Source organism: Eleginops maclovinus, chromosome 5 (genome assembly GCF_036324505.1).
Source record: "Eleginops maclovinus isolate JMC-PN-2008 ecotype Puerto Natales chromosome 5, JC_Emac_rtc_rv5, whole genome shotgun sequence".
Taxonomy (NCBI): domain Eukaryota; kingdom Metazoa; phylum Chordata; class Actinopteri; order Perciformes; family Eleginopidae; genus Eleginops; species Eleginops maclovinus.
This window is the reverse complement of record NC_086353.1, coordinates 21,682,361-21,970,718: the sequence shown is the minus strand read 5'-3', so window position 1 is coordinate 21,970,718 and position 288,358 is coordinate 21,682,361. Positions and strand designations below refer to the sequence as shown.

At 41.2% G+C, this 288,358-nt stretch overlaps 12 protein-coding genes and 2 non-coding genes across 25 annotated transcripts; 7 read left to right on the top strand and 7 right to left on the bottom strand.

Moving 5' to 3' along the window:
• Nucleotides 1-9,707: 9,707 nt before the first annotated feature.
• LOC134864261 (protein FAM200A-like) lies at nt 9,708-12,573 on the bottom strand. The gene is made up of 2 exons (XM_063883100.1): nt 10,271-12,573; nt 9,708-10,132 (listed from the first exon to the last, which is right to left on the bottom strand). The coding sequence occupies exon 1, from the start codon at nt 12,353-12,355 to the stop codon at nt 10,274-10,276; it is 2,082 nt and encodes a 693-aa protein (XP_063739170.1). The 5' UTR covers nt 12,356-12,573; the 3' UTR covers nt 9,708-10,132; nt 10,271-10,273.
• An 8,632-nt stretch (nt 12,574-21,205) lies between these two features.
• On the top strand, nt 21,206-32,221 carry LOC134864148 (protein Hook homolog 2-like). The gene is made up of 4 exons (XM_063882934.1): nt 21,206-21,534; nt 21,631-21,705; nt 22,376-22,503; nt 32,045-32,221. Exons 1-4 carry the CDS (start codon nt 21,469-21,471, stop codon nt 32,055-32,057), a joined length of 282 nt encoding a protein of 93 aa, XP_063739004.1. The 5' UTR covers nt 21,206-21,468; the 3' UTR covers nt 32,058-32,221.
• On the bottom strand, nt 22,782-46,359 carry best2 (bestrophin 2). The gene is made up of 10 exons (XM_063882933.1): nt 46,137-46,359; nt 45,791-45,978; nt 45,611-45,705; nt 44,230-44,463; nt 43,244-43,398; nt 43,034-43,111; nt 32,039-32,191; nt 31,859-31,939; nt 25,037-25,191; nt 22,782-24,817 (listed from the first exon to the last, which is right to left on the bottom strand). The coding sequence occupies exons 2-10, from the start codon at nt 45,940-45,942 to the stop codon at nt 24,031-24,033; spliced, it is 1,890 nt and encodes a 629-aa protein (XP_063739003.1). The 5' UTR covers nt 45,943-45,978; nt 46,137-46,359; the 3' UTR covers nt 22,782-24,030.
• A 768-nt stretch (nt 46,360-47,127) lies between these two features.
• Nucleotides 47,128-54,782, bottom strand: get3 (guided entry of tail-anchored proteins factor 3, ATPase). Its single transcript, XM_063883927.1, has 7 exons — nt 54,568-54,782; nt 53,665-53,812; nt 53,003-53,151; nt 52,729-52,879; nt 51,983-52,090; nt 49,053-49,250; nt 47,128-48,963 (listed from the first exon to the last, which is right to left on the bottom strand). The coding sequence occupies exons 1-7, from the start codon at nt 54,708-54,710 to the stop codon at nt 48,835-48,837; spliced, it is 1,026 nt and encodes a 341-aa protein (XP_063739997.1). The 5' UTR covers nt 54,711-54,782; the 3' UTR covers nt 47,128-48,834.
• Nucleotides 54,783-61,815: 7,033 nt separating this feature from the next.
• Nucleotides 61,816-63,430, bottom strand: LOC134865048 (noggin-2-like). Its single transcript, XM_063884437.1, has one exon. It carries the CDS (start codon nt 63,404-63,406, stop codon nt 62,546-62,548), a length of 861 nt encoding a protein of 286 aa, XP_063740507.1. The 5' UTR covers nt 63,407-63,430; the 3' UTR covers nt 61,816-62,545.
• Nucleotides 63,431-63,960: 530 nt separating this feature from the next.
• Nucleotides 63,961-74,048, bottom strand: LOC134865091 (target of Myb1 membrane trafficking protein-like). Of its 2 annotated transcripts, none has more exons than XM_063884498.1 (15): nt 73,822-74,048; nt 71,399-71,483; nt 71,000-71,078; nt 70,645-70,794; nt 69,447-69,581; nt 69,217-69,366; nt 68,010-68,126; nt 67,387-67,520; nt 67,143-67,185; nt 66,931-67,066; nt 66,135-66,201; nt 65,433-65,508; nt 65,237-65,296; nt 64,569-64,608; nt 63,961-64,473 (listed from the first exon to the last, which is right to left on the bottom strand). In XM_063884498.1, the coding sequence occupies exons 1-15, from the start codon at nt 73,892-73,894 to the stop codon at nt 64,331-64,333; spliced, it is 1,488 nt and encodes a 495-aa protein (XP_063740568.1). In that variant the 5' UTR covers nt 73,895-74,048; the 3' UTR covers nt 63,961-64,330. The 2 variants fall into 2 exon arrangements, with proteins under 2 accessions (XP_063740568.1, XP_063740569.1); XM_063884499.1 differs by having other exon boundaries at nt 66,931-67,063.
• Nucleotides 74,049-77,497: 3,449 nt separating this feature from the next.
• On the top strand, nt 77,498-133,180 carry grk4 (G protein-coupled receptor kinase 4). Of its 2 annotated transcripts, none has more exons than XM_063882798.1 (16): nt 77,498-77,826; nt 95,712-95,807; nt 101,217-101,329; nt 102,358-102,435; nt 103,545-103,645; nt 114,518-114,610; nt 115,136-115,199; nt 115,809-115,949; nt 120,609-120,799; nt 122,956-122,993; nt 123,235-123,324; nt 123,795-124,003; nt 126,012-126,149; nt 126,840-126,977; nt 129,832-130,009; nt 131,168-133,180. In XM_063882798.1, the coding sequence occupies exons 1-15, from the start codon at nt 77,775-77,777 to the stop codon at nt 130,006-130,008; spliced, it is 1,719 nt and encodes a 572-aa protein (XP_063738868.1). In that variant the 5' UTR covers nt 77,498-77,774; the 3' UTR covers nt 130,009; nt 131,168-133,180. The 2 variants fall into 2 exon arrangements, with proteins under 2 accessions (XP_063738868.1, XP_063738867.1); XM_063882797.1 differs by having other exon boundaries at nt 77,499-77,826; nt 129,832-129,963.
• LOC134864396 (zinc finger BED domain-containing protein 6-like) lies at nt 85,039-87,071 on the bottom strand. The gene is made up of 2 exons (XM_063883333.1): nt 86,580-87,071; nt 85,039-85,836 (listed from the first exon to the last, which is right to left on the bottom strand). Exons 1-2 carry the CDS (start codon nt 86,943-86,945, stop codon nt 85,039-85,041), a joined length of 1,164 nt encoding a protein of 387 aa, XP_063739403.1. The 5' UTR covers nt 86,946-87,071.
• Nucleotides 133,181-134,976: 1,796 nt separating the features above from the next.
• htt (huntingtin) lies at nt 134,977-174,392 on the top strand. Of its 5 annotated transcripts, none has more exons than XM_063883400.1 (66): nt 134,977-135,329; nt 136,879-136,962; nt 137,150-137,270; nt 137,553-137,612; nt 137,699-137,778; nt 138,326-138,464; nt 138,915-139,056; nt 139,442-139,620; nt 139,694-139,898; nt 140,558-140,626; nt 140,729-141,117; nt 143,008-143,134; nt 143,705-143,820; nt 143,916-144,027; nt 144,284-144,421; nt 144,819-144,977; nt 145,060-145,157; nt 145,475-145,614; nt 145,943-146,006; nt 146,168-146,268; nt 146,880-147,026; nt 147,141-147,261; nt 147,378-147,523; nt 147,621-147,799; nt 148,711-148,934; nt 149,046-149,172; nt 150,087-150,211; nt 150,442-150,552; nt 150,700-150,777; nt 151,637-151,860; nt 152,022-152,100; nt 152,536-152,697; nt 152,778-152,833; nt 152,975-153,123; nt 153,491-153,627; nt 153,722-153,838; nt 154,620-154,742; nt 154,870-155,120; nt 155,279-155,421; nt 155,527-155,755; nt 156,452-156,590; nt 156,686-156,865; nt 157,144-157,320; nt 157,526-157,602; nt 158,283-158,418; nt 158,544-158,666; nt 158,772-158,979; nt 159,249-159,394; nt 159,913-160,090; nt 160,574-160,675; nt 160,824-161,008; nt 161,083-161,209; nt 161,397-161,500; nt 162,014-162,168; nt 162,313-162,452; nt 162,549-162,631; nt 163,005-163,135; nt 163,217-163,349; nt 164,090-164,245; nt 164,321-164,511; nt 164,959-165,073; nt 165,639-165,852; nt 168,125-168,233; nt 169,254-169,416; nt 169,859-170,019; nt 171,090-174,392. In XM_063883400.1, the coding sequence occupies exons 1-66, from the start codon at nt 135,232-135,234 to the stop codon at nt 171,301-171,303; spliced, it is 9,396 nt and encodes a 3,131-aa protein (XP_063739470.1). In that variant the 5' UTR covers nt 134,977-135,231; the 3' UTR covers nt 171,304-174,392. The 5 variants fall into 5 exon arrangements, with proteins under 5 accessions (XP_063739470.1, XP_063739468.1, XP_063739469.1 ...); XM_063883398.1 differs by having other exon boundaries at nt 168,020-168,233; XM_063883399.1 differs by having other exon boundaries at nt 162,546-162,631.
• Nucleotides 148,337-148,464, top strand: LOC134865369 (small Cajal body-specific RNA 14). Its single transcript, XR_010165960.1, has one exon. It is a non-coding gene; the product is annotated as a small Cajal body-specific RNA 14 (non-coding RNA).
• LOC134865370 (small Cajal body-specific RNA 14) lies at nt 150,809-150,938 on the top strand. The gene has a single exon (XR_010165961.1). It is a non-coding gene; the product is annotated as a small Cajal body-specific RNA 14 (non-coding RNA).
• Nucleotides 174,393-175,312: 920 nt separating the features above from the next.
• On the top strand, nt 175,313-222,481 carry rgs12b (regulator of G protein signaling 12b). 4 transcript variants are annotated; one of them, XM_063884705.1, is made up of 19 exons: nt 175,323-175,465; nt 176,834-178,142; nt 178,968-179,207; nt 179,842-180,819; nt 187,200-187,319; nt 208,593-208,614; nt 213,878-214,047; nt 214,150-214,242; nt 214,577-214,720; nt 215,123-215,305; nt 215,647-215,797; nt 215,928-216,022; nt 216,226-216,438; nt 217,534-217,607; nt 218,068-218,194; nt 218,284-218,380; nt 218,482-218,549; nt 220,071-220,242; nt 220,560-222,481. In XM_063884705.1, the coding sequence occupies exons 2-19, from the start codon at nt 177,075-177,077 to the stop codon at nt 221,183-221,185; spliced, it is 4,641 nt and encodes a 1,546-aa protein (XP_063740775.1). In that variant the 5' UTR covers nt 175,323-175,465; nt 176,834-177,074; the 3' UTR covers nt 221,186-222,481. The 4 variants fall into 4 exon arrangements, with proteins under 4 accessions (XP_063740777.1, XP_063740776.1, XP_063740775.1 ...); XM_063884704.1 differs by having other exon boundaries at nt 175,324-175,465; nt 218,479-218,549; XM_063884707.1 differs by lacking the exon at nt 220,071-220,242 and having other exon boundaries at nt 175,313-175,465; nt 220,560-220,855.
• Nucleotides 222,482-224,586: 2,105 nt separating this feature from the next.
• dok7b (docking protein 7b) lies at nt 224,587-252,460 on the top strand. Of its 2 annotated transcripts, XM_063884708.1 has the most exons (13): nt 224,597-224,722; nt 228,364-228,439; nt 228,557-228,602; nt 229,368-229,465; nt 231,563-231,713; nt 234,094-234,294; nt 240,626-240,745; nt 243,362-243,469; nt 244,772-245,688; nt 248,919-248,990; nt 249,113-249,158; nt 249,848-249,982; nt 250,158-252,460. In XM_063884708.1, the coding sequence occupies exons 2-13, from the start codon at nt 228,386-228,388 to the stop codon at nt 250,394-250,396; spliced, it is 2,187 nt and encodes a 728-aa protein (XP_063740778.1). In that variant the 5' UTR covers nt 224,597-224,722; nt 228,364-228,385; the 3' UTR covers nt 250,397-252,460. The 2 variants fall into 2 exon arrangements, 1 of the variants encoding a protein (XP_063740778.1); XR_010165914.1 differs by lacking the exons at nt 228,364-228,439; nt 228,557-228,602; nt 229,368-229,465; ... (7 more) ...; nt 249,848-249,982; nt 250,158-252,460 and adding an exon at nt 226,532-226,667 and having other exon boundaries at nt 224,587-224,722.
• A 363-nt stretch (nt 252,461-252,823) lies between these two features.
• lrpap1 (low density lipoprotein receptor-related protein associated protein 1) lies at nt 252,824-263,032 on the bottom strand. Of its 2 annotated transcripts, none has more exons than XM_063884710.1 (8): nt 262,737-263,032; nt 261,865-262,009; nt 259,402-259,532; nt 257,281-257,401; nt 255,459-255,617; nt 254,337-254,419; nt 253,752-253,928; nt 252,824-253,122 (listed from the first exon to the last, which is right to left on the bottom strand). In XM_063884710.1, the coding sequence occupies exons 1-8, from the start codon at nt 262,890-262,892 to the stop codon at nt 253,054-253,056; spliced, it is 1,041 nt and encodes a 346-aa protein (XP_063740780.1). In that variant the 5' UTR covers nt 262,893-263,032; the 3' UTR covers nt 252,824-253,053. The 2 variants fall into 2 exon arrangements, with proteins under 2 accessions (XP_063740780.1, XP_063740781.1); XM_063884711.1 differs by having other exon boundaries at nt 255,459-255,614; nt 262,737-263,031.
• Nucleotides 263,033-288,358: the final 25,326 nt, after the last annotated feature.

Below are 288,358 nucleotides of genomic sequence, written 5' to 3'. Positions count from 1 at the left end.
CGGGACAAAGAGTAAGTTTGTGCGGGACAATGTGGGACATGTTACTGCATTGCTTAGAGCTAGTTTAGATTGAAATATAATGTCTATTTACCCCTAAAAATCTACCTGCACAGACAAGATGATAAGATGGCGCCGAGGATGGCTGCCGTGTCTCGAGCTCCTCAACAACTCCACTTTGCACCATGCATGTTGAGTTGTTGGAGGAGCACGCGACATAAGATTTTCATTGCCAACATATACGCTGTATCTGCTGTGCATATGACAAATAAAACCTTGAAACCTTGAAACCTTGGTAAACATTTATGATAAAAGCTGCTGGTACTGCATCTGTTTGGTAATCCTCTTGTGGTTTCAGAAAGAAAATATCCACAGATCGATATTTTCTTTATTTTTGCTCAATTTTGAAATGACAACTTTAACTATCTAACAGGTTTCATGATCTGTAAGGTCATTAGCGCTAACTGTATTAAACTGGTCTAAAATGCTCCCAGCTGGCTTGTTTTACAATGGAAACTCTGTTAAAGGAACTTTAATATAATGATGGCAGCATAAGTTATAAAATAACTTACAGTTAGTAAAGTGACGAAGAAAAATGTTTGGTTCCACCCAAACAGTCCTTACCATTTTGTTGTTGATGTCCTTTTTTGACATAAAGAAGTAAAATGAGAACCATTGTTTGTGCGATAATGGGTAAAACTTAGTATAAAGTGAAAATTGAAATGTTATGGAATGGTGTAGAAACGCCTACAAAAACGTAGCATTTTATCACTTTCGGTTCCCTCTTCTCCAAGTCAACGTTTTTCTGAATGTGTTTGTGGTCAGCAGCCTGACATAAGGTGTGTGGTTGAAACAAGCTTAAGAGATTCTCACGTTTTCTTCTTGGACATGAAATGTGGTGGTAAAAACCCCCGTGTGAATGTCAGAAGATAAAAATTGGCAGTTGTTAACAAGTGACTACAAGCGACTACAAAACGTCATCACGCAAACATTAGCCGTCTTTTAGCTTAGCAGTGGTGACGCACATCCGAGATACTGTGATGCAGTTTGTTTATAGCCTAGCTGTTGTGTATTAATAGGAAAGCATTAAAGAAATACAGGATAGAGTATACGATTTTACGGCTCTTAACTATAAACTCATTATTAGCAACAACAACTATAGCCAGGGTGCGATTTGTAGGGGGGGATGGTGAGGATTTCCCCCTCTGGTTTTCCTATCCCTACCTCTGCTAAATTATTTTTATCTCCGGTGGGGACAAGGATTTCCCCCCCTTGATAGCGATGAATGCAACTTAACTGCTAGCCTACTTAAACTCTTCAAATCTAACGATCTTCAGTGTCTTTACATCAGAGTAGGCTATTCAGCAGCCTTCTGGCAGACGGTGCATATTTCTGAACGTCATCGAACACAAAAACATTGTAACATTTTTGTGCGGGAACTTCGCAGGAAAAACAGCGCTGAACCAAACATGAAACGCGTTCAGAGCAGCATATCATCTTACTTTACAGGACCCATTTGCAGAATTGTGGATAGAAGAGGGCCGAAATGCTGCAGACAATGCCCCGATAGGAAAAACGAAAAAGCCACCACAAATTTGTCACCAGAGCCGACTGTTTACTTTGTCTAGTTTTCCAGACCTGTCCCTGAGTGTTGACAGCACGTTGTGCTATTTAGTGAATTATTTTGAGTGTTTGATTTAAGTTAATTGGAGGGTCTTTTCATGGAGAGCATTGATGCTGTTCTATGGTGCTTTCTGCCTGTTAGTGCGTACGCATGTTTTTGTGACGTTGAATAGAAATCCATGTATAGGTTATTAAAAGTTTTGCCATGTTGTGATGGGGACTAATCCACGGACCCGAAAAAAGGGCCTGTCTACTTTTTGCGTTTTTTTCTCCCTAGTTATGCAAGTTAAAAGTCCAATGTTCTTGTCTATGAATAAATTAAAAAAAACATCCCCCCCTCTGTTTTTTTGTCAAATCGCACCCTGGCTATAGCATATACAGTTCTTCTCTTAACATGTACAGTGGGGCAAAAAAGTATTTAGTCAGACACCAATTGTGCAAGTTCTCCCATTTAAAAAGATGAGAGAGGCCTGTAATTTTATTATAGGTACACTTCAACTATGAGAGACAGAATGAGAATAAAAAATCCAGAAAATCACATTGTAGGATTTTTAATGAATTAATTGGTAAATTCCTCGGTAAAATCAGTATTTGGTCACCTACAAACAAGCAAGATTTCTGGCTCTCACAGACCTGTAACTTCTTCTTTAAGAGGCTCCTCTGTCCTCCACTCGTTACCTGTATTAATGGCACCTTTTTGAACTCGTTATCAGTATAAAAGACACCTGTCCACAACCTCAAACAGTCATACTCCAAACTCCACTATGGCCAAGACCAAAGAGCTGTCAAAGGAGACCAGAGACAAAATTGTAGACCTGCACCAGGCTGGGAAAACTGAATCTGCAATAGGTAAGCAGCTTGGTGTGAAGAAATCAACTGTGGGAGCAATCATTAGAAAATGGAAGACATACAAGACCACTGCTAATCTCCCTCGATCTGGGGCTCCACGCAAGATCTCACCCCGTGGGGTCAAAATGATCAGAAGAACGGTGAGCAAAAATCCCAGAACCACACGGGGGGACCTAGTGAATGACCTGCAGAGAGCTGGGACCAAAGTTACAGAGGCTACCATCAGTAACACACTACGCCGCCAGGGACTTAATCCTGCAGTTCCAGACGTGTCCCCCTGCTTAAGCCAGTACATGTCCAGGCCCGTCTGAAGTTTGCTAGAGGGCATTTGGATGATCCAGAAGAGGATTGGGAGAATGTCATATGGTCAGATGAAACCAAAATAGAACTTTTTGGTAAAAACTCAACTCGTCGTGTTTGGAGGAGAAAGAATGCAGAGTTGCATCCAAAGAACACCATACCTACTGTGAAGCATGGGGGTGGAAACATCATGCTTTGGGGCTGTTTTTCTGCAAAGGGACCAGGACGACTGATCCGTGTAAAGGAAAGAATGAATGGGGCCATGTATCGTGAGATTTTGAGTGAAAACCTCCTTCCATCAGCAAGGGCACTGAAGATGAAGCGTGGCAGGGTCTTTCAGCATGACAATGATCCCAAACACACCGCCAGGGCAACGAAGGAGTGGCTTCGTAAGAAGCATTTCAAGGTCCTGCAGTGGCCTAGCCAGTCTCCAGATCTCAACCCCATAGAAAATCTTTGGAGGGAGTTGAAAGTCCGTGTTGCCCAGCGACAGCCCCAAAACATCACTGCTTTAGAGGAGATCTGCATGGAGGAATGGGCCAAAATACCAGCAACAGTGTGTGAAAACCTTGTGAAGACTTACAGAAAACGTTTGACCTCTGTCATTGCCAACAAAGGGTATATAACAAAGTATTGAGATGAACTTTTGTTATTGACCAAATACTTATTTTCCACAATAATTTGAAAATAAATTCTTTAAAAATCCTACAATGTGATTTCCTGGATTTTTTTTCTCATTCTGTCTCTCATAGTTGAGGTATACCTATGATTACAATTACAGGCCTCTCTCATCTTTTTAAATGGGAGAACTTGCACAATTGGTGGCTGACTAAATACTTTTTTGCCCCACTGTATGTGAGTGTAACATAGTGGCCCCTTTGGGAGGAGTATATCTATCTTTCAGAACAGAACACTAGTATAAGATTTTACGCATTGCCAATTTATGGCAATTAGTGTGTTAATATGTGGAGATTATCCTGCTGAAGTAAACATTTAAGAATCATGAATCTGTGTTTGCTAAAGAGCTTAATTTCTGCAATATACCAAAATCCAATTGGAAAATCCCATTGCTCTTTTTCAAGGGAGCCCTTGTTGGGCTAACTTCAGCGTTGGCCTACGAGACTATGTCATCAGTGACCGACTGTATTTGTTTCAAACACTATCCCTTTTATAGAAAGACATACCTTGGCATGAAACAAAGAATGAGTTCCCAAAGTATTTAGCCTGTTTTAACTTACAATTGTCTCTTTTTCATAGGATCAAGTAAATAATTCCTGCCATCTTGGCCTTTTTATTAACACACATCTTTATTCATCAGATGAGTGGGAGTGCAGCATCTCATATAAATATGATTACCACCGATTATAGAACTTCAAAAGTGCTGTGAGTGAGTGTGTGGTCCACAGTGAGAGTGACTCTCATTCATAATACACTGAAGCTCTACGAGTTACAAACCTCACATCCTGTGCCTCATGAAGCAGGAAATGCATGATTTCCTGTAGTGAACAAGTAGTAGGTGGGGGCTATTGTGTGTGTGTGTGAGTGTGTGTGTGTGTGTGTGTGTGTGTGTGTGTGTGTGTGTGTGTGTGTGTGTGTGTGTGTGTGTGTGTGTGTGTGTGTGTGTGTGTGTGTGTGTGTGTGTGTGTGTGTGTGTGTGTGTGTGTTTGTGTGTGTGTGTTCGAGAGAGTGGGTGTGTCTGTATACGGGTATCGACATTTGATTTACATTTATAGATCTATTTATAGATCCATTTTCAGGAGCTTCCTCTGATTACAGCCCTTAAATACTGTAAATTAGAACATCCTGTTTTCACTCCCTATTAGCAGTTATTAGGTGGCCATTGTTGAGTGAGGTTCATAAGTGAGTTGTAAATTGCAGATACTGTAAGTGTGAAGTATCTTCTTATCAGCGAATCAAAAGCAGTGAATGAGGTGCGACTTCTTTTTTCAAATCCTTCCAGATTTGCCGTTTGTTCGTGGTCGCTGTCTCTTAATGACGTCAATGAATTTCTAAGCAATTAGATGATCTGAGAATAGATTTGACACATTGACGATACTAAGCGACCGTGTTGCAAAACAAATTTAAACTACTGCCGTCAGAGGACCTTTGAAACATCTCCTGGGCCTTCACTCACACCGTGGCCTCTCCTTTATTCTCTTTATGTTCTCTTTCTGAATACTGAACTTCATCCAATGTGACAAGTTTTGTCAGACTGCGACATCGTCGCTTGTCAGTGAGGCCAAGTGACCCTTGTTTTTTGCAATATTTTGGCTTTTGACTAACACGGATTTAACAGCTGTGTTGAACAAACACAAGCACAGGTTAATCACACTCACACCGAAAAACAACTGCCACCTCTGATCTCCTAAAATACAATTCTGTTGTCAAGGAAACAGCAAAAAAAAGCTTATCAAAATGTGCGTGTGAGAGAGTGCATCTTGGAATAGCTTCAGTGACGCATACATTTGCTCACAAACACCATGCCAGCTAACCGCCCTCTTTCACCTCCCCATTCTGTGTTACAACATACATCCATCTGTGCTCTCATCTTTCTTCTCCACATTTCCTTCATCTCCTCTCTCCGACCTGAGCATGCATTCAGGGGCTCTTGGTACATTCCTCCTTCTTTATGGAAAATATGAAACTCCCCCGAGACCAGACCTTTCCCCGAACAAACTGATAGATTCCTGTTATTTAAAATCATTGCATTTCATTCGCTGCAAGCCTCATGAAAACTACAGCAAAACCTCCATCCAATCTCTTACTGATTTACAAAAGTTACCCAGAAAACACGGATGAAACACAGGCTGCCAAAGCGTGTTAGTTCTTGATATCAGCAACTGCGCTTCTGAGCCATGTAAGGTTTATTTTTACAGGCAGTAAAATCCCACGAGGGAGTGATGACTTCATATTGTCTCTGATTAATGGTTCAACATGAGGATGGGGGGGTGGAGGAAAAAAAACTCAGCCAAAATCCCATCTCATCCCCTCCAGGCATCTTCAACCTAAATTTATACAACAAACATGCTCTAGTGGCAAATTAAAATCTTACTTTCACATCTGCCAGTGCACATGTGACATCATTATTGATAACCTTATGATTATCCCCACAAATATTAAGATGGCAGTTTTTGGAAAATCTTATCCAACAGTTTTGGCGTGTTTTAGACAGTTTCTCCTAATATAGATTCATTTTGACATGACAACAATAGATTTTAATCCCTAATCCAACATCAAAGAATGATTAAGCTCTAGTACCCTTTAGTACGGTTTAGTATAAATATACAAATATAAGCCAATTTATCTGTCTTCACATTGCAACCTTTAAGGATCATATGTGAGTTACATTTTTGATTGTTCGTGAAAAAAAGAGTGACCTCTGACCACATGTGATAACATATCACAAGGTTGCATGTCACCAGATCTTCCAGCTTTCTGTTTTAAGATCAGAAAACTGCTTGGATCCGTATTCTTTAACAAAACTAACTCACCGTGATCAACTCACATCTACAGGAGCTCAGAGGGCTGCAAGCAATAAAGTTTGCCGCAGTTTGGCATTTTGGCAAGTGTTTGTATGTGAGAGTTTGTGATTGTGTGTGTGTGTGTGTGTGTGTGTGTGTGTGTGTGTGTGTGTGTGTGTGTGTGTGTGTGTGTGTGTGTGTGTGTGTGGGCATGACTCGCTCTGAGTCAGTGCTGTCCCCCCTGGGTGCACAGCCAGGGCAACGAGAAGGGTTTATTATGTGTGTGTGTGTGTGTGTGTGTGTGTGTGTGTGTGTGTGTGTGTGTGTGTGTGTGTGTGTGTGTGTGTGTGTGTGTGTGTGTTGGAGGGAGAGTAAAGAGTGTGTATATGACCGTGTAGGTGCATTAACATTCGTATGTGTGTGTGTGTGTGTGTGTGTGTGTGTGTATGTGTGTGTGTGTGTGTGTGTGTGTGTGTGTGTGTGTGTGTGTGTGTGTGTGTGTGTGTGTGTGTGTGTGTGTGTGTGTGTGTGTGTGTGTGTGTGTGTGTGTGTGTGCGTGTGTGTGTTTATTTGTCCCGTGGAGCTGCCCAGACCTAAACACCCTCCTCTGCTGACTGAAGTCCGTGACTGGGTCCAAGACCTTTTTTGTATTCATTGTGACTCACCCCATGTCTTACGAATATGTTTGTTTTCTTAATTGTTTTCTTGTTGTCGATTATAGTTTGTCTAATTTTCAAGAACACAGGCTGGGCAATAACCTTTCACTTATCAGTATGGAACATCACCATATTTTCTTTTTCGTCAACAAACACCAGAAAAAGACTTAAAGGCCCATAGTATTCTGCCATAGATCTCCATAGTTGTGAACCAGTGTAGTGTTGCAGTGTGTTACATGCTAGTCATTAGCATAGTTGAAATTGGAACGATTCCACGGCAGCCTTCAAAAGTAATCACTGGACCAAATGTGTACAACTCCTCTGCTGAAAGTAGTCCCTAAAACATGCACTTTTTCCTCTCTTTAGATTAATATTTGCTTAAAAATGTAAGTACCCAGCTGTTTGATGATATTGTTAGCATTTTATGAAAAATAAAAATATGTATTTGTAAAATGTTTTTACGGATGTCTACAGTAGGAACAAACTGAAAAAGTATAGAGTAGCCCTAGCCTTCTAAGTAATAATAGAGCTCTTATGTATAATTTTCACCTCGCTGTCAGGGTAACACACCTTTAGTCAAGACAAGCTAAGAAAATAAAGAACAAAAAAATGACGACAACAACAACGGCAGGAACAAGAAGCCCAGAGCCAGCTGGTCTAAATCATGTGACATTAATCAGGCCGCCTGCTGAGTGCGAACAGATTCCAGTGATAGCTGGTCCACCTGAACTTCAGCGTGTGAGTCAGCTTGCCAGCAGGAGAGTTGATGGAGAACAGATACCATGGACTCTTCCTCCGTAGAGTCAATTAGGCTGTCAGCGTGATCAGAGCGGGACCTGATGGCCGTGACTCAGGATGCTGCCTGTGAATCAAATGGAAAAGCAGCATCATTTCAGGGTCCCAGTCTGTGTTTTGGGGGGCCTCTGTCTGGAGGAGGCGGCAAGATGAAACAGAAAGAGAGAAGGAGGGTTTATTCTCAAGTGATTTTTTTTTTCCTGGCATCACTGGGGGGGTGCATCACGATGAGGTCTATTACAAACTATGATTAAATGTGTGGCTTTTGATGGGAGTGTACTTTGTGTGTGTCATTTTGCGGTTGCATGTGTGTGTGTTACAACAATTAAACAGGTATTTGGCAATTTGTGTTAAGAATAATAAAAAGGACTAATCCAGAACATGCTGTGTGACCTGCAGTTGAACTGAGAGCAACGATCACTTTCAGACAAGTCAGGGAATGAGTTGTTTAAGCAGAGACTAAACAAATAGAAAGGGGGGTCTGTGATGCAAGGAGAGCGGCACCATTAACAACATTCGTGGAGAACCAGTGGAGGTTAAAAGTCCCATGTGTAGACGTTCAAAGACGTCGTGTCTCAAACTAAAAAGGGGCCGTTTCAAACTGCTCCGCTGACTCACTGCTCCTTCTCCCAGCTTTACGGGAAGTGGAATGTGTTTTTTTCTCCTTTTCTCCTACCCCTCCTCCCCTTTTTGGATGAGAAAGGAGGGTCAGGCCATGGCTTCATGTTAGTATGTCTGTGTGAATGTTGTGGTGTGTCTGTTTGTTCATGTGTGTGTCTCAAGTCTATACTACAGGGCAGTAGCCCAGATTATCTCATTGTTAGTGTCTAGAGAGAGTTAGCAAAGCCACTTCAAAGTCAGTTAGGTTTGGCTTTCTGTACTGAACTCAAAATGACAGTGTGACCAACGTTGACTGAAAGCTGATATTGTAGCTGATCAGATAATTCATCAATGTTAGATTTTGAGTTCAAATTCAAGGAATTCTCGTTGTTATAGTTGGATATTTAAGCTTTCTTGCAGTGAATTATTATTCTCCTCTCTATTAGTTAAAATGGCCCTTTTATGCTTTTGGGTGTTTTCTCTTTCCTTTAGTGTGTTATTTAGTTTTTTGTGCATGTAAATGGTCTGCAAAGGCCTTAATCTCAAAGTCCAGAGGGATTGTCTCTCCCACACACTCCACCCTGCCTGAAATGCCTTCACTGGACAACTTGTTTACTCTGTAACATAATGACATCACTACATAATATTCTACGTAACCATATTTCTTTTGGCTAGCTACGGTGACAAGACACAGGCAGCACAGGCAGTATGAGAAAAATAAAGGACTTTTGAACATTAAATCATGTAAACATGTCACAATAGAGGCACACCATACAAATATAAACCTGAGAATCAGCATAATAGGGCCCCTTGAAATATGCCACATCCACCAGCTAGTTAGCGTAGCTTAGCATAAAGACTAAAAACAGCTGACTTGTCTCTTCCCATGAGTAAAAAACCCTACCTACCAGCACTTTGATGAACATGTGGATCCATATGTGTAAAAATGACATGTTGATGTTTTAATGAGGGGTGTTTGGGACTATTTCTTGGCCTGGAGAAGTGACTTCCGGAAGATTTAGCTGTGTCACACTATTCCTTTCAGCTTACACAAAGAGTAAAAGGAAGTACAGGTTTTAAACCACAGCACAATCATGACAGCTTGACGTTTTCCTGTTTTACACTTTTAGTCCGGAGTCAAAAACATCCACATAAGTCTACAGCAATTTCTGACATGATCCTCATTATGATTTAAACATTTTTTTCATTACCTTTTCCAAAATTACCACTGGAAAATGACAATTATGTCATGTAAATGTCATGTTTTATAAACTATATGTGGTGTTATATGCCATACCATTGCCTTCAAAGATACATAATTATAATCTAACTTTCATAATACAACTGACATTGATAAAGTGTAAAACAAACATTTCCTCAAATGAACTTTCACTCAGGTCAATGTGACAAATTGTCTACACCAGGGGTTTTCAACTGGTTTTGTCCCAGGGACCACCATTCGGACTAGAAAGCAATCCGCGGCCCACTGATGTGCCTGCGCGTGCGCGTGTGTATTTGGTGTTACATGCATAGCTCAATGCATGAAACATGAAAGAGAGGCCACGCAGATTTTATAATAATAAAAGTAGATTTATTAAATTAAATTAAATTAAAGATTATTTTAAAGAAAGAATAAAGAATAATAAAGTGTTGTGCAATTCAGTATTGGGAAAAGTAACTAAAAATGTCATGCAAAGTCAGTCTAGGTGTGTGACAAAACAACAACGGAGAACAAAAATCCAACAACACCGGAGAACCAAAATCCAACAAATGAAGACCAAGGCAGCCTCAACTGCTGGCTGGTCAGGGCTTTTATAACCCAGCCAGGACAGACCTGTCACCAATCACCTGCTGTAGAGACAGAGAGATTGAGAAAAGCAGAGAGAGATTGAGAAAAGCAGGGAGAGAGAACAGGCTTACCATTAACACAGGGCGGGGCCTAAACCCGCCAGGGTCGTAACAGTGAAAACATGGGAGAATTAGGCCTACCTGTCAGTGTGATATCTGGGCGTGGTGAAGTCCACACAGCCTGTCTATTCGTGGCGAAATGGTAGACAGAGACAGTCTCATGTCATTCTCTGGATCAAGCCTAGCCCTGTACTTATTCTTTAAGTACGCCAGTGTAGAAAAACCACTCTCACACAGGTATGTGGTTGGAAAGGGCAAAAGACACCTCATTGCTTTTGCAGCAAGCTGTGGAAATTCTGTCTGGCAACTTATCCAGAATTTAACAAGGGGCTGTGTGTCGTACATATGCCTCCTGACAGAGTCTGTGGACATCTCAATCAGCTTATCCTCTTCCACAGCCGTCAGACTTGACCCTACGGATGCATCGTCACTGAATGGGAGCAGGATCCACTTGCTGTCACGGCGCCACTCTTCCGAATCAGTGAAGTACTTTGCGAATTGACGCACAAGCTTCCTCAAATGCTCACATATAGTGTCGTTGATGTCAGTGCTGTCAGGGTATTCCTCAACTGAAGGAAACATCGCCAAGTTATTGCTCTCCACTCGTTCGATCCACTTTGACATTTTTTTCACAAATGCGTCGAGCTTCTCGTAGAGCTGCATGACGTTTGCATCTCTCCCTTGCATGGAGCTGTTCAACTTGTTCAGCTCTGCAAAAACATCTGTGAGGTACGCCAGCTTAGTTAACCAGTAACTATCGTTGAAATTGGAAGCCAGATCAGAATGCTTCTCGCACAAGAACTCGTAGATAGCTCCGCGTAGTTCAAACACACGGGCGAGCACAGCGCCGCGAGACAGCCAACGCACCTCTGAATGATAAAGGAGAGAGCTGTGTTCACTTCCCAAGTCATGGCATAGGGATGAAAACAGGCGTGTATTCAATGCGTTTCGTTTTATGAAGTTGACCGTCTTGACAACGACATCAAACACACCACTGAGCTCAACACTGAGATCTTTGGAGGCGAGAGCCTCTCTATGAATCAGGCAGTGTGTCCAAATTACCCCCGGAGCCACCCTCCTTACATGCGCAAACAGTCCAGTCTTGCTGCCACTCATGGCTCGGGCCCCATCGCTGCATAATGCAACGCACCTCTGCCACGAGATATTGTGCTCCGTGAAAAAATCGTCCAGTGCTTTAAATATTTCTACACCGGTAGTTCGCCCGGGCAGTGGTTTGCAAAAAAGAAATTCCTCGCACATAGTGCCACTGTCCTCGTATCGCACAAATGTTAACAGTTGCGCATCATTAGTAACATCTGTCGTCTCGTCGATTTGAAGGGAAAACAGAACTGTCTGAAGTTTTGCCATCAGCTGGTCTTTGACATCATTTGCCATTTCCCCAATTCGTCTTCCGATTGTGTTGTCTGACAACGGAATAGTTTTTAATTTGTTGGCACATTCTTCGCTTACCATAGCTCTGCACATATCTATGGCTGCTGGCAATATAAGCTGCTCTGCAATGGTATGGGGCTTCTTACTTTTTGCAACCCTGAGAGCGACCAGATACGATGCTTTCAGTGCGTTTTCATTTATTTTTGCACTCTTCCTCATGGTAGCCTGCTGTCCTTTGAAATCACGCAACATCTGTTGCATGTACTCAACGGGTTTGGCCTTCAAGTGGACGTGATGCGTCTCCATATGCCGCGTAAGTTTCGACGGCTTCATAGCTTCATTACAGAGAATTGTTGAACATACGAAACACAGTGGTACCTCCTCTCCTGCTCTGTCTGTCGTCACTGTGAATCCATATTTAACATATTCCTCATTGTATTTTCTTTTTCGTCTTTTTTGCGAAGTTGACGCTTCGGAAGCCTGTCCTTGCCCTATCGTGGCGGCCTGTCCCTCTGTCGTGGCAGCCTGACCCTCTGTCATGGCAGCCTGTCCCTCTGGCACTTTCCTCACTACAAAACGATCCATTGGTGCTAGATATATAGCTAGACTAGTACATATGTAACAAATGTTTGCTGTACTACAACCTATCTTAAAATACTCTCGTCGGCTATGCTTATAAATGTGTGTCAACTTTGCTCGCAAGACTGTACGTAATGAATAATAAGTGAGGTTAGCGACGCAACTCATTACCATTAGCGAATCACAGGCTACCATAGACTGGATAGGCGCAAGGCTACATTCTGTCAGCTTGAATTTCCTTTATATTATTTTAAACATATTTTTCACGATATGTAACGGTATTCTGGAAATGTGTTGAAATATCAAAGCGAATTTATATTAAAAAAAACAATGGTGAACTGATCAACATAGGCTCTTGTCACGGACCACATGCAATGCCGCCGCGGACCACCAGGGGTCCGCGGACCACCGGTTGAAAACCCCTGGTCTACACCTAGAATACAAACTAAATGAAAGCTCACATATATAGTTTGTAATGTGTTTGTAATGCCACATTTGGGCTGAATAAATACAAATGACTCAACATGACTTCACCTACTCCCTCTGCGATCACTAACATATTATTGGAAATACTGATAATAATATTTTAGATTACAGCCATTTAGTCAATGCTACAAATCATCTTACACTGTCAGTTATCATCACAATAAAAGAAACATCCATGTTACTCGGATACTAGTTTTCTAAAGCATAAATTGTTCTGTTTTTCTTGCTTGTATATTACTGTACATGTGTTTCAGTAATGCACCCAGCACCCTGTATCTCTGTTGTTTGCCAGAAGTTGAAGAATAATAAAAGCTTTTATTAAATCGGCCTCTAACCATCACCTCACAGAAGCTGTTGTTCTGTTTGCCCCGTGGCTGTTGTCAGTCAAAAAGATCACCTCCGGCCCAGACTGGCTTCCTTGGAAACTCTTGGCCTATTTCTGTTTGTCTTGACTAGGGTTTTTCCAGCCTGAGGTGGCTATTTTGGTCAGATAAATACAATGTTGTTTTGGGAGCGGGGGTTGAGGAGCGAGGCGCAGATGAGATCACCTCTCAAGGCTCCTGAGCTGCAAAACAACAGGCAGCAAGACAAGACAAGAACTGCCACGAACGGAGGCGGAAAAATAAAGGCTGTGGAAATTATTGACATCCCGTCCTAGATTCAGGCTGGCCCGAGGCGAGGATTCGAGAGAGAACCTGTCCCTCCGCCTCACAGAGAAATGCAGAGATTTGGAAGAAAATCAGTGAGGAAATATTTGTGATTAAACGACGTGTTGCTTTTTGCAGCTGCATTTAATAGACTTTAATTTAAAGCCTTCACCACATGGCTGACCTGACACATCTGTGTTTTTTAAAATAATTATATTTGTATGTGTGTGACTGAGGCCATGACAAAATGAAGCTCATGACTTTCGGTTGTTTATCTCTTTGTAAGGAGGAGAGTATAGTTTTTCATATTTGCATGGTGAGAGTTTCTCGCTGTCTGTCTGTCTGTCTGTCTGTCTGTCTGTCTGTCTGTCTGTCTGTCTGTCTGTCTGTCTGTCTGTCTGTCTGTCTGTCTGTCTGTCTGTCTGTCTGTCTGTCTGTCTGTCTGTCTGTCTGTCTGTCTGTCTGTCTGTCTGTCTGTCTATCTGTCTGTCTGTCTGTGTTCTGACAATGGGAAAGACTTGTGCCGCAGTTATCTTCTGATCAGTGGGCACAACAGAGTGTGTGTTGCCATGTACGCTCGTGTCTGTGTGAAAGAGAATTTATTGATGTGTGATGTCTGCGGTTCCAGCCAGGTGTTGTGGTGGGTGGAAGGGTATTTGGCTGCCAGGTACAACACCTGCACTAGCTCTCAGACACAACATATGAAAACAGTGTGTCCACGTGATTGAAGGTAACTAAGTACCCTTTAGAAACAAGCATGATGTTGTCTGGGCCCATTACATGTCACCTTCAGACTAAAGAATAAAAAAAAATATGTTTTTTAAAATAAAGCCTCAAAGAAAGGCTTATGAGATCAAAATATATTTGTGCAGCAAATCCTTGTTTTCTTTAGTCCCAGTACATGTATGATGTCATGAACACGCTCATTTATCATGTGAATACCATAAAGTCATTTTAAATGAGCTAAATCTCCACCATTTACAACAGTACAAAGCCAATTTTGATTAAAAATTAAGATTCTTTTGCCAGTTATACGGGGAAAAAACAGCAGAACAGGAAGTGACTCCATTTATGTGCCTTTAGCCACACAAAACATATACAGTACATTTATATTAATTTAGACTAAATTGAAAAATAAACAATCTTTGCAATATAAAGGCACTATTATGATATTATCTTCATGATTGAAAGCATGAATTGTCTCTTTTTAGCAGAATATTAGTTTTTATTCCAAGCGCAGTTGTCTCAAACTGTATAAATAACTATAAAAACAATATGAGTTTCTTTTTCCTTAGAATCCAATAAAAGCAGGTTTAAAACTAGATCCAAGATGGCTGCAATTTGGTTCCCAGAACAGCCAGTCATTATAATAGAGATCACATCTATTGTTTTAAATCCATTAGGGCTACTCCCAGCTATTAAATTAATTTGGGTTATTACTTTACTTGTTTATTCTGATTATACACAGAGAAACAACACAAGAGGACAAACATTAGGACACATGTGTTTCAAGGTGTGTGTGTGTGTGTGTGTGTGTGTGTGTGTGTGTGTGTGTGTGTGTGTGTGTAAACCCTCATGCATCTGGAGCTGCTTAAAGAGTGTGTGGGCGGAGGGAGTTATGTGGCAAAATGAGGTCATCATTGCTGTTGATTTATGTGACACACGCTATTACTTACACTCCTGTGACTTCACCGTCTCAGCTGACAGCATGAATAATACATGTGCCCAGCTAAAGATGACATTCTCCACTTTCTCCTCTCTCGCCTGCTATTTCAGAAACTTTTCTTCATCATTACTGACCCGTGTCAGCGAAGAGTGTGTGTGTGTGTGTGTGTGTGTGTGTGTGTGTGTCCCACTTTTATTTCCATGTCCGCTTCTGGGCTGATTACCTGCCATCTTCCATCCTGTTCCGCAAGTTCAGGCTTTGCATCGGTATTTTATGAAATTGCACAACAGGAATTGGGAAGGAGTGTGTAAGTGTGTGTGCCAATGCCACACCCTAGAATAAGAAAAGTGATTGACATGAGGTGATCATTTCTACCAGATTGAGTAACTGTTGTTTTAGCACAGGTGTCAAACTGCGTCATCGAAAAATCAGTGGAGTTACGAGAAAACTATTGATGTACGCACTACAACTCCATTTTGTCTTTTTTAGAGACATGCAGTGATTTGCCTGTAGCGTTGAGAAACACGCCAGGGAGTAACAGTCATGGATGGGTAGAGGATCGCGTCCCGGATGTGCTTTTGACAGCCAAGCGCAGACGTTTCACCCCTTAAGATTTGCCCGAGCCCGGCCGCAGGACGGCAGCTTCCAAAGCGAGGTCACCGTGGTCAACACTGAACGGGCAAGAGCAAAGGAGAGGGGAGGGAGGGGTGGATGAGGAGGAGGGATGGTTGGGGGTGATGGGTAAGGGGACAGAGGACAGCCGCTAATGTCAGCATCCATCAGGGAGCCCAGGGGTGACATGGGAGCAGGCAAGACGGGAGGAGGAGAGGTCCAGGAGGGGAGTCAACCCTTAACTAGTCACCCCTCCGCCCTGGAGTACACTTGTTTGCTGTCCCACACCCCCTCACCACCTCCTCCTCCCCACAACACCACCCCTCCCCTCTCCATCTGTTCTCATTGCAGATGTGTAATCTTGCAGCTGCTTCAAAGGGCCGTGCCAGTTGTTTTCCACATTTACAGCTTCTACTACTAATTACGGGCAGTTTACTTTATTCATGATTATTCACCAACACATATACACAGGAGGAAATGGAAGAAAAAACATGAGCAGAGAATGAATGCAGAGGTTTTAATTTAAAGAGAGACGTGTTACAATAAGCATTTAAAAAGAGTGTAATATGAAAATACATGCCTTTCTTATATCTCATTCAAGATTAAAACGTTTATTGTTGTAACAAATCCAAAACTATGGTGTAATTTTGTAATGTATGATGAACTTAGATTTGAGGTTCCTCAACAGTGAAAGCTCAGATGTTTAATAGTCTTATGGCCTGTGGAATGAAACTGTCTCTGAGTCTGGTGGTTTTAGTCCTGATGCTGCGGTACCGCAGCGGACAGAACAGTTTGTTGCTGGGGTGATGGGGGTCTTTGATAATCCTGTGGGCTGTCTTCCTGAGCCGCTGGGAGTAGGGGTCCTCGATGGGAGATGTGATGTGCAGTTTTCACCCCCCTCTGTCGAGTCCTACGGTTGAGGGCGGTGCAACTGCTGTATCTAGCCATCTAGCTCAATTATTCAAGAGATATCTTAACTCTAAGGGCAGCAAACAGAAATAAATGAGAAGGGCTGGGCCACTCACTAGAGGTATATTGCCTCATAAGTTAAGTTATAAGTTAAATCCAAAAATCTAATTATTATTCCGTTACAGATATCGACAACACAAAATCTCTTATTTTGATTGTCATCAAGTATTCAGTGACCTCTCCAGCCCTGTATGAAAACACCTGGAGATAAAGGGCAGCTAGGTTTCAAGGGGTAAATGGGCATCTACCAATCAGAGTGTCAATGGTTTGATCCCAGACAACTGCAGTTAACATTTCATAGCATCCTCGGGCAGGATACTTCACCCCATATTTCTGCCGTGAGCTTGTGTACTATATGGAGTCGCTTTGGATCAAAGCTAATTGACAAAACAATATAGATGATCATATAGCACTACAGGTAAGAGGGAAAACATATACAGTATATTATATGTATTTTTGGGTGAACTGTCCCTTTAATGACAACACTTTTCCTATACAAACCGAGCTTGCTCACGGTGTGTAGAAATCCCTAAAGTCAGCTCCACCTAACCCTCAGGAAAATAATAACATCCCCAGGTTGACTTAGATAATAACCTGCAGTCTGACTTTGGAGACGGTGTCTGCGCAGTTTTCTGATCCTCGAGGGAAAAACATGTTTGCTGCTAAGGGCCGCAGCCTAGACATAAACAGTGGTGTGTCCGGGTGGAGGGAAGCTGCCAGGCTGGTGTGGCAGGTGGCAGCTGGCAGTGAAACACGTCTACAGTGACACCCAGGTGTAAATACTACGAGGTCTAGCTTCACAGGAAAAAATAGAAACCAGTTGGAGATCCAGCATTTGACAAAACTGAATTCAAGGAATTATTCCACACTGAGTGAAAGGGGATTTCACATCAAAGACTCTTCACTTCCACCCCCAGCTCACCCCTGCCAAAAAATATATCTCCCCCATTAGACCATGAACCCTTTTTAATTAGATTATAAAAATGATCCTTTGGAAGCACATCTAAGAAGACTGGTGCTGTTTAATATAACTTGGTTCCAAATTATATAACTGTAAGGTAATGCCAGCAGAGTGAAGATCAAAACCTACACACAGAAAAACTCTAAAGGACATATTGTGCTGATAATGAGGGGGCAAACATGATCGTTGACATTTAAACCCTGAGCAAGAGTGTTTCGAGAGTTTTTGCAAATCCAGGATTACCATGTAGTCACAGCCAATCACATTGGGTTGTTTTCATACCATTTTCTATATGTATTACACAAATAAGTAACTTCATGGCAGTCCTGGTTTGGAGATAGTTTTTGTAAAGGAGCCCTATTATACACATTTTCAGTTTCATTTTTAGATTTTGTGCATCTACTGTGGCTCTTTTGTGATTGTTCATCCACTTACAGATGTCCCACCCCTTAGTCTATCACGTATTGTTGGAGCGCTTGCCAATACAAGCATTGGAACCTTGAAACCTTGAAACCTTGAGTGCAACAAAGGGATGTCATTATGTTACGGATAACAATGGAGGCCAAACAAACCTCTAAATATAATAGTGCCCCTTTAATCTTTTGGCAGAACCAGGCAAGCTGTTTGATTGATTCCAGCTTTTATGCTAAGCTAACCACCTGCTCTCATGCAAACATGAGAGTGTTGTTATCTAACACTGAGGGTTTTCCCTAAAATTACGAACTTCCTGTAGATAAACACGAAAAAGGACTAATCTTATCTAATGGGTGCTTTAAACACACCATAATAATCTAAGACACACACGCACGCACAAACACACGCCCTATACACACACACACACACACACACACACACACACACACACACACACACACACACACACACACACACACACACACACACACACACACACACACACACACACTCACTTAACTTGCCCTCACAAACACGTCTTTCTTTGCTGCCATCCATCTTGATAACATTTCACTGTCAGACAGACCATTAACAAACAGCTGATTCATTCTGGGTCAGACAATGCTGATAAACTGGTCTTGTTTAAACAAAGTGTGTACAGCACACAACCAAAAAGATACTATGTGTGTGTGTGACGGAGATAGAGAACCAGCTTGTTACGGACAGGACTGATACACACACAAACACACACAGACACGGAGAACCAGACAGACAGGTCCTTATGCACAGAGAGTCTTTTTCCATGTTATGGGTGTGTAAGATAGGGAGTGCCTGAAACACACTCACACACACACACACACACACACACACACACACACACACACACACACACACACACACACACACACACACACACACACACACACACACACACACACACACACACACACACACACACCAGACAAAAACAAATGTGAAAGTACAGGCTTAGAGTTAGTACAATAAACACTGAGTGGAGTCATAAGTGTGTTTGCTCACTTAAAAGAGCATGTTGGATCCTATTATTACCTTGTTGTTACAGTGTGTCTGTTTGAGTGTGTATTTCACTCAACAAACAGATCATAATAAATATTGTTGTGGCCATATTAAGGAGTGTAGGAATGTGGCTACTGGTATAACTGTGTGTGGGAGTTTTTCTTTTTTTAATGGCAAGGTGACATTTGTTTACTTACAGCAATATTTTTTCATTATATTTAATAGAGATGGGTTTTCTTATTTGTATTTTTACAATGTTCTCAGGACTATATATGTTAGTTGGTACACATTTTAGTGTAGTTTGGCCACCCAGTAATTATTTCCAATACATCTTTCTCACGTTCTAGTGATCAACATCTACATCATAAACATCTTAGAGAAACAATATATGGTTATCTTCTAGTATTTTAACCAGGAAGCTTGACATTGTGATTATGTTTCACCATATAGACTTTTTTACCTGGATCACTGAGCCTTACAAAATATCCCTATTTAAATTCCAACAATGTTCTATTTCCAAAGTTGATAATAATACTGTTCTCACTGAGTTAAATGCTGAGATTTTGGTGAAGAGTCAATAATGGTTATCTGACCAACTGCCAGATGACCAGACATTATTTGCAACAAACCCCTCAGGATAGTTTCCTAGTTATAAGAGAAAACAAAGACAAGTTGTAAAATGTATTGCCAACAACTGTCTGTTGTAATCTACCTCAGTTTAAAGTCCAACTTCAGTCATTTACTTTGACCTGATGTACTTACTGTAAACCATGTGTCTTCTTCAAGCAAAGGATCCCTTAGCTGAAAGGTGGACCCACAGTCTACTCAAATGTTGTTTCATACAAAACTGGGCCTAAAATAACATGAAATGCATTGTTGTGTATAAGAAATGCATTTTATACAATACGGACGATGTTGAAAACAGTAGAGAGTTTTACGGTACAATAAAGGTTTATTATAGACATTTCTGTTTACTCACTGTCATATTAACTTTATGAAACTGTTTCACGTCATGAACGTTTACTTCATAAAACAAGTCACAACCTGTTTGCTTGTTGAAGTGAGGTTACCATGTCCCCAGATATTTACAGTTGAAGAACAATGTCATCATAAAAGATAAGAACGATGGTCATAACTTTAAAAAATAAAACAAGGTGAAATGTTGCTTTGGTTTTGCAGTAGTTATACATATGAGCTTTTTATTTTCATATATGTTCACCACATGAGCTGATGCAGGGAAACTGATTGTGATGAGGCAGAAATCTTTAGGAGACTTGGTCTGTGGCACTGCAGCTCAGAAGCAGTAGGAGGAAGCTTTCACAACAGATGTTCAGGCCCTGCAAGCTAACAGGAATCTACAGCGCGTTGTAGGTCTCCTGTGGCCTTGTGATATGCGTGTCTTTCATAACAGAGTGAGAGTATATGAGGCACATTCCACGAAACTTGTCTGTAAAAGTTGCTTTTCTTCCCACATTTTGTTTTTGTGGTCTGTTTCTTTCACTTATTTGCCGTTTCAGGAGCACTTTTCTTTTCCACAGAATCCCGCAAACTGATAGTACACACAGCAGCGAAAGCATACAGGCGGTTTGAAAAGTAAGATGTGCAAACACACGTTCCCGTGTGGTAAATATGGTCAGATCGTTTGTTCATTGGTGAGGTGCAGCAAAGACGTCTTCAGTCTTAAATTAGACAGTTTCAGTAAACCTGCCTGCTCCTGGTTCCAGAGAAACTGACACACACAAACACAGTTCTATGAAAACCCTCCCCCACACTTGTGTTTTCACACTTAATGACAAAAACATAAACCACATTTCCCCTGAAGCCAGCACAAAGACAGGAATGGGTTGACCTTTGTTAAAAACTGACTTTGGGAGACAGGAAATAGAGACACTCGCCACCAGTAGCGAGACATGTTCTCTGTGGCTTGTTCTCTCCTGATATGCTGATACTGCTTGCCTTTGATGCTGGTCAAGTGATAATTAGGGGAACTACAATATTTCTGGGTCACTGAAACAAGTTATGATGCAGTGAAACAGACAGACAAACATGCCCCCTAACTCATGGATCGTTGTGAAAACAGTGTAGTGTGAAATGGCACAACAATAAAAAAAAAATAGTTTGGTAAACCAGGTTATGATTTATAACATCATTCTGAGATACCAAAATGAATGTGTTCAATTTCAACATATGTTATATCTATTGTCGAGTTAATTGCATATTGTTATGGTGATTACTTACTAATCCCCTGCCTGCTGAATGACTGTCTGAAAGCGAATGTGCCCGGGTCAGCAGGATGGCGTCTTTGACTGTGGCGAGGAGCCAGGGCGTTTAAGCCTGCAGCACCTCTCCATATTGTTCTGTCGGCCACACAACAAAACCAGGGCCTCCAGTGCAAAATACAGCCCAGAGCAGCACTGAGCTGCAGACAGACTGAGCAGGTCAGGGGTTCCTTTGGTGTACCAGTCGGTCAGTCACACACACATTTCTCTGCTTGAATTCGGGGTTGGTGTTTGGTGATATGTCTCAAAGAATGGCAAGCAACAAGGAGGCCGAACCTTTTGATATCACGAAAGCTGCCCAGGAGGTGAGTTTTGGTCCAGCCAGATTTCTCAGAAATACTGTTTTGGGATGTTGGGCATCATAATTTATTGTGTTAACTTTTCAAATGTGAATGCTACAGGACATTCGGAGTGAGGGTATCAAATACAGAGAGGAACAAGAGGAGAAACTGATCCTGACCGCCTGGCAAAGCATGGTGAGCACAAGCAAAGGAAGTCCTTATAACAGTATCAATTTCTATCAGGCCTATATGAAAGTTCATAACATTTGACGGAGTGTAACAATATTCTGTGTTCAATGAAATGCACATGCTAAAGTATCAGAATGAGAAAATTCGAAAAATAATCTAAACCTACCGTCCATAAGTGATTGCATGGTGGAAGAAATCCTTTTAATTGTGTCTTTTGTATGCCTTTTTATCTTGAATTTGGTATGTCCTGGTCAGATGCCTTGTACTTTAGTCCTGGTAAGTCCCCTTTTAGCTATGGGTAGGACTAGGAAAAGCCAAGAGCTTTATGTGATGTAAAAAGTCTGACATTATACCTCAATGGCTTCCCACAAGCCAGACGATTGACGCTGCCTGACTTTCCGTAATGTAGCTGTTTGCGGCTTCTGATGTTTGTAGTGTGAAACACCATTAAAATAATTGAGTCATGGCCTTGTTTTGAGCATGCACTCGAGTCACATATCGAAAAAGTTGTTTTGTTTCCTCGTAGAGCCAATATGTCTCTAAGGCAAGTGTAAGCCATATTCTCAACATGAATTTACGTTGATATAGTAGTAGTTTTAGCAGTAGCAGTAGCACTCATCATTAATGAAAGCAGGTGTCAGTCCTGACCAGCTGACAGGTGTTTGACCTTTTGCAGTCCTCAGCTCTGCGACAGCACAGTGTGTGTAAGGACTACAAAGCTCAAGGACCGGCTCAGTCTTTCCTGGCCAAACAGAGACAGTCCACCCAGGCCAGGAGGGCACTCTTCCTCCGGCTGCAGCCCAGGTAAGGGCATCCATCTGCAAGGACAAACGGAGGAGTGCAGCCCCCACATGGGCATGATGGAAAGCAAGATTGCGGAAGGAGGGTGAATCTGATTTATGAAGTCAGTGTCTGTGCTCTATTTCGTTTGCTGCTATTACCCTCTGCTGGTCAATGTTGGAACTGGAGTGATATTTGGCATTTGATGTATAATCTTAATAGTATGTGTCATCAATTGTTGTTTTTGTCTGTTTTATACATATATGTGTGTTTGAAAATAATCACCGCATTGTCTGCTCCATTCAGTGTTGTATAATTGTTTACATTTATTTTTGCAAGTAGGATACATTTTCATTTAAAAATAATGCAAAACCTTAATAATAACTTTTCATGTGGTCATTAATGTAAAAACAGTTGGGCATGGACAAAATACAACAGACATGCATTAGGAATCATTCTATTTACAGTCAAACAATCAAAGAAAATAAAGTGAACAAAGAAACTGTCACCCATTTGTCTTCGTTTCAGCAGCATTTTGGTTAATGCTAAATATTAAAACAGACTTCAGTAGTTACAGGCAATATATTGTGATACTACAATTTGATGTGCAGATTCCAGAAGCATATTTGACTTTAAACACAATTTCGACTTGAATCACATTTTTGTTATCTTCTTTTTACACATGTAGCTTTGACCTGTTTCACCAAGCTTAGAAAAAATGCTCCTTGCAGCAACTCCAAAACTCTAATTTTGTTGTATTTTCTGTATTTGACAACAGATATAAGGAGCAACTAGGTTAATTAGCCTAATATATGCTAGCTTAATGTTTAAACTAGTTTAATATAAAGCTAACTTGATTATTAAGCTAGTTGGATTATTGAGCTAGCTTAATTATTAAGCTATTTTAATACTTAGGCTAGTTTATAACATCTCTAAAGTCCTGTCTCGTAGTGAGGTTGACTATTGAATGCATTGGTTTGTAACAGTAGCTGCTTAGTTACAGTTAAAGTAATTGTAAGGGATAGCTTCCTCCTTTTTTGAGTCCAATCAGAACCCCTACCATTAGTTTAAATTCTAAGCTAGGCTAAACTACAATTAAACTTGTCTAGCCTAGTTTAGAACAAACGTGTGATATCTGTATTGAATAAACAGAAATGTAATTGTTTGTATACTTAAAGACTCAGTAACATATAATTATTCCTATGTCAAAATTTTCCTATAAAGTTCATAATAGCTTCTTCAAATACCAAACTTCAAATACCAAATGATGCCAGGAAAGTTCCCAGAAATGTAGTAATGTTCACTGTTTATCGTGTTGAGACGTGACAGACTTACTTTCATATAACAAAATCTCAGAGTGTCTCTTAATAATCTTTATTTTATTTTATTGTATATCCGTTAAACTGATAACTCTGATCCGGAAGTTTACAGATTCAGAGTAAAAGTGTAAGCTATATATGACAAATTGTATCCATAAAGATGTGCAATGGATCGAGCTATGTGGTTTCAAACAGCCAAACGTTTTTGGGAACATCACAACCCCATGTCAACCTAGGACCCAGTGAGCTCTGATCCCATGCTCACACTGCGAAAACGCTGAGGTTCGTTGTAAGAGGGCACAGTCAGGAATGACTTTTTGTTTCCACCAAGGGGAGGTTTGGGGATAGTGGGCACAGCTCTGTTCTGGTTGATGGCCGGCTGGGAGCTGCAGTGCTCCAGACTGGAGTCGGCAGCCGGGTGAAACATGAAGGCAGAGCGGTGACGAGAAGTGAAGGGAACGGCCGATGCTGATCGAGTGGACGTCTCTCTTGAGGACTTTGGGGGAGGTGGAAGCCATGATGCAGGAGCTTGAATCTCCCCAACTGTACTCTCTACTTCCTCTCTTTCCTCCCTTATGTACAGCTCTTTATCACTCTTCTCCTCAACTTCACTCATCTCCTTCTTCTCATTGACGACAGAATGCCTTCGCCTCTCGTTGTTCGCATTAAATTGAACCTCCAGCAGAGGTGTCCTCAGGCCCTTCTCGTCCCTGACACTGCACACAGTGCTCTGGGTGTCCTGCCCCAGACCGGACGGCAGCGACCCACCTTTACCTATTTTAACACTTTCATCGTCGTCATCATCGTCGCTGGTGCATTGGTCGATGCTGGGTGAGTGACGTAGCCTCTGGAGTTGTGCTGAGGTGCGACGAAGAGCCCCTCCCATAAGTCCAGTGGGGGAAGGGACGGTGTTGAGTAGGCGGTTGAAGAGGGCCATGTTGGGGTGATAACTGCCTGACTCCTCCATGTTCTCAGCGATGTCCTCCAGAGGCTGAAAGTGCATCTCCTCTTTAGGGATCCTGTCAAGAGATGTAGTGGCATTTTACCTTACAATATCCTGGAGATACCTTAACAGCTGATTTCTTTGGTGTTATGATTGTTTGTTTTTTTACCCCAGATACCTTCGGACAACCCCTTGAATTGAGGCTTCACTTTCATCAACAAAATGTTTCCAAATGTAATGTATCACAGTCACAAGTCAAACACACACACGAAAAAGGTAAAACCCAGAGACTTACGCCATGTCAAAAGTGGAACCTTGGAAGGAGGGTTTGCGAAGGACAAAGAGGGTGGCGGCAGTGTAGGGAGGTCTGGGGTTGGAGTCGTTCCAGTAACGATCTCTCTCCATCATCGGCAGATCTCCGTACATGTCGTCCACCGCCATCATGGACACCTGCAGGGAAAATGTAGACTCTCAAAAAAGTAACAGATGACAGTGTTTGGTGGCGGTGTCTTCGCCATCATTGGTGTCATTGCAGTCAGCTTATCCTGGTTAGGATTCCATTATTGATCATTGTTCAGGAGGTTTTTACGGGTAGCCAAATCTTCCTTCGAGATCTCTCCCTCTTCAAAACATGGGAACTGGTGAGTAAAACCAGTAAAGAACACTAAATAATACAGTTTCACATTAAAAATCCAAATGCCCAAGTGGACATAGGACGGAAGGGCTGTGAGCTAACTGCTAACGTCTGCTCAACATTTTTCTCTGATAACTTAACATTCAGACATCCAATGACTTTAATCCTTCAACCGTTTAAAACTCGGAAAGAGCATTGCAAAGCTAGGAATTGAAACTGGATAAAAAGTCAATCAACCCCAAAGCAAACTGTAGAACTTTCCAGCAGAGGAAACTATTGCTTTATATATATATATATATATATATATATATATATATACTTGTGAGGTTGGAGCAGTTGCTACCCAGCAAGCCATGGCCTGCTAACGCTCCCGAGAGACCAAGCTACCGGGAGAAGCCGAGTGACAGATGGAAAGGAAAAAAGTCGTTCACTAAGACTACAGCAAGTGCGGTCAAAAGAGACTCCCAGCAGTCGCCATGCACTGTGTGTGGTGGTGAAGAACACGGAGGAAAATTGTTTCGCTGTAAGACTTTCAGGAAGGCCAATCTGTCAGAGAAGAAAGCTCAGGTGAAAAAGGCAAAAGCATGTACAAAGTGCTTGGATGTTCATGGGGTCGATGGTGCCTGCACCTCAAGGTTTCTCTGTCGAAAGGAGGAGTGTAAGAAGGGCGACACTCCTGTGGACCACCACTATTTCCTCTGCCCTATGGCACCGACAAAGGAGGATGCTGTTAAGAGGGAAAACAAAGCGGAAGGAAAGAGGGGACCTCATGGTCCGACAGAGGAGCAAGAGGTTGTGTTCGCCGAGTTGGGACTGACTCCCCACCAGTCACAAGCTGTCCACAGAGCTTGTACTAACAAGGTACAAGGTCGAGAGTGTGTTCCGGTGAGAGTCTGATAGAACAGAGCGGCTTGAAGGAACATCCGGTCCTCATGATGCTCGTACCTGTCACGACAAAGAGAGGAGACGGCCTTGGCGCCTTGGTCGATCTTGCGTCTGACACCAATTACATTACGCACCAAGCTGCGGAAAGACTAGGGCTGACAGGTGAACCGATCTCACTTGTTGTGTATGGTGTCGGCACAATGAAGGTGAAAGTTAATACAAAAAGGTATCTTGTGACAATAAAAGTGTGGACCTCACGAGGAACCCTGAAGCTCCACGAAATGATCTGTTACGGGATGGAAGACATCGCTAAAATGGACAGAGTGGTGACATCGAAGCGGCTGGAGCAGTTTTTTCCTGAAGTTGAGCCGGGAGAACTGGCCCGCCCGGAGGAGATTGATCTACTGATCAGTACCCGAGAAGGCCGGTTAGCTCCTCAAAGACTGCAAAGGGTCGGCGACCTGGTGTTGTGGGACGGTCCCCTAGGCAAGACCGTGAGTGGTATGCATCCGGACCTCTTTGAAGAAGTGGAGGTGACCACATGGCACTCAAAGACGCACTTCGCACACTCCATGAGGACAGTGGCCGTCAAAGTTGAAGAACACTTTGTAGGAAGGCCGGGATGCCATTTGGAACTAGAAAGCAGCGTGGAAGTTCGAACGACAGCAACGTGCAATAAAGAGGTCATTGAGTGGCTGAGATGGGACAGTATCGGAGCGGCCTGTGACCCTGCCTGCGGAGGGTGTCGCTGTGGAAAGTGCCCACCGGGAGGAAAGGAGATGTCCCTGGCTGACGAGAAGGAGCTGGAGATAATAACGGCAGGCCTGACCTTCAGAGAGTGTGACACACACAGCAGCCAGCCACACTGGGATGCAATGTACCCCTTGAAGGAAAACCCAGCTTCTCTTCCCAATAACCGAAAGGCTGTGGAAGCAACGTTCCTGAGGTCTGAGAAGCGGCTCATGAAAGACCCCATGTGGAAAGAGGCTTACACAAGGCAAGTTCACGAGATGGTGGAGAGGGGAGCTGCTGTTAAACTCACCAAGGACGTAATGGACAGCTGGGATGGTGCCGTATGGTGGGTGAGTCACCTTACCGCACCAAACCCCCACTCAGTGACTACGCCGGTGCGCCTTGTCTGGAATAGCAGTCAGGAGTTCAGAGGGGTGAGCATGAATAGCATGTTACTCAAAGGCCCAGATGTCCTCAATCCCATCAGAGCGGTGCTCCTCAGATTCCGGGAGGGAGGACACGCAGCTATCGGAGACATCACTAAGATGTATAATTCGGTGTGGCTGGAGGAACGAGAAGTTCATGTGCATCGATTCCTGTGGAGGGACTCACCAGATGAGGAGATTGAGGACTACGCTGTGGTAAGGGTGAACATGGGAGACAAACCGGCGGGGTGTATTGCGCAGGTTGCCATGCGGGAGACTGCAAAGTTGCCCCAGTTCTCTGATATGAGGGAGGAGAGAAGAGTCATTGAGGAAGACTCCTACGTCGATGACCTCCTCACGTCCCACAATGACCCGGAATGCCTAGACAAGGTCCTAGAGGGAGTGGAGGAGATATTAAAAGCAGGAGGCTTCTACCTCAAGCCCTGGGTCCGGTCTGGTCAAAGTGGGAGGCGGGAAGGAACAGAGTCCAAGCCGGTGACTTTGATGTTGCCCAACCAGCTAGGGGAGGAAGACAATAAAGCCCTGGGGGTTGGTTACATCGTGCAAGAGGACAAACTCTTTGTGATGGTCTCCATCAACTTCTCCAGAGGGAAGAAGAAGATGAGAACTGAGATTGACCTCGCGGAAGAATAAGTGGAAGTGAAGACACCAAAACCACTGACTCGTCGGGTTCTACTGAGCCAGGTTGCCGGGCTGTTTGACCCAATCGGTCTAGCAACACCTGTGAAACAGAAAGGAGTGATCCTTGTGAGAAGAGCCTTCCAGGAGGCTGGCAGGCTTAATAAAGACACCTGGGATGAACCTCTGTCTGACGAGCTTCGAGGAAAGGCAATTGAGCTGTTCAAGGAGTACGCTCGCCTGAGTAGCATCAAGTTCCATAGAAGCCTCACGCCCTCCGGCTGGAAGGGTAAGCCCTGGGGAATCACGTTTTCTGACGGGAGCTGTGGGTCCTATGGCACTGTATTGTACTTGCGATGGGAGAAGTCAGATGGTGTGGTCACCCGGCTGGTGGAGTCAAAGGCCAAGTTAACCCCCCTCGACCAGAAAGGCGACGCGGTCAAGGCTGAGGTCTGCGGGGCTGTCTTCGCCACACGTCTAAAGGGATACGTATTGAAGCATGGGCGATTGGACGTGGAGAGGTGGTACCACTTTGTTGATAGTCAGACGGTGCTGGGAGCTATTCAGAAAGAGAGTTACGGATTCCAGACGTTCTTCGCAAACCGAATCGGAGAGATTCAGAAGGCTGGACCCGTGACTGACTGGTGGTGGATACCAGGTGAGGTCAACATCGCTGATCTAGTCATGAGGGGGTGCTCTCCTGAACTGCTGGGTGGGGACTCCTGTCTAGTCCAGTCGAGGATTGGCCCATGAAGTTCGCTTCAGAATTGGCAACCGATGCTAGAGAGATGGTGAGCAAACTCCAGAGAAAGGCCTTTTCGGCAGTCCTCACCAGAGTTCAAGCAAGGAAGTTGTTAGACCCCGACAGTCCTGGTGGTGAAGGTCCAGTAGTCACAGATGGAGTTAGCGGGGCTCCAGCGTCCTCAGAAAATGGGATGAAATTGATCTCAACCGAGACCACGGAAACAGAGACGCTGTGGGGAGCTGCGCTCATAGACCTAGTGGATCCAACAAGGTGCAGTTCTCTAGCTAAGCTCTGTGGAATAGTCGGTTATGTCCGCAGAGCTGTGAAGAAGTGGTTGGCCTATATAGGGAGAGCCTCTATGCCAGCAAAGTGGGAGGCAGTATTGACAGTAAGGGAACTCAAAGCTGCATTCCAAGATATGTGCCTGGCCGCCCAGAAGGGAGTTGCATTTCCTGTGACGACACTAAACAGACTCGTTGTCAGCAGGGATGAAGCTTCAGGACTGCTGCGATGCCATGGTAGGGTCCAGACCATTACCCAGGGGGAGATCGGTGTGCCTCTGCTCCCCCACAATGCGTGGATCAGCACCCTTCTCTCGCGGGAGGCCCATGAGGCTAACCACGAAGGTGTTGCTGGTACACTCCTCCGGGTGAGGTCTAAAGCATGGGTGGTACAGGGACCAAGGATCGCCAGAAGTGTCATTGACTCCTGTATGCACTGTCGAAAGACCAAAGCAAGAATGTGCAAACAGGTGATGAGTGAGCTTCCCCTCGAACGAACTGAACCAGCCGCACCCTTCGAGTTTGCGGCACTGGATCTCTTCGGTCCCTACGTCGTTAGAGACACTGTAAAACGAAGAATAAAGATGAAAATCTGGGGTGTGGTGTTCAGTTGTATGGCTTCGAGAGCAGTGCATGCAGACATCGTGGAAGATCTGTCGACGGAAGGATTCCTGAAGATGTACCAGCGCTTCACAGCTCTCAGGGGTCACCCAGGAAAGCTCTGGTCGGATCAAGGAACCAACTTCGTGGGCGCCAGGCCGGTGTTACGGGAGCTTTATGAGTTCCTAAGTGACATCGACAAGGATCAGGTCCAAGGGAAGGCGGCAGCTGCAGGAACTGACTGGACGTGGGTATTTCACCCGGCTGGCTCTCCTCACCGAAATGGGGCAGCTGAGGCAGCGGTCCGTGTGCTTAAGAGAGCGTTGAGTAGCGTTGGTGAAGAAGGTATCCTGACAGCTCTGGAATTCCAGACCCTCCTCTACCTGGCTGCTAACCTGTCGAATGAGAGACCAATCGGTGCCAGGGCCCAGGTACAAGACGAGACCGTGGAAGTTATCACTCCCAACTCCCTCCTGCTCGGATGCGCAGGACCCAGTGGGGACGCCGGAGGGTTCGAGTATCCAACTTACCCTGTCGTGCGTCTGAGAGCAGTCCAGATCGAGGTCAACAAGTTCTGGAAGCGGTGGAGCCAGCTGGCGGGTCCGGGTCTCTACATCCGACAGAAGTGGCACGCGCCTGCTAGAAATGTTGCGGCGGGGGACCTGGTGTGGTTGGCTGACCAGAACGCGCTGAGGGGCCAGTTCAGGCTGGGTCGAGTCGTGGAGGCGTGTCCTGATGTGAAGGGTGTAGTACGAGACGTGAGAGTGAGAACATGCCAGAGCTGTCCGGTTGTCGGCGGGCAGTCCAAGAGAAGCCGTGGTGCTGAGAACTGTCCCTCCACCATCCTCCACAGGGACGTTAGGAGGCTGGTGGTCCTGCTACCAGTGGAGGAGCAAATGACCTCCCCACCATGGTGTGTTTCGGTTGGTAAAGGACAGTAAAGGAGCCCCACCATGGTGTGTTTCGGTGAAGGATCAAGGCCCCCCCACCGCCATTCTCTTAGAGGTTGGTGGTGTGTTTCGGTAAAGGATATCAAGATGTCATCTCATCAAGGATGATGAGTGTTGGTTATGGACATTAAAACTGCCTTGATCCTATAGTTATTCATATTGTGGCATTCATGTTCAAGAGTGCAACGTTATGTGCATGGTTATGGGGTGAAATTCATATAGAAGTTTAACTGTTTGAGCTGGTTATGGTGGCCTACTTGGATTCGAGAATCAGTAGCCCAAGTAGATAGATAGAATCGGAGGATGAAACCCTCTTTATTAGTCACATACATGCACACAGCAGAGCACACACAGTGAAATTGGTCCTCTGCATTTAACCCATCCTAGTACTAGGAGCAGTGGGCAGCTATCGTGCAGGTGGGAGGTGTAGAACTTTCCAGCAGAGGAAACTATTGCTTTATATATATATATATATATATTTATAAGTGATAGGAAGAGTTATGTTTATATTTATATTGTAATCAAACTAGGTTACTGTAACTGATTGCTGTAATATCTTTCATGTTATATTAAGGTTCATTTTGTTATCATACTTGGTTTCCGACCTGTGTGTGTGTATGCACGACTCGCCACAAGGTGCCTCCCCCTTTTGTTGTTTTCATTCAATTGATGGTCAGGACTGGTACGCCTTGTCGGTGAGTGACTATAAGCTAAGCTAGGTTAAATCAGGAATTAATGTTAAAATGAACGAGTGTATAATTTCATTGGTTAATTCGGGTTTTGTTTTGTGTTTGCATTGCAGGTTTACAACCTAACTAAGTGTCACTAAGTAACCTAACTAAATGTCACTAAGTAACTACCTTTACCAACGGGCTAGTGTAGCTGAAACACTTGGGATAATCAGTGGGTGAATTTATTGTGTATGTGTGCGCAATAACACTTCGTAAAGTGACTCGAGTTGTATCCGCTGTGCTTGTCCGGATAACCCTTCCAGAGGGGAGTTTATTAAACTATAGCAGGTAGTTTAGTGAAAATCTGGACACAAACACATGGGGCCACAAGGCGATAGGGGTTGAGAAGTAGCAAAATAACATTCAAAACAGACATGATTTCGACAACACATTCGAACAAAGACATTGAGAGGGAAAATCATAACAGAATATTTAAAAGTAAGGTGTAACAATATCAAAAGAGGGATTAGGAGACAGCAGTAACATTAAACAAACCTGGAAATTTCTGTCTATCAGCCAGTTGGTCTCAAAGTCATCATCATCTTCTCCAAAAGGGTTGATCAGCTGCTCTGCAACCTACGGGACAAAACAGATAGTTTTAACTACATGAGTTCTTGATGTGGTCTTTGTCTAATGCACAGATAATAGAATATATGATGTGACCCTCTCTCTGACCTTCAGCCATCCAGCATAAAAGAAGAACTGCAGTAGGGTGAAGATGGGCACGTAGAGGTCGAGGTCATGACCCGGGTAGCCTTGATTCGGATCCAGAAACTGGCGACCAATCAGACACACAAGGAAAAAGCTGTATACTGCTAAAGTCACCACCTGTGGGAAAGACATGGTATTAGTTTTTTAATCATATCATTATTCATCAAGTGTATGTATTCAATATGTTTTTACAATAGCTTTGTAATAAAGTTAATTGTATTCAAAGTAAATTATTTAAAGGAGATCAATTTCTGTATCTTACAAGAGTTAAAGATATACTGGCCGAAAGTTTGTCTCAAAGCTCTTTGTGTGTAAAAGCCAATCCACAAACAGGTAAGCGCCACAAGTACAAACTTTAATAACAAATGCCTGAGCGAAAGTTGTAAATATTAGAAAGATAATCCACAAATGCTTTATTTGTAAATTCTTTATATCATTCACATATTTTCTTTTTATTTGTGGAATATATTTGCATATTTACAGATCATTTTTAGGATTTTTTGGGAGTTTACAAATCAGTTTTTGCCTTTTTTGGAAGGTGTTTTACATTTACCGACTACACCTTCACGCACAGATTATTTATGATACCCTTCCAATGTAGTGCTCAGGGTTTCTCACTTTCTGTCCTGCCCAACAGGTGCAGCTAGTAACCATAATTGGGCGTCCAGGTGTAGTGCAGGCTCTTTACTGGGACAGTTAAACTGAGCGCTCGTTAAAGTCATTAGTTACACCTGGTCTTATCCGTCCAGGACAAGTCAAACGCCTGCTGGGATAAAGGTCTACCAGGGGTTTTCAACCGGTGGTCCGCGGACCCCTGGTGGTCCGCGGCGGCATTGCATGTGGTCCGTGACAAGAGCCTATGTTGATCAGTTCACCATTGTTTTTTTTTAATATAAATTCGCTTTGATATTTCAACACATTTCCAGAATACCGTTACATATCGTGAAAAATATGTTTAAAATAATATAAAGGAAATTCAAGCTGACAGAATGTAGCCTTGCGCCTATCCAGTCTATGGTAGCCTGTGATTCGCTAATGGTAATGAGTTGCGTCGCTAACCTCACTTATTATTCATTACGTACAGTCTTGCGAGCAAAGTTGACACACATTTATAAGCATAGCCGACGAGAGTATTTTAAGATAGGTTGTAGTACAGCAAACATTTGTTACATATGTACTAGTCTAGCTATATATCTAGCACCAATGGATCGTTTTGTAGTGAGGAAAGTGCCAGAGGGACAGGCTGCCATGACAGAGGGTCAGGCTGCCACGACAGAGGGACAGGCCGCCACGATAGGGCAAGGACAGGCTTCCGAAGCGTCAACTTCGCAAAAAAGACGAAAAAGAAAATACAATGAGGAATATGTTAAATATGGATTCACAGTGACGACAGACAGAGCAGGAGAGGAGGTACCACTGTGTTTCGTATGTTCAACAATTCTCTGTAATGAAGCTATGAAGCCGTCGAAACTTACGCGGCATATGGAGACGCATCACGTCCACTTGAAGGCCAAACCCGTTGAGTACATGCAACAGATGTTGCGTGATTTCAAAGGACAGCAGGCTACCATGAGGAAGAGTGCAAAAATAAATGAAAACGCACTGAAAGCATCGTATCTGGTCGCTCTCAGGGTTGCAAAAAGTAAGAAGCCCCATACCATTGCAGAGCAGCTTATATTGCCAGCAGCCATAGATATGTGCAGAGCTATGGTAAGCGAAGAATGTGCCAACAAATTAAAAACTATTCCGTTGTCAGACAACACAATCGGAAGACGAATTGGGGAAATGGCAAATGATGTCAAAGACCAGCTGATGGCAAAACTTCAGACAGTTCTGTTTTCCCTTCAAATCGACGAGACGACAGATGTTACTAATGATGCGCAACTGTTAACATTTGTGCGATACGAGGACAGTGGCACTATGTGCGAGGAATTTCTTTTTTGCAAACCACTGCCCGGGCGAACTACCGGTGTAGAAATATTTAAAGCACTGGACGATTTTTTCACGGAGCACAATATCTCGTGGCAGAGGTGCGTTGCATTATGCAGCGATGGGGCCCGAGCCATGAGTGGCAGCAAGACTGGACTGTTTGCGCATGTAAGGAGGGTGGCTCCGGGGGTAATTTGGACACACTGCCTGATTCATAGAGAGGCTCTCGCCTCCAAAGATCTCAGTGTTGAGCTCAGTGGTGTGTTTGATGTCGTTGTCAAGACGGTCAACTTCATAAAACGAAACGCATTGAATACACGCCTGTTTTCATCCCTATGCCATGACTTGGGAAGTGAACACAGCTCTCTCCTTTATCATTCAGAGGTGCGTTGGCTGTCTCGCGGCGCTGTGCTCGCCCGTGTGTTTGAACTACGCGGAGCTATCTACGAGTTCTTGTGCGAGAAGCATTCTGATCTGGCTTCCAATTTCAACGATAGTTACTGGTTAACTAAGCTGGCGTACCTCACAGATGTTTTTGCAGAGCTGAACAAGTTGAACAGCTCCATGCAAGGGAGAGATGCAAACGTCATGCAGCTCTACGAGAAGCTCGACGCATTTGTGAAAAAAATGTCAAAGTGGATCGAACGAGTGGAGAGCAATAACTTGGCGATGTTTCCTTCAGTTGAGGAATACCCTGACAGCACTGACATCAACGACACTATATGTGAGCATTTGAGGAAGCTTGTGCGCAGGGGCGTGGCCACGTGGTGGCCAGGGGGGGCCACGGCCACCATTGGTCAGAGTATGGCCACCCTGCCGGCCCCCCCAACCTCACGGCACGAAAAAAAAAAAAAAAATACAACAAACCCTCATGAACAGAAATGGTATAAAGCTGAAATAAATGCATTAGTATTTTTTTTTTATCAAGTCGTTTTATATTGTCATTCGTCACTTCTGCTACAAGCCCCATATTCGCAACATGTTGGGCCACGCCCCCTCCAACGTGCCTGCATTCTGACAGCGCTTCAGTGGAGAGACTAGCACTGGAGACGAACGCGCTGGATATACCACTGTAACTAACAGGTGAGTAAGTTGGTGATACTTGAAAGGATCATTGAAATGATAAGATCATTTAGTTATCTTCACACTCAATTAAATGTGTAATGATGTCTCGACATTAAGGATTTGTGGCAGAGTGAGTTGAGTAAGGCTGCTGTTGTTATTTTTGCAAACTTGTAAAATGATCTATGGCTAGCGAGCTATCGCTAGCTAGTTAGCTTAAGTCCATTCCCAGGTGTCACTAAGTCATAGATAACGCACTGTCGCTAGTTTACACTTGAAATGGAATAAAAGCAATCTAAAGTTAATGTTGTGTAAAACTTTTCTTTAAAAAGGACACAATGAAAAGGATAAGTGCCTCAGGGGGAGACAGAAAAATCAGCGCTTTTTTTGCCAGCACCAGAGACCAGCAAGCTAGCACGACAGAGAATGTTGCAGACAGAGAAAGGGAAACAGAAGGAGCTAGTTGCGAAAGCATGACAAGTACAGAAAGGGAAGCAAGTGGCAGTGAATATTCAGCAGACAAGTTGACAGAGACAGAGCAGGAGGAGGAGACTGATACTAGGAGAAGAGAATTTAATTACAAAGTCTGCCCTCCAGGTGAGTGGTTATCAGTAGCTGAATAATGGGACATGTTCGGTCGGGTTATGGCAAACAACAATAATTTAAAGGCTGGCCATATAATAAACATGTATTTATTAAATCTGTAAAATGTTAATGATTGCATGTTTAGTCTTAAAAAACAACTAAAGAACAACATGTAATTGGAAGTGGATAGCATTTATGTTAAAAGCTGATATTAATGGGATTCTTTGGTGTTTTACAGACATTTCCAAGTCCAGGGGTGAAGCTCCAGCTCAACCTAAAGTTAATTTCCCCAAGACACTCCAGGGAGACAGAAGCAGGAGCTTCAAGGGTGAGTGGTATGAAGTTCACCCCTGGTTGGAGTACTCAATATGTGAAGACTCCACCTTTTGCTTTGCCTGCAGGCATTTCAGCTTACCTGGCCACGAGTCTACGTTTAATTCAGGTTCCGGTTTCAAAAACTGGAAGAAAGCTACCTATACAGACGGAGGGTATGCTGCACATAGTAGATCTGAGCATCACAAGAATGCCATGCTAGCATGGAAAGAATACCAAATTGCAGAAAAAAATCAGGGATCTCTAATGGGGCAATTAAATAAAGAGTACAACAAAACTGTTGAAGAGAACAGGGGGTACATCAAAACTCTTGCTGAAGTGGTTCTTCATTGTGCAACCGAGAACATTGCTCTGCGAGGGCATCGTGAATCTGAGGCCTCAAGCAGGAAAGGGAACTTTTTGGGTATGTTGAATATCATAGCAAACCATGACGACAAGATTTTGAAAAAGATGGATGGTCCCAGGAATGCTAAATATACAAGTCCTGACATACAAAATGAGATTTTGTCATGCTTAGCAGAGATGGTGCGCACATCAATAATCAAAGAAGTCAAGGAAAGTGGTGCTTTTAGCATACTTGTGGATAGGGATCGACCGATATGCTTTTTTCAGGGCCGATACCGATATCAATTATTACCAAAAAAGGAGTCCGATAACCGATATGTAAAACCGATATTAAAAAAAAAAATTAAAAAAAACAATATGTCAGTTGTCAAAAAAAAGGCGATATGCAGCAGAAATGTAATTCAAAAGTATTTAATAGTTCTTATTTTGTAACACAAAGTGTAGGGAGCTGCCTGCAGCATTTAAAAAAAAATATGCATATAATGTAAAATCATAGAAAAATAGAAAAAGTAAATCATATCACTCCCTGATGTTTAATGAACTGAAAATGACAAACTAATGAATTAATTGAATAAATAAAATCACTCCCTGTAGATTAATGAACCAAAAAATGGCAAAAAAACCCACTTTGGTTTACTCAAGTCTAGTATTCCCAATTTAGCAAGAGTAGGTTATGGTGGAGGAAGCAGAGCTTTTCTGCATTTTCTCCAGTGAGGCGGCTTCTGGTTTTTTCATATATAGCAGAGACCTCACTGAACACACGCTCACTTGGCACAGAAGAGGGTGGGGCACACAGGAACTTCCTTGCCTTTGGAGCAAGAAGCTTGAAACGGGTCTCATGTTGGCATATCATATCAACATCTCAGGTGATTGAGGTGTTTGTTTTAACTTCTTATTTGTGCAGTTAGCAAAGCACGTCATATGACAGGCCTACTGAGGTGACTTGCGCCACCAGTCATCCATTCACTCGCAGCGATGCAGATTGCAGACAAACGGACGGTCATAACTCGTAACAATAATGGGCCCAAGCCCGTATGACAGTCAAGTTTTTGACCGAAAAATGTCACGTTTATCTTGCTGTATCCACCCGTTGACCAATAAAAGTTTAAACAAATCTGATTTATCGTCAGTCAATTGCGACCAGGTAAGATAAACAGCTAGCTAGCCCTCTCCATAACACTGCCTGAAACATGTTATAAGTTAGCTCGAATAGCTAAACCTATCGTCTATCGTCTGTGACTGTCAGGCACTGATGAAAACTGAGGTTTAGATTGGTGTAGGCCTATTTATTAAAAATGCTTAGGGAAAGTGAGTAAAATGTAACAAATGATATCGCTGGTGTTTCACAGAATTTTAGCTGGGACAGAAAACTTTTACTGGATAGGTAGATTTAAAATGACGAGTGACATCAGGCGAACCACGCTCCCTCCGTTGCGGACACTGATGTAACTCATAAGAAAACGAAATTATTCCAAATTAGTTCAATACAAATATAAGGTCTATAGACTACAGCTATATGAACTACCAAATTGTGAGACATTTAAACGTAACGTTACGTTTTGTAAATGGCTAGCTAGTTTGGATTATGTTTCAGTAGTTAGACTGACATCTATTAAGGCTCTATTGGCGAACTAGTAAACTAACGTGCATCAATCGGGAATTAGCTAAATGGAGGAAATGGGCGCTTTGCTTATGGGTCCGGAATGAAAGAGAATAGCTTACAAAGTGGTGTTATTGCAACTTCAGTGTAGTGGATTGTGATTCATTGCAACTTCAGCAATGAATGTACGTTACCTTACCTTTGAAAAAATAGCTCCGTACCGTTGAAGCCCAGTCTGCTACTGCCTCGCTGAGAAGCCAAACTGTTCTGAGCATTCAGTCCTCCATCCTGATTGGCTGGATCCGTGCTCACTAACAAATCAGATGGTGTAGTGGGTGGGACAATGCTATCGACCACAGAGTGGCAAACGCAGGGAGTGAGAGACGCTTTACAGACAAAGTAGCGCGTTCCATTCTTTATCCATTTCAATATCGGCTTATCGGTGGAAAAAATGACCGATACCGATTATTATAAAAATGCTAAATATCGGCCATAATAATCGGCCCGGCCGATAATTGGTCGATCCCTACTTGTGGATGAGACTAAAGACAAAAAAAAAATGGAACAAATGTCTTTTGTTTTGAGATACTATTACAATGGTGAAATCCTTGAAAGTTTTCTGGAATTCGAGGTAGCAGAGAAGCTAGATGCGGAGAGCTTGACAATAAAAATAATTCACCTCTTGTCCAAATATGGTCTAGAATATAAGACTAACCTTGTTGGGCAGTCTTATGACGGGGCTGCAGTCATGAGTGGCAAGCACAGTGGTGTGCAGGCCCGAATTAAGGAAGTAGCGAAGCTGGCTTTCTACGTTCACTGTAATGCGCATTGCCTTAATCTGGTGCTGGTGGACACTGTGAGAGGGGTCCCAGAGGCTGATTGCTTCTTTTCCTTATTAAAACAGCTGTACGTCTACATGTCTGGATCGGCAGTGCATCCCAAATGGTTACAGGTGCAACAGGAGATGTATGCAGGTGCACCCAGAGAGTTGCAAATGTTGAGTGACACACGGTGGGCCTCCAGATATTATGCTTGCCGTAATTTGTGGGATAGGTTGCCAGCAGTTGTGAAAGTTCTTGAGGAACTGGGTGATGAGAACAGTGGCGAGAGGTCAGTAGGTGCCAGAGGCCTTTTGCCTCAGATTGATTTCCAGTTCATTGTGTTTCTTGCCATATTTAAGAAACTTCTGGGAGATGCAAAATTACTGTCAGACATGCTCCAGTCTTCCTCTCTTGATTTGGCCAAAGCAGTGGATCTTGTGGAGGCACTTATTAGTACTTTTGAATCTTACAGGAGTGAGCAGCAGGTGTTTGGTGATTTGTGGGACACTGTTTTGGAGCTTGCAAAGCAATGTGATGTCTCTGTAGACACTGCTCCAAAACGTAAGAGAACACTAAGTTCAAAGCTACAGGGATACCATGTTCTGTCTACTGTGGGCAGACAAGAAACAGGCGATGGCAAAGATTATTACAGGACAGGAATCTTTAATCTGGTATTGGACCGGATGCTCATTGAGCTCAGGAACAGATTCTCCAATCAGAATTGTGACATAATGCGTGGAATACAAGCTTTAAATCCAAGTAGCAGAAGCTTCTGTGACAAAGATAGCCTTTTTGCATTTGCCAAATTGTATGGGTGTGACCTTGTGGACCTTGAGCATGAGCTCTACCAAATTAAAAGAGTTTTAGATCGTAAGATAAAGCAAGGGATGCAGAGACCACCTACAATTGTAGAGCTGGCAGCTTTTATTGAACCATACCAGGATGTCTTTGATGTTTTCTCCAGGCTTTGTAAAATTGCATTGGCAATACCTGTCAGCACAGCTGCTTGTGAACGCAGTTTTTCCTGCTTGAAGCTTGTCAAAACACACCTGAGAACTACAATGGGAGAGGATAGGCTGAGTGATCTAGGGGTGTTGAGCATAGAACACAGGAGGGCAGCGTCTTTAAATTTAGATGAGTTTGTTGATCGATTTGCTAGAAATCATCACAACCGAAGAATACAGCTGCTGTAAACTAACAGCTAAGTAACCAGCATCTGTCTGTTATACCTGCCAATTCTGCATCATTAACAGCCCCAACATTCTTTTGTTTTTCCTAAAGTGTATTATGTGACATGGGTATTGCAATGTTAGTACATGTCTGTTCTATTTAGACTTATCTGGTCAGCTTCCCAGACAGACACTCTCAGATATGTTCTCAAGAATTACAAAAAAGACAATTGTCAAATTATTTACATGGATCTACCTACACTCACTCACTCACTCACTCACTCACTCACTCACTCACTCACTCACTCACTCACTCACTCACTCACTCACTCACTCACTCACTCACTCACTCACTCACTCACACACACACACACACACACACACACACACACACACACACACACACTGTTTGAGTGACACAGTCAAGACATCACACACACACACACACACACACACACACACACACACACACACACACACACACACACACACACACACACACAGCACACACTGTTTGTAGTGAAACAGTTCAATGTACATGTTCTCACACACACACACACACACACACACACACACACACACACACACACACACACACACACACACACACAATTCAATGTACATTTTACACATTGTTGATATTTGTTTTTCTTTATGTTTTATGGGACATGTGTGTGTGTGACGTTTATTTTTTACTCTTTATATATACATATGTTTATTATCGCAAATAAAATGAATATTGCACTTAAAAGGCTACAGTTTACTTTAATAAATGATCGCCTAAAATGACAATTCATATCGTGTCTTTCTGTCATTTGCACTAAAAGCTTCCCCTTCTCATGTTAAAGTCCTGAACCCCCTCACATAATCATGACACATCGCACTCGCACATTATCTAAGCACCCATTCCAATAACATGGGATTATCAGTAACAGTAAGACATCATTAGTGTCCATAAGAAGGTTCAATCCATTGTTTATGGCTAGATGAGCTGTTAGAAAAACTGCTGCTCTGAGTGATGCAGTGCGTGAGTTTTAAAATAGTAGTTTTTGACAATCAAGTGCCACCCCAAATAAAAGACTGGCCAGAGCTGGCCCCCCCAGAAATAATGTCCTGGCTACGCCCCTGCTTGTGCGTCAATTCGCAAAGTACTTCACTGATTCGGAAGAGTGGCGCCGTGACAGCAAGTGGATCCTGCTCCCATTCAGTGACGATGCATCAGTAGGGTCAAGTCTGACGGCTGTGGAAGAGGATAAGCTGATTGAGATGTCCACAGACTCTGTCAGGAGGCATATGTACGACACACAGCCCCTTGTTAAATTCTGGATAAGTTGCCAGACAGAATTTCCACAGCTTGCTGCAAAAGCAATGAGGTGTCTTTTGCCCTTTCCAACCACATACCTGTGTGAGAGTGGTTTTTCTACACTGGCGTACTTAAAGAATAAGTACAGGGCTAGGCTTGATCCAGAGAATGACATGAGACTGTCTCTGTCTACCATTTCGCCACGAATAGACAGGCTGTGTGGACTTCACCACGCCCAGATATCACACTGACAGGTAGGCCTAATTCTCCCATGTTTTCACTGTTACGACCCTGGCGGGTTTAGGCCCCGCCCTGTGTTAATGGTAAGCCTGTTCTCTCTCCCTGCTTTTCTCAATCTCTCTCTGCTTTTCTCAATCTCTCTGTCTCTACAGCAGGTGATTGGTGACAGGTCTGTCCTGGCTGGGTTATAAAAGCCCTGACCAGCCAGCAGTTGAGGCTGCCTTGGTCTTCATTTGTTGGATTTTGGTTCTCCGGTGTTGTTGGATTTTTGTTCTCCGTTGTTGTTTTGTCACACACCTAGACTGACTTTGCATGACATTTTTAGTTACTTTTCCCAATACTGAATTGCACAACACTTTATTATTCTTTCTTTAAAATAATCTTTAATTTAATTTAATTTAATAAATCTACTTTTATTATTATAAAATCTGCGTGGCCTCTCTTTCATGTTTCATGCATTGAGCTATGCATGTAACACCAAATACACACGCGCACGCGCAGGCACATCAGTGGGCCGCGGATTGCTTTCTAGTCCGAATGGTGGTCCCTGGGACAAAACCAGTTGAAAACCCCTGGTCTATACAGTTTATCTGTCAGACAGGATTACTATTTTTTGTCTTTATTAAGACAATGTGAGCTGGATGGGCATTGCCTTTTACTATCATTAGTATATTCAAGTAGCATCTGCTTTAAAAAAAAGTGATTTGTTAATAGAAAGTCAAAATTACAAGACAATTGAAATAAAAAAACGTTCACCAAAGGAGCACTGTCACAAAACATCCGAGGGACTTCTCACTGCAGACATGTTTACTTCTTCTGGCGCCTGAACTTCTCATTATTAAATGAAGGTAAAATGCTTGAATCATAAACTTTTGATATGCTGTGCTGTGCTTTTATGGAAGCTTTGTTAGAGTAATTGTCACTAAAGCAGTAGTGCTGAGAACCAGTGAAATGATCAATCAAGTTAAGAAATTCTAACAATAAATCTGTACTGTGGTTTGATGAGTCAAAGTTATCATGTAACCTCAAATTCAAATCAGCAGCTTCACCCATTTCAAAGTCCAGCAAGTATCTCCTTTGCCTGCAAGTCCACATTTGTTTTGATATTAACAATTTGACTTGAAAATATGGTTAAAACACAGCAACACATGTAGACTATAGGCAATTAGCTAACAAGAACATTTTAGAATAGCATTGCTATTTTAACCAGCTTCGACCAGTTTCAGCTTTTTGGTTGAATTTGCAGATTCTGTTCCTCCTGTTTTTTAAATATATATTTATATTTACAGCTCTGGAAAAAATTAAGACACCACTCCAAATTGTTCTTAAATCTTTATCTCTACATGTATGGCAACCATCCCAGTGGCTGTTGAATTCCACCACAGATGGAAATTGTCAGTAGTTTATAGAATACAATACAAAAAGAAATAATAATAATTTAACTTAAAGACATACCTATAAATAATGAAACAAGAGAAAATGATAATATTGAAGTGGTCTTTTCCTTTACCCACCCGGATAAAACAAATGGCAGTGTAAAAATCATGCAAAAAAGAATCCAGGGCAACTTACCTGAGTGTAGACTAGAGGAACGCTGATCATGTCGTAATGAAACAGCATGCTGCACTTCCCTCTGAACCCATTCAGCTCCTGTTCACACACAAACACAGAGACATGCAGAGGTCACTTTAAAGCCTTTGGTCAGCTCTTCTGTCTAAATCTTTGTCAAAACACAAGGACAGTATTTCCTCATCATCAGTGTGTGTGGGTGTAATTCTGCACCTCTAGCAGTAGTGTGAGAGTGTGATCGTCTTTGATCCGGCCCTCGCAGCGGGCCACTGCTGCCAGGTTGGTGAACCAAATGCAGGGGATCCAGAATTTGTTGTAAGGAGAGTGGAGGCTCTCAAACTTCTTCCGTTCCTCTCTTGACATGAACCCTGCACAAACAGAAGAGCAAAAACCCCAGATTGAGTTTTATTCCTAATTTGAGGAATCACTAGTCTGTACACATTTTTCTTGGAGTCTGATTTCCAAATATGTATTATTGTTGTGAATAAATGGAAACGTTTATAGCGCTTTTACATATACAAGTTAGCACTCACACACATTCATACAGAAGCAGAGGCTGCCATACAAAGTGCCAGCTGCTCAGGGAGACTGACATACACACACACACACCATGACGTGGGGTGATTATATTTTGTCCAAGGGCAAAGTAACATGTTAAATGCTGGGGATAGAACCCCCACCTTCAGTATGGAGGCCCGCAAGTTAATTCCTGAGCCACTGACGCTCCAACAACTACAATAAAATGTGTGTCAGGCTGAACATACTATAGCTCTCCAAGCTAAGATACAGTATACTTTAAGTTGCAAAACAGTTTATTTAGAAAACAGTGAGGAGTTGATTGCTTCACCAGTCTGACGAATGACAGATAAGCTTTTTTTATCAACACTGAATTTCAAGATGTGCCTGTCCTTGTGATTTCTCCTGTCCACTGGTGTAGAAAATGTACAGGAGAGGAAACAACACACTGATGTAACACACTGATGTAACACACTGATGCTACAGTGTGAGAAAAAAGAATCACACGTGTAAACTCAGTGCAAGTCACAACTGATTATAGAGAACTGTACTGGCTTAAATTGTGCATTTTTTGCTAATATATAGTTTTATTAATTTCATTCATTCATTAAAACGTGTTTGGATAGTTGTATGATATGGACCCTGGCACCCCCACCCCCACCCCGGTCCTGGGACCTACTCACCAGCCTCAACTACATGGTCCATGGTGGGGAATCGTTTGAACACGGCGGTACTGACGGAGCGGAGGATGAGCAGGGCCGACAGACTAGCATAACGCATCATGGTTCGTCTCAGCATGCGGCCCCGCTCGTCACTGCCCTGGAGGCCCCCTGACAGGACGCACATGAGCCGGTCAGGGAGCGGGATGCTGGTGTACTGGCTCCACCAGCGGTTCACCACCAGGGTCACATAGAAACCTGCACACAGCAGTGGAGAGACGCAGGGGATGATCTGGATTATTCTAGAAATACTTTGTTAAGATGACTGTTCTTGAGGTTCCCTAGTGGCCTCAGGGCCCCGACACAATATATAAGAGATGTTGGCTTCACTGTAACATAATTTCTGCTATGGATCCTAACTGATACATGATACTGTCAGTACTATCTGATCATAGTCTTTTTTATTACATACTTTATACCAGCGCTGCAAATAGAGATCATTTCCATAATTTATTAATAAGCCTGTTATTATTTATTTATTGATTCATGGTTTGGTACACAATTTCAAGAACAGTAAACATGTACACCTAAGGTTCTCAAGTCCAAAGTGAGGTCTATCAATGTCATATTTTGATATTCACTTAATGATATAAGATTCACATTCAGATTCAGATTATTGTCCATTACATTTACGTAAAATGGAAATGTGTCTGTAGCACCAGTAAATAAAACACAAAGATATCTTTGTGTCTAGACTCAAGGTGACTCACTGGCAGTCATAGTTAAAGTGCTGAGTCCATTGTTATTTCACTTGCTTGTAGTCCAATATATTTTTTTAATGAAAAGTCACTTAATACTATTTGATTAGTCTAATACTTATGGTTAATCTATAAGCAAGATACTTTTTTCTGTATTTTTTTACTGGTTAATTAATCAGTCGTTCACTCAATAAAGCTCGACTGTATGGTGTGTAAGCATTGGAAAATATTTTAATCTATTTTTTAAAAAGAAACACTGAAAGTACGTAGAGCAGAAAATCTACTTTCAACTCTAAAAAAGTGGTGATAGAAATGTTGCAAAGGATATTGAAATTGATTTTCTTTGCTCTCCATAGATTAAGTTTGATCAACTACTCACAATCGCTTAACCTCAAAATGACTCAATATTGTACTTATAAACAGTGGATGTATTTATATCTTCATTGCAATAACTAAACATGTGTTCTGAGGTCTACAGCTGAAAGTCCTTAACATGGAAACCTATAAAAAATGTTTGCCTACATTTCTGACCACTAACTCCTGTTTTATTAATAAAAAATACTTATGAGTCAAAGGTCTGGACATACAGATAAATATGGCCCCTCTTCTGTTATCCCAACGTGCACAAGAACATGACAAGTACTTACCCAGAACAAAGGACATGGGGATGAGGCTGGCGTAGTGATTGCAATAAATTGCCAGCTTCTCAAAGTACCTCTTCTGATCATCATACAGGAAAAATCTAAAAGAGTAACAGTGATACAAAGTCATTTTAATTCAAAGCTCTGATGAACCTGTTCCCTTAAGTTGTTCTCGCTCTGTCTTACCTGTATGTGATGCTGATGGCGGTGTACATGGCAAAGAAAGCCAGGAACTCTTTATACAACACCTTGTAGATGCTGCCTTTCCAGGCCAGCAGCAGCTTGGAGAAGCCACAGAAACGGGCATTTGCAACTCTGGCTGTGTATGTGACAGTCATTGGTGACAGTAAATGTCAAGGTCCTCAATAAAAGAGCTGCATGGAAGAAAAACAAAACTCCTGCTGAGGCCAGGAACAGATCAAACCTAAACAACTGTCTTTAGCCATCATTTAATTCACAGATGGAGTAGATTACCATTGAATTATACTAAATTAACTTATTTCTAATTCGTCTAGAAAGAATATCTCCTTACCTTATGAAGTGTTATTCTTGATGAATGTTTCCAATTCCTCAGCGCATCTCTGTGCGTAATTGGCACCAGTGAAGAAGTGAATTCACATGTTCACTTTACGGTATAGGCTAGTCTTCTCTGCACTCGCCAGTGGAGTTTTTTTCCCCGAAGAGCTCATAACCCTGATGTCCCCTGGCGTCAGCTCGGTTAACTCGCCGCTCGGTCGGCTGCATGGCAGTAATCCTCGGAGCCTCCTCAGTGCGTCCAGTGGTCAGTGCGCCCCGGGGTAAATCCCCAAAACGAGGAGGAGGAGCTTGTTAGCGCTGCCCCCGACCGGGACGCACGGATCGGTGATGGACCGCAAGCGACAGGCCGCAGCGCCGGGGCCAAAAGGAGCGTACAGTACAGAAGAGTTATGAAACAGCAGCAAGTGGACCGCATAACTGTCGTGTGAAGTGATATGAAAACAACAAGCAATGTCAAAGGCTACAGGTTTATAATTACGTTTGAATAACCAGAGAAAGTGTAAACATCTCTCTCAGTAAATAAATTGTGTATAAAAGTCTTCTTTAAACTTTTGTGTTCATGCTGGGAAAATGATCCCAGTGGGGTTTAATAATCCCACTTGTTAGCAATCAATTTCCCACCAGGACATATATTTGAAAAGGAAATCATTTATTATGACTCCAAATGACTTTTAATGATTTAGGGTGTTTTTAACAGTGTTGTGCCTGTGGTGCTCTTTGCCTTCTCTATTGTTTGTTTATTAGTGTTATTTGGCTTTATTTTATGTAAGGTGACTATGAATGCCTCAGGTGCCATTTAAATATGTACACTTAATGTTTTTAAGGGATATCTTGTATCCTTCACATAATAAAAGTCAATCCTTCCTGAACTACTGTGTTAAAGGTTAACTGAGGTGTCATGCTGGAGGCCATCTGCATGCTTCCATTTAATAAACAGGAGCGTTAAATACGCACTGCAGGTCTAAAGGAACGACAAAAGGCTCTCGTCTGATGCAAGTTGGTTTTAATTAACACTCGCAATATAATTTAAAGAAAAAATCTTTAGAAAACAGATTGACTCAAAAGCATTCAGTGACAGAAAGAGGGCCATTTCCTTTAGGAACCTGTTGGAAGTATCGGGCGAGCCAATCACAGTCCAGTATTCACAGGGCAGAGATGCTTTGATTCCTCCTCAACTACTCGCCATTCATCTGTTCCACAACTGATCAAGCAACATTCAATATATTTGTATTAACAATGCACTAATAAGGCTACTAATGTAATAGTGTTCCCATATAGTTTGTGGACACAAAATGTTTGATGAGCACTGTATGGGATGATGCTGTGACACTCTTTTTAGCTTTTTAAACATCAAGAGTCTTTTCACATGTTTGATTTGAATCTCATAAGATCTGGTGCTGCTCCAACAACAGTGGCCTGTAATATGTAACAGAGAACATTAAGACTGTCCAGTTCAAACAATGACATAGCCATATATGGATACTTATCTCCAAACTTGACTTGATCCAAAATCTCATTGACATTAGGTTACTGCATTTGCACCTGGTTACATAAGGTCTAATGACTGGTCACATGGTAAAATAAACACTTCAGATTGTTCTGCCTTCCTTTATTACAATAACATTATTTTTTTAAACGTGATAGCATATTTTTTCGTTATAGAGTGGTGCAGAAATGAGTCCTAAATCCCAGAAATTAGTTGGCATTGTACCACTTCTGGTTCCCTCGTCTGTAAGTCAACTTGTTTTTCGGTAAGATGTCTACATCGGTTAGAGGTCTTTAGTTAATACCAGCAGAAGAAATGCTTTTGTTTAAGACGTTAAATACGTCATACGGATGGTAGAAAGCCCCCTCATGGACGTTTAAAGCTTCTTCTGTGTGTCATAAAAACGACAGTGAGTACATAAGACTACCCGATGTCATTACGCAGAACATTAGCTGCCCTTAGCTTAGCATTGGTGGAAAGTCGTATGAACTTAATGCAGTTTATTTTTAGCCAAATGTTAGCTTCTTACTTTTGCCGATTACCTTTACACTTCAAACACCATAAAGCAGGGGTGATTAACAAAACGTTAAGAACCAAAAAAATATGTTCGTCTAAAATATCTTATTTTCTAGAATATTCAAAAGAATTAAATAGAAAAAGACGTCATCACTGAACCACTCTATTGTCCTGCTACACACCCTGAATCTTTAAATATACCAGATGAAATTTGAGTCAAAAGTCAGGGGAACATACACAGCCATCAAAACCACACAGAATAAACAAGGCATAAACATTAACCATCTGAAAGATTTTTATCCTGGAACACACGGCACCTCACTGGAAACACTTGAGGTGATGGAGGAGGAAGGGTAGTGTTAGAGAGAAAGTGAAATGCTTTAAGTAGGAATGCCACACGGAGGACATGAATGAAGGACAATTGAGAGGTAAGGCAGCAAGAATCTGCGCTTACCTCTCCAACAATATTTCAGGTTATGTACGTGTGTGGTTGTGATTTTGTTAGCACCCCTTTCAATAAGGGCTTGAGTGTCCTGCTGTAGCAGTGCTTTGCTTTCGGGTGACAGACTTTGAGGGGATCAATTGGTGGCTGCAGGGTTTGAGGCTGGATAGAGGACAGAGGAGTTCAGACTGTAAAGGTGTGGTCTGTAGGGGAGTGGAGGGCAGAGAGGAGGTCCTGCAGAGAAGGAGTTCACTTGTTTGGGGGTTTGTAGGGATCCAGAAGTTGCTGAGAGAACGTGTTGACCTTTTCGGCTCCTCTGACTTCATGGGGCAGCAGTGGTAACTTGATTATGTGGAAATCCTCGTAAAGATCCTCCATCTGTAGGGGAGTAATGCGTTAATGAGGAGGAAGACAAATTATACAGCTGTAGAGTCACAACCCCCCAAAACCAATCTGCTTACACGTACCTGGTCTAAATACTTGGACTGTATTTTATGGCGGGCTTCACACATTTTGCACGGCCTCTCTGCTTCGGGGAAAACAAGTTGGTTGACGATGATGTTGTGCGTGTCGATGCTGCACTTGGCCAGCTCCTGGATCAGCCGCTCAGTCTCATACAGGGAGAGGAATTCAGCGATACACACACAGATGAAGGTGGTCTGTTCCTGATGGATGTGGGGAAGAAAAAAAGAGTAACGACACATACACGCAAAGCTTTGGGAGGACTAGTTCACCTGATTAGTTATTCAAAATGCTAAAAACTAACCCTCAAACTAACTCTAGTCCTGTTTAAAATAACACCTAAAGCAGACAACAAAAACAAAGAATCATAGAGTGGTAGAAATGAGTCCTGAAACTCGGATGCGAGTTAACATTCTCAAAAGTCAACAGGTTTTTTTAAAAACGCGTTTTCGGTTAGACGCCTGGAATAAGAACTCACTATTTTCCCTTTATGTTTTATGACATAGTGACTAAATGAGACAGCTAAATTTCATCAAACCCATCACTATCCACCTTAAGCTTAGAAGTGGTGGTTGTATAGCGTTAGATTTTTACTTCTGGCAATGGCATTTTCACCTCAAAAATCATAAAAGTGGTGGTTATCCTGCTTATCAATAATGTGTAAGTATCACATGTGTGTGCAAAACACCTTATATTATCAGTTTTTCAAAATCCAATTAAAACATTTCAATTCCCATTGGCTTTTTGTCGATGGACCCTAAAAATGCTAACTTCTGGGGCAAAAAGAGGCACCAGCTAAACATTCTTCAATGTATACATTTGAATATCATGACTTGCTCGGTCTATGCAAACAAAAAATACATCATACAATACATACATTCAGTGGGATTAGAGTTGAGCTTTATTTTTAATAGTGTATCGAACTTTTAAACTGTGTTGTTAACACTCCTCTCCTGAATATACTGAGCCACTGTAGAGCAGTGGGAGGCAGCATCATCAAAATACACATACAGTGGGGCAAAAAAGTATTTAGTCAGCCACCAATTGTGCAAGTTCTCCCATTTAAAAAGATGAGAGGCCTGTAATTTTTATCATAGGTATAACTCAACTATGAGAGACAAAATGAGAAAAGAAATCCAGGAAAGTCACATTGTAGGATTTTTAATGAATTTATTTCAAATGATTGAGGAAAATAAGTATTTGGTCATTAACAAAAGTTCATCTCAATACTTTGTTATATACCCTTTGTTGGCAATGACAGAGGTCAAACGTTTTCTGTAAGTCTTCACAAGGTTTTCACACACTGTTGCTGGTATTTTGGCCCATTCCTCCATGCAGGTCTCCTCTAAAGCAGTGATGTTTTGGTGCTGTCGCTGGGCAACACGGACTTTCAACTCCCTCCAAAGATTTTCTATGGGGTTGAGATCTGGAGACTGGCTAGGCCACTCCAGGACCTTGAAATGCTTCTTACGAAGCCACTCCTTCGTTGCCCTGGCGGTGTGTTTGGGATCATTGTCATGCTGAAAGACCCAGCCACGCTTCATCTTCAGTGCCCTTGCTGATGGAAGGAGGTTTTCACTCAAAATCTCACGATACATGGCCCCATTCATTCTTTCCTTTCCACGGATCAGTCGTCCTGGTCCCTTTGCAGAAAAACAGCCCCAAAGCATGATGTTTCCACCCCCATGCTTCACAGTAGGTATGGTGTTCTTTGGATGCAACTCTGCATTCTTTCTCCTCCAAACACGACGAGTTGAGTTTTTACCAAAAAGTTCTATTTTGGTTTCATCTGACCATATGACATTCTCCCAATCCTCTTCTGGATCATCCAAATGCCCTCTAACAAACTTCAGACGGGCCTGGACATGTACTGGCTTAAGCTGGGGGACACGTCTGCAACTGCAGGATTTAAGTCCCTGGCGGCGTAGTGTGTTACTGATGGTAGCCTCTGTTACTTTGGTCCCAGCTCTCTGCAGGTCATTCACTAGGTCCCCCCGTGTGGTTCTGGGATTTTTGCTCACCGTTCTTCTGATCATTTTGACCCCACAGGGGTGAGATCTTGCGTGGAGCCCCAGATCGAGGGAGATTAGCAGTGGTCTTGTATGTCTTCCATTTTCTAATGATTGCTCCCACAGTTGATTTCTTCACACCAAGCTGCTTACCTATTGCAGATTCAGTTTTCCCAGCCTGGTGCAGGTCTACAATTTAGTCTATGGTCTCCTTTGACAGCTCTTTGGTCTTGGCCATAGTGGAGTTTGGAGTATGACTGTTTGAGGTTGTGGACAGGTGTCTTTTATACTGATAACGAGTTCAAAAAGGTGCCATTAATACAGGTAACGAGTGGAGGACAGAGGAGCCTCTTAAAGAAGAAGTTACAGGTCTGTGAGAGCCAGAAATCTTGCTTGTTTGTAGGTGACCAAATACTTATTTAACCGAGGAATTTACCAATTAATTCTTTAAAAATCCTACAATGTGATTTCCTGGATTGTTTCCCCCATTCTGTCTCTCATAGTTGAAGTGTACCTATGATGAAAATTACAGGCATCTCTCATCTTTTTAAATGGGAGAACTTGCACAATTGGTGGCTGACTAAATACTTTTTTGCCCCACTGTACATGCACGTGTCACGCTGTATGGATGCAAACAGCGCAGAGGTCTGCATGTCCAGAGATACAGAGCCCCAGCAAAGACAAAACACAGTGTTAAGCTAAATTGCAAATGCATTGTTATTCTGGCAATAGTTGCATTTTAAAAAGCCTGTATTGCACAAAAAAATAACTCAAACAACACAGAAGCATAACCACATTAACTCTTTTATATGATGCATATAAAATAGTGGCGTCTTATTAGCCAGTGTGAGAAGGAACAAATGTTGGCATGACATAGAAATAATAAATAAATGAAAGTAAACATTGAGTAACATAGTGCCACTTACAGGGTCTTTGAACTGCTCACTGACTGAGCGGATGACGGGCAGGGTCTCCTCCAGCTTAGAGGCCAGCTGATCTGCATTCATGTCGCCAAGACCGAGCATGTTACACATCTACAACACAGAGAGACAAACAGATTTATATCAAAAGGAATTGAATCATAGTTCATATTTCATGTATATAACAAATGAACCATCATGCATTACTTTAAAGAGCTGCTCTAAGGTCCATAACACAAAAACGTCACAATTTCAATACTGCCGTAAATGCATATATTAATAACGCTTTTCAATGTTACTTAGTGAAGCTTTCAAGCAAATTCAGTACTGATCACTGAATAATATTTAATGATTTTCAGAACTTAAATTCCATGTTGTTTACATAATGCCACATTACAACACAACAATTGTTTTCCTAATTAAATCATTAATTTCTGTAATCTAAATGCCAGGGGGAATTAAAAGTCAGTCTTGGATATTTGGCTGAGTAACACAGCATTGATTTCAAGAAAGTAAAACACATAACACGCCTCTAGTGGAAACCAGGAAAAGTTGCTTGGTGAGAATAATCGCTTAGACAGGTGGAAAATATTAAAGGCTGCAATTTTGAAAGGCTCTAAATTGAAAGCCTCATAAAATGGAAAGCTAAATATAATTAGAATAATTTTGCGCTACAACATTTAATCTTAAAAACAAATAATCTTTTAATAACCAAAACCAATGACCAACTGGATCTGCGTGTCCCTCCTCACCTGGGAGATGAAGGGGCTGATCTGGTTCTTTATCTGCATGAGGCGGCCCAGACCACGCTCCACAATGGTGGGGAAGTTGAGCAGACGCAGTGTGTGACCGGTGGGTGCGGTGTCGAAGACAACCACTGAGAAGTTCATTCCTTTCACTAACCTGGGGGAAAGGGATACGGTACGCAAGTTTGTAAAACTTTTTCGACCAGTTCTATATTCAAAAGTGATTTCAGAAAACTACTAACAAAGTGAGAACAGGCTTTTCAGTGAGCATGTGCCCTACCTCATGACCTCAGCGTAGCTCATGGCCTCGTCGATCCCGGGGAAGGCGCTCATTGCCTCCTGCATCATCTTCTTACCCATGCTGAGCATGTTGTCCTCCTCAAAGAACTCGTCAGGCAGCTCTGCCACACCCAGGCTCGGGTCAATCTCCTACACCCACACAAAAACAAATGACAATAAATCAGCACAGAACAGACTGAGGGGCTGCGTAACTGCAAATTATTTCAGGGCCTCCGGCAATTCAATTTTTTGCACAATGACGGTTTGTTACCCTGATGTGGAATAGGCCATGTGATACCAGAATAAATAGTTAAGTCATGCTCTTAATTTTATTTTACATAAACAGCCTGGTACTGTGTTTGCCAAGCCCACGGTGTTTTCATGACCTTGTTAATGGTATTATTAACACCTGTGCCATTTGTGTGACTCTATTATGATGTTTTAAGCTTAAACGTGTTTTGTGTTGGCATCCTATTTGATTATTGTAATTTAATGTTAGAGTTTTCTCATTAACTAGCATCCGACAGGTGAATGTTCACGAACGTGCATGTTGATAAGCTTACCGACACAATTAAAATGAACTACTAAGTAATGTTATTTACCCCTGTGCTTTTTCGTTTATGACAAATTGAACTGCCTCTGGTTGTATGTAGTTCGACTTACCATTGCAAAGAGGTTTTCATAGCCCATAACCTTAGTGGGCACCTTTGAAAACTTCTGGTCAAAAGCATCAGAGATGTTGTGAGCAGGATCGGTGGAGATGATGAGGACACTTTCCCTGACAGCAGCGAGCTGGACCGCCAAGCTGCAGCTGGAAAAACGACAGAGTGGAGAGGTCGGTATGCGGTTTGTTCCCTGATCTGAAAAGTTGCAGTGAGCATGCTAAACCACACATTATCTAGATGTAAGAGGCATTCCGAACATTCAAATGTAACAAAAAAATATTGAGATTTTTGTATTCGAGGGCATAACCTAACACTTGCGTCATGTACAACTGCCATTTGAAAAGGTAAATAATTTTAAAGCCTCACCCAATGGCTCCAATGTTAAAATAAGCGTAATGGTGGAGCTGTCCTGACGGCTAACGCCAGATAGCCAATGTAAGCATTACCTTGTAGTCCATTAGCTACGTTACACGCTAACCAAGGTAAATCGTTGAAAAAAACAGAAGATAGAAGATATCAAACAGGCTGTAGTTGTCATCTTACGTATCCAAAGTAATACGACTTAAAGAAGTGACGAGTAACTGTTGTCAGCTGGCTACCATTAGCTGGTGACAGTGCTTGGCAGCGTTCCTCTAACGTTACCCGGCTAATGACAACTAGCTTGGCCTAACAGCTTTAAAATGTTACGGTGATAACATTGTATGCTATTGCATATCCAGTATCCTAACTCTCATTAAATTAGTGTGGTTAAGAAATAGCTTCTTATTAATTCACTTAGAGATCCACGTCAAGTTATGGTTGCAGCTATCTCAGCTAGCTAGCTAGCTAGCTAGCTATGTTAGCATACGACGTAGTGTGAGTTAATATCGGCAGGCGGAATTAGCAGTTCCCTTCAATCTACCTGCATGTTGTTTTACCCACGCCACCCTTTCCACCAACAAATATCCATTTTAAAGACTTCTGCTCGATGATGTTCTTCAGTGTCGGCTCTAACGGCTCCACGTCAGGCGCATCTTCAAACTCGTCTTCCAAAGAAGCTGCCATCTTGTCTGTGTACACTGTAGCAAACAGTGCGGGGGGATGTACCTACACTGCTGCCTTCACGGCTCCTCGGACAAACACCGTGTAACCAAAGGTCCAAAGTGGAGGAATTAGTAACCTACAAGCAATATTGAGACTGTGGAACATATTTGGAATATATATTTTCTTCCAGTGTGAACCTGTTCAGCCATTTTGGTTTGCGTCAATCAAAGCTGGAGTATTTTTAAAAGAAAAAAATGTGGAATTTATGATTTATGAAGTAATTTGATCTGGTTAAGCAAACAAATAATGAATGAATGCAAATATCTTAAATGAGGCCCCACATCATTGAATGGAAGAACGAACTTACATGTTTTGCTCTCTCTATCAAATTAGACTGTACTAAAGTCGTTTTTATGTTTTTTTTTTCTTTTTTTCTGATTATGTCTCTGATCATGTCAGAACCCTAATAAACAAAGTGCTTTATCAGAATACATTTTAGATTACGCAAGTGGGAAACAACGGGACGCGACTACAACTGGAATGTAATTCTACAAGTTTAATTCTATTAATCTAATCTTTATCCACAACTACTGTGCAGAAATCTGGGTTTTACACAATATGCAGTATCCTTGTGAGCATTTTAATAGTTGAAATTACTCGGTAAAACCCTACACAACAGAAATGTTTACAGCTTTTCTAATCCTAAATAGCCTGGTGTTAATCGTGTTTTCTTCTCGCCTAGGTGACGCTGGACCTACACAGTAGTCAGGAGAAGTTTGGAGGACGTTCAGCTGTAGATGTTCTCTCTCAGCTCCTGAAGCTCACCACAATACATGACATCACTCTTTCCTGTCCGAGACAAAATTGCTAGAAAATGGGTATATTGTTTTAAACATCAATAAAACATAAAATATTGAATCACAATTGGTCATACACAACTTTTTTTAATCCATGACAACTGGGATTTAATATTTGGTAAATTTAAGAAAAAAAATATATATAATTATTATGCAAATTTATGCAAATTAGCAGCTCATTAGCATATTCCGTGACGCGCATTTTCAATAAAACAGGGCTAGAACATAGTAGTGAATCAAAATTATTTGAAAGTAAAAAGTTAACTTGACATGTAGTACACTTAATTTGAAGCTCTCTTTCTTATTCAATAACCAGAACTGGCACAGGACATTTTTAAAGAACACATGTCACTATGCCGTAAAATAGTTGAATCTGACAATATGGAATACTATTAGCTAAATATCTATATTTACAATATCTTATAGTTATACATTTGTATGTTGCTTTTGAATTATCAACTGTTGATGATATTCATCACTGTGCCAAACTTCAAAGCAATTCCAGTCCTTGGTCACATGGAGATATTTGCCACATTGAGGTGCTCTACAGTAGGAGTAGACCTGCTTCTGACCACGTCCCTGCTTGTAGCATACAACACAGTTCCTTTTGGTATCTTGTGAATACACTGGTATGTGCACTGTCTCAAACTGACCAAGTTGGGGAGGGAGATTGGCTTGTGATGCTGCTGCAGGGGGCACATCATACTCGGGAAACTTGCAAAGCTGCCTCACAAGTTCTTCACGGAAGTTGACAAGAGCATAGCTGTTGGGTCGTTGTAGAGCTTGGATTTCTGGATGTTGGACTTGATGCTCTTTGAAAAGGATGAAGCTGTTTACAACAGCTATGTCAATGGCATGGAAGAATAGTGTCTTCCACCATCTCATGCATTTCCTCAAGACATTGTGGGTTGCCAGAATTTGGTCAGACCGATCAACCGCATTCATGTACATGTTGTATCTTTTTACGGCATGTGGCTGTTGAACATTGATTTCCCTCCATACATTCTTTGTTTTGGCCTTTCTAGTCACCTGACTATATTCATTGGCATTGTCAATTGTTGTGAGCATTGACACCACTTTGTTTTCTTTCCACTGTAATGCTAAGCATGGTGGATCCCTCTCCCATCGCATACTGCCTCGCTCTAATTTTTTTGCCCACTTCTTCCCATTCTTTAGGGACTGAGGGAATCCGATGCGGTTCTCAGAGACAGTGCCTACAGCAGGTGTTCTTAAGACGAATAAAGCATTAATTAATTTGACTGATGTGTAGAAATTGTCAAAATACAGGTGATAACCTTGATTAACAAATGGCTGCATCAACTTCATTACTACATCGTATCCAAGTCCATGCACACTCCCTTGTCTCTCTGCCGTCTTGCCGATGTAAACATTAAAGTCCACAGTGTAGCCATTGCTGCTGTCAGCTAAAACCCACAGTTTTATTCCCCATTTGGTAGGCTTGTCTTTTATGTATTGCCATATACCAGACCTGTGTCTTGATTTTACCATCCTTTCATCGACAGCGATATTTTGTCTAGGTTGGTATAGGTTCAAGCATTTTATTTTGAAACCATCAATGAAAGATTGCACCTTTCTTAGCTTATTACCAGGTTCCTCGGTTGTTGGATCAACCACATGCAAGAAGGCCATAAGGGCTCTAAATCTTATCCTTGGCATTATGGACCTTGCCCAAAGTCCATGATAAAGGGTCTTGGTGCTCCAGTACTTGTCAACATGGGAACCTACTCTTACAAGTCCAAAATAAATTAGCATTGCCATCAGTCTTTTCATTTCCTCAGGGGTTGTTTCAAGCCAGCTCCCATCAGAACTTGCATAAGAATGGTGACTTCCTGCCGTAATATGCGCATGAGCATAACTATTGGTCTGATAACATATTTCTGTGATCATCTCGAGTGAGAAAAACAGCTGAAAAAACTTGAGTGCCGTGGTCATGCTGTTCCTCAGTAAAATGTGTCCAATGTGTACTCCTGGAGGACGACTGGGGGTGAATGGTGGCATATTATTTCCTGTATCAGGGTCATTGTAACTCTTTGATGGCTGGTCAGCTTGTTGTTGATGCAGCCCACGTCCACAGCCTCCAGGACCACTACGTCCACGGCCTCCACAGCCACCATGTCCACGGCCACCATGTACACATCCACCACGTCCACGGCCACCATGTACACGTCCACCACGTCCACGGCCACCACATCCACAACTCTGATTAGGTCTACTCTGATTCCTCTGCTCTGTAGCATCATCACTGGAGACGTCATCACTTTCATCAGCTTGAGAAACATAATCTTCATTACTACAGAAAGAAAGAATTATATAATTATGAACACCAACAAGAACAATTTGCCAGTAATTAGTTGCTCTGATAAATACTTTTTTGTGTTTGTGAACTCATAGAATTATATAAATATATCGTTAGCTATAATTGTTTACTTGAGTGAAAATATTTTCTGTCATAATAATAGGCTACATAATATGTTATGCTTTATTCAAAAGAAAACCAAACAATAAGTAACTTCCAAGCATATTACATATAATTCAATACAAAAAGATCCATTTATCAAACATTTACTAAGCAAAAATGTGTCTTACATTTGAGAACGCCATGAAATGTAAACAAACTTTGGATCGTATTTCACTCAGCCATTCGCTTCCCGCGAAGCATCCAAATCTTAATATGTTACGTTGTAAACTATTTTAGTTGCCAGAGACTTTTTGTTCATTTTCCAAGACACATAGGCCTCTTCAAAGCCCAAAACGTAGATGTATATACAGTTTCTTTTACTATGGATACTAAAGTGTTACCTTTACTGTGGGGTAGCGAGAGGGCTGAACTAGCGGGAGGGGTAAACTAGCGGGGAGGGGTTTAGCCTTGGACTCACCTGGAAACGTCCGGAGAATTTAGCAGCTGATGGTCTAATTCACTCTCTTCACTATTTGACATCCCTTCTGGTTCACTGTCTTGCTCTTCTTTGTGGTTTTCCTCGTCCAAAATAGCTAAAACTTCATCCAGTGTATGATTTTGATGGTCTCGCTCGCTTCGGTAAAGACGTCATTTTGAAAATACAGAGTGCCAAGATCTGTCATGCGAGACTGACATAGTATTCAACCAATCCCATCTCGTGTACCATTCAAACTCAGATAGAAGACATTTTCTTATTGGCTTATCTCTCTGTCACACAATACAACAGTGTTTTTTTTTTAACGTTTTTGATGTTAGGTTATGATAAAACAACGGCAATACGTCATCAGTACTGGAGTACTGATATTTACACTGCCGGACTGCCTGTGACGAAAAGAGAGCTGAGCCAGAAGGCAAAGCTCTCTGTCTACCGGGCCATCTTCGTTCCTACCCTCACCTATGGTCATGAAGGATGGGTCATGACCATTGACTGTAAAAATATGTCATGACCGAAAGAACGAGATTGCGGATACAAGCGGCTGAAATGGGATTTCTCCGTAGGGTGGCTGGCATCTCCCTTAGGGATAAGGTGAGAAGTTCAGTCATCCAGGAGGGACTCGGAGTAGAACGGCTGCTCCTTTGCGTTGAAAGGAGCCAGTTGAGGTGGTTCGGGCACCTAGTGAGGATGCCACCTGGGCGCCTCCCTAGGGAGGTGTTCCAGGCACGTCCAGCTGGGAGGAGACCAAGGGGTAGACCTAGGACCAGGTGGAGGGATTATATCTCTTCGCTGCCCTGGGAGCGCCTTAGAATCCCCCAGTCAGAGCTGGTTGATGTGGCCAGGGAAAGAGAAGTTTGGGGCTCTCTGCTGGAGCTGTTACCTCCGCGACCCTGACGGATAAGCGGGAGAAGATGGATGAATGGATGGATGGATGGGCTTTGCTTTGCCAACCTTTTGAAAGGAATTTATTCTGACCTACAAGGGGAAATTGCCATCATATATCTCTCAAAGTTTTTACCTGTGTGTTGCAGACATTTGTGAGTGGCAGGCATGTGAGATCATGGCGGAGCTGGTGGAAGGCCTGCAGAGCATCCTGGCCCTGGGTCACCATGGAAACAGTGCATTCCCGGCTTTCCTGACACCAACCTTCCGCAACATCGTCAGTCTGTCCCGGCTGCCTCTGGTCAACAGCTACACCAGAGTACCTCCACTGATCAGTGTGTGTAAGATTTAATGCATAGAGTTTGTTCAAATGGCTGGATTTGTGTATTTAAATTGTGTGTGTGTGTGTGTGTGTGTGTGTGTGTGTGTGTGTGTGTGTGTGTGTGTGTGTGTGTGTGTGTGTGTGTGTGTGTGTGTGTGTGTGTGTGTGTGTGTGTGTGTGCAGGGCTGGACTGGGACAGAGAATCGGCCCTGGGATTTTGGGCTTTACGCTAGTGTGCATGCCTCCAATCTGATATTCCAGTAATAAAACAACCTATGACGTCTCTCGCAATGACTTCCTGCTGCTGCCATCTTTACAGGTGAATACCTTCTGCACAACTGGATTTCTGGTATGCTGTTGTGGGTGGTGTTCTAAAAACATCTGTAACATAGATGGCTCAGGGCAGGCAAAGTAATCTATGTCCTCCTGCTCGTTGCTCTGCTCACTCTCGCTGACACTCTCCTCTGGTGACGATAGCTCAACCTGGATCAGCATAATGATACCTGAATGGCTTCCCTGATAGAAGTGCAAAAGAAGCTACATTGACGTAACAAGACCATTCAGGTAATTGACAAAAATGCATGTGTGCCTCAATTTCATGTGTTTTTACATCATCCATTAGATTTATTGTTTAATTAACATCCACAAAAAGCTGGCTTTCAAAACGTATTTTTGTTCAGGACTCAAAAGAGCACTGTTCACCTAATAGCCTGGTTTACAAAAATAATAATGTTCTTTAAATTAGACACCATATCATAAAAAGATATTTTAGCTCAATTTCAAAAGAGCCAGCTTACTAGCTGGTACCAAATTAGTCTTTTATAAGATGTGTCTTATTAGCAAGTGCTTCATCAAGGGATATTAATGGGGTCCTAAGTTAAAGAGTATCCTAACCTCGTCATCTCTCACAACATGTTGTCACAGGTGGACAACCAATTTATTTAACTTCTGCTTACCGCAAGTTCTAGTCTCTCCACGTCACGCTGATCTCTCTCCCTATTCTCATACTCCTCATCACAAACAGCAGCCAAGGGAGCTGTAGATGGCCCTGTACCTGCAGCAAACATGTCTGCCATTTTCACACATATGGCAGCATCTGCCTGAAGGGCCGGCTTTTTCTTTGCCCCCAGTTTCTCTCTGCCTCCATAACGCTTCGACTTCTCCATTTCTCACTCTTTGTTTGACGATGCACAATTTAATGATGATGTATGCACAACCACGGAAAAAATTAAGAGACCACTTCAGCGTTATCATTTTCTCTTGTTTAACATTATAGGTATGTCTTTGAGTTCAATGATTTTTTATTTATTTATTGTATTCTATAAAATACTGACAATTGTTATCTGTGTTGGAATTCAACAGACGCTGGAATGGTTGCGATACATGTAGAGATTGAGATTCAAGAAAAATTTGGAGTGGTCTCTTAATTTTTTCCGGAGCTGTACGTGTTATGTAAGTGCACGTATTGGGGTGTATAGTTAAAAAGGTTTGAATATAAACCAAAAAAGGTACTACTACAATCCAGCGCAGACCTTTGTTACTCAAGTCCATTTAGGACATCATGGACATACTGCGTAAAACTGTTTATTTGAACAGTTGCAACATATATGTTTTATTTTATTTATTAGGAACATTTTAAAGTTACTTCTGCCACATTTTCACAGCCCTATTGTCTCCTATCCATTTTCTATAATATTATGGGACTGGAAACCTTTCGCATTTTGGGCATCATGTAAATCGTTCTGTTATATTTTTAAGGCTGGAGCAGCAGATCTCCTGGGCCACACTACTGGGGGTGCTGGTCACCCAACCCATTACTATGGACCTGGAGGAGACTCAGCAGGAGGTACACACACACACACACACACACACACACACACACACACACACACACACACACACACACACACACACACACACACACACACACACACACACACACACACACACACACACACACACACACATACACACACACACACACACTCAGACACAGACACACATGAAGTCTTTATCTCCTTAACCGTGCTGCTGGTTAGTGAATCTGATATGTCTACAGAGCCCCATCAATCCTGTAACTCAATCGAGTGGTCCAGGAATGAGTCTTAAATCCAAGAATCAGTTTTTCGTTTTAGTCTTCTCGGGCTCTTTATTCTGGAAGGCGATGTTTTTCTATGTTGCTTTTTGTAAACTTTATTTTCCTTTTTCTTAAACAACATAGCAACTTTGAAATGCATACACTATCAAAAACACAATACAGGAGTGTGCATGTTTTACACCCATTCCCACCCCCCCATACAAAACAAGAAAACGGTAATAGTAAAACATTAAAAAAAAAAAAATAAACAAATAAACAGACAAAGAGTTGAAAAATCACGTTAAAAAAAGCATTAACAAAAACAGACAAATACTTAATAATAATAGAAGAATATAAGGAGCCGGTGCTTTATGGTGAATAATAACTGGTGCTGGGATGTAGGGATTATTTGTTCGGACTGTTCTCCTCATTTGGAGCACCTCATGATTGGATGCCAGGGGAATTTACATTGGTTGTGCTGACAGTAGTGTTTGTTTCGTAAGTAACAAGTATTTAAAGGTTAAGCCCCATATCAAAGCATTGATGAATACCCTCAAATGATATGGAACATTGCTTTAATTCATGAAATTAAGTGCTGGATAAAGTAACTTTGACAGAAAAACAACTCAACAACTGATCTGGAGGAAGATGTTTTTTCTTAAATCCATTAAAATGCAATCAATGTCTTATTGAGTGGTTTGGGAAATTTCTTACAACTCAATGACATTTAAAAAATTGCATGCATATAGAGCCCCAGCTGGAATGACAATTAAAAATGGTTGGCCCTGAAGAGATGAACTATTTCATTTACATGAACATGTACATGCTGTGACCACAGGATAAGGCACTTGCCTCCATAAACATTTGTTCTTGGCTTCGCCTGTCCTCATCTCAGTGCCACCGTCAGACCCGTCTGCTTTTATCCTTCTCCACCCATCGTCTCCCTTTTTGTTTTCCAAGCAGTGCCAAGCCAGAATCTTAATGAGAGCGGTTTCAGCTCGCACGCACTCCATCCCGCCCGGAAAGGAGCAACTTTGCTCTCCAACTGATCTTTCGCAGTCTGTCTGCCGCAGCCAGCGTGGCCAGAAAGCCTGACCCAGATCCACCCATTGGTAGGTTAATCCACAAGTGGCAGAGCGCACCAACCAGTCTCTAACGGAGCTGGCAACATGCGATTGGAGAAAACCAAGGTCCAGATCTGCGGCTTCCTTCACCAGTGTCTGCAGATTGTTTGCTGCAGCCTCTCTCAGGTCCGGAGAAGCACTTAACTTCTTCATGGTAGTAGTGGGGAATTTCCCAGCAAGTGAGACATATCCCAAAAGTTGACTAGATGCTTCAGATGGCTGCTCTATGGACATCCAACTTGGGTCAAAGGAGGATCCCAGAAGACGCAGGAGCTGAGAAGGCCGGAGATGTCTGGGTTTGGGCATGTAGTGGTAGTCTTCAGCGTTTGTCAGCAGGGTGTATGGGCGGATTGGCTGCGAGTAAGACAACAGATTTTCTCTCAGGTGAAGAAATGGTGAATACCTGTTTTTGTCCTCCTCGTTTTGAACAACAGTCCCATTGGGATGCTGGTTTGGGGTTGAAATGTTAAAAGTAAATAATCCATGTAGAAAGAGAGTAATCCAGCAGAAACGGACTCCATAGTAGAACAGCCCAGGCATGGTTTTTAAGGTTTGGCTTGAACAACAAACTGATGAGAAATTGCTCCTGGTTTTCCTTTCTACCCATTTAGTTATGGGTGCTTCAAGGACTCTGTTTACCTTACAACAGAAGTCCTTGAGCTTGTGAACAATAACATGGGGAAATCATTGTCTTATTCCACAAAAGGCAGACATAATAATGAGTATGGCCAAAGCACACCTAAGTTCCTTGCTCACAGCTCTTTTGTCTTATTAAGCAACGAACGTAAAGGACAAATCTGAGAAGCTATAGATCGGTTTATTGCGTTGATTACCAGAATTGATTATCTGAAGTGGTAAACCGAGACATTTTATGAGACAATAAACTAGGTCCACATATTTCACAGCTAGCATGAACCGAGAAAGAAAAGTAATCATTTGACCTTGATTTGGCAGAGCAAGAAAAACAACAGTTCTCTCACGCAAAGACTGCACTTGATGAGTAACACAAACAAGCTTCAGGGTAAATTCCCTTCATGGAAGCTTAGATAATGACATAGTATTAAGGATTTAGAAAGAAAGAAAGATGCTAAATGTTTGTAGGACAATAACCCCATTTATTCTCATCTACGAAAAATCAGCTGTCAAAGGCACGTCATGGCACAATATCAAATACATTTTTCAACATATTGTAAACTTCTAATTAAGATTTTCTTTACATCAACATCATAATAATACATCACATAAATACAGTTACATATAGTTACATTAAGACACAAACAGCAGGAATGAACTAAGAAATATTGCATTTTTAGTTGATGGCGTCAGGTCAGGTCTGAAATGTGTGTGTGCGCTTTTTTTGAAAAAGCCAGACTTAACACAGCATGTGTGTGATTATATATTAACGAAATGTTGCGTTTAGATAGACCTTCACATCCACCCGCCTCATTTTTTATGTCCTTGCACTCAAAGTGAGAAAAGCTGGTCTGATCTCTCCTGTTGCCGGGCAGATTGTGAAGAAGGTCTTGACGTGGAGGTGGGTACGTTGCGAATCGTTGGGGCGCTGTGATCTGATGCCTTGGCTCGATCTTCCAGAAACTTATCGAAGTCTGGAAAGGACAGTTAAGTTAGGGGTAAGTTTGTGCGGGTGCAAGCAAGCAAGACATAGTATACATTATTTTTACACTAAAATGAAAAAACATACCTTCACTGGACACTCCCTCGCTAACTGAAGAGTGGTCTTCCTGCATTACCAAACACAATACAACATTTGGAGTAAAGATCATATCATCTATACAACACAACACATTGACCCCCAATTACCAATATCCTCCTAAAATTGTTTTTCAGTGAAGACGAGAACAGATTCAAGATCTGATCTAGCTTAATTATTTTTGTACCAGTGTTGCTATTATTTCCTGGTACATCAAAGCATGTGCCTTTTGATCCTCATTAAAAAGTCTACCTCCCACCAATAAAAATAAATAAATGATAAAGTTGAGAAAATTAGGACAAGAATTCCCAAATGAAAGCCTAAGAAAGTGTAGCATTAGTTTAATATATTTGTTCTGAATACATATATATTCCATTTATGTAAAGTTTATGGTTTAAGGCATATAAAAAGGCATGATGCTTTATTTATACTGTATTTAAAACATGGGCTTGGCTGTTGAAAACAGCACATGTATGGACAAACTAGCTCAATTCATAAAACATTTTTAAAAAGTACTAAATACATGTGAATGCAATACAATAAAGAAAAAATCACAAATAAAAAGGAATGTCAATGGCAGTTTTAATAACTGCATAAGTGGGTTTAAAGCAGGAATATTTTCTGAAGATCTGTTTATAGAGCGACATGCTTCCTCTTACCGTATCGCAAGATAACCATCTGTCGACATCGTTCTGCTGAGAGTTTTTTGCTGGGGCCACCTACAAGGAAAATGACCAAGAGAGGGATAAGGAGACACAGTTTTTAGCCATATCTACACAATTAGCAATATACTTTTATTTCAATAGAGATATTTTGTTCAAATCCATGTCTGTGTAGTGTAGTATATATACACACCCCTCCTGTGACCTGCAACCTGGTATCCAGAGCTCCAGCGAGGCCCTCCACGGCTCCTGGGTCCTCATACCTGACACTGGAGAGAGGATGTATCGTAATGCAGGCTGTTTAGAGTGGAGCAGTTATGATGTATTTTTGTGGGCCAACCCAGAGGCTAGCATGGCAACGGCTCCATCGACAACAAGCAATGGAATTTATTTCATTGAATTTCGAACAATGAAATTTGTTCAGCAGGATAATCTCTACAGATACAGTATAACTCCACTTTTTTAAAAGGGTAAATACAATTGCCAAAAGTAAAAAGCTAACATTAAGCTAGTGTTCGATGTTGCAGTGTTCAGCAGTCTCATTTAGCCACTTGTTAGCAACCACGTGGAGATTATCCTGCTAAACATAGTCAGTGTCTATCATTAAAGCTTGCTTTAGATCCTATTGGCTGCAATAACTCAAAATCTCTTTAGTTTTGTCGAGGGCGCCCTTAAGAAGCTTACTTCCAGTTTGACCTACAAATGCGTATTGATAGATAGCCCTACTTAAGTAATAGGAATAATGTGTATTGCTTTATTTTGGGTTATCCATCTTTTTAAAGTCACCACAAGTGACATGGCACTTCATTCCATAGTCGTAGTCATGGCTGCACGCAACAACAAAAAAACACAAGCCCTGTAGTGACAGCGTGTGTCATCAGTAAGCTCCACTCACCTTTTCCTCTGATCAGCCAGGGAACTTCCTCTTGTATGTGCAAACATGTCAAACTCCTCCTCCTCTTCTGCAAGATACATGGTTACATCATTAGGTCACTTGGTAACTCCTGTAGCCAAACATTTCAAATAATAAAGCCAAAACATTTATAAAATACTGTTTTATTGTTTTAATCAAAATGTCATTGTTTGTTATTCATAGAAAGAGCTTTTTTGAATCTGAATCAGAAATCCTTTACTCGTCCCACAGCAAGAACGTTTATATCAGTAAGTTACAGGAAAGAAGACAATCCAGATAAAAAAGAGTAGGCGAATATAACAAATAAATAGGCAAGCACACATAAAATATAAATCAAGCATACAAGTAAAAAAAAAAAGCCCTATAAAAGCAAAGGTTCAAAGGTTTTAATCTCATATACTCAGCTACAGTGTAGAAAAACTCGGGTCACAAGTTTTCAAGCAAGTGAAAATATAAAAGTATTCAGGCAGCAGCCAGTAGTAAGAATATTCAATTGTAAAAAGATAAGTATATATTGCATATAATTGGTGTTGGACAACATGTATACACATAGTAACCTTCACCTTTTCAGGCATCTTAATTCTCCAGCAGTGTATTTTTTTTTGTAATCCTTTTTGCAATGTCTTTGATTTACGCAACCCTTTGCCAAATGCCAGTGTGCAGCAACATCCTGTTTTCTACCAGGAATATGCCAAATTAGAGAATGATGACCTGATCCATAACATAATATATGTATGGATTAGGGTAACAAAAGAGTGCACATATTAATTTTACTCACTGGGGTTGGCTGATTGATGTTGATTGTCGGGGGCGCTGGCTTCGGATTGGCTGGTGGTTATGATGACCGCAGGTTGGCTGAGAGACGAAGGTTCAGGGCTGAGGTCCAGGAGTTTGGTGGTGGTGCTGGAGCTCTGCTATGAGAGAGATACAACAAAGTGAGTGTATTCTTACAGAGGCAGAGAAAAGAGGAGACGCGAGACGTCTTCTTACCTGTGGGGTGTTTGAAACGTGTGCCTTGTTCAGTCTGTCAAACCTAACATTAGAAATAGAAAGAAATTAGAATTCAGTGAACATAAATTAATACAGAAGCACTCAGAAGAAAGTTCTGGTGATTTATTTTGCAAAAGTAAACACCAACTTTTTGTTTCCTCATTGTGTCTTTATTTTGCTCTAACACACACTTAAAACTCATAAATATAATACCAAGCTAACACGAAACTAGGCTGCAGCACACCTCTCGTAGCGGATGAAGGCGTTGTTGAGGTCATCGTTAATCACTAGCAGCTCTTCAATAAACCTTTCATCCTGCAACTGGGGGATAAGCTCCATCACTCGGCTCTGCATGTTCTTACTCACCGAGTACAGTTGCTGCTCGTGGGTGGGGGGGGGGGAAGAGGGAGAGAATCATTCATTATCATCACCAATAACATGGAGTAGACTCCAATAGTTATATAATGATCATATGCAATTCATTTATAATCATCACTAGTTCACTACCCCCCCCCCCCCACACACACACAGGATAGTCTTTATCTCCTTAACCGTGCTGCTGGTTAGTGAATCTGATATGTCTACAGAACCCCATCAATCCTATAAGTCAATGGAGTGGTCCAGGAATTAGTTTTTTTGTTTCTCACTCACTCACTCGCTCACACACACACTCGCTCACAATCACACACAATCACACACACACACACACACACACACACACACACACACACACACACACACACACACACACACACACACACACACACACACACACACACACACACACACACACACACACACACACACACACACACACACACACACACACACACACACACACACACACACACACACACACACACACACCTGTAGCAGCTCAGTATCATCTTGCTTGCACTGCCCAGGTGAGATCTCATTCAGCATCTCTGACATCACAGCGAGGTTCCCTTTCACCAGCGCCAGCTCACTTTGTAGCTTCTGTTCCTGGATTACAGGATATACAAATGATAAACATCAGTCAAAAGCTATAACACAATTACATTTATTCTATAGCAATAGTGTTTCTAACTGTTTGAATATGAGTGATACATTGCGTCTATACGCTATGAAAGCTATATTACTCATAAAACTTCTATAATGCATTGATATGCTAGTTATATTTTCACATGACAAAAGCACAGGTTAAGCTAACGATGGCTCTGCTCTACGGAGTCTCAGTAGTGCCATAAATAAATATATATATAGAAAGATGAACACATCAGTAAACAGAAGATGTAGAACTATAAAGAGCAATAAATAAAATAATAAAAGGATTTTCATAAATGTATTAGTTTTTTGGATTTCTGCACATGTATTTGTTTTATATATATTTAAACAATATATATTTAATCCCAAGTGTTTTGGATTTAAATTTTTTCTTTCCTGTGTATATTTTTCATTCATTATTTCTTTTTTAAAAACTTTTCAAGATTGCTTTTTCCTCTTCTTGAAGGGGAACAGTGACATTGAACTGGCTTTGGTTGAGGCTGAGGATGCGTTAATTACGAACGCTTTGCAGACAGCTTTTGAGCGTGGGCAACAGACAGTAAAAGTGAATTGTCCGGTTCAAATTTCTAGCATTAAAAGTTGTTGTTGGAAACATGCCTTGATGTTTCTTCCCCTGATACATGTATAAGTATGCTTAATATAAGCACAACATATCAATATCTACAAAGGCATATAAGTGATTACAAAAACTACTAAATTACCTTTTCTCTTATATGCAAGATATACATCCAAAAAATGTGAACAATAAAGAATGAAGCAAAGATAGATGTGATAAGATGGGAATTGACAATATAGTGCCTCCCAAATAATCATTAACTCCCTTATCATAATGCGGGCATAACTGCACTGTAAACAGGGAACCAAGGTTTCAAAATATACCTGCCCCTTGGACCTTTTTGGATTTTTGCAACACTATCAAATAGCATCTTACTAGGATTTTTGACACTGAAATTAGACCGTCAACAGTGAGTCATTGTGTTATTGACCTGTTCCCTGCAAACATTGACAGAGTTTTTTAAGGTAGTACCTGTTCTGCAGAGAGGGAAGCCGGCCCCTCACTCCTCTGGTCTAGAGGGGAAGTACTCTGAGGGGGAACACTGGAAGCTGGTTGTGGTTCTGACTGAGGTGTGGGAGCGGCATCGGGGGCTGTTTCAGGAGTCCCGTTTTCTGGGGTACTCTGATGATGAAGAACCAGTGTAAAGACATATCCGTAGATGCTTTGTGTGTGTGTTATTTTCACATTGCAGACCGTCTCACCCTATTGGGAGTGTGTATGGGGGACAGAGCATCCAGATCTGTCATGGGGAACTCCAGACCACGTCTCCTCAGGTCGTCATATACATACACCACCCCCGCCAGGGAGGGAGAGCTTCGGAACGCATCCGCCCACGACTGAAAAGGGGAGGAAATCATATGATGAAGAAATGAGAATGTATGACTCTTGAATCACTGTTCAAAAACACTGTCTACTGGCCAAAACAAAGATTATATGTGAAAAAACAAGGACAAAACACAAATGGAATGCTCCTTCCGTAGTAACAATATGTAATCGTTATCATTCCTGCCGTTCTGTGGTCACACACAACACAACTGGCATTGACCATGTAGCAGAGGAAAGGCTGAAGGTTGTTAAATCACAAAAGATAAAAAAGATAACACTACATCTCTGAAGTCATAATATAGTCCAAGTTAAGTCAGCTTTAAAAAACTGTGGGGTGTCAACACTTAACACTGAAATATCTCACACTAAGTGAAGACAAACAACTTAAATTGCTAAAATTGTTGCGGATTTACTGATCTTCTATGATATTAATATCTTTGAGTTTATAACAGCTCGACAGACAAAAACTGTTATTTCAAGAAAGCATATTTGGTTAGGTAAAAAAATGACAAATGACAAAGCTGGGGGAGGTACCGGTAGGTATTGTTTTTTTAAGAACACGTTTAGAGATTAAGGTTCTAATGCAGAAGCTGAAACTCACACACACACTCACCCCTGTTTTTTCACAGGAACACACTGCTTGATTTTATGTGTTTTTATCAACCTCATCACGCCATTGGTAAATGGGGAATTCCCCATGCAACCGTTAATGAGGAGGTGAAACTGTACTGAACAAGATAATATCAATAATGACATTTTTCTTTGATTTAGAATATGAATGTTTTTCTCATTAAAAAAAAAGTTAGTTTTTCCACTTCCACTCACCCCTACAATTTCGGACAATATTTTTGGTATTGTATTTCTTCGTGGTAATATAACCCCTTTTCCCTGATTTTTGTCAAATGTAGGGGGATTTAAAAAAAATATCTGTGCCATTTTATAGACACAACAAACATATCTTTGCAAAACAATAACCTGGAGAATAATCAATATGGGAACTATTCATCAGTAGAACAACTCTCGTGCAGACAGTTTCTATGATCTTGCCTTCTATAAAAGCATCTGCATACATACCTGTATGAGGCTCAGCACACGGTCATGCAGGGCAGTGGGGGGGTTATATTTGGGCAGAATAGATCGCACCAAAACCCCTTCAATAAACTCCTGTGACGCCACAAGAATGTGGAAGCGATGGCCGCAGTTCTTCACACAGGCCTCAAGAACCTACAGTGATACAGTTCACAATATGAGAACAGTTACATTTCTCAGATTGCCTCAACATCTTTATGCACACTCACACTTCCTTCTTTTCACATCCTCACACATTCGTTCACATTCTTCTTGTTTAAAATGATACTTTCATACCCTCTAATCCTCATGAATAAATGACAGAACAGTTACATGGAATCCCCTACAGATAATTACTCACAGTAAGGGCCAACATGATCTCTCTGAAGTTGTTGTTTCCTACGATTCTCTTCTTAATAGCTTTGACTGCATCTCTGGGGCTGAGAAAAACAAAATCTGATATTTATTGATGAGACAATAAACAAACAATAAGTTAAAGCACTTTGTTATTACAGAAGAAAACTGTTTATTAGGTGTTTGTGACTCATCTCTATAATAAGAGAACGCTGGAAATAGAGTCACTAGTGCAAAAATAGAATTTTAAATGGGGCTTTATAATTTATATGTCAGCAACAAAACCATAGGAAGTGAAACAGTAACAACTCATTTAAAACTAGGAGACCTAAATACTGTAGAGTAGAGGAAGTTCAGGCAATATGCACCACATAATGAAACCATGTTACTTGTTAGAGCACCCTACCCCTCATCCGTCTCGTTGATGATGTCACAGATCTCCATGTTGAGCCCCCAGTCCTCCGACTGCAGACAACCGCTGGTTGCTCGCTCTGTCAACACACAGGGATCAGGTGAAGGTGCATCAGTAGAGTAATTTTGGTATAGGAATAGAAAAATATCACAATAATCAGAAGACTTTCCTCTGATATTTAGATATTTGCCAGATAATAAGAAGTCACGAAGGTCATTGAAATTGGTTTTGTATGTATTTCAGATATCATTCTGGGGGAAATGTTTCAATTGGTGTAAAAAGGTGAAGCATAATTAGCATGAAAGAAACACAACATAAAAAAATGAAAATGTCATACCATATTTAAGATATGTAGCCTATACTTGTTACATTCATACAGGAAAGAAGATCACCACACAATTATCTCTAGGCCAACCTCTTAAAGTAAGGGGGGCTAAAGTGGAAACTATAAAATGCATTAGCAGGATTCACACTTGAATGTGAATGATTACATTAAATTTAATTTAATTTAATTGAAAACGAAATGTATGTGACACCATTAACGACAATAAACATTAAAATATTTGGCCCTACAAGCTGTTAACAAAATCTCAACATAAACCTTATGAAGTTGTTGTGGTAACATTTTAGAAAACCATTTCCTGTTTAAGCATCCAACAGATATGGAACGAAGTCCTTAACTCTTTTTTTGGAGTTGTGTATCTGGCCATCAAACAAATATTAAGGTTTAAGATTTATTTATTCTCATTCTACAACACAGCGTTGGAAACAGAATGCAAGATGTAGCCTCTTAATGAAGTTCAGGATGGTCCAACACCCCAAAAATAAACTGTTTAGCTGATAAATACTTCATCATGTTGATCCGTATAGTTGCTAACTGTCTGTGTCTACTGTTTGTTGCTCAGCAGGTACAACTTTAGAGCTTTTCGCTCAAAACAGCGAGCTACTGCAGTGAAAAACAAGGCTCTGAAAGCAGTAAGTTCGAATCAAAATGGTAAAGTTTTGCACCAGAAAAACAAAACAATGAGCTAAAAGATGTTAAACGGTGTGTAGAGCTGAAGGGGAACTGCAGCCAGGTGAGAATTCCCTTTGTGCTCATCACAACAAGAAAAACCTTTCATATTACACATAGTCGTTGGATCCATTATTCACTGGCTACAAAGCAGGCTGTTGTGAAGAAACCATCATGTACTCAGACGTTATAGAGCTTCCTCCAGGGCCACATAAAACATTACACAACAGTTTCTAAGGAAGGCTGGGTAACACTCTGTGTGAACCATAATCTGCAAGTGTATGTAATCAAATCAGATTTGGGGAACTGTGTTGACGTGGCAGAACATATTTCTTAACCGGGAGCAAATAAGCTGCAATTCATCATATAAAAATTCTGATTAACTGGTGAAAATATCTGTCATCAACTATCAAACAGCCCTTTAAACCAGCATGAGCATAAACAACAAAACAAATATATATATATATATATATATCTCATAACACAGTTTATTATTATTTTGTTGTTTTTATTGTAGCTATAGTGATACGTTTTTGTTTTAGCTTTAATATTGTTTCCCTCAATACTATTTAGCAATCAAAGCCAGCTTTCTTTGCACTACTCCATCCCTCACTGGCTCCATAAGTCTCTAAATCTCCTTCATTCCTTTCCACCAACACCCCCCTACATTTCCAAGCCCTCACTGCCTTTCTCAATCCCATTTTACTCCCTCCCTCCCTCCCTCCCTCCCCCAGCTCCCTCCACTTCATGTGACTGTCAGCTGCTTCTGTTCTCATCCGCCTCAGAAGTAGCTGGAGCCTCTCTGACATTCATGTGTGGGGAAAGTGAGTGGGTGAGATAAGAGTAAGAGAGGCTTGAGATGGGTGTGTAACATTTCTCACCACTCATAACTGTCCTGATTACTCATCCCTGCAGGCTGTCTCTGGATGTGTTGGCTTGACAATTTTCAGTGGTCAGACAAAAACAAGCAACCTGTTGCATTGAATATGTGTAACATGAATACGCTTGCTGAGAGTATCAGTAAAACTTGTGCACAAGGTGTGAAACTGTATTTTTGGTAAAACATTGAGGAAGTGAGAGAACACCACCTTAGGCGTGATTAATTCGCCAAACGAGTTGTCACTTAACTTCAGCAACAAATCAAACGAAAGATTGAGGCACGTAAGTTCCGCCTCTCGCGCGCCATTGGCTGAATTCGTTTGATGTTTTGTCAAAATGGGACTTTATTTTTAACATTTGATAAAAGTGAACAAGCATTAAAAGTGTTACTAAGTTGCTTGACATACCTATGGGCGTGGTTATAAAATGTTGAAGCATGTTAATGGTTGTGTAAATTAAACAATCCAAAATCGAATGCAAAGGTGAACAACTCCTAGCATAAAGTTCAAAAGTAGCAGCTACTTACCGATTCTCTGACCGACAGGCGTCGAAAAGGGGTTTCCTATGAAAAACTCAATTTTCTCCCCGAGTGAAAACATCTTTGGGACAATGAGCAGCGTCCACTCTAACTGCAAGACAGTTATTTGGCAGCTACTGAGCTCAAACTGCTGTGCTTCCTTTGCTTCCAGAGTCCGCTGCTGCTTCAGAGGCTCAGTGAGTGGTCACGTGAAAACACACGCACACACACACACACACACACACACACACACACACACACACACACACACACACACACACACACACACACACACACACACACACACACACACACACACACACACACACACACACACAGGAAGCAGCAGACAACAACACAGAAAACAGCCGCTGATTTCATCACATAGTTATCAATGCACGTAACTTCATTATATTATTTTTATTATGCAGGTCTTAGTACATTATTGTGTAAAGTTCAAATGAAATAAAACACAACAGCCTGTGAGACAGCAGTTCCAGTGCAAGTAGGCCTATACAGCCAGTCAGTAGTGGGAGAACTAACGGAGTGTCCAAGTATTATACACACATATTAAAAGCATACTTTACAAAAGAAGTCAAATAATTGACATACTGTTAAAGCAGAAAGTTTACATCTTTATTATTGGGAGTGGTGGAATACTTTTGGATATTTTACATTAATAATAGTATTACAATATACTATACTAAAGTCGTAATCAAAGGATGTAGGCTTACCTTTCCAAAACCAACATCTGAGACCATAAGCCAACTCCACACTTTTATGTCAGCAGCACCACCTATTGTAGACTGAACTACAAAACCTGAATCAACATGTATTTAACGGCAGTTTTTTTTTCCTTTTTCTTTATTGTTTAGATTTGTTTTTTTTATCTTGCATCATTGTGAACAGGATTTGACAGGACATCATTTGTTTGCGTAATAGACTGTACTGGGGGAACAGATTGGAAGTGCTTGATAAAATGGACACTAATTATGTTTGGAATTATATGATGACTTTACATTGTTATAAGTCATGCAATAATGTGTGTGCAGCATTTTAAACACACTTCAACAGTAAACTGATGCAAACAATCTGTATCCAGATTAATGTGGGAGTTTTTTAGTAATGGTCAAATCTGCCTATTCTTTTAGTAAGCTATACTTTTAATTTTTTTTTTTTACGTTTACAATACTTGAATATATCTTAGTAGCTCTCCACACTGCACAATTGTATTCCATAGCATGGGAATGTCACTGATTGCACAACACTGAATTTGATATATTTTTAATTCATGTGCAGAAATGCAAGAAACTAGCATTTTTTTACACCGTAAGGAAAACATGGGAAAAATAATCAATATGTTGGAAATGTTTAAAATAACCTTTGTTAAACCCGATTTTTTAAAATTAAAAGCCTTTTAGATACATTATTTTATTCTGATATGGCTATTGGATAATAAAATGTTAAAAAGCATTACTTTTTGAGTACTGAATTTTAGCAACCCAGTTTTGAATTTTAATTTTAATTTGAATAAGATCTGAGGTTATACTATAAAAATTTGAGAAACAAAATCAGCAAGAAAATCACACCCACGCTCAATATATTCTATGCGTTAACACAGTCCTAATGATCGAAGACATAAAGAGGCCAAAAATGTCCCTAAAAAGGCTATGAAGGGTTAAGTCCTTCAGCAGGCAATGTATGTCCATTCTGTAGTTCTGCTTTATCACCACTTGGGAGCAGCATTGAATCTTCATGGACCATTATGTGATAATAAATGTGTAGTGGTGTTGGTTAGTTTTATCCTACACAAGCCATCATGTACTCACACTAAATGGACAATCAGGTGTAACAAAGATATTTTTCATCAGGTTTATATACAGTCTTTCTCTTTCAATGGGAGATTCCATTGATATTATCCTGACTGAATGGTCATAGTTCAATTAAAAGCATCTTTGTCTTAAATGCATTTATGACTGGTGCTTCTGATGAGGAAAATACCTGAGCTAAACATAAAGAATACATTAAGTCATAAACAGATGATATCATGGCTTCTATGGCACTACATTTAATATCTAATCTAAGATCAGGTCTTCTTGCACATCTTATATAATCTAATATGTGTTTGTGTTTAGGCCCCTAGTTTTTGTGTCTGTCCCACAACTAGCATCTTTTAAAAAAAAATAGGAACTGACAATGGTTATAATATTTATGAGAACAAGCCATTAATCATACTGATTATAAGTTTTAACAGACACACCAGTTCACAAACAGCTCTCCCGGTAATATCTTCATGACCCTAGTAGTAAAATGAAAAGTGAAACTGCTTACCCTTACCGGTCTTCTCACTTCTCTTTGTGAGACACACGGCTCTTCGTATAGCATTGTGGGTTCAGTTGATCCCAATGTCAGATTACAAAGCCCAGAGGGATGCTGGGTCAGAAAACCGGTGTGTTATCTCTTTTCTCCAGACCTGGCATAATGTCACAACTTAAAACCCCAACACCATTGTTCACACAATAAGAGGTCTGTATCAGGTCAAAGGCATTCATGCTTCCTTAGAATACAATAGCCAGTAGCACACCAAGCAGCTGTACTGGCTTACTTAAAAAATATATTCAATCATTTTAGGATAAAAGGCCATTTGAAAATGAGCATTCAAAAAAGAAGCTTCTCTTTTTCGAGAAGTTTCCAGGAGTGGTTGAAGAGACTATTACACCTGAGGGAAACTTGTTAAAAACACACACACAAAAAACAAGTTTATGTATGTAAGAAAAAGTGTATTATCAATATGTCCAATCAGTATGCTTTGATATGTTTAAAATATATAATTATTTAAAGGAAAACATCAAATTTCTCGACTTGTTTCCAGTGGGCTTCTGTGGTTGAGTAGACTATCATGCCTGAGGGAAACCTTTAGAAAACGTTTTAATCAAAAACTTCTAAACAATAAATGGCACAAGCATCAAACATTTCATAAACCTAAAAAAATTGCAGTATGTATGAATGCATGCACTTGTCAAAGGTAGGCCTATTCGTGTTTCCTTGCAATAGCCAGCATCACATGAAACAGCTGTATAGCAGGAAAGGATGGAAAGGAAATGTTTCCTTATTAGTTTATTCAATTCAAAATGATTATTCATTGGAAACTTTTTTTGCCAACAGGAAAAAGGCTCCTGAGAATGAGGGGACTATTATGCCTAAGGGAAACCACACACGTAACAGTTGAATCCAAAACTGTCAAACAATAAATGGAATGACCAGCGATAATTTCAAGAGCCTAGGATGCATGCATGTATGTATGCACTGTCAAAGGTATTCATATTTCCTTACATAACAGAAGCTAGCAGCTCGTGAAACAGCTGTATAGCAGTTAGTTTGAACAGTCAAGTTAAAAAGTAATTTAAACATTTTTATTTAGATGAAACATCTCCTTTTTTTCTAGAAGTTTCCAGTAGTGGTTTGGACTACCCGAGGGGAAATTGTAACAACGTTTTAATCTGAAACTGCCACCCAATAAATGACATAAGCATCCATAATTTCACGAGCCTAGGAAATTGCATGCATGTATGTATGAATGCACTTATGTGTGAATGTGTGTGTGGTTGCACTGGTTGTAAATTGATCCCTCCTACTCTCGCTGCTTCGTTGTGCAGAGGAGGGGCGAGGAGGAGGAGGAGGGAGCCAAAGCAGGAAGGAAGGCAGGCAGAGAGGGAAGGGAGACAGGCTGTGAATGCTAACAAGCCCCGTCGTAATCATACAGTTCCGTAGGTAGGGTTTAATAAAAACGTCTTGCAATGGAGAGGAACCACGACCACTATTAAACACCTACTATGCGCCAGTGCCGCCTTCGCCCTGTGCGCGTGCAGCAGGCTCACCGTCGTCGGAACGTTTGATCTGAAAAATCGTCTTTTTCCGCTGAGTGAAATGTATCGCGACTGCTCGGGACTCACATTCTGACAATGGAGATTGAAAATATCGTGGCCAACACGGTTCTCCTGAAGGCGAGGGAAGGTAAGCACAGCTGAATGGGAAAAAAGACCCCCCCCCCCCCACACACACACACACACACACACCACCACTACCTCAAAGATAGGACTATGAACGCAGCCCGAGCTTTCTGCTGTCCTACTCGGGGTTTTATGCTTTCTCTGTTTCTGCGCAGCGCTTTGTCTCCGGCAACCCTATTCCGTTGAAATCAGCTGTTTGTACGCTGACTACACACACAGTTCCCGGACAGGTTAACAGAAGGCCCAGCAGTGAGCAGGCTCGGGATGAACAACGCAGGGAGTGTTTGCAGCATCGCGCTTACACGGCATCGGTGCATTAGAGGCTGTCGAGCAATTTTTTTCGCACAAGCGGTGGTTTTGTGGGTATTTTCAATTTACGATGACATAGCTGACATCAAATGGTATTTACATTACATGGTATTGAGTGTGGACTGATATATAGCTGCGCAGTGGGGCTCTGTGCCCCCAGTACAGCCTATTCTTACCTGTCATTGTAGGTTTAAAGTCCAATTAGGGATGTAAAAATGAACGTGGTTTTATTTGACGCAGAAATATTTAAATGCATTGCCGTTTGGCTGTTGATAGTAATTACAGGGAGGAATGAATAACGTCAAAGGGATGTTTTAGTTACGTTTTGAGAATGAAAAAAGGCCCATCACGTACCCTGACGGCCCAGGCGCTTTAGCCCCGGGTGTTGTCGCTGCTCAGTGGGCCGGTGATCCCACAGCAGCCGCTCACCCGGAGGTGGGAAAGAGGCGAGTATCCATCTGTTTTCTGGGAGATGGCAGAGCAGAGAGGCTGTGTGTGGGCGCAGGGTGGGTGTACGGCACTCTATCAGCTTCCAGAGGAAGGTTAAAAAGTGTTATTACTGCTCAAAGGTTTCCACTTGTGTTTTAACTCGCTTTCAATCGGATTGGACACCAGCATTTATAAGGTTTTGGCATCCAAGGATATTGTCCAAGTTGATGCGTTTCATTCGACAGCAAAAATCGCCCATACACGGCTCTGGATATACAGGGAGGCCTCCCCTGCTTCTGGTTTGCATTATATTCGGACTGCGTTTCAGTTCAGGACTAAACGCCAACACTGCTGTGAAATGGATTATTCACAGCAGCAGTGAATCCATTTCATAGCAGCAGCTGCTCCTGACGAGGCATCAGGCTTTCCTTTACCTGCCGTTCCATGGTGCTTGGCATTGTAGGGAGGTTTACCCCGGGAGGGTATTGTACACTGATCGGATCTACAGGCTCAGTACATGTCAGTGTCCTCAGCCAGGGGCTCCAAAAGGCCCCCAGGGATGAATGTGAGAAGCATACAGAGTAGAAGGAGCCTGGCAATTCTCCATTTGTGGACAGAGTTCACCATCATTCATTTAGCTTCACTGGTCAGATTGGTGTAGAAAAATGTTGTGGTTAATCCTAGGTCATTTGACAGGATGATATTAATTGTGATTTTCAGTAATCATTGGAGTTAAATCAAGTTGAAATGCCAACCAGCAATTCGTTTTTGAACGAAGATAACTTTATGGTGGCCCACACTTACTCGATTTATCGGACGTTTCGTTGGTAATTTTTTTTCATGTTATCTCACTGAAAGTCTCCACGACAGATAACATACACTTAAATACCGTAGACATGCATCTAAAACATTAGTCGAAAAAGATCACCTGTTAGTCGACTAAGTACATCTTTAGTCGAAGCCAGCCCTTGCTTTTTTGAAAAAACAGTACGTATTTATAAAGAAAACGGTCTGTACTTGCAGTGTTCATAATGATGTTGGATGTTCTTTGTGTAGCATGGACACTGCTCCGCTACGTCAAACTTGTTGATTATACAGCCAGTGTTGTTTTTTATATTTCTCCCTGCTATACCATTCAGTGTGTTAATGAGCACTCAGATTAAAACAGCTAATGGCTCCCAATGTACCCCTTTTAAGGTGCACAGGAGACTAATTAGAGTTTAATTAGGCTTTCCAGAGGTGGGTGTTTGCAGCTGTCGAAGTGTTTCAGTGTGTCACGGTGACGGGTTGTAGGGCCTATACCCCACCTTTTGAACACACAAATCCAGACAGAAAGCGGCTCTTGTGGATTCAGAGGTCAGCTCCTTCTTTAATTCTCTCCCCGATCATCTTTATGCCACACAGCATCAAGGCCTAGCGACTAGCAGAGAGGTGCAGGGATGCCGTCTACCAGCTGCAGACTGAGTCAGCAACAGTTTGCCCTGCTGATGTGTCCTTGAGCAAGACATTAAATCAGTTGTTCTGTAACTCTCTGACCTCATTGTGGAGACGGGAAGTGACAAACAGTTTCTAAGTAGTATGAATAAACAATCATTTGTTTGCAAAAATCTCTGCTAACAAGATTATCATAACTTATTTAAGTAAACTTTTACACACCTGTTGATGTGAAACTGGGTGGCCAGAGTGAGAAGTGTTGCGACAGGGTGTGTCCAGTCTGCCACTGTTGAAATGACACGTCAAGGGAAGTGGTTTTGGTGTTGTAGAGATGACACCGCTCCCATCACTCCCCACCTCTGCCTCTGGGAAACTTATACATGCATTGGCCACAGAAAATCCCAAGACATTTTCAAGATCTTTCTTTGGCCTTAGGGCCTCTCAGACTGCAGGAGGTGACAGTACATGAAGTTAGAGGACGTCATTGCTCTAGCTCCTCAGATAATTTATTAGAATGTTTTGGCAAAGGGTGTTGCTGAAAATACCAAGATGATAACTTTTGGCATAGATGCAGCCCACAATTTAAGTGAATGTAAAACCTTAGCCAAGTTAATTAATAGTCGTTGCACCAGTATGATTCCACATACTGTTTACCATCAGAAGTATACGTGTGTTGACAGTCTAAACCCTTTTATTCAGGACCCAAATTCAATATTTACCTATAAATTGTCAAATCCGGATGATATGGTAGGGCCTGTTTTGGTGGCTAACACTGTTTCAACACAAAATGTATTGGTGCATTTATTGGCTTATCTTATTGCAAAAAATTGCAGTACATATTGCAGTTTAAAGCACTTTAGATCATTCAGAAACAGCATCCTCATAGTTTCTCCCGCAGACACCACTGTTTACAATACTTTGCAGCAAGTACCTGAGTTGGCGGAGCACCCTATCATAGCGGAGCAGATGGCTGTGTGAAGTCAGCTGATGAAATTCTGTTTACTCTTCAGCGGTAAAATATCCTGCCTCCATTCCATTTATTTGTCAAAGCTCTTTAACAACAACACTGGATGGTCCTTTTGATCAATTTCTCATAAAAAAACATGGTTTCTATAAGTGGCAAACAATTGTTGATAACTTTTGCAGCAGAACATGTGCTTTATTTCAATAAGGAAGCAGTATATGCTGAATAGCTTCTGAAAACACTTTTTTTTCTTATTCAGACCTAAAAGATGAACTGATACCCATCCCAAATTATAAGATGTAAACATCAAGTTGAACATTTATTTATAGGGGCCATATTCTTCTCATTATCAGGTTCATATTTGTATTTTGTCCCTTGTCTCCATGCTTTAATGTTCATAAAGCTCTTTATTTTTCTCATACTGCCTGTGCTGCAACACCTCTTTTCACCCTCTGTCTGAAACCACAGCCCAGTCTGCTCTGATGTGATTGGTCAACCATTTAGAGATGTCCCGCCCATTAGCCTATAACTTACAATGTGTTGGAGCGCTAGCCAATAGAAGCGCGACTGTTACGAACTGATGTCCTTATGTTACAGAAGCAAACAAAGGACTAGAGGTGTTTCAGGGGGGGGGGGGTAAGATGTCTGAGAGAGAAACTCCCCCTGGAGGGAACTTTGGGATTTTAGCTTTTACAGACCATTTACATGCACAAAACCCCCAGAAGGCAAAATATGGCCCCTTTAAGACATATCCACCAGTACGTGCTCTAACCTCAGTCTGCTGGAATATCTTTGTTGAAGTATTGTTTTTTTCCTTTCTGATTGAGCTTGATGGATAAATATGTTAGAAATAGAGATACTAAATGAACAAAAAAAAACATCAAATATATTGTTTAAATATTTTCTGAAATTGGGACTTCTGTACATCATTTCTGTCTATATGATCTGCTGATAGAAATGTGTCCAATAATGATGATGAGATGTACTACAGACAAAAAGAGGATGTGGGCGTTTATATGTTTTTAAGGGGGAATGATTCCATTGTATCTACAGAGTCAGTTGCTGAGCCCTACATATTAATAAATGTGAAGTTGTTTGTTGAAGGGCTTTCACTTCAGTATACTCCATTTCCCAGGGTACCTTGATGTTGACTTGTTGCATTCAGCTGTGAATTATAAATATAGTTGGTGTAGAGAGAGAATTGGATGTTGCATGGTTGGTTGAACCATTATTCAAAACAAAATGCGTTAGATGCTGCAATGCATACTTGTTTATCGAAGTCTGTAAATGAAGAACCAGATATTTTGCAGTTAAAATATGTTTTGTCAGCTTAAAATAAGTACAAATTATATTTAGTTCTATTATAAATAAAGCTGCACTGGGGCATGAATCAAACTGAATTTCTACTTTTACAGGCGTTCCTTTCTTTGATCTCAGTTCTAAATATTTAGGCATTAGGATGAAATATGTAAACTGTAACAAAAATATGGAAGGGGCAGAGGGGAACAGGATTTAAGTTGTGGTACTTTTTCAAATTCAAACCTGTTGGCAACATGGACCTGAACATACACATCTAACACTTCCATGCATATTTTTATAATCAAATGTAAAGATTGACTCGACATGAACCTCTCTTCCTGGAATCAAATCTTTTTCTGCTGTTTCTTTCATCTTCATAAAAAGGCAGGAATGTGGACAGTCCAGTGCTCACATTCCAGTAGAAACTAATCCAGTTTATATAACTCATTTCCACCTTACAAGTTGGAAGCTTTGATTTCTTTTTTTTTTTTTTGCTGTAGATCCTCACAGCCATAAGAGGATACACTTCTCTCTCTCTAACCTCTCTCTGCCCCCTCTCCACCACCCCTTTTTCAAACTGTAGGCTAGCAGGACCACTTGTGTTGGTTTTCCTGTGACGTTAGCCAGCGTAGCTTTATTAGTTTTGCGGTCATTGCTGGGCTAACACTTGTTGTCATCACTCTGGGGTGTTTCCTCCAGCTGAGGCTCATAAAACACATTGCTTTGTGACTGTCCCTTGATGTGGCACTCATTTTACAGTTATTACACCCACAAATGGGCTGTGCGGAGAGCGAGACGCAGTGTGTTGCGTACGCGCCGCTGTGCTGCATGACACCGCGCTTAGCCGGGTGGCTACTGAGATGTTCATTTGGCACGATTTCTTGGCAAGCTGACTAAGCATGAAGAGGCGAATGTGAACATCATAGGGACGCTGTTTTCAAGTTCCCTTATAAATGTTAAATGGCAAATTTTACTATGGGAACCCAGCTGTGTGCCTGATGTTTACTATGTGTACGGTTTGGTGTATTTACTTTGTATTGCATGTTATTTTGCTGACACAATTCTATGTACACTTCAGTACAGTAAACATTACCATGGGAGAAATGTTTCCTTTTAGGGTTAGGTGTCTTCCCTAAGGACATTTCAACATATTGACTATGCTGTGATCCAACCACTGACCCTCTAATTGGTTGATTAGACCTCCTGAGCCATAGCCCCTAAACTTCTAATGGTTCAGATAAAGATCTGGTTTCTCTAAAAAGAGTTTCTATGACTATATACTGGGGTTGAGTCCCTGGTAGGTGTAATAAACTTTTGATTCGTTAGGATACCAATTTATAATGCATTCCCATATTTTCCTACTTTTCCTAAAAGAAACCACGTATCAAAAACTAATTGATGTGCAAGTTGTTAAATATCAAGGCACATCTTTAACACATACTGAAAATACCTAATACACACTCGGTGTCTTTAAACTATGTGTTGTCATCATAGATCATCTCAATCAAATCAAAAAAATACTTATATCCAAACTGGGAAAATGTATTAATTTGCAGCATAGCAGAATACAGAAAGAAGCAAAGAAATAACAAATATAGAACAAAAAAGCATGGCAAAATTTAAAAAAACAAATAAAATGTAGACATGACAATAAGGCTTATAATCAAATGAGTATAATAAATCACAATGATTAAGTGTGATGTGCATTAATCCTCGTTAATAGTCTGACGTTTAGCAAAAACAAGTCGAACTAGGGTGCTTTTATACTTCATCTACCTGCAGTTGAAAAACCAACCTTATCTGCTGAGCACTCTTATACAAACAATGATACTTTAAGCGTCATTCACCCCTGAATCGGCGCACGCTCAGATATTGCATGTTCTTCACCTTCTTCAAGATCTTGCAAAACACGTACAGTTTTCAAACTCTCGCTTCATTAGCTGGAAGTCTTGAGAGCTCAGAGTATTTCAAATGTCTTGAAAACGACCGCGCTGACTGAGCACAAGAGTGCATGTTCAATTGCAAAATGTGTTCTTATGGCAAAACTGTGCCAGGAATGCGCCCTGTTTGTTGTTGTGTTGATTCCCCCGAGGAAGGTTGTTCCTTTGCATTGGGACCCGCATTTGCTGCACATATGAACTGGTGTTGGAATTCATAGAAAACTACTAACATTTAGAACGGTTATGCGGGGTGGTGCAGGTGCTGGAGAGAGTGAGATGCATTGCCTGTTTCACATATTCTGCCTTTTCTTCTCCCTTGTGGTTGTGGGATGCAGAGGATACTTTTCAACGTCCTTTTGCTTTGTAGGCACGCACCTGTTTCCTTCCTAGGTCCGACACTGACTGTAGGGGTGAAGCAACGGCCTCAGATTTACAGGCAGTCCCTTGTGACTTCCAAGCAGTTTTACAAAGTGCTCTTAAACTTGTGTCGGAACCGTAATTTCTACAGATTTTGCAGGGTATAGGTCATGTACTGTTCAAAAATCCTAATTTTATTATCTCCCAAGGATTTTTCGAACTTTCCTTTTGGTTTATCATTACATCGGCCGAAATCCACCACAGGGACAAGAAACAATATATTGACCATGGTGCATTTAGGGTTGGTCGGTGCTCTCAGAACCATTGGTCATTGAGTCCTGACCCTGCAAGCCATACATCCCTCACTATTTTTCATGGGTCTGTACGTGTCTCGGTGCAGTCTAGTCCCTCGTCTGGTCCTCAGCTGACGCCTGAGTGACTGCTGCTACCTATAGAAATGTTCACACATTTCATAGGTGGAACCCTATGGGTGGTCATCATGGATTAATGTATGTTGTGGCAGTTTTAAAGACTTTTGTTTGTCTTTGAACAGTCTAGACATCTTGTTTGATCTGGAGAAGCCTGACACAGTCTTACGGAGCCTGGACAGACAGCTTGCCACACGATCAATATCTATGGCTTTGTTCACTGCCAAATGCAGATTGTGCCCGAAACAGGGTATCCAGGTGTATTCACTGAAAGCTTTGCGGTTGTTTGACGCATTATCTGTTGTCATTCCAGCCATATTGGCCATGTCTAGCCCCCAGGAATCTGTGATAATTTCCTCCAGGGTTTCCTTTAGAGTGTCGGCTGTGTGATCAGAATACAATGCAGAGCACCCTAAACACCAGGACTGCATCTCCCAGGACTGTGTAATGAACTGGAGTGTTACTGCCATGTAAGTGTCCACAGTTCTGCTGGTCCAGAGATCAGTGGTGCAGGAGAAAAATGTATTCGGTGTGTGACTAAGTTGGGCACTGATTATCGCTCTTGTTTCATTGTACATCTTGGGAATTTCATTGTACATGAAAAAATTCCTGGATGGGACGTCATACCTTTTGTCGAGATTTTGCATAAGGTTTCTAAACCCAGCTTTTTCCACTATATAAACTGGCACTTGATCCAGACAGATGAATTCTGCTACTGCCCTGTTAAGCCGTTTTACCTCCTTGGACTCCCTGGGGTACTTGTTGTGCTGCTCAAACATAGCTTGGAGGGTTGGCTGCTGGGTTGGCTGCTGCCTTTGAGGAGTTGCTCTTCCAGAGCCCATAGCTGCAGACCGCTGTAGCAGAAGAAAATGGAAATATTTAAAATATGATGGTGATAAATGTGTCATAACGGAGGACCTAAATAGTTTATGTGTGATAGTAACAATAACTTGTGACTAACTTAACATCTCTATGCAGTGGTAGTGATAATTGCTAACATTCACTTAACCATAACATTACCATTATTCATAGGATATAATGAGTTAACCTAATGTTGTTTAAACTGTGACATGGATTAATATAGGCGTTTCCTGTACTTCAATGTCTGATTTCTTTGATGGTTAACTTTATATTTGAGTCCATAATTTCTTACAAGGCAAAGGTTTCATATAGGCCTACACCTCCTTTGCGTACAGCAGGTTCATGCTCTTTAAATGCTGTAACCCAATACAGGCTAAATAAATCACTGACAAACATGCACATGCTGTGATTTTTATCATATAGGCTAATAAAGGCTATAGATCATTTTAGCTGATGTTTTGTATGCTTTATTTTAGCAGCTTGCGAATTATTTACGTCATCTATGAAAGTTGCGTTTTCAAAGAAAGATGCTGAACTAGCGTTAGGCAGGCTATTGTGGTTAGCCATGAGGATAATGCCCATAGTTAGCCTGCTATTTCTGTAGATAGCCTGGTCAAACTACGGTGGTGCAAAACAGTGACTTGTCACAAAATAAACTATAGCCTTCTCATTTGACTTGTTTTAAGGGCATGAAGTTCATGAACGTGATGATACATGTTATATTTCACATACTAACCTGTCGGTCTTTAAACTCCTTGTGCAACTCGGCGTGCTTGTCGGCCAAGTGTTTCGCCAGGTTCGAGGTGTTGGCTCCCTTAGTTTGCAATTGTTTGTAGCACTTACGACAAACAGGTCTCGACATATCGGTAGCTTTGCCCTCACTGTCAGCAAGGTAGGCAAAGTACCTCCATATCTCACTCCTCGCGTCATCTTTATCAACCAGCCGTGGACCGGCGGCCACAGTATCACTCGCACATGCAGCCATCTCTCTGTAGTGTTTGTTAAATGACAGCAGCAGTGCAGCCTCTTGCTGCGTGCGTGAGGAGAAAAAACACGGACGTCCATAGGGAGGCACTCGAGCGTGCGTTGCACACACCAACATGAAATATGTCTCTTACAAATATGGAACACGGACATTCTAGAAGTATCGATACTAATAAATTTAGGAATCGTGACATTTTTAATTTCCAAGAATCGCGGTGCTTTTGAAGTATCGGTACATCGTGCAACACTAGTCCCTGGTGCGAAATAACTGGGTTTGAATCCGTCTAGGGAACCATTTACGCATAATCCCCTATGTCTCCCCCTTTCAACTCTCCAAAAAACGCACTTGTGATCCGAAAAAAACAAAGTTTGAGTTTAGTAGCAAGTCTGTTAAATATCAAAGGTCCTTCATGCTTTAACACATTACTGAAACAGTCCTAGATACACACTTCTGCTGTCTGCCCTTGGCTAATTTTACGCCAGTCCAGCCTTTAAATAAGTCTTAATGGTGTTGTCTTATCATAGATCATCCTCAATCAGAATCAGAACCAGAAATACTTTATTTATCCCAAACTGGGAAATGTTTTCATTGCAGCAGCGAAATACAGAAAGAAGCAAAAGAAATAACAAATAATTAGAACAAAAACATTGAAAATTAAAATGAATAAAAATGAGAAATGTAGAAATGTACAAATAAGGCAATAATGTAAATCAGTATAATGTAAATGCACAATGTTAAGTGTGAAGGTGTGCATGTTAAGTCCAGGGTCCAAGGTGTAATAGGTGCTACGTGTTCCGCACCCAAGGGCCCCGTCGAACCTGGAGAGGCTGCTTTTATGCGTTCATGCTCCCCTGGCGCGGCCGTGGAATGAACCAGCGGGCCCTTCATCTGAGAGACGTCTGTAGATAAAATACAGATGATTAACCTTTCAGTCCGTCCTCTCACTCCCTGCAACTCGGCGCGACTCGCTCAAGTTTAGTCTCGCCATGTTCCCTTCCCTCCCCCTTCTCCCTCAAGACTCTGTGAAAACACGGGTCAGTTTTCAAACACCTCTCGGCTGGATTTAATGGAATATCTTGAGAGACGGGGCAGAGGAAGGAAAGGTCTTGCAAAACACGACCGCAGCTGGACTGAGCAAGAGGGCATGTTCATGTGCAGCTTGTGTTTTCTGCTCATGTGAAAAACTGCATGCCCTACCTCGTGTAAGATCGCCTGCCTTTTTTGTTGTTGTTGTCCTGGAATTCACTCGGATGTTGTAATGTTGTTCACATTTTATGCTTGTGACCCACGCATTCTTGCAGCACCATATGAACTGAGAGTGGGGAAATCTGACCATAAAGAATAAACTAAGGCTTAACAACAGGAGAATATGGGGGGGAGGGGAACAAGAAGTTAGTGAGGGAGGAGGAAATTGGGAAGGGGGCATGCGAGAGAGGTGAGGATGGCATTGCGGCCTGATATGCACATGATTCTCTTTTCCTCTCTCTCCCCGCTGATGTGTGTCTTCCGTGCGGGTATACAGACGGATTACCTTGTGCAAACACCGGGCCTTTGCTTTGAATAGGCAACACAGATACACAGCTAATGTTTTCCTTATCAGGGGCTACTCCAGCCAATCACACACTGTATGGGGAAGCAACAGGCCATTCATTTATCATGGTCAGGTTCCATTGTGCCTGTGTGCAAGCACGTATTACAATGGGCCTAAACTATGTGTGACCCTCTCTCATTTCCTACCATGATTTTGGGAGAGGACTATAGCTGTATGTTCAGAAAAATACCTACTTTTAATAATCCCCAAGGAATTTTTCAACTTTTTCCTTTTGGTGTTATACATTACACATCGACCCGAAATACCCACCAACAGGACCAAAAAACAAAAACTAATAGTTTGACACCATGGTGCATTTAGGGGTTTGGTGGTGCCTTGCTAAGAGACACATTGTCATTGTCAGTGCCCAGTGACCCTCTCAAGCATACCAGTCAGCTCTCTGTATTTTGTTCCGATTGGGTCTTGAACCAGTGACCATGCGGTTGCCAAGTCTAGTCCCTACAGTCTGAGTTACTGCTTGTAGCACTTGAGTGTGACGTAGCTCTTAAAACCACTATAAGAAAACACTTATGATATCACGATATTTACATTGTAAGCTGATATCTAGTGTCACATAATATTAATATATTTCCCAGCCTTACTGCAGGTTGGGGGTCAGATCTGAAGAGGTATGGGCTGGTACCAAATATTCAGGATATGATAAGGCTGGACAAAAATATCTTAGTAAACAGTCTTATCAGTGCATGGAGAAAAGATGTTGGTGTCAAATGGAGTGGAGATATTTAACTGTGTGTGAATGTGAGTCCTATGTTGGACCTGTTGGTTCCATGCTACCACTTAAAACTTTAGAAAAAATGTATCTAAACTTTACACTCAGATTTGTCAAAGCTCACACTGATGCTGAGTTTTCACATCCATGCTGTTTTTGTACGTCAGGCTTTAAGGAATTAAAAACTTCTGGCGTTCATCTTCAGTCGCTGAAGTGCCGAGGCGGGTTGAGCGAAGATGTAAATACTGGCTGCTCTCTGCCGCGGTCGGTCTATTGCTGTCACAGCAGGCGCGCTGGATTTTCTGGCCTTGTGGCTGTTATTCCCAGTGTCAGCATGTGACATGTGTTCATCAGATGGGTGATCCGATTCTCCCATATGGCGATGCAAAATAAAGATGGGATGTGAAGCAACAGCGCTGTGTTCACGCTAACATCTGAATAAGCTGGGAATCACAGCAGAAGAAGTTGCCAGTGATGCTGTTTTCCCAGTGTACTATCACTGTCTTTATACCGAAGGACCACTTGTTATCTGATTATGGAAGCAAATATTCACTTCATGTACTCATGTACAGTATGTGCCACATAAAAACATAACATTTGTTCAATGAGACTCATTGTTTGTTTTTTACTTTGATAAATAACTGAATAATAGTTCAGGGTCATGACTGGGGATAAAAAAATAGATATGAGTTCATTATTTGGCTTTTCAAATGTCGAAAAAATTGTGAAAGATGTCCTTGACTAATTGACATGAGCTTATTGTGGCTTTTTAAAAAGTTTTGTTTTGTTGGATAGTCAAAAACTGGAATTTATTTATCTTATTTTAGATTTATTGTAATACAAAAATAAATGTATTTCTGGAAAAAGATCTTATTGAGATAGAATGTTACTTGATTTTAAGGCTGGTACTGGTTTGCAAAGGGGATATAACAACAAATCGGCTTATATATTTGAAGAAACGTTAAAATATATTATATGTATATATATCATTTATTTTTTGTATATATAATGAATACATTTGATATATATTATAAATAAAACATTTTTTAAGAACACTTATTTTATTTCTTTTGATTAATGACCTTTTATATAAACACAAATATTTAACAGATAAAAATAAACTTTGCAATGTCAAACCTGTTCTAAAATGCTGCTTCTAACACACATATTTTTTGCATTTCCTTCCATCATTTATGTGACTTGTTGGCAAATATATATTATATTATATATCTTTATTGAGCTGACTTTGGTTGACATGTTATTTATTGTCAGCGGTATCAATTTGCCTGTTTCTCCACCTACATCCAGCCGAGCTAAAGCTTTTAAATGCTCTTTAGGGGTTCTAACGATTGTTTATGACCCCATTGCGCACACAGGAATTTCCTCTCTACGATTTTTTCAAAATGTTCGCCCTTTGTTTACTTTTGCATGTGAAATAAGTTGTGAACTCTGTTAGCTGGCTTTTAAAATAATAAGTCTGAATTAGTGAAAGCCTTGAGGTGGAAGGTGACCTCGCTCTAAGATGATACTAAGCGCAGTCTACTGTGCGACCTCCAGTCTGGCTCCTTGTCCCACTTGAGATAAAAGAGAGGAAAGGGAGGACAGTGATGGGATTCATTTGGGATTCTGTTGGGCTGTTTTTGCCTGTACACACCCAGACAGAGACGGAAGAGACAAATGAGTGTAACATTCATTAATGCACTCATAGCTTAATCCAGACGGAAGCACACATGAACAAGAGCTGCATGAAAACACCCAAGTGGACTCTCTCTCATTCCAATATTTGTGTATTTTTCTGTCTGTTTCCCATACTCTCATCCCATGTATAACATACATAGAAACAGACTTAGAAATATAAGAAAACGCACCAGAATTCTTCTCAGGTTGAAGGAACTGACGCTCATATGCATGAATACCACCAGCAATAACAGCCTGTTGGATTTTATTAACAGAAGAGAACTCCGGTTAAACAGGCTGAGTTGCGTCATCCATTAATCTGTGGTTGAAGCTGTCACGCAGTTTATTGCATTTTTTTTATTGCTTTTGTTGGATAGCTGACAGTAGAGCGTGACAGGAAATATGTGGGAATATCAAGAGGGATGATGTGAGGTCAGTTCCACGTTTTGGACTGCAGGATAACCCTCTATAAATCTTCAACGGAAAGGAATGTGCATCCTAGTTGCGAGGCACCTCTCCTAGGTTTGACATCTTTCTCGACATGTCCCGACTTTGTGAACGTCGGCACATGCGCAGACCTGTCCCTGAGATCCCGGGTCGATGATCTCAGCGCTGGCTGCCGCTCGGCCATGAATGAGTGAAGCGGCTCTGAAGTCGTGTTTATGGAGGGCCCCGTTCTCTTGGAGGGGAGAACCAAAGTTAAATAAATACTCGCTCCATCCTGTCTGCATTAAGGGCCTGCACACATGGCTTTGACGTCAGAGTGACATTAAACAGGGTGGGGTGTCCCAGCCAGCTCCGACAGGCACGTGCACCAGTGCGCACACATACACAAACACACACACGCTATTAAATCCCTGTCGTTCTTTTCTTCTATGTATTTTGAATTGTTTTTATAGCTTTCCTTCTCTGATTTTTTTCCCCCATCTGACCCCAAGTTGAGGTGAAATTTCTCACGCTTATGTCCTTTTGTAAATTATATAAGTCCCTTTTTTTGTTGCTACTACTTGTCTCAACACTACATCACCTGGTAAGAAGGTACTCTCTGATAACTTGTTACTTTTTGTTGAGTTTGTTCGACTGCTATCATCAATCATTCTGTGTTTTTGGCTCAAAAGTGAGCAAGGATTTCTCCTGCAATATAACCAGCCGGTTGCAACTGGCTATCATCAGAGTGTGTGTATTCCAACTCTTCATTTCAACATTTATCTTTGCCGTCCTTCCTTTTCCTGCAACCAAAATGTTTGTGCATGAGTTTGTACGTCTATCTATCCATCTATCCATCCATCCATCTGAGTGTGTCTGTGAGTGTGTATGCCCTACAGCCCCATAACAGGTCTGTCAACATGGCTATCAACATCTACAACCCGAGACCAGTGGGATCTCAAAAGCTTTGTTAGCAAAACATTGACGAGTGACGCAGATAAAATAGTGTCATATTTCTTTTACCAATGAGTTTGTAGCGCTGATATCCGGCTGGTTTGCGTGATTGTAGTATGTGATTTTCCCCTCTCAAAATAGTACAAGACTAAGGTGTTGTTTTGCTCGTGTTTGACCACTGTGACCCCCGTATGTATTTGCGTTGAAGCTGTCGCATGTCTCTGCCGGACCAGCTGGTGTCTGGTGAACTTCGGGGCAGAGGATTTCCCTCTCCGTCATCCTCAAACCCTCACAGTTGACACAGTTCGCTCGAGATCGGGGCTGCCTTGTTTGCTCTGTGTTTTTTTAAAACATGCATATGAATGTGTGAGAAAAATCTGAAATGTTTGTTAGAAGATAGTTTAAATCCGATGACTCTGTGTCCCTGTCTTTAATCTCATTAATTTGCTACCATCTAAAAGAAACCTAGAAGACGTTGATAGCCTTTGTTATTCTTCAAGTGATAGAAATAAGAGATGCCTTGTAATGTTTTTCAAATGGGATTTATGTTGATAATAGTACATGTTGATTGATTGCTAAGTATTCTACTTAACTTATTAAAATAAGCTCTTTTGGGATGAATCTGAAGGATGCATCATTGTTGAGCGGGATTAGATCACACAATTCTGTTATTTATTCTTAAATTTGTTAAAGAAAAAAAAAAGTGAAATCATAGTTTTGCCAACTCTAAACTGCACTTACATTTCTGGGAAAGATTTTCAAAGGTGATTTACAATTTGTGAAAAAAACCAAAACGATGGTCTTCCTTCATTTGGTTACCATAAGCTTTGGATGCCTATAACATTTCCAACGCATTCTGTTTCATGTCTGTAGTTCTTCTCAAGGCTGTGATTATCTGGATTGATGTCATTTTGTGGTTGTTCAAAATAATAAATAAATAAAACTAAAACTAGACCTTTAGGAAGGTCAAAACAACACAGTCAAACCAAAATGAAATGATAAGCAATCAAGATTGTCTTGTGTTTCTTAGATGATAACCGTAGGTAGAACTTTTGAGCACTGTGTCTCATTGTCTTCTTGAACACAGTTATTTATAAATATTATTATTAATATAAAAAAATGTATTGCCTTATTTTTTACAAAACAAACTGGCTCTATCCAAAAGCTGTTTTGGTATCAGTATTTGGTACTAAAACCCACGTATTATAACAATCAGAAAGAAAATTATTGCTCTTGGTGTTTCCCTGCCTATAGATACAATTAATGGAAAATAAAAGTACAATGACAACCATTATATATTATTTTATATATACATTTGTATAAAACTACCAAATTACAAACCAAACCAGCCAATATTCAATTTAAGCTTTTCTCTTGCCTGTTTAAACGCCGTCTCCTTGTTTAAAGCGGCTAGTTTGCAAATCAAAGCAGCATGTCATCAGAATAACATCTGCTGCTGACTTCTTCATCTTCAGTGTCTGTCCTCAAGGAGTAAATACCTCAGTTTACCCCGCACAATAACACACGCTAACACACACCCCTGCTGTGGTTGGAATGAACATTTCAGTGAAATATATGGGGCGACCTCGGCCCTTTTTTTATAGAGCGTTGTTGTGCCATAGGGTCATGTAATGTGCTGCTAGCACTTTCCAACGAGAGTGTGTGAGCAACTGTGTATAAGGAAAAATGTAAGGTTAAGTTTGTTAATGTTTGCTCCAGGGGGGAAAAGTGTGAGTTTAGTTTAGCGTATTTTATATGGACACACTTACATTTATTTATGGGCAATTATTAAATTCACTGTTATGTGTTTGTAGCAAAAATGCTAATTGAAATACCTGTTGGACTTTAAAATAATTTACAATGCAAAAGAAAAAAACAAAGACATGGATAAATACACAAAAATAGGTCCACTAATAAACACAACAATATGTTTACAAAAGCATACAACAAACATGTTTCTATGGGGGTATAGGTTGTGAGAACAATGTTCCTTCTCTATAAGCCCTGCTTGAAAAGTCATTTCACAGGCCGTAAGTTTTGTTCCTTTTTTAACAGAGAAAAACTGGTCATCCGAAAGAAGTTCTGTCTCATCTCTTCTGTGACAGTAACCGTTTATTGAGGCCGATGTGCATGGATTTCGTAACAAATGTAATAAATGGGCAAAGGGCATGACCATTTAGTCATTTCAAATTACAGTTTTAGTTGGAAAAACAAATAACTCTTTCAAAGCTGAACATATTGTATTTTTCCAAGATGTCCCAATTGTGTCAACTCACTGGTTTTTTGTCTATCACTTTTATTTCATGGTTATACAGCGAGAAAACGGCTTTTATAGTTGATACTCAGAAGTATAACAATGTTGGGACATCCCTGATGAGCTGGGATTCCAGATAGTATGCACATCTTACAGTCTAACATAATTCCAGAGATCTTTAAATTGTGAACTTCATCAGATAAAATATTTTAACAGTCTTTTTTTAAATAGATGGACTCACGTTAATGTGATACAGAAAGTAAGGATTCATTAAGCTGATCAGCGACCTTGCTAGTTTTTCTGGCACATATATAAATTATGGTTTCATCGGCATGAATTTGGCAGCCAACACCGGGATACTTGAAGGTAGGGCTTTGATATACATGCTAAATAACAATGGCCCTAAAACTGAGCCCCTAATGCGAGGGATATCTTCTTGCATTGAATCTAAAACATTTAACATTTCTCCTGAGGTACAAGTCAAACCATTATGCGGCATGTTTAGATGATTGGAAGTTGTTCAGTTTTGATAACATCATACTGTGGTTGCCAGTATTGAAGTCCTTTTTTAAAGTCTAAGAATACAGCTTTTGTTGCTTGGCCTTTATCCAAAATACCTTTTATTGTTTCAATTACATGGCAGTTTGCAGTCTCCATAGAATATTTGTTTCGGTCTGTATCCAAATTACAGTATGTTGACGTGAATGCATGCAAAGGCTTTCTCGCCAGATTTAAAGATTGGACTGATAAAAAGTTATTTTTCAGGTTCTCGGGAACATTTTGTTTTTATTTAACATGTTGGGTCCTGTGTTTTTTATCAGTGCATATTCTGCAATGTCTATGGCCTTTAGGTTGCCAAGGCGTCTCATAATCTTGCTTACTTTTTCAAGATGAAGCTCTTTGATGTAAACCTGTCTTTGAGAAATGTGTGCATGCCCCATGATCTTTGGAGCTGTCAAACATTCTTCACCACAAGCTCTGTCATGATGCATAGAGGCGACTGGTGAGATGAACCAGCTGTCTCTGCCTCTGGTCCACACACACACACACACACACACACACACACACACACACACACACACACACACACACACACACACACACACACACACACACACACACACACTAGGCTGGATGTCCTTTTGTTCTTGGGTCGAAATTGAAAGGCATCGGATGTGGCTAAAGACTCAAAGTGTCGATACAGTGACTTGATTGAAGGGCTGATTTTAAATATCTCTTTGTGTCTCTTAGGTGGAGGAGGGAAGCGGAATGGTCGCAGCAAGAAATGGAAAGAGATGCTCAAACTCCCCCACATCAGCCAGTGTGAGGAGCTACGCCGCACTATCGGTAAGAAACCTGTAGAGTGTGTGTGTGTGTCTGTGTGTGGGTGGGTGTGAGGCATGAAGATAACGTGCCATGCTGTGTAGTTGGGGTGGGTCCGAATGCGGGAGGAAGTTCAGATTGGACTTCCTTCCTGTTTCTAACCGTCTCCACCCGCAGTTACAGGCAGGGGACAGGAAACACTTTGTGATACATGTGTGTGTGTCTGAAATCAGTTTGAACACAGCGGTTTCTTAATCTCAAAGTCTCTCCTGACATGACTATCTGTCTGTTCACACACACACACACACACACACACACACACACACACACACACACACACACACACACACACACACACACACACACACACACACACACACACACACACACACACACACACACCAAATCAAAACGTCTTCACTCCCGCTTCCTTCCTGTTCTCCACATCCAGATTTTGTTTAAAGTAGGGGCAGGATTCTCTCTGTGTCCCAGGCAAGTGCTCCACTCCTGGGCTACATTATCTCCTCGTTCACCCCCCCACCCCGCTCCTCTGAATGCCACAGCACTCCGAGTATGTGTGTGTGTAGGTGCCTGTATGTGTGTAGTAGTGCGTCACAGCTATCTCTGCCAGAGATTGCAGTGCTACCCTCCCCCACATACTCTCCCTCCCTTTTTTCTGTCTCCATGCCTCCCCCTCCCACTATCTACATCTCTCCCTCCCTCTTTCCACCACTTCAGAGGAACATAAGAGTGGCAGAACAGGAGAGTTATGGAGAGAGCAAAACAGAAACAAATCCAGTGAGGGAGACGCTTTTTACAACTGGGGAGAAAGATCTCTTAAGGACAGGAGAGAGTGAGAGAAAAAACAGAGGAAAAGGAGGGAGTGAAAGAGATGTAGATGCACATACTCCCCACGGTGATATCTCTTACTCAACGACGATTGTGTTCCTCGTCGTTTTGTCTTCATATCACAAATTGCAGATCTCATTATCATAAACCTGAATGCATCAGTCACCAGCGTTGATAGATCACCTGCTTAAAAAACAGTCCATAAATTTCACCTTAAGTGTGAAGAAGCATTGTGCTCGTCATTTCTTGCACATTTCTTGTCGTTTCTATTATAACTCTGCAGAAGATTCTTGATACAGCCTTAATATGCCTATGTGTGTGTGCGCGCAGCAGCTGTCGAGGGTTACATACGTCACTATTACGTAGACGCTATTGCGTAATTTCCCTATCACACCGAGGGCAGGATCAAAATAATCCCTTTTGCCTACTCAAACACACAGACGTAAAGGCATGCCCGTACACACAGTGCAGCGGCTGATCGCAGTGTCTTTGTTTTGCCTTGAAAATGTCAGCCATTTGACCTTAGCCTTGACAAGTGTGTTCCTAGTAGGAAGCCTAGTTTACATTATGTGGCCTGTAGCCAATTCGTCTTGTCTCTTCCTCTCCTTCCATGCATGCACTACACCTGCCCCTTGGTCTTTTGATCTATTAGGCCTCAAAGCGTAGCCAAACCCATCGCACATGCCTATACTTGTGCACATTTGGCTTGCCGTCACTCACTCTTGGCTCCAAAAAACGGGGGGCAGTGATGATGTATTTTTGCATGCTGACACGTTATTTAGCATGGCAAGGGCTCCCATTACTAAAAGAAAAGCCAATGTGATTTATTAATTGAATTTTGTAATATTGCAGGAAATAAGATCCGTGGCAAACACACGTTTATGATATTTGAGCATTCAATTTTGAAGTGTAAATGCAAGCGGCAGAAGTAAAATCCAATGTTAGGCTATACTAACTAATTAACATTCGCATGACTTCTCGTCACCACCACTAAGCTAAAGGCGGCTAATATTCGGGATGATGCAGTTTCGTAGTTTAATTGAGTCACTTGTTAGCAACCACTGTTTATATGACACAAGGTTCCTACATTTACCAATAGGGTGTTCACTGATGTATTGTATGAAGTAGAATAATTTATGAAAAGCGTTGCTTCTAGACTGAGCCAGAAGTGGAGGAATGCTAACTCACTGCCTTTATTTTGGATTCCTGCACCACTCTAATGGAGTTTTAATTAAGTTGTAATTGCAGCTTACCTCACGGCTAAGACAGCTACAAGTCCTGGCTGGTTTAAGCTTTACAACTCTCCCTGCATTCCTTTCTATCCTTTCATTTTCCGGCCCCTTTTTTTCCCTGACACTTCGTAGTCTTATATGTTCTTGTTTTCGCTCTCTACTTATTTTTTACAGGTTGTCTTTCTTGAGAAAAAAGAAGAGGGTTCTCTTACGCAAAGAGAACATTTTGGACACAAATGTTCTCGCACACTAACCCAAATCCAGGCCCAAGAAAATGTTCACTATTTTCAGGCCTTTGTTTTCTTATGTCTACCTTCTACATTATGTTATGTATTGGTAGGACAATAATCTGATTTGGAATTGTTTCTGTAGCAATATTAAGAATTGGACATTGACATAGCAAATGTTGACTGGCCAACCTATACAGCTGCAAAAAACGACAGTCATCACCACAAGTATTTACAGAATTGATCCATCCCTTCCTTTTAATACAGTAGGAGGACATGAACTACCTATTTGTGGTAGTTGGTGATTTTCCAGGTGTATGCTAAATTGTCGTGTTTACCATTTAAGTTATGAAAACACAACTACTAAAATCATTCATGTGTCTCTGGGCATAGGTTGTTGCCAAGTCCCGATGTTCTGTGTACCGTTAAAATGTAAACAAGTTATATCGGGGAAATAACACAGTATATACACAAGGCTGTCATGCTGAGGCTACTCTCCCCTTTTTAATTGGCGAGTAAAAGTGGTGTGTGATAGAGGAGGCTTTACACTATCTGTATTTTTTTTTTCCTAGAAGGCCAAAAATGTCCAACCAACATGATGTATATGTAATTATCTCTGGAGTACAGACCCATTCCTCTATCCATTCATATACACATATTGATGATGAAAACATGTGGACAAAATAAGTTTAATTATTGAGAAAATATTGCTAATAAGTAACAGGAATTTAGGCCTCTAAATAAATGTTGTGAATCTGAGTTAGGGTTTAAAAGGTGTAATCATATTAACATATAAAGATGAAGTAAACCATAAATGATCTGCTTTTGCATCAGTTGAAGTGGCGTCACTTAGGTTGCTCAATAAGCCTGTTACTTAGAAACATAGATATCCTTTAAGGAACAATGCACCATAGACAGTTTCTGCCTTTTTTTTAACACGCAAATCGAGTGTCACCTAAAAGAGGGGACCGGTTTTTAATGTGATTCAGCCGGAAACACTAGCAATTACACTGAAACCGCCCTGAAATCCTCACAGCAAAAAACCTGTTCTGGAGCAAGACGCTGCAACCTTATCAGGAGGCTCATTGTAAACCAGAGCCTTAGGGAAATAATTATACGCAGTAAACAAAATTCCCATGCAAAAGAAAATGAACCGTAATCTCTAGCTTAGCAAAGGCTAACGCTACAAACCGGGATCGTTTGTTTCTTCTGAACCCAAGTGGAAAAGTTGATGTTTTTGGTTTGTTTAGGTTCACACTGCCCATTTTGCAAATAAACAGAAGCCACATGTACTCACTAGAAACTTCTTTATCATTCCAGTTTTTTTATTACATGTTATTTCAGGTGATGCTTTTATAGAAAGTGACTGCAATACTGTATTCCTACGGGAGCAATTTAGGGATAAGTATCTTGCCTAAAAACATTTTGACAAGTCGACTGCAGGGGCTTGAACCACTGACCCTCTGAATGGTAGATGCCCATTTACCCCCTGAGCTACAGTCCCATCTATCCTCATTTGACAAGTGTGTTGACAACCTCTCCAATGTTTGAATGGAAGGTTTTAATGGAGATATAGGGAAACACATTTCCATGTATTCCTGACAAATAAACAGCTCCTAGTATTTTTCCTGCACAGACGCACTGAAATTGCTGTTATGAATTATGATTGCGAGGGGATTTCCCAGCTCCAGCTGATAGGGAAACACCAGAGCATGCCTCAAAAAAAAGATCCCGATTGGAGATGAAAGGCAGTGTCTGAATGTGGGCGCGGCGCAATCCAGTTAGAGATCTCTCAGCGAGTTTTTCTGAAAGAGCTTTTGTTCTTCAGATTTTTTAAAACACAGCAGTTGCACAGTGGAACGGGAAGCAATAAAAATGTGATATCTCTACACTTCGCTGTTTGTTCACCAAAGCGATAACTTTGTTTTGTGGTCGTATAAGTGGCGAGTTTGAATGAGGAGCTGCAGAGGGAATGCTGGGTAATAAACAGTGCTGCTAGGAGGGCTGTTGTGAAGATTTGATTTACTGCTGGAGCTTGTCCTGGAACTGTCACCACTCAGAAATATTCATCCCATGCATCCCTCCTCCTCGTCCTCCATCCACGAGTGTGTACGTGAATGTGTGTGGCCTATTTTTGTTTGTATGTTTATCTTGTGTGTGTTTGTGTATCCTCACTGTCAGCCAGTGATGGAAAACGTCCTGGGTCTTCTTCCTCATTTGGTGCCAGAGGAAATATGACTCAAATGGATGCCATTAGTCCTAATAGGCTGAGGCCAGCTGCACATGAGACCCACACACACACATAGGGTATACACACATACAAGAAACACAGACATGCAGTGTTTTTTTTAAATTTTATGTTCTAGCATAATCAAATATACTTAATAAGGGATAGCTTAATTTTGGGGGAATTTTCCATTTTATTTTTCACTCTCACCATTGGACAGTAGGCTATCTGCAGTGTCGGAGTGTTTATAATCAAGCTGCTGGATGTGCATGATGCAAAAAATCATTTCAAAAGTGTTCCCTAACTGAAAAAAGACATTGTAGTATAGTCGACATGTTTACAAAGTTGCCATTATTGAGGAAAAGGTTCTAAAAGTTGACCCCTGTCTTAGTTGGCATCCATTCCACTTAAGTTAGCTTTTTTTGTCCTTTTTGTTTTTTTCTCAGATTCTTTTCAGTCATTCTGGAAAGCTGAAAGCGTTTCATTGAGGGTCAAAATATATTTTAATATTAAAATGTCCTTCGATTGTCCTGTGCTTTAAAAGTTGAGCCCCTTTTCTGTTTTGCTAAGTTAAAATAACATTTGGTTTGTTAGCCTTCAATATATCTCATCCATATTTTAGCTTACATTGGCTAACTTTTAGGACATGTGTGTTTTAAATGCTTTTTGTCTCAAAAAAGGGGAAAGTTTAGAGATAAAAAAAAAGATTATCTTGTGTAGAATGTAGTATGTTTCATTTTGTCCGCTTTTGAGGTATTATAATATACAATGATTAGTTTTTCGTAATAATTCCTAATCTGAGATTTCACACTATTCCTGTCTGCTTCTTGTTTACCCTATTTTCTTGTATCTTTAGTGTTATAATGACATTTCTCTCTCCCTTTTCCTCCCTGTCCAGATAGGGACTACACCAGTCTATGTGAGAAGCAGCCCATTGGCCGGCTGTTGTTCCGCCAGTACTGTGACACCAGGCCAGAGCTGAAGCGCTGCATCGAGTTTATGGACACTGTGGTAAGACTTTCACTAAAGCTTACACCATCACTCTGCTTATTATCTGATGATCGCATAACTAATCTTCTTTCACTCATCCTCTTGCACTTGTCTCAACCTCTTTTTTTTCGTTGTGATTTCACCCATGAGACCCCCTTGAAACGGAGCAGCGACTAGGAAAGGAAAGTCAGAGTTGGTCCTCTGCCTGCTCTTGGCAGTAGCACTGATTGAGTGGGTGGGTTGGGCGTAAGGGGGGTGATTAGCAACTTAGACAGGCTCTGGCAGGGCACACTCCTCCCTTTCCTCCACGCACTCCTCCATGAGGTCAAGCCCACGTCAGAGGCAGGTCCCCTGGGTGAGCAGGCAAACACAGACTCCAGATTGTGTCTCGGCCCCTGGAGGTATGCGTGAAAGGAAAACGGGGGAGAATCATGCTCATTTAATAAGGACCTACATTAGGTAGGTAGGCAGGCATATAGGTACACACTCACACCAAGGATGTCATGCCTGGGCTGCAATTCTCAGTCCAATTCCTCTCCACCAACCTTGTTTCCAAACAAAAGAGTCGGCATAAAGTGGTCCTACTTATCCTGTCTCCCTGCATGCAGCCATGTTTGACCACAAACACAATCTGTGGATTAGGGTATATTTATGATCCCGGGTTCAAATCCGACCCAGAACCCATTTTTGCGTGTCACCTACTCTGTCACTCTCTAATAAAGGCTAAACTGGCGCAAAAAACATAGACCCTAACCCTAGAATGTGACAGAACGAAGCGTGAAAATGAACACCGTTTCCAGTTTGCCGCTGACTAGGGTGTGATGTTTTGTCCTCTGTAGCATCTCTCTTATTTGTCTGCGGCTCCACACTCTTTTAATTTCTTGTTCCTCATTAACCCCGCCACCCTTCTCTTTTCTACCCGTCTCATCCTTCCTCTTTGCGTCCTGGTGTCCATCTCTCTCTCTCTGACCTTATTTGGAGAGATATTAAAGATGGCTGAATGTGTATGGCCGTTGTTGTTGCTAACACGTCTGTTTGTTCTCCGACAGGCCATGTACCAGCTCGCTCCCGACGAGAAGAGGAGGGACTGTGGACTGAATGTTTTAGACACATACTTTAATAATGGGGTATGCGTACACACTCGCTTAATAACAGAGCTCATGGATACGGACGAAAGATGATATTTGTTAACATTTAAACACAATATGCATATAAAATTCTCTAGTTGTTTTCATTTGCTGTTGTCAGATTGTATTTGCCTATGGTTTTATTGCTTCATTACTTTAATTAATGACTATTTGCCAATGGTGTTTGGTATACTGTTGACTGTAACAACTTTAGATTTATTCTTGTGTGACGTCAAAGATGTCTAATAACCTTTAAGTTAGTGTATTACTGACAGCTCTCTGCACCAGCATTAGGTTGTGATAACACCTCTATTTTGGTTCGCTTCGATGGTTAATTAGAAGCACTATTGGTTGGTACTCTATTTAGACTTGATATATCATGATGTTGATGCACACTTATAGAAATAAACTTTCCTGTAACACACGTCCAAATAAATGAGTTATAAATACTATATTTACCTGGGAGCAAATTGGGTTTCGTACAAGTTGCTCTTTTTTAAAATAAACCAAATTGCATTTAAAAATTATAAACTGGAGTTAAATTAAGGTCTACTGAGTTTTATCACTGTTATTTTATTATAGTATTTTACTTTTTGGGTTATCTCCCCTACATTGTGCTCTAATTTGTGTCTCCTGCCTGTTCTTCTCAAAAATAGATTAAATTAAGATTTTTTATTAAATAAAGATATTTATATTACATTTGAAGTTTACATCTTTTATCTAACTAGAAGATCAAATACATTTGAGAATTTTCTTTTTTTATATATACGGGTATATTGTTCATATCGTATGCCCATATCACACTCAGTTATTTTTACCTGTTTTGTTATTACCAGAACCACACCAGTCCTTTTATCCCTAAGGGTATTGAACTTTGCTAGAGTTTACAGGAATATCACTTCTAACAAACATAACCCCAGAGATGTGACCACAGCTGAAATGAGCAGGCACTACAGTTCACAAACAGAACAAACTGACTGATAATGATCTGTTGTCTTAGCCAGGACAGTCTGCAATCATATTACACCATCATGGCACTTTATGTCTGTCCCTCCCTGTCTGTCTGCCCGCCTCACCCTCCTGTCTCTCTCTCTTTGTATCCCTCAAAGTCGGCAGCCCATCTGCCAGACGTTCCCCAGGAGGTGGTGGCTGGGTGTCGGGAGAGGCTGGAGCAGAGTCCATGTAAGGAGCTCTTCAATGACTGCACCAAGTAAGTCTTATTTTAATTTGTGATAACAGCGTCACCTAAAGAGAGGTGCAACGTAGTTTTATTGGCCGACCCAGAGGTTAGCATCACAAGGCCTACCCTCGACAAATTGCAGTGGAATTTTTCCATTTGACTTTTCCAATATTGAGGAAAATAAGCTCTGAGGCAAACAAACGTTTATGATATAGAATTGTATCCTATGCCATAGAACAGAATCTTTAAGGCTTGATAGATAAGCAGATTTTAAATCATGCAACCAAAAACACATTCATAAAACAATTGAAAGGCTAAAATGCTGATTCATTTCCAGATTTGAGGACTCATTCCTGCACCACTCTATAGAGTCATGTTTCAGAAAGTGCATGTGTGTTGGTAGACTGTCTGGACTAGTGCACCCTGTCACCAGTGTTGATGAGGCAGCTGGCACCTGGAGTGCAGTATTACACACACACGCACACGCACGTGCACGTGCACAGTGGAGGCAAATGAAAAAGAGCAGTGGGCACAGCTAGCATCCGGACGGCTGGCACCAAAACAACAGCCACCTCAGTGTACTGCTACAGACACACTTTAACACACAAACACAGATTTACACACACACAACAGATTTACACACACACACAAACACAGATTTACACACACACACACACACACACACACACACACACACACACACACACACACACACACACACACACACACACACACACACTTTTGCAGGTGTTTCTGTTTCCTGCTCTGAGAGCCAGGCGGAGCAAACAGACCAGGGATTATTACCCAGAATGTACTTCTCATCGCAGTCGCACACATCCACAAATCCAAATGTAACTGTGACTCAGCCCGAAAATGTCAAAGGTTCTGTTGATGTCAGCTTTATGATGATCTGCAACATCTATAGCATGATAAGTTATCACATTTAACCCGGCAACACTAGACATAGTAATTACGATACAATACGTGGGGGCCTTTTCTGCTTGTTTTGGCTTGCTTGTTTTGGCTTGCCCCTTAAAAGTTTCTGAGAGATAAAGTAATAAAATAACTGTTGTTAATTTATTTAAAATTATGTAAATCAGTAATCAAAACGTTCTTGATAACAGAGGGGTGTAAATCCTAATATAGTTTTTTTTTGGCATAAAGCTTGCACAAAATGTAAACTTTCTGTTGCCAGTCTTCATTCAAATTATATAAAGAACTTGTAATCAAGGAACAGCATTTAGAACTTTTTGTGAAATTTATACTACCTGGTTTATGTTTTTAGAGCTTTTCACATTAAGTACCAAGTTTAAAATGTTTGTTTAAAGCTTAATCAGATGTAAAAATTGAGTTTAAAGAAGTAATTAAAACGGTAACATAACCTTTCTCATTTTTAACAGCCGCCTCTTGATGTGTTTGTATTAATTAAATTATGGGCAAATACAGATGGTAAACATTGGTAAGGTTCTGTTTGCTTATGGTTTGTTGAACTATAACTTAGATGTCATTGGCTGTCGTAGCCTTTCCCAGTTTAATAAAAGTTTATGTGAGTGATTTGAGGATTGTTTAAAGATTGGTAATCTCATAGAATTCCATAGAAAGAAATACACCAAAATGATGCTGGATTGTGTAGATAAACTGGCATTGATTAGGCAGAAAATGACTGAGGTCTTGAGCCCAACAACCAGGGTTTCCGTTCGCCAGTAATTATCGGTTTTTAGCTGATAAAATGAATAATAAACAGGTAAATTCAAAACCTGCCGGTCAAAATGTCTGGTAATAATGCTCATAAAACACTTAGATAATTTAGGCTATCCCTAGACATTTACTATATTACATTGCTGGTGCTGCGTCATGACATCACCGTTTACGTCGCTGATTTTGTCCCTAACGCCGCTCACAACAACAACAACAACAACAGTTGGGGACTGCGTCGGGTCGATGATCGTGTTGTTTTTAGTCATACGAAGCCAGATTGAATTAAAGAACTACTTCTCAAACATTATCCTTTTCTCCAGAGTGCCGTGGGTCATTGTTTATTAATGTGGTTCAGCGCAGTTACCGCCCGCTGCTGTGATGCTCGTCCACCCGCTTTTAGTCTGCCGTTAGCTCACGGCAGCTCAGTAGGGCCTGGCTCAATTTGTGGCTTTTGCAAGCAGTGGCCAGTACTTCCGGTGGCAGCTGCAGATGCCACTACTTTCCAAGGCATCTGTGGTAGCTGGTGGCATCTAGTGGCATCTGCTCTCTCTCCGGCAGCGGCCGCTGAAAGTATTCACTGTGTGACTGTCCCACAAGCAGCTGATGCATACCCCCAATCCCCATCAGTGAATGTGTTTCATTCAGAATTGATGCTGTTTGGCATCACAACGCTGTAATGAAAGTTTCTCTGGTATTTCAGGTGATGTTAGCATAGCAGCCAAAGCTAATCTGACTACCTTATGGTGAAGCCGTTTTCTACAGGCATATTTTATCGACGAAGAACCAGAGTTTAATCATCCTTTAGCCTTCGTGGGGTGGGAAAAAAAACCTGTTAACATTATAGTTGCATTTGTAACATATGTTATTGAAACATGACCGGTAAGTTTTGAATTTGTCCGGTAAAATAAATTATTTCCATACACTTGACCGGCAAGAAAAAATCCTAGCGGAAACCCTGCCTACAACATAGTCATTTTATTCAGCAAACCATGTAAAGAAACATAAATACATGTATTACATCAATACATAAAGTAAGTACAATCCAGCCCCAATCAGACGTTTTAATAAAAAACAGACCACTGTTTCCTCATTCCTCCAAACTTTGAGCCACAGAAGCAGACAGACTCGGGTTGGAAACGCTGCGTCCAGCCTCTGATTCACTCCAGCTTCCCCGGGGAATACTGGAATCTGCTAGGAGCTCCGGAGAAGTGGGAAACATGGTTGGGAAACACTCAGTCATGTTCTCAGCCTGCTCTCCTGTTCTGGCAAAACACATGTATAGACCTGCTGGGTCTCTAAGATCAATAACCCTCTATGTTCACAAGCGTTCCATGCTGATAGTGGAGGATATGCGTGTTTCTGTACTTTTTTTGTAATTCTTATCTCCCCCAACGTGTAAGCTTGTGTATGGCTGAAGCTGTAAACATTCGTGCTTGAATTTGAGAGGAACACAACACACCTGCCTTCTCTCTTTGCCATCTTAGGTCATGGTTTGCCCAATTTTTTCCTTCCCCTTTGCGTCTATTTGAACACCTCTGAGTAATCCACTCTGGACGGCAGAGAAATGGCGTGAGAAAGAGACAGGTCTCTGAAGTCAATTCAAACTTCTTGAAAGGATTGAAAACTGAGCAGAGAGAAAGGTGATATGCTCGACAGAAAGCCCAGCACAAGGGGCCAAATTAGAAGGACCCACAGGGAGCAATAAAAGCAGAGTAAATAGGTGAAATTTGGAAAAAGAGTGGAGAAATGGAAAGAAAGCGTTGAGGAGGGTCGAGTGCAACAACACAGAACTATGTTTGTGTTACCGAAAGCAGCAGTTAAGATGTTTTTGAATGGGATTCCTGTTCAAGTTCGGTCATCACTTCTTCCACTATCATTAGTAGTTGTACTCCGACGTGGAATTTTAATTTCCTAAAATGTTCTTGTTCCGATATGTATTTCTGACCAGGGGCTTTTTTCCCTCCTCAGGTTATAGGAAAGCATGGTGCTGCATGTGGAAATTGGACTTTTTGGCAGAGCCACTCACCCATTAGCAGAAACATATTATCTCACTCATGGATTTCCTTCTGCTGCAGTGGAACATACCTTTTATGTCATAACCTTCAGTACGTCAGGGTGTCTTGGTCTTTCGTGAATCGTCCGATCTTAACGAAGGTCCATTTCCTGATTCTGCTCCTTTTTTTCTTTTCCTCTCCCCGCTCCCTTGGAGTAACAAAAGCCATATTGTAGCTGTGTTTATTTCTACTCCCAGTGGTGTCTGTCTGAGGTTGGACTCCAAGCCAGGCACTGCTTGTCTCCTGATTTTCTGGAGTCCCTTTCTTTAAGTGTCTGGGGCCGCTTTTTGTCTCGTAACACTGAGTGAAGCCAGTCGGCACGATAAGTGAACATTGATGAGAAGCTGAGGCGCTCATGACCTTTTTAGTTATTTAGGCCATGGGTTGAGATTTGAGACAGATTTAAGACTCTCATTATTGAAAACATGTTATGGTACAGGTCAGACCATCTCTTTTTAATCAAGTTACACTGAGCTTTGATGCATATAACATTCTCTAGTTGTTTTCATTCGCTGGTGTCAGTTTGAATTGACTATGATTTTTATCGCTTCATTGCTTTTATTAATAAGTATTTGCCAATGGTGTTTGATATACAGTTGACTGTAACAACTTTGTGTGACACAAAAGATGTCTAATAACCTTTAAGTTAGTGTATTACTGACACCTCTCTGCACCAGCATTAGGTTGTGTTTACACCTATTTTGGTTCGCTTTGATGGTTAATTAGCAGCACTATTGGTTGTGACTCTATTTAGACTTAATATCTCATGAAGGATGTTGATGCACACTTATAGAAATAGAATACAGGACTTTCCTGTAACACACGTCCAAATAGATGAGTTATAAATACTTTATTTACCTCTGAGCAAATTAGGTTTTGTAACAGTTGCTCTTTTTTAAAATAATCTAAATGAAAGATAAATGCATTTAAAAATGGAGAATTATAAACTAGATTTTTATTTATACAAACAGAAGAAGTTAAATTAAGGTCTTATGAGTTTTATCACTGTTATTTAGTTATAGTGTTTACTTTTTGGGATATCTCCCCTACATTGTGCTCTTATTTGTGTCTCCTGTCTGTTCTAAATAAATAAGAAAAACAAAAGGATTAAAATAAGAATATGCTATGACATTTTTTTTGTGTTAAATAAAGATATTTATATAAAATGTTAAGTGTAATGATAAGATAAATAAGAAACACAAATATGTATATCAACAAACCCTCTCTTTAACTGTCCAAGGCCCTTTTTTGTCTCGTAACACTGAGTGAAGCCAGTCGGCATGATAAGTGATCATTGATGAGAAGCTGAGGGCTGAGGACCTTTAGTTATTTAGGCCAGTGATTCTTAAACTAGGGGTCGCGACCCCAAACGGGGTCGGCAAAAACTTCCGTGGGGTCGCAAAATTATTTGTTACTTCAGTCGGAAATTAGCTGTTATAACACCTGGTGAAACAACGAAAAATAAAATGTCAATACAATGAAAATCTGCCTTTTTCTCATTCCTACACGCTGTTAAGAGGGAGAGAGAGAGAGAGAAAAAAAAGTTGCCCAGCTTTAAATGGCGTTTCGAATCGTTTATTGGTCCTATGATAGAAACAATGTAACAATCTGCGCCCACTGTTCAAACTCAATTTCTTCCCGGTTTTTTTACAATACGTCATAGTTAACTCGCCACGTTACTAGCCACGTTTGTGATACTAGCCACTTTTTTAGCCACTAGCCTAGTTATAACTTTCATCAAAAATGGACAGGTGGCTGCTAAAAAACAATGATTTGAGCTCAGAAGTGCCATCTACCTCCAGTTGTGCACCTACTCCTCCGCGATCCTCAGATGGGACAAGTTTGGCCGGTGGTGAGAATAAAAAAGACCCACCAACGAGGCGTCGCCGATACCTGAAAGAATTTCTTAAATATGGATTCACGTGCCAGGTAAAACATGAGCTCGACCACCCACAGTGTGTTATTTGCGGCGATGTTCTGGCACATGAAAGTTTAAAGCCCACAAAAATGAGACGACATCTCGAAAGCCGACATCCAGATGATGCTCAGAAACCCATGACATTTTTTTTACGAAAAGAAGCTGCGCTGCATGGGCAAAAGACCGTTGTGCATAGCCAAGCTACTGTGCCCACCAAAGCCTTGGCAGCGTCATACAAAGTGGCCCACCTTGTAGCCAAAGCACAAAAGCCACACACAATTGCTGAAAGCCTCATCCTTCCTGCAGCAATTGCGATGACCACAGCAATGCATGGTGAAAAGATCGCAAGTGTGCTTAAACAGATTCCCCTCTCCAATGATACCATGTCCAAACGCATTAACGACATCGCTAATGATATGAAATGCCAGCTCATCGAGAGAGTGAAAAACAGCCGGTTTTCTTTGCAGTTAGACGAGTCTACTGACTTGACTAATGTAGCCCATTTAATGGTTTTCATTCGCTACAGTCATGACGGGAAACTGCATGAGGACATGCTGTGCTGCTCTCCGATGGAAGGAAGATGTACTGGTGGAGACATTTTTAACTGTCTTAATGGTTGGATGGAGGAGACAGGCCTGGATTGGGATAAATGCATAAGCATATGCACTGACGGTGCCGGGGCTATGATGGGAAAACACAAAGGGCTGAAAGCCAAGGTCCTTAGCGTTGCACCACATGTCAAGTTCACACACTGCATTATCCATAGGGAGGCCCTGGCATCCAAGACACTTGAACCCGAGCTTAACAATGTTCTTCAAACAGCAATCCAAATAGTGAATTCGATCAAATCGCGCCCTTTAAATTCACGACTCTTCGCCCTTCTCTGCCAGGAAATGGGGTCTGCACATGAATCCCTTCTTTTTCATTCAGAGGTAAGGTGGCTTTCACGGGGCAAAGTTCTTACACGCCTGTTCGAGTTGCGAAGCGAGGTGCGCACCTTCCTCTCAGACGTGCATTCCCCTCTTGCAGACCATCTCACTGACTCGAGATGGTTATCACGTCTTGCATACCTGGCGTGCATATTTGACAAATTAAATAGTCTCAACCTGTCACTACAAGGCCCCAGCACAAACATCCTGACCCTCTCAGACAAAGTGAATGCTTTCACAAAAAAATTGCAGCGTTGGGCAGCCCGTGCAGAGAGTGGGGACTTTGAAATGTTCTCGGAGCTGCACGACTTTTTGGAGAGTGACATGAATGCCAATTCATTGAAAGAGTCAATAACCTGTCATCTTCGTAGTCTCCTCGACAAATTCAATAAGTATTTCCTCACGGAGAATGTAGAGCCTTTTGACTGGGTACGACAACCATTCACCAACTGCTCCTCAAACAACCTGCCATCTGAGCTCGAGGATGCGCTGATTGAGCTGTCCAGCGACCGCACATTGCAGGCGTCGTTTGCCTCAAAAACTCTAGATGAATTCTGGCTGTCAGTTGTGCAGGAATACCCCGGGTTGTCCAAGGCTGCCATGGACATCCTCACGCCGTTTGGATCAACCTATCTGTGCGAAAAGACATTTTCGTCCCTGGCCTACATAAAGAACAAATACAGATGTCGTCTCAACAGCATGGAGGAGAATCTTCGTGTTGCTGTGAGCAGCATCGATCCCCGAATTGACCTGCTATGCTCGCGGAAGCAGGCCCATCCTTCTCATTGACATGGCGTCCGTATAAGAGGAAGTGAGATCGTTCCAATCATACACACTCTCTGTTGACTCTTGACTCCCGTTTGATTTGGACATTTGTTTCATTGCTTTGTTTGTTCCAGTTCTTGTTTGCGTTAATAAATTGTTGCCGCCCAGGCCTTTTCTTACACATTGCCTATTTGTTTTTGCTTGATTGACAGTCGTTACCATGGGTTTGCAATGCATAACGTTGTCCTGGCAACGCGATTTACAGCCCGCCCCCAAACAACCAAACTGCAGATGGCATTGCTGTTTCTTTCAAAATGTATGACTATCACTCAAATCATTGGAGACGCAAACTCGTAAATTAATTCACACAAAATCGTTCCTTTTCCATAAAATAATCGTCATACATTGTTAATTTGTTTGGATTGGAACAAAAAATCGGTTGCTACGGAAACGTGACGTCACACTTACACACTTTTGGGAAAGTGGGGTCACCAAACCTCTCCAGTTTTTTTTGTGGGGTCGTCAGACAAAAAGTTTAAGAACCACTGATTTAGGCTGTGGGTTGGTATTTGAGACAGATTTAAGACTTTCCTTATTAAAAACATGTTGCGGTACAGACCGTCTCTTTATAATCAATTTGAACTGAGTTTTTGATGTACATTCTCTCAGTACAAACCCATGTGAGTAAATGAGCAGCAGAGGAGATAAAGTCTGAAACTACTCCTGCGAAAAATCCAAATCTACTCCGGATAGATTAAATCCTGTGTACAAAGCCACTGGGTCCCATGATGACATAATTCAGTTTGCGTTTACACGGTACAGGGTGCTCCCCTTGTGGAAACTCTCCACTCTCTAGCCTTTTTTTTGCCAAGAACAGCCACCCAACCAGCGCTGTTGGTAACCACAGGCAGCTTTCCTTTTCCTCCATAGTGATGAAGTCATTTTAAAATACGGTGAAGGAAAATCTCTGTGCCGCCAAAAATGAGCATCTCTTCAACTTTTGTGAGGCCGAGGAAAAATATCTGCTGTAACTTTCAAAGTTGTTTTTTTGCACACTACAGTAAGTGTCTCTTAAGAGAATGGGCTGAAAAACCCATTGTCCCATATAAGTTTAACAAACATACTTAACACTAAGTAAGAACAGATTAATATATGATTCATACATATAAACAATAAAAGATAGGTTTAAAAAATCCACGATTATATTAACGATTATATTACCTTTTAACGATCCCCAAACTAATAATAATATTCATTTCAGATGGAAAGTATAATTCGAGATACTGTTAATTGCCTTTTATCTAGATGTTCTGTTAAAATCAAGCCTGCTTTTATTATGATATTACAACATCTGACAGTTGGCTAAGATTCCTAAAGGGATGCACCAATTATATGTTTTTTAACCCAGTACCATTATATGAAATTGTCCCCTGTATAGACTAAAATACATGATCAAGATTCATTGGGACAAAACTCTTCAATTGAAAATAAATAAACATTGTGAATGGGTGTCTTTTTGCTTTTCCTTTTGACCGTTTTGTAGATGATATTTATAAAAATTGTTTAATCCACACATTTTTGTATGGTAATTTTTTTTACAATGATTTATCTTAATAAAATAATATTTTTACATGTCACATTCACTGTGTCTACATTGGCTGTTTAGCACACCAATATTTTCACTTATGCATTTATGTTATTTTTGAAACAACAGTTTAACCGTGTGGAAGAATGTTAAAGTGGTTTTGCATTTGTCAAGTTATGCTGTATTAAAAAATAGCCTTCATGGTTGGACTAAACAGGAATCTAATTGAAGTTTCTTGAACACAGTCATAATAAAAAATAATTTTATTGTAATGATTCTTAAAATATTGTTTTACCTTGAACACCTGCTGACTTGAGAAGAAAGCAATCTTACATATGTTATCCATCAACAACGAGGACAGAAACCATTACAGGAACTGTGAAGCTCTTTCATACAGTCCAGTTCATTTCTGTTTTGTACAACCGTGTCAAATAGGACACGGTGTTTTTAAGTCAAACAACATGTGAAGTCAAAGCAGAGAAAAAGGGACACTCGTATGAAAGGCTGGCCGGGTCATGTCAAAGAGTCATGTCCTTACAGCTCTCAGTGGAGTGATGATGAGGCTGAGACCTTTCATGACCCGTGCTTCCCTCAAAGAGCTTTGAGTTTATCTCCATTAACTAAACCATTTGACTGATGGCAGGAATTCTGTTTTCTCTTTAGTGGTGATTTACGTATTAATAAATGACAGTGTCATAAATTAATGCAGACTCACATTTGCTGTTGTGAGGTGAAGTAGGTTTAGGTGTTGCCATGGCGGTTTAAAGAGAACTGGATAGAGCGTTAGAGGCCAGGCCATGTTTGTTCTTGGGAAAGTTGCTCTGTGGAGCATGAAGCCGAAATGGCCTGACCCTGAAGAACAAAAACACCCATATGTTCTCTTGATCTTCTCTAGATCTTCCCTGGATCCTCTCTCAATCGTCTCTAGATCTTCCCTGGACCCTCTAGATCTTCTTTGGATCTTCTTGATCTTCTCTGGATCTCCCCTAGATCTTTCTTTTGAACTTCTCTGGATCCTCTGTCGATATTCTCTTGATGTTCCCTAGATTTTCTCTTGATCTTCCCTAGATTTTCTCTGGATATTCTCTAGATCTTCACTGGATCCTCTCTTGATCTTCCCTAGATACTCTCTTGATCTTCTCTTGATGTTCTCTAGATTTTCTCTTGATCTTCCCTAGATGCTCTCTCGGTCTTCTCTAGATCTTCCCTGGATTTTCTCTCGATCTTCTTTAGATATTCCCTGGATTTTCCGGCAGTCTATCCATTGGGCACATAGAGCATGCAGTTTTTGCATTTTCCTGAAGCCCTGTATCCAATCCTCTCAGTCACAGCAGTGTCAATTCAGTCATCTGAATGGATTTGGCTTTTGTACATTTTACAACTTGTAGGACTTGTAGCAATGATTTATAGAAGGGGTATTCAACTGTTTATCCTGGCAAGTTGATTTACCAAAAAAAAACGTTATCCACTCATTTACACACGTCTCTTTCCCAATGTAAACCAACGGGAATAAGTACTGTTGGCCCTAATTGCGATTACGTGACCTTACAAAAAGCTGTAGTACCACTGCTTTGCCACTGCAAAACAATTGCTTATACGTCACATTTAATGTTTTTGCTCTGTGGAAACCAGTTTCCTATAAATCACATTTCCTGGTAGAGATCAATGGAATGTCCCTGTTCAAAGGCATTTTCACGTGGCAAAATAGTTTTTTTTTTAACTCTTTCCGCTGACATGGCTTTGACCCGTATCACAGCCAGTGATGCCTGAACACACACAAACACACAGACATACACAAGCACACTTATGATTCAGGGGGTAGTCAGCTAAAGACTATGTGTGTGTTTGTAGTCATGGTAAAGGAACGCAGGCCAGATGTGCATTTTTTCTGATGACGTGTACATCTCTCTTCTTCCTTGTTATTAAATGATTCTTTCTCTCCCTCCCCTACAGAATAGTTCGTGATTATCTGAGTGGAGCTCCATTTTCCTCCTTCCAAGAGTCCATGTACTTCTCTCGCTTCCTGCAGTGGAAATGGTTGGAGAGGTGGGTAGTCACTGCAGATTACACGCCTAGTAATGCACACATGCAAACCATTCCTATTCTCAGATATAAAATGACGCCTGTGATCTTACACACATACAACAAATCTCTGTAAAAGGGGGCTGTCCAGTTCTGTGTTTGCAAACTTTCAGCACACATTCAAACTTGATTTGGAAGGGATAGGGGATAAACTACAGATAATCAGGTAAATTATTAATGAATGTAATAAAAGATAATAGCAAACCAAGATTACAGTATATGGTTTATGGAGAGTAGTTGAAGGATAGATGCTCGCACTAAAACACAAAGGTGGCTCAGCCAATCAGTGTTTTTTCGGTGCGAGGGGTAAATAATTGATGATGCTTTGCATAATGGCCGGGTAACTGTAGCAGGGTGGGACCCGCAGCCATCAGGGTGCATAAATAATTTATAACAGCATTACTCTGTCTGCGACGTCACATGGTCTGAGAGAATGAGATAACCTATCTGTTATTTTACGTTTCTTTCTTTTTCTTTCCATCCCTGCAGGCAACCAGTAACCAAAAATACCTTCAGACATTACAGAGTACTAGGAAAAGGTGGATTTGGCGAGGTGAGTGTCACTCAATTCACAAGTGAAATAACTCTTATGTAGTTCCTCTACTGGGACATATCTCCATGCTTTAATGTTCAAAAAGCCCCTTATTTTTCTCATACTGCCTGTGCTGCAGCACTTCTTTTCACCCTCTGCCTGAAACCAGAGCCCAGTCTGCTCTGACTGGTTAACTGGCAGGGTATGTTGTCATTGATGTCGTTGGATCACTAGCCAATACAAGCGAAAGTGTTACATAGTGATGTCACTTTTTTACAGAAATAAACAAAGGAATCCAATGGAGCTGTTTCAGGCAGAGGGGAGGGGTGGGTTGGAAATATACTTTAAAGAGTTTACCCTTTGCAGACCATTTACATGCACACAAACCAATAGAATACTCTACAGGAAAGGTCAAACCCCCAAAAAACCCAATCGGGCCCCTTTAATGATTGAAGTTGCTACAAGTAACATTAACAGTTAGTTAATGCAGCACTGTTAATGCCTCCACTCCTGTGATGCCGGGTGTAAAAATATGTGGTGTGACATATTAACTTCCATTAGTTCTTTTTCCTCTTTTTTTTAATAAAATGAATGTGTGTGTGATGGAGTTTATTGCTGCCTGTTTTCCAGGTTTGTGCCTGCCAAGTACGTGCCACCGGTAAGATGTACGCCTGTAAAAAGCTGGAAAAGAAACGAGTGAAGAAAAGAAAAGGTGAAGCAATGGCACTAAACGAAAAACGAATTTTAGAAAAAGTTAACAGTAGTTTTGTAGTAAGTACTACCTTTTTCTTATTCAACCTTTCAACAGAATTGTACCTGTTTTGTGTGTTTGTGAGTGTGTGTGCTTGTCCGTGAGAGCATTGTTTGTTAAGGCTCCAGGATCCTGCAAATGAAATTTAATGGGGTGTTTACAAAGATGTTGATCAGCTGTTAAAGGCAGTCTCTGTGACTCCAGCTGTGCTCATTTAAAGACGTCTACGCCAGGTGGAACGAGCTGATGGAAAGAATCGGGATGGGATAAAACTAAAATAAATGGGAACAAAAGAAGTTGCAAGTGACGGCTAGCAAGAATTTGCATAAAAGGCCGACAAGTCCATGTAACCCGCTTAAAACCGTAGCGATTCATTTATTTTACCTAGGCAAACATGCCTAATTAGATTTCATTTGGAGCATACTGGCGACCTTAACTCATTTGTGAATGTATCCTGTATTTGAATTGAAATCTGTTTTGCTGCCATACGTTAAAAAGAAAATATTCAAATACCTAATTTGCATACACAGTAGCTGCAGCATAGTAATAAAAAATGTGTCCCCTGCAACAAAGCAACATACACTATGCCTAACACAAAACTAAAGTACATAAAAAAGTGCAATCAAATAGTGCAGCAGACAAATGCTTCAAGTAAGTTGCAGGATAAAAAACTTGAATAAAATAAATAATGTCAAATTAAATGACATTTATTGTAGAATAAATACTGTATTCTATACAATATGTGGATATGAGAACAGATGTTCAAATGACCAGCGCATTATTAACATACAGTATTTCAATTTAATAATACCCATTCATAGTTTTAAATGTATGTACTTTGCTGACAGGTGTGTCATACTGTCAGGGAAAATACTTTAATTAACTCTCTGATTTTAACTAATAGCCTGAAAACAATGATGGATTTAACATTCCAAACCAAGGACCCACTATGGGCAGCCACCCCATCAATCCTACTTGCATTGACCCTCAAAAAATCAGAGTTCATCTAAATCGCTTCCTGAAGTCTATACGACTTATGTGAATTTGAGACCCAATCAACAAACTAGAATGAAAAAAACCTGCCATGTGTAGAAATTTGGGGGCGGTAACTTAACTTCAAATTTAAGGAAGAATTTAAAGAATTTTAACAAATAACTTCAAAGCATTGCAGATCTGATAATAAGGAAATATAAATGTTAAATTGTCCAACCAAGCTAAAGAACTTATTCAAAAACCCTTAGATGCATTGTGTCAAGGCGGCTTGAATCATTTCAAAGACTGCATTGAAGTTGGCGCCACAGTTGAAGTTTCCCTAAAGAACAATAGCATGAATAAGAGAGTAGTAGTGTTTCCTGCTCTAAGTTGGTGTGACATCCAAAGAAAAAAATCATTACCCTGCCTCTGTACCGCCAGGCCTGGAGCTCTTAATGGTGGCAAGGCTCTTGGCGGTTTTTCCTATGGGGGATTTTTTATAAATCGGGCCATAGTCATGAGTAAGAGGTGGTTTTTGGCTGGCGCTGTAATGCCAAGCTTGAACTCTTTTTTTAGGGAGTCACCTAGCTTTTTCATTTCTTCCATGCTGCACCAGAGTACTGAACGGCAGAAATGTACAATTGAAGTGCATCAGCATGACGTGTAGGATAATACATAATAGGAACAGCTCAGGACTCTTAAAGGAGATAGCTGTACTGTCAATGGGTCACAAACGAACACATTTTATTGATAGAAATAACATAATACAACTAAATTGGATTAGATATATTTTATTCATCTCAAATTTAGATTTTTTCAATCAGCATGTTATTGCAAATTAGTTAAAAATATTAAAAAAGGAAACAAATTAAAATAAACAAAAAGTACTGATATAAAAACTAAACCTAATAAATAAATAAAAATAAGATCTATCTAAAAATGTATACATACCAGCAGTAGTAATATATTTACCAATAAACTAAAAATTATGAATTGATCGCTTATTATAAACATAAACAGTTAATAATATAAAAATACAAAAAATATAGATACATATACAGCAGTAATAAGATGTATATCAATGGACAATATAAAAAATACAGAAAATAAATTAGAATAACCATCAAAACATACAAAGTTAGAGTTGCAGTGTTTTTGTTCAAATGTAAATCAAATCTAAATTTGAAATGAAGCAATAGGTTATTCTCATTTGATTTATACGATGACAGTGCTTAAAATCAGAATTAAGAAAGATTTACTTTATAAGCTCTTATTTCCTTCAATAAAATACAAGTAAGAAGCTAAAACATGACCCACCTTCCCTCCTCTCTCAGTGTGCATGTGTTGCCTATGTCCTGTGATATTTGTCTGTTTTTATCCTGCCATCAACACGTTGTATGAAAATGCCTGAATTTTAATCCTGCTTGACTACCCATGTTGACATCAGGAGCTGGAAAACTATTAACGTGTGCTTCTCTTTCCATTCCGTACGCACGAAAAGGTGCTTGGGCCGGAAAAGAAAACTTAGCTTTGGCTCGGTGTTGTGTTCGTCTAGAAAAAAAAAAGATTGTTCCGAAGACAAGAAAATTACAGCAAGTGCTCGATTAACATTCTTGGAGCATGGCGCGGAGCGGCTAGAGGGATGAGCATGATCATTTCTGGTCTGTTTGTCCGTGTGTGCACTTTGTAGATGTAGAACACGCTGTTCTACTGTTTAATTGTACAGCTCGGAGATATTGATATGTGGTACAAGTGAGCTGCCTCTCCATCTGAAGCTTACAGTCGTGAGTTGTACTACGTTTTGGATTAGTCCGTTTCTAATGCAGCATGAGCTATGTTGCGCGTCCTTGTTTTGAGTGAGTCATGGTAGAAGCATGTGTATGGACACACACACACACACACACAAATACGAAGAGGCTGGAGTGGGTTTGTTACAGAACCTCAGACTTGCAGCTCTTGTCACCTGGGATTTGTGTGTGTGTGTGTGTGTGTGTGTGTGTGTGTGTGTGTGTGTGTGTGTGTGTGTGTGTGTGTGTGTGTGTGTGTGTGTGTGTGTGTGTGTGTGTGTGTGTGTGTGTGTGTGTGTGTGTGTGTGTGTGTGTGTGTGTGTGTGTGTGTGTGTGTGTGTGTGTGTGTGTGTGTGTGTGTGTGTGTGTGTGTGTGTGTGTGTGCGCGCTGCAGGCAGAACTGATGACTCTTCATGTGCCTCTCTACCTACGAGAGCAGCTCTGTTGCCTAGCAACACTGACCAAACAGCAGTAGCAAGGAGAAGAGTCAAGTGCTCTCTCAAACCCCTCATTTCTCTTTCTGTTTCTGTCTTTTTCTCTCACTCTCTCCCTCTCAAGCCCATAATTTCTCTCCCTTTCTTTACTCGTCTTTACCTTTTTTGATCAGTGCCTCACACCATTAGTCAATACATACTGCTAGCTTTCTGTATGTTTTATCTTAAGCCCCATCCACAAATTGTGTGTGTGTGTGTGTGTGTGTGTGTGTGTGTGTGTGTGTGTGTGTGTGTGTGTGTGTGTGTGTGTGTGTGTGTGTGTGTGTGTGTGTGTGTGTGTGTGTGTGTGTGTGTGTGTGTGTGTGTGTGTGTGTGTGTGTGTGTGTGTGTGTGTGTGTGTGTGTGTGTGTGTGTGTGTGTGTGTGTGTGTGTGTGTGTGTGTGTGTGTGTGTGTGTGTGTGTGTGTGTGTGTGTGTGTGTGTGTGTGTGTGTGTGTGTGTGTGTGTGTGTGTGTGTGTGTGTGTGTGTGTGTGTGTGATGCAGGCCAGGGTGACCTTGTTCTAAAGTCTTCGGCAGGTAGCGCTCCCTCGCTCTGACGCTGATTCCACCGGCTATCATTTCAAATGTTGTGAAACCCGTGACAATACCATATTATTGTTAAAGAAGCACAACACTTCCTACAGAACAATGTGTGATGTTGTGACTGAACTGGGAGAACAGACCTTTCCAGGAAGCCTTTGGTTTTCTCCGTTCCTGTGGTTTCATCACGTTAGCATAGATGTCAGGCATTGCGAGATTGGAAGTAATTGAAGCTACTTTTGTTATTGCGAGGATTTGTGGATATGTCAGTGTGAGAGCCAAGTTCAATACATGTGTCCGTTGCTAATTGCATAAATATGACTTTTGGGGGGGTGGTCAAGACTGTTTGCCTTGGCTTGTAGGTCACATCTGCCTGTTTGTTTAAGTACAATATGTATATTTTTAAACATGTTGTCCATTCGGCCCCTGAGAACTTTTTCCTATCCCCTCTCGTCGCCCGTCTCTGACTGCGTACTCCGAAGCAGATGGGATTCCTCCCGATGGCAGCAACATCCTGCTTGTACACAACAGCACATGTACACACACTGTACCCTTGGTGTCACTGACCCACAGGGGAGGATGGGAGAAATGAAAAGGGGAGGCTGGTGGGAATGAAGGGAGAGAAGAGAGATGGATGGTTGGCTAGGAGAGAAAGGACACGAGTAAGAAAGGGAGAATAAGCTTCTGGTTTCCCTTGGCGCTATGTTTAGGGTTCTTTGTGTACGTTCCTCCTTGGATAATGGATGATTATTTGCAGCATAAGTAAAACTGTTCCTTCAGCTACTGCCTCTTACCTCTTCTCATCCTCTTCCCCCCTTTTCTCTGCCCTATTCTACACTTTCTCTTTGACTGGACCCTCACCTTCCTCCGTTGCTACTTCCTCCCCAAAATTTGCCTCCCTCTCCAGGTTAGCCTAGCATATGCGTATGAGACCAAGGATGCGCTGTGCCTGGTGTTGACCATAATGAATGGCGGCGACTTAAAGTTCCACATCTACAACATGGGCAACTCGGGCTTCGACGAGCAGAGGGCCATCTTCTACGCTGCTGAGATCTGCTGTGGCCTTGAGGACCTGCACCGTGAGAGGATAGTCTACAGGTTAGGGGAATCGCGTCAAAAATATGAACATAGACATGTTATAATACTAATGAGTCCTACAACCCAGAAATGAGTTACCACTTCTGGTCAGTAATTACACCACTCGTGGATGTAAGAAGTTTTAATGTCCTCTTATTTTCTGCATTAGTCCTGAAATGAATTGGAAAATCTCATTGCTTTAAGTCGATGGAGCCCTTGCGGCCATCAAAGATACGTCATCACTGTAACACTCTATCTTTTCAATCGTATCAGGAAAGCAGTAGCCACTGTGGCTTTAGGAAAATATGCATGGGGTATTTTGAGCATCTGTGCCCCTGAGGAGCATTTTGTGTGGTTTACAGCCACAGAAGAACATTATGTAAGCCTGTTGTACAAGAGAATTAGCAATGACAAGTGGTTACATTTCCTGGAACAGGAAGTTCAGTTTACTTGTCACGAGAAGCCTGACCAACCAGTAAATACAAATACCTGATGGCGTGTGTGGCTCCTCAGGGATTTTTCTAAAGAATAAGGAAAAAGCCAGATGATGTCATAGTGATTACGTCAGATAATCTCAAATAGACCTTAAGTCTTCTTATTTCTTAGTTTTAATTTCAATTATAATTACATAAAAACAATAGGTGTAGAACAACAAGCCTTTTTCCCCAGGGGCATCAGAGAGGGACACTACACACCCCACAACAAATATAAAAACATTGTTTCTATAAGAAATAATCTAATGCTAACGTATTTAAAATAATAAAACATACCAAAAACACTTTTTATATGAAATAAAAATGTAATTAGATGTACTTCATAAAGTCCCAAAGTATGAAATTATTTAGTTACAGTATTTTTAAGTTCAAAGTTCAAAATAAAATTAATTAATTGATAAAAATAATAGTAAATATAAGTTAGGCTGTAGAAAAATATATCGATGGAGTATCTTTTAGAATACACACAAATAATATATTACAAATGAGGTCAAATACTTATAATAAGTTATCAATTATAATACACTTATAGTCACTACTATAAACATAGGACACTAAAATAATTAAACAAGTTTGCAAAATAGTTGTATTTTTTTTATTAAAATGCAATGAGGTCATTTTTAAATGAAAATGAAATAAATACATATAAAATGAGTGTTTATGTATCAGACAGAATGCTTGCGTTACACACAGGTCGTGTAGAGTGTGTTTTTTACCAGACAGTGAGAAATCTAAAAAAAGGCGCTACTCAGTTGCATCATGGGAAATGTATGAACTGAAATGTTAAAGCTTGACTGTCAAGATGTAGAGCTTTTTTCTCTCCCTAACTTCATGGAATTGCATTAGAAACCAGTGGAATACCTCTTTAACCAAAAGGCAATTGACAAACATTAACCTATGGTGTACTGTCTGAATACTCGTCTTAGCTCTGGTGTTATGAAGAGATATATTCCAAAAGAGTTCTTGCAGTGGTGTAAGATAAACAAAGTCCTGGATGATGAATGTGACAGGATTAATGTTGTGACAGTGCTGATTTCATTGAGGTGTCATGCACCTGTCCCACTCAGTGGAGCCCTCAGAGTAATGCTAACATAAACACTGGTGTTCTCAGTGGACACATGCACCCACATACACATGGCCCACAGAGTCATATAAACACACCATGTTCTTTCATCTATGCATGTGTTACTATAAACTTCACAGTTGGCATTGAAGTTGAGCTTGGCAGTGGTTAGCAGAGTGTCCTGGTTTTTTATTTCTTATAGCTGTTATAGTAAAAAAAAAAAAGAAGGTTTTATTGAACTTTGGGAAAGTTGGATAAATCAAGCTTAAAAGGGGATTGAAATAAAGTGCATTATGGCCAAATAGGTTTTGGGAGGATATTTTTAAGAAGATACTGGAAGTTCTGTGAGAGCAATGTTGAAAATAACTGGGTATAAAGATACATGTGTGCACATAAGCCATCTATTAATCAACCTGAGAGATAAGTGTAATATCACACATGCAATAAGAGACAATGAAATGTCAACGAAGTGAAAAGTTAATAAAGCATTCAAATATTTATCCAGGAATTAATTGTTACACCCTCAAATGGAAGCTCTATTTTTATACAACACTATAAAAACATAATGACTCCCTAATGTGTTCTCTCTTTTTCTTCCCCCCCCCCCCCCCCCCCCGCAGGGATTTGAAACCTGAAAACATCCTTCTGGATGATCGTGGTATGTTTTTGTTTTTTGTCCTTTGATGTAACCCTGTCCTCTTAAGCAGCGGTGTAAAGTAATTTCCTTAATTTCTCTCTTACATTTGTTATTGAATTTTTTTCACACTTCATAAAATAAAGACCATGGCCATTATTATAGGATGAAATGTGTCCCACTGTGGTGTACATTTGATACAAGGATGTACATTTAGCATGATCTCAGTTTGGTTATTAATCCGTGGTGGGTTGGTTATTTTCAGGACACATCCGAATTTCAGACCTCGGCCTTGCTGTTCAAATCCCTGAAGGAGAGACGATACGAGGGAGAGTGGGCACTGTTGGATACATGGGTAAGATTTGGCAACTCTTTTTTTATTATAAAACTAATAATAATAACATTTTATTTTTCTAACACTTTTCATACACACATACGTGTCAGACATCACAAATGAAAACAGAAATTGAGATATTCTGGTCCGACTTTTGCAACTCTTTTGCACACATGTAGAATAATAACATAATATAACAATTCAAGGAGCAGAAGGAAGTCATAAGTCAAAAATATTAATATTATTAATAATAATAATAATAATAATAATAATAATAATAATAATAATGATTAAAATACTAATTAAATCGGGATATTGCAAATATTAAGGTAATCAACAAAAAAAAGTCTTTAGCTATCGACTGGCTTTGCCTCTCTAATATTCCCTAATCCCTAATTATCTTTGTTTGACTCGATTCAGCTTATTTACCCCTCTGTCCGGTTTCCCCTCAAACTGACTTCTCTTTTTCTCACTCCTCGTCCCTCCCTCAGCTCCCGAGGTGATCCAGAACGAGAGCTACACCGTCAGCCCGGACTGGTGGGGGCTGGGCTGCCTGATCTTCGAGATGATACAGGGACAGTCGCCCTTCCGCAAGCGCAAAGAGCGCGTCAAGCGGGAGGAGGTGGACAGGAGAGTGCGCGAGGACCAGGAGGAGTACTCTGATAAATTCGTAGAGGAGGCGAAGGACATCTGCAGACAGGTGAGGGTTAGGAGATGGAGGTGACATATGGGGGAAAGAGGCGGTACATTACCGCATTTCCTAAAGGGGCCCTGTAATGCTAATTTTAATGTTCATATTAGCATTTTGTGCCTCTACTGAGACATGTTTCCATGTTTTAATTTCATAACGTTTTTTATCATACTGCCTGTGCTGCAGCACCTCTTTTCACCCTCTGTCTGAAACCAGAGACCAGTCTGCTCTGATTGGTTAAAAAAAAATAGTTTTTTTGTTTGTTTGTTTTTTTAGGAGTGTAAATATAAGATTAGTTTAAGATCACATATCACTGAACAAATATAGTTAATTATGTAGTTCTTGGCCATTCAGAGACATTGAAACACACTGCCACAAACAAAATCACAGACAAATAATCTATTTACACATCCATCTGATAAATAGCAACAATAGCATTTGCAATTCAAAACCATTACTAACTTTCCTCTCTAGTTTTGTTCTAGTCTCCGCCAACTCCTGAAATGTCTGGCTTTATAACTGCTGAATCCTCTATGTTCATCAGATTTTTCACTTTGTGTTGATGAGAGCGATGGGACTAAATCCAAACAGAACATTTACAAGCCCTAAAAAACAAAACAATCAGCTGAAAGATGCTAAAATTGTCTGTAGAATTGAGGGGCGCTTCAGTGCCCATCATTCTTTGACTTTGCTATAAGTAACCCATTTTGACCCCCCTTTTAATATACAAATAAATTCCACCGAGTGTTTACATGAAAATAGGCTTTATAACAGGTTTAGGAAGACAAGTTTCTAATATAATAGCTTTAAAATCTTCCCATGTCTCTTTCACAACCCCCCCTGCTTTGCCAGAGGGAGCCACAGAGCTGCTCCCCCTCTGATCAGGAGGGGACGTTTGTTTGCGTGACGCGGTGGAACATTCTGACCCGAGGTTCAGCAGAATCACAGACTCCCTGGGGAGATGGGGATCGGAGAAGGGTGGAGAGAAAAGAGGTTTCAAGTAGGAATGGTAGTGTGATAATAAGGAAGGGGAGAGAAAGAAGAAGGGGGGGAGAAAGACTATGCCCTTCCACAGAGATGGCTATTACCACTGCTTAAAATAGACAAGTCATCCAAGTTGTCAAGAGCAGAAAGGGTGTCTGCTTTGAACCTTGAGTGTATATTGGGTTAAAGTTGCGCAAAGAGAAAGAATAAGGAACTAAAGCGAGAGAAAATGAAAAGCGTTAGGTGTGTTGATTGTGAAAGACGGCTGCTTTTGGATGACAACAGGCCCAGTGAGAGTGTCCACTAGTAGCCAAACCACTAAACAGCACTCATCCACTTCATGAGCCTGCTGCACTGTAGGTGGTGCGCTGGTAATATTACCCAGAAGCTCTCACAGAGACAGCAACAGCGCTATCTGATCTGTATCCATCATGGTGCTGCGTTAACCCCGAGTGCATGGATTTGTATCAGTTTTTATTAGATCACGTCGGTTCAGATAAATAAAGGAAAGGGGATGATCTACGACCATGTTTTGTATACATTGTAAGGATTAATATAACTGTCAGGAGTTATCCTGCATCACAACACCCCCCCCCCCCCGTCTCTTTCTTTGTGATTTATGATTAAGACCCAGCTTTGTGTAAATATGCTTCTGCTGAGGAATTTTTAATACATTTAAAGGGGCCCTATCGTGCTTTCTGGGGTTGTCCCTAACCTTTAGGGTGCTTTATAGGTTTTTGTGCATGTAAATGGTCTGCAAAGACTAAAAACCCAAAGTTCCCTCCAGAGTTTCTCTCCTACACTCCCCCAACGCCTGAAATCCCCTGATTGGACTCCTTTGTTTACTTCTGTAACATAATGACATCACTATGCACACACGGTAAAGGCACAAAATACAAATATGAACCTGAAAATGAGAATAGTATGTCCAGTGTAAGTGTAGGACCTGAGTACTTCTAACATACCCATCTTAAGAGGGTTGTAATGTTTTAACATCTTCCTCTTCCTCCTCTTCTCTCCCGCTGCGTGTCAGCTCCTGGCCAAGGACCCCAAGCAGCGGCTCGGGTGTCAGGGTCGAGGGGCCGTAGAGGTCAAGCAGCACCCCATCTTCAGAAACATCAACTTCAAACGGCTGGAGGCCAACATGCTGGACCCACCCTTCAGCCCTGATGTAAGCACAGCACACACACACACACTCACAGGGCATACAGGCTTGATTCACAGCTTGTTGCCTAAGGTCCTTGGCGTTCTGGAAATCAGCATACAGGAAATACCATTGTCACAAGTAAACAAACACTTCCAGTATGAGCTAGTTATCATGGCAGCAAGCGGGGGCGATGAGAAGCAGGCATGGGATTTCAGTGTCGTCCTGGTCGACAGGATGGATAAAACATGCTTATAAAACCACAGTATGGTAATCATCACTAATACCTCCAGTTGAACTTGTAAACAGTCAATGGCAGTGGATATGTTAGTAGGGTGAACCTGTGTAACTGTAGAGTATGACACAGAACTTCCATAGTTTTTATTGTGTGCTGCATTCGTTCATTTGAGCCTGTTCAAAGAGAATCGTTACTTTTCAAAGTCATAAATAGTCTGAGTGAGATAGGAGCTGGCCTCAGAGGTTAAATCAATAGTTGAAAGTAGATAGTGCTATCTGTGTTTCTATTTTTGGTTATCGGGTCAGATGGGTCTCGCTGAGGAAAACAGAGCAGTCCTCAGGCGTGTGAAAACTCCCATGTTGTTACAATAACCATCTGACTTAAAGTATTCAGGGATTGGTATTCCCCCTTTTTCATCTTAAATAAAGACACTTTTCACAGTTGTCTCTATTCTCTCTTTCATTCTCTGTCTCTCGTAGCCTCGAGCCGTGTACTGTAAAGACGTCCTGGACATCGAGCAGTTCTCCACCGTCAAAGGCGTGAACCTTGACCCCACGGACGACGACTTCTACCACAAGTTTGTCACAGGCAGCGTCTCCATCCCGTGGCAGAACGAGGTACTGCAGGCCACTGAGATGATGTCATCGTTTCAGTACCATAACACACACTTAGCAGTACACTACTGGGGATCTAGGAGTACCTGAGTGTAGTTGTGCAGTGATGATGTATTTCTGTAGCTTCAACAGGAAGTTAACATTGCAAGGGCTTCTTCGACAAAAAGCAATGGGATTTTTCCATTGGATTTTGGAATATTCCAGATCTTTGGCAAACACACATTTATGATTCTTACACGTTGTGTTCAGCAGGATCATCTCAACTTTTATAATAGTTGAAGTTTAAATGCAATCGTCAGAAGTCAAAAGCTAACGTTAAGCTGCAAAGCTAAGCTAAAGGCGGCTAATGTTTGCCGTGATGATGTTTAGTAGTCACATAGTCACTTGGTAGCACTGCTGTTTTTATGACACATAGAAACTTTCACAAACGGGATAAAATTGATATATTGAATGTGGTATAACAAAACGTGGAAATCCAACCCTAACAAGATTTTAAAAATTATATTTATAGTGGATTGGACAGTCTTTCAGGAAAAATACCTTTCCTGAAGTGTCATCTAGAGCGATACATTAGAAGTAAATGCTTTTAAACCAGAATATGTAATTAACTGTGAATGAGTCAAGTGACTGACTTAGTATGAGGTTTGGAGGTGTTCATTTACATTATAAAATCCCCATCCAGATGGATACATACACTTCTAACCGTAGAGAGTTGTTATAAATAAAATGGCAGCTGCCTGTATGCTGACATATAGACCTATAAAACGTATAACAGTTGAGGACAAGGATTGGGAATGAAATAAACAGCACAGGTACAGTTAAGAATGCATGAAGACATTCTTGACATTCATATCAATCACATTTTCCCCAATTATTCTCTTGGAGTCAGAGAGAAATGTATTAAGTCATTTTCCCCCATTTAGCGCGTAGGGTTAATGATGTTAGTAAGACGAATAATAAAGGGAGAAATCCACTGGAGTTATTATTTTGTGATAGGGTTTTACTTGTGTTATTATAATCCTCAATAGCAAGATATCGACATTTTATTTTATTTTTTTCCTTTTTGAGCGAGGTGAGAACCTTGCGTCTTTTAATTACATTGTTAAGCCCCTTAACATTCCATGTGATAATCTTAGTTACACTCATTGATATTGGGCTAGTTTATGCAATATGCACACTACGTCTGTAACCGTGACTGATAGCCTACTTATTAAAACGCATAGCAGTAAAGATTGAATACATGTCGCTAAGATCACACACAACGCATTAGTGGCGGGATGACCGTCTGCAGAGATATGATCAACATTAACGTTAAGCAAGCGACAAGAGGTGGTGCTGTCAAACAAAAAACGGCCGTACTTGAACCGCGGCCCATGTAACAATACCCCAACTGGGGTCAGAAACAGACAAATGTAAAGAGTTATTAACAAAAATAAACTTTTAAGAAAGTAAAAATAAAACACCCAAAGGGTAGCACAGCAGTCCGCGACACCGAAAGAGGTCATCACTACGGAGAGGGAAAAAGGACTAAACAAAAACTCTCCATGCAGCCCCCGCGCCCATACAAAGGCTACCCTGCCCGTTTTCTAAATACATTATCATTGGCTAGTTAGTTGAAAATAAAATGAAAAAGGCAGTAAAAGATAGTTGCAACGTGTCCAAAACTAATAATGCCTACCTACATGTACAAGGATATAGCAAGCCCCAGTGCATGCCAGGCTCACCGGTAACATATTACTCCAAAGAACCGTCCACAAACGTTTGTGCCTCATATGCATTTTCAAATGTATGCTCGGACCCTCTGTAGTTGACGACGAGCCTGGCAGGATACCGCATCACGAACCTTATCTTCTTATCCAGAAGTTTTTGGCAGACATCATTGAAGGAGCGACGTTTCTCTCGAACAGCCAGGGACAGATCTTGAGCGATGTAGATAGGGGAACCCGCATATTCCAGATTCTGGGCCTTCTTCGCCGCCGACAGAATTTTCAACTTGTCCCGCGAGTTGTGAAGCTTGATAATCACTGGACGAGGACGATTACCCTTTGGTCTGAAGCTCCGGTGGGCTCGGTCGATTTTAATGCGACCCTTCGCAGTGGAAAGCCCAAGGGCTGTTGGTAGCCAGGACTCAAAGAACTGAATAGAGTTGTTGCCTTCGGCATTCTCCTTAAAATTGAGGATTCTTATGTTGTCCCGTCGGCTCCGGTTTTCCCCATCGTCCAGTCTTTGAGCCATACCCGCACTACACTTCTCCATCTCCTTGAGCCGTTGTTCCATGGTGGCCAATTGGTCCTCCACATTGGAGACCCGCTGTTCTGCCTCGCCGATACGTTTGGACTGATCATCTAGGCGGCTCGTAATTCTGTCTAGGGTGTCAGAGAACTTGGATAGTTTCTGTTCCATAACCTCACCAATATTCTTGGTGACTTCTCTTATAATAGCAGAAATGTCCAATGCACTCGCATCAGTCATGGTGCTAGCATTAGCTAATGGCGACGCCACAGCTAGTATCGAAGCATGGTCAGAGATTTTCGGCTGAGTCTGTCTCTGCTTCGATGGTTTTTCTTTCTGTGATTGTCCGCTTGACTTCATTGTCGTGAGTTACACCGGGGTTGCGAAATTTGGGCAAGAAAACAGCACAATGGCTAAATAATTTGCAATAAATGTTACAAGGGCACGGGAGCTCTGCGAAAACACAGCCTTCAGCCAACCATCGTCACGTGACCCCGATATCGACATTTTTGAGACCGTAAATCCTTTTTTTAAGGTCAAAATCTCACAGATCTTTTTAGTAGTAAACTAAACTCATGTAAGCTATTAAAAATCATCCATAACCCAAGCTCCTGTTCGTTTGCAGATGATTGAGATGGAGTGCTTCAAAGAAATCAATGTCTACGAGACTGACGGGACGCTGTGCTCAGACCTGGACGTGAACCGGCCTAACCCTCCACCAAAGAGAGGCTTCTTCTACCGCCTGTTTAGAAGAGAGGCAAGTGCTAGTGCTCCGGCAACTGTACGAGGGGGTGGGGGCTAAGGTACTTCTTCTCTTCCTTCCTTCCTTCCTTCCTTCCTTCCTTCCTTCCTTCCTTCCTTCCTTCCTTCCTTCCTTCCTTCCTTCCTACCTTCCTTCCTTCCTTCCTTCCTTCCTTCCTTTTCCTCCCACCCTACGCCTTGCCCAAACTTCTCCCCTGAACCTCTGAATTGTGTTATCTCCAGTTTTGTCATTCCTAGTTTAAGTTTTATCTTCTTTCTCTTTCCCTTTCTATATTCTATTCTGTATTTGTTGCCATGCCACTTTGTCACAGAAGGTCCAACAGAACCTGGTTTGTGGTTATGAGTAGAGACGAGATGTTTATCAGTATTAAACAAAATGTAATGTATTTATTTGGTTACAGGAGATGATAGGCTAACAGGTTACTTCCACTGACCATCACCTTTTCTTTATAAAAGAAACGTTTTATTTTACAATATGTTTATTGGCTTCTTCTTATTTTACAATTTTAGTATTGTTGTAATCTGGATAGATACACAAAACAAACAGGCAAAAAAAAGACAGCTTAGGTTTTTGAAACAGAAACCTTTTTATTTTGATCTCTACTAGTTTGAACCACCGGTAAAAAGAGTTCTCATTAAATTAATTAATTAACTAATGTCTTAGTCTGGAAATGTATGTAACATAAGCAACATGTTAATTAAAGAAGTCAATATGCTAATGAGACAATTCCTTAAATGTTCACACATTCTCACAGAAATACATTTTAAGGTTACAGTGAGTGCCTTGTGAATGTTTTTTCGCCCTTTTTTGCCTCTCAGGCAGAGAAATACCTAAGGCATTGCACATCTGTATGTGTTGAATGTGTTTCAGGTTTTAAAAAAGTATGAGATGAGGTATCCCCCACACAAAAGAACTATTTTCAGGTCTCTATTAAGGATTACTACATAAAAGAAACGAAAACTGAATTACTTATAACGTTGTTTTCTTATATGAAAACATTTTATGATGGACATGTCATCTAAATTTGCTACTCTTCTAACGTGCTCATAGTGGTGTGTTTGAGTGCCAGACACCATCTTGGGCACTACATAAATGCTTGTTCTCGTGCTGTGGTTACGTCAAGGTCGCACATGTGAGATGGCGCAGAGATGTACGCTTCTAATGTTAGTGATATATCCTCACTTCTGGTTCTCCCCAGGTCTGTTTTAAGAGCGGTTACAGTGACGACGAGATCGAAGAGCCCTCGCGACTTTAAACCACTCCCTCCTCCACCCGCCTCTTTCTCCTCCTCCTCCTCCCCCCCACCCTTCGCCGCTGAACTTCACCACAAACTCCAACAGAGCGCAAATCTTAGGAACTCAGTGAATGTTGACCTGTATTTATGAGCTGTATTAAAAGTGTATTATAATTAAAGAAAAAAGTATGAGTTTAAAGATTTTGTACATTTGTACTTGAATTTATGTCTAGATGTATATTTTCACTAAAGGTTGTATTGTACAAAAAGCCATAAAAGTACCACTTGAATGCATACATTACGTTTTTATTTCCTTTTATTTTATTTTAATTTTCTTTTGGAATGGATCCATGTTTATTGGGGAGTTTTTTTAAAAGAAGTACAGTACCAGTAAGTTTTTTTTTTTTTTTTTTAAATGTAGCATAAAGCCTTTTTGTTTTTATATGTGCTGTATGTTTGTGTTTGTTAGCACATCGGTTCCTAAACTAACCCCTCAGCCTCTGCACCCTTCAAGGCTCAGGTAGATCTGAACGAAGCGCATAGATCCTAATGATATGAGGGGGGAAAGGAATCTAGTCTAGCAGTGTTTTGATGCCATGCTTCTTATGCCTTCCCATGTGTTTCCCTATCTCCACCTGCCCCTTAGATTTAAACCGGTTCGGATATGATAACCCTCATCTTCCCCTCTGGACTGTATGGCATGTGATATAAAACCTACTGTACATGCCGACTTAATTCAGGCAGTGATGGATTTATTTCTGACAATCTTTTTGTCAGCATGTGCAAACATTTAGTATATTTCAAGGAGGCTTTTTTTCGGAACACAGGGCATTCCTAGGCCTCCAAAAGATCTCCTTTGATCTGCCAAACGCTTGGATCGTGTGCCCTTCAGGAGCACACCTGTTAAGTAAAAGTCTGTTACATTATTCACTCAGGCAAAACCTTTTTTGTCCCTTGGTTCCCCTTCCTGTTATAACTTATTTTATTTTGTACAACCTGGCTTTCCTTAGTTTCGTGTTTTCTTAGTTTTCTTGTTATTATAAACGGAAGTCCTTCCCCTTGAAGTATCCCGGTAATCTATAATTTGTTGACAGGTTTACTGGCGAATAAGAGAGAAAATAGATAATGACGATGATGATGATGATGTTGGCACTGTATAAAAAATCTGAACTGCAGCTGACAAGGGCATCATCTAGATAACAAATTGCTGTTGCATAAAACTAACTTCCTTTGATTCTGCTCTTAGCAGCTATTAGCCTCTGCGCTAAGTCACGATACTGTGCCTGTTGATCGTAGATAGCTAATATCCCGCTAGTAGAACTCATGTTTAGCTTTAGCTGAGTTTGTGCTAAATGAAAACATTACTATTAGCGCCCATCATTGAAATCTTGTATGTTGTTCTGTCATAGGAACAGCTTTACACAGATGTTTTTGTGTGTAGAGAGGAAGAAACGTATCGAGTTACCATCATCTGTGTACAGGAACACTTGCAGAACCACAGTTGTGTGCATTTTTTCAACCATGAAATAAGTGTTTTCTTCCAATCGTGAACAAATACATTTACTGCGCATTTCCCAGCATGTTTCCAACTGTCTGTCCTCATTTGATTTTCAGAGACAATTGAAGCTATTTTGCTTTTGAATTTTTGCTTTTGAGGCAGTTGCTGTTTACTCTCCCCACCACCTGTTTTTAATGCTGTGAATACCCAATCTGGACATGTTGGCTCTGTGTGTGTGTGTGTGTGTGTCTGTGTCTGTGTCTGTATGTGTGTGTATTACATTGTATGCAAATGCAGCTTCTGTTCAATCCAATGCATCAAAGTACAACCATACAATAGTTCAAATCACGTAGAGATTTGAATGTCACTCATTTGAAATTCAACCATTGAAGACATTTAAAAATAGTACGTGTATAATTCTCAATCTGGTTAACTAGTTGGCTTTTTGAAAAAATAAAATTGTCCCCTGTTGCACATTCCATTATGAAAAATCAGGAATCGGATGCGTGCATCTGTTGCTGGCTTGTTGTCACTTTTTCCTGAGTGTCTGTTATGTTTTTTTGTTGCTCTCAGGCACATTTTGAAACTGATTTCTCTTGCCTATGTAGATTTTAGCCTTTTAGCTCTTTAGCCTCAAAAAAAAACTTGTAAATGATGTATTTCTAATATGTAACTAAGCTCTAACACACATTCACTCACTCTCACAGGGAAACAAAACTGTTTGCCAACCATGCCTCTCTCATTGTATGAACTTTACTCTTCTAACATCCATATAGCAGTAAAGAAATTCTGTTTAGTTTCATTACACTATGGTGGTGTTTTGACAATGACTATAGGAAGTGTCTTGAACTTTTATGCCAATGATACCAAAAGCAACATTAAGTAAAACTTGTCTCGTTCTCGGAAAAAAAAAATTGCTGAAGAAAGACTGACGGCCTTTATTGTATGTGCCAATTTACCGAGTTTAGTTCTGACATCTCGCCTTTTTTTCCAACCTCTCTATCATTCCGTCCATTCTGAGAGAAATTCCTTCACATAAAGGAAACTTTAAACAGCTCAACAGTTTTGAATGTCCGCACTAAGTGCATTGTAATGCCTGTTTTAAAAAAAAAAATACATATGTTTTATTACTCAAGCATGTATCGGTTTGTAATACTTCAGGTTCCTTGTATATGTAAATGATGACCTTTTAGTGCCAACATATCTCACTGGTATCTGAGGACAACTTTATAAATGGCAAGGTGACCAGTTGAGTTTGGCCCTGTTTGAAGCCATAACATGCATTCCCTCTCTCCTGCCTTCCTCCAAGGTGGTAATGGTGAGCCCCCCACCCCTTGAAAAAGTTGGATGGCACTCACCAGAAACGTTTTAAAGTGCAAAATACTCTGTTCCTTGATGTCGCTTGAATTTGATTTTTGAATAACTACAGATATATACCTGGTGGTTCTCCAGGGTTACACACTCTTCTATCCCGATATTTCAGATAAATTCCCTCGAGGAAGGGAGGAATGAAAAAACGCATTATTGGTATTCAAGTGGGGCCTGGGACTTCTTGATTTTCTTCTTTTTTTTGTATCTGTACAGTCATGTCGTTCAACCACTGCAGTCATTGTTAATTCTTGTACAAGTTGTATCACTGGTTGTTGTACCATATCTGACATTTGTAATTATGAAATAATACACTGCCATTTGTATAAAAAAATACTTGTGTCTTGACTTATTTTTGTCATTTATTAACTTGTGTGTATAAAAGAAAATAAGTCTCTAATCTAGGAATTTTGCTTGAGTTTAGTATTTATAAATACAGATCTCACTACAAGTTCATTCACCCTTTACATAGAAAGCATATTGGTTAAAGTTATAGATGTATTTGTATTGATCAGTTGTGGTTTTTCCATTGCTGACCTTGCTATCCAGGGGCAGGGCTTGATAAGAGGCTGCAGCTCAATATAAATTACACTTCAATGCACGTGTATTCATCCTTGATTCGATTCAGAGGAAGCTTATTCAGACTCCACATGTCCACACCTCCCACTTCTTCGCACTGATAAAAACCAGCAATAAAGCATTGGTATTGCTCAAATATGATTTTTCAATCTGGACTACTGCGGTCCCGTGACAGCAACAATAACAACAAAAGAAAAAAAAGCCTTAGTCACTCATTGGCTGTTTCTCAAGTCACTCAATATAACATGGCCATTTCATTGGCCGCTAAAGTTATACCCCTCCTATTTGTGTCAAACTGTCACATAGGCCACTTCCTGGTGTGGTTTGTCGGGGGAACGCAGAGCAGCATCAACGATGGCTTATTATCCACCAACATTTTGTTCATTTAGGTTTTACATTGTAAAACAATAAGAGCTACCTTGCACGTAGAGAAGGCCGAGAGCCGGTGGTAGTTGTCGCGAGCAGTGTTAGCACTCTCGTTGCACTACGCACCGTTTGCTCTCTCCAGTGTGCTAGCTAGCTAGCTAGCTCACATAGTAAATATTAGTTAGCCTAGCTAGCTTGCTTACTGTTGATTGCTAAAATGGCCACCATGGAGAAATTGATGAAGGCCTTTGAGTCTTTGAAGTCATTCCAGCAGCAGCAGGGACCACCAACCGCAGAGGAGCTTGTCCAGAGGCAGTAAGTAGATGTGTGTCTTACTCCGACTGGATAGCATGCGAACAGAGGCAGTTTAGCTTGCGAGCTAACGTTAGTACCTCCTAGGTAACGTAACCATGGCTCAATAGCATAAAGCCAGTTACGCTAACATATAAACCAGATGTCTTACCTGGTATTTAAACTTCTGTTATTTAACTGTACTTGTAAGATATTGCAGCAATGCTTAGTGGGACTTTGTCGCCGATATTGACAATAATGGGTATCAGATAGGCAGCTATTTAGTCTAGCTGAATGAGGGCTAACTCTTAAGGCGTTCGCTAATTGATGCCCACGCACCTGCTAAAGGGAACAGGCCAGGGGCAATTAAAAGGCTCAGTGGCTTAATAAGTTGGTTTCGGAAGAGCATTTCAGTTTGAAACGATGCATTGTAACTGTGGGTGTAACATTTGTAATTATTTGCACAAAGTTAGCTATCATCACTACTTTTACCAATGCCCCGGCTGATGGACTGACGTCACTTAAGTCTACCAATTTCTCTCCATCCCAATCAATGGAGCTTCAAGTGATGTATGGCTGCATGCCTTGTTCTGTTTTCGATCCTGGTCAAGTAAACAAGCTTTTTAATTAAAGGAATAACACATGCCAAACACTTTAAGTATTGACCATATTTTCCAACTTTAAAAAAAATAAATTAAAAAAAATGTAGTATTAAAACCAGTCAATCCATTCAAGGAAATCAGTCAACTTCTAGCAATACACTCTCTATAATGGACTCTGCCTTCTCATTTATGATCAGTATACAGTTCACAAATGCATTTAGGTAATCTTCTAATGTAATTACTTTTGTTGTTTTTAAATAAGTAAATTCTTAGAAACCATTACAGCAAAAGCTATTACCCTGGATAGTATAACATAAACTCAATATATTTAAATTTGGTCAGCCAGTAAGGGGAAAACCATGTCATGCATTGATCTTATGCAGTGTGTGGAAAGCCGCTGTGGTGTCTGCCTATGAAAACTGCAGCTGCCTCGTTTCCTGTGATGATCATTCTGTCTGATGCTGCAGTAAATCCAGAGCGAGTTGGACTAAATCTGACATACACTGAGTTGGGGTTGCAGGTGATCAATATGGTGTAGGCCTGGTTCGTAATTAAACAGTCCGCTGTATTAACGACTATTTTTGGATGATGATGATGGTAGTGTTTAAAAGTCAATGGAATAATCAATTATGTAGAGATCACAGAACATTGCCACTTATTTGCACTCAACATAATGCACAGCAGCTGAGTTGAATTAGCTGCACCACAAGTATTAATTTTCCTTCTCTACATGCTGTACTCTTTATACACAGCATTATCCAGTTGCATACATGACCAGTGTTGCCGTGTTTTACTTGGCTGCACTGACTTCAGTTATTCGGCATTCCATCCACTTCGCTGTTGTGCTGGCTGTTAGTAAGATATTTAATTATAGTCCTGTCGACAATTTCATTTCTTGGAGGTACTTTTCAGTTCCTCTTTTCTCTTGTTTTCTGTTCCTCTTCTCAAACTCCACACGTTCTCTTTTACAGGAAAAAAGAACAGGCTACTACGAAGAAGGACAGGGTCACCCACTGTCTGACAATATGTGAAAACATCGTGGCTCAGTCTCTGAGGTAGGCCTTGTTGGTTTAACTTGTTTTATTCAATCAAATGAACATTTAACGGTGTGTTTGTGGAATGAAATTTGAGCTGGGCTGCATTGAAATTGTATTCCCTTCAGAATAGTGTTACTGCCGGGGTAAATATGTATGTGCGTAATGACATTTGGCTCACTTTTCCTCCCTATGGTTCTGGGAGCAGAACGTCTCCAGAGTTTCAGAAACTGCTGGGCATCGCTATGGAGATGTTCCTGCTCTGCAGTGATGACAGCGAATCAGATGTCCGGATGGTAGCCGACGAGTGCTTGAACAAAATCATTAAAGTGAGCAGGACCCTGTACTTCTCCCTCCCTCCTTTTCCCCCTTTGTCTCCATTAAAGTCACTGGTGGCCCAAAAGTAAAAATATCATTTATACATTTTTAGTGCCTTCACCGAACAATAAGCCTTGGTTTGTATATTACGATAAAAAGTATTATCACCTCATCAAGCCATTTGAAGACAATCAAGATACATTATAATTGTTACCCAAAATAGCTTGCAACAAAAAAAGTGTGAAAAAAAAACCCCAACTTAAATAATTATTTTAAAAATGGTTTGTTTTCAGGCGCTGATGGACTCCAACCTGCCTAGACTGCAGCTGGAACTGTACAAAGAAATTAAAAAGGTATAAAGATATGCGTGTTTGTGTTTAATGTAAAGAGTGAAATTGAAATCACTCGGATGCGAATGACTCTTTGTGTGTCTCTGTAGAATGGTGCCTCTCGGAGTCTGAGGGCGGCTCTGTGGAGGTTTGCCGAGCTCGCTCACCTCATCAGACCACAGAAATGCAGGTATGCACACACAACGCCTGGAAAGGGCTTTGTACTTCATTCACCTGACATAACTGTTTTAATTACATTAGGCCAAACATAAGGGGAAAACCCATCTGAAGCATTGCACGTTTTGGTGCAGATTTTAAATTGACCTTAAAAAAATCAGTAGTGAGTTAAAGTAAAAATGTGTTACTTTTAACATTTGCATGCCTCACAATCAGAATGTATTGGTTGAAGAAACATCGATTACTAACGCTAACACATTTTTCCACTGATACTTTTTTTGTGATTTGTTCCCTTTTTTGCGTGCGAAACGAATACATTTTTATTATAACATAAAAAGAAATGTCGAATGCTTTTGAAAACACAAAGTTCAAATGAGCCCATGTTTCTAAAATAAATACCAAGTATCAACATGTATGACTTTTTGTGTTCTGCGATAAATGACTATTTTCAGTCTGTTTTTGTTTGTTTTTATGATTGACATTCACTCACTCGAAATTGTAGTTTGATCCCAACGTTTTACTACTTTGCTTTTTAATCCCTTCCTCCTCCTGTGTTGCAGACCCTACCTGGTGAACCTGTTGCCATGCCTCTCTCGAATTACCAAGCGGCAGGAGGAGACGGTGCAGGAGACTCTGGCTGCTGCAATGCCTAAGATCATGTCTGCCTTGGGGCACTTCGCCAATGACGGCGAGATCAAGGTATCTGCACAGAGCAGAAACATCACAACTGTTTATTATGGAAATTTAATTTGGGATTAGATAACTTTAGCTTTTAATGGCTGTTTTTGCTCCATTTTGTCTACGTGAAATCAAAAATAATTGAGAACTAAAACACCACTGTACATATTGTAACAGGACTGGTATATATTGTTGTACAATACACACATTTTCTTCAACCTTTTAAAAATCTTTTATATCAATTATTTTAGGTATTTAGTTCTAGCTTTTATTGGAAATTGTACTTGTGTATATAAACGTAAATATCTTTATTTAATTTAATGCACATTCTATATTCAACTTATTTTTTAAATTACATGTATAACCTGTTTTATATTCTATAATAAAAATCTAAAATGCAGCAACTGTCACAACCCAATTTCTTTTGGGATGAATAAAGTGTTCTGATTACGTTACACATCGTTTTCCCAGGTGTTGCTGAAGTCATTTGTGGCCAACCTGAAGTCCAGCTCCCCCACCATCAGGCGCACAGCAGCCAGCTCCGCTGTCTCCGTGTGCCAACACTCCAGACGCACCAGCTACTTCTACACTTGGCTCCTTAATGTTCTGCTGGGTAAGGCCACACATACTCTGCAATTTTCACCTTCTCGGTTTCATTTAAAGGCTAGTTTGGACCTTTCGGTCGGTTGGTCTGAGGTGCTTATCAAGTGCATTAGATGGCATTCAACATGCCCCAAGTTTGGGGAAGGAGGCAGGAAAACTGGAAGAAAAGCAAAGCAATATACTTCATCACTTATTTACCTTTTAAAAAAAAAAAATCATGTCCTTTTTATGTTAAATTTAGCATATTTTCCACACTTACAGTAAAGAGGAGCCCACTTAAAAATCCTCTGAATTACCCCTATAAGATTAATTGAACATTAGAGAGCTAGTTAAAGCACCCAGGCGACATACACCAATAAGGAACACACACCCTGACCTTTCCTTTCATGTGCTAGGTCTGCTGGTTCCTGTGGATGAGGAGCACCCCACCCACCTAATTCTGGGGGTGCTGTTGACCCTTCGCTACCTGATGCCTCTGCTGCAGCAGCAGGTTAACACATCCAGCCTCAAAGGAAGCTTCGGAGTCATGAGGAAGGAGGCTGACGTCCAGCCCTCACCTGAGCAGCTCCTTCAGGTAGAGAGAAAAGTGATTGGATTGTTTTTTTGTTGTTGAGTTTTTGCCAACTGTCACATTTGTGTGTCCGAAGGTGTACGAGCTGACTTTACACTACACGCAGCACTGGGATCACAATGTGGTCACAGCATCTCTGGAGCTCCTGCAGCAGATGTTCAGGACCCCCCCGCCAGAGCTCCTGCACATGCTCATCACGGCGGGCAGCATCCTGCATGGCACCGTGTTCCGGCAGGACGCCGAGAGCCGCGCTCGCTCCGGCAGCATCCTCGAGCTCATTGGTAAACGCATCACTCAGATGGGGTTGCCTCCATTAAGCTTTCGTACAATATAATCCGGGCTCTACGTAGCCGCCTGGTACTCGGGATGCTAAAATATCTGCTTCAGGTAGCTTTAGTTTATTAACCCTAACCTTCGCCAGGTAATGTAGTCGAGCAAACTGTGCTGTCGCTCCGCTCTAGTTCCTGCTTTGGTCCGCGATCACAGCCTTTTTCTTTGCTTGCTAACTTTCCCTGTTTCGTCTTTAAATAATTATGCCGTTTCCAACGAGTCCTTCTGAGCTTTTGCTGCTTCTCTCCTGTTTCTACTTCCTATTTCCTGCCACTTGCAGCGGGGGGAGGGTCTTCCTGCAGTCCACTCCTTCTTAGGAAACCAAGAGGTGACTAGTCTATTACTCTTCCTTGCTCACCGCTACTCTCCAACTGATGTTTTAATCTGGTTTTGGGCTAATTTACCTTAGACTGAGTCGCCTATGCTGGTTGTATGTCCTATAAATTTGAGATTTATTTTTAATAATGCACATTATTCACTCATTTTAATGTAGATATCCAAGAAAATATGAAGTACAGTCTTTTGTTGTTTTTTAATGTACTAGTACATTTGCACCAGTCTAGTCATAGCTCTTGCAGATGTCATGTTGACTCTTGACTGGTGTTTCCAGGTAAAATGCTCTCTGGAGAGGAGGAAGGTTTGGAGGATGACGCTGAAAGAACAGAGGTCACATTCACAGGTGAGATGCGCCTACCAGGAAGTACAATTTGGATTATCAGCTTCAATACCAAGTATGGTGACTCTAACGGATGTAATAATTTCTTTTGCATCTTTCCTTTAGCGTCAGTCGTCGGTGCAGACGGCTCCTCTGCGGCCCAGGTGGACATCATCACCGAGCAGCCGCGCTCCTCCCAGCATACCCTGCAGCCCGGCGAGTCTGTGGACCTCAGTGCCTCCTCGGAGCAGGGCGGAGGCGGGACTTCGGCTTCAGACACTCCAGAGTCACCCAACGACAACGAGGAGGAAATGCTGAGTCGCAGCTCCAGCGGTGGGGCCAACGTTACTCCGGAAACGGCCGACTACACCACACCAGAGACCGAGGCAGCGCCCTTAGGAGAAGGCGGGCCTTTGCTCAGCACCAACGACCGCTCACTTCCACCCAGCGACTCCTCGCAGACCACCACGGAGGGGCCCGACTCAGCCGTCACCCCTTCGGACGTAGCAGAACTGGTCAGTATGACTGTGGGCATGCCAGGGAGATTTAATACAGCACAGCTTAAATAAACAGGACTTCTGTGTGTGTATGAAATGCAGAGGACAGCGGGCTTCCCTAGAGTCTGAAAGACTTAATTACCATGCACCGGCATAATTAACTGTGACACTGATGGCCCTCATGGCATAGTCCCAGAGAGTGAATGATGCTACTCTAGCTACGCTTCGAGTTAGGATTTCTAGAATAGGGTCTAGATTAGTAATTTTGCGGCCCATTACCTACAAATTGCATTCACTTTAACATCACTGTGAACAATTTTCTAAATTAGAGTATGTTTCTTTTGAGAGAGCAACACATCAGTCGATCAGCTTCATATATGACTTAGTGAAAGACATATTTAAAGTTCTTTAGCACAAAGGAAGTAACACAAGCTAATCCAAAGTAATCTCTAGAGGTACAGTCTCACACAATTTAACATTTTTTATAACAAGATCCTATTAATCTAGTGGTCCTAGTTGATGCCATTAGTTAAAATAATTACATGGTTTTATTATTATTATACCATTAGGTGAGAATTAACAGTGGTAACAAAATTGTTGTAAATGCATTCATTTATATTTCTTTTAATTCTAGCAAATCGAATTCTGCAAAAAATTGGGAAAGGCAGCTCCAATTAGAAATACATTTAAATAATAATCAAAATAATAAATACAATTGTTTCAACTCTTATTCTTTTAGTCGATATCTTAGCTAACAGTCACTGGTTTAAAAGCTTTGAGTGCCCCTAAGAATGAGTTATCACATACTTGGGTTTTGCTGCCCCCCCCCTCCCACACAGACATTTTGCTGTGAGATTGTCCACTCTAACAGTTCTACCTCTACGGTCCTCCCCCCCTCTCCTTTACCCCTCTCCCCGCTTCGCCGCAGTCACGCACTCCATTGCCGCGGGTGATGGAGCCGTCCCCTCCCTCACCAACTTCCACTGAGGGTCCCGATGCCTCAGACAGCGACTCTTCCGTCTACTGCTTCTTCTTCGTCGTCTTCTTTCTCTTTCTCCTCCTCTTCCTCCTTCTATGCCACCTCCTCCTCTAGCACTAGTGACAAGGTCAGCCAATTGGACACTTTGAACGGAGTGGGAGGGGCTTGCTTGTCTGGAAACTTTTGGCTTTTTCTGTCTCCTTTCGATCCTCCATGCACTCCCCTGCCTATTGCTCCGTTCCCCTTCTTGTTGTTATTGCGAAAACATTCTGCCCCCTTTTCTCTCCCCCTCGTTTCCAGTGATTCTCTCCCAACAATGAGAAGCTTTCAAAAGATCTTAGTAAAATCAAGCAACCGAAAAACCCCATGCTGATGGCTTGCAGTGAGGAGTTCAAAGTAGAAGCATGAAGGCCATCTGTTCATTTTCAGATTTGCCTTTCAAGAGACGCTGACAGGCTTTTGTTCCAGCGACGGTCAAAACTGGATAAATAATGATTTATTTCCTCTTTTTTAAGGAAGAATTCTATACATCTTGCTTGGAAAAATAACATTTCTGTACTGTTACTGTAAAAATACTCACTTACCTGATTTTTAAAATGAATCAATTTCAAAGTTGAGTGGTTTGGATCAAAAGCTTGCTCTTCCTCTGGTGGATTGAGTTTGCAACCCTGTGCTTTTTCCTGTGTCTGTGTGTAGTTACTTTGCTGTAAATGAAGTGACCCAAGCATGATCCAGTCGTGTTTAAACGGGAACGTTTGTTTGACTTGACGTCGTCGTTTGTCTCCAATCCAACAAATCTAACTGAATGAGTCTGAACTATTTCAATATACTCTGCATGCGGTGGCATTTTAAAGATGTTGCATATGGTGTGTGTGTTTGTGTAAGCTTTGTTCCTAACTGGAGGGGCTTGCTCTGTGTGTGTGCATCAGGTGCTGGACGGCAGTGAGAGCCAGTACTCCGGGATGCAAATCGGGACATTGCAGGATGAAGAGGAGGAAGGAGCAGCCCCTTCGTCCCAGGAAGAGCCCCACGAGCCCTTCATACAGTCAGCACTGGGTATGTGGATTCACACCTTTCCTAAGTCCCGCCCCATTCGCTCTTTGTTCCAATCACATTTATGGAAGCTTTTAATCTGGAAAAACTTCTGAACTTTTCCCTTTCCTGTGACACTGAGATATGCTATGTCAAAACAAAGGGAACATTACGAGGCAAGTAATGTTTGATTGGTGTCAAAATCTTTACGGACAGATCACCAACATTAACCATATTTACTTTCGCCTTTTATATAGTGAATACATGAACTAGATTTGGTTTAGTTACTGACAATTAAAGCTGACTTTACTGTTTATATTATTTCCCTAAGGCTATATGGTGTGCTAAAGTCACTTATATGGCTATATATAAAAGTGATCAAGAATAATATTTCCTTTTTTATTGCATACAAAAATCATGTTGCTGGCCCAGAAATGAATACTGTCAAGCTTGTCCGACTTAACGGTAACTAAAAGGAGGCGGCTCTTGGATCTCAGTTGTGCGCTCACAGAAAAAAATCAGTTTTCCTGCTGAAAACTAGTAGTGACTATCGATATAAGGCTTTAAAGATGCTTATTGGTTCCATGTGTGCAGCTCTGAGCAAACCTCATCTCTTCGATGGCCGAGGCCACAACCGGCAGGGTTCGGACAGCAGCGTGGACCGCTTCATACCGAAGGACGAGCCTGCCGAACCCGAACCTGTCAACAAGGTATGGACACACCCGCACCCGCATTTTCGCACCATATTGTGAAGGAAGCGACATGAGTATAAATCTGGCTCTAATTCTACAACTCTTCTTCTCAGCCATCACGGATAAAGGGGCCAATCGGACATTATACAGACCAGGGGGCGGAGCCACTGGTGCACTGTGTTCGGCTTCTTGCTGCTTCCTTCCTACTGACAGGACAGAAAAATGGTGAGTGTTATAAAAACTGCTCCAAATATGCATTAGGTGCATTTAAATATAAATAAATGCCTTGCCTCAAATGCATCTACACTGATGCCCCTTTTCCACCTAACCAGATCCAGTTCAAGATCCGATCTTTAGTTATTTTTAACAATTAAAACAAGATTTAGAGACACACTTTCAACACACAAGAAAGGAAACCAACTATCAAAATACTGACATCATTGTGCCTGTACAATAATCTCTTCTCTGCCATGTTTCCCAGGTCTGACCCCCGATAAGGAGGTGCGAGTGAGCGTGAAGGCTCTGGCGGTCAGCTGCATCGGGGCGGCGGCAGCGCTCCACCCTGAAGCCTTCTTTAATTCCCTCTACCTGGAGCCGCTGGACGGCACTCCAGTAGCAGGTAGGGACACATAAACATTAGAGAAAAAACCCTATTTAGATGTGACGCCTGAACAGGTCATGGGACCGCATGTCCATTAAAGACGTTGCAGAACCTTTCATTAGCATTTAGAGAATCCCACCAAGTCTCATCATGGCTGCGCTTTCAGACCCTTCCAGGTCAACTGACTCACTTTGACAAAAAGTAAAAACAACTAGCCCAGGAATCTGACATTAAAGCAGCTGAATGAAATACAGCCATTGAGTTTTGACCAATGCTTTTCCTACATGTCAAAATATCTTGTGTTCATTTTTGACACATACTGCAGTTGATCCTTCAAAATAAATATATTGCCACTCAATTTTCAGTCTTCAGCCCGTGTTTTGACCCCTACCCTTTTTGTTTGCCCCCCCTGCAGAACAACAGTATATCAGTGACATGCTGGGCCTGGCTGACCACGGGGACCCCCAGATCAGAGGGGCCATAGCCATCCTCTGCGCAGCCATCATACAAGCCGCACTCACCAAAACACGCTACAACATACACAGCTGGCTGGCCAGTGTGCAGAGTGCAACAGGTTAGTGTGTGTGATCAGGTGTGTTTGTCTTGGTGCTGGCTCTCCAATGATTCCCTCTCACCTGCATGTTGTTGATCTTCAGGTAACCCTCTGTCCCTGGTGGATTTGTTGCCTTTGCTCCAGAGAACTCTGAAAGATGAATCCTCCGTCACCTGCAAGATGGCCTGCTCTGCAGTGAGGGTAAGACATGAAAGCCTTGTATATTATCCCGCTTATTACATGGCTAATTACAAAAAGAAATGGACACAGCAGTTGGCTTTAAACATGATTTTATTGATCTAAAATGATCATTCTGCTTCCACTTAGGAAAAATAGTCTGTTCTTCTACGTAGTAACGGCTGGAATGTTGAGTTTTTAACAGAAAGAGCAGACTACTGAATGTCCAAAGTGACCACCCCATATCAAGTATTAATCTAAGCTGTGTGATGATAGTAACGAGTGTTAGTAATCATTGGGTGTGTGTTTGGAGCCTGACCTTTTTAAAATGTGTGTTTCAGCACTGCCTCATGACGGTGTGCAGCAGTACCCTGAGTGAGCTGGGCCTTCAGTTGATGATAGACCTTCTCGCTCTGAGGGACTCTTCCTATTGGCTCGTTCGCACTGAGCTTTTGGAGACTCTGGCAGAGATGGACTTTCGGTAGCATACATTTTTCAACTTCGTTTTGTTAATCGAACTACTTGCTCAGGCATCTTGCTATTCATTTTTATAAACATGCATAGTAACTAAGCTGTTGATTTACAAACTGTTAGGGGTGTTGCAATATTCTATCTTTGCTAATGTAGTATTTTTTAAAATGAGTTTCTTTAATGGTTTTTGTTCAGTAATGGTTACAGATGTTCTATTTAGAGTTCCCAAAAATTCTCTCTCTCTCTCTCTCTCTCTGTGTCTGTCTGTCTTTCTGTCTGTGTGTTATAGTAAGTCTTTTGATGTGACTATAACTAACTAAAAATATTCCCTCTTTTAGGTTAGTGAATTTCCTGGAGAGGAGAACAGAACATTTGCACAAAGGGGATCATCACTACACTGGGGTAAGCTCTCCATTCTACCCTCCTGGTAGTCTTGCTGTGGAAAAGTTAGGATTTTATGTTTTTAAATGTTAAACTTGACTTATTTCTATTGTTAACCACACAAAATAACACTGAACTTTGAAACATGCTTTCCCTAATATATCCTATTCCTCTTTATCTAGCGGCTGCGGCTGCAGGACCGAGTCCTGAACGATGTGGTCATCCGACTGTTGGGGGATGACGACCCCAGAGTCCGACACGTGGCAGCATCAGCTGTCAGCAGGTGAACTTTCTCTAATCATATACTGTGTTTATTAAATACACATCAGGTATACTGGACTTTAGGGCAGAAAAGCAAGTTTCTTTCACACAAGAAAAATTGGTTTGTACTTTTGTATTTTATTTACATTTTTAGAAATGAATTAGGATTTAGCTGCCAGATAAGGATACATCATTGATGTATAACCAGAGGGTCATTAGGATTGATTTGTCTTGTATACCTCACCCATTTTCCCTTCTATCTTCAAAGATGTTAACTACTTTTCTCATTTTCAAGGCCATTTGTTCCATGTCATTATTAACAAGATCCTTTCATTTAGAGTTCATTAGATTATCTTCTTTTAACCAGCTCCTTGTAACGTGTTTAATTGTTATTGGTAGCAAGTAAGAAGCTTTCTTCCGGGGTTTATTTTTTTAGTCATTTTATTAGATAAGTGGGTTTTTGTTGGATGACCAAAACAAATGACTTTGGTTTGCTTTGTGCTCACTGCATTCTCTTCAGCATTTTTAAGTCAAAGTTTTCGTTGTACGTACTTTTGCGGAGTCTTAAGTGTTTTCTTTTTAAGGTTCCCTCTAACCCTGCCCACATGTCTCTGTGCCCCTCTCTCGCACCAGACTGGTTTCCAGGTTGTTCTACGACTGCGACCAGGGTCAAGTGGACCCAGTAGTGGCGATTGCTCGCGACCAGAGTTCAGTCTACCTGCAGCTGCTGATGCACGAGGCCCAGCCCCCCTCCCAGTTCACAGTTAGTACCATCACAAGGTACGTAAACACACTGCTTTTGATGTGGCATCTCATAGGCTCAAGATCTCATTGGTCAGTTGTTCCAGTATGCGGCAAAATCACAGAACACAATCTGTCTCCTTTCTCTGCCAGGACGTACAGAGGCTACAACTTGTCCAACAACGTGTCTGATGTCACAATCGAGAACAATTTGTCCAGAGTCGTCACCGCCGTCTCCCACGCTTTCACCTCCTCTACCTCCAAAGCCATGACTGTGAGCTTTCACACATTTTAGTTTGCCTCCTGGATAGAAAATCTCTCGTATGATTTTTTAAAATGTATTATGTAAACATGTTTGAAAACTATTGCTTTTGTCTTGTTTCTCTACAGTTTGGCTGCTGTGAGGCCTTATGCCTCCTGGCTACACATTTCCCAGTGTGCACTTGGTGTACAGGCTGGCACTGCGGCTATGTGAGCTCCAGCAGCAGCTTCTCTTCCCGCTCTAGTCTGAACCGCAGCAGGGGCCGGGCCCTCAGGTACGTGTACTCCTTGTCTTGTGACTTCAGCCTCCTTTCCTTTTACTTCCTCTCTTCTCAATCCTAACTGATACTCCTCTGTCTCTCTGCTCTGCAGTGTATCACAGACCGGCAGTGCTCCGGCCTCTTCAGCCCCCTCCTCGTCTGACACTGAGCGCAGGACTCTGACAGTAGGCATGGCCAACATGGTGCTCTCCTTACTCTCCTCTGCCTGGTTTCCACTGGATCTGGCCTCACACCAAGATGCACTTCTGCTGTCTGGCAATCTGCTTGCTGGTGAGTAATATTCATCAAAACTGTAGATTTATATATCATCTTGGAAGAGGATCCCTCCTTTGCTGTTCTGAAGGAGGTTTATTCCAAATCTCCCCATTAATTGTGGGCTTTTTTGGGGACTTTTTTTTTTTCTGCTGTGAGGGTCTAAGGACAGATGTCCTGTGCTGTTGTAGTGTAAGTTGTGATTTTGGGCTATAAAAATACAATTTGACTGATAATTGTATTTGCAACAGGGCTGCAGTTCTTGACAAGTTCAGCAATCAAGTATTCTGCGAGGCTTACTTATTGCAAATAATCATTTACAAAAGAGAACAAAATAAAGGTCTATTTAAATTAACGACTAATTCACAATGTATCAATCTAAACCCATTTAAATCATTAAAGTGTCCTGTTAAATTCTGGACTGTAAAGATCACCTCTTCTGAAATTTGAATAAACAATAGTGTTCCTCAAACAACAGTTTCACCCACAATTTGAAAACATTATATTTCATTTAGCTGATGCTTCAGCCAAAGTGATTTACGTGTGTGTGTGTGTGTGGAAGTCTTTATGGTTCCAACACTGAGCAGTGTGCTGGACCGCTACGACTCCACACAGAGTGAAGTGGTGCTTTACGACAGGGCCTATAAAGGATCGAGTTTCCCTGAGCGATGGTTCCATACATCTTTTATACACACATGATATAATACCAGCTGGATGTCATGCTGCCTGTGCCTTTATGCCTTAAGTGTCTTAGAAAAATGAAGATAGAAATGGCTAGAAACCTGCCGGAACATTGAGGAGCTGGTGCCTTACTTCAAATGAGTGAAATATTTTAAGTACTGTCATTTTTTTTTGGGGTGACTCCACTTAAAAAAAACCCCCACTTTTACAGACAGAAGCCGTATAAAGTGTGTTCTTCATGTTCCCAGCTGTGGCTCCTAAATGCATGCGTAACCCCTGGGCTGGAGAGGAGGAAGGCAGCGGTGGTAGCACCAACACCAGTGGAGGCCCCAATAAGATGGAGGAGCCCTGGGCAGGGCTGTCGGAGCGCTCCCTGGTGGCCATGGTGGAGCAGCTCTTCTCTCACATACTGAAGATCCTCAACATCTGCGCCCACGTGCTGGACGACACACCGCCCGGACCTGCTGTTAAAGTAACCACTACTTCAGTTTGCTTTGATGAGTCATCTCTGCGTACGACAGAGTTGCAAGGCTGATTGTTATATTATTTAATAATGATTTAATCTGTTCCCCCTTTTTTTAAGGCCACCCTCCCCTCCCTGAGCAACACCCCCTCCCTCAGTCCCATCAGGAGGAAAGGCAAGGAGAAGGATGCCGTGGAGCCCAGTGCTGTCCCCATGAGCCCAAAGAAGAGCGTTGACATCAACACAGGTACATATACAGTATATTTATATCCATATACAGTGTATGTATATATCTATATGCCATATATTTATATATCTCTACACAGCATATTTATAGATCTATATACAGTATAAACCCAGGCAGAGGTGGAAAAAATACTCAAATCTTTTGAGTAAATCTAGAAGTGTAGGAAAACTCTGTTACTAGTAAATGTCCTGTAATCAAAATGTGACTCAAGTAAAAGTACAAAATTATAAGCTTTAAAATATAAGTACACATAATGCAAATTGGTACATTTTGGAATGATGTACTGTGTGTATGTATCATTTAATTATCGATGCATTAATATGTTTAGCATAGTTGGTAAAGGTGGAACAATTGTTTTTTTACTTATAGTAGTAAATCAGTAGTAGTTTGTGATTTTAGTCCAGGTGTTGTAAAAGTCTAATGTAGGTGTCGATGTTTTATGTCATTAATCAATATCTGCAAACTACTAAAGGTATTAAATAAATGTAGGTAAAGTACAATATTACCTCTGAATTGTAGAAGTACAAATAGCAGTAAATGGAGAAACTCGTGTTAAGAACAACACCTCAAAATTATACTTGGGTACAGTACTTGAGTAAGTGTACTTAGTTACTTTACACCACAGACCATAACACATGCTCAGTGCCCATGCAGCAGCACAGGCAGACAAGAGGGCAGCTCAATTTTGGAAAAGACCTAGACAAGTTGCTATTATATTGACTGATATTGCAATGTGATTAATGGTTACAGAGGGAATGAGACATTCATTTTCTCTTTTTGAGAATTCACAATGACATTCTCACATATTTAGCCTTACTGAATATTTCACTCGTAACCTTTTCCTCTATGGTGCAGCCTTAACAGAAAATCTTGCTTATGTTTCTGATTATTGAAAATGTTTGTGTTGTGAGCAGGCAGGCCAGCAGACGGCACTGGGTCCACCGCTGTGAACAAATCTACCACCCTCGGCAACTTCTACCACCTGCCTACCTACCTCAAGCTCTACGACGTCCTCAAAGCCACGCACGCCAACTACAAGGTAGCGTGCATCCAGCTTAAAATACTCTCCATCAGTAATAATATTAGAGTAGCCTCATCTTTATCCGCCTCTCTGTAGGAGTACCTGTTTAAACAAAATGAATAACTGGCGATTCTGTGAATGGAGCTTTAAACTCATTTGTACAGCCCTAAATAACAGTTATTACACATTTAAAACATTTTTTAAAATCCTAAATAGCCTGGTGTTAATCGTGTTTTCTTCTGGCCTAGGTGACGCTGGACCTCCACACTAGCCAGGAGAAGTTCGGAGGATTTCTGCGTTCAGCTCTAGATGTTCTCTCTCAGCTCCTGGAGCTCACCACACTGCATGACATCAGCAAGGTAAAGATATTCAAACAGCTCTGACGGAAATCAGACATTTTTATAGTGTTTATAGTGCATCTGTTTCTTCATATAAGCCGATGTATATCAGTTGTTCACATGGACTCAATCCGTTGAATAAAATGGTGTGTGTGTTTGTTCCGTCAGTGTGTGGAGGAAATCTTGAGCTACCTGAAGTCCTGCTTCTCCAGAGAACCCACCATGGCAACAGTTTGTGTACAACAGGTCAGTAATCTGTGTGTGTGTGTGTGTGTGTGTGGGCAGTCTTTATGGTTCCAACACTGACCAGTGTGCTGCAACCGCTGCGACTCCACACAGAATGAAGTGGTGCTTTACGACAGGGCCTGTAAAGGATCGGGTTTCCCTGAGCGATGGTTCCATACATCATTTATACACACATGATATAATACCAGCCGAATGTCATGTTGCCTGCACCTTTATTGACACACAACTTTTAGAAATACAAGATAGATAAATGATTATCTAGTTGTGAATCCCATTTTTAAAAGCAGTTATGGTTTCAGAACTGTTCTTTCTACAAAAACATCACCAATCACTGCCTGATACACTTTTATCAGTATTATTCAGGGCCAGCCAATCAGTCCGATCTCAGACATAACAAAATATGGAGGGTTTTTGTTGTACCACTAACGTGTTGTGCCTGCAGATGTCTCAAAGGGAATGTCTCATTCAAGATCACTCAATTACAAGGAAACACTAAACAAAGTTAATAATGGGGGAAATCCTACAAGACCCTTCCAGAAATAGATGAGGATTTTGGAGCAAAACAGATCTTGACCTATTTCCTTATAAAAATAAGGAGGGAGGGAAATTCTCTTTCCTGCCTGAAATGCCTAGCTTAGTCTCCTTTTGTTTATTTCTGTAAGATAGTGACATCACTACATAACACAAATGCTTTTATTAGCAGACAGAGGGTGAAGCATATGCAGCATGAGGAAAAATAAAGATCTCTTTGAACATTAAATCATGTACACGTCACAGTAGAGGAGCTACATACAAGTGCAAGTGCAAATGAGCATATGGCCCTGTTTTTCAACTTTTTAAATGACGTTTTTGTCTTCAGCTGTTGAAGACCCTGTTTGGCACCAACCTGGCCTCTCAGTGCGAGAGCGTCCTGAGCGGACCCAGCCGCTCCCAGGGCAAGGCTCTGCGCCTCGGCTCCTCCAGCCTGCGCCCAGGCCTCTACCACTACTGCTTCATGGCGCCGTACACGCACTTCACCCAGGCTTTAGCTGATGCCAGCCTACGCAACATGGTGCAGGCTGAACAGGAGCAGGACACCTCTGGGTGAGTGGTAGAGACACAAAGATTAGAAACGGGAGCTTGAATTCAGATATCCTTTATCCATCCAACAGTGGGGAAGTGTACGTTTTTACAGCAAAAGAGGACAGTGCAGATGAAAAGACAAATAAAACTTGACATAATCTGTTGTCTTTTTCCACTTTTAGGTGGTTTGATGTGATGCAAAAAGCTTCGAACCAGCTGCGGTCCAACATTGCAAACGCGACACGCCAAAGAGGAGACAAGGTAAACTCAATAAAAAAATATGGGAAACAAAACAACCTTTAAAAATGTTCTTTTTATAAACAGATTTTTTTCCATTCATCATTCGTGACCCACTTTATTAAAATCACTTGGATGTAGCAATGACTTATTCTAAGATAAATATGGATTTGTGTCAAAAACATGTGGTAATTTGAGGGATTTGGCTGATTTTGAATTAAAACGAAGTCTACAGTGCCCCTATTAAGCCTGAAGCCTCCTCTCTCTAAATAACCTTGGCTAATATTGAATAACTTTTAAGTCCTTTTTCCTGACTTGGCAAATGTCATTATGTTGTGACACATTTCTTCTTCAGTATACAGTTTAAAAAAGTTCAGGGTCAATAGGAGTTATTTGAGCAAGTCACATTAGCCTAAGCTAGCTGCGTCTGTTCTGAAAGCCTCCTCTTTGTTTTCCCAGAACGCCATCCACAACCACATCCGTCTGTTTGAGCCGCTGGTGATCAAAGCTCTGAAGCAGTACACCACCAGCACCTCGGTGGCGCTGCAGAGACAGGTCCTGGACCTGCTCGCACAACTGGTGCAGCTCAGAGTTAACTACTGCCTGCTGGACTCTGATCAGGTAGAACTAAACGCATTTATGTGCAGTTCATCTTCAACAGCTGGGATTGAGCTCACCCACTAAGATATTTCTTCTTCCAGGTGTTCATAGGGTTTGTCCTGAAGCAGTTTGAGTACATTGAAGTGGGACAGTTCAGGTGAGTTATCTTTGTGACCCCTGTAAAAGATGTACCCATAAGTCTCTCCGGCATTTCTGCTTCTGCATGCGTCCTTGCTGTATACTAGCTCAAATACCAGTGTTGTCCTGTAAACTATAATGCATTATTGTTGTCCCACAGAGATTCTGAAGCCATCATCCCCAACATCTTTTTCTTCCTGGTGCTGCTTTCATACGAGCGTTACCACTCCAAGCAGATAATCAGCATCCCCAAGATCATCCAGCTGTGTGACGGCATCATGGCCAGCGGCAGGAAAGCTGTCACACATGGTGAGGGAAACTTTCTGCATAATATTTTCCTCTACTTGTCAAAACATTTCACAATTTGAATATATTTATTCAGAGAGCAACTGGGTTTTTTGGACCGTTTCTTGATTTTAGATTAAAACATTTTTTTTTAAATGGAAAAGTGGAATACAAATGTGTGCAACAAAACGATAAAAGAAGTAGGAATGTGCAATATAACGATATTTAAAGAAACCTATAGACTTACATTTAAATGACCAATAAAACTAAAATAGAATACAATGGTTTATATAAACAAAACATTTTTTAAGTAAAAAAAAGTGCACATTGTCCATTGTCGTTCCTAAACTGTGCATAAAACAGTAATTTTTCTTTCCTTCTTCCTCCACAGCCATCCCAGCCCTGCAGCCAATAGTCCACGACCTGTTTGTGTTGAGGGGCTCCAACAAAGCAGACGCAGGCAAAGAGTTGGAGACACAGAAAGAGGTGGTGGTGTCCATGCTGCTCAGACTGGTGCAGCACCATCAGGTACGGTCACAAATGTAATCAGACATGCGCGTCAAGAACCTTCCTGACAATCTTTTCTCTGCCGGACTTTTATATTGTATGTTTTTTGGTGTAGGTGTTGGAGATGTTCATCCTCGTGCTGCAGCAGTGTCACAAAGAGAATGAGGACAAATGGAAGAGATTGTCGAGGCAGATCGCTGACGTCATCCTTCCCATGATTGCTAAGCAGCAGGTAGGAAAACGGAAGGTGTGAATGCTTCACCTAGAAGTTAAACTCAAACCATTTAGCACTGTGGGATGTGCAAAAACGATGTGGAAGCATCAAAATGTACTTCATTTATCAAAAGTAAAAATCCTTAATATGCAGAATGTCACTCTACTATAGTATAACATTTTTATGTTGCAGTTTTTCAATATTGGGTCCGATTACTTACTGTGTACTATTTAAAATACTGTATAGATTATTAATACAGTATTGCATCACATCATCTTAGTATACGTGTTTCTCATATATCCGAAGTAGTAGGTAAGCGTCACAGATGCTGTGGAAGCTGCGGCTATTTATTTATTTGTTTGTTTTCAAATGTGATTGAGCATGGGGAATTATTATTATTATTATTTTGTAACTATGTGGTGTTTTAAAGCGTGTCACAATGCATATCTTGTCTTTCAGCTACAAACCAAATCTACCTACGGGTACAAATAAATAACCTGAACCTTGTTAATCTTTGCTTATTAACTTTAATGGAGTAAAAAGTACAACATTTGCTACCAAAATGTAGACCTAATTGGACCATAAATCAGAACTACTCAGCTACAAGTATGTCACTTTAGTGCAATACTTAAGCAAATGTACTTTGGTTCATTCCATCACTGATATTTATGGTGAGTTCCTATATTTTGGGGCACCCTGACAAACATTAGCCACTGATTTTGAAACCGGTATGCTTGGAAATGGTCTGGTTAAAACCCTTTTTTGCCATTCGTGAACACGGTCTGCTGTGCCCTCACAGATGCACCTGGACTCCCCGGAGGCATTGGGGGTGTTGAACACTCTCTTTGAGACGGTGGCGCCCTCCTCTCTCCGACCTGTGGACATGCTGCTCAAGAGTATGTTCACCACCCCGGTTACCATGGTGAGACGTCTCTTCTGATCTCTACACAAAGCACTGGACAGACTTTTCATTCGTCCATGTAATGTACCTTAAAACCACGTCTACTTTTTAGGAAAGCTAACTGTAGATTGACGTTTTGCTCCTCCAGGCTTCCGTAGGTACGGTGCAGCTGTGGGTGTCCGGGATCCTGGCGGTGCTCCGGGTGCTCGTCTCCCAGTCTACTGAGGACATCGTCCTGTCCCGGGTCCACGAGCTCTCCCTCACACCTCATCTCCTCTCCTGCCACACGATCCGTCGCCTGCATCAGCAGAGCCCCTCCCCGAGCGAGCCCCCTGCCGACGCACTCTGCAGTCAGGACGGTGAGGCACAGAAAGCCCTGCCTGAGGAAACCTTCGCCAGGTTAGTGACTCTCAGGTTCAACCTCCTGTTTTTATTAAGGAGGCAGACCAAGATGTTAAGAGTGTGTTGAAGGCCTTCCTTTTTAATACAGCCTTTAATGTATAGCCTTCCTATTTTGTGTCTTTTCTGCTTCTCATGTGCCCTCTCCCCTCTCCCAGGTTCCTGCTGCAGCTGGTAGGGGTGTTGCTGGATGACATTTCCTCCAGACAGGTTAAGGTGGACATCACAGAGCAGCAGCACACCTTCTACTGCCAGCAGCTGGGCACCCTGCTCATGTGTCTCATACACGTCTTCAAAAGTGGTGAGCTCATATAGTTTGAACAGCAAGTATTGGTAGCTGAATGACTGCATGATGTTCTTGGAAACTGACAGCCCTTTCCATCTCTACCGTCCTTTTTCTTTCCAGGAATGTTCCGCAGAATCACCGCTGCAGCCAGCCGCCTCCTGAAGGGTGAGGGTGGAGGTGTGCAGCCTGGCGCAGAGGCTGGCCTTTTTTACCCACTAGAGTCTCTGAACAGCATGGTGCAGTGCATGATCACCACCCACCCCTCCCTGGTGCTGCTGTGGTGCCAGGTCCTCCTCATCATCGACTACACCAACTACTCATGGTGGGCGGAGGTGCACCAGACACCCAGGTACAACAGGTCATGTCAAATCCATGTCAAATGTATCTGTGTGGACCTTTTTATCCATACACCCTTTGATCCTTATTCAAGCAATTCAATATTAATAAATTCAGTCAGGGTACAAGAAATCAAAGTAAGTTGAAGCCGGAGGGTAGAAATCATAGTTTTTGAAAAAAATAAAATTAAAATCCATCCTTTGAAAGCAGATCTTATGACTACACATTTTATGATAACTGTTTTTCAAAAAGTATAGTCATTTTAGGTTTTTTTAAATAAATAAATGTCATACAGATTTAAACTAAATGTACTATAGCCCTATATAACCAGTTTCCTTTTTAGAAGGAACGCGCTACAGTTTTTAAAACGATGAAAATACAAAATGCAAACTTGGCACATTTGTTCTTAGTTGTTATTTGCATTGTTTTTGAAACTGCAGCGCGTTTCCCCTAATGGAAATGTTTTGGGCCGTTGTAACACGTTGGCACCTGTTGGCCACCGTATGGAAGTGCATATATTTCCCTAACTGAGCCAATGAAAGTTACTGAAAGAAAAGGTGATGAAATACTGCCTAAAAATGACCTTCCTATGAAAACATGCAGACCGCATGTCAACAAAACTTCAATTGATAGTGCAACAAATCAGCCAAAATCAAATCCCTGTGTTTTTTCACTGAATATTGTACCAATCTCCTTCCTCCTCTCTCAGGAGACAAAGCCTCTCGTGCACAAAGCTGCTGAGTCCTCACTCTTCAGGGGAAGGAGAAGACAAGCCTGAGACCCGGTTAGCTATGGTCAACCGGGAGATCGTTCAAAGGGGAGCGCTCATCCTCTTCTGTGACTACGTGGTGAGAAAATAAACCTCAAACAATCATACACACGTATGTAAAGCAAATACCTCGGTTTTAAGTGCAATTTATTTTATTTTCTCACGGGATAATAGTGTCAGAACCTCCATGACTCGGAGCATCTGACCTGGTTGATCGTCAACCACGTGCAAGACCTCATCAACCTTTCCCATGAGCCTCCAGTTCAGGACTTCATCAGCGCCGTGCACCGCAACTCAGCTGCCAGCGGCCTCTTCATCCAGGCCATCCAGTCCCGCTGTGACAACCTCTGTGCTGTAAGAGTACACCCTTAATCTCCTCCCCGCCCTCTCTATCATTAGTCGAGTCATTTTAAAAAGAACCAATCCTAAACAAACAAATCTTGGTTTTATTTATTTTTTACTCCACAACCTGTCTCTTAAGTCATTTCATCAGTACCCCTCACAACTAAAAATGTTCTTATTATAATTGTTTTCTTTTTTCCTCCCCTCTCATATTTTACTACGTTTTCCCTTTGCTCTCCTTCTTCACGCCGCCTCTGCCTCACTGACTGTATCCTTGCCACCTGTTGCAGCCTACCATGTTGAAGAAGACTTTGCAGTGTCTGGAAGGCATCCACCTGAGTCAGTCCGGCTCCCTGCTGATGCTGTACGTGGACAAGCTGCTCAGTACGCCCTTCAGGGTTCTGGCCCGCATGGTGGACACACTGGCGTGTCGCAGGGTGGAGATGCTGCTGGCTGAGACACTACAGGTAATGATTGTGGATGTGTTTTGCATTTTAGTGTCACAAGGGAGTTTGTTTATAAATGAAACACTTAATACATTTTATTTTCGCATCATGTGAGGCTTTGGGAAATCTTGTGATTTAATTTCTTAGGAAAGACGTGTAAATCTAAAAATGATTTTCTTTATTTGTCTCAAGTTGATCATGTGTTGTTGTGTCCCTCCGCCTGCAGAACAGTAAAGCTCAGGTGCCTGTGGAGGAGCTCAACAGGATCCAGGAATACCTACAGACCAGCGGCCTGGCTCAGAGGTAACATCCTTCTGTCTTTTAAGCAAATTTGAGGAATAGTTCTAGCAATCTGTTTCGACATTGTACACTAGTGTATACATTGTAAAAAATGGGACAAACAGAAATGTTAAATAAGCAAGCCAATCTTGCAACCAAGATTAACAGAACCACAATTTTGAAAGAGAACTCTGTAGAGAACAGATCTCCACCAGGTGTCTCCCTTAACCCTAATTTTAGAGAATAGCTGCAGACAGGCACAAGCAAACGATCCACTCTAGCAAAGATGAAGACAATGTTTTGCTTTAGTTCAAATGTAAAGTGGGGAAGATGTTAATGCTTGGGTCAATTTTTAATGTATAAAAATACCAGTTTTTCTTTTCACCTGTGAGAACTGGTCCATGTCAGCAGTAGGTGTGTGTGTTTGAATTTCCCATGTCACCGTCGAGATCACAATTTCAAACTCAACGTGCTAGATGCCAAATAAAACATTTGTAAACTGCTCTTAGTTAAGAACTGACCAGCCGTTTTAGTATATTTCTGGATGACGGTTACGCTCAGATTATGGTAATATCTCATCTCATTCTTCTAGTTGGCTGTTCAGGGTGATGCATATCTGCAGAGAGTGAAGTTATCCATAAAGAGGACATATTTCTGTCAAAAAATGAAGCTATTGTAACTTCTTGTTGTCTTTCTTATCGCAGGCATCAGAGGTTCTACTCCCTGCTGGACAGGTTCAGAGCCACTGTTGCCGACACCAGCAGCCCCACACCTCCTGTGACGTCTCACCCTCTGGACGGAGACCCGCCTCCTGCCCCAGAGCTGGTTAATGCAGATAAGGTGAGGGACTAGATAAGATAGGAGTCTGTATTTGATGTTTGTTTTGTGTCCTAATCAAATGCAAAGAAAATAATTCAGCATGGAAGGTATCATTTTGTTTTGACCGTATTAAATTCTGTTTTCAGGAGTGGTACGTGGCTCTAGTGAAGTCCCAGTGTTGTCTCCGTGGAGATGTTTCCCTGTTGGAGACGACAGAACTCCTCACCAAGCTACCTCCCGCTGACCTCTTAAACAGCATGAGCTGCAAGGTGACGTAGACAAAGATATCAGACATCTCAGTATATAAATGTTCTTTACCACATTGATCCATTAAGATTGTATTGCATCTGATCCTGGCCTTTATTCCCCCGCAGGAGTTCAACCTTAGCCTGCTGTGTCCATGCCTGAGTATGGGGATGCAGCGGTTGGCCCGGGGTCAGGGGTCGCTCTTGTTAGAGACAGCCTTGCAGGTGACCTTAGAGCGGCTTGCAGGGGTAACTGAGTCACTTCCTGTACCGCACCAGTCCTTCCTGCCGCCAGCACAGCCACAGCCCTACTGGAAACAACTAGCTGATGTGTATGGTGAGAGAAGCAGAGATTAGTGGATTCAAATATAGAAGAAATCAGAGTTTTTGATTATCTTTGAAATGTGACCTCTTTTGCAATTACTTCATATTTGGTTTTTATGCCAGTCTTATTGTTTTATTTCGGCATATTTATCCACCTTGAAGGCCGGTCTGCTGTCTTGTATGAAACCAGTCTGTGACGTATAAAAAGTTGGAGACCGCTTGCTTTAAGGCGTTGACCTTGTTTTCAGTTTTAAATATTCTGTGTATGTGTGTGTATTTCAGATGAGCCAGGTTTCTACCCCAGGGTTCTGTCGCTGTGCAGAGCGCTGTCCCAGTACCTGCTGAGTGTGAGCCAGCTGCCGTCCTCACTACACATCCCCGCAGACAAGGAACACCTCATCACCTCTTTCACCTGCACCGCTGCCGAGGTAAAACACCACTTTAAGAATTCTCATTTTTCATCTAACTTGTTTGTTTGAATCTTGCATGTAATTTGAGATTCATAATTTCATTCTTATTGTCCAATTTAAATTGATTAGATAGCTTGATACTAACTGCACAGTACATGACAAAATATACAAGTCTCTCTCTCCAGGTGTATTCTATATTGCTTAAGATAATGACAATATTGAACAAGTATGAAAGGGTTTTCTGCAAACTTTACAAAAGCAAATAAACACTGCGTTCCAAAAAAAACCGAAACAAACTGAGTGGTCCATTTTCCCAAAAGTGCCTTCTAACCATAAGGGAAATAAACAAGAAGACATTTACTAAAACTGACTAGATGCTTCAAGTTTGAGCAACTAACAAAGAATATCTCTTACTTTAAGGATAATGTAGCAGATTTGCTTCTTTAGAGGTACGCAAATTATGCCTCTGTCTTTTCAGAAGTTTTTGTGCACCCCCTTCATTATATTCTGTCTCGTACATCTCTTTCTCCGCCCAGGTGGTGGCGTGGCGTCTCCTCCAGAACCAGCTGCCCCTCAGTGTGGACCTGCAGTGGGCTCTGTCCTGCCTGTGCCTGGCCCTGCAGCAGCCCTGCGTCTGGAACAAACTCTCCACCGCGGAGTACGCCACGCACACCTGCTCCCTCATCTACTGCCTCCGCCTCATCATCGTTGCAGGTAAGACATGTTTGTGCATTCCCTTGTAGCGGTTTGAGGTTTAGTCGCCGGGGTGCCAGTCAGGTCGGGGCCTGATTATTTTAAACTACAAAGGCTACATGTATAAAGATACCCAGTAAAAAATTACATGAACCCTGCAAAAAAACAATATTTCATACATTAAGCTGAATCATGTCCACATTCAAATCAAATCATAAACCACACCAACAAAAAATGTATCTAGAAAGATTTGATAAACAGCTAAGCACTAGTGTGAATGTTGATTGTAACCAGGTTTCCCACTCGCAACAGTAAGGAGTCTTAGTCACAAAAACAATCAGTAATTCTCATTTCTTTCACTTCAGCAAAACCTTCATTCCAAACATACGTGTTTCTAAAACAGAGAAACAAACATCAGCATTAAGGCTTAAATATTATAGGCCATGAGGGACTTACGACTCAGTCATTTCATTAGCGATCAAACTGTTTGTCTCGCCTTCCTAGTTGCTGTGAGTCCTGGTGACCAGCTTCTGCATCCGGAGAAGAAGAAGACGAGGGCGGAAAAAGACGCCGAAGGAGACGAGGTAGACTCGGCACAAGTTGACCGTAAGTGCTCTCTTAGAGATTCAGTAAAACCTCTGGGATGTTTCATGTAATTTAGGATTTAAGGGCTTTGCTTGAAAGGAATTTATTCTGACCTACAAGGGGAAATTGCCATCATATATCTCTCAAAGTTTTTACCTGTGTGTTGCAGACATTTGTGAGTGGCAGGCATGCGAAATCATGGCGGAGCTGGTGGAAGGCCTGCAGAGCATCCTGGCCCTGGGTCACCATAGAAACAGTGCATTCCCCGCTTTCCTCACACCAACCTTGCGCAACATTGTCATCAGTCTGTCCCGGCTGCCTCTGGTCAACAGCTACACCAGAGTACCTCCACTGGTCAGTGTGTGCAAGATATAATTCATAGTTTGTTCAAATGGATGGATTTGTGTATTTAAATTGTATGTGTGTAGGTTTGGAAACTGGGCTGGTCCCCTCAGCCAGGAGGAGAGTACGGTACCACGCTGCCTGAGATCCCTGTGGACTTCCTGCAGGAAAAGGATGTCTTCAGAGAGTTCCTCTACCGCATCAACACACTGGGTACAGAGTCATGAAACCTGCTGTCGTGTAAAAATGTTTATTTGGGCAGTTGTACAGGAATATTTTAAAGTTACTTCTGGCACATTTTCACAGCCCTATTGTCTCCTACCCATTTTCTATAATATTATGGCGCTGGAAACGTTTAGCTTTTTGGGCACCATGTAAATTGTTCTGTTATATTTTTAAGGCTGGAGCAGCAGAACTCAGTTTGAAGAGACCTGGGCCACACTACTGGGGGTGCTGGTCACCCAACCCATCACTATGGACCAGGAGGAGGAGACTCAGCAGGAGGTACACGCACACACAAGAATATTCCTTATATCCTTAAACGTGCTGCTGGTGTGTGAATCCGATATGTCTACCGAACCCCATCAATCCTATAACTCAGGGGTCACCAATCTTTTTGAGACTGAGAGCTACCTGAAAGAAAACGAGATAAGTTCTGTCCCCCTCTGGACACAAGTTGGAGACGCCTCCTGCTTTCACCTCATAAGTATAACTCGCCTAGCATTAGGGCAGCAAAAGCCACAGCATTTTAGGAGTGTCTAGAAAGGACAATGTCCCCCAGAACGCCTCCAAAAATGACCGTAAGAGGAGAAGGGGTAACTTTGACTCTAAAGATTTTAGAAAATGTGTCAAATATGGACATCATGCCTTTGTGTAACTACAGTGTGTGAGCCCTGAAGAAATATTCATGCTTTGTTTATTAAATTACACCACAGACACAATTGTAGGAAGCGATTCTGTAACCCTCTCTGTTTGTCCCATCCTTTTCAATGCTCTGTTCCTCCTCTTTGTCTCTAGGAGGACTTGGAGCGTACCCAGTTGAATGTGTTAGCAGTGCAGGCCATCACCAGCCTGGTGCTGAGTGCCATGACCCTGCCCACTGCTGGCAACCCTGCAGTCAGCTGTCTGGAACAGCAACCCCGCAACAAGAGCCTCAAAGCCCTGGAAACACGGTATGATTACACGTGTTACAGGACATTATTTGGAAATATATTCAGAATAATAACAATACAATATATTATATTAGCCAAACAAATACCAGTGTAATAATAAAGAAGACACGATATTAATTACGATAACAATGTGTGTGTGGCCAGGTTTGGAAGGAAACTGGCAGTGATCCGAGGCGAGGTGGAGAGAGAGATTCAGGCCCTTGTGTCGAAGAGAGACAACGTCCACACACACCACCCGTACCACGCCTGGGACCCTGTGCCCTCGCTGTCGGCAGCCTCTGCCGGTAACACGTCCACAAAGCCTCTCACTCCGCCTACAGCTGCTGCGCTCACACCTCCAAACTCTCATTTCTTTTTCTCTTTCTTTTTTTTTTTAGCAGGCACACTGATCAGCCATGAGAAGCTGCTGCTTCAGATCAACACAGAGAGGGAGATGGGAAATATGGACTACAAACTAGGACAGGTATGTGATCCATAAACACAGGAAGTGGGGGATAAAAAGATATGTAAATATTCACACGTTGAGATTTTTGATAAGTAATCCTCGGTAATGTAGATATAATGACTTGGTGGCTGCAGACAAATACACATTAAACAAAAAACCTTAGAAAGTGATACATTTTTATTATAAGGCAGTGTTTAAAACCAGGAAAAGACGCCCATTATGCCATGTTATGATGCTACAATATCCAAATCTTTGACGGTATCTCATCACAATGTTGATATCGTATGGATGTAATGCCCAGCCCTATGAGGAACAGTGTGTGTTGGTTTAGGTTCTTGATTTAAAGAGATTTTCAATACCTTAATGTTCATTTTCGTCCTTCTCCCTTTAGGTCTCTATCCACTCAGTGTGGCTAGGTAACAACATCACCCCACTGAGAGAGGAAGAATGGGGGGAGGATGAAGAAGATGAAGCAGACACTCCAGCCCCCACCTCCCCGCCCACATCTCCTATCAACTCCAGGTCTGTCAAACAAGATGTTTCCCTGCACACGCATGCACTGATACAGGATACCCAACATGACTTACCGCTGTGTGCTTTCAGGAAGCACCGTGCAGGGGTGGACATTCATTCATGTTCCCAGTTCCTCCTGGAGCTCTACAGTCAGTGGCTGATCCCTGGCTCCCCGAGTAACAGGAGGACCCCAACCATCCTCGTCAGTGAGGTGGTCCGATCGGTGAGCGACCGCGCACCATACTCACTGCAACCCGACTTCAGTTACTACTCATCAGGAAGGGTTTTCATAAATCTGTTTACAGTTTTTAAAGTTGATCTTAAGATAGACGGTAGCGGAAGATTATAGTTAGCTATTTCCTCACCCCAGAAACAAGACGGTAGAGTTCCATAACCTTGTCTTATCTGGGAAAATAAGTAATGTTGGAGGTGACTAAACGGAAAAAGTCCCAAGATGCTGTATGTTCAGCTCTACCAGTGCGTCTTCTCTTCTCCTCTCCTCTCTGTACTAAAGAGAGATTAACAAAGTGCTTTGTGGAATGGGAAATGAAATCCATTATTTATAGTATGTCACCCACTTCTGATCACTCTCCTGTTTTGTGTTCCCCAACTTTAAAACTTGTGCTGTAGTTGTGCTAATTAAGCTCATTCGTTCTCCAGTGTGGCAGCAGAACAACTTGTGTTCAGCCTTCAGAACAACATTTACATAGACATGATTAAAATCGGCAAAGGCATGAAAACATTTAGTAAAACTGGGTCCCTTTTGCATGTTTAGGCACAACAGTCGCATTGTTTTTATTGGTTGACATCTTTCCCCTCCATGCCCTTATGAATGCGTAATCAATAGGTTTTCCTTGTAATTCTAGACATGCCTTATCATAAAAATTATCTTTATTAATAATAGAGGGAAACTTGTTGCAAAACACTGCTCTCAACCCCCCCCCCTCCCGTCTTCCTCTGTAGCTGCTGGCGGTGTCGGACCTGTTCACAGAGAGGAACCAGTTCGACATGATGTTCTCCACCCTGATGGAGCTGCAGAAGCTCCACCCCCCAGAGGATGAGATCCTCAACCAATACCTGGTGCCTGCCATCTGCAAGGCTGCTGCCGTACTGGGAATGGTGAGTACAGCTGGGTGTCATAGAAAGGATATGATATTACGCAGTGTATGAACACTCTAAGATGTACATCTGTAGGACAAAGCAATAGCGGAGCCCGTGTGCCGCCTGTTGGAGACGACCCTGCGCAGCACCCACCTGCCCAGCCGCATGGGGGCTCTGCATGGAGTGCTGTACGTGTTGGAGTGTGACCTGCTGGACGACACGGCCAAACAGCTCATCCCCACCATCTCCGAGTACCTGCTGTCCAACCTGCGGGCCATCGCTCAGTGAGTACCGCTCTCATTCTCCAGGAGACTAAAACTCCATCTTAAGCACAGAATCTGCAATAGGAACAGAACAGGAAATCTTTCCTTTCAACAGCAACAACCTTCAACAACCCCTCAACTCTAGCAAGCTGATATCTCAAAGTTTCATAGTTTCTTTTTAAATCTCTTTATCTAACTTGATATCCATATATTTACTGTTTATTTTATTGTTTTCTAATTGAATCTTTAATACCTTCTTCACTTGCTGCTCACAACACAATTTCCAAATTTGGGACCTATACCAAAAAATGAAATCCAAGTAACAACGCAAGAATGCAGTGCATCATTTTGCCACTTGGTGCTGCCCTATACATTTCAAACCAACACTCTGCTGGTCTTTCTGTTTTATTTCAATCCTAATTTTGTTCCACCAATTGTGTTTGTGTGTCCCCTCTCTGTGTGCTGCAGCTGTGTGAACCTGCACAACCAGCAGCATGTGTTGGTGATGTGCGCCGTGGCCTTCTACATGATGGAGAACTACCCTCTGGATGTGGGGGCGGAGTTTATGGCTGGCATTATACAGGTAAACTTTCTGTCTGTATATGTTTGATGTCACACATCTCGTTGTCATCATTAAAGAAAAAGATAACATATTTAAAGGATTAAATTACTTTGAGTTGATTAGCTGTTTATCTTTAGCGTTGGAGTAATGCCCTAATCTAGGTGAAACACAACATCAAAGTTAAGAAAGTTGGTTTTCTCAAGGTTCCCCGAAACAAAGCCCAGCCTGTGATTTGCAATCAGAGGGAAAACAATTTATGGCACCATTGGTTTGTAGCTATAAAATGTTTGAATTGAATCCATTTAACTCAGGGGGGAACCAAGGACAAAACGACAAACAGAATCATTGATTTCCCCAAAAGTGCTGTCCAACCCGAAGGGAAACAAACAAACAAAAGGACATTAAATGAGTCGCACTCAGTAGGATGAAGAATAAAAAGGCTACAAAGAAAATGGGAGGAGAAAGGCGCTATATAATATATAAATGCAGTCCATTTATTTCTCACAGAAAACACAAACGCTGAAACAGAATAAAAAGAAGATGCATGTCAAAGGATTTATTTCCCTCCTCTGTCCCCGTCTTCCAGGTGTGTGGTGTGATGGTGTCTGCCAGCGAGGACTCCACCCCCTCCGTCATCTACCACTGTGTGCTGCGGGGTCTGGAGCGCCTGCTGCTGTCGGAGCAGCTGTCCCGCGTGGACGGAGAAGCGCTGGTCAAACTCAGCGTGGACCGAGTCAACATGCCTTCCCCACACAGAGCCATGGCCGCCCTGGGCCTCATGCTCACCTGCATGTACACCGGTAAGAAAAGCTCTCAGAAGACTAACGTAGCTTTCTGGCTCCATCAGCAGCATGTACTGTAATGAGGACTGATGTTTCCATTCCTTGTATAACCAACTTTCTCAAACCACTGATAATGCACTATTGGATTGAGCTAGCTGGTCTACCCACCTGCCAGGGCACTCTTAATATGCTCATCACTTAACATAGCATTGTAATTAAGTACATCAACCTAAAGCTCTGCAAGCTAATGCTAAGCTTAAGCTAATGTCAGTAATGATTAATCTTTACTGAGGATGTGTCCCATTTCTTTCCTGTGACTTACCCTAGATTTCTTTTCTTAGAGTGATTACTTTTTTTTGGGTAGGCATTAACATAGCAAGGCAAAGTAAAATGTAGTGTAGCGAACCCTCCTCCTCTCCCACACAAATGCTTTGCCTTGACTGTCAACAATGGCTACAAATAAAGATGTAGACCGCAGTATGAAGTAGGATATGATCTGAAGTTAACAATGCAAACTGAAAAGAAGCTCCTCCACTGAAGAGCTGCAGCAATTCGTCTAATTGATGAGTAGGGCCTATTTTGATAATTGATCTGAAAAATGTAAGTCATTTTTCATAACAAATGTGAGAAGATGCACTTATTCAGTCTAGCAAATAATGAGAGTTGCTGCTTTTCTCAGTTTTTTTATAATATAAAACTGATTATCTTTAGGTTTTTGACTGACAATGAAGACATTTACAGACATCACCATGGACGAACAGAAACTGCGATTGAAATTTCTTGACATTTTATATATTTATAAATCTAGAAAATAATCTGAAGATTAATCGATAACAAAATAAGTAATTAGTAGCAGCCTTTCATCGACACCACTTCCCACCTTGGCTTCTGCCGGTGTGTCCCATTACTGTGTCTCTCAGTGGAGTAGCTTCTTTCAGAGCTGATGATGACACTAAAAGAAATTGGGAAATTTTATGAGTCAAAACTTGAACCATCTCTGCCTCTTATTGTACTGAAATACAAACTCACCAGCCTACATCTGATTGTGCATGCCCTCATGCATTAAGCTCGCAGTACATATTATCTTTACAATAGTTTACATATATGTCCTCTACCAATAATATTGATTTAAATAAATGTAATCTCTGTTTACAGTTTAACAGACCTCCAAACTACCCTTTATTGATGCCTGTGTGACGCTGCTTGCTTCTTGCATGTGATACATGTGTTCTATATATATACCTCTGATATACCCTACCTCTAACCCCTACGTCGTCCCCTACTAACTCCAGCAGCTCTTAGCATATTGTTGGCCATACGTTGTTGCCCAGAGCCAGTCAGCAAATCCTTTATGTAAACCCCGACCCTTGAAAATGTGACGTGATTTAAACTTTAGGCTACCTCTCTTTATGTGCTCTCCTAATACATTAAGCAGCATCCTCTGATAGAAAACCTTATCGTACGGGCCTGTGTCCACATACTGCCTTCTTAAATAGCCAGCGTCTTTTTTTCAAATGTTTCTAATGAGAGAGCGCATCCCGTCAAATCGGTCGTACGAGTGCTGCTCAAAGCGCATGAATTTTAAATGTGTGTATATATATTTTTTCCCCCAGAAAAGTGTAGAAAGAGATGCATAAATTGGAGGAAAAGCTCGTTTTTAACGATGCCCTTCAGACAGAAAGTATCATAAGAAAAACGTATAAGCTCATTTACTGTATTGGATCAATTGGGAGGACCCTGGATGTTGCTGCCGATAAATTGTTGTTCCTTTTCTAGGCGTACGCGGATTGTCCTCCTGGCTCTATGGCTGTCAGATTGAGTGTGAGCGCAAGCCTCTTCTGGTTGGTTGTAATGGTGAAAAACAATGCCAAACAGATCCCAAAAAGTAATTGGGTGATGCTAGTCCGTGAAGCGTCGATGTCGATACATTGTCTGGATATATTTGTAATTTAAACAATATAAAAGCGCTAGGAAAACTTTTGGATGATCGCTGGAAGGGGGCTCACAGAAAAAAAAAAGCACTATGTGGACAGTCGCCCTAAAAGGTCGCGCCCAGAATTCCACCAATTTTCACCATGAGGTCATCTAAATTCTGATCTGAATCTTGTGATATCAGTGTCCCCGCTCTAACCTCTCCCCCACTGGTCCAACCGGCCCCCCCTTCCTCCCCTTCTCGCCCTCTCAGCGGTGCTTGCGTCGGGTTCAGACGTGACAGGGGTTAGAGGTCAGGTTGACTGTTCCTCAGCAGAGGCGATGGGCGTCACGGCGGGTCATGTTGGTTTCTCCTCAGGCAAGGAGAAAGCCAGCCCTGCCAGTCGCCCCGCCCACTCTGACCCTCAAGCCCCGGACAGCGAGTCAATCATTGTTGCCATGGAGAGGGTCTCTGTGCTGTTTGACAGGTACACACACTCACACACACACCCTCCATTGTACAAGAAATGCTTAGTTTTATTCATCAAATCATGCATGCTTAGTTGAGTTCAGATTTTTAAATTGGGTGATTTAGAATCCGGTTGATTGCCAGGAAGGGTTACACATACAAGGGATTTTCTTTAGTGGTTAATGGTGCATACATAAACACACTAAGATTAATTAATTTGTAAAAGAAAAGGAGCACATGTAGAGCTATTTCTAGGAGAAAAAAAACGACATTGTCGATTTTAATAAATAAAAACACGTTTGTTTAAGCCCTCAATTTACAGAAACACAAGAATACTAACGTGTGTATTAGCCGCCCAAAAAAAGCGACATTAGTTTAAGTGTATGGTATGTTCAGGATATTGTCAGCACTTCACCTTGCTGTCAGACAGCTCTTTCTGTCAGAAGCTGTTTTCGATGCTCGCTTCAAAGTCTTTATAACATCCAGGATGAGTCCTCTGACAAAAAAAGGCATTTTAGAGAAAACGTGTGTTTCTAATCTACATTGCCTCGATTGGTTAGTTATTTTGTGTTGTTGGGTGACTTTGGTGTTTTTAAAGGGTCCGTTTTGATACATCAAAGTCACACAATTATACAAACTAACTGATTCAGGCAGGGGTAGGTAAGGAACTCCTGTTCTGCGGAGTCAAATTGTCAATGACTTTAAGTCTGGTGGCTTGGATGGTAGCATAGACAACAGCTGCCGTTTGATCCCTGACCCTCTGATTGGTGGATGGCTGTTACCCCTGAGCCAAGCCAGTCCAATTCCTAATTCTTCAATGCATTAACTTGTGTCTTTTCTATGAACTGTAGTTGTTCCCATTGCCATTTACTAACGGGAATACACTGGGAATACTGCTCCACTTGGAACAATCTGTCCACTATCCAAACTATCCATTTAAATGTGCATCCTGGGTTTGTGGCGTCCAATAATGATGCTGGAAGCTCCTCTACGTTCTGACTGTCTGATAATTTGCTCCCCTGGGGTTTCCCGTCTGCAGGATTCGGAAAGGTTTACCCAGCGAGGCTCGGGTCGTGGCCAGGATCCTTCCCCAGTTTCTGGACGATTTCTTCCCCCCACAGGACGTCATGAACAAGGTTATCGGCGAGTTCCTGTCCAATCAGCAACCTTACCCACAATTCATGGCCACTGTCGTCTACAAGGTCAGCAGCGGGACAACTCACTCAACCATTTCTTTGATGCATTTTTGGACTAAAAACGTTTTCATGTTGTGTATATGAGGCTCACAAGGCTCAAATTCCTCTTCAAGGAGACTTGCAGAGACTTTCAATGAAGTCCAGCGTCGGTGAAGTTGTTACTTAGTTACTCTGTTTTGACTGCAGCTAGCTCTTTTGTCGTGCAATCAGACAATAGGTTGTCAAGGCAACATCAAGCTCAAGCTAACACGGTGGGTTCCAGTTGTTGTCTCGAGTTTTAAAATCAAGAATGAATACACTGCAGTCTCATTCAGCTTTGTATTGGTATAGAAGTTATCTTGACATGTATAAATGTTGTGGCATTCTCGTAGTTAAAGCTGCTTTTGTAATAGCTATTTTAATTGCTCCTCTTGTCCCTCCTCTCCCTCTGCTCTGTTCCCCCCTCCAGGTGTTCCAAACCCTCCACGCCACAGGACAGTCCTCTATGGTGCGAGACTGGGTGCTGCTGTCCCTGTCTAACTTCACCCAGAGGACTCCGGTGGCCATGGCCATGTGGAGCCTCTCCTGTTTCTTTGTCTCGGCCTCCACCTCCCAGTGGATCTCTGCCCTGTATCCTGACATGACATGAGTCACATTAGCAGGACAGTAGCTTGCTTTGTTGTCTACCATGGAAGGGCATTTCAAGCAAAAGCACTATGCAACAGTCACAAGGAGCTATACTTGCACACACTTTCTCGAGGCTCCCTGTTGACTTGAGTTTTAGACAGCGGTGTGCTAGCTTTACGTGTTCCGGTTGCACACAGAATGTTTTGACAGCTGAAGTCTTGTATTTCTGCTGTTTGAACAGTAGCACCTATCTCACAGCACCTTAGCAAATTCTCTAATGTCTTCTGTACACAAAAAAAACGTGCTAGATGAGATAGTTACACAGGTGGGTTATTACCAAGCACTCAGGCATTCCATTGAAGTGGAGCTGGAATTTCGCTGCTCTTCACAAGCTCAACATTTCACTGAATTTAGACCAGATTTCGTCGCACTCAACTCAATTTCCTCCGACACCTTTTTTTTTTTTTTTTTTACATCAAGGGAAAAATTAATACATATTTTTAAAGTCAAGATAATTGCATGAAGTAATCTGTTTTCAAGCGCTTGCATATTTTTGAGTGTTGTCAGTCACATTCTCAAATGTCTACTTGTACTCGCACATGAACTAATTAGATTCAGACTCAAGGTGACTGACTTAAAAAAACAAGTTTCTGGCCATTACTCAAGACTTCATGCTTATGACAATTCCACGCGAAGGTCTAATGAGATACATTAATTATTTGTTTGTCTTTATGAAACAACGACCATGCATGAAATACATTAATTTCCAAAAAGAGATTATTTATGCGAGACTGAGCTCATTTCCATTTGCACTCCCTGGGCAGGTACATCATCTTTTTTTTTTTTAAACCCCAAAAATAACCCTTAACATATAACAAGCCTCTATCTCACTAACGGTTATACAGTCAGATGAAAGGTTAGATCGTGGTGACTTTAAACTGATTGCAACTACAACTTGAATAGCTGGCGATTCTAGTTGTATTATTTAATGACTATGACCATCCCTTATCTCTACTGTATTTGGGTATGTAAATGTACAGTCTGTTGTCCTTAACCCCCCCGCTCTCTACCAGACTGCCACATGTGATCAGCCGTATGGGCTCCAGCGAGGTGGTGGACGTCAACCTGTTCTGCCTGGTGGCCATGGACTTCTACCGGCACCAGATCGACGAGGAGCTCGACCGCAGGGCTTTCCAGTCCGTCTTCGAGACCGTGGCGTCGCCAGGGAGCCCCTACCACCAGCTGCTGGGCTGCCTGCAGTCCATCCACCAGGACACGTCCCTCTGAGGAGAGGAGAGGACACAGAGGCAGAAGGAGAGAGGCCGGGGGCAGCGGAGCACGGAGAGGAAAGTGGATTAGAGTGGGAAATGTGGTAGGGCGAGAAATTAGATCTCCATGCACTGCTCCTTAGTTTGAGCTGGAGGGGAATGTTTCATTAGAAAAACCTGCTGTAGCCTCACCCATTCCCCTCCTGAAATGAGAACTACTGATGAGGAATTCATTAGAGCAAGCAAAAGGAAAAAAAAAAAGAAGCTGAATCAAAGGACAAAATGTCTGAAGAGTTCCCCTACAAGAAGGACACGAAACCTTCAAACTGTGGTTCCGACTACACCCCTACAGACCATTCCTCTGAACGACGGCACCTTGAACACCTCCTCCCACCCAGCACCTTGATTAAAAAAAAATAACATTAATCAAACAGAGATTGGATTTGTTTATTTTCCTGTGAGAACTTGCTTGAGTATTGTGATGTCAGTAAAGTCAAATAGAGGAAAGTATTTACTATATTTAAAGTTCCAATGCATCTATTTTTCAGAGTGCTAAAGGTCGGGTTAGGACAATGGGCTGACACAAATGCCTGCATAATGTTGTCAATAATTATAATCTCTGAAGACTGTTTTTATATTTATGTTTCTTGGGGTCATTCTCTGACACAGGAGTTGAATAGTAAATATTTTATGTGTAAGAATGATCACTAATAGCCATATCATTTATTTTTTTTCTCCAATGATGAGAAGATAGATGTTATGATTTGTCAAAGGACATTTCTGTATCTGTGCAGGCATTCTGGATGTTCTACAGGTGGAAAGCCTCCCCCTGTTTTTGAGTTTTAAAATTCTCCATATTTTTAACTGACTAAGGGCCCATTTAAAACACTAAAGAGGGTGCGAAATACCAAGCAAAAAAATACCAAAATTGCAGTGATGTCGTCTTTTTTCAACCAGTAGCATGCGGGGAAAGTATTTCCTCCTCTGATTTTTATCATATTGCTAAAATCTGTATTTTTTTTTCCTGCTTTACTTTTCAAGTCTTGTGTTCTCCCCCATGCACCGGAATGATTCCACCTCTCCATTTCCTGTACTCTTTTAATTCTCAGGATGTAAGATGTGACTTTTAATGTTGTACTAAGACTGGAAGTGATTTGCAGTCGTCTTTAAATGGATTTACATTTGTATCTTGTAAAAAAAAATCTATATTGTAAAGTAGTATGAAAGCCATGGTGCATGATGAAGTAAGATCTGTGTTGAGATGAGAGATGTTTAAAATAGACGGTAAGATAATGTGATTCTTTTTCTGTCTGTCTTAACACGCATACACGATGAGCAGAAAGTATTTTATTGAAGACTTAACCTCGAGTTGCCTGGGGAGCGTTACTCTGTACATACACTTGCCTTAGATAAAGACTGAATATATGTCTGTCCTGTACACTGAAAGCTTGAAAGCATGCTTAGCGTTAATGCTAATTTTCTTGCATAGTCCTTAATACTGTATTTCCGCAGAGGGTATGGTTGCCATGAGTGGAAGAGATGTTACGCAATCCAAAGGGAGCCTTGTAACCTTAGCGATCAACCGCAGCTTTGACAAATCAACAGACGAGAAAGTGTAGCCTAGCGATGCCACGGTGACAGCAGGAGCTTTTCTGTGTTTTTGTTGAATTTTAAATATTTCCTCACTCGTTGTGCAGAATATTAAATACACAGAGCACTAAAAAAAACCTAGCCTAACTCGTGTTTGTTAGGGGCTTTCTTGATATGCAACAATACATAAAAGAATGATTTGTATGCTAAATGTTGCCACTTTCCAACTTTTCCAACAATGTGACTGACTTCTTTTTTGATCATTTTAAAGAGGCCCTATTGCACTTTCAGGGCTTACCCTTTCCTCTAGTGTCATAGGTTTTCGTGCCTGTGAATGGTCTGCAAAGTCTTAAATCCCAAAGCTCCCTCCAAAGGGAGTTTCTCTCCAACCCCCCCACCTGCCTGAAATGCCCTGACTCGACTCCTTTGGTTGACTTCGGTAACATATGACATCACTATATAATACCTGGATTTCTATTGGATAGTGCTCCAACAAATTGTACGTGATAATCCAAGGGGTGGGACAGCTCTGAGCGTTTGACCAATCCGAGCAGACTGTGCTCTGGTTTCAGACAGGGAGTGAAAAGGAGCTGCAGTATGGGAAAAATACAGGACCTTTTAGAACATTAAAGCATGGAAACATGTCACAAAAACTAAAACAGAAAATGAGCATAGTAGGGCCTCTTTAATATAATATATCCACATAATAAATGACATTGCAGCTGTTAGAATTCCATTTTGAGGCCTCCCTGAAGTAGATTAAACAACTGTAGTGAATCCTGTTCAGTTTAAGTCTGTTTGTATGGGGGAAGAAAACAGACGATCGTAAACTGGTTTTCCTGCACTACTTAAAGGATATTTAAAGGAAATTATCCCAAGCAGAATGTTCTTTTCATCTTGTCTTTTAGAATCTTCTCAACAGCAAAAGACTGACTGGGGACAACTGCAGGGGGTAATGCGATTACCCGGAAATCTTTTGTGGTTTTGGGGAGGTGGGCGTAGAGGTTGTGGAAAAAGGTCATGTTCAACTGATTTAACATGCTTTCAGTTTAAAGACTTTATTTTCCTTCCATTTGAAGAATCAGCCACTTGGAAAAGAATAGTTTTAAGAAAGAATAGGTCTAAATAAAAAGCTGAGAATCACCGTGACATGTTCTCGGCCAAGTTCATTGCCTTCTCCATAATGTCATCAACTCTTTGTGTTTAGCATGTTGGTGCTTAGCTTTGAAAAATACCTCCTTTGTTCCCCTGTTTTAGAATATACAGTTTGGCTACGGACTAGCCACAACTGTGATTTATACAATTATTCTAAAAGGTGGTTAAAGGACTGCAGATTATGTAATTCCCTGAACAGTTTCCTGTCTTGAGCTTCAAGCCTCCTTTTACATCTTTTATTTTTATTTTTTACAAAAGCCTGTGAAAAAAAAAAGATTGTGTATTTAGGTTCATTTCAATATTTTAAAGAGATTGATCACTGCATTTGGTCTGTTGTAGAAATGAATAAATTATTTAAAGATGTTGAACTTGTAAGATGTCTGTGAGAGTTGTGGCAGGTCAATCGAACGTGTTTGCAGATTCATCTTTTGCAAACACGACTGATTGCAAAACACAGGATCCACTCCCTGTCTAACTTTATTAACCTGTGAGGAAATTAGTTCTAATGGTCTGCTGCACTGTGCCTTGTCTTCCTCTCTTAGCCAGGCAGGAAACAAAAAGTCAAGGAAACATACATGATTTACCAACATATTGTCATTTAGATGTTCATATTTATGCAGCATATTGGATTTGACGCCTGTTATTAGACCTTCACTGACCTCTTGACACAATCATGTTATCGCATTTTGCACAATTTCCTTTTCTCAGACCTGTAATTCCCTTTTATAGACACCACAGTATAAAACATATGTTGCTCTGGTTTTACAGCACCCTTTAAGATGGGGGGAGTTCATGATTAAAATGTATTAACAGGATTAGCAGACAGCTGCCATATGGTTCATGAAATCTCGATGGCACAGGTATTAAGCAACTGCACATGGTAAACTGCTTTTTATGGCTGATCCTTATAAAGGGTTGATAATGTCATCTGTATGCGCTGCACTAAACACTTTGTACTTTAATTAAAAAAATTGAAAATCACAAAGCTGGAGAGGTTTCAGAATTGGTAAGGAAAATCATGTGTCCAAAAAATGACACTTCAAATAAATAATGTTTTATTATTAATAAATCCTATGATTATTTTCTAGATTTTTCTAGATCAATCCACTGTTTCACTTTGAAGTGTTGGGTGGGGCTGCTCTTCGTCACCTTGTGTTGATGCTTTTCAATAGTCTATGTATCCTTAATGGGCTGCTGAGATGTATTTTCTTCATCATGTTTGAAGTCCCCCTTCTGACCACCACCCCCTCCCGCTGCCCTCTCTAAACACACCTCCCTCTCCTGCCGGCCTCCTCCTCCTCCTCCTCTTAAGGCTACTTCGCCAGATGGTGCAGCCTTTTCTTTTGTTTACCCATCGTCCCTGAGTTTACCTAAATAACCCTTAGCTACTAAACTATGGAAACTGCCCAAACAGCAACCCAACCGGACACCGACAAGTAAGTCATTTTTATTCTCCCGCTGAGTAAACCCGCTACAGCGAACACATAAAAAATACATTTAAAAAATGACTTGCATCCACCTTTTACTTTGCTATACCAGCTTTACAATTCAGACGTATTGTGCCCAGCTGTTATCGTTTGCTTTCTTGCTACGTGATGTTGAATACAAATTGATATATGCACCCTGTTTAACAAGAATACTCTCAATAATTACAAAAGCAGACCAAGTTTGGCGCTGACGTGCTGCTGAGTTTGGACACCTGTGGAATATGCTACTGTTGATACTTTTATCTGTGATTTCTCAAACTAACTTTTATTCAAGTTATCCCACATAACTGTTCTCTGTGTGACTGACAACTTGGGAAACCAATGACAGGATGTAAAAGTCTGTGTACAGCACCGTTACCATAGTGACAGACCGACATTCCAAAGAACTGGAAATCAGGGGGCGGGACAACAGGTTAAGCACGGGTGGGTGCACTTTTGAACAGCGAGTCACGGCAAGAAACTTTTTATGGTAACTTTCGTGAATTGACAGAGAGAATGCATGCACTAATGAGTGTAAAGTGACACACACACACACAGTTGTTAGTTTAGTTCCAAAGCAGGCATTGCAACCAGTTCTAACGTGTAGCTTTACTAGCATGTGCAGCTAAGCTAACAGTAACGCGTCAGCTACTCTCAGCTAACGGTAACTCTTTCTTTACTGATTTTTAGACATTGTTCCCAACTATTTGTGAGCAAACGATTGTTAAACTCAAACAAAAGCCACAGGCCCTATTATGTTGATAATATGCCACATTAAAAGTTACCACGTAGTTCCAGTTGTGGTCAGGGTCTGTCTAATTTACCTGCATGCCTGCCAGGTGTGTAAACGCCTCCTGAATAAAAACATTATTTCCCATTGGACAGCGCTGCTCTGACTCCACCCTGTACAGGTGTGGCTGTGTGTTCAATCCCTTCAACTTAATATATCATAACAACTGAAAACATTGCCATTAATGACAGTATAATGCATTCATTTGACATTTTGGACAGTTTTACAAGTGTCATGACCTCTTATGCTGCCACATAGACCACATAATGGGCATGTTTGATGTGTGACATGGAAGCATCATGGACACTAAGATGTATGCATGTTAAAGGGGAACAACACCTTTATTAAGATTTTTTTTTTTTTTGTTATCCCAAATTGAGTTTGTATATTTCTGGCTCATAAAACGTCCCCATACAATTCCCTGGTTGCCCTCAATGTCATCTGTAACATCATTTCAAAATCATTGTCAATGGAGCCGTTCCAGGTTTTATACTGTACAAGAATATTTACTCATTTGAGTTCAATCATTCTGTTCTGTTGTGCTGCAGGTAAATGAGTCTGTGAATTGGGAGAAATAGTGACACCAGGATGGGAATGCTACAGTAGCACGGCTGTGCCATAACTGAGGACGAAACTTTCACCCGTCTGCTGCATTTAGAACAGCTGCTCATTTTTTCTCGTCAGCAGAGCAGTTTGACAGGAAGACTCATTGGATAATGCCCTGCGTTGGTTCTCGAGCAGAGCCTAGGGTTGTATAATGACTAACTAAAACGTAGGCCTACTAATTAAATGGACAAGAGGAAGTTCCCTGGCACAATGTTCAGGCAAGGGGATGCGTCATCCAAAAGACGCCCGGGTGGTGGAAGTGCACCATCCTCGTCAAGGGAGCAGGGTCGTATCCGGGCCGTGGAGGTTGCGAGAGGAAGAACTGGGTACGGCTTTACACTGACAGGACAAGGTCCATGTATCCTCAGCTGCATCCTGAAGGGGAGTCCAGCAGACTATGTAGGGTTGCGTTCAGGAGACCACATCCTTTCTGTCAATGAAATCAATGTCTCAAAGGCATCGCATGAAGATGTCGTCAAACTCATCGGACGCTGCACCGGTGTCCTGAAGCTGGTGATCGCTGAAGGAGAACGTCAAAGGCGGCACCATCACCACCACCAACGCACCGCTGGAAGTCGTCACCATAGCAGCAACACAATGGCAGCATCTTACCTGGACTCGTGCTCAAGTGATGATGAGTTGGATGCCTTCTATGACAATGGTGTTAACAACAACAACAACAGCAGGTCAGGCTGTGGAGCCCGTGGTGGGTGGTACAAACCCAAACTGGATTCTAAGCAGCTGGGCATCAACAGGGCGGAGAGGGTGGTGGCCGAGCTGCAGTCCGGAGGGATTTTCAACATGATCTTTGAGAACTCCAGCCAGTCCTCCAGCAGCTCCGACAAGGACCGACCCAGGGCCAGCTCATCGTCGAAGCCATGTCCGATTTCTGATCCAGAGTTGCCTTCGTATCGGAACTCCTCCCGTTCCCAGAGCAACCCCAACCTGCTCTCCGAGGAGGAGATGGCCCAAGTTCTGAATGACGACTCGGTCTTTCTGGATGCAGACTTCCGCCATCTCCACCTTCAACACAACGAAGAAGAGCAAGATTTAGATGTAGGAGATGGGGGCGACTTTAGCCTGGAGCCCAGCGAGGGCATCCTCAATGTGGGCATGATTGTTGGGTACCTGGGCTCCATTGAGCTGGCCTCCATCGGGGCGAGCTTGGAGAGTGACAGCCTGCAGGCCATCAGATGCAGCATGAGGCGCCTCCGGGCTGAGCAGAAGATCCATTCACTGGTCCTCATGAAGGTGAACATCAGTATTTTGTTAACCATCTGATGATATATTTCTTATTTAGTTAGTAAAACAATCCAATAAGCAACAATATGATATTACGCATTTAAAATGAAGTACCACAATTCCATAATAACATTTAAGGAGCTGCTATGGGTGCCTTTTAGAATTTCTGAGGAAAAAGTTTACCAGGGAACATTTATGAGTGTGGCATATAGTATTGTTGAAACTTTAGCTTTTTACTGTCAGAAAACAGCACATGTGCACTTCAGTTACCATAGTTACACTTCACTCGCAGCATCATCATCCTTTAATGTTACATCACAGTTTCATTATCATTGCAAACTAGCTTCTACCAAATGAAAGACAACATACAAAATTGAAAAAATGCAGAACAGAAGATGAAAATAGTGTTCTAATAGAAGATCATTTTACACATTTTAAAATATAATGTGTATACTGTTTTTCAGATTGTAGATATCTAGCTTTTTCTTCATACTCTCACACATATCCTCCTTTTCAATCACCATAAATGGGCCACTGTCTAGTGTTTTACAAATGAATAGAACCTTGAGAAACTGCTATGAGTCCTTGAAAATGTTGCTTAAATATTACTAACAACCTTGTAGTAACACATCAGGGAACACTTAGGTAGCTAAGGGCAAACAAAAACCTAAGAAAATCCTTATGGCTGTTTTATGCAACAATTGGTTTTGTCCTTACTGGAAAACAAAAAGTAATTTCTAGGTTTACTGTATTTCAGCAGTATAAACAGTATATATAAACTGTTATGGTTTCCTCCTGGTCTGATATTGTAACATGTTAACTGTGTCCCACCAGGTCATGCATGACAGCGTGCGTCTGTGCAGTGACAGAGGTCATGTTCTGGCCACCTACCCTGCAGAGAAACTGGCCTTCAGCGCCTGTTGTCCTGACGACCGCAGATTCTTCGGACTGGTCACTATGCAGGCCACTGATGACCACGACGAGTTTCATTTCAGCTGTGGACGAGATGAAGAGGGCAGTTTGAGGACTTCCTGTCACGTGTTCATCGTGGACCCAGACCTCTGTCAACACCAGGTACATCCATGAGATACAATAAGGGTTAGAAATCACCGACATCATTTTACCCTAAAAATATACACAGAAAATGTATTGTATTGACTTACATAATACATAAGCTATTCCTTATAATAACCGTCATATAATAGCTTTTACAGAATAAGCTATTTTCATTGTAACATAGGTGATTTTAAAGATTATATAAATAATCACGTAAAAAATGTTTAGACCTCATAATTCTTCATAAGGGAGAACAATACTATAAAAGGGTGTTTAACTGTAGCTGTGCAAATACAATATAGTGGAATATCAATATCCATTTTCAACAAACTTGCCCAACTTCTCAAATGCAGCAGTGTTGCATATATTCACATTGTAACTTTTATTGCAATCTAAAATACCAAGTTATGATTTAAATAATTTACTCATGAATAAGGAACAAAGTTTAATATATAAGCCTTTTGCTTCTTGAGATTTTAACCTAAAGTTGATTTAAATTTGGGACTCTGAGGCTAATCAGCCAGACTAACATCTACATTTCTGTATGAATTTGAAAATCAGCTAGCAATCCAGACATTTTCTTGTTTTGTCCCTGAGAAAAAGTGACATGCATTGTAGTAAAGGTCTGACTGCCTCTCTGTTGTCCCCTCAGGTGCATTTAGGTGTAGCGAGGAGGTTCGGCTTTGAGTGCACACCGGACCCCGACACAGGAGGCTGCCTGGAGTTCCCCCCCAGCTCACAGCCTCTCCTCCAGTTTGTCTCCGTCCTCTATCGAGACATGGGGGACAACATTGAGGGGGTCCGAGCTCGGGCCTTCCACGATCCAGACAACGACGCCCAGCAGAACCACAGCACCAGCAGCAACAGCGACAGCGGCATCGGAAACTTTTTACCTGAGGAGAAGAGCAACAGAGTGCTTTTAGTCGACCTTGGAGGTCCTCCCAACCACAACCACATCTCCGGCCCACGTCACTGGGACAGCCCACCTTCATCCCAGCAGGCCTGGAGCCCTACCTTAGGGGCCTCAGCCCCTCTCCCACCTCCCCCTCCTCCGCCAGCTCTGAGAAACGGCCACTACCGCCACGATCCACACCTGGCTGACCTCCCTCACCCTCTCCCCTTGGCTCACCCCGATGTCCCCGGCCGGCATTCTCGAGGAGTCCACCCACACCACTACTCGCAGGGGAAGAGAGGAGGAGCTGTGGGAGGGGAGAAGAGAGGGGGTGGAGGAGCAGGGGTGGAGCAGCAGCGCTGGCTGCCAGTCCATGTGTTGAGGGACTGGCGTCAGCAGCACCACCACAGTCACCTCCAGGGCCTGAGCAGCGACCAGGAGTCCTACGCCGAGTCCACCGACGGATGGTCGTCAGCTAACTGCAGCACCCTGCCCCCACCCATGAATAAGATCCCGGCTGACCGTTACCGGGCCCCGCTGGCCCCCGGAGACCACCTGCCAGCACCTGGAGGGAGCCAACCTCCTCCTCCTCCCTCTCATCCCCACTCCCACGGACACCGGCTGGCTGCTCAGAAAGACGAATGGGCTAAGAAGCTGTTTGGAGACCGGGAGAGAGGAGGAGCAGAGAGAGGGGAACGAGAGAAGAAACGAGGGAATGCAAAGGAGGGAGACAAAAAGGTATGTCTTTTATATAGTTATGCTTATGATTAGAATAACCCTTAATTTCCATGCTGATCAACTATTTTATTCATTCTTATTACGACATTTTAGCCCCGATACATCCAGTAGTCTGTCTTCCTACAATTCTGCATTCAGTCCTGCTTTACCAGTTGTTGGCTTTGGGCTTGTTGGAAGAGTTGTGTTAAAACTAACCATGAGATGAGAATCCAGGCAGCAGGTAGCCTCCCCCATCACACCCCCCTGCTGTGGAAAGTTACTCTGACTCCTGTGTGTCCGAGACTACGGTTTATTGAGGCCATAAATCCATCTGTGTTCATCCCACTGCCCTCCATCGCACACTCTCACCCGCTGCTCTTCAGAGCCTCACGTTTAACTCTATCGCTTCTAGAAAGTTTCTGTTTCACTCAGATAGTGAAACTTTTTGGTGGTTTTGTTGCGATGTACCTTGTTGTGCCCCCACCAAACATCCCTGTGCTGTACTGAATAATGCGATCAGCTCGCTTGGCTTTCTCCCCAGACCTGCTACACATGGATTGATAAGTTATTTATCCCCACTGCTCCAGTATCAGATCATGAATTATGTACAAGCCTGACATCTGCCTGCACCTGAAAACCACCTGTTTCCCACCGTAATGAGACGCAACAGCAGAGCAGGCTTTAGACTGGCTCAATAAAGTATTTGTTTGAACTAGTTTTAGCCTTTATTTGCTGACAGATTCATTTTAAGTAATCAGAGCTTCATGGTTACATGCATTAAGTGACAAACAGGGAAATTAAGATAAGAGCTGCAGCGATAACTCCACTATTCCATCAGCTGATCAAATGAAAAATAATTGCCAACTATTCTGAAGATTTGTGAATCTTAAGTAATTCTTTACACCAAAAAAAGGCAGAAAAGGCCTCATATGAATTGAGATTCCCTGCTTTTCTGGTTTAAATCATATTGAACTCCATATCTTTGGTTTTTGGACTTCTATGTTCTACAATTATTATTAATTAATAATTAATCTAGAAAATAATCAGCTGATTAATCGATAGTGAAAATAATTTATTGATTAATCTACAGTAAGTAAAAGAAGCAGAAATCGAGAAGATGTTTGCATTTTCAAAGACATTTCAAATAAAGAGAAAAGCACAGCAAGTTAGTGAATAAAAGTAGTGCAAAAAATATCTTGAATAAAGGAAATACTATTTGCTGTAACTCAAAATCCATTGCAAATCCATTGGCTGCATTTTATTTGTGAGACATACAGTCCACTATTGACTGACGGTGAATTGTTTCCAGACAATAGGGAGGAAGAGACAGATATATCAAGCGGATATATGCACGTTTATGATTCAAAACCAAGGAGAGACTTGCGTTTCCTCGATATTGAAGGGGGCTAGTGCTTCTCCACGAGTAATGGTGGACAGACAGGTTCCCAGGGCCCCCCAGGGGACAATCAGAGGAAGTGTTTATTTGGCCAGGGCCGGGCTGGAGGCTGACACTGACAGGAAGGTGGATGTTAACCTCTCTCAACAATGCCCTCTGACTGGAGACTCAGGACTTTCGAGTGAGCGGGCATTCTGTCTTTACGTAGAGCTAACAGTGCGGCAGGAGCTCAGTGTGTCTGAACTTGCCTTGGGCACTACAGAGTTGCCGGTTCAAGTCTTGATCAGATGGAAGTACAGAGTGTGGACTAGTAGCTGGAGAGGCTACATACATTACATCTAAAGAGATTTACAATCGCTTCAATAAATTGCACATACTTTTTGGGGGGTTTTCTGGGGACTTTGGCATTATGTACCTTTGCCTGGGGATCGAACCACTGACCCTCTGATTGGTGGACATCACAACTTCCTCCTTCCATGGGATCCAAGACACTAAACCACTTTCCTAAAGGGAGTAAATAGAGTATGAACTGGTTTATACTCATACTTAATAAAGTTCCCCTTCTGCTGCACAGATTATTTGTGTTCGCCACATGGGGGCACTGTTTAGCTTTCCAAACCTCCATCAGCCTCCTGCAATTCAAGACCTCCATGGGAAACTAATTTAAAATATAATACGATTATAATATAAATATTAAAACAAAGCAATATTTTCTTCTTTGAAATGCCTTTCAATCTTAAGTTCAACCGTCCACACATGTCTTTGATTTACTTTCATGACAAAATTCGTAAATATGAGCAACTCATTGTGGATTTAATGTCTGGAAATAATAGATAGGGGGAAAACACTGAACAGACTGGGTTGAATCCTTGTTCTTGAAATGTGATACAGTAACTGTTTCCCGCCGCAAATGGTAGAATTAAAGAGATAATAATTCAATCATGTCGTCTGTGCCTTTGAGGTAATTCTCATAACAACCCCTTGTCAAATACTAGATCTCAGCATCTCTTATCAAACCTTTTTTTGCCATTACAAATGAGTACTTGTTGCAAACTGACTAGTTTGAACAGACGTCAAGTGAGACTGTTTGCGTCCACATAAGCGGTCGAATGTTCAACCCTGTGTTATCTGGCACACACACACTCACAGATCCTTCAGTACCCAGGCAACGCGGCCAGTCATCTCCTGATGAAACACTTAGGAGACCTGCTCCTGATCAGCTGGTCAGATTCAACATGTGTCACAGCGTAGCCTCTGGAGTCTGTCAGCATGGATTAATTACTTTCAGTCAGCTGGGATCCACTGTTATCCAGCCGCTCCTAAGGATAAAGACAGCTGCTTCATTTGTGAGAGGAAAAAGGAGCTGAATATTTCTGTTGTCCTCTAAAGACTGAGGGACAGCAGTTGTTAAAAGGCTAATTGTAGACTTGGGAAAGCAACGCAAGATTCTCTTAGGTAAACTCTTTGGTTTACAGCACTTTGCAGAGTGGTTAGATCATTGTCAGATGGCTTTCAGACAATAAATCTTGATGACCCATGGAGTCATTTTCTCATGTGCTCATTTAAAGCAGCGGTTTATGGCTTTATTTAACCGCTGGCCTGAGTCAACTTTATTCCAGTTTGTGTGTTTCCAATGCAGTATTCCTTCCAAAAGTACTGTACTATCTTTAATCAGACACCAGGTAGGGTTACACAAGGAGTTTGCTACATATGGTTGTGTGTTGGATGGTGCAAACATCAACACACTAAAAGGATTTCATTTGTTAAAAAGTAGCAACTATAGAACTATTTAAAGGGGCCCTATTATGCTTTTTGTAGTTCCCCCTTTGCTTTAGTGTATCAAATAGGGTTTTGTGGATTTAAATGTTCTGCAAAGGCAAAGAGCAGACTGGGCTCTGGTTTCAGACAGAGGGTGAAAAAATATGCTGCAGCACTTTTAAGCTTATATTAATTTTTAAATAATGAACCCAAAAAGTAGCATAATAGAGCCACTAAAGAAAAAAATGAAGAATATGAAAAGAAGTAAGAATATAAGTAGTGAAGCATACCAGTATTTCAGTGAAGGTGCTGTGCAGTAATGTATAATAATAACTGTTATTATTATATTAATTATTATCATTAATTCTCATTAATAAAGGGAGTAAGTTAACCCAGTAATTTACCCACCTGAACCATATAATACAATCCAATTGAAGAACACAACACACTCCTGTGATACAGAAGTGTTGTCATCACGCCCATCCCTTGTTTGTTTATTTGTGTGTATTTATGTGCTCTGACTTCGCCTTGGGGTTGGCTAAAGTATTATCGGGAACTGCTGGCCAAATAACAGGGCTGTACATGCCTGCACATAACATGTGGAATTTAACATTTGAGTGGAAAAAGAAACCCATCATGAATGGACATGCATGTGTAACAGAGGAATGCTTCTGCTCAAACTGCTCCATGTAAACATCCATGTAGTAGTGTCTACATGTTGAGTTGTGTCTTTATACAAATGACACTTAAATATTAAAATTTCAATAACACCTGTCTAGCCACACACACACGCACACACACACAAGCTTCAGTAATCATGACAACATGTTATGATTGGATTATGTTAATATTACAAGCTGTGGATGGTGCAAATGGTTGCACAATTATTGAAAGACCTTACCTAGGTGCTGCAATATATAAATGTTATTTCACACTGTCCACAGAACACCATCAGTGCAAACACTTTAAAGGTCCCCTATTATGCAAAATGCACTTTTTGATGTCTTTTATACATAATTTATGTATAAAAGACATCAAAAAGTGCCGCTGCTAGCCATTTTGGTGCCCTAAGCATAATTCCTTCATGATGCCCTCCCCCCCCCCCCCCCCCCAATAAAAAAACATTCGCGGAAAAGTTTAACTTTTTTATTACCAAACATATAAAACAATAGCAGCAGCAAACACACAGCAAAACAACAAACTTTTGACATTTGAAAGTGCAAACTCCAAAATAAAATATACTTTCTCAAATGCTATGTAAACTTTTCTAAATGCCTGGCTAAACACTATTAATTTCACGCCACACAGTGATAAATGGTCTGAAGCCAGAATTGTTAGCCTACCTAGTGCAATGACTGCTAACTGTTACTGAGAAAGTATTGGCCACCGTCACGTCAAAATAAACCATAAACTGTCTACTATTCAATATCTAAAGTAAAGTAACGGCTAACTGGCATCAGTTACTTGCAAAATGCAGTTATAATTTTTAACAGCAAAATCTCAATTTAGCTTGCGCCTAAGTTATAACACATATTTGAGTTTGCTAACATTAGCAATAACGTCAGCTAGTTCAAGGTGTATGCATAGGCTAAGCTTTACACTAGCTGCACATATTTCCCGTATTTAAGAAAGATTAAACGTGGACACTTACCTGCAAGTGATGCACGGGCATCATCTCGCTGTTTCCTCTTTTTTCTTTTTTCTGCTCCTGACTCCTGTTGCCTTTTCATTTCCAAAAATGTCGAGTAATCCAAAAGACCACTGACAGCAAGGGCACCCACAGGGCGCTTGGGACGCAGATTGTGTTTTCGTTTGTGTTTGTGTGAGTGGGGAGGGGAGAGGGGGGCACCATCGGTACCTTTGAGTAGTATGCCTAAAAAGTGCCTCATATTTCTATAGTCTACTGAAATAATTTCGGCCTTATAATTATTATGACGATTTTTCATTAGGCTATTTTTGGTGGTGCCCCCTCGACACTTGGTGCCCTACGCACAGCGCGTAATGCGCGTTATGGGAGCGGCGGCACTGTACATAAATATGTGTCCCCGGTGTGTAAGGACACTCACAAAGTGTCAGAAAATACAACCGTCTCTCTTCTCCTCCTTACCCACATCTCTAAAAACGGGCAACGTCCCGCCCACGTGACACGTCCCAACCTATCGTCCCCCATATACAGTCAGCGAGCTGAATCCCCTCCGCAGCTGCTCTGTGTGTTCAGCGGGATGTCTGCAGAAGGGACTTAGAGTTGTTGTTTATATAACACATATAATGTCTCTGTTCTAGTGGTAAACACTGAGAAGTGTTTCAGAAATAATGCTGGATGTGGTTTTGAACATAATATGGCGTTTATTTCACGACAGCGTTTAGCTTCTCCCTGTAGAAAACGTTCACAGAGGAGAGAGCTGCATGATGCTCTAAAGGGGCGTGGCCAGCTTCAGCTCAGCTCAAATTTAAAGCGACAGTCACAGAATCAGCACTTCAGGAACAGGGCTGAAATAGAGGGGTATGAGGCATGCTACAATGGGTGATCTGTTTGGTATTTTGAGCAAAACACTTCACAGACAAGTTTAGTATAGATATTGCCCTACAATATATTGTTCAAATATAGCATAACAGGAGACCTTTAAAGCCTCCATGCACTAATACTATCAGACTAATAATAAAATGTGACTGAATTTATGTTGGATAAGATGATTAGAGTAGAAGTAAATCCTTGAAAAGACAGCTTTAGTATTTTGCCATAATACTCTGGAATCATTTACAGAGTAGACTGACACTTAACAAACTGACGTCATAAAGGCAATTCAAACACCAGAGACACACTACTGGTTAAACATTAAACAACTCTATACAAAACAAGAGAAAATGCTTCAACATTAAACACTGAAAGCAGTTCTGAAATGTTCGTTATATGATTTGTACATGGACGGGTTGGTGCAGTCTCCGATGTGTTCATATTTGTATTTGTGTAATTTAAATTCTTTATTGTCATGAGATTGTTGGCCAGTAGGAGTGACAGAAAAAAACAGAGCCAGAGTCAAAGAAGAGTCCTCAACAACCATCAATGTTATATCACTATTTTCACTGTTAAGGAAGGAACTTGACATTCGATTTTTCGGGCTCCTTTTAGCTTCCCATTGCAACTTCTCCTTTTCTGTTACCTGATGAACAGATATAGAACTAGCAACCTCATGTTACATATAGCATGTGTACTGAAAATAAAAATAAAATACATTTCTCTCCTCAGGGTGGTCGCTTCCGTGGTCTGACCATGGGCTTCCCTCCTCTCCCCGTGCGCTCCTCAGCCAGACGCTCCTTTGGACGCTCGAAACGCCACAGCTTAGCCCGCTCTCTGGATGACCTAGAGGTAGGACACACACACACACACACACACACACACACACACACACACACGCACACGCACGCAAATGCACACGCACACACAGCACTTCCATCTGCCAGTGTCTCGAGTGTTACAGGCAGTGCTCAAGCTCAATCCGTTCATTGTGTGATTGTCACATTTCAGCCATACCTGCTGCATCCATCTCTATTAATAGCAGCCCATGTGCATCATACATCCTCACATGACACGTCAAGCCCTCTTCTCACCTATTATCACCATGGCAACATACACACAGTCATGGACAGAGACATTATAAAGAAAGAGACATGTTTACAGGCTGGTGTTTATGGATTTGGACTGCAGTGCAGCTTTGCTGACTGGGGGGCAATATAGCTACAATGTTGCACAAATATTAATTAAGCTCTTATTTTAACTGTGAGAAATGATCTGCTATCAAGTCATTTGAGAGCCATGAGTTTAGCCATAACAATATGCCTATTTAGTACAACGTTTTATAAAAGAGAATGTCTGCTACGGTGGCTGTAGTGCTCAGGCATGAGCGATACAATAGCCTGCTGTCATGGCTAACACCGCAAATGCCCTTGAGACCAGGCCAAGTTTGCACAAGGTTATGTTTATCTTAGTTGTGTTAAACTTTTAACTGAAGACGCCATAGTGTGCTTTTTTTCTTTCTTTTTTTTAATCTTTCCTGTAGTGTGTTCTATAGGTTTTTCTGCATGTAAATAGTCTACAAAGGCTTGAATCCAAAAGTTTCTCTCCCACACACTTACCCCCACCCCTGATACGCCGTGATTGGACTACGTAACACTCAGGCTTCTATTGGATAATGCTTCACTACATTGTACGTGATAGGCTAAGGGGCGGGACATCCCTAAGCTGTTAAGCAGTGGCAGGAGAACCGGACCAGCTAACCACTCAGAGCAGACTGGTCTCTGGTTTTAGACAGAGGGTGAAAAGAGGTGCTGCAGCACAGGCAGTATTAGAAAAATAAAGAGCTTTTTGAACATTAAAGCAAGGAGACATGTCACGGTAGAGACACAAAGTACAAATATGAACTTGATTATTACCATTATATGTCCTCTTTATCTTAAAGGGAGTGAACTAGCTACGGGATAATACTGTTCAATCAAGTTAAACAAAAGTGAAACATTCCGGGTGTTGTTCTTCCCATGGCCTGCATGTTAGTTTGTGAATTTGTGTGAGTCTGTGGTCACAAGTCATAACTGCTGTTTTGGTTCTTAGATAAAGATCAGAAGAAAGCTAAATGTTTCCGCCATTTAGTGGCCACTGAGGCACCCTGGGACCAGATAAGCCCATCCCACACTGTCGCTTCAGTCAATGTTTTTTTGAAAATGTACATATTTTGAATTTTTTACTTTATTGTACGAAACGATAGACAGGATGTGTGAGGAGAAAAGGGAGCCAGACTGGAAAAGACATGCTACAAACATCTTTGGCTGGATCCTGGAGATCTTAATTAGACTTACTGTAAAGCTGCTTCTTATTAGAAAGAAATCCTCAGATTGATTTCTAATTCCTCAACAGGAAAATCAATTTGCACATCTCCTGGTGCCTCCAGTTAGCTTCCCTGCCAACAAATTCCAACGTAGACACGGTTATCCGTTCCTAATATTTTTGAGAAGGGCTCACACTTTGTGCTGTGCTAATGTTCGTGTTTTATTGTCAGTCCAAATGTGAACGAGGCACTTAACTCCACCCTAAACAACATATTACACAACTAATCTTTTATAAAACGATATTCATTTCATCATGACAGCGACAATTACACAACTGACTTCATCATCAGGTGGTGAGATTGGAAGCACCAGTGCCTCTGAAGATATCTGAATTGGGGGGTGGATCTTTCTCTGTGCCAGCGGCAGACCGTCCAATGGCAGGGTTCCTCTTTTCTTTTCTCCTCACCCCCCCCCCCCCCCCCCCCCCCCCCCTTCCTATTCTACCTTTTTCTTCCGGTCGTTAGGCCTTTTTCTCTTGCTGCTTATGCGGTAATGTCCACAAACAGAGAGGGCTTTGTGTTGTGAGAGGGGGGGAAGGTGAGATTGGTGTGTGTGTGTGTGTGTGTGTTTGGTGATGGTGATGGTGGTGGGGCGGGGGGGATGGGTAATGGGGTTTGAGGTGTTAGCCTGTACTTCTAATGAGCTCTGATGAGCAACTAGCTGACATTCCCCTCGTTAGCGAGGCCTCAACACAAAAGCATTGGGCATACACACACAAACACACACACACACACACACACACACACACACACACACACACACACACACACACACATTAACGCACGTATACAGGAAAAGCCATGCACACGCACACGCACGCACACACACACACACGCACACACACACACACACACACACACACACACACACACACATTACCGCACATATACAGGAAAAGCCATGCACACACACACAAGCAAATTGCAAGTCGGTAACACACAAACACATCAATGAGCATGATTACGATGTAATTGCACACACACAGTTCTCAGCCATCTTGTACGTTGTGCCAGTGAAGCTTCTCCTGCGGCTGAAGTGTGTGTGCATGTGTGCGTGCTCAGTACACACGTGATGTGGCTTGTTTTTAATCCTATGTTCAAGTACAAACAATAGATTTTGGTTCTGTTAGTGTGATTTTATTATCTTGTAGACATAGTTTATGGTTTGTAATTCCCAGCGTGAAAATAAAAACATTTTCCCTGCCTGTGCTGAACAAGAAAGTGTATTCAATTCTATTTGCTGTATATCTGTGAATGTCTGCCAGAGCTTGAGGCTTGCAGCCTGTCTTGTGATGTCTTATTGTAGAGCCTAACCAATTTGTACTCACGCGCACAAACAAACAAACAAACAATGTCTTATGATATTGGGGAAAGACGTCAGGCTGTTACTCTTCTCCAGCGGTGTGGGTTTGGATTTCTATTGTCCATATTACTGCCAAATTGTTTCTGGACATCATAAATGCATATTGGCCACGGGACATAGTTGAACATTTTTTTTGTGTGACTTTGTTTGAAAATATGATTGTTAAAAACCACAAAAAGCTTAAAAAATAAAACACACCTTCACCAAATGATGGTGGCGCAATAATGACACATGTTTGTGGAACAACCCGGAAGTTAGCGTTACAAGTGGTTTGCAGTAGGATTTCCCATCGTGTCATTGAATTTACATGTTTTTTTCAGCAGGATAATCTCACATAATACCCCAGTTTTAGGATTTTTGTATGCGTAAATGCAATTATCAGAAATAACAAGCTAACGTTAGTCTATAAACAAACAACATCAACTAATATGGCTGCACATCACAACCGCTAAGCTAAAGTCGGCTAATGTTCGCATAGAAGATATAGACAGTTACAAGTGGGATTATTTTTAATTTATTTTATGTTTTTGAACAATACGTGAAAATCTCTTAAACTTAAAATAACCACAGTCCTTACTTCAGGCATCTAACTGAGAACAGTAGACTTTGGGATCAGAAGTGATGAAATGCTAAATCATTTCCAGTAGTAGCACGCATTCCTGCACCACTTGATTCTCAACTGTTGCTGAAGGGTTGAGATCTGAACATCAACGTAATGTGATCCCAGCTGCATAAGCTGTTTACTAAATGAGGCTGACAAAGGAAAGCAGAGATAAATCAGTCAGAGGTTGAATGCACAAATATAAGTGGCGAATAATGGCCTCAATCGGCAGATTGCTTCCTCCATGAGCTGCAACATAATGCCAACGGAGGAAGATGAAATTTCTCTTTCAGTGGAGCTCAAGTGTTGTTGGGAGGAACAATTCCAAAGGAGATGTTTTTCTCTGTGCAGGCGGTGCTCTCTTTATGTTCTGCATTGCACAGGCTGCTTTCTAACAAAGTCAAAAGGGTTGACAGTAGCTACTTATGGGCTGTAAACACATAATAAGTGATGCAAGCTCACACACCGTTAGGTTAGGTGAGGAATCACGGCTTGAATTCTACTCAGTGCTGATGCCTGCATAATGACTATACAAGACGACTGAAAGTAATGAGGAAACTAAGCACGCTTGTAATTTATTTTTGCTGTTTAGACATGATTAATCCAATTTTTCCATGCTTTTATAATTAAGATTTAGGAATTTATTGTATCAAAATCCATGCATCTGACTGTTCTCTGAACCCAAATCACTTGCAATTATTTAACTTTTTAGGTACATTTTGGGATATGTCAACCTACCAACAACCCTCCATGGGATCAAAAGGGAAAGGTTTTCCCACAGCGTTTCATATTAATATATTGAAGAGGAATTCATTCATATATTTCTTGTCAAACACATAGTGGTTTGACAAAATGAATCCTCCCTGTTAAAGGATAGGGTCTCACCTTTTAAAATCTATCTGAATAAAATTCTCACATGCCAACATTTACATTTAAAGCGTTGTCGTCTGACTTTGTTTCTACTGTATAGTTTTAATAACGTTACTATTCTTTTATATACTTAGCTTGATTGGGTAGGTTCACATTATCTCTGATATTAATTGGGACGCTAATTTTGAAGTGTAAAAAAAAAACGAACCAAAAAAAATGAAACGACTCCTAGTTGTGTCTTTTAGGACTAACAAAAGATGAAGAAGAAAGGTGTCTTCGAAGTTACAATCATCTTTCATCCACTGAAAACACATACAGACCCAAAACACACCTTTTTAAATGCTCACAGGGCCATGAACACGCATTAGTACGCTCCATCCTGAGTGACAGGACGCTGTCAATCGCAATGTAGACACGCCCTTAAGCATACCCATTCTTAGCATACATTTTTCTCTTAATGGGATGAGAGTTAATAGTATGAACATCATGCTGTAGTGAAGAAGTGTTGAAACTGAATCAGCTGAAGCCATAAACTCAATAGGAAAAGGTTTACTGATGTATAAATCTTGTGAGAAGAAACATAATTTTCTCATAGACGTCTACACAGTTGCAACATGCTGGACATGAGAAAGAATGCAAGTTTAAGGCACTTGTTCACTTTTCAGAAATTGTGGTTGACTTTATAGTCCCCCTTGTAGACGAAATACACATGTTACCAAACTTTACTATCTTGCCTAATGTTTTTACAACAAAGCCTATATCAATGTCAAAATGGATATAGAGCTGGGATGTTCCTCGACGTTTTTGTTCTGGATTAGGTGAAACGGAGACATGAATGAACTTTGTCTGTAGTTATCCACAGCTTCTCCATTTGTGTGTTCAAACAGGACCTAGATATCCTTTAAAGCTGTTTGAAAGTGACACTATGATGAGTGTTACTGAGGCACACATTGTTTTTCTTCAGCTTGAAATTGAATGCGGTTGCCTCCTGAGCCGAGGGGTGTGTGTGTCAGTGTGAGAGACTTCGCTGTGTGTCAAGGCACGTTGAGGAATGCAACAACTTCTTGGTTGAGTTGTACACAGCCTCATGATCGCTTAAGATATCAATCCTGGCTGTCAACTCCCTGTTTGCTTCACATATCTCTTTCTGTTTTCTCCTTTTAATTCTTCAGAGGAAATCATTGCTGTGTGGACTTTTTTCCATGTTTTGCTTCTTTCACCCCCCCCCCTTCTCCAGCCATCATGAATGTCAGTTTACTCTGCGTGCTCCAGATATGCATCGGGCATACTAAGCAGATGACAGAAGAGCACTGAGGGTAACACATTCAGCTCAGCACTGTGTGTGTGGGTGTGTGTTCCTTAATGGCAAAGGGGTCTCCCTCTGCAGCCGCATTTGTTTGAGTGTGTGTATGCGGGTGTCTCTCAGCCCACAGCAGTGTGGGTGGAATAGAAATGATACGAGGGTGGGTGGAAAGAAAAGCAGAGAAAGAGGAGGGGGGAGAGCAGAGAGGCAGGGTGAGGGAGAAGATAGCGAGGGAGGAGGAGGAGGAGGAGGAGGAGGAGGAGGAGGAGGAGGGGGGATAACAGGGAGAGAAAGCGAGAGGGAATCTAGCGACATTCTGTAGCGGCTTGGACTTTTGAAAGCCATCAAGCTTTGCCGCTTCGTCGCTCTGCGCACACACACACACACACACACACACACACACACACACACACACACACACACACACACACACACACACACATTCAACAGCTGATGACAATGTGTGCTGGAGGAAGCTCTCACATGCAGCGCTGAGGATTACTTGTCTCTGTCTTCATGGAGCAGAAAACTTTGAGCGTTGATTCTGAAACCGCCGCTGATCCAGTGAGTACGCGAGCTGTCAATGCGTGTGTGTGTGTGTGGGGGAATTTACGTGCGTGTGTTTGCTCTTCCTATATCTGATGCAACCTTTTTTTCACAGTGGTGACTCTCTTTCTCCTGTCACATATAGCATGCAGACTGTGTTACACAAGCGTGACTGTGGATGGCTGGTGGAAATGATAATACTTGAAAAAGTTGTCGGCTTGAATTTAAATCCCTATAAAACTCTTGCTGCTGATGGCAAAACATGTATTCTTGTGGAAATGTTAATATATCATAATTAACCAATCAGTTCATATTTATTTAGGTTGAAAAATAAAAGAATGTTCCAAAACTTTAGTTGCAAGGCCCTATCTGTGGAATGACAGTTCATGTGACCTGTGCAGACCAATGAGCAGGGGTTTGAAGGCTCTGTTGAGTTAAAAGGAAACCTGTTGACTCTTGGTTCAGTCTATTAGATCAGTTTATCTGTAGAACTGTCTTTTTTGGTTCTACTCTTGGGTATTATTGTGTTGACGTGTGTCTAATGGGCTAAAGTGATCTCCTATTGAGATGTCCCCATGCCTGGCAGTTAGTTTAAAGGTGGCGTGACAATCAGATATTTTGCCTGGCAATATTGTATCGATACATGGATGCCAAGTATTGGCCTGTTTATGATATACATTCTAAATATGGCAAAAACAAGTTGTTACCAAACTCTTTGGCACAAGTGTCTTTTCGGTCCATTTGAAGGTGAATCGATATTTTACTGCTCCGGTCGGCGAGATTGGCAGGAAGTTTGTCCATACAAATATGGAGGTATTTCACAAAGTCATGACAAATGTGCCAAAAACTTTATCTTACTATGAACAGATGATTACAAAATTCAATTTGCAGTTAATTGCAATAAAGGCCTACATATTACAATAGTCGCAAAATGTTTGAAACCGCGATGATATATCGTGGTGCCTCTGGTAAGTCCCATACTTAAACTAGATAGATAGAATCGGAGGATGAAACCCTCTTTATTAGTCACATGCATGCATACAGCAGAGCACACACAGTGAAATCGGTCCTCTGCATTTAACCCATCCTAGTGCTAGGAGCAGCGGGCAGCTATTGTGCAGCGCCCGGGGAGCAATTGGGAGGGGGGATTGGAGGTGTCCGGTGCCTTGCTCAAGGGCACCACAGCAGGGCCTATGAGGTGAACTGGGACCTCTCCAAGTAGCAGTCCACTTTCTGAAACTGAATGAAGGATAATATTAATGAATATATCTGACATAATCTATATATAAATTATATGATATTCGTGGTGTATTCAATAAGGTCATTGTATCCAAAATATTTAGTTATGTATAGTAATCTGAAGTTGTATGAATGTGTGGGTGTGTGTGATGATGTTAAGTGAGGAGGTTTTAACACTCTGGTGGAAATCAGCACAGGACAGCATTTCACTAAACACAGCAATGAGAAAAGAGCAGCCTGTAAGCCCTCTGACCCACACACACACACACACACACACACACATGAAAAAAAACCTCATACACATACAGAAAAAGTGAAGAAGAACACTATCAGATGTTTAAATACAATAACTTGGTGCACATTTCTTCTACTGTGTGAGGATGTGTGTGTGTTTTTGTGTGTGTTCCTCGTGATATCCCCTGGGAGCAGAGTGTGTTGGGGAGAGAAAATCAGATGATGAGACGGAATCAGCGCTGTTCCTGTACATGAAACACCTCAGGAGACCAGGAGTCACAGCAGTCGCTGTTCCAATCTGCAAATAAACACAAGTTCTTCTTTTTATCTTACCAGACGGATGCAGTTCACCACATCAGCACAATCAAGCGGCATCATGTGATAAGTCAGCCGCATGGCTGCGTATTAAATTGACTTGCAGACATAAAGTGTTGACAAAAGAGGAGAGAACTAGATAACCAACTGGCTGTATTTGTCGTTCTACTTTATCAAACATCCTGTCTTTCTGTGAGTCTGTAAATGTTCCTCTGCTGCAGTTTTCCTGGTTGCCATGACTCATCATTTATTTCAAGATTTCACATCTTTCTTCTTTGCATAATTTTTCCGAGGTTGGGTAAAATCACCTCTTTTATAAGATTGAATATCAAGTACCAGTCACCAGTTATGAGACCACATACACAAAGAAACCATAACATCACTGCCTTACACTCCAAAATGAACTCTTTGGAGGAACTTACACAAACATAGACAGTATTTCCAAAGTATTAAATAGCATTCTTTAAGCCTTAAGTAATTTGGTTCATCTGGCTACGTTTTTCGGATGGATCAGCTTCATTTGTTATTTTTCTATTATCATTTATGTTCATCTTTTCATTCATCTTAATAACTATGCTTGGGTCCAAAAATAATTACTGAAATACAGTCAAATTATTTATTTATGTTAGGCCAACCCTAATAAAATGTAATTTTACTGTAATGAAATTGACTAATAGTACATACACAGTAAATACAGAACATTTGTATAGTAATACTATTATTGAAAAGGTGCTTTTGAAGGTACTTTATTTACCTTTATTTGAACATAATCACATTTGTTTGTATGCTCAGCCTGATTAGAAATTGATGCTAACACACAGTATGACAAGGCTAATCTGCTTACTCTTCATTGGTTCGCATTGAATAGTAGCAAAAAGGTCAGAGGTTACTAAGTGTTTTCCTGCTCAGCTCTATACCGTGCCTCCCCTCCATGCTGGCAGCAGAGGGCAGTGTTGAGATTTTTGTTTTTGTTTCCGTGCAAAGCAGAGGTATAGCGAAACAGGGAAATTATAAACCTTGCAGAAAGAATGTGGTTATTTTCAGAAAAGTGCAACATTAACATGAAAAATAGTATAACAGCTTAGTGCAGGAGGTGCACTAATATTGCTTGATGGATGTGCAAAAGTTTTATACAATCACAAAGTAGAGATTTATTATCAACAATTTGATTTATGAATGAGCTAGAAAGAGTGCTTTTTTTTCTATGTACACACTTTTCTTTGAATTTTATGGAAATGTACTCTATCACAGTAAAACATTGTTTAAAAATGCAAACTAACTATTCATTTTCCAAATACTGACAAATAGCATTCACAAGTTAGAAAATAAACAACCAGGACATCATAATATAGAGTCTGGCAAATGGTGACTGCAGCTTTATGACTCAATAAACTATAATACAATTGTTGATAAAGCAAACACTAGTGTCTCCTTAACCATGCATGATTCAGCTATATACAGTGGGGCGAAAAAGTATTTAGTCAGCCACCAATTGTGCAAGTTCTCCCATTTAAAAAGATGAGATGCCTGTAATTTTTATCATAGGTATACCTCAACTATGAGAGACAAAATGAGGAAAAAAAATCCAGGAAATCACATTGTCTGATTTTTAATGAATTTATTGGTAAATTCCTCGGTAAAATAAGTATTTGGTCACCTACAAACATGCAAGATTTCTGGCTCTCACAGACCTGTTCTTCTTTAAGAGGCTCCTCTGTCCTCCACTCGTTACCTGTATTAATGGCACCTTTTTGAACTCGTTATCAGTATAAAAGACACCTGTCCACAACCTCAAACAGTCATACTCCAAACTCCACTATGGCCAAGACCAAAGAGCTGTGAAAGGAGACCAGAGACTTAATTGTAGACCTGCACCAGGCTGGGAAAACTGAATCTGCAATAGGTAAGCAGCTTGGTGTGAAGAAATCAACTGTGGGAGCAATTATTAGAAAATGGAAGACATACAAGACCAGTGCTAATCTCCCTCGATCTGGGGCTCCACGCAAGATCTCACCCCGTGGGGTCAAAATGATCACAAGAACGGTGAGCAAAAATCCCAGAACCACATGGGGGGACCTAGTAAATGACCTGCAGAGAGCTGGGACCAAAGTAACAGAGGCTACCATCAGTAACACACTACGCCGCCAGGGACTTAAATCCTGCAGTTCCAGACGTGTCCCCCTGCTTAAGCCAGTACATGTCCAGGCCCGTCTGAAGTTTGCTAGAGGGCATTTGGATGATCCAGAAGAGGATTGGGAGAATGTCATATGGTCAGATGAAACCAAAATAGAACTTTTTGGTAAAAACTCAACTCGTCGTGTTTGGAGGAGAAAGAATGCAGAGTTGCATCCAAAGAACACCATACCTACTGTGAAGCATGGGGGTGGACACATCATGCTTTGGGGATGTTTTTCTGCAAAGGGACCAGGACGACTGATCCGTGTAAAGGAAAGAATGAATGGGGCCATGTATCGTGAGATTTTGAGTGAAAACCTCCTTCCATCAGCAAGGGCACTGAAGATGAAGCGTGGCTGGGTCTTTCAGCATGACAATGATCCCAAACACAACGCCAGGGCAACGAAGGAGTGGCTTCGTAAGAAGCATTTCAAGGTCCTGGAGTGGCCTAGCCAGTCTCCAGATCTCAACCCCATAGAAAATCTTTGGAGGGAGTTGAAAGTCCGTGTTGCCCAGCGACAGCCCCAAAACATCACTGCTTTAGAGGAGATCTGCATGGAGGAATGGGCCAAAATACCAGCAACAGTGTGTGGAAACCTTGTGAAGACTTACAGAAAACGTTTGACCTCTGTCATTGCCAACAAAGGGTATATAACAAAGTATTGAGATGAACTTTTGTTATTGACCAAATACTTATTTTCCACAATCATTTGAAAATAATCTCTTTAAAAATCCTACAATGTGATTTTCTGGATTTCTTTTTCTCATTTTGTCTCTCATAGTTGAGGTATACCTATGATAAAAATTACAGGCCTCTCATCTTTTTAAATGGGAGAACTTGCACAATTGGTGGCTGACTAAATACTTTTTTGCCCCACTGTATACTGTATATATATCTGTGGTTTTGCTTAAAAGTGTGTTACAGTGAAGCGTTAACAGGTGTGCTGCATATGTGTGTGAGTTATGTGTGTAATCTTGCCATCTGATATCAGCAGTGGAGAATATTTCCCTTTTATGTTGACCTCCTCCAGACACACAAAGGAAACAGAGCTGCCTGGCTAGACCACAAGAATTAGGTTAAAGACAAATATCTTCTCCTCTCTCATCTCTCTTCTTTTGTTCATTGCTTTTCTCATAATGTGGATTTAGCCAACTGAAACCTTGTCACATCCCTCGTATCCTGCATGTACTTTGCTCTTCAGCTCCGCTGACAGATTTGTTTAGGACTGAACTTGAGCAGAACTTACTCATAGTTCTTCCTGGCCATTCCAAGATGTATATGACACCAGTAATCTGTTCAGGAATTAAGCACCCAAGGTTAGGGGTGGGAGAAAGATTGATTCATCTTTCTTTTTTCTACAAAATAACCTAGGTAATGCTAATGATGGACAGTAATCCTACACATCAATTCAAAGTTGGGCCAGGCAGTATTTTTGGAATTGGTGACAAACAACTAGATAACTAGAGTCGGTTTTGTGTACAATTTATTTTTTAGACTTTTTTTAGAGTTTCCAATAAATAAACAGGCAGCTCCCCTGAGCTACCCAACTTTATTATTATTACAGGCAGAATTTTTATTCCTTGTATTATTTCAACTTTTTATTCCAAACGTCCCTGACTATTGAGAAGAAATAAAATCAGTTTCAAATAAAAGTGTTTATTTATGCCTGAATACATGTTACTTTTCCTGGGCGAAGAGACAGCTTTGCAGTGAAAACAGTCAGGTTTATGGTTACCCCCTGCTAGCTTGAGGTCCGACATAGTGTTGTATTCTGATTGGTTGCAAGTCGAAAGGTCAGCTGTAAACAAGCTCTGAGTTTAAATAATTTGAACTATGACCATAGCGCTCTGCGACAATTTCGAGCTGGGCGTGATACACAAAGGTGGTGGTTGGCGAAGATCTGGCTTGGGAACCCGAAAGTCACAGGTTCAATTCTCCAAAAGACCAAGTGCTACAGAGGTGTGCCTGAGCAAGGCACTGTTTACTACACTGCTCCCCGCTGCCATACATATGGCAGCCCACTGCTCCTAGGACAGGTCAAATGCAGAATGTAAACTTCCTCTCTGTGGGACCATTAACGGATCCCTTCTTCAAACACAACGTCAGTGCAGAGCTGCTTTCCCTTTAACTCATTAGGACTGAAACTGATTTTGAATTGGGTACGATTTTAAATCGTATGGTCATCTCAAGTATCACCATCAACTTTAAGAGACTGAGGATTGACACCCCTAACTAAGGTTTCTGTATTTTAGGGTGTATTTAATGAAAGTAGTGGAACCGGTCAAACTTAAAAGTTTTACAAATGAACGCTCCATTAGATTCCTTTTTCCATGTATGAAGCTCTGGGAATGAAGGCTTCCACAATGCCTTCAGCTTCAGCTGTGTGTCTGTGATACATGGATGTTGGAAATCAAGGTCAACAACAATATTGCACTGTGTTTTTAGCTACATGACCTCAAATTGTGCTTTTAGTGCTGAAAAAAGGGCAGTGAAGAAGTTCTGGGACCTCTGGTTTTTTCATTAGACACAATGTGATTAAAAACTGTACTGGGCATAGCTCTTAAAATGTATTGGTTTTTATACATTTTTTTAGAGGGTGCAGCTGAACCCTTTGATGTTTTTATTCTTCTGGGTGGTGCCACATTCTATCAGGCAATCGTCCAAAAGAAATAAGACAGATTTCAATAACTGGACTGTTTTACATGAAACAGAATAACATTTAAATGTACTAAAGCCACAGACTCTAGAATACACCCAGTGCTAAGAATAAAGACGAGTTGAAACAGAGGCTTGTGGTTTGTAGGAAAGACGACTGATATTTATATGAATAATACAAAATTGTAGGGTATAAAAATAAAATGTGTATGATATCCACACACATATAACACTTGCTGTTCCCTTCTTTACCAGGTGAAACCCACTCAACCATTTTTACTATGGCTGTACGGTTCACACCCGTGAGTCATCTCAGATGGAGACAGTGACATCAAACATAGAGTGGAGTTGAAGGAGTCGTTGTAACAGAAACTCTTACTCTTTCTTTGCCAAAACAGGAAATTAGGGGGCAGCTAGGTCTAAGGCTCAAGGCTATATTTCGCACTAATTCAATTGCAGCCTTTGTTGTGTGTGCATGTGAGGGAGTGTGTGTGTGTGTCACTGCTCTGACCTGTGAAGTGCCTTTGTTCCCTTAAGTTGACCTTTTAACAAACCTGCCGGCATTTCATTTACATTTTTAAAGCGACCCACTACAGAAAAAACTCCCTTTGAGCAAAATTGACTTATCATAAAACCTCCTACCCAGTTCGAATCTTACTGTAGACCTGTGATTTGAACAGGGGCGAGTAGAAGGAGGGCGGAGAGGTAAAGGCTGTGCTGCAGCGTGATTGGCAGGTCAGCCTTTGTTCCCTCCCCTTTTGCTGCCTGATGGGGGCGTGTCACTATGGAAACCAAGCCGAGTATGCATGCATGTGCGTGTGTGTGTGTTTGTGTGTGTGTGTCTCGGAGAGAATGGAACTTCCTAGTCAGTCCTTCAGTTAGGTGTGTGGAGGAGTGTGTGAGAAAGAGAGAAAGGAATAGATGATGTAGACAGAAGTGCAGTATATATACTTAATGCAACTTCAGCAGGCTAATTCTTCAGTTGTGTGTGTGACAGACGTGCTGTGGCATGGCTCCATCCAACTCAGCTGTCTGTGCCACTTTCCTTATTTAGACACTTCCCAAAGAAGCTCTGTCGGCTACGTGTGTGTGTCTGCCTGTTCTCACGAGTGTGTGATATGTAGATTGAGAAAGTTTCCTCCTGTGTGAGAGGAGAGCAGGATGAGCCTGAGGAAGAGGCTCTCCTTTAAGCGAGTCTGGAACTTCAATACAGTGAGTAGCATGCGCTCACACACACACACACACACACACACACACACACACACACACACACACACACACACACACACACACACACACACACTTACTGTACACACGGTCAGCAGAGTGTTTTTTTTAAAACAGGACCAAGTGAATGAAAGGGAAAGACTCATTTATTTATGTCTATAGAAGAAAAGTGTATTGCTGTCAAACCGACATGAAGAGAAAAAAAATCTGCAGCACTTTTCTCAACTTTTCACCGTCGCTTTTGGTTTTTGCTTCAGAAATTTAGATTACAAAAAGGATGTAAGAGTACGACAAAAAGGAGTTCTACAACATCATTCAGTGTAAGTGTCACTGCATACCAGTGTTGTTCTGCTCACTACAACTGAGAACGACAGGGACAGATGAGGGACAGAGTTTACCTGCGGCAAAGAACACAGGGTGGGAGAGTAATCCATTACCTTCAGAGGAAGACGCAGGGAGGGGAGAAGAAAAATGGAGGATGAAGGATGAAGACAAAATAAAGGGAAAGGATAGAGGCTCCTGGGTAAAGAAGAAAAGTTAAAAAGTGTTTTAAGAAAGAAGGGACGTGATGGTGGCTGCGGGCTGGGGAAGTGTGTGTGAAGGTAAAGTGAGACAGAAAGACTAACAAGAGAGGGCTGTGGGCTGTTTCCCTTCCTCTCAAAGCCAGATGTGTTTCGGGCCAGAGCGAGGATAAAGAGGAAGAGAGAGGAAGAGAGAGGAAGACAAACAAAGGTAAAGACAGGGCCAGAGATTGAGACTAATGGAGGCAAAATATAGCTTCTTTTTTTTCTTGCCTTGACTCAAAGGGCTTGTCTTTTTTGTGTGAAGGCAAGGGAGAACCAATCAGCTGTAACACAAAGGAAAGGAGAATAATTTCGTGTGAATTTCACTTAATTCAGTGCGAGGACTGTGAGCGTGTTCAGACACTTGATCTGAATGAATTGTGTTATCGACCTGCACCCTCTTCTGCATGCATGCGTTGAAGGCACGGTGCCAAGTAAAACAGACGTTTATCACCAGCTCAGCCTCTGAGTCACATCTCCTGTGTGGCTCTTTTGTACGAAAACAAACATTATCTGCATTCCTGCCTTTCATAGAGAGTGGATATTGATTCCTGAATGCGACACAGGGATTTCAGGCCTTCATCCCAGAATTCCAGAGACGCTGACAGAGGATTTCACTTTGGAATACTGAAAAAATCAAATTGAAATGTATGAGGGGACATTGAGATGATGAATACATTGGGTTGCATTGACTCAGAATTTGCCTTTGGTTTTTGTACTCAATGATTTAGTCAGTTGTGATTTGAAAATCTGCAAATCTGACTTTTTCATCCAATGGGCGTCATCATCATTGGTGGCCTCTAACTAAATACATTACTCAAGTTCTGTGCTCAGTAGAACTGTGAGGAGGTACTTGTGCATCACTTGAATATATACATTTCTTGCTACTTCATACTTCTATTCCACTTCAATTTAGAGGGTACTTTATACTGCGCTACACTTTTCTTATAACTCAGTGGAAGATTTTGATTTTAAAAAAACTGAATACATTATACTTATTAATACTTTATTATACTTTACGAAACGTTAGTGAAATTAAAAAGCAATCCCACCTTGTAGGTGGTGTAGTCCTCCTTTAGCAGCTGCATCAATATTGTTACAAACACATTAATGCATCAATAGCTATAATATAAATACATAGTATATATTATTCTATAATGGGCCATTATGCACAGAAAGTACTGTTACTTTTGATACTTCAAGTACATTTAGACAGTTACACTATTTTGGTTTACTTAAGTATAATAGTGAGTTCTTCTAATGACCTATTTCCACACTTTGGTAACACTTAGCAAAAGATTTAAGAACTTAATCCACCTCTGATCGTCACCATGCACACACCTGCAGAGCCTCATTTGACTATGGATCATTAACCTAATCCTCTTGTTCACCTCACCCCATCCTCTCTAAATTACTCTACTCTATGCTAAAGCTATAAGCGCTCTCAGGGTTTGCCGGTCCTGGCAGGGTGACTCTGGTCTCTCAATAGCAGCCACTATTCACCTCATATTCAAAAGTAAACAGGCAGGCACGCACACATTGAGACTGTTGGCGCACCAGCTTCCTCCTCAGCTGGAAGCGTGTGTGTTTGCGTGCAGTTGGGAGGAAATATGTGTTGCGAAGTCACCTTTTAAGGACAGCATGTGTGGTGTCGGTTGTTCGGGCGCAGGCATGGTCTCCTGTGGTGATGCCAGTGTTTACATGCACATGAGTAGACAGGAGATATGTTCAGTGTTCCTCCATTTTTCACTCTCTTCAAGTCCTCTCATTCCTTACCAAAGGTGGCCGTTACAGCGGCAGCGTTGGAGCCTGGAGTAGGTGGTACAAACACTGTTGTCTTTGTGTGTGTGTGTGTGTGTGTGTGTGTGTGTGTGTGTGTGTGTGTGTGTGTGTGTGTGTGTGTGTGTGTGTGTGTGTGTGTGTGTGTGTGTGTGTGTGTGTGTGGGCATACGTTATCCCAGATAGACAGTTATTCCCCCTGTTTAGTATTACTGGCAGCTCTGTGTCTCATCCTATAAAACAGAATGTCCTTTTCCAGGAATCATCGTCCGTCTAGACGCATGCACGCAGATGGGGACATTTTTTCGGAAACTTGAGATTGTTTAAGGAGACTTTTACGGCTGTTAATGTTATGATAACATTGGGAATTAACGGCTGTAAATTGTACTCTGTGTTTTGCCGTAGTTTGAACCCCTCGTCCAGGCTTCATAACAGATGATGTAAGCCACCCCGCTCCCGCTAGTCACAGCTAATAAAGCACATGGGACCTGCACACACACTGACCAACCACTCCCTGCACACCACACAAAAACTCACACACACATTCAGTCAACACGAACAGGTCAGCCTACAAAGTGGCATTTCATGTGAAGGGAGCTGGAAGCAGGACGATGTCGGTGTTTAAACATGTTGTGACCTGAGGATAAAATAATCATGTTTTTAGCTCTTACATAATCCAACAGGTTATTTTAAAGCTACTGATCAACAGAGTTATAATTACTAGGAAGGAAGAATAGCAGTGCGTGTGTTAACAGTGTGTGTTGTGAAGACATGTGATTCAGACGTCTTATCTTTTGTTGAAGTGGGTGTGAGAGAGTGTGTTCATTGTACTGTTTAACACTTCCTCTGTATCACTGTTTCAAGGCACGACGCTTATCAGAATACAAGAATGTTCAAATCAACTTTTGAATGTTCTATGTGCCGGAATTAACTGAAGGACTATCAGGAGAATCTCAACACTGATTGCGTTCACCAAAATAAGAATCAATAGAAATGTCAATACGTAAATTATATTTATCCCATTGATGTAGCATGTAATTGCACAACTGAACACGCTTTTTGAGTATGTTTTTAGGGTTAGCAACCAAAGAACAGAGAAGTTGAAACCCCAACATGTTGAAAATATTTGTAGAAATAGCGCAAAATAGTTCTAACTCGACTTGTCTTTGTTGCTAAAGATGGTACATCAAAGGGAAATGCATTTAGAAAAAAAATATGATGTGACAACCACTGCAACCGCTCCTCATTTCACCGCGCTGAGCTTTTGTAAGCCACAAATGTCATATTTCCTTTTTTTCTATCACCATTTACATGCCGCTTCATTATCTCAACTTTGTATGCACTCTTCTTCTGCAATGATTTAATGGTTGATCGGAAGAAGCACATCCTTAAAATCTCATGGATAGATCAAACATGTATTTGCCTTTTCTCTCTGTGAATTTTAGTTGTACGTTTGAGATGCATATTTATAAAAGCCTCACTTCAGACTGCCCTAAATGACAGGCGAATACTGTGTGGCGTTGACATGTGAATTGATGAGAAAAAACATTCCCTACAGCTCTGTTTCAAATACAAGACATTCAGAACCACATGCATATTCTGAGGTTTTGCTTGGAAGCAAGTCCTCTGAATATGTGGAAACCATAATCAAGAGCTGCTGTGTCACTGTATTTCTTCTGCTGATGGTATCAGTGCATTAACTGTATAATATATGGGACATAAAAGCCCCATTATTATCTGTGAACAATCAGCATCAGCAGAAAAACAACCACAGACATTATTAGGGCTTTGACATAGTGGTAAATCCCTCCTGCCTGTAATGTCTGCCAAGCTAATGTAGAGAAGATTGAAAGCAATGGAGGCTAAAAGCACTTTGTGACATATTGTAGGGGATGTTATGATTTTATGTTATCAATACTTACCCTTTCCAGATTTTCTGTGAAGTAGGACTTTTGGGAGAGAAGCTTGAGAAGGGAGAGTCTGGAAAACCCCAGTCATTCCCTGTGGGTTGTCAGGAATGACCAGGATCTGCCAGGAGAGGAGGGGGAACACCACTGGAATGACTGAGGAAGGGTTGAAAGAGAGAGGGAGTGAAGAACGGAATAACCTGCGGGAAGAGTGGAAGGAGGAGATCGGGTAATGGGGTACAGAGGAAGAAAGAGTGGAGGGAGAAGAAAAAACAAAAGGAAGGGGTTTGAAATGGGTTAGAGGTACAGGGAGGAAAGGAGAGGAGAGGGGCCTCAGCTAGGGGCCAAACCACAGAGTACGTCTGGAAGTGATCACACTGGAGCTGAATTGAGTCGGGGGCTGAACACATATGCAAAAAAATCCACCCCTACATACAAAGGACATCTCGAACAGATGTCGACCACATGCATATATGTAGGCTACACTCCATATAAAACATGTCTCAACACACACATGAACGACCACACTGTGGAAATGTGTGGGAGTGTAATCAGCGTAAGGATCAGGTAACCACTTTCCAATCCTCATTTTCCCCACGTCCTGTGCGACCTCAATCAACCGCTATAAAGTGGCATCAAATCTCTTTTTCACACGCCAGTGCCAACCCCTGCTCTTCCAAGGACAGTCTGAAATAGGTAATCCCAGTGATTATGCTGGCACTGCCATCTGCCCGGCGCAGGTGGTTCAAGTGAGGAAATGACCAAGATGCACATTAACGAACCCACACAAATGCTACACCGGGGCGGTCACTGTACAATTCATCTGAAGCAGGATTTGTGTTTGCAGCCATGTACACAAATAAAGCCAAATATTGACTTTGTGTTCTCACACTAAAACAAACAGTTGCTGGAAGAAAATCAGGGAAATATGAGAGTGCACTGTGGTAACCTGGTTACCTGCGATCTGCAATTCAATCTGCATATTTATAATTATTTTCAGTGTGTTAGTGCTATAAGAGGCTGCTTCCAGACCACAAGGTTCAGGTTCTGTCCCTTACAGAGTACAGTTTAGTTTCTATTTTTATTTCTTGTCAGTTTTAGTTTCAGTTTCACTCAATTCTCTTCTCCAAGGAAAGATCTTGTCTATCAATAGGCTCCCTGTCGCAATGCTTCATGCATTTGTTCTTGAAGGAACTGCATTAGCAGCGAACTCAAGTACGGAACACACACATGCCTGGGGGTGACCGAGGATCATGAAGTAATGCACCAGTTGGAAGGTCAGCGATTCGATCACCAGCTTCTCCAGTCTGCATGTCAAACCCGAAATTGCACTAAAAAGCTGTACAAGTGTGTGTGAGTGTGTGGGATTGAGCATTATATTAGATCATAAGACTGTACCATCTATGTGTGTGTGTGTGTGTGGCTGAATGTAGTGTAGCAGCACTTTGTGTGGTTCAAAAACTGGAAAGGCGCTTTATACATCGATATTTTCTTAGCTCTCCAATGCTTTACTTATACACAGCGTGTAAACTGGGCACCTTTCGTAATATACATTTAATTAATCAGGTTACTGCAGAAAGCTGATGTCAATTATTTAAGTAAAGTAATTGTGCTCCACTGGTTCCCCATGTATAGTGAGGGGATTTAGCAGCTGTGATCCCTCTGTTCAGGAACACCTGTGCAAAGGCTTTTCAGTGTGTAGTTTAAATATAATATCCATTTACATCAAAGTATGCTAAAACTCATTTTAAAGTGAAACTTCATTGCCAAAAGGGTCAATTTGTATACTCAACCTGTGTTACCTTTAACTCTATAAGAAAACTTTTTTTCTCTCATGCCTCAACAATGAACGCATAGTCAAAGTGAGAACATTTTTGATGAATTAAAAGATATTAGGGCCTTGTTTAACAAAAGACAAATGTCAAACAAGTTGTGCAGTATCATCCAGGTCCATCCACTTTTCATTCCCAGCAGAAGTCTACACAAATGTAAGGTTAAACAGGGTAAGAAATTGATATACCATCTGTCTTTTGGCAGGTTCAGTATTTCTAAAAGTGAAAACATGTCTAACTGATGACCAGGAGATTACTTCACAGAACACTGAGTCATCCAGGATGTGTCTGTGCTAAGTCATGATAAGATCATTAAAATGCAAATGTGCCACAGAAAATACCCTCAGAACACAAAATGCCCTCGTAGATACTCTATAACCTGGTTTCAATCAAAGAGCCTGCCATTAGCAGGATTAGCTGAGAGGTTAACAGCTTTAAAAGATTTACAGTGTGGCTCAGTGGGGATTATTTATACAGAGACCAACAGTCTTAAATACTGCTCCCCCGTCCTCCAGTCTTTCTCTCGTTCGCCTGTCCTTTTGCACTTTCTGAGTCACACAGTATTTCAACAGTGTTAGTTGCAATTCAGATGTCTGTGTTGTCTGGCATAAAAATCCCTGCATTGTGTGTGTTTTTGTTCTGTGTTATGAAAATAGGATGAGTCTCAAATGATTTTGGTTTAAAAAAAATGTGTTCTAAAAGACATCTGTGACTCAGTGGCTGAAACTCCAAATAGTTATGCAGACAAAACATAACACTCCCACGTGAAATCGGGGGCTGAAAGTTCCCCTCTTCTTCACCATTGCATACACAGACACACACAATAAGCCCCTCCCCTCTGAGGAGGTTCTTCTGCAGAGCAAGCACTGCTAGTTCACAGAGGTTTCCGCCCACACACAAGACAAAGAGTGTGGGCGCTAACCTGACTCTGTCATGATGTGAAAAGTATGTGTGTGTGTTAATGAGCCAGGTCCTGTGAGAAACACAGGCAGTTAGTGTGTGTGTGTATGTGTGTGTGTGTGTGTCTGCATGTGTACATGCCCGGGCAGCTGCCTCCTGGTGCTCATGTACTGTGTGATCTTGTATGAATATGTGTCATCTGTGTGATGAGGGAATCTCCTAATCCATGTCTCTCTGTGCTTTTTTACAGTCCACTGCAGTCTCCGATGGAGGTGAGTAAATACGTCTCCACAACATCTGACAAAACCTCTCTGCTTTTCTCATGATCACTTATTGGCTTATCTTATTGGCTTCCCTGTTTGGGATCTACTTTAAGTAGCATTTAATGGGATAAGGAAAAGGACATATTATGTTAGGCCGGTTGTCCGGTTCTGACGTGTAGCAGGGGTATGGCTGTTTTCATGTTGGAAAACTCCTTATTATCTGGCTGCTTCCACTTATTCACCGAAGCAACAGAGTGGTTTAACCTGCTCAACGTGTGCCCCACCTCTGCTGGCTCATTCTGGCTGGGCTGCAACCTAAAGAATCTTTGTACACATTGGATGCACAAAAACAACTTGTTGTGGTGGATAGGGCATGAGATACAAAACATGGTGCTGTTAGCCTGCAAAAAGAAACACTAAATTAGTTATTTTTGCATTTGCCCTGCTAATCTTTACCAGTGTGTTGGTGTTTAAGATACTTTGGGAATTAGGACTTTAACTACTGATTCTTTTATATAGCCGATATTCTACAATCAATAATTCTTCAGTCTGAAATGTAGGAGGGACTTCAGATATGTGGTTCAAAATATACGGAAGCACACATATTAAATGTATAACACTATCATATCAACACCAGGTGTGTTTTGACAGAATTTACTCATCTCTTTCCCTTTTAGTTTCGACCAAAGGTCCTTGCGCCCACAAATATTTTTGAAGAAAGTCTCAAAATCCTCTCATTTTAAAGGCGGGAATCAGAGCATATTGGAATTTCTTCCACATATTTGCTTAAAGAATGACTGAAAATATTAACAAGTCATCAAAATAGTTGCCAACTGTTTTACTCTTGCTTACTCATATATTAATTGACTCACCGTTGTAGCTCTTTGGGAATTTGAATACAATAGTTTAATACTTATAAGTTCATTACCAAAATGCAATTTGATAACAAAACAACATGTATATATTCTTTTGTATTCTGTTTGGCCTTTAGCTCTATTTGCATTTCACACCAGGCATTGTTTTTCTTATCCTGTGTTCCTTCATCGAGTTGTGTTGTATTGGCCCTAATTTGAAGTAAACTTTTGGTGCCAACATTAGCAAAAGTTCTCTAATTTATGAGTCTTCTAATGTTGCTTTAACACCTTACAAATACACATGAAAGGCATGATATATGGCAGATGGGGGATAAGTGGAGGAAGAGGAGGTGAGAAACAAGATCAGCTCCAATGTAGATGTGTTTATAGCCACTTGTTCACGCCACAGTCGTGTGGAAGAGGTGGGTTGTTTGTGGGTAAAGTGGAGAGCGTGAAGATGTTTATTCGGCCCTCTTTGTTATTTAACTATAAGTAGGAGTATAGAGAACTATTGCCAACATATTGTAAGTGAAGTAATTACAGCCATCAACTAGCTTCATGTGTCAGTCTCTATTATTTTTTTGTGCATTTGGCAACATCTATTCATTGGTCTTGTTTTTGCTGCTTGGTATTGCTTCCCTTATTGTTCCATCGTTCTGAGATGAGATAACAGGTAAACACGAAGGAAAAACGCAGGGGTTCGGTAGTTTATTCAGTCTGCACACTGAGTTAATAGTAGGTGGAGGAATTCGCACAACTAACAATTCTGTGGGAAAGTTGCTATATTCTCCTTGTTGGTTCAATTTATCATTTACTAGGCGAGTGTTATACATCTATATCTCCATCCATCCATCCATCCATCCATCCATCCATCCATCCATCCATCCATCCATCCATCCATCCATCCATCCATCCATCCATCCATCCATCCATCCATCCATCCATCCATCCATCCATCCATCCATCCATCCATCCATCCATCCATCCATCCATCCATCCATCCATCCATCCAACCATTAGCATTTGAGATTAGCCACGAACAGACAGCTACACGTGTTTGAATGAACATCTTTCAAACTTCTTCTCAAGTAATCTTAAGTATTGACACATTAATTCAGACCATTTCTTCTGTGCATACAATAATACATTTCACTTTGACGTTAAATACAACAGTTAGACGGCACAAAGTAATTTAGCTCATCACAAATACAGAATTAGTTATTCTGACAGACATTCTACCTGGTTCTTCCTGTCCGTCAGTGTGTGTGTGTGTGTGTGTGTGTGTGTGTGTGTGTGTGTGTGTGTGTGTGTGTGTGGGTGCATCTGTGAGACTAGATGGGGACTGTAGGTCTCATTAGTCTCAGTAGTAGCCTTCCCTTAACAAGCGCCTCATCAATACTGCAGTTTTGTGTGTGCGTGTATGCAAGTGTGTGTGTGCATCTGTGTCTTAGTGCACTATGAGCTTGTGCTCCGGTCGTTTTTGGTTCCGTTGTCCCTCCTCTCTGAATTATTAATCGCCTTTAGGCCTGTGTTTGCTTATATCACTTACCTGGAAGCTCACACTGGTGTGTTTTTGCGTGTGTGTGTGTGTGTGTGTGTGTGTGTGTGTGTGTGTGTGTGACTCTCTCTGTCGTCAGTCAGGTATTCAACCAGGGTGCCTCTCTCTCCTCGTCTTCTCTCCCTGTTATTCCCCTCTTACGGTTTCTCCTTCCTGTGATGTTGTTAGCTGTGTGTGTGTGCGCGCCCCATTTCAGATTCTGGGTTCCACCTTGTGTGTTTGAGTTTGCGAGGGGGGGCAGGATAGGCGTAGTATGGATGGAGGGGCTTGGATACCCCTTAGGATTCGCTACCTTCCCCGCTGGCACCACACAGGCTCCTATCAGCTCTACCCAGGTGAGGACACAGCTGCTTCAAGTGCTCCTTATCGGACTAAATTAAAATTAAGTGCAACAAGATCAGACATAATGACAGCAGACGCTTTGATGTTGATTATCAGTTAAGCTTTGTTTCAGTTACTGAGAAGCCAAGTATAAAAGAAGTCCCCACCATCCCAACATGCAGACGGTTTGGTAATAAATGGTTTTCTTTTAACTGCCAGCTGCAGAGTTAACGTGTCTCTACGAAAGTGTGAGTGGAGCTGTTGTTGCCAGTCTGAATGGCGTTTACTGTTATACAGTGCTGCTCTGACGTCTCATTTCTCCGTAGTCATTACAAGATAAAAATGAATTTATTGTCAGCTTTAGAAATGTTGTGTTTATAAGAACTCTGACCTCACTGAGTCATTAGCATTTCACAGTTATATATCTCGAAGTGGCTGATGTAATATTGCATGCTTAGTTAGATGTTGATAACACATTTTACAAAAATATTCACTAATCTTACATAAAGTCTTTGAAAACTCAGTTAAATTATTATATTATTGAATATTCTTTTGTATTGGTTTTCAGTTTCCATGGCCTTTAATACCTTATTCCTTGAATGTTGAATAGAATTTGAGTAATGAAGGTGTCGAAAAAGTTCCTATCTTTCTTTAGTTGACAATTTGCTGACTTTATAGGTCTTTTTTTACTTTGTTTGTTGGCCTAGTTGACATGTGATGTGTTGTGATGATGATCAAACATTGACATTATTAGTGTACAATATGAATAATGCAATGGATTCATGTTTTCCTCTCATTCACTGCGATAGTTAGATGATGAAAGCACAAGTCCTGAGAGCTGTTTACGATGAAACTGAATGAGAGTGAATGAACAGTTCGGAAAAAAGAAAATAACCCCAGTGTGAAGTGTGAAACCTCTCTTTGATAAACATGATAAAGGTAAAAAACCGGGGAAATCACACTGGATTTATTCATCAACAGCTGGGTTTCTAAATTTAAAAAGAGACAGGAAATAGCTTTGAGCAGCAGAGTGCTCTTTCAGCTTATTTTCCGGATTTGCTCCATCTCGGGCACCTGATCGCTGATGCCCTCCCTCTGGCTGTTCTTGTTTTTTGTTTTATCTCAACTGATCATCCCACTTTCCGTTGATCTGGCGTGAAGCTCTGTTATTTTGGGGATTCTCAGCCTCTTTCTTGGACCTTTGCTCTGCAAGTCTGTAAAATCCTTAGGAGCACAGCATTGGCCTCATGTTGGGAATAAAATACAAAACTCCTTCATTTAATTATGTTAAAAAAGTGCCTTTTGTGTAGCTGGTGTTTTAGGTGATAGACAAATAGTTTAATGCTGTTGGGACTCAATCAAATAGAATGTGAAATTCAATAACTAGACACATAAAGATAACATGTGATAAGAGCATATAGTCAACACATTTCAACAGTTCTGATCTGAATGGTGTGGATCTTCAGGGACACCTAACAGCTGTCAGTCATACTCATCAAAGTGTATCATCTTTACCAGCTGCGAATGAAAAGTTGGTTCTGTTTTTTCCCCTAGCAAATATTTGTGTGTGTGTGTGTGTGTGTGTGTGTGTGTGTGTGTGTGTGTGTGTGTGTGTGTGTGTGTGTGTGTGTGTGCGTGTGCGTGTGCGTGTGCGTGCGTGTTGTGTGTGTGTGTGTCACCAAGGCAAAATTTGCCGAGAGAGAAACCTAACTTGGCAGTAACTTCACCGCTAGTTGTTTTGAGTAAATTGTCAGGTGTTTCAGATTTTGTGACTACCGCAACTGGATGACACTGTTTAGGATGCATTAACAACAGGTTTCTTGTTTAGATAAAAAAATGCAGATTGAGCTTCAAGGGGGTCTGGGGTAGAAAGTGCGAAATGGGTTATTGGCCCCCTAGCTTCACGCTCCTGGACCAATTTCACGTTGTGGCTTTCGAGATCACGGTCTGATATAATGCAGAACATGGGAGCTTATTTCGTATTTGGACAGATTAAATAAAATAAAAAAAGACTAAAATGTGTATCTTCGAATTCCCTTAAAAAATACAGAAAAGGCATATCGTGTTATATTATCTTATGTCATAACCCGTTCCTTGGACTGTACTAGTAATAAGAGAGAATGAATGGATCAAATCTCTAATACCAGTATCTGAGGGATAGTATGAGTGAAAGTGTGCTATATGGGTGTTGTGTTGTAAAGTGAAAGATAAAGCAACAACAACACAGCCGAAACACATGTGGGCTTGGGAAGTCCACCAGACAGGCGTCTACTCTTGCCTTATTAAAGCAGACAATGCAAAAGACTGTGCGGAACAATCCATTTAGTTTTAACCATATCACCCACCCCAAACCACCATTGAGTATTCTGTTGTGGATGTGCATGTACAGTTAAAAAGAATGGTGATTAAAAAAACTGAGATGAGAACATTTTTAATCATTGCACTACCAATAAAGTCGTCTTGAAAAGGACGAAGAGTTCTCACTGAAGTCACTTCCAATACAACTGTTTAATGTTGTGTGTGTTTGTGTGTTTTAAAGAACTAAACAGTGTGGAGCTGCAGGGCTGCAGCAGCGACAACAGTCTGAACAGTAATGCCAGCCTGCCCAGTGTTCAGAGCCACCGCCGCCACTCGGAGCGGAGAGTGGCCAGCTGGGCTGTCTGCTTCGAGAGACTGCTGCAGGACCCTGTGGGAGTCCGCTACTTCTCGGTACTGTAACACACATGGCCAGTGTCTGCTCGCACATTCAAACTGTGGATATGTTTCCCTAAATGTTCCAGTTTTTCCTAATGCTTTGTGCTTGTGTTGCAGGAGTTCCTAAAGAAAGAGTTCAGCGAGGAGAACATCCTGTTCTGGCAGGCTTGTGAGTTCTTCAGCCACGTCCCTGAGAATGACAAGAAGCAGGTAAAAGACACACACACACACACACATGCTTCCATTTACACCACAATAATGAGTGAGATGCTACATGTTAAAGGTATATTTCTCCACTTAATTGACCATTATTATATCGATTACTCTACTATAGTTTTGCTGTTTTTAACAGGGCCCCATTGAATGGAACTCAATTTTTGGTGTCCATACCGTAGAAGCATGCGAGAATCCATTTTTTTTAAGAATTCAATATCAGGGCTTGAAATGTATATACAAATTATCATTTTTAAGTTCTCTTTAATCATCTCCTGTAACTCCTTCTTTTACTCTCTGTTTTTTTATTTTACACATCAACTTTCTCCAGCTCTCTCAGCGCGCCAGGGAGATCTACAACAGCTTCCTGTCCAGTAAAGCCACAACACCGGTCAACATTGATAGTCAAGCCCAGCTTGCCGACGACATTCTCAACGCCCCCCGACCTGAAATGTTCAAGGAGCAGCAGCAGCAGGTAGTTTTACACACACACACACACACACACACACACACACACACACACACACACACACACACACACACACACACACACACACACACACACACACACACACACACACACACACACAGCACGAGATGAGCTTCTCCAAAATGCCCATCAGCTTAGCATCCATTTTTCCAGTGTTACTTTTCAGTTTGCCAATCCTCTCAAACCATTTAAATTTGTCCTTTTATTTGACCTTTTATTTTAAATCCTCAGCCCATTGCATTGTGTCCCTTCTCTTCTTGTGTTCTATCGCTTTTCCTTATTTAATTTAGTCTTTTTCTACCCTCTTCTTTCTGGGTTTGCTCATTCCTTCCTGCATTTTTCTGTTCTCCGCTGATTACTTCCTTTTCTTTCTTTTCACCTCTTTAGATCTTTAACCTGATGAAGTTCGACAGCTACACCCGGTTCCTCAAGTCTCTGCTGTACCAGGAGTGTATGCTGGCGGAGGTGGAGGGAAGGCCCCTGCCAGACCCTTACCACATCCCAAGCAGCCCCAACTCCAAACACAGCACCACCAGCTCCGACCGCTCCAACCTGTCCACACCCAAGAAGGTAAGACAGAAACGCAAAGCCTCCACAAGCTCTTCCGTTTGGCTGCGTCTTGTCACAGTTTTCACAGTATTAGTGTATAAGTATAAGTATACACAGAAAATGTTTGAAATAAATAATACAAACTTTTTTCTAAGATCTGGAATAAGACTTGACATTGTCACCTAGTAGAAAAAAATATGATTCATTCTGGGGTGTGATGAAAGCACAGCGTTTGGTTTGTCTCTATTTATTTTTGTGTCTTCCCTCGTTAGGTTTTTATTTATCCTTTTATCCTCTGGTGGGTTTCTTGTGTTGGCACCTGTGCTCTGTGGCCCTTAATTTATTTTGTTTGTGCCTTATAGGAGGACAAAAAGAGCAAGTCGGGCAGGTCTTTAAATGATGACTCTAAGGATGATTCAGGAGATCGGAAGAAAGGCTTGTTCTTTTCTTGGTCGCGCAACAGGAGCTTCGGCAAAGGACCGAAAAAACGAGAGCTGGCCGACTTCAACTACAGTCAGTAGTTTAAGACGTGATTAAATGTTATTGTTTGTGTGGATAGCCTCATCATTGGGGGGCTATTTTTCAAGTTGGATATAGAGGTTTGTAGATTACCCTTTTGACTGATGTGTGTATTCTCTTTCAGATTTCTCTGGCAGCAATGGTCGCCGTGAGTCCCAGGGCTCGCTGTCTTCTGGAGCCAGTCTGGAGCTGGGGACGCCGGGGTCGGGGAAGAATGAAGTCAGTCTGGAATAAAACATCCCCCTCAGATAATTAGTTTAGACATTGCAGTCAAAGGCACAAAGTCATTCATTTCATGAATAAGCAGTTTCATCTGCTCTCTTCCTCTCAATGTATCTCAGTAAGAACATAAACACATTTAGATTAGTAAAATATCACTATCTCCTCTCCCCTAACTCTCTGTCTCTGTTTTATTCCTTCAGGTTGATGTTTCCCGCGGCGCAGTGTCGGTGTCAGCAGAGCGTGGGGGAAGCAGTGCCCCCTTGAGGCAGTGTAACATAAGCTTGCCGGACGGCTCCTGTTGCTCAGTACCACTGAGGGCAGGGGTGTCCATCAGGGACCTGTTGCTGGGCCTCTGTGAGAAGCTCTGCATCAACCTGGCAGCTATAGACCTGTTCCTGGTCGGAGGGGAGAAGGTACCACACATACTTCACATGCTGCTGACCAAAAGACTGTTAGTGTGGGCTTCAAAGATTCTTCATACAAATGATCATGATTTTAAAGCAACAATTAATATTTTGTATACACACAATAGGTTCAAAGACGATGTGTTACTGTATGTGCAGGTGTGAAAGAAGTACTCAGACCTATTACTTAGGTAAAATAAATAATACTGAAAAAAAACTCATGTTATACTATTATAAGTCACAGTCCTGCATTCAAAATCTTAATTAGGTAAAAGTACCGAAGTATTGGGATCAAAATGCATTAAAAAGTAGAAGTGCTTGTTACGCATACTGGCCCATTTGAGAATCATTTATATTAAATGACTGGATTATGATTATTGATGCGTTAGCATATTTGTCAGAGCTGTTAAATGTGGAGCAGATTTTAAGTACTACATATGTACTGCTGCTGGGTATTTGAACCTATAACTGTCTGTCAGTGTTATTGTTTCTGTTAATGTTAAAGTTGTATTAGATTATAATATCAATCTGTAAAGAAACTGGTGACTAACGCTGTTAAGAAAAATGTAGTGGATTGAAATGTACCACATTTTCTTCAGAAATTCAGTTCAAAATTGTACTTTAGTACGTACTTGATTAAATGTATCAAGTTACTTCCCACTTTTATTTATGTAAACAGTGTTGCCTGTAGTGATTACTTCAGACTCTGAAGTGATTTTGCCTATGCAGCTTTGTTTGTGGTCTTGTGGCAAACAACGTCCCTATTTTGATTGATAAAATGCAAGTCATCTCCGCTTTCAAATGTCGCAGTTAGTGTTTGATGCTCTGAGTAAAAAGAGTTATAGATACAGGTGTGATCTGTTCTTTTGATCTTGACGTTTTATATGAAGCACTTTCAATTTCTTGTTACTGGATGTTTTGTCTAAATTCATTTATTAGTCTTTAAAACATGCTCATAACAGCACCCAGAGAATCAGTCGGTGGTTCAGAGAGCTGTAATTCTCACATGTTTTATCTTTTGCTGTTATATTTAACAGTCAGTGATTACACTTCCAAATCTTTCATAATGACCCATCTCTCGTATTCTCTGCCTCACTCTATCAGCCACTTGTTTTAGACCAAGACTGTATGACGTTGTGCTCGCGGGACCTCAGACTAGAAAAACGCACCCTCTTCAGGTATGTTAATCTTGAGATCTTACTATAACCTTTCAAACCCTTCAAACCTGTACTGCGAGTAAAACTGAGAGAAAAAATGCTTGTTGTGAAACCACGGTTATACAACTGGGTATAAAGGCCATTGAACGAAAACAAACATTGCCCTTTTTATAGAAGAGCTCTTGAATTTCCAAGAGAAAAGTCATAAATGCATCAGAAAAAAACTCGAGTTGCTATTTTCCAGTATAATGTGGTATGTTCATGAGAAAAAATGCAAGATGCGATCAAGCTCATTAGATAGAAGATGCCCTTGGTAAACAGGAAACGCCTCAGAGATATGTTTGTGAGGAGGGAACATTTTCGTTATACCACTATTTTTATAGTTTTAACCCTTCGTCTTCCTGGAATCATTTGTTTATGCCCCTCAATATATCAGATGCATGATTAGAACTTTATTTACTTTACTTTTCTTCTCCTCCAGACTTGACTTGGTCCCTATTAACCGCTCTGTGGGCCTAAAAGCAAAACCAACTAAGCCTGTGACGGAGGTCCTCCGGCCAGTAGTGGCCAAATACGGCCTCCACTTGGCTAACTTAGTGGCACGCATTGTAAGTCCATACTCATTCTGGCTGCATTTAGATAGACAAAATTACATACAGTCAGCGCATGTGATGACGTCATGTTATGTGTGATGCAGAGTGGGGAGTCGGAGCCATTAGATCTCGGTCTTCCTATATCCAACCTGGACGGGCTGCGAGTGGTATTAGACCTTGCAGAAAACACTCCTGCAAAAGGTTAGGAACACACATGCAGTTGCTATCATTACAAAATGTAATCACATAACATAACACGTGTATATGTATTGCTGTGTCACTGTCTTTCCTTCATCCAGCAGACAAACAGAAAGCAGCTCCCTCCAAGAACCTCGTTGTGGCCTCCACCAGCAGAAACCAATCGGCAACAGTAAGATCCTCCCCCAGCATCTTTTTGCCCGTTTCCTTCTCGCTCTGGAATGTTCCATAACCCACAGAATGTCTCCACTTCCCGGTTGATGATGTCACGCTACTAAGTGTCTCTCTCGCTGTTGCCAATCACCCATGTCTGTTTGCAACGTGTCAAAAATATGCGCAGGTGTATGATGTGTCTCTGTTGACGTTGGGGCTGTTCGTGTTTATTTACTGTATGTGCACTGTCGCTGCGGAGCCCTGTCACACTCTCCAGGTTCCTAATGTTCCATTATTGTGGTGTTCCTGTGGCTGAATGCATCGTCAACTTTTCTCTCTTGGTTTGCTGGTTCTCTTTCTTCCTTAACAAACCAAGTGGAAGGGCAATCGAAGCCCATCCTTGTGCAGCATTTGCTGGGTCTCAGAGCCTGGAAGACTCCCTCTGTGCAGCTGGAAAGCTCTTAGTTGGTGGTGGCAGTAGAACTATAGAATGCTGTGCGGGTTTTTCTTGTTATGATTGTGGCTTCAAAGTAATATTTTACCCCCCAAAATGATCATTTGCATATAAAATACCCACCCTTTGTTACCTTGAACTTGTGAAAAAACTTTTCACGCGTGTCTCAAAAACAAAGAACGCAAAAACAGAAAAAATCTTAATGAATTAACGTTAACGTGGTTTAAAAATAGCTAAACTATATCAAAACATCTGTTTAGCAACTCTCGTGAAACTGCAGTATTATCTAAGTCACATTTATGAAGTACTATTCTCACTTCTTCCCTCTTACAAGCATTTTTTGTTAAAACCTTACTATGAAATGTACTTCGGACTCACTGATACAAATATTTAGTTTTAATACTGCACGAGTAGAATTTCAGTTAGTAAATGGATCCTTTATTTATTTATATTGTCTTCCTCTCTGTAATTATTTCATACACCGTGGAAGCATTAAAAATGTTTTGGTATCATTTTTGGAGTCATTGATATACAAATGATCATTTTGGGGGTGAAGTATTCTTTAACCTGATTGGTGGCCATCTGTAAAGGTCATGTTTTGCTTTATTGGTTGATTATTTATAGATTTTTGATAATGCTAGTTGTGTCCCATTTGATTGGCAGTAGTGCGGCTTTATGAAGAAGAGCGTTGGTTCCTCTGGTGTCGTGGTGTGTTGTACTGTTAGCCTACGTGTTGGTGATGCTTAGCACACAGTGTTAAGCATTGTGCTTGTCTGAATGGAACATCCCACCTGTCTTTCCATTATAATCTAACATAGATATATGTTTTACTAGAATTACTCTCTATACATGTCATTGATGATAGTCACACAAAACCATATTCATTATCCTTATTAGATAGTCCATCTTAAAAATATTTGCCCCATTCCCCCTATTAAATTGTTCTCATTTGACACTCATTCATCACCCTCCCCACAATTAGTAGCACTAGTCCCTGCCGTGTTGTCATTACGTGCGCCCGTACTTGTACCATCATCACTCACCAGGGCTCTAACGGCCCGCTCCGCTCTCCTTGTGGCCTTCCAGGGGGAGGACAGGCCGTCAGGGAAAGCTGGTTCAGCCCGCCCCCATGGGGAAAACGGGAAGACTGGGCCCAGCCCTGACACAGGCAGCCAGCCCTTACCCAACCACTCTGTCTCTCTTCATAAGGCTCCGGAGAAAAGAAAGCAGAAAAAGATTAATATAGATGAAGCTGAAGGTAAAGACTGAACAACCTCCATCTCTCTCTGTCTCTTTTGTTTCCGTAGCTTGGTTGCTGTGATCACACTAACCCTTTTGCCTGTCTGCCATGTTGCAGACGCAGCACCTTCCAAAGCTAGCTAGCTACATGTAGCACAGTCACCTCTGCTCACACTGAATGTAGCTTTGACTTGTCTAACTGATTAATACAAACCCTCTGGTGCATGCTTTCTCAATCACAAGTGTTTTTTAAGATGGTAATGTTGGTTGTTATTCATTTATTTGTGTGTGCGTGTGCTTGTGTGTGTCTGTGCACCTGTGTGCATGTGCCCGCAGAGTTCTTCGACCTCATATCCAAAGCTCAGAGCAACCGAGCAGACGACCAGCGAGGCCTGCTAAACAAAAGCGACCTGCAGCTCCCAGACTTTCTGCGCTTGTCGCCAGTGACAACCAACCGGGCCGCACCTCCTCCCTACGACCTTGAGCCCAGTTGCTCCACCCCTCACGGCCGTAACCCCAACAACGGCAGCCTCCCTAGCAGCGGTCGCAGGGGCAATAAGGCCAACAGCAATGACAGGGGAGGAGGAGGAGGAGGAGGCGGGGGAGGCGGCGTCCACTTGCTCAACGCGAGCCATCAGTCCCAGAGCTTGGACTCCGCGCTGGGAACTGAGAGTGGAGGGGGGAGGAAAGCCAGGGCAACCCCTCCGTTTCCTGGCACCATCTCCCCCATCCACCCGTCCACCCGGGGGGCCCAGCCTGCTCTCCTCCAGGACTCCAGGGGGGAATCTGTCCAGATGCTGGAGGAGGACACGCTGTCCGACCTGACTCTGGTGGGAGAGGGGGACATTAACAGCCCTAGCCTCAACTACGTTACTCCCTCGGCCCTACAGTGCAAACCCCACCCCTTACCCCAACAGCAAGCACAGGACGGGCGGCCTAGCTCAGGTACTTACCCGGTGTGAAAAACGTTTGAACTTTCATCTCTTCCTTCACCTGACTATAGGACAGCACCCTCGACAAAGTCGGTTTGAAGTTCTTTGTCAGTCACATTTGGCCCAGAATGCATCCATGCCTCCTCCCTTTATTTCATGAATTGGCTGTAAAATACATTAAGTAATGTAAAAGACTGAGTTTGCCGTACAAACGAGTGTTAATTAGTTAAAACCAAGGATTTTGTGGTAAGCACTACACTGCCGCCAGCATCTACTTTGAGTCAACAGCAGCCGGAAGATAAACTAGTTCAGACACATAAAGGGAGGAGAAGTGGATGCATTAGGCTCAGACAGAACTTGTCCAGACATTTCCCTTCTGTGTGGTTTGTATCTGTGTGAACCTATGAGCGGATTTGCTGTGGATTACTTTCCGGAGACGTTAGCTCGAGGACAAGCTTACGACGAAACGCCAACGACCAGTGCCAAACTCTCTCCTCCACCCTCCTCCAGTGTACAGAATCTAACAATGCACTTTAGCCAATTACAAACAACACATCTTTTCACATGTTTATAAAACATTTTTCAACCTGTTTTTTTTTTTTATTTTACTATCAAAACGTATGTTTGACAGCGGTAGGATCAGTGCATTTGCTAACAAACACTAGCTGTTCCAAATTTTGCGTGACCCATATATTTTCAACTTGTTACATCCTTTTGAGCACACTGCATGCTGACACAGCTGGCCCGACCCCATAAATACAAACACATGCTACAGGAACACACACATCTGCTCAGCTGTTTCTACAGGACACAGTACACTCTGTGTCTCCATTGCTGTTCCCTCACCTCAGGCATTTCTCGTGTCACTCATGAAAACAGACTGCAGCGAGAGCGCACACATGGAATCTCGCTCTCTGACGAAAATGATCCAGAGCCTGTGCACTGACATTGTAAAAAGACTGTTTTTCCTCTCCATTTCTCTTCTTTGCACTACATCATACTGCAGCACACATTTTTGTCGAGCAATTCAACAGTGTCTGGAAAATAACGGGCTAACGCGTTTCAAACACTCTTACTTTAGCCTTTACTATATTCTCAAGAAGACATTAATTTATCCCACATCCTTTTTCATTTGTACAACCTTTCAGTTAAAAGTATTAATTTGTACATAGTCATCTTTGTGAATTCACAATTTTTTGCCGTAGTCATTGTTGGATGGCAGTGCAGCCATGCTGTTTAGAATATAAATACATTCTCCTCTCTTCTGTTCAGTTGACTGTACTGTCTGTAAATAGATCAAATAAATGTTTTAACGGTTGAACTCTCTGTAGAGCCTCATGTAAGAAGCCTCCTTTCTTTTTTTAGACTTTTAATAATAACCATTCTTCTCACTTCATTTGCCGTCAGTGTGTGTGTCTCAGATTTGTTCTCACCACTTGTGCATGAAGGTGCAGAGCTGCTAGGTGTTTTTATGCATCTCAATTTCTTGATTTTTAATGTCAAACCCCATGGGAACAGCCAGAAGTGGAGTGTTACTTCTGATGTAAAGTTGTAAGGTACTTCTCACATTTTTAATTACCAATCACTCTTAGGAACTCTCTGTCAAGAACACGGTCAAGAAATATGGAAAAGGCTGAAATAAAGAAAACCGTACAACCAAACATTTTTTTCAGTTTGGCCATATAGAGAATTACAAGTGTCCATCTCCGCACTAAAATATTTTTCATGTGCAATTGTGCTACGAGTGGTTTGAACATCAGGTACACCGTCTCAGTCTCTTAGTGAAACGTTCCACTGTAGTTGGATGATTTTGCAACTAAGAATTATTCATCATTTTGTTATTAACAATACTATTCTGAAGACATACATTTTCCCCCAGCTGCTATACTTTTGTTTATCTAAAAGCTGTAGTTACTTTGCACTTTAGGTTTTTACACAAAAATAAGTAAGTGTTTGATAAAACTTAAGGAATTGCACAAACTGAAATGTTTTACTCTGAAAGTTACCAATAGCTTTCCTTGTTTAATCGATACCAAAACCCACCAAGAGACTCTTCAGATTATTTTTCCTCTGTTTTCGACCTTGGACCGCTTCATTCATTTATACAACCTTTCTCACATTTATCTTACTTGATATTCCTCTCCTCTCTCTTTCTATTGCCTCGTGTTTGTTTGTGTGTGCGTGCGTGTGCATGCGTGTGCGCGCAGGTCTTTTGTTTCTTGGTACAAAGGCTTTTGGGGGGACTGGGTTATTAGCTATGCTTGGGTTCCCCTCTGCTCAACGCCTTGTTAGGCAAGCTTTGTCATACTAAGTTCTTTGGTAGCCTACAAACAAAACTAGCTTCTGTTTCTTACTCGTCCTCATTCTCACACACACACACACACACACACACACACACACACACACACACACACACACACACACACACACACACACACACACACACACACACACACTTATTTCAACTTAACACGTACATACTCGTACAAACACAGAGCATCAAATCTTTGTGTTTTTTTTTATCACATGACTTTTCTTATTCTCTAGCTGTTTTCATGAACAAATGTTCGGTGTTATTGAGTTTTGTTTCATCAGGGCTGACATGTGTCAACAGCAGCAACTGTATTTATAGTCCATACAGTGTATCAAGTAAAACATGACTTCAAAGACACAAAGGGAGAGAGAAAAGACCATTCTTTGCCTCTCATTGTTTCTTCCTTCTGGTTTACAGACACGAACAATCCAGGTTTTCATTGACTGTGATGAACGATTCTTTGAGACAAAAAACAAGGATCAATATCTTGAAGGACAGTGGATAAGGGAATGATCTCCTTTATAGTGTCTAGTGATGAAGGAGACAAAAGAGCCTTAATGACAAACATACAATTATTTTGGACACTTAAGTAAAATCCATTTTAAATATATCACCATAAACCAATCTCTTGGTGTAATTCCTGTTCTCATGCTCAATGACCCAATGAGTTATCAGATTGTAGCTGTAATTCCATGGGAAACCATTGTTCACACAAACCGTTTTTATGAATACAGTTGGGATTTTGGTGCTTCAATTCACTGGCTCTTGTTGGGACCATTGCCCACACCCACTGCTGGCCAACAAAATAATTGCCTGTGCTTGAGAACATTTATCTTCTCATCTCAAGTGGCTCCATCTGCTGGTAAAAGAAGTAATTTAAAAAATGATTGGTTGAACATAAATAGTACTTTCAACATTAGGTACTTAACTATGTGAGTGACTAAGCAAAAGAAGTTTACATTTGAACTTTTATAGAACTTAAATCTAATCAAAGGCTTGTGTTTTCAATCAAACTGAAAATGTCTAATTTGTCCCTACAACAAAGCTAACAGGGATGAGGGAGGTGTTAATTGACTACCACACAGTCCTGGGGAGAGTTCTAATCAGGCATTAAGTGGGAACACCTGTGGACCAACGATCTGTACACTCATTCTAATTACATTATTACTTCTTCCTTTGTTAAGATAAGCCTCTAAAACACAAACCTCAGAAGGGCCATTTTTCTCAGACTCATAACATCTTACATTCAGTCGGTAAGTTGGATGACCCTGTAGGCTACTATACTGTTGTAACTTTATCTAAACATTCACCAGGCTACCGCCATGCTAGCTGCTGCGAGGTTATTTCAAGCTAACCTCAAAATATATGCTAACGTCAGCATGCTAACAGGCTTACAGTGACAGTGTCTTGTTTACATGCTGCTGAAACAAAACTATTTCCCAAATTGGGTTTAATAAAGTGAATCTAATAATGCGAACACTGTGATGTTTGGCTATTACAGTGTTTCCGTAGTTAGCTTTTAGATTTTTAGCGATCTAATGTTTGCTTAAGCATATTGTAACTCAAGGAATCTGAGAGAAAACTAGACAAACTCCTCCATTTCACTATTTTTTTTTTTTGGTTACCCTCAACCACTCTCTCAGGCAAAGCTTGGAAAATGTGAACTTCCTTTGAAAAATTGATTCAGAACGAGGCCATTCATAGGCTGCTCTGCAAAAACAAATGCTAAATTTTGCAGTAAAAAGTTGCTATTCGCATTTGCACAACTGCCCAAATTGTAAATCAACCCTTCAACAAACTGGGATTTATCAAAAACGGAATCTGAAAAGAAAATCAAATTTAAAAAATACCAGGGAGGCATTTCAGAGATGAGGGAAAGGTTACTAATGGTTTAGCCCACTGCTAACATAGCCAAAGGCTCAGTGTGGCTAATTGAATTCATTTAGGGCCTCAAATTACAGTAGAGTATGTGACAGGTATTTACAAGTTAACAAATAATTGACACTTAATAATGGCCTTGGCCTCAGACTCAAGATCGGGATGATGATTGAAAGAAATGATTGTTAAAAGGAGGCAAATGATGGCATATCTTTTTTTTTTTTTTACTTTTCCATGAAATATAGCCTATGCCTAAATCTGCTTAAAGGCATCCTCAAAGTTATTTAAAGTCTTCCTGTCTAAACCCAATTTTATGCCGATCTATTCATCTGAGACTATCTGCACCAAAGTTCTGTCTGACATTGCCGTCCGCACAGGCATGCTGCTAGCATTACAATTGTTTGAAACCTGGCAATGAGAACAACAGTGAGAGCTTTTTTATCCATCCTCCAACTTCCATTATTCTTTAGTTTCACTGACACTGACAAGTGTTTGTCACGGGAGACATTTTGACTTGTTACAGCAGTTAAAACCAAAAACATCAACAATGGCTGTATATCATTATTATTAATTATGCATGGGCTGTTCCTGCTGTGGCATGCAAATGTCTACAATAAGAAAAACCTGTTATCGTTGGTACATTTAAAATAAATCAGCAGATGAAGCAGGTTTAATAATTAATCAAATAGAGGCTACTTAAAAGTTAGCCAGTAGATGGCAGCAGGCTGTACTGAGATGGAGACACATTCAGAAATACACACAGGCACTCAAATAAATACACACAGCCACACACGCACAACTACTGAATACTGTGTGTGTGCGTGTGTTTGTGTGTGTGTTGCAACAGTTGGCTAGAGGCTGCTCATGGCTGTCAGAGTGGGATTGTTCACTGAATTTGACAGAATGTGATTTTTTTTTTTTTCTTAATTTCTCACTCGTAAACATACCGTGGGATGAAGATATCCTCTAGCTTTAGTCTGGGTGTTCTTGGGTTTTTAATTGTATTTCTCACTGCACCACAGACAAAACAGGTTTGCTTTTTATTTTGCGTTTCTCGTGAGTGATTTCTTCCCTGCATGTTGGATGGTTGGCTTGCAGTGCCGGTGAGTGCTTTATTTCTTTTATTTGTAATTTCTTTTATTTATGTCTGTCTGTCTTTTTTAAATCAGCCTCTTCTTCCTCAGGTAAAGACAGAAGCAGATGGAGAGACAGGGAAAGAGGAGAAGGAAGAGGTAACAAAATTCCCAACAGAAGAGCGATACCTTCAAACCCCACCCCTCCCTCTCCCTCGCCTCCTCCTCTTCCTCCCCCACGGCCTCCTATTCGTTCACGTCGCAAATCAAAGTCACCTTCATACCACTCCACCCCGAAACGAGCGTTGGATTTGAACAATATTAGGGCCACAACTGACAAAGAGGACAACAGGCGAGCCCACAGAGGGCCCCGAGACCTCCGGGGTTCTCAGGGCTCGGAGTTGGACAGGAAGTGGGAGGGTGTGGCCTTGGAGCTGCGTTGCCGTGGCAGCAGGATGAGGTCTGCAGTGTACCAGACTTCAGACTTACCCTCCATGGTCACAGCCCGGAGACAGATGGAGCAGAGCGAGGGCAAAGGGCAGATAGACCGCAGTAAATTGAAAGCCACCTTCGTTTGAGGAGCCCGACATTAAGGTGACTCACACTGTCTGGCCTGATGATGTCGTCTCCGACCGGCAGCTGAGACGTTTTCAAGGTTTCAAGTGGAGGCTCAGTGTCAACGACTGTGCAGCTGCCAGACTGAACACCAAGGCTGCTATTAGACAGCAGACTGAGATTAATCAAAGGCTGTGTCCCAATTCCATTATACATACTTGTTCTCAGAATGGTGGAGTATTTAAAAAAAAAAAAACTTGTACTTTGAGTATTTCAAGAAGAAACTGCTGCTATTTGTGAAGTGGAATTGGCATTTGTCATACGAAGGGAACAGGCATGTTGATATTTTGCAGCTCATGTTTTGATTGATAAAGTATAGTATATTTGTATTTAATATGTAGTATCTATAGCTACATACTGTGCGCAGAGAGCATGTAGTACACAATTGGGACATAGCAATGAACTTCTTAGGCCTAGCTGTTTTCCCATAGTGGGAGAATACTTGCAACAGTAGAAGTTATTTGATTATGTTTTGCGAAATAAATCTGTAGCTCCAGAGACTTAGTGTTGCTCTTCCCTTAAGTTGGAGCCCTTGCAAATAGTCAACCAAGAAGCTGTAGCTTAACTATTCAGACTTTCAGTCCTCTGTGTGGGTCAATCTTTTGAAATGTCAGATCCTAATATAGGATCCATATTTCCCCTAATGCAACCTTAAGGAAGCATTTGTTAGACCTTCGCTTCCTGGTAAACACTTGCATCTTTCGAAACATCGACCCCTTTTGCCCCTTTTTCCTATCTGCCCTCGAAAATCCTTCAGTGGATACATCACATAATAAAGTATTTTCTTGGCTAGTAATCTTGCATGATTATTTATTTATTCTTGGGGATTTGAAGCTAATTTGCTCGTTTTACATGTCTTTATTGGCATTACTCTGGTGCCAGCCTTCACAGATTAAAGTGGCTTTCCACAGCCAGAGCCGAGGCCTCACTGATTAACATTAATGCAACTTGAATCCCTGTCTAACACCCGGCTCACAGCCAGATTCACGAGTTAAGTGAAAGGTGCGCAAGTTATGCGCTTTTAATCGAATTAGCTCCATCGTAAACAACAAACACTTGACTGGCGATGACAACTGTACTAACTTGTGCGGGGCCAGCGGGGGGAGGCTGCCGCCTCTGCCCGCCTCGGGGGTCTGATTGTCGGCGAGAAAGGGAGCAGTCTGCCGGTGGGGCACGGACTGTAAAGGCTATTTTGAAAAGTGACCTCCCCTCTCTCTCTCTCTCTCTCTGATCCGGGGGAGAGTCGACACACACACACACACACACACACACACACACACACACACACACACACACACACACACACACACACACACACACACGCACAGCTGCTCGGAACCATGACAGAAGATGACGGATACAGTTGTCGCGGAGGGACAAGTAAAGTTTAGAGATGGAAAAAAGGTGATTTTTTTCCAATTGTCGTCTTATTTTTTTAACTTTAACATATCTTTCCAAACTTTAGCAACACCTATAGGAATCATTTTGTAATGTATACATTCTCTACAAACTCCCTCACAGTGGAAGAGTCGGTGCGTCGTTCTTCGGAAGCCCTCTCCGGTCGCAGGTAGGCATGTGGCGGTACACACCACTTAGATTCATATTATTTCCACGTTAAATGTGCACATTTACACATAGACCAGAATATCTGTGTCATTTGGTACCAATCTGTTCTGCTTTTCAGCTGTTAAACTAATAAAAACGTGTCGATTGGTCACTTGGCTGTGCGCCACTGCAGGAGCGCATAACGCATCATCTCCGCGTCAACACGTGGGGAAGGCACGCAACTGAATTGATTGAAATGACCAACTTCACCTTTTAAAATGTTCAGACAAACTATTAATCCCTGCACCCTTCAAATTTACTGAAATGGACCTTAAATCTTTTTCTAGTGCCAGTTTGATTCCAGGTTAATTTATTTGAAAGCCCTCCAGCAAAAAACGTAAAGTGTGACATTGCAAAAGTGTTGACAGAGGTCTCTGTCTGCTATCAGCATGTCTCAAAACAGGATTGAGTTTCACTTGAGATGCTGTGTGGAGGACACACTGTGCCCCTCTGCATACATAAACAAGTGACTCAAGATGTAGCATACGGTTGTAACCTTGAAAAAATTAGGTATAAAATGTAGGTTACTCTGCAATGTGTGTGTTCATAGTCTGTGTCTTGAAATATCATCAGCTGTGCAATTGGATCACTTCATTGTTTTAGGGTTTGGCAGCTGTTCAATAAACAGAGGCAGCAGGGATTGCAAAAAAGATACTCTGATGTTATTCTACATTGTGCTATGAAGTTCAAAATGGACTTTAAAACACTCTGTGTTTCTCTGCTTCAGACTGCCTTTCTCTGCTCGTGTACAAAGAGAATAAGAAGAAGAAAGGGAAGAGGGAGAAGGGCAGCGGCCACAAGGAGAGGCTCAATGTAACACTGGAGGTATGTTCAGCTGCCTATGGCTTTTTTGCTTCTGTTCTAAAGTGCAGAGTTATTACAACTTTTTAATGATGTTGCATCATTCACCTGCTGCCACATAGATGGAGAAAATAAGACTGCAAACATTGTAAGCATCAGTGTTCATTTTGGCAGCTATTTTAGATTTAGTCTTTAGATGAAAATGGTTATTAGTTTTAGTGAAATTTTAGCCATTGTTATCCTTCATAGTTTTAGTCAACGACAACTCAAAACATTTTAGTCCAGTTTTAGTCGATGAAAAATCATTATATTTTAGTCAACTTTTAGTCAAAATGTTTTTCTCTCTTTAAACTAATTCAGTTAGAATACAGGTATCTGAAATTGGAATCAAGGTGACCGTATCAAGTGTTGAAATTCATTAAGCAACTTTTCACTCTCTTAACACTTTACTTGTGTAATATCAATAATATCAAGTTCAGATTTTGAAGATTCTAATTATGTTATAACACAATACAACTAGCGTATAGGCTATATGTCTACCTGGCCTTAGAGCTAAGAAACCGTACACAAACATCTTCCAAATAAATTGCTGCGTAATCTTAAAAAAAACAGTGTGACTGGATAGTTACTGCAATGCAAGCCCAGCCAACATTAGCCTGGAAGCCAGGCTCATTCCTTTGCTACCGCAAACTGAACACTTTTTTGCAAGAAAGGCTAAGCCAACATGACTAACTAGCACATTTGCCACTAGTTGCCGACTGCCCAGTAATATTGACTTAACGTTAGCGAAATGATATGCTTAGTTAGCATAACTTATCATGTATCTTTACAGTTAGCTAACGTAACGTTGCATAAATAGCAGGATGGTGTGCCTTCAAGTGTCTCTTCAGGTTGGTCGTATTCTTCCCAACTAATTTGTAGCCACATGGCGTCTCTCTTTCTCCCGCAGTAACAGTGCAGTCAGTGTGTCTCTTTTTTTCCGACTGAGGTATATCTTGTAGCGATGTTTGTGAAGATGATGAAGTCTCCGGAGACACCAGCTTGTATATAATAAGGTTTATTACAACAGCATAGTATCATACACCAACACGGGTAATACGAGGTTCCCAGAACTGTTTGCATACAATTTATAGAAGAAAATGTGTGTGCGTGTCCAAACTGTGTGTTCTCACAGGAGGTAATCAATGACAATGTATGCCTCACTACGTGTATCCGTTCATAGGGCCCCCTAATGTATTTCAGAGGTTGTTATACAACATCCGATTGCCCACTATATGGCCCCTGAACGACATCTTCCCTGCACTCTCTATGACCTCAGAGAGTAACTAACTGTATTATGAACCGATTTAACTAACTGTATGTAAGAATAGATTTAATACACTACACGACCAAAGCCTTTTTGTGCTGAAGCCATCATCTTGTTATTTTCTCACTGTTTGGACATCATCACTTGTAGCTGAGGGATGTGAGTGACGTGTGCAGATTCCCAGAATGCCAACTAATTCAACCAATGATAGGGATGTATTTTGACAGAGAAGACGGAGAATTTGGGGAAAATAAAATATCCTGCATTTTGAATGTCCGATAGTCCACCATTAACACTTGAATCCCGTCTCGTCTCGTCAACGAAAACAAAATATAGATTTCGTCATAGTTTTTATTATCTATTATCTAAATCTATTTTTAGCTCGTCGTCGTCTCGTCTTAGTCATGTAAAATATCTGACCTAAGACCAACTGAAATTATTCTTATCATGAAAAGGTCCTTCTAATGTTAAAATATGCATAAAGTCCAGCACATTGTCTGTGATAGGCTAAGGGCCGGACATCTCTAAGTGGTTGACCAATCACAACAGAGCCAGCCAGCTAACCAATCAGAGCAGACTGGGCTCTGGTTTCAGAGAGAGGGTGAACAGAAGTGCCGCACCACAGGCAGTATGAGAAAAATAAAGAGCTATTTGAACAGTAAAGCATGGAGACATGTCCCAGTAGGGGCACTAAATAATATGAACCTGAAAATGAGAAGAATATGTCCTATTTAATAGATTAGAATTAGCTTAGCTACAGAGTAAAAGAGAATACACAAAGTAATCTCTGAGTGTGATTATCTCTTTCCCCTCAGGGTATCTGTGGGGTGGAGCCGGGCCCCGGATACGATGGGGTATCCTACAGCCTCTCCATCCTCTGCCTGGCACACACGCTGGTCCTGGGCTTCAACAGCCGAGAAACCCTGCTTGCCTGGGACACTCGCATTCGCTACAGCCTGGGAGAAGGTCAGTGCTGCGGCCCTGTGTGGATGTCAAAGTGTGCGAAGGATTCATGCACTGAAGGGGAAACTGGGCTCAGTAAGCTGCAGTTATCAGAGGAATCCCAGAGCGTTGCTTAAGCTGAAGAGGAGGTTGTTTTTTTTATTGATAAGCAGCCTTCTTTGGTTATTCTTCAAGGAGCGTTTGAATTAACGTTAGTATCTCAAATATTGCTTAATCAAGCTCTAAAGTCCCCTGTCAACTTTTTATCCAGCTTTGAGCCACGGTTTTGCATTACACTGCTGCATTCTTGGACCATTGTAACCGTTAATGTGAACTGGATGAAGGATTTTGGTTGATCTGATGTCTGGATCTTGAGTTGTCAGAGAAAACAAGATTAGCTAATATAAGCAGTTAGCTTGTAGCCTCTCCATTTAGTCTCCACCTAGCAAACACTGTTTTGATCAAGGACAGAAGATTCCTAACAGTATTGTTCGTTTAAAGTGACATCTGATGCTCCATGACCTCTATGACCTAGTTCTTATTGCCTTAAACCCAGAATGTGGTCATATGCATGTACGGTAAAAACTTCTCTAGTACTTTGTAATTGGTTGTCAACAAGGTGCATATGCTGCATATAACCAGACTGCAAAACACAGTTCACTGGAAGTTCCTTGTCAGAGGGGAACAAAGAAATGATGATAACATCTGTCCTCCATCATTTGGGCTCTGCTTTATCTGCAGGATCTGCTGTCTCAACTTTACAACTTTGTGTTCAGTGGAAAGCAGTGAGGAAAAAAAGGTGTGCGCTTGAACTGTGCTATAGAGAGTTGTCCTTCTATAACCTTTAAGGTTTTCTTGATATTATTCTAGGTGTAGAATTGCATGCAAGCAATTTTCTTTTTTTAAAGGAAATACTGCATCTGAAGGGTTATTTTTAATACTAGAGTATTTTATTGCTGCCCTGAGAGACTCCCCTGAGAGTAAAAAGAGTCAATCTCTTGTATTGATGATACCATCTTTCACTTGAGCTGCTCCACCTGCTCTCATGCCAAACAGCTTAATGGTGCACTTTATCTATTAATAAAATCCCCGGATTTCAATTACAAGTTTGCAATGGCTTATAATTCTAACTTTGGCCTTCACAAATCACTTTTTACCTCTTTCCAAAGTTTTTAAAAGCATTTTAAAATTGTCTTATTGAAAAATGTCCATTATCATGAATATTTTAAAGAATTGCAGTCTGATTTTTAGCTGAACATCATAGCTGAAATATGAGTTGAACAATAAAATGTCTTGTGCTGCACCTCTATCCTCCCCCAATCTTATTACACACAAGCGTTTGCTTCCATTCTCAATGTCGCATAATGTTATCTTTCAAAAACCATGAACAGCAGTCTCTGCTTTTATTAAGAGCACATATCAGACAACATTCCCCAGCTCTTTTTCCTTTGTGCTTTCCTTTTTTCCTGACTGTTGGAATAAATTCCACAGCGCAATTCATATTTTATCTTCCAATATAAAACCCACTGCTAAGAATCCCAATTTAACTACAGAAACACAGTTTCTTGCTCTGCTTCCTTTTGCTGAGAACCATTATAAACACATACACTATTATCTTTATTCCCCACAGTTTTCTTTGCCCGACCAAAATCTATTTCATCCCTGCAGTTTTGTCCCCAATGTTGAAACCATTTCACTTTAATTTACCCTTCTTGCAAATTGTGAACACTTCACATTGCTGTTAACATTTACCAATTGACTGATTTTCTTCAAGGCAGCCTTTGGCTTTACATCATTTCATTATGCTAGAAAGTTCTTGCTTTAGATCAGTAAACCAACATGCTAGCACGGTGTTGCCCTCAGCTTCATCTTTAAATGTTTAGCTCCATGCAAACCATTCTGCAGAGGAGTTGGAGCAGAACCCTTCAGTCTGTTCTGCAGGGAAGAGAAGGGTTTCAGAACATAAACACTTATTTGAAATGGTGTCTCTTTACATTTTACAATTCTATTTTTTGTACCAATTATTTCCTGTAACTATCACTTGTTTAAAAATCTCCTATCTACTAGCGGTGAAGCACATACATCAATGTGCAATGTGTTTATCTGTGAGAGGGGAGACAGACTTTGGCACCAAGAAAGTGCCATCTGCACCTACCGAGCGATGACAAATTGCAGGCAGCAGAGCTTAAAGCAGTGCTTAATCCTCATTACAACAGCCATCAGTGACACTGTACATGTGTGTTTTCGATATGCTCTGTTGAGTTTTTATTATTATTTAACTTCATTTTTTTTTAGATAAATGCGTCCTATGCATGTGTTTTAGCATTAACAGTACTTCCCTTATCGTCATTTGTCTGTTCACACACTCTTCTTTTTCAAACCTTTGCCCTGTTCTCTCCTTCAGTCCACAGGTTATGTGTGAATGTGGAGCCAGGTACCAAACTGGAGAGCGGCCCCGCCTCCCTCCACCTGTGCAACAACCTGTTGGTCCTCACCAGAGGTGTTCCTCCTGTCGTCATTGGCCACTGGAAGCTGTCGGCGTTGCGTCGATATGGTGCGGTGCCAAACGGATTTGTGTTCGAGGGGGGGACTCGCTGCGGATACTGTGAGTAACCCATGCACTGAGAGGCTTTTACTGCTGTAGGAATTTATACATGTGGCCTGCAGCCAAAAGGGGCAACGCATTAACACTAATAATTTGAAAACCGCCCTGGCCAATGTACAGTTCCTCACATACCCTGAGTGTGTTGTTAGTGTATTTGTCTCATCAGAATCAGAAATCTTTTATCCCCCAAAAAATGAAAGCATTAAAGGCAAATAAAATCAGATAAATACATATTGATGGTAAAACATACGTTGCGGCATTTCAAAAAAGGAAGTGAAAATTAAAAAAAAAGAACCAGTAAAAACATTAATAAATTGAGTGAATATTGCACGTAAGCAATGGTATTGAAGTGTGTGTTATGTCTGTCCAAACCAAGGTCACGTAAGGTTAGTGTCCATCTGCAAGAGCTATGCTACAGCTTAATGATGAAAGATAGTAATGGTTAACGTCAGATTTTGAAATATGTTATTATATCTGTCACTCATCATCAAATACTTTATGTTTTAACCCATATTCGATCTATCATTTGAAGCACCACAACGCTTAGCATTTCGTATTAGCAGTCAAATGGAAACACACATCACTTGTCATAATGGATCCTTTGTCTTTTATCTGCAAACTCTTCCTACGGATACAAACAAATAACTTCTGAAACAGCAACAGCATTTTCTTACTCCATAAACATTCTGAGTTTGCTTGTTCCCTTCCATAAATTAAAGGTTAAAAGATGTCCTCAAATATTGGAAAAACGCTTGTTGTTTGAGAAAACAGATCCATTTATTAGCAGGTCTCGAGGGCTAACAAAATCCATTCAAAGACTGATGATCAGTGTGAGAGGGAGAGGGAGTGAACTTTAAAGTCTAACCAACCGAGAACTCGCTGGACCAGCAGCTTGTCCGTGTGATATACAACCACTGCAGCGCAGTGGGTAAATTCCACTTTTCAAAGTACTTTCACTGGATAAATAAAAAACTCCTTTTCATTTCACTCAAAGCTCCTTAAAGGTTGATAGATCTGTCATTTAACACTAACGGACTCATAGAGAAACCTGGGATTCAACACAATTTATAGAGTAAACTTATCCACATAAGAAAATGCTCTTTCTGTGTGAACCCACCATACTCTAGTGTGTGTGTGTGTGTGTGTGTGTGTGTGTGTGTGTGTGTGTGTGTGTGTGTGTGTGTGTGTGTGTGTGTGTGTGTGTGTGTGTGTGTGTGTGTGTGTGTGTGTGTGTGTGTGTGTGTGTGTGTGTGTGTGTGTGTGTGTGTGTGTGTGTGTGTGTGTGTGTGTGTGTGTGTGTGTGTGTGTGTGTGTGTGTGTGTGTGTGTGTGTCAGTTTGGTTGCTAAGGTCTAGGTATCTTCTGAATGTCCAGTTGATGTGGGCATGAATGCAAAGAATGTGAAGCAGTTTTATGTTTTACGGGTGTGTGTTCGTGTGATGTGGGGAGTCATAAGTATTCATTGTAAGAAAAACTACATTGACAAATCTGCTCTGTTCCTAATCTTACTGAAATACCACAGAATATGATATTCTCCACCTCTCATGATAGTGAGATCTCTTCATTAAACAGCTGTGTGACTGTTTGGAGAAAGTTCCTGTATGTGAGGTCTGTCTGTGTGTGTGCTCACAGTCTCATGGCTCCTACAGGAATAACCATGTGGGCCACAGGCTCTGGTTTCACTGTTCTGATGAACAGTGGCTATAAATACCAGCCTCCCCTGAAGGGGTCACTCAGCCAATCACATAGCCCCGGCTGACTACCGCTGTCCCACAGTGATCTTCCTCAGCTCGTCGCCGGGGCAGTTGAGAGGCCCTCTTGACGTGTCTGCATGAACAGAGTGACAGAAAGAAAAAGATGGGAGAGTCAAATTGGGAAGTGAAATGCCTTGCATGAGTGCAAGGTCAAGCATAGTGTTAGCTTACATTTGAACATGTTTATTTGTAATTCTTGAGTTTATGTGAGACATACCAGTGCTAGGCATCCAACGCAGAATTTCTCTTGCATATTTACACACAAACCTTGCAAATATGTCTCTGTGCACTTATACATAAGAACAATCAGTGGGACATGGCTGATGTGAAGCTGCTGCATTGTGGGAACATTTAACAAAATGAAACATGGGTACTTATAAATCATGCAATATATTTGAATACATGGTTACTGCCGCGCTGGTCAGTCCAAATATGAGCAGATATACAATTACTTCAGCATCTTAGGTTGCACTTTTTAAGCATTCTGATTTGAACCAATGCCAATATGTGATAGCCTCCCAAGTCCATCATTTCCCTAGAGTATGTTGCTCGAGCAAATCAGACGCGGGTGCATCTGCCATCATATGCTGTTGTATACAAATATATTACCCTTGACTTCTGCAGCTGCACTGTCAAAGTCAGCTGTGCCTCAGAGAAAACCATTTCTGGCTGCAGAGCTGAAGACAGACCCAACAGTCCGGTTGGATAGTGGACAATGCAAAGCCTTTTACTAAGCAGTTGAGCTAGAGTCTTCATCTGTTGCTCGCGTGCATTTGTTGGGGAATCAGGTCACATTGATATCAGTCTTCCGGCTTCCATTCCATGTGATAGTGAGGCCACAGCGTTGTGTAATCGATGATGTTTGAGCAAAGGCGTTTCTTAGCTAGGCAGTGATTTTCCGGCTTATCGGGTTCGCTCACACTCCCCATGCGGACACAATAAGGAATTATCCTCTGCTGAGGTTGGATGGCTGTGAAGCCTTGTGAGCTAGATAAAAGCGACTTTAAGATGACATGCTATTTCAGCCATCTTTCCATTTCTCTCAGCAGGCATTAACACACTCACACCTCGTATTGTAGTACAGTAGTATGTCCATGCACGTGTGAGGATGTTTGTCATTACAGTGTCTATTTTAAACCTGATCATGACGTTTCTAGATGTACAAAGTAAAAGGCAGCTTCAACTTATCTAATGTCATGTGGCATTAAGGTGTGAATCAACCACAGAGGTTAAAATGTTGTTGAGTCCTCCTGGATAAAAGCCATTAATATGTCATTATAGTTGCTGTAGATAGTTGCACAACATTTAGAAACACTGTTAACATAGGCAGAGGTTTTGTTTGCTGGCTGTAATCTGACAGGAGAGCTGCTTCTTTCTGTTATCAATATAAACATTGGTCGACGTCTTCTAAGATAATCTGCCTTGCAGCAGAACTCAGCGTATTTGTGGGAAATATGAGGACGTTAGACATGTCTAACTGACAAAAATGTCCTTACAAATTAAGATTAAGATTAAGATTCAAATTTATTGTCATTGCACAGAGTACAAGTACTAGGACAACGAAATGCGGCCTCTGCATTTGACCCATCCTAGTGTTAGGAGCAGTGGGCTGCCATTATGTACGGCGCCCGGGGAGCAGTGTAGGTAACCAGTGTCTTGCTCAGGGACACCACGGTGGCACTTGGTCTTTCGGGGACTTGAACTGGTGACCTTCCAGTTCCCAGGCCATGCCCCTATGGACTTTGCCACCACCGCCCTACAGAATTACAGAAATGAGAATTACAGCTTGTTTTATTCAAACAAATACAAGTGATCTTCTCTCTCATGCTAAAATATGTGTCCCTTGTTTATGATGACATTCCCACACAAAGGCTTATATTATTTTACAAAATTGCTTGTGAAGAGACAAAGCTTCTCAAGTCTTCTGGAGATGCTTTTTGTCACACAAGAGAAAAGTAAAAAGCGCTTTGCTCAAGACTTCACTAGCTCTGCACCAACAGAAAATATCTTGAGTATTTTCCTTGTTCTCTAAGGAGTAAAATAAAACTATAACTTAGACTTGCATTCTGCATTGTCTCTCACTGTGAGGATTATCTGGCTCTCTTTTAATATTGTCATCTTGTTTTGTTGTTTTCATTTGCAGTGTTTTCGGACTGGACAAATGTCTCTCTAAACTATTGCTTACTTAGAGGAACAACTCCTAACAATTGCATAGATAAAAACAATCATTCATTTGATTTTATTTGGGGGCAATTTTCAGATAAATTGTAATACTTTCGGATGGATACCTAGCTATAGTTGCAAAGCCGACAATATTTATTTCCAGGTTTTTTTGGTTCACTTAATTAGTTCAATCCCATGGCTCTCATACCGCATTTTATGTTATATGTTCTTGTTTATATTTGTACTGTGGGATTGTCAGAAACGGTATTTAAATGTTCTGTATGTATAACACGTGGACATTTTGACAATAAAGTGTACTTTGACTTTGACGTTATTGTCCGTAAACATTTTTAACTGTTTTTCACAGTTCAATACCTGCGCAGCAACAACCGACAGGCTACGCAAGTTAGCGACAAGCTAGCTGCTGAACATAGTGGGGTGTTTAGCAGCTAAATATCCAGATATTTCCCATAGGAGATTCCATCTGGTACCTTGTACCCTTTTGAAAGTGGTTCAGAAGGGCTTCCTCAGGTCTTGAAGTGTGTGTATCATAAATATCTGAACACCTTCCTGACATACTCTATAAAACTGTTGAATTTTAAGAACCAACTTCTTTAAAGTCTCTCAATCAGTTCAGATAATCATTTGGATTTAAAAGGAGAACATCTTTAGCCTTCGTTGATTTTCTTTCTGTTTTGTAAACTTTTATGACGTCTAGAGTTCACTATGTGAAACCATGGCTTTTATACAAGTTTCATCCCAGCTAATAGCCTAAGTCAAACTGCATCTTCCCCCGTTGTGAAAGTCTCACTGAGCTGATGAGTTGATAAGCAGCTTGAGCATTTCACTGACTCAAGAAAATACTGTAATGCATAACAGCTAATGGAGCTATCAGGTTTCCATTACATTTAATGCTCAGTGATGATTCAAGCAAAAAACTCTCCTCAATTATTCAGCTTGAGAAACTAAATGGTGCTCTAAACCAATTTAAACAGCATCGAACACATAATTTACAAAGTCTGTAAGCGGAGTGGAGCGGAGTGACTGACCCTGGGGAAGCACACACTTTTCTGACCACCATTGAGGAAAAGTTCTAAGCTGTTAGTGAATGTAAACCATCCCTAAATCAAAATGCTGTATCTTTACTTTATCATCTTACGTTTTTAATTAATGTAGCTTAATAAAAACACATTAAAATGATGAAGAATTAAATAATATTTATTTTCAATTAAATGCAAAATCTCTCCGTCCTTCTGAGATTATAAAATGAACTTAAATCAAAGTAATATTTAGTATTATAGTTTGATAAATGAGGTAGGTGATATCTTCACACAATTAATGTTATTTGCGACAATTGGAATAGTTTTTAAAACCATTTTATAAATACAAACATACCGTCCAGCTGTTTAAAGAGGACATATTGTGCTCATCTTCAGGTTCATAGTTGTATTGGTTGTCTCTACTGGGACATGCTCCAGCTCTTTATCTTTCTCATCCTGCCTGTGCTGCAGCACCTCTTTCCCCCTCTGTCTGAAACCAGAGCCCAGTCTGCTCTGATTGGTTAGCTGGTTAGCTCTTCTGTGATTGGTCAACCACACAGATGTCCCGCACCTTGGCCTATCATGTTCTATGTGTTGGAGCGCTGGCCAATAACAGCGCAAGTGATACAAAGTGATGTCATTACATAGGAGAAAAGTAGTCCAATGGAGGCATTTCAGGCAGGGGGTGGAGTGTGTGGGAGAGAAACTCCCTCTGGAGGGAACACAGGGATTTAAACAGACCATTTACACCATTTACATGCACTAAATCCTATAAACAACACTACAGGAAAGAATCACAATAGGGCCCTTTTAATCAAGAGCAGTTTTATTAATTTACATTTAAAGCAAAGACACTTTGCTGACTGGGGCATCTAAAGACAGATGAAAAAAACAAAGAGCAACATTTTTTATTTAAATGTGCTGGAAACTCAGCTCCATAGAACAAATAACTGTTCCCCAAACCCCTGAGTAATGGCTTAGGTTGTGACGTCTTTTCAATTTCTCGAGATTTTGACGTTTCATGAGTGTTTTTTCTTTGCTTGTCTTGCGTTTTCAAAGAATCCCACTTCTGTGTGGGCCTGATAGCCAAATGGGGGCTGAATTGAAGGACGTTTTATGTAACCTTTAGAAGAACTGCATCATCAAAGAACAGCCTTGCCTTTACAACAACATTCTGACTCTCCCTGAGTATTGTTTGGCCTTGCTCAAAAATGTGGTTTGGCTCTGTATTTTAGCATTATAAAATCATACTATAATACTGTTTTGTTTTTCTGCTGTATATAATTAGACAACTGATTCATGGTTATACATTTGCTGATTTGATTTGATCTCTAGTTGACTGTGCTGTGCGTTTCTCTCCCTATCCAACTTCCAGGGGCCGGTGTTTTCTTCCTGTCCTGTTCAGAAGGAGAGAAGATCAGCTTCCTGTTTGACTGTATTGTCCGGGGCATCACCCCCAGCAGGACCCCTCACGGCCTGCGACCTGTCCTGCCAGGTGAAAACACTCATGAGGAGCATACAAAGCATGTCCAGGAGTATTTCTAGGGCTTAATACTAATACTTCACAGAGGTATGTGACTCTGTGACTTCCGTTCTAAAGGTTTACTGCCTGTTTAGTGTTTATGTTTAGCATTTGTGTCAGGCGCCAAGCTAGCAGAATCACAACATGCTTAAAACCTCCCCCGAGGGTCACTGTTTGGATTAAGGGGTCGTGCCTTTGTGTGTGACTTGTGTACTATTGTAACGTACTGCTAATTTAACAGGCATTTCTGAAGCCATAAATATGTAGACAGAGGGTTTGGTGACAGATGGGCAAGAGAAAAGTTGTACAGGTCAAATACCAAGGATGTGACAACTCTGAGGAGACTCAGACGAGCCCCCCTCTCTGAAATACACCCAAGCCTCGTGTTCTTGTCCTGGCTTTGGACGTCTGCACTTTTTGTTAAGCTCACTTTAATAATGCTTAAGGTCAAATAGATGGAGTATTTGTGCCAAAATGGAGAAATGTCTACAATTACTACAGTTTATATTGTAATATAAAGCTTCTATGCTCCATTTAAAGACATTAGCTCTCTGCACTCAACACTTTTTGCAGAGTCAGTTACCATCTAAAAGTTGAATACTGACTATTTAACTTGGACCAAGTTTTTTCATATTAATTTCCTCTCAACAGAATAACTTTCCTGTCTGTTTGTCTTTTATTTCCTGAGGGAGTTCTCTATTAACAACAACAACATGACTGTGTTACACTGGCTGGAGGCATTCTGTTTCCTCATGAGCATTATTTCTTACTATATTTCATACTTTGTTTGCTAGTATATCCACTTTAAGCCGGAGCCTGCGATTCCACACAAATACCTCGCTCCCATCACCATCAGTTGTCGAGTGTCAGATTTAATTTACCGTCCCCCTCACACCCACTGCCTAACTGCTCGTCGACCATGGCCTTTCTACTAATGCAATAGTGTTGTGTGGCTCATTGAACTGAACTAAACCGGCTATATTTTCATTCAATGTTAGTTCATAATGTTGACATTTGATTTATGCTTAATCATAATTATTATTTTTAAATGGCATTGTACACCTTCTATCCTTACACTTGCCCTATTTTCCCCCTTTCACACTCACTCACTCACACACACACACACACACACACACACACACACACACACACACACACACACACACACACACACACACACACACACACACACACACACACACACACACACACACACACACACACACACACACAGTGCTCACTCCTCGTCTCTGTAATTGTCTGCCATAGGACCGACAGTTTAAATGCCTACTAATAGAAGATTTGTAGTTTTCAAAACAAACAGTTAGCGGATCATGATGATATATTTGCTGAATTGGACACAAATGTTAATATTTTAGTATTATAGACTGTACCTTTGAGTAGATTTGTTTAATATCATGATATTTTCATGTAATGCAGTAGTAGTAGCAAAATTCAGTACACAGAAATATATTGCTATGTATACATATATAAGGTATGCCACATATGCAAGGCCTTGTAAGACTGGATGACTAAAAAACAGGTCAGAACAAATGGTGCGTGTAGCTCTATATGTTGATGGTTGAGTGATAATCTCTCAGATTGATGGAAAATATTAATAAACCGCATCCACCTCCATAATCTCCCAGATTAATCTTTAGCCACTCTGAACATTTATTCTCAGCCAACCTGCGTCAGCCTGCTGAGGCCCACCTTCACCCTACTGCATTCAGTTCTATGAAGAAGCTATAATTAGCTCGGAGCTAACGTTAGCAAATGTTAGCTGACACCTCACATAGCGTAGTGAAGAAACTTGGCATCTACACCTTAGCATATGCTGCTGCGGACTAGAGGCACAGATGCAGGGGTTAGATTGTTGACACCTACAGTATACACACACCCTTACCCACTGCTCACACACACACACACACACACACACTGGCAAACACACACACTATGTGTATATATAGCAGGCATTAAGTGTGTAATTGGCAGGGTTTCACACTAAATTGACGTTCCAACAGATAGCCTCGGCGCCTTTAACCTCCTGGGAGATGTTAAATTTACAAGCGGGTTTAACAGTTGGACACACACACACACACACACACACACACACACACACACACACACACACACACACACACACACACACACACACACACTGCATCTTAAGGAGGTGGCTAACGCATGCATACAGTAAACCCTCACAACATTTCTACCCTTAAGTTTCTTTTTGTATTGAGATACACAGAGTGTTCTGGCCTGGTTGTGTGAGATGTTTTCGTAAAGACATTCAAGGACATGTTTTCATATTTATTGCTGAAATGACTCAATTGTGACTGCCCTTGAACTGTTGCTTCTATCTTTGTTCACACCATCACACCATTACATTTTCAGTACACAAAAGATCCTTCAGGACTGAGCTTTACCTTTAAACTTTAACTTTAGAAAGATACAAATTTGTTTTCTCAAACTTGTAATCAGTTCTTTAACTTTAAGAACAGTATGCATTTAACTGGGTCTGGTCATTCTGAATGTCTTCTGTTTTTCTGCTCTCATTTTCTGTGTGCATGTCTGTACGAAATGTAGATCCCAACGCGGATCCGGCATTAGCAGAGGAGCGTCTCAGCCTGGAGGCATCTGAGCTGGAGAAGAGGCTCAGCATGTTGTCTCAATGCAGCCTCGCCAGCAGCACAGGTACGTTATACTGGTAAATTCGCCCAAGGTTATATATCCAATGTGCACTCTGTAATATTAACAAGAGAAATAAAACACTTTAGCAACTCTAATGCAAGATAAGCAGCATAGAGTGCTTATGATCATAAAAACAGAGATAAAATGCCATAATAAATGATGTTATAGTAAACATAATAAGAGATTAGGATGAAAAAGATTAAAGAGACTGCATAACATTAAATATGTATTTGCAGTATGCACACATTTATCAACTAACACTACAGCATCACAACCTTTATTTGAAAGAGAGGCTTATGACATGCAACAAAGGTTCCAAGACAGGATCTGAACCCTGGACATAGCAGTTATATGCCACTTCATCAAGGCACTCCAATTTTCTGTTGATTGTATCGTACTAATACCAATTCGCACCAAGGTTTCTGAGTCTATAAACAAAAACACAACCAAACCTACCTTACCCAACTTACAAAGACTCACCGCTGCTTTTGAACATCAAATTCATCCAAATTTTTCATCCTTCTCTGAATGTCCTTCCTGGAGTGCAAACTCACATTGGCTCCTGTAATGTATCAGAGGGATAGTACGCATCATTTCAGGAGCTTCAGACGCCGATGCAGTTACTCATGTCTGGAGCATGCTATCATACATACAGCTCCGGAGAAAATGAAGACACCGCTCTAAATGTTTCTTAAATCTCAAGTTCTATCCTGTATGGCAGCTAATCCAGTGTCTGTTGAATTCCAACGCAGAAAAATGATGTCAGTAGTTTATAGAATACAATAATAAAAAGACATACCTATAGATATTAAAACCAGAGAAGCTGATAATGCTGAAGTGGTCTCTTATTTTTTTCCAGAGCTGTAGCGTGGGCACGGGCATACAAAGGCTTAATCACTATTCCAAATTGATATGGCCATTCTGGGAAGGTTTTTTTCATAACTACGTGTGTGTGTGTACGAGTCATCATTTGTGAAGTTTAGGCTCAAAGGTCCCGTGATTCATTTTTACATATTAAACAGCATACACAACATTTCAGAAAAAACAACTTCAAGGTTTCTGCCTTTATTGTGAAAGACTTGAACTGTAGCAAATGAGAACAGTCAACTGAAAACTGTTTCCACATTGTCGTAATATTTTGTACCTAGTGCTTCATTAAGAACACAATTAACATTTGAATGATTAAATACTCTGTACGTCGTAGTTCATCTTTGTGGTGGATGACTGATTAATGCCTTTCAGTGTGTGTTTGTGCATATTGGGTAATTAATCATCAGGATCTAATAATTGTCTCCCTTTCTGCAGCTTCCACTTACAGCTGCAGCACATCTGTTGCCGGAGATGACCATAGCAGCATCTCCAGCTCCTCTTCCAGCCAATCAGATACGAGCTACGGAAGCAGACTTCACTTTAGGGCGGAGCCGTTAGCTCGACCGCACATCTCCACCGATACGGCCTCCAGCTCCTCCACGCTGAAGTCCCTGTCCGACTCCGATGACCGGTTGTACGCTGCTGTGATGGGAAGCTCCGGCACCCGTCCGTCCTCCGCCCAGCTCCACCTTCGAGGTCTCAATGACAGCGGGAGGCAGAGCTCATTAGACAGTGGGATTGGGGTAGCGACAGGAAGTCAGTCCTCTTACTCCGGGAGCTGCTCCTCATACACCGGGAGTCTGGACATGGCCAGCCAGGGCGGCGAGGGGGAGTTTGGCTCTGTGGCCAGCTTACCTGCTCATCTTCCATCTTCACCTCCTCCTTACCCTCCTTCTTCACCTCATCCTCCGCCTCCCATCTCTCCTCCTCCTTCTTCTCCTTTTCCAACCACCCTTACCCCAGAGCCTGCTTCCTCCACTTCCTGCCCTTGTGCCTCCAGATCTTGCTCTCGTTCATCCCAGAGGCACAGCGAGGACTATCAAATCCCCAGCCTGCTCCGCCTGCGCTATGACACCCCCAGGAGTCTGCTGCAGAGCCTGTCCCTGAGGGAACCCTCCGTCCAACAAGGTCCCCCGGAGCTGGGCCGGGACAGCAGGAGCAGTGTGGACGCAGGGTGGAGTCAGGGACAAAGGTTGAGCATCAGCCCTACAGGAAGCAGGGCGCAGCATCAGGCCATGATGCAGTGCTCACATACCTGGGGCAGCGAGAGGGCGCCCTCTGTGGACAGCGAGGGGAGGTCCACACCGAGGCCCCTGCTGCCATCTGGAGGCCCTGTTAGTGGAGAAACACAGGTACTTTCACACTCTCAAATCAATAAACCAGTCAGCCAATTTTGCAGATTATAACACATCAGGGGATCATCATTAAATAATGTATGATGGGATGTTTGAAATGAAAACCCCTCGTTGTAAAGTGGATCAGTTATAAATAATTTAAACATTTTTCTATCAGTGGGAGCAGAGAAAATCTGCTTTTATAAGCACCTCTTTAACACTAGAGGCAAACACTGAGGCGATTTGGTTAGTCACGTTATAATTTAGTGCCATTCATGAAAAGAGATGTTCCTCATCACATAATGCAGCACAGCACTGTGGAGGCATTTCCCAACTCTTCTGCTCTGTCTCTTTGGGAGTTGTGTTTCCGTGCTAACACTTGTAGTAAGTGTAGTCTTTATCAAAAGAAACAAAACATGTTAATGCTAATCTCTTTCTACAGCTGTTGGGTCTGATCCCACCGATGCTCATTTCTTCCTCATGTTTCTGCTTCCCTTTATTGGGCCCACAGTGGTATTCTCTATCCTTGCAATAATAAATAGATCTTATCCAAATACAGCCCTTGTGCTGACAAGTCACAATGAGCTCCTCTGTAGACCAGTGGTTTGCATTAGAGGATTTAGATATTGCTGAGGTTATCGATTCAAGACTCAGGGCCTCTCTGAACACACTGCTAAAACTCTAGTATGCTGAAGAATGTATCTGGTGTTGTTCTGCTCTCAAACTACTTACATGTTTCTACAGTAGTAGATTTGGGAGCACCTCAGTCGTTTTAGCATATTTGAATCCAATCTTAGGTACATCTGCAGGTCCAAAATAAGGGGTATGTCAAGGCTCATAATGATACTGAATAGAACTAACCTGTGCCATGTAGTTTTCATGAACATGCATTTCAAATCTTCACTTCCCAAGTTCCAAATACAGAGGAAGCTCAGCGAATACAGTAGCCTGCCAGAAAGGCCCTCTAGCACAGACCTCCATCGATGCCAAATGACCTGTCTCACAATGTAAACAGAAATATTTAATATTAATGTGTGTATCCACACTTTGATGTTGATTGGCTTAAACTTTAGTGGGTTCTTCCTTAGCTGATGCTACACTCTTCCACCAAGTTTTATGAAAATCAGGCATGTAGTTTTTTGGTGATCGAGCTTGCTTCCAACAACAAAACCAAAAACCTAATCTCCTCGGTGGAGATACTAAGACAACAAGACTAAGAGTCCTAAACCATGCTGGTTGTTTTGTAAGGCTTGTACTAGCTACATGCTAACATTAGTATTAGGCTAAAAGCGCTCCTGTGGCTAACACACAGATGACTCCACTAACACATGCATGTTAGGTGCAGCAGTGCTTTGAGCTAAATGCTAATGATGTTAAGAACAAAACATCATTACAGTATAGTTTAGCATGTTAGCATGATGACGGCCCTAGATGAAAGTTAAAGGATCACTGAAGTTCAGTTTGGAAAACAGTCGACAGTCACAGACCAACAGCAACCAAAATAGGTGACCATAGTGCTAATCTGCTAGCATGGTTAAAACTGTAGAATAAGCAATCTGGAATTTAGAGTTCAATGCCCATATAAAACCTACATTTAGAAATAAAGGAATGTCTTCTTTCCTACGATGTATATCACTTGTATATGAAATACTCGCCCTTTGTTGAATTATTGAAAATAGATAGTCCTGGAACACTTCAACGGCAAACTTTTCAAACATTTAAAATCCTTTTCCCCAACAAGGCCTGAAATAAGGATCTGTATTCAGCCTGACAGTATTGGTAACCTGCACCCTGTGAATAGTTTTTCAAATAAATATCAAGGTTGAGTTGAAAGGCACATTTGTTTAGACCTTGTTAGTTTTTAGTTTAACTGAATGATTAAACTTGTATGGTAATCTTTAAAGTTTTGTTCAGCCTATTGCCCTCTAAGTGTGTTTTAGTCAGCTTTGTTTAGCTTCCATTTGTCCTGTTGTTCTAACTTATGCCCTTGCCGCATTTAAGAATTTTTGCAGAGGCCATTATCCAGCCTCTTCACACACACACTTCTACTTGCAATTCAAGCTAATGACTCTCTTGGGTGCCTTTTTGTGATCGTGTTTCTTACCCAATGCCTCACTGGCTCGTGGGGATGTTGAAAACATTGCAGTGGTTACCACAGGGACAGAAAAGTGGTAAACACAATCATTTCTCCATAAAATAAACGTGCTATTTATTCTGGGAATAACTTGCATCTTAAACTGCAACTACCACAACTGAGGAAAGAGAGCACAACAACATTTGTGTACTTGCTTTTCATGACCAAACATGACTCAGACTGTACTGCAATGTGATGTACACAGCTTGTTTGCTCCGTTTCTTCCACACGTTCTGTTTAGCCTCCAGTCCAACAATCAAACACCAGATCCAGAAAAAAAGTTAGGTGTGGGTTAACATCAAAAACCTGTCTGGAGCCAGTTTTGTATTCCCTTTGATACCGGTGTCTGAAACCTCAAAAGCCCCCAGAAGAGACTTCGCCACATTATATCTAATTTATTTTTTGACGGGTTGTGAAAAGTGCTTCCTCCCTCATAGAGTGAATTATCATCATAGCAGGAGTGGAGGCAGCGTGTCTTGTGATTCCTGACAGCTTGTGTAGGAGTGTGTATGTTCGTTATTCATCATGTTTATACAGGGAAGAGGGATTGAGAGCAAAAGGGGACTGGGAAAGTTTAATGAGTAGTGATGAAATGGACGGAAACCTTCAGAGAGGAGAATCCTGTTGTATCAAACAATAACAAGTTTCCTTTTTTCGTCATCTCTGTAGTGTCAGCAGTTCAATGTTGCAAAAAGCGCACATCCTTCACGTCGGTAATGAGACGACAGCCCGGTCCACAAGTTGTATTATGTCCTTGGGACAGATACTAATCCTGAGGCATGAGCCTTCTGCAAAATAGCTGCAATGGGAAGAAGGAAAAAGGGTAATTTAGGACACGTTGTCAAATATTTCTCATGTCTGGGTCAGCCTTTTATCTAGTGCACCTCTCAAAATGTCAGCTCTGTCATCTTGGCTCTACATCAAAACATGTTGTTCTTCATCTCATGCCCTTGCTCTTCCTTGTTTACCTCATCTGTCCTTTTGAAGCCTCTGTCTCTCTCCTCTCCATAGCTGATTTCTCCCCAGTTTGAACATTAGCTGTTTTTCTTTGTGGCCATGAACGCTGAATGTTTCAGTTAAAATCAATTAACACGCTGAACTCTTTCCTCTCCAGTGCGGTCATGGGTTGGACAACTACATAACACCAGAGCAGTGGCGCTCAGCGAGGAACAGATGCTCGAGTCAGGTAAGATTTCATCGGCATATTGGTTTCCAGGAGTTTAAAAAATAAGCTTTTATAGGGTGAAAGCAGGGCTATTTAGCATTTTAAAATAAGAAATAAAACACTCTTTATTATTTATTTTCTAGGTTGCCAGATCACCATCAGGCCTATCAGCCTCTGCGGAAACACAAGGTGTGTGTGTGAATGCAACAAGTGTGCTTGGGTCTGATAAGTGATCGTGATGGAAAGTAACAGTACATTTAATTTCACAGCACAAAATACTCTGTCATCACTTTATTTTTTAATATACTATGGCTTATTTTGTATCATTGACTTTTTCATGATATATTACACTATGACCTTTTTGTCATACTATTATATCCCGTGATATATTTTTGACATTCTTGTAGTTTACAATATTGTCGCCATGCTATACTATACTATGTTGTTTTTTCAAAAATTGTAAACTTTACAACATAACACATTTTGAAGTTTTTTTAGAAATACTATGTTTTTTACCATACACACTTTTCGGCACACTATACTATGTGGATTTTTCTGAATTTTGACATACTACGTTTTATAATATTTTCTATAATCTTTGATTTTTTTCTGATATGTCGACATACGGTTATGTTGTTATATCTGATATTGTTGATAAACTTCACTAATTTATTTCCCCTAATATCTGCATCATCCTGTACCATGCAGTTTTTCTCAGATTCATTAAGTTCCTACAATTCTTTTCTAATATTTCCGACAGACAATCCTATGAAGATTTTATAAATTATTACACTTTATATATTTGGAGATACTAAACTGTAACTTTTCCTTTTCACTTTGTTCTTGAATTGACTCGCATCTAAAATCTTTGTAACCAGATCATCCTCTCTGTGTGAGAGAGGAGCAGGATGACGTCGGTGAGAAGTGTGAAGGTCCCAAAAGTTCTGGGTCCTCTCGGCCCCCCTCTGCCCCTCCGCCTCCGCCTGTGGCAGTGAGACCGACATCATCCTGGGGTAACAAATCACCCTCTTTATGACGATTCCAATATATAACATACTACTGTATAATATGTCACATTTGTCTTGGTGTTTTTCCACCAAGAATAACTCATTGTTTACATGCTGCCTCTTACTCGTGCTGGTCCGGTCTCATGTGGGCAACAAGTTTACCAGCTGTCTTTTCCTTCAGGTATGATCCAGTCGGCCCGTCAAGCTCTTCCGGTATCCCTGGAGAGTTGGCACCATATTGACAGCACTGTTAATTATGTTAACATCCCCATCAGCCCCTTGCCAGCTAGAACTCCCAGAGAGCTCCTCTACACGGAGCTGGATCTGCAGGAGCCCGGCTGCAGTCCCCACGGCGCTGTCAGAGGTAACTCTTTGCCGCTCTGCAGACCCAGTAAGAACACCCAGACATTTCACATCTGACCCTTCCTGCTTCTATCAGATTGACTTTTTGTCAGGCTGTGCATCCCAGCTTCACCTCTTTATGCATTCTGAGCATACACAGCTTTCTAGATTAGGACTTATTGATAGATTTAGGAACAATTCAGTTTTTCCTGTGCACATGTTAATCATCAGCATGTTAAACAACTCCTACAAACGCACAACCACAGAAAAAGACCAACCAACAAAACACTTTTCCTCCTACATTTGGTTTGGTTTAGAGCATTCTGCTTGTGCTGCTTATTATCCTGCTCACCTGTTTCTGTCGGCTTTACAAGAAATAAAGGTTTTCTTTGCAAAAAAGAAAAGAACCCTCTACACTGCAGGAAAAACCTTCCTTATTCATGAAAAACACACATTAATTCAACCATCTTTTAGTGCTAATTGATGTTTTAAATTTCACACATTTCTGGACTGTGAAAAATTAAGTAATTTACAAAAGGCACAGAACAATTTAAATGTCCTGAAATGTTATTCTCAGAATAGGCACATTTAAGGAAGCACCCTAAAGATATAAGTTGAAGATTTTCCAGTTAAATAAATGTCCGTTAAGGATATCTGGGATGTGAGATCCAAACACACACCTGCAATCACCACTGATGATCATGGGTACATCCAAAGGGAACAAAACAGAGATCCTCGAGGTTGTAACTTTAAAATCCGCTTTTATTAACAGTTTGAAGTTATCCAATACAATTCAAGAAATGTAATAAAAAAACTGTATGTATCGCAATGACTGATGTGTCCCTGCATGTGATTTAGAAACACAGTTCAATGTCTTGTCTTTTCTCCCCATTTAGCGCTGATGTCCCGACCAGGAGAGGGCTCCATCAGCTACGCCCACCTCAACATCGCTGCCATGGAAACAGCTCAGCGAGTGGGGGCTGAGCATGTTCAGGGCCGAGAGGGCAGACTGACTCAGCTGGAGAGCAGGTGGCGAGGGCCACCGAACTGACTCGCCACGGCCAGCGCCACACTTCAAAATAGTTCTCACTGCCGATCCTTTGCAGCTCTCTGAATAAGCTTGAGTGCTTAATTGCATTTAATCAAACTAATTGTTGTACTTAACACACCCACAGCTGTGCCAGTGTACCCATACTGTCACAAACAATCCATTCCACTTAGAAAAAGAAGACAAAAAGAAAATGTCTGGGAAGTCTCTAATGCAGCTGCCATCTTGGATGTGTTTTGTGTTCTGTTAAAGTTCTATATTCTTAAATGAGTGCTTTTCTGCAGTTCTGGCAGACGTTTACCCCAGGACTGTTCCTCATTTGTTGCCTGGCACTTAATATCTGCTGGCTTGGAGGATAAACCTTTTGCCTCTTTGAAGATCCTCTCAGGTGACTGTTGAGCACTGGTATAAAAAGCCTTCATTTTGAGTAAATAGCCTCCAAACACTTATGTTTACCGCTTATATTATATCAGATAGGAGACAGCAGCTATGCTTGGCAATTTGTGATGTGTTGTGATGGATTTCTTTTTAGAGGGCATGGCTCTGTTTGTTGTTTCTGAACAAGAAGTGAGAGATCAACGAGATCAAGCGCCTTACGATTGACTGTTAAGGGTCCCAGCTTGCTCGGCTGTCATTCCACATCAGAGATCTAAAGCCTTGGATTGAAATAAGCAGTTCAGAGAAACAGATGGGTCAGAACACATTAAACAGGCCTGTGCGGCCCGTGCAGGACAGCAGCGTTATTCATTAGACCAATCAATGTCTCTGCTTCTGGGCAGGATTGATGAATGGAAAAGCATTTGTGTGTGTTCCTGTGTATCTCCTCTCTCCTGATATCATGACAAATCGTCCGATGTTTGGCGATCATTTATTTTTATGGTAGCTGCAGCAGCAGTGAGGAGGAACAAGAGGAAGAGTTAGAGAAACCAAAAAGCTTGTTAGTGTCACTACAGGGGCTGCTTCCCTCCACAGGATTTGTAAATAGTCACTGCTTTTATTTATGCCACGATGATAAATGTATTGTATTATTTTTGAGATATAATTCTTTGTATGTTGACAGCGTCTGTACCTTACTTATTAAAATATTGCCGTTACATGTTCAGGTTCCTGTGCTTCTTACGTGAATCTGCCAAGCATTCTTCATTTTCTATTGATCAGACAATACCAGGGAGCATCAATGTCTCCGATAAGGTATGAGCTACTGCAGTAGTACCAGTCTATCTGAGGTTGGATTTACAAATAATGGCAGATGAACGTTTGTCAATACATGATGAAGTTGAGCTGCACAGCCTCAGCAGCTCAACTTCATCATCTGGTTCAGCATGTTTCAGACACTCCTGTCCATACCTCAACACACACACTTTGCCTTTCTTGTAGTAGTGCCATATTTCAGCCAGACATTTCTCATACACCTATGTCATCAGTTGCATAAATACATTTCGTACCAGACCAGTGTGTAAACTAATTGATCTTTATTTTATGTGCCTGATAATCTGACCAGTTTGTCTCCTGACTAAATCCAGCTGAATCCTACAAAAACATATATATTATGTACAAACATTTCATTCATTAAGCGATTGAAAGGGAAAAGTCAGCTAGAAAAGTAGAAAACACTGATCTGTTTGGACAGCAGATGAAGGGGAATGCTGTACGGTTGTGGAGGGAATTATTTCAGTTGTTGGTCCTCTCACAGCTCGTTGTGCTCCAGTCCCTCTCGAGAGATCTTGTTGGACAAGTCCTGCATATGTTTCTTCATCTGAAATAAAAACAGCACGTGTCAACATTAGACTGCGAGGCAGATTCCTGGAGATCTTTGGTTGAATTTGCGTACTGGTGAAGAGTTTACAAAAGCTCTGCCCTTGCGCTGATGCAAGGATCAGAATTGAGTGTTACAAGCTAGGACTTGAGTGGTTTGCATCTTAAATTGTGACTCAATATAATGGGAGGCCTCAATTACTTTATAGTACACTAGTAATGCTTTGAATATTTGATGGCACAACTATAACTAGATAAGAATGTAATGTTCAAAACTGTAGCTGGTTTATTAAATAAAAAGTTATACCATTGCCCATTTTAACCATGTTTGACTTATTTCAGCCCTCTTGGTGTACTACAACACCAATGATGCACAATTATTTATCTTTAATTAACATGCTTTACATCAGAAGTATGGTAATTTGGTTTTAAGCATTTTTTGATAACATGTGGAAGTATTACATATTTCTGACAGGGTCAACATACTTTGTGTGTGAGGTTTGATCAAAACTCATACTTTGCACTGAATACTTTGCATGCACGCAGACAGCTACTAGACAGCAGCTTTGTGCTGTTTGATGGGAGAATGCAGAGTAAGAGCGTACAAACACGCGTTGTTTCCCACCCTACCTTGTAACCCATCTCCCTGGTCTTCTCAGCGATGGTGTTGTACTTTTCCTGGTTCCTCTTGATGTGCTCTTTGTCTCCTAAAGACTCCACGTGTTGCAGCTTCTGGTGGGAGAGCTCCAGCTGCTCCTGGTAGTGGCTGTGCTTCTCCACCTTCGTCTCAAAGTGGCGCAGCTCCTCCTAAGTGAACGAGGAGAAGCGGGGCGGCGAACAGAGGGGTGCGAGTTCAGTTCACCTTCAATTACATGCACAGCTGCACAGGGGCGCTGATACGCATCTCAAGTAGTGAATAAAGAAGGAAACATTACATCGAAAAGTGGAGTTCAATCTTATATGTGACATTTGGAAGCCAGAGGTCTTAAAATGAATTTTTAAACAGAATCCTTCACTGCTATTCTCTGTTCATGGACAAAGGGTGAAGGGACAGATAGGAGAGTGGAATACTTGGGAATTTTAAATGTCTAATGCATAAAAAGTGATAATAATGTGCACCCTTTGGGCTTACCCTACATGTAAAAGTAGTACTTAGTAGTTAGAATGCAGCACAAAAACTGTTAGAGAGAAACTAATCAGCACTGGGAGATTCACCTTGAGAGAGTCCAGCTCGTCCTCGGTGAGGTTTGCTCTCTTGGCTGCCTCCCACAGTTCAATCACCCGGGGCTCCCGAAACTCTGCACAAGAAAAACACACAGGAGCGAAGATGAAGAGTTCAACAGGTCAAGAGAGTTTGGAGCCTCACTAAAACTTTAAACACACTCTGAAAGACAATACACACAACAAGCTAAGTTGCAAAAAAAGGGCCAAATATTTCTTTATTTTCCTCATACTGCATCACCTCTTTTCACCCTCTGTCTGAAACCAGAGCCCAGTCTGCTCTGATTGGTTACAGCCAATTGGCTGTTGTGATTGGTCAACCACTTAAAAATTATCCCGCCCCTAAGCCTATCATGTGTTAGCAAATACAAGTGGGAGTGGTGCATAATGATGTAACTATGTTACAGAATAAACACAGGAGTCCAAGGGAGCTGTTTCAGGCAGGGCGGGGGAGAGAAACTGCCTTTGGAGGTTTGAGCCTTTTCAGACCATTTACATGCACAAAAACCTATACAACACACTAGAGAAAGGGAAACCCACAAAAGCCTTACAGGGTCCCTGTAATAATTGTCCAATCTAAAAATGGGAAAACTGCTTGCAATCTCGTCCCTGCTGTCCAAGATTGCTATCCACTCGACAACCCTGTAAGCTGCACGTATAACAGAGCCAGAGGAGGCAGGAAGTGAGGGGAGGAGGAGAACTAGTGGTAGATTGAGAGGCAACCTGGAGGGGGTTTAAAGGAGGGGAAGTGAGGGAGTCAGGATGAGTCAGCAGCAGGTGCATCACCATCATCTGAGCTCTGCAACAAGCCTGCACAACTGAGACTTAAACACATGCTGCAGAACACTCAACACACACAGCAGCATGTGAATGATAAACACTAGAACTATTAGACAATTAAATAATGGAAGTAGAGTTTTCTCTGAGTAAAAACGCACGAGGACAAGGTTTAGCGAGTTTCCATGAGTGGATGGATGAGGCTTGGAGGGCTGAAATCACTTAAGCTGTTAGCATATCAATGCTGCCAGCTGTGACACAGCAGGGTCTGACTACAAATCCCAGTGATTAAGATGATGGGATAAACAAAGACTGTGTGTGTGTGTGTCTCCCCCTTACCGCTGTCTGTAGTGAAGCCTTCGTGGCTTAACTTCCGCAGGCGCTCGAAGCCCTGGTTGAGGTCTGTCATTTTCTGCTTCAGGTCCGAGTGCCTCTGGTGCAGCACGTGCTCCTTGGTGTCGCCCTCCAGGGGAGAGATCACATTCTTGTGGATTTCTTCTGAGGCGAACACACGGAGGCAAAGAGGGGGGGAGGTGCAAGGGCAGGTTAGTGTGAAATCAAGCAAATAAATGTAGTATGCAGTTTCATTGTCTGCCATGGTCCATTCTGCAGAACTTGTCTCAGGTCTGCATATTAACTGATCCTTACCCTGGAAATAAACTATCTGAAATCAAAACAGAGGCGCCACAGAGAAGAGGATGGACATCAGTTATTATCTGCCTCGTGAGACTATTCTACTTTTTGGGGTGTTCCCTTTCCTGCAGTGTGTTATACAGGTTTTTGGGCATGTAAATGATGTGCAAATTCAAAAATTCTCTCTCACACACTCCCCCCCCCCTGCCGGGAACATCTCGATTGGACTCCATTGTTTACTTCCATATCAAAAGTGACATCACTAATTAACACTAATGCTGCTATTAGCTAACACTCCGACACATATTTCTCTGGTTTCAGACAGAGGGTGAAAAGAGGTTCTGCAACACAGGCGGTATGAGAAAAATAAAGAGCTTTTTGAACAAATAGCACAAAGTACAATTATGAAACCTGAAAACGAGTAGAATATGTTCTTTAAATGACTCACAATATGTAAAGTTTGATATAAATACATAAGAATAAGATTACAAAATTAATTGACAGTTAGGCCACAAGTTGGTTTGGGAGGTTGGATAAGAGCAACAAGAAAGAACAGCATTTAATAAGCAGGGTTTAGCAGTAGCAGTAAAAAAGCTTTACAAATGTTTCCTCTATATATATATATATAAAATCACTTTTTATTCAGGAAAACCTTGAGTAGCCTTTACATCTAATCCTATTATGTCAACGTGTTTGTGAAAGAGCTGTCCGTCTTAAAGGTGAGGAGATAAAAAGAGCACACAGGTCACCCGGACAATGGTTGGCATTTAGATCAAAAGACAAAAACATGACAAGACAAAGACCGGTGAAGGCAGAGAAAGAGTGTGTGGGTGGTGGGGTGGGGTTGTTGTGCAGGTGCATTAAACTCCCCTCAAAGCAACATGTGATGGGCTCTTTATTTTTAATGCATCAGACGGGCAGACAAACACCCCTGGCTGGCTCACGGAGAAGAGGCTGAGGAGCGGGAGCAGCAGCGTTCTGACAGGAACCAGCTGCAGAGTGTCAGGCACGTCAGGGGAAGACGTGCCTGTCCTCGCCGCCTCTTTCTCAAGCACAACAGAGCCCGTCTGAGCGCTCAGAACTCTCTGCTTGATGTGTTGTGACAAGCGTAGAGTGGTGGGTAGCAGCGAGTGCAGCATGATACCTTCCACCTACGAACATGACCACAAGACTGAACGTGCAGACGGAGACAAATCCTACTTGGGTCAGATTTTTGGAGGATGAGTGGAAGTGGAATTGATACATTGAGCGAGATACATCTATTTTTCCCTTTTTTTTGCATAAATTTGCTTTGGAAGCTGAACTGAAAGCTAGAAATGATAAATATGGCCTCATTGTGCAACAACATTTCTCCATGTTTTAATGAATATGCAAATGATAAACTTACCATAATAATGGCTGAATTTAAAAACATAAAGTGATAAATAGCAAAGAGGAGGACAGGGATTAAGGGCGCTTAAATGTGGCTTAAAGAAGCGCTGATATAACTGACTCCTCTGCAGCAAAGCAGAGAGAGACATTCGCTCACCCTCCGTCCTGCTGACCGTGTCCATCAGGATGTTGTACTCGTGCGTCTTGTCCTTGTGGTGCTGGAACTCCCTCTTCAGACTCATCATCTCCTCGTCGGAGAACTTCCCCGAACTCTTGGCCTGGAGGAGGGAACGCTCAGAGATGTCAAACTTTCTTAAAGCATATCCTCCAGATCTAAAGATGTTATTTTTGCATAAAGGGAAATTAGCTGAAACATTTGAACTATGCTTAACATTTAAATTGGTCAGAGATGCTTTTTTTTTTAATGGCTTGTTAAACATAAGCATAACATTTCCATATGACTGTAACTTTTCTTTATTGCATTCTATAACAGGATCTCTTCCCCATATGATCAGCTGTGACGCTGCCTGGTAGGTCATGTGGTATTTTTGTTTTGTTTTGTTATTTATATGAATTATCTGTGCGAAGTCCTAAAAAGCCAATAAAAAAGTAAAAAGTAAACCTATATTAATTATCAAGATGAACTATTATTAGCAACTCTCAGGTGGATAGTGATGTTTGTCTTGTGTGCATGTAGGGTGTGTGTGCGCGCCGCTGTCCAGGGTACTGAAAGCAGCGATGGAGGTATAGTACAGAGGGACATACTGAACAAAGCCAGGTTTGTCTTTTTAGAAGCTTCAGTCTATTTCATAACTATTTTATGGGCATAATCATGAGCAAATGGACTATTGCTGTAAAACGTAATGTACTTATTGCACATTTTGTTGGTGTAGACACAATGTAAGCACAGTATTTCGTTGTCAATGTCTTGTGGCATTTTGATCCACAATTGACTTTGGGCACAGAGACTTCAAGGGCCTTTGGGACATGTCCTGCTTGACAATGTATGGTACTCCTAACTGAACCGGAAGAGAATAGAGGACTCTAAAGACACAACTGCTGCGGATATTGGACTTCACCAGGAGATCAGAAAGATGTTTCTTAGCTGCTGTTTTTTAATTACTGACACTCAGTGAGAAATGGATGGGCTGACACTCAGTGTTACTATACCACTATGTGTGTGTGTGTAATATATATGCATCATGTGTGAGAGGGATGGATAGTGGCTCACTGTGAGCCGGCCTGTACCGTTCGGTGAAGCAGTTTCTGTATCCTAGCCAATGCTTCACTATTGGCTATTAATAGATATAATTGGTTGCTGCGTAGTGCTGCAACCGTGTTCGGCACAAATGTCAACTTGATAAACTCATTACAAAAGGTCAAGGTCACTGTGACCTTCACACAAACCAGCAGTGGCTCAGTCAGTAGGGGCTTGGACTGGGAATCGTAGGGTCACCGGTTCAAGTCCCCGAACAGACTTGAAAAAACATGGAAGGTGGACTGCTACTTGGAGAGGTCCCAGTTCACCTCCTAGGCCCTGCTGTGGTGCCCTTGAGCAAGGCACCGGACACCTCCAATCCCCCCTCCCCATTGCTCCCCGGGCGCTGCACAATAGCTGCCCACTGCTCCTAGAACTAGGATGGGTTAAATGCAGAGGACCAATTTCACTGTGTGTGCTCTGCTGTGTGCATGTATGTGACTAATAAAGAGGGTTTCATCCTCCGATTCTATCTATCTAAACGTATCATAGGGGAAAAGTAAGGACATTTTGAACTAACTGGTTGGCACACCACTACAAAGCTGTAAACGTATGTTTGGAACAGTTGGTCTAAAAACTAAAAAGCTGTCCCAAAAGACTCTGCTCCTGAAGGAACTTCAGACTTGAAACGCATAATAACGGAAATCCTTATTAAGCTGCAGTACACCAGCACAGTTCCACATTTTCTTTTTCTAACCAGCTGCATATGTCCTGTTATATCGCTGCCATATTACAAGAGTTTGAAATCACTAGAGAGCTGTTACTGTGCATTGGAAGAGTTGACTTAAAGACCCCTCTAGTGCTGCTGAGTGAGAGCCCTGTAGAGACTTCAGTTCATTGAATAGTGACAATTATTTTTGAGCTGTTCCAGGGGGCATGTGTTTATTTAACTTGTTTCAGATTTGTATTTCCTAGCAGAAACATGAAGTACAGAGCCTCACAGTGCCACAACAAAAAATGCATCACTCTCAAAACATACTGTCATATTTCTGTTCCTCCTCCCTCTGCACACATTCGCACCTTGTTCCAGAGTTTGTCCAGCCTGGGATCCTCAAATGTGTCTCCCTCTATGGTGTCGTGGTCCTTCAGGTGGTTGCTCTCCAGTGGTCGAGTGTCTCTTTTGCCATCCATCCCATACTTGGCCAGAATCACTACAAAACATAAACATCACAGAGATTTTACAAAAGAATGCTTTGATGAATGAGCCTGACATGAGCCTGCGTAACAACTCAGGCTGTCATGATGGGACACTGGTAAGTAAGATAAGCCGTAGTGACTAATCAAAGAAAGAAACACTTATCATCAAAAACTACCTGGAGGCCCACAACCCTTGACAGCCACTCATTACTTACTCATTAAGTCACCAAGTATTTTTAAAAGAACTGAAAGGGGAGTGGTATCTTTCATGCAGCTGCTGAAAATAAAGCTGAGAGAAGCAGTCTGGGAATGTAGCGGGAGCATCTGAAAACAAAACTAACTTCACTTTGTTCTCGACATAAGCAGCACAGAGGAGCTGGTTTCATCCATGGGTTTTGCAGTGCTGCCCTTAACCTGGAAAACGTGTAATAATGAGAACAGAGACGAGGAGAAAACACTCATTTACCCTCCCGCTTCCAAACTCAACAGAATAAAACATGAGAAACAAAAGAAGACCAATTTATGATTTGAAATTCATTAAAACTCTTACATACATTTCGAGGGAAGGTAAAAGATAATGTTGCTACTCGGTTGGTATTTCCGTAGCCAATTAGTTTAATAGTGTCAGTGATGTGCAATGTAGTAGCAGTTTAGTCCTCTCCATAACTATAAAGATTTGGACTTTGCTCTGAAGAAGCTCTGCCCTCATTATTCTGCTCTGGTAAACCGTTTTTGCGGCTGCTGATTCAGCACCATCTCATCCATGAATGTGACTTATTAACTAATCATACTTCATTAGAGAGTTTCCAGAGGCAGGAGCTCATTTAAAATCCTCATAAACAGGATGCACAAACCTGTAGACAATCTGTGCACTGCTGGCAGGCTCGTATATTTTGCATTTTATGAGGCTTTCAGCCCAAGTGCAATGAGTGCAAACAATGAAACATGCATCTGAGACCAACCAACCAGGTGTCAGGGTGTGTCTCTAGTGATAGAGAATCAAGGAGAAGTGTTAGGGAAAGAAAAATATGACAGACAGAAGACCCCAATTAGACCGATTCAAGTAGGATCCAGTGGGGAGAAGTTGACTTGAGGCCCCCTTAAAGGTTCATATTTAACTAGCAGAGGGTGAACCTGCTGCTCCGCCTGTAGCCGGAAGGTCAGTCCAACATCGGGGGGGGAGGAAGGAGAGGACGGTTGCTGCCAGAGGGCAGGAAGTGTCCACCGGCTGCTAGTGGCAGAATGCTAAACTGAGAGGTGTGTACAGCCAGCTCATTGCCTGCAGGTATTTTACACACAGACACACCATCCGGACTAAATCAGGAGGACATTGATGATGCTCGGGCTCTACCCGCTTCACTCCCCGTCAAAATGTCTACAAAATGAGCTCTCTGCAGGGTTACTGGGCTAAAAGAAGGGCTGCATGATTTGGAAAGATGAACTAATTGTGATTATTCTTGACTATTTTAACTGCAATCACCATATGATTTGAAGTATAATAGGGGAGTGACCATTTTTAAACACTATTAACATTAAAACATCTATTAATATGATCAAGGTTTTGTTTTTCAAGAGGCTCTGTGACAAAAAACGTTTTTGTATGAGGTCAGAAGAACACCATGTGGAGATCGAGGATTCCCTGCAGTTTTAATCATTTACAATTTTTTGCCCTTACCAAATATTGTGCTTTTTTGCAATTTTGATAACATTTCAAGTAACTGTGCAGCTTTGGGGTAAATGATTTAGAAATAAGACCAGGAGCTTTGTAATCAAATGTACATCAATGTTTCTTTGACAATGTTTCATACGTACTGTACATGCTAAACGTAAATGCTTCAGTTTCAGAAGGAGACCTCGTAAGGAGGCCTTGCCAACTTCGACAGGGATTATATTTCTTCTTGTTGGCTGATGCAGCAGCAGCAAAGTAATACATTAGCTATACTCTCAGCCAAAGGGCAGCATTAATTACGCAAAATATCCTATCCAGAACTTTGTATTCCACGGTATGTCGTTCTGTCCCATTATTACTTACCCTTTAAAAATAACAACCATTTAAGTAAGTGATTAACTATCCTGTTGTTGAAAATTCACACACTTTGACTAAAATAAAACTCACCTCAATCTGCTGACTCAATGGATCTCTTTAGGCGAGTGGCTTTATATGTAAACCACAACACTAATGAAGTTCCACACTTCCACTGTCTTAACCTTTGCTTTATTTGGAAGAGCACAAAGAGACCAGAGCCTCCTGATACAATGCGTTATTAGTAATTCTGTATTTGTTAAGGTAGGAATGAGCATTACTTTCTCATTTGCAATGCTTTTTACTTAATTTAGCTGTCTCACCATTAAAGTTACGTCGGAGCTGGGCCTCTTTCTCCCCGTTTTCATCCAGCCCCTCCACCTTCAGCTTCTTCCACTGCAGCTCATCTTTCTCCTGGAGCTTCAGATCACTGTGCAGCTCGGCCTGCCGCACCGGGGAGAGCTGCATCTATCATGAACAAAAGGAGAATAAGAGAACACGTACACTTTAGTAAAACAAAGTGGAAAACAAACTTGAGGACAGTTAAGGGTAAGGAGTGAAGAAAACCAGACAGTGTGTTCTTGAAGTGTGAAATTGGTCTTACCATTTTAACAAAAGGCTCTCTCTAATAAACTCTCACTCACAAACCACTGTGTTTCTTTTATTTCACAGTTGGTTATAGTCATTATTACTTTAAATAGAATACTACAGTCTTCTATTGTGAACCCTTACAGGAGTGACAGGGCATATAATTGACTAATTCAAAACTGTAAATTGAGGTTAGACTACAAATTATACAAACTATTTTCCCCTGCGCAGGCAAGCACGCACGCGCACACACAGTATGTAATTAGGTAACTAAGGATTTAAAGGATTTTTGTCATATGCACAACAGCTTCAGCGTACATTCTGGTAATGACAATCACCCAATTCCCAACGCCCATCACAATAAACAAAGACAAAGTGAATAATGTGCACTTGAACCTCTGCACTTGTGGAAAGTAAAAGTGCATCTCACTATCTTATTCAAACCTAAGGCTATATCTTCATTAAGTCAACTACATATTCCACCCGTTCTGTAGCTTTACAAAGACGGCAGTAGCCAGTGTTAGCTGTTACTCTGTTAACTCACTGACAGCTAAACGTGTTAGCTTCACGTTAACAGTACAGCCAATAGTTTCTGTAAGATACATACCCTTTTAGCCTTGTTCCACACCTGGTCCAATTTAGCTATCCTAAATTCCACCGTATGCCCATCACTGGACTTCTGCTCGTTCACTTCACGTGAGTATTTCCCGGCCATTACACCCACTCCGAAGCACAAAGCAACAACTAAAGACGACAGCTTCATTTTAAAGATAACAAGCCAACGAAAGAATATAAAATACTAGCTAAAAAGCACATTTGCCGAACAAATGCTTCTGTTGTTGTAGCTCACTGGAGTACCACAAAGTCATGTGCTAAAAATGGGAGGGCACTTCTTTAAGCCGTGCATTCTGGGATACGTAGTTCTTTCTCTCAGTCCATGTGTTATCAGTAACGAGGATGCGACTTATTTGAACTACAATTCCTGAAATGCCACTGTGCAGTGTTACCTGGCAACTGAAGAACTCTGAGCAAATAGAAAGCCTCCACGCGTTTCACGTGACTGGTCTCGATTATGTTTACATAATTATTTACGTTACAATAAGGAAGGAGATTTACCTTAAAAGCCATTCCTAAAAAATAATATAATAACAGATATTATCGCATGTGTCATTCAGCAAAATGTACAGATTTTTCTGATAGTTGTGTATATAAAGAAAAGTGTAGCACTGCTCATCTTTTCTTATCACTTTCAAAATGCTTCATTTGCAAGAAAAAACTAAAATATATTTATATTTTTTAAATAATGTTTAAGATTATTTTTGTATGTTAATCCTTTGTATTTATTTGTTTGATTATGTTCATTTTTATTTTATATAGTAGCCTATGGATGGGATATACATTTACTATGGATGTACAGCACTAGTGAATTTAATTCACATTTTAGTGCGTTGCCTGCATTGCTGTTTTTTCCCATGTATTGTTTCAGTATTTTCAATTAAAAATTATTATAAACATAGTGTATTTATAAAATAATATACAATTAATATATATTTTTTTTAAAGGCGCGTTTCACAACACTCAGGGACCATACTATTTAATAAATACTCTATGTGGTTAAAAGCAACATAATATATATACATACAGTAGGCTATATATGTATATTTTCATGAACACATAACATAACATAACATAGAATATATCATAGAACCTTTTTATAATAGTTCCTGCATCCAATCCTATCCATCTATATTTTAGTTGTTCATATGATGAGACATTTAGGTTGCATCGTCCCACTAGCTGTACGTATATGAACATTTGGTATGTGTGATGCAAGGGAGTTGGACACACACACCACCCATCACACACACCCACACACACACACACACACACACACACACACACACACACACACACACACACACACACACACACACACACACACACACACACACACAAAATACCGCAATAAAACATTGTTTATCTCACATTCATGCCAGCAATGCTAATAACATTTAGCAGGAGACTGAATGAGAGCAAACTTTTTATCATCATTATTGATCTGCTGAACTGGTGTCCTTGACAGAGCGGTTCATATCGCATTAATGCCAGTACACCGCAATGATTGCACTGAATTCAGTTAAACTATATTAAGCTGGGAAGAAGGGAGGGGGAAGAGACAAAGGGACAGTCAGACAGTAAGACAATATATTGTACACCCTCAACTTCACAATATTGTTTTAGAAGCTTATGTTGATAAATGTCATTCAAGTTGGAGTGAATTGAATTGAGGAGCAGAGGGGGGTGAATATGGGACCTTTACCATGCTGCAATTCATATTGTGCTAAACAAAAACACCAAAACATATCAGAGTTTTAACAGAAAGAGTCTCGTCCTTATTATAAACCTGACAATAGGAACTAAATTAGAATTTCAATTAACAAAGGGTTTGACAGTTAATTCAGTTTTTACACAAAAACAAGTCAATCATCCGAATGTGAAAGAATTGTAACACTATGAAGACTTGAGACACAGCAAATCAAATAAATAAACCAGGTGTATTGTATTTTATGATTATAGGCCTAGAGCTGTGTTATTTAATCTTGCAGTATATATCCACTTTTCCTTGTGGCAGTTATATCCCATCACAGACATTGCTGTTGATTGGATAAAGACAAACAATGACCATGGGAGACTTAACAAGATTATAGCTGTGCAATCTCTGTCAACTGGCTATCATTATTGTCTGATACGCTGTGACTCCAACATTCACAGATATTGAAGGGGTTGGCAGTTATATTTTCCCCAGTGACACGCTTACTGTGAGTTATCAGGTGATCAGTTAATCAGTGTTCATCAGGTTTTTCAAGAAGGGAGAGTGGCCGATGAAAAGACCCGGAGACTGCTCTGTTTGTTTGCCTTCCATGGCACGAGGCTGGGTGACCACAGTTGACTTTGAAGGGCAGCTGAAATTTCCACCTCACATCATCTAGTCCTCAATGAGACCAAACATCATCTTAGGCTCTGAGGACAGAAGGCGGCTCATCTTGCTGGAGCTAGCTGTTCCCTTGGAGGAAAAGATGGAAGAGGCGCAAGCAAGGAAGAGGGCCAACCAGAAGCTGCTACGAATAGACGGATAGAGGACCAGGTGCATGCCAGTGGAAGTGGGCAGCTGGCGGTTTGCAGTCCATTCCTTCAGCCAGGCCTATGGAACGCTGGGTATTAAGGAACCAAGCAGGAGCAGAGAACAACATGGAGGCAGCAGACAGAGCGTCAAGATGGCTCTGAGCAACAACGGGTGACAAGAAGGGTCAGTACAATACCACTTGAACACAAAGATGTCTGTTGTGAGACTCTGAACACCCACATTTCTCAAGGAAACAAGAGTTATGATATGTTCAGGTTTGTGCATCAAACTGAAGTAACCTATTTTCTGTCTACCAAATTAAGTCAAAATGAAATTGAGCGTGTATAAGTCACTTACTGTCTTAACAAGAAGAAGCACTTTAATAAGATATCACAGGTGGTGTTCATTTGCATATGACAAGGCACCAACCACTGGACCACTTACAGTGTACAACTCCCTTCATCTCTTCCGGCTCCTACAACTCCCTCGTTCCACCTCCTTTGTTCTGTTTACATCTCTATTTACTGCACGTCTACATAATAGGTTTTTCCTTTAACAAGCAAAAGCAGCCTGTCAGGGATCCGCTATTGACGGAGCCACACTTAATGAATGTGTTTGCCTATAGGGACAGCCGGCTGGATTGAATTGAAAAGGTTAACAACAACTTCAAAGGCGCCACTGTATTGTCAGGAAGCAATAGAAACTGTCTCGTCTGTCCCAGCTCCTGACACACCTGCAGCATCAGTGGGTGAAGCATCCACCCCAACGCTAACGGATGCAGAATAAATGTTCAATATTGAGAAGTGATTGTTTGAATGAATAAATGAATATATGGGTAATGGCCAAAAAATGGTTTGCTTGTTTTAAGTACAGTATGTGCCTCGTTGAGAGACTTTGTATAGATTAAGGACAGGAGGGGCCCCTGACGCTTTTGATCCTGTGTTCTGTGTCGAGTAGGTCAATCATCTATCCATGAGTCCCTGGGAAACATTCCTGATTCTCTGTAGTCTTATGAATACATAGCCTTGCACTGCTCTGAAATATTTGATATATTTGTTCATGAAATCGTTAGGATTCGATTGTAATCTCATCACAAAGGGAAATATTACATAGTATGTTTAGCTGTGACTGGGTGGAAGCTCGCACAAGAAAGTGTCTACCAGAGAGAGTCTCTGAAGTTAGAAGTCAAGAAGAAGATAGAGAGATGTTGTGCCAATGGAAGAGTGCGGCACAGCAAACAGCCCACAGTACTGTGACTGTCACATAAACTATGTTTGATGACCACCATTTTATCTCCCTTTGGCTCCCATTAGGTGGAAGGAAAAAGATTGTCTGAGGTGGCAGAGATCAGTGAGACACAGAGCACAGACAAAGTGAAGAAGCACGAAAATACACATAAATTGAGAGAGCAGGTGTTTTTCAGCACTTCGTGTTCTCTTGTGGGTGTTAGGGAGAGTCGTAATGAAATAAAGGATATATTCAATCACTGACCATGAACAAACACAGTCATTAAGACCAAGCGATTGCATCAAACAGGCTTCGATCATCTTATTACTTGTGCTAATTTAACTGCAAGGAACAACAGCAGCAGACATCGCATTAATTCAAGAGTCTAGCTTGCCTAAATTAGCTCCTCCTTGCAGCATTTTCATTTTCATCTGAAAAGTTCTTGGAATAGTTTCGGCTTATGTTATTTAAATAGCAGTTTGCCTTGTTGGGGTGTTACCCAAAAGAACACAACATAAGGAAAAGAGAACACATCTTTTTAAATGTATGCTGAAGGCAAAATGTATGATAGCACTTTCATGGAAAAATGTAAATAGTCCAAGTATGGGTGAATGGTTAAAAGAGCGGTCTGCGTGTGTCTCAATAGAGAAAATAGCATATTAAATGAAAGGAAAACAAGAACTATTTAACAAATTATGGGGCTCCTTCCTTAACTATCTGGAACATGCAGACCTAGAGAGCACTCTGGGCAGGAATGTAGAGATGATTAATGTTCCTCTGCTGGAAGAAGGATGGAAGCCTTTCATATCTGCCTACATGTTTGTATATATCCTTACACAGTCTACCCACGAGTTTGTGTAGTTCACTTGATTGTATTTATGTTATCTGACTTTTGATGTTCTTAATTTGTTATGTGTTGTGGATGTTTGTGTACTGTCATATGTACTGTCTATGTGTTGAAAAACAATAAAGAAAGAGAGAAAAAAACCCTGAAATTAAAGACTGCAGATAAACCAAAATGTTTGCTGATAAAAGGAAAAAGAGGATAATGTATTCTCCATGCCGTTTCTTCTTTATTATACTTTCTCTTTAATTGTCACCTTGCACAATCAAAACAATCATTATTATCACGAGCTGCAAACACAAGGGTTTGATATTTGTTTTACCTTTAGTAAAAATCTATGGTAAAATCATATAAATTGGCTTGTTTGGATTTAGGCTGGATTTAGATCCAGCAGTGTAGACACTGCATAGAAATTAAACAGAAATTTGATAAAACCCATTGGTGGGAAACGGTCATACAAGGTAAAAATACTCAATTACAGTACGAGAACACATATTTTCTTAAGCACTAATACTGATCTATGTATAAGTAGCATTTTCCCTTTGTAGCTGATCAATGTTGAGCTACGTTTGTCGATTAAATCCCCACCTGTCGACTTGGAAGGGTCACAGCATAAATCCGAAGTGCTGTGGGGAAATCTGAATAAAAAGGACAAAACAAGTCTATGATACATTTATATATACTTTTTGTCACCAAATCAAATGAAATTGTGACGTACCCATATGACTGAATTACTAAAGGTTCTGTTTTATTTCCTGTTGAATTAATATTAAATGGACAGTAACAACACAACAAAAAATAAATGAGCTACAGATGCAGATTCTATTTAAAGTAAGCGTCTGTCTCTTCTTTCATCTTTTTACCTTGCGTTCTCTATTTTGGATCAGAGGGACCTAACTGAGCCTCCACTTTTTTATTTATTTAATACAAACCGATTTATTTACCCAATTTAAACTTTGTTTTTAAGTAATACATACTTGCAGAATTTACCACATTGGTGCCCTTCGTAGTCTATCATACTTTCCCCACACTGTACGTCCCTGCATCCCTGCCTCTTTTATCTGTCTCTTAGTAGCGAAGAGCTGCAACCTGTTCTTTGAAAAAGATGAAGATATCCCAGTCCCACAAAAAAACGACAGAACACATTTTGGTTGACCTTTGCTGCAGCTAATCTCTGTTCTATGAGCCACGTCTTGTGCAAATGTGCCAGATGTCCTGTAGTGGACTGTTCTCATCCTCCCTGAGCAGGGCTTATTTCTGAAATGTTGTTGGTGCTGAGAGTCCCTGCTTCATCAGCACCGCTCAGTAGGGGCCACAGCCATCCCTGCGAGGTAGCTGCTGCATATGTGATGTAAGGCAACACATTTTGGACTACAATTTTTGTACTTCTTTGAGTTTGTTTTTTTCCCATACTGACCCTTTAAGCCTGACTATATCAAGGTGCTTGTTATAGCTAACTTCCTTACCAAATGTATGCAAGTAATTCATGTAAAGGATTGAAATGTGCTAATTTTAAAGCATGGTTTAAAGATAAGTAAGCCTTATTCTTTGCCTCTGAAAAGCAAGAAGTATTTACCTGGTGTCCACATCAGGGGCAGGTTTGCTTGTCGTCAGTCTGAGCATTTTAAAATGATCGGTTTCTTGCTGTCAGCTGGGACTTTTAGCTTTTGACAACAACTTTGATGCAGCTTCCAGCTTGAAATGTCAGTATGACATTTTTATTTTTTGGTTGTCAAAGGGTAAGTGATACGATATTGTGATTTATTTGAAGCGATACAAATTATCCAGTCAAGGAAATCCATCATTAAAATCTACATGGGTAATCTGAAGTGCAAACAGAACATACAAAAGATTTTAAATGTGGGTAAACAAACAAACATGAAGTCAACGTTTAGATCATAACACATTATGTAAAATTATTATTATTATTATTGCATGTTATTTTAGTTAAACTAGGTTCTTGAACCTTCATTACAAGTACATGCTGGCAAGCAAAAGTTGGCGACCCAAACTTCCATGTCAGACTTTCAGCTTTAAAATGTCTATTTAAAAACTTACTGGAATGGATAGGCAATACCTTTTCAACAGGAAATGGATATGGTTGATGAGTCCATAACAGCATGAGTAATATCATGTGCAGTGCTGCCAGTAATGTGTCCTTCTGCCTTTCACTCGACTTCACTTGTGTTGAAGAGAATTGCTTGAATCACTCACACCAGCAGACACGTTCACTGTTTCTCTCTGAATTCTCTCCGACAGCTCCACCCATACATTCCTATATTTCATCTGCTTTTATATAACTGAAAACCATTTTGTGCAACAGAAAGGAGACAGATGAAATGACTGCTTTATAAACTCTTAGCATAACAGTTTTGGGGTAAGTAATTCAAATGTTTTGGATAATGTGAGTGGATAAATTATAACTCACCTAGAAGAAAACATTAATGCTTTTAGTCTTACCTCAGAACATTGGGTAGTGGTGCACTTCAGCTTCTTATGGCTAAGAGCATTTAGATAAATTATCCTGACCAAAAAACACAAGAGAGAAAATAATTTAGATCAAACTTATACCATTTCATACATTTCAAATAATACAATTCAGTTTCATTGATGCAGACACAGATTATGTGACGACTATGTTCCTCACAAATGTAATACGAGAATCATTTTTGTCTTTCATGTTTGCCAATGGTTAAATTCAGATTATTGCAAAGGTTATAGAGGATTTAAATTCAAGCTATAAAAAACGTTTGGCAATAGAAGATAAAAAATGTCATAAAGGTCATGGTAAAGTTTTACTCAAGGTAATTAAGCAAAACTTTTGAAGAGTTGGATATGGATGTCTACAAAGCCAACACAGCTTTATTATTTAAATGTCAAAGTATAGCCTGCTTACTGTATGTCTCCTCCTCTCATGCTTTAGAGGTGGGGATAGTTGGCTCTGTAACTGTCTTTCTCACTGTTTAGAGAGAATACTGCAGCACTGCAGAAATCAGTTTAAAGGACATAACTATCAAGTAAAGCACCTCTATCTGCTGTATCAAGGTACATATTTAGTTACAGCATTTGTTGTGGGATGAAACCATTGACCCAGCAGTGATTCTGGAACTGCCATGTGTACTATAAATGTGTTATTTCTATTTTATTTATGATATAATGGATGTGACTAAGGTCTCACCAAAAACTGCCAACCTTTGCATGGATAACATTTTGTGATGTAACCTATCAACAATCATGCAAGTTCTATATTATATTCCAAATTCATACAAATCATGCTAAAAATTAGACAAAAATGAGATAACTGATTTTTGGCTACTTAAGGGCCGCAGAGTTGTAAATTGAACACAGATATTTCATCTTGTAGGTTTATAAGGCAAATGAATTAGATATGAGTTGCCTATTATATATACATTCAGAAGATACACAGTAACATTAGCATTCATTTTGAGTGATGTGTCTGGTTATCTGATGAGGTAAGTCCAACATTCACTCCAATTTCAGCTCGTTTTTGGTCCCTACCAACTTTAGGGTTAACAACCGGTTCTTTAGCTGCTGAATGCTCTACTTTCAGCCAGTATCTAACTTTTTGTCTGTATTGGTTGGATTTTAGAGATCTAGAGTGAACCAAACAAAACAAGATGCATGCTAACAAAGCTAAACAACAAGCTAAACCACAGCTGAGAGTGGCTGAAAGAAGCTAAATACTATGTAGAGCTGCAGAAAACTGTAATAAAATCATTATCAAGTCATATTTTTGATACTGGCTGGATTAACTGTAGTGTAAAGGATGTAAAACAATATCAACCCATGTTCACAACTCTTCTCCTGTCCTGTCACAGCTTGGAATACAGATAATAACTTCCTGTCCCTGAGAGGAAAACATCCTCTTCTAAAATTATTCTCACATAATTGCTTTCTGCTAAAAGAAGGTGTAGAAGTATAATTCTTTATTGATATTGCTACTATGGCCTTAAGAGACATACTCATGGGATAAGGGGGGGACTTCTTCTGATTAGATACTCTGCTGTGTGTGTGTGTGTGTGTGTGTGTGTGTGTGTGTGTGTGTGTGTGTGTGTGTGTGTGTGTGTGTGTGTGTGTGTGTGTGTGTGTGTGTGTGTGTGTGTGTGTGTGTGTGTGTGTGTGTGTGTGTGTGTGAACAAGAGAGTGGTGGAGGATTCGATATTCATTAAATGTTCTCAGACTGCTGACCTTTCCCTCCCTCCCTCCCCGAGTCCATGCTTCATTTGATTTAATAAGAAACGTTAATTTTCAAAGCAAACCTTCACTTAGAGATCTATCCCTGGAGGGATTGCTTTGTGTACAGAGAGAGGAGGGAAAGAAACGCACTTTATAGATCAGCTGAGAGGAGACAGATGACTATGGGAAAGAAATCCAAAAGGGGGTGGAGGGGGGTGGGCTGGAAAATCCTCTGTTTGTTGCAGCACGGTCATTTTGAGAGTGGAAAATGAAAGCAGTAGCAGTTACCACTCCTGACTCTATGCAGGTGTATCATTTTTTAAAATTGAAGATCGTTGAGCTTAAAGTATGAAAAGTGTAAAGCAGATCTTTAAACAACAAGAGCAGGATTATGATAAAGTTGTCGTAATTGAGCATCCGTGCATGAGTGCTCAGTGTGCAGTCACCTGGGATGGAGTAATACAACGGCTGTCAGACTGGTGTCTACTGGCAGGAATAATGTGTATACTAAGTTGACAGTCCTTTTCCATGTATTCATAGCAGCGATTCACTCATGCATTAAGCAATGTGTCATGAAATGCACAACAAACTGAGGCATTCTATTGTGTAATGGTTGGAGACCTTTACGGGCCAACTGACAAAGACTATTTATTTAGCAGAGGTTGATTCTGGTCCAAGAGTATACGCTTCCCAAAGAAGTGTGTGTGTGTGTGTGTGTGTGTGTGTGTGCACTTTGATCATGACCAAAGGCCAGGATGCTGACTGACCAGAGCCAAACGACTGCTGTGGGTAGGGAGCTGTATTCAGAGCTGCCACAACAAAGCAAGCACGGACAAACTCAGCGTGACGGTAACCCCACAAGAGCATCTTTGTCCACAGAAATCTATCTCTCAAAGGCCAGCAAAGGCCCGGGGCTGACTCCAGAGTAAAGAATCAGGTTTTTCTTGTTACCTCGCAGACCCCGCTGCTTGTGTTAGTCTGAAACCAGCACGGACACAGGCAGGCAGTCGGGACTCGATGCCAGTGTGTTGCTGTTCCAGGCAGACTGTAGATACAGACTCTACAATACCATTAACACATGTAGTGTTCAGTGTTTCATACAGATATAAAAGGGGTGGCTAAAACTCACATAATCACATTCAATAGATTTGATTTTTGGTTTTTAAGCCAACAAGGATAAGTCTTTAAAGTTCAAATTTGGGTAGAACAGCAAACACTATTGAGAGTGTTTTTTTTCTTTTCACATTTCAGCAAGCCTTTTAACGAGGAAATCAGTCAATAGTCCTAACTTGGTTATCTATAAATTAAAATTGACTGATATGATTGAAGGCTGCAAAAACAAAAGCTGATAAATGGATCTTGTTGTGAGGTTGTTTTTCTCAGCTACCCATGTTGTTATGGATTATTTTTTGAAAACAGTTTTAGAAGCGTGTTAAACCTTATTTGAGAAGATGTTTGAGTTGTTGCATTGAATTAGGAAGATACAGTCGTTCAATGATGAAACCAAGCGAGGTTCAGCCAGTTCACTGAGCCTACCAATCACTCTCTTATTCAGTGTCTTTGCATGTGTTCGAACTCTTCATGTGCCTCATGCTATTCATAAAACATCCATTTGACTGATTCTCTTTCTCATCTTGTTGCCCCCCCCCAGCGCCACCTCCCCTCCACGCCTTGCCTCCTGCCTGGGCCACATGGTCCATGAAATCAGGATACGGAACAAAACATTACTTAATGAATCATGTTGTCTCTTTGAGGAAAAATTGATTTAGTGCCTCACACACCTTTCATCCATACAACACTTTCACAAAATACCCAAACAGCTCATACTGTGCATTATTACATTGTGTCTATCCCCAGTTACATTAAAAGGTCTGTTCTTATACAGTTGGAATTTCCTTATTTGCTAAAGACGCAACCGTTTTGATTTAATAATATTTCAGCCGAACTGCACCCTGGAGACTTGTCAACTCAAGGAATTAATAAAAGCAGATTCTGAATACACAGTTTCCATAATAAAATAGCCCCCTGAGATCTACCTGGGTCTTTTTAGCACATTTGAATAATTCATAATTACACATAGCCTGGAGGCAACATGACACATAATTGCCCAGGAATATCTTTCGCTTTAGAATTCTAGTTGGCTAAATGTTTGCTTTTATAGAGTACTTAAAGAGTGCCTTTGGAAAAATACATAAATTAGACATAAAAAGCTATCCGAAATAGTGATGACTGAACAATGAAACCTGCTCCTCTTAGGCCCGCTTCCGAGTCCTTCAGGCACCTGTGAGATGTTATTTTGCAAATGGAAGCTGTGCAGAATATCAAAACATCTATTTGATGTGAAATGCATTGAATTCAAATCAGCCTCAACTCTATAATTGTAATGAGCCTCTTTTCAGAAAAATGGCTAAGATAGAAAAATATCCAACATATCCATATCCAAGCAGCGCTCTCTGAAACACAGCTGTGATCAGATCCCAGCATGGTGCCACCTGCACATTTTCCTGACAGCCTAAAGCCTAAGGTAACATTAATTGAGAAAAGATCTCAATTTACCCAAGTTGTGAATGTGAATGAATGCAGCCCTACCATACACCTGCCTATTGCAATTAAAATTAGTACAAAAAAGAATGAAAGCCCCCCGCCCCCCGTGGGCAGCCAGGTGGCAGGAAAACAAAAGTATGAAGCTGTATGTCTCTAAGGAAGACTGAAGACTGTGGGATCCAAGGGTGTCACGGAATTGGATAAAACATTGAAAATGGTTTGCAAAAGCTTAATCCCAAAGTAGTGGCACAAAATACATTTCTCCACCTGAAAATCAGGCATAACACGTCCTTGTTTAAGGTAGGACGGTAATTTATTTGAAATCCAATTCTTGATAGCTGAAAAAAGCGAGGAAATTGTACGAAAACCACTCAGCTTTCTTTTCTGAAATAAATCATGAATTGTAGATACACTCAATATCAACATTAATACAAAAACATGTACAAGGAGAGAGGGAGAGTTCTATGTTTTAAAAGGAATCCAATCTTTTCTCAAGCCTAGGTCCGAACACAAATCTTATTAAAAAGCATGTCTTGCCATCAGAGTATTCATCCTCCTGATTCATCTGCTTTTAGAACTCATGCTGTTTTAAGAAAAAATGTATAAAAAAAAAGGTACCTAAATGAACCTTGGCTGCTATTTCAAACCATGTTCTTATGGCGGTACAGGAAATGATCCTTGAAATGATAGGGTGTAGAGAGGATTACATTTTTTATATTAACTTGTGTGGGTGTCTGAGAGAGTTCTTGTAAAAGTTTGCAAGATATGTCAAAGAGCAAGCAGACCACAGTTGGAGTGAGAGGATGCTGTTATCTTTAATTCATAGGGAGCAGGGACATCACTGAACATCATGTTTCAAAGGGACAGAGACTGGGAGAGACAAACAACAAGGGCAAAGGGAAACAAAGGAATAAGAAAGCTTGGCAGTGGGTGACCTTGCTCCGAGAAAGGACAGGGAGACCTGTCATTTGTCGGAAAAGGAGCTTCCACAAGGGAGCTGGGCATCCGTGTAGTGTACTCAGCTTTGATGATTTTAAATAACGGTTTCATGGTTGAACGGGGCATCTACTAAATGTATAGATATCCGGAAGATACATTTACTTACAATCTACAAAATTTACTACAATCTGTTAAAGCAGTGAGGATTTTTTATGGCACTGGAAGAACTGTTTCATGAAAAAATGACCCTCATGATTCCACCACTGTGACCTCTTCTTTAGAACTTCTATTAGTGTGGTATTGGAAAGAGTCTTATAAATGAGTTGTTGGATGTTTCTAACGAGACTAAAGGAGAATACTAAGTGCAACACGCTGAATCAAAGTCTGCCTTTAGTAAAGAGGTGTTCACAGGAAGTAAAGTGATGGTGATGTAGTTTGTTTACAGCCTTATGTTAGCTTCTTGTTATTGATTACGCTTTAACCGCTATAATAGTTGTGTTCATATGTTGAGATTGTCCTGTTGAACATAACAGGACCACCAGGAGCACCACTCAACAGCAAGGTAGGTACCAAACTGGTAGCATGAGTTTTAAAAACGTGGGCATGTTTGATCAAATGCAAGCTGTTGTCAAGCTGCATCACGGGAAATGTAGTGTCTTTGAAGCTTCGCTTAACCTAGGGAATAGAAGTTAAAATAGCTCAGCCTATGCAACATCAGGTTAATAATTTCTTTGGTCATGTGCCTGTTTTTTAGAGCATTTAAGATCGGAAAACAGAATCAGGCATTCCCTTGAAAGGTGCTTAAGCCATAACTAGAGGTTGTGTCACTTTTAAATGACAATACAAACAGATGTTCAGCATGAAATGTGTGTCTGTATCTAAATATTTACCAAGAAATACTCCACACGTAGCCTGTGTTTGCGATCATTAGCTTTATTTTTAAATCTCAGCCAGTGTACATGGTGAGTATTTCTCAAACGACACTGCGACTCCATGTAGGCTCGGGTTAGCCCTGAAACTTGTGAAAAACATAAAAGCACACCGTTTGATTCTGCTTCATTGAATAGGCAAATTGATATGTTTAACTATAAGAGCTGACAAAGCAGACCCATTTGTTCTCTATCAGTCAACCCAATGATTCAGGAGGTGACTGAATTCACAGCATGTTCCCTTAACATTAACCCCAGCGGAAAACACATCATTAAAGACAAATGCATATATACTACACAAAATGCTATCTGACTCATCCTAGAGATTCTGCATCCTTGCTTTATATTATTATTATTATTATGACTTTTTCTGCCATGAAATAAAATAATAGTGTGACATCATGCCACAAATAGGCGTATATATTTATGTAACTTTCAGTGCTGCTCAGTATTAATGGGGACATCCAAACACAGGCAGTCCCAATGTGGCGACAAAACATGTCATTATTGGTTAAACTAACTTTAATCTACCACTTGGTCACAACAGCCTAAGTCAATTACAGAATGTCAATTATTGTCAACAAAGAATAGATACTAGTTAGCATGTGGTTTAGGCATAGAGCAAGCAAAGCTATAGCTACATTTAGGTGGAAACATATTGGATCCAAGGGCATTGTTTCTATTGTGTTACTGTTCTTACAAACAATAACACAAGAAAAGTACAAATATCTTTATTTCAAATCGGTTCAGGACCTGCATTCACTGTTAAGAGCAGTATATGTTTACCTTATATTTCAGGTAAACTTAATGGTTTTACATTTGTCTTGGGATTGATTGCTTATTTGATTAGCACCCAGGTCTGTCTGACACGGTTTTAAATTCAAACTTTATCTGATACTGAGGACAGCAAAATAGATGGAAACAGCCCTTGTTATCTTATCTTATACATTTCCATGCATACCTTTCTCTAATCAATCAGAATGATATAAAGATATGAATGTGACGGTCATAATTTCCATAAGGTTGCACCTGCATTGATATAATATGAATTTCTAAATGAGAACAGAAGCCGTTTCATTTGTTTCTGATTAACTGTAACTTCTTATCTGATCCAGTCACATCATGTGCTTTCCTCCAGCAATATAAAACCACAAGGGTTTTTGTTATGAACAAGATTTTTAGCAACGCCTTTCCAATTTGGTATACACTTACATTTCCCTGTTTTATTGAATTGGTCACGTTAGGCATCCTTATCTTTTCATCTAAGTTTTCAGGTCAAGATTGTTATTTGCAAAAACCAATGAAATGCCTTCCAAAAAAGCTCCATCAGCACTTAGTGTTTATTTTAGCATCTCAATACGGTAAACTTAGAGGGGGAACACAGTCAATATGAAGCTCAACGCAAGTTCCTTCAGGTGACTGGGCATAGATTCACTCACTCCGCAGCTGCATATAATCAGCTTATTATGGGCGCTCTCTTTTAACCAATCACATTTCACCACAATCTCCAGCGCCCATCATTATGCTGCAATCAAGCTTTAAAATCGTTCTATCTCCTGCAGTCAGCTGTGATTTCAGGTGTTTATGATGGGGCCCGCCTCCACCCCAACCACCTCCAGTCATCACATCCAGGGCAAGGAGAGCTAATCCAAAGACCACACCTCATCATACCTCCTCTTCATCTCCTCTCCTCGTCAAATCCAGATTGTAAGCATCCTCTTCAACCCATCTGCTCATCAAATCCAGATCTTAAACATCACCACCAGTGTCTACATCACGGCTGCACTTCCCCCTTAAGACATACGATATCAGGATCGGGGTCTAATCGCCAAAGACTCAACATTTCCATCATGTGGCGCATGTGTCAATAAATGCTCTTTAAACTAAAAATGTGTCTCTCCTGATTGAAAATATATCAGCTCATCAGTTGCACTCATTGATTTCCAACATGTCACTATGTTATTTCAATATCAGTTTAATTGTTGATACCTGAAAGAAAAAAGGCATCCAGTGTGGATAAGTTCTGAACTGTTTTAATTTTATATGCACACAATTGATTCAATAGTCAAATATAATTGAAATCAGTTCAGTATTTTCAGTATAATATGGAATAAGGTGCAGTCAGGCTTTGGTTCAATAGTAAGTCCTTCACCTAGACTGCGTCCATGTCCTTGAGGATAAATCCAGGCGTATTCACAGAGACAAATACATTATACTCCTGCCAAGCATGTTTTACTTTGCTTTGAATAATACCTTGTTTTCTATCTATAGCGCAAGGACAAGGAATCTGATTCTGAGCCATTTGAAACATCCACTATCCTTTATTAGTGTGGGTGAGAAACTAAAGGATCGAGCCATTTACATAAGTCATTTTAACATCTTTTGAAAAAGATGTGAATAGATATATATTTTTAAATTAAATACTAAGTGATGGTTTAAATTGAAGAGTTGAATATGAAACTCCGTTTCTGGCCCTGAAGGCACAACAACAGCTGGCTCAGTTTCACTCTTCTGCACAACTGACGGGGCGGGTTTTGTGTCAGTGTAATGCTGCATGTGTGAGGGCTGCTTGTACAATTTAAGTGTATCTGAGCAAATTTTTGTGTTGTGTTGTGTTTGTGTGTTTGCGTGTGCGTGTGTGTGTGTCATGTTAGTCACTGACATACAGCAGAACATTTATCACATTTACAAACTTTTCGGCTGTTGTCCCTGTAAACATTTCTAATGCATTGCTTAAAGAGGTTTATGAATAATGTCTCTCTAGTAAAAGCAACAATACATTTGGCTCAAAATCATGGCAACCCATTAAACTTTCATGTGCAGCATAATGCATAATGTCCTTTCTTTGACATTGGGTCCTAATGATCGTAATATTTTCCTCTGTGCCATGTGGTCTGCTTTAGTACACAATAAATGTAGAGATGAGGGCTGCGCCACCTTTAGTTTTCTTAAAAAAAAAAAAAAATCATGGCCAGTGTGGCATTAGTTAAGCCTCCTAATGGAACAAATTGACGGTTTTGCCAAACACAACATGTCATCATCACTGACTGTTGAGGCGGATTCGTGTACATTCAATTAAGCTAGCTAGCATTTAACCAGTTTCCAAATTCAAAGCAACTTCCCCAAGCTCGATTAACCAGGTTTCTTCAGGCTAACCCTGCCTAATGTAAGTGCTTACTTCGGCAGTTTAGAGATTGAGAGCTCATTTTATTGTGTTAACAATCCGTCTTTCGGTTGTATAATACATAGATACATGTTTGTAACACTGGGGTTGGACACAAGATTGCCCTTGGCTGAAAACTGAATTATGATTGGACCAAGGGTAGATGTTAATAATCAGTTAAAGGAAACCTCCTCAGTCTATGAAACTCAAACGTAATATCGTTTCATACCACTAAAACAAACGTGTCACATATGACCATGTCATAAGGAAGTTGCCAAGCCATTTACCCCCTGCTGATAATTGGCTGGCGTTGACGCTGACTGATGGTGTTATACATTTACAGAGTGACAGTGAAGGGGCGAAAGTGAAGGACAGAATAAAAACGAGAGGAAATGTGCACTTGCCTGCACTGATGTGAGCTGTGATGTATGAGGTTATTTCATATTTATATGAATTACATTATCCCTTGAGGCTAAGGCACCTTTATGCAGTGGTTTGTTCAAGAATATGAGACAGCCTAAAGACAAAAGGACACTGTCATAGGTCGAAATACAAATCCGCCTGCATAACTGATTGAGGAAGTAAACCACTCATTATCCGAGTGTCTGAAAATAACACATTTTCCAACTCCAGATCTATGCTTTCCTCTTCCTTCAGACTTTTAGGACATTTAAACTGCATACATAAACTTGCCTCCACCTGTCCTCTACCTTAATAAACACACGTTTGCTGTAAACAAAGGTCCATGAAACAGAATCCTGTTTAATGACTTTACCTAATTATGACTGCATCATTTGCCAAAAGTGCCTAAATTATCCGTCAGAGATCAAACATAAGCAGAATAAAGCAGCTGGATCTTGATAAAAGTCAACAGGAGACCTTATTAACATCTTATCGCAGCTAAATAATCCAACAGAATCAAATGGCAGCACACATTGCAAAACAAACATGTAAAATGAGTTCCCCACGTCACCCAAGAGTAATTCAGTAAATTTACTAGGCCACGCTTTGATTAGGCGTTGTAATGGTCACAGGGAAGAATAATTGGAAATAATGAATAATTATGGTAATTAAGGGGGGGAGTCCTCACAACACATGGTTCAGCTAGGGCTACATGAGTTTCCTGAGGCTATTCTGAGTTTCTGCCCAGAATAATTATTTGTTAACTAAATACGGAGGTTTGGTCTCAGACACAATAAGAAGATTAGTCTTATAAAAAATAAATAAATAAAGCCAGTTATAGGAAATCATTTCATTTAATGCATAAATTACCTTGTGTTAAGAAGTAAAACCTAGGAGAAGAAAAGCCCATAAAGAACTCATTGCTATTCATACAGCTAATTGGTGTTTGCACTTAAAAATGAACAACTCAAATCTAGGACACTCTTAAGATACTCTTTACTCAATGAATTAAACTTTGGTTGGATAGGGGGTGAGTTTTTTAACTAAATTAATTCCAAGGAAGCAATTTTTGTACTTTTTTGTTTAAAGGATGAGCTTCTTAAAATAGTTCTCCACCAATTTAGCATTGCATCCCTCCACTAAAGCATTGTTGGATTTATGGACAGTTACATTGCATACAATACCCACAATCCATTTACACTGCCAAGTTATGCTTCCTTCAAATCGTGTAAGCTTGTTGTGATATGGGAAGCCTTGTACACAAGAGGCTTAGCATTCAAGTCATGATGCTATCTAAAAGCTACTGGGGCAGAACAGTTTAGCAAACGTGAGCAGGGAACATAATCCATGAAAAGAAGCACTATAAAGGAAAAGAGGTGGCGGTTGGAAATATTAACATTTTCCTCAGCCATTTTATAAAATCTGGATACATCTTAAATTACTATATTTTAAATTAAATTCGACCAATATATCAATTTTTCTGGAAATGTTAGCAAACATGTCACGAGTCGTTGACTAGGAGCTTTGAGAAAACGCTTACTTACATGGTTGTGAATGAAACAAAAGATTTCATATGAACAATGCTTGTGAACATGGGAAACATGACCCTATTTGCCGCCCGCCATGTGTGCTAGTAGCAGCTGATGTAGCCTCGAGCCTCTAGCTGCAGGCAGAGAGGAGGTGTGGGCTACTGAGGTCAGGTAAGGTCTTCTCTTCAATAGGTTTCACAACATTAATGCTAGAAAGCGTGATGCTTTCCTCATTTAAATGATCTCTTAGCCCAGTGGGCGACTTCTTGATAGTACCATCCCCTTTGATAATTCCTTAAAAATTCACTTGCGAGAGATGAAGAAGATGACTGTGGGTGGCTGTGGACTGCCTGAGCGTAGAAGCTCAGGGTCCAAAGGGCTGAGATCGTTATCATTCCCTTTTTATCACTCATGTAAGGTTCTTGACACCCATTGTTATGTTATCTTTTTTGTGACTTTTTTACTGCTTGCCTTTGCTTCTTATCAGTATTCACAATCAATTTCCTGTTTTACACCAGGAAATTGATTCTGCTCAGCATATTGTAAGGCATGTAGAGATATGAGCACATATATTGTTTTCTGTCACAACCAGGTTGGACACACCACGATTTACATGTTTATTACTTAGCTCCATATATCCCTGTGTGCACAATGTCATTATACAAAAGAGCTGGGAATTGCAGTTTAATAGAAACAATGTTTGTGCGGAGCTAAACATCTTAATCTGGCCCTATGTTTTGCGTGCATTCTTGCATGTGCGAGTGTGTGTATCTGCAGCATGGCTCCATGTACTCCCACTGGCCATCTGTACCTGCTGTTCTCTTTCTCTGAGCCGTACAGGTAGAACATGAAGAGTAACTCTCTGCTTGCCAACCCAACATGGTCCCCTGGCTGAGAAAGACACACATGCCAACAAATGTGTTTTTTGATGTGTATTTCAGTTACATTTCATCAACAACAAATGCTGTTCTCTTAATGTGTTTTTAAAGGCCTGAATGCATTTCAGTCTCTTCACAAAGCCAAAGCCAGAGATCCAACTCAAGCAGATTAAGCAGCAGGATCTTGATAACAGGAAGGCTCATTTACATCTTATAAAACCTAGAAGCAAACATGTCCGGTTACTTCCTAAAATGTCACTCTAAAGTAAGTTATTCAGTAAATTCAATGAGTTATCAAGCTTTTTAATTGTACCAGGGGTCAATTTTTGGAAATAATAAATAATTAAAGTAATAAAGATTGAAGATTTTCGCTTTGCTCGTTGTGGTCGGTTTGGCTCTGTTGCTTGAGGCAAGTGTCATGTCAGGTGGATAACAGATGCAGTCCTTCAGTGATACACTCCACCTGACGGATCACAAGCATCCCTCTCTTATTTGTTTGGTCTGTTTTTTATTGCTATTGATCACAGGTAACAACAGGAACTCAAAAAACCTAACCTTGTATTCAAGGCTTGTGCTGGCAAGATAGGCACTGAACAGAAAAAGAATACAAGTGCTGCAGTCATGTCCTTCAAGTCAGAAACAACATCTCGGAAAGTCTGCAACATTTTGATACTTGCCAGGTGAGTCCAGCTCCACAAAAACACAAGGTATTACAAATACACGTTTGGCTTACAGATCATTTGTCATGTCACTGGATCACGTAACATCACAGTGACCTTTAACTGGTTTCCAAAAAGTTATTAATTGCATTAAAATAAATAACAACAAAAATGTTCTGACCTGTTACTTGTGTGAAAAAAATTGAAAAAGGAGCACCATACACAAACGTATCTCTGAGGAGATGAGGAGCAGAAGGTCAGACGGACAGATGCTCAGGTGTGGGGAATGTGTTGATTAGACAGGAGAACAGGAAGGGTCTCGTTAAAGGTGATTCAGAGCAGGTATGGACGATGGGCAGTGGGGGGAAAAGCAGCACAGGAACACAGGAGGAGAAACACAACAAACTGAAAAATCCACTACCAGAAAAACAGAATCTTTTACTATAATCCTATAATCCTAAACAAAAAGCATGAACTGCATGAGTAGACTGCAGGAGAAAAAATGCACACTGGCTTATAAGCAAACTAAATGATTATTATGCTAGAGAGAGTCCTCCGACTCTACAATTTGGTTGAGGTGTATCTGAGAATAAAATAGTTGCCTATTTATACCACTAGCACACATGGTGCAATGTAATGATTCACTACAAGTCACGCTTGTTGCCACGAAGTGAAGATTAGTCCAACATTCCCTTTCCTTCTAGCCCTGTTTTGGTCTCCTCCCCCAACCACTGAGGGAAAAAGTTGACTCTTTGGCCCAATTCCAAACCACCCCCTACCTACTCCCACTCTGTGCTCACATTCACAGATGAATGAGGCTCCTTTCTTTCAGGCAGAGGTTGTAAATACAGGACCAAGCTTAGGAACGGGCTCCCCTCTCTCCAGTTGTAACTTTTGTGACAATGGTTTCCAATCAGCATCTCTTGGAAAGAAATAATAAATGAAAACGAAATAAAACTCCCAAAATCTGTAATTGTGATTATTTTTTAACCTTTCTTTGTTTTAAAATTAAAATGTGATGTTTATAAGTTGCTTGGTTTTTGGAACAGTCCCTATAAATATACAAAACTTTACAATCAAACAATCACACGCTTTTCGTTTTCCAGACTAGATACAGATACATGATCCTAACCGAAAAAACCTATAAGGTTCCACTGTTTTCAGGAGATAGTGGATAAATACTGATTAATAAACGTATCTGATACTGATGAATATAACAAACACAATATCATGGAACACGATGGATCTACACTATATCTTGTACTTTCTACATCTCTGTGGGTTTTCAGTATTAATCAAAGTGTGTCTCAGTGCGCTGAGATCTCTTCTTCTGCTCTCCTCGCTCTCTGTGGACTTAGTTTGTGCACAGAAAGTATATGCTGATCTGCTACAGTATGTGGTCTGTGTATGTAATTATGTTTGTGTTGACTGATGGATGAATAGATCTTCAATACTGAGATCAAGAACCATGAAAACAGAAATAACTACAAAATTGGATAAAGTTATGAAAGATGGAGGGTGGGGTTCAGAGTGAAAGAAGAGTGTGAGAGGTGAGAGAAACAGATCAGCAGAAGGGGAGGCAAAAGGAGCAGATTCCCCTTTCAACCAAACTCCTCTGTCATTACCTACTTTCTCATTCAATTCCCCTGGCTGTAGATGATGTAAAATGAATTTAACGCTATTCATTCCCAGCTCATTCACAGCAATCAACCCTGCCTTGTTTTTTCAACCCTCAGCTGAATTCAACAGTAACTCATTATGTACGCACATGTGTGTGTGTGTATTCCCAGTGATACGCATTGTATTCAAGTCACACTCCGTTATTGCCTTTTCTCCTCAGTCACTTCATGTAACGCCTGTAATATCCTTTGTGGGTACGTGAGAATCTGAAAATAAATCAGCGAGTGCAGCGTTTCAAACTGCTCCACTGTGTATTATACATTCTCCAACCTCAATAATCCCTGACCAACTAATGCAATCACATGCATCAGAGACTTGCATCTTAAAACAATCACAGGGGTGAATACTGGACTCCAATAAAGACATTACTAGAAGAGATGATCCTTCAACTCAAACTCAATTTTAGAAGTCCCTGCATTCATTTTGAAACCGACTCTTTTAGACAGTTAAATGGTGAAAAAGTAGCAGACAATTGCGATTTGCCAGGGGAATTGCTTGGTCAGAGAAATGCAATGCCCAACTGTATGTCTTTATTTCCCCAATGATCCAATTTTTCGCACGGCAATGAATGACTTCTTCATAGAGATAGAGAAAGAGAGAGAGAGAAAAAAAATGCTGTTTTTTTTCAGGTTTTTCAAAAAACTCAATGCTCTGAAACATTCATCCTCAAACACTGGGTTATTCTGGCACTTTCTCTAGGTTTTCAATGTGCCTGCAAAAGGAAGAGGAAGCCAAGAATGCAGAAGAGCAAGCTTTTATTGAGTGAAAAACTCTGTGTGTGTGTGACTGGGCTCAGAAAAAGAGGGTCATTGATGGGTCTGCGATACACTGATGATTAGTGAAAAACTACAAGGATTAATGGAAATGTACAGTAAAGTTTAAGCAGCTGTAATCTATCTCTCTAATGTAACTAACTGGCAGGAGCTGGAGGTTAAGGTAGAGCTGAACGTGTAGCCAGACACACCACATAAACTTTTATTGAAACGTGAACAAGAGCCAGCAGATGGTGATCGTACAAGCTGCAGTAATTGCGGGCTGTCACTTGAAAAGAAAATCCTATACATATGTAATTTCTTTCAGTGAATTAAAGTACAACCTAGAATAATAGCTTACTTTTATTTTGGGTCAACCCTTTGTCCCCAGTTTCCCATGTTGTAACATTATAAGAGATTGGTGAGGGCTATCTTGGTGCTTCATACTGCAAACGACTGCAGGGAGATGGGTACTTTAAATGCAATTCGAATGGCAACAATTGGTTTAGTTTCCAGGGAGATATCCATTTCTAAAGGAAAAAAAGTGCCCTCATGGCATATCTGAGGGATTAGGTTTCAAGGAGTATAGCGTCATGAGCTAAAAGCTGTAGGTGTGTGATTTCCACACTTGAGAAACATAGATTGCTGACAACATGAAATCCTTTGAATGGTTTCGTCAATAGATCATATTACACATATATTAAGCTGGGGTGCAAGGGACCCTGGGAACATATAGTCCTACTCCTGTTTATCGATGCATGCCTTGACATTTTACTTCAAACAGATCATTGCAAATCCAATATCACATTTCCCACTTCATTAAAATATAGTACTTATATTAAAATAGTAGAAAAGTTGCAGAGGAGATGGTAATCCTAAAACGACTATACCGTGCCAATGGTATGCAGTATTCTCTCTGCCTGTTCAATGGTTAAAGAAGTTGTTGAACACTTCTGCAGAAACTTTTTTTTGGCCAGGAGTTACATAAACAGATTGATATCGTTCGGACGTCTGTATGAAGAATAGCACAGCAAGAAGACGGTTAGCATAGCTTAGCTCATAGACAGAAAACAGGAAAACTGCAGACTTGGTAACAAATTCACCCAATTAGTAACGCTATTACTTGAAGTAACTTCCTAGAGACTTGTTATCACAGTTGTCAAGGGAACCACTGGAGAATCCAGATAACTACTGTTCTGAGTTAGAAATAAACATAACCGTCTTTAAACCCACAATGTGCTGTAATAAATAAAACAGTCTGCAATGCAGAGGAGCTGAAGGTAGGATTTTCTTCTCACCTTTGGATGGTGCCAGGCTGCTGTTTGACCCGGCTTTCACTCTCTCAATGCAAAGAACAACTTGCTGTAGCTTCATATTTAATGAACGCACAGTTAGAAATCCACCAAAGTCTCTGCAAGAAAGTATAATTCTTAGTTTTTCAAACTTTCCTTACGTGACACCCTAGACAACCTATCATAATACTTATTAACATTGTAGAAGTAGTTAATCCACATATGGTTTGGGGCTTTAATGCTAATTTTATACCAGTGTGTGGCAGCGGTGGGCAGGTGGGGGCACTCGGGGTATTGAACTGCACATGTATTCCTTTCTGTTTCAACATCACTGCCGTCAGCCTTCACAGACTCTGCTGACAGCAACACAACTAGATCCCTGCCTTTTTTTTTCAAACGCTGCTGCCAGTCAAGACATATGTAGGGAGTGAGGAGTGTAGAGGCTATTGGGGTTGCAGCTTGACTAGGGGATTTCTATTTTTCAACAGTGAGGATTTATGTTATATTTCTGCAACAGTCAGTGGCCTATGTGTATCAAATAATGGAAAACATTCCAGAGCATACCACAGGAGAAATCTTTAAAGACAGATGAAACATTTTGCTATCAGAAAAACAGGTTGAAACATTTAGATTTATACACCAGAGGACACCGTGTAATGAGAAAGGTCTAAAAATCAATATATTCTTCAAATTTGACTCAAACATTACAGAGACGTAAGGCAGCTGATGTTATCATTCCAACTCTATGCACTGCCCACTTCAGATGATTGATTTTAGATGGAATGTGTCCATGTGTTATTTTTTCTTTAAAAAGTTTCTCTTGCAGCCTGTGTTTGAATATTTACCAATGTGCACTGCTACAAGGTCCACAACATTGTCAATAAGTCCTCAATGGCATCTGTGAGAAGACATATTATGTAGTAAAAGAAGTCCTTCACCAGGGAAACATATGTAGTTGTTAAAGTGTTTCAATGAATTGCTAGAGGCTCCGAGATGAGAAGTGAGCTGGACTGCAAGCGTTGCTATCGAGCTATCATCCTGCCGCAACTTTACAAACAAATTAACATCAGACTGGCATGGGCTGTTACTTGCTCTGCTCAACCCCTCTCCATTTATGGACTCAGTAGCGCCCCCATGCTGCGATGGAGACTCACTCAGGACATTTATGAGAAAATCCTCAGCACAACTACCGTACTTGTAAAACCTATGCTGTATTTGTGTCTGAAACATGATTAATTAGAAAAATGTAATGTGTTTAATCGATTGTAGATGGTGTTTTGCATTTATAAACCACATTGTGTGTATTAGTGAATCATAGGGCATTTGTAAAACATGCTTAGTTTGTTTGTATAGTTATGACAGGAAATGACCTCCATACGTTGCTTGGTTGAGTGAAGATCTGACCACATGTTCTGGTAAGTCGTGGAGGATTGGCAAAGGTGAGTGTTTTCATAAATACTAGCATCCATACTTTGATTGCTGCAACCAATGGTGATGCATGTACTTTGTGTTTAAAAAGGGTGCCCTAGCACATGCCAGCACAAGAATAAAGCATCAAAAAGAATGTGGGTTCAGGAGATCCATGCCTCTGGAGAGCACATGGAAAGTGTGTTCAAATGAAGGACCTAAATTTACACAATGAGGGGTAATTTATCTTTATTTACTTCCATACCTAGCTGACTTATTCCTCCGAACACAAGTATAATCATATCAATCGTGTGTGCTCATGTGAAAGGATATCTTAACAAGCTCCTGTTTGTGTGAGTGTCTTGTGTGTGTATGTGTGTGTGTGTGTGTGTGTGTGTGTGTGTGTGTGTGTGTGTGTGTGTGTGTGTGTGTGTGTGTGTGTGTGTGTGTGTGTGTGTGTGTGTGTGTGTGCATGCCCTGCATTATTCCTGTCTAATCTCTGGCCCTCAGGTTATACATTGCAGTGTGGATTGAGATTGTGCTCTGAATACACTGACAGAGGTTAGCGAGGGAGACGCGGTGTGAGTTATCATTTACAGCGCAGCTCCGTCAACACACACACATTAACACTGTAGTGTCAAACACCTCGCATCTCTTTTTGAG

Coding starts and splice junctions, on each gene's coding strand:
- LOC134864261 (XM_063883100.1), bottom strand. CDS start 12,355: ATGGTAGCCTGTGATTCGCTAATGGTAATGAGTTGCGTCGCTAACCTC.
- LOC134864148 (XM_063882934.1), top strand. CDS start 21,469: ATGTCTCAAAGAATGGCAAGCAACAAGGAGGCCGAACCTTTTGATATC. Junction 21,535..21,630: donor TCACGAAAGCTGCCCAGGAG/GTGAGTTTTGGT, acceptor TGAATGCTACAG/GACATTCGGAGTGAGGGTAT. Junction 21,706..22,375: donor TGACCGCCTGGCAAAGCATG/GTGAGCACAAGC, acceptor GACCTTTTGCAG/TCCTCAGCTCTGCGACAGCA.
- LOC134865048 (XM_063884437.1), bottom strand. CDS start 63,406: ATGCCTGGGCTGTTCTACTATGGAGTCCGTTTCTGCTGGATTACTCTC.
- best2 (XM_063882933.1), bottom strand. CDS start 45,942: ATGACTGTCACATACACAGCCAGAGTTGCAAATGCCCGTTTCTGTGGC. Junction 44,464..45,610: donor CCCCATGTCCTTTGTTCTGG/GTAAGTACTTGT, acceptor TGCTGTGTGCAG/GTTTCTATGTGACCCTGGTG. Junction 43,112..43,243: donor CTCTCACACTACTGCTAGAG/GTGCAGAATTAC, acceptor GTGTGTGAACAG/GAGCTGAATGGGTTCAGAGG.
- lrpap1 (XM_063884710.1), bottom strand. CDS start 262,892: ATGAAGCTGTCGTCTTTAGTTGTTGCTTTGTGCTTCGGAGTGGGTGTA. Junction 259,533..261,864: donor GCTCCGACGTAACTTTAATG/GTGAGACAGCTA, acceptor TATGTTTTGTAG/TGATTCTGGCCAAGTATGGG. Junction 254,420..255,458: donor AGGCTTCACTACAGACAGCG/GTAAGGGGGAGA, acceptor TTTCTTGTGCAG/AGTTTCGGGAGCCCCGGGTG.
- grk4 (XM_063882797.1), top strand. CDS start 77,775: ATGGAGATTGAAAATATCGTGGCCAACACGGTTCTCCTGAAGGCGAGG. Junction 123,325..123,794: donor GGGCACTGTTGGATACATGG/GTAAGATTTGGC, acceptor TCCCTCCCTCAG/CTCCCGAGGTGATCCAGAAC. Junction 126,978..129,831: donor CCATCCCGTGGCAGAACGAG/GTACTGCAGGCC, acceptor GTTCGTTTGCAG/ATGATTGAGATGGAGTGCTT.
- dok7b (XM_063884708.1), top strand. CDS start 228,386: ATGACGGATACAGTTGTCGCGGAGGGACAAGTAAAGTTTAGAGATGGA. Junction 245,689..248,918: donor CTGTTAGTGGAGAAACACAG/GTACTTTCACAC, acceptor TTTCCTCTCCAG/TGCGGTCATGGGTTGGACAA. Junction 248,991..249,112: donor GGAACAGATGCTCGAGTCAG/GTAAGATTTCAT, acceptor TTTATTTTCTAG/GTTGCCAGATCACCATCAGG.
- LOC134864396 (XM_063883333.1), bottom strand. CDS start 86,945: ATGTTGGTGTGTGCAACGCACGCTCGAGTGCCTCCCTATGGACGTCCG. Junction 85,837..86,579: donor AGGAGTTTAAAGACCGACAG/GTTAGTATGTGA, acceptor CTTCTGCTACAG/CGGTCTGCAGCTATGGGCTC.
- htt (XM_063883397.1), top strand. CDS start 135,232: ATGGCCACCATGGAGAAATTGATGAAGGCCTTTGAGTCTTTGAAGTCA. Junction 153,839..154,619: donor CCATGATTGCTAAGCAGCAG/GTAGGAAAACGG, acceptor GTGCCCTCACAG/ATGCACCTGGACTCCCCGGA. Junction 162,632..163,004: donor TGGACTACAAACTAGGACAG/GTATGTGATCCA, acceptor TTCTCCCTTTAG/GTCTCTATCCACTCAGTGTG.
- LOC134865091 (XM_063884498.1), bottom strand. CDS start 73,894: ATGTTTTCACTCGGGGAGAAAATTGAGTTTTTCATAGGAAACCCCTTT. Junction 65,297..65,432: donor GGTTGCAGGTCACAGGAGGG/GTGTGTATATAT, acceptor TTTTCCTTGTAG/GTGGCCCCAGCAAAAAACTC. Junction 64,609..65,236: donor GATGGTTATCTTGCGATACG/GTAAGAGGAAGC, acceptor TTGGTAATGCAG/GAAGACCACTCTTCAGTTAG.
- rgs12b (XM_063884704.1), top strand. CDS start 177,075: ATGGACAAGAGGAAGTTCCCTGGCACAATGTTCAGGCAAGGGGATGCG. Junction 218,195..218,283: donor CTAACTTAGTGGCACGCATT/GTAAGTCCATAC, acceptor TGTGTGATGCAG/AGTGGGGAGTCGGAGCCATT. Junction 218,381..218,478: donor AGAAAACACTCCTGCAAAAG/GTTAGGAACACA, acceptor TCCTTCATCCAG/CAGACAAACAGAAAGCAGCT.
- get3 (XM_063883927.1), bottom strand. CDS start 54,710: ATGGCAGCTTCTTTGGAAGACGAGTTTGAAGATGCGCCTGACGTGGAG. Junction 53,813..54,567: donor GTGGGTAAAACAACATGCAG/GTAGATTGAAGG, acceptor TCGTTTTTCCAG/CTGCAGCTTGGCGGTCCAGC. Junction 48,964..49,052: donor AGTCCAAGTATTTAGACCAG/GTACGTGTAAGC, acceptor ACTCCCCTACAG/ATGGAGGATCTTTACGAGGA.